Below are 285929 nucleotides of genomic sequence, written 5' to 3'. Positions count from 1 at the left end.
GGCAGATGGGGGGCAGCTCCCTGTACAGGGATCCCTCCCCATGCAGCTAAAGAGCAATGGGTGCAGGAAGTGGGGAATTTGCAGAGCTTCCTGCAGCTGGGGGAGAAAGTGGGGGTGAGTCTGACCTGGCCCTGGATGCTGTGCAGGGGAAGAGGAAGTCCCGTCCTCCCCAGCCCAGCCAGGACTAGCAGCTGAGCCCAGCACAGGGTAGGAGCCACCAGCCGGGTCTTTGCCAGTCTTGCCTCCTGCCCTACAGTGATTTTACCTCTCTGCTGGCTGCCCTGGACACCCAAAACATGACTGCTCTTGTGGCTTCCCTTTCCTTCCCCATCAGAAAGTCATTTTTCTGCAGGGAAGCAAAGAAACCGGGGGAGGGGGGGCATAAATTCTGCACATGTGCGGTGGTGCAGAATTCTCCCAGGAGCACTAATTGTCGGGAGGATGACACATGGTGATTAAGGTTCTATTAGAAGTGGGCAATCCAAATTCTCCCTTCATTTTCTGTCTCACTGCAGCGAGCAGACGTGTAATCCTTTTCAGGCCAACTGCACTAGCACTGAGGCAAGAAGCTAGGAGCATGTCCCTGCCAGGAACCATCTCTACAGTACACTGTCAGCTGTGGCCTCGTTCCCTCCCTCCCACCCACCACTAAATAGAAAAGAGAATAATTCCACTCTGCCCCAAAAGTGACACGTTCAAGGTCTGTGATGGTAAAAGCTCCTAAGTTTTTGTATGTTTCTCAGGCAGCGGTTTGCAGAAGACAAGCTGCACCTCAGATTGTAATAAACAGCAGCAACGAGAGATTAAATAGGCGCTTTAGGATAAAGCAGCGAAAGACTGATCAAAGCAACGCATTTTGCAAATGGCAGTAAAAGGGGAGTGGAAAGAATTCTAAGCTGTTGCAGCAGGCAGCAGGCGAGAGATCATAAACTAGCAGCAGGCAAATGTATCGTGTGAAAGCAGTTGCTTCATACAATTTATTTAAAATAAGTTTTATTACAAAACAGGATCTTTTTATTAAAATACGTAAAAACCACTAATCTTACCAAAGGCTAGGGTTTTTAACTAGACTCCACAGCGCAAGACCAAGCTTAGAAAGAGCCAAGGTGGAATCAAGTCTTTATAATACAGGGAAGCTTGACAAATGCAGCCTGTCCTCGGTAACGCAGGCCAGCACACCCTGTTGGGTGTATTTGGACAGCTGCTCTAAACAACTCCATCCACCCCACCCCACCCCCAAACGTTAGACAACAGCCACACTTCACTATATAAACCAAAGTTTTTTGCTCGTTTCTTTTCAGTCAGATACGGTAAGAGAGGCTATAAATATTTCAGACACTTCCATGAACAAACACACTGATCTGTTTAGAAAGGAGAAGGTTTTAAAATAGCTTTATTTGAAGCTTTTTTAAACATTCGATCGCTGCTCAGCAGCAGCAGCCTTACTCCCCTGGCACGTTAACAGATGCTTTTTGCACAGCCCTGTATGTCAAGTACTGCATGCAACGTGGGGGTGGGGGCAGTGGTGAGAAGCAGAGGGACGGTAAGAAAGGGTTCTGGCTCCAGTGTTCTGCTTCACACACAGTGGGGCCTGTTCTTGGTTTCAGTGGGAGCAGGATTCCAGTGTTTGCTGGACTATGCAAGCATCAAAATAAATAGATGCCCTGGTCACACATGGGAGAATTTGGCGCGCACGTTTCTGCAGGAGTAGGCTCAGGGAGACAGCCTGATCCTAGAAAGGAGGTGAGAAAGGATTGATTCAGTTTTCTAAACCCAGTGTTAAGAACCCCTTGGTCTTTGGCAAGCAAGATAGCGCCATTCTTCAGTTCTTACGTGGTTGCTCCAGCTTTTTACCACTTCCTGCAGAGCAGTACCAAGTTATAGCTGCTAGACAGCTGGAAGCCTGGGTCATCACTACAAGGAAAACACCAGTTAAAAGGCAGTCGTTGCTTTTCTCAGCTCTAACCTTAACCTCCGTATCCCTCTCCTACCAGATGGATAGAGGTATGAAAGTCACTTAAGAGCTTCAGTTGCCTCTCGAGTTGGAAGAGTTGGATCCAAGGGACTCTGGCTGGCTTTGAGGAATCTTTGGTTTAAGGCCACAGTTCTGCTGGTTTTAGTGGTGGCTGGTTGCTGCTTTTATAAGCTGAGGTTGCAGGACTCGTCATGGCAGAGTGCCTGCTCCTTGGGAAAGTTCTGCTAAGGGACAAACAACAGGGAAGGACTAAAACATTTCTGCCTCAACATTTACCCTAATGAGCGCCAAACTTGTTTTTCTGTGCGGCCATCCCCAACCTCCCCAGCTATAATCAGCTAAGAAGATGATTGGTGGAGTGGGAGGACTGCCTGAGAAACAGCAATGTGGGTTCAGAAGAACATACTGCTTGTATTTTTAGAGAAAGTGGGTGAAGAGGACAGTCCCCTCTGCCATTTGCAGATGTGGAAATCATTGGCAGACCGCTTCAAAGTGAACGGATTGTGAGCTTTAGCACAGCAAATTACAGCCCCTCTGGATCCCTAAATGCTTTTTTAAATCCAAGAGTAAGAGGCACACGCCCTCACCTCTGAAATTCACCCTTCCCCTCCCTTTGGGTGGTGTGTCAGGCAGCAGCATCCAATGAACTAGCATGTCAGCAAGTATGGTGGCATGAAGTTTGAACAAAGGCCAGTGAGTACGTCCCTGCAGTAAATTACCTCCTACCTAGGTTGTCCCCGACCAGCTGATGCCTACACAAACTTTACCCGAACTGCGTATGAGGCGATGAAGATGATGGCATAAAAGTCTGTGATCTTCCCTTCCACAGCCCTCACTCTGTCAGCAGCCAGCCAGCCACGAATAGAGCCGAACAGACGCAGGCCTGGTCACTGCACCGAGGAAAGCACAGACACCTTTGGTTGGCTGGTAGGTTTTAAACCAACAGTTGGGTGATACTCTTTATTCATTTAAAAACAAAGCCAGGGGCAGTGAGATGGGAGAGGCCCCTGGCAGCTCTACTCTCCCTTCAAATCCACTAAAAACCTCCATGTGGCAAATAAAATTGTACATGCATAAGTGCCACAGGTAGGTAGGCAGGTAAAATCCCCTGGGCTCAGCTCCACCAGAATCCAGCTCCAGGGACATCCATTGCCAGCAATGGAGTCCATACTGTCCACGGCCAAGCTTGGTGCCCCTATGTGGTGACATGAGTCTCTGGGTGGGGCTTTATTTCAACAGGAGTCTTGGTTCAGAGATGGGGGAAGGAGAACCGGCACCTGACAACCTGGTTTCACAGCTGCAGTGGAGCAACCTGGGTCCATACTTCCAAGAGCTTCTGCCTGTGCCCGGGAGCCTGGAGAGAACTGTCTTCACCTTTTGGCTCTTGGATTCCACAGAGTCGTGCTCTCTCCTGAACATGTGACTGTGCCCTGTCTATCCGATGGGAGAGATGTAGGGGAGAGGAGAGAGTCTTTTTCCGTTTTCACATCGCTTGAAACGCAGGAGTTCTCCTTCACACCATGAGCTCATTGGATCTGGAGCAGATCCTGTTCCCCAGCTGAGTGTGTCCGTCACACAGGGACTGGCCTCAGCTTTCCTACAAGGAAAGAAAAGAGCATCAATACTATGCCAAAGGGAAGAATGTGTAATTCCTGCCCCAAACACCAATGTGCAGACAGTGCTCCTAGGGTCTGAGGGCTTTTCCCTGCTACCACCAAGGAAGGCCCCAGCTGTAATCCTGGCACATGGATTGCCAAAGAAAAAGTTCCCTGCATTAGAGACTGCAAACCACCTCACACCGTTTCTGAGACACAAGCTCCACCTTGCCAGTTACTGAGCAGACCTGACCGTCCCTCTTTAAGCATTTGCCGAAGTAGAGACCTTCACCGCTTACAGAAAGGCTTAAGCCCGACTGCCCTCCATACCTGCACATGCTCACCTGGAAGCCAGGACTTCTCCTAATTTCAGGCTGAAATCAAAGTCAACAACACAGTTTCATTGGAGACGAAGTTACACATGTTCCCGCCTCCTGCAACCAAGCCTCCCCCTTCCCCCATCTTTTCTCTCAGTGCTACAAGGAGGAGGGGAGGTTGGCAGTGGGATTCAGAGCAGTGCGCAAAGGGGATCAATTGAGGCTGGCTATGTAGCACCCTCTTCTCTTTGTGCCCCCTTCAGGAAGGGCTGCCAAGGGTGGTTTTTGCTGAGCTGCCTTGTCAAACTATGTGGCCATTACTGGTCCTTAAATGAGAGGCGGTGACAGCTTGCAATCTGCAATGAAAACCTTTTCCCTTGGTCAGCACCAGCTCCCTACCACATGGATGCTGGAGCAGAGGCAGAGCAGGTGGGATTAAGATCTCAGACCAGGCGGCGTCACCACAGAGTTAGGATTAGGGTCCTCTTCAGAGAAGGGAGATGGCAGAGGTTTAACTGGGACTGTGCCAGATAATTTGTGTTTAGCTAATGAGCTTATTCCAGGCGAATGAGCAGTCAGTTCTCTGCTGCAGTAGCCCCAGCTGTTACCAGCCCTCTTTTCTCTAGTCATATCTATTCTGAAATTTATCTGGAGAACTGTCCTGTGAAGACACTCAAAAGGCAACATGAATAGAGCACAACACATCAGAGCAGGTGGACACCTCAGCTCCTAGGATCGCTCTTCGCACACCAGGACTGGATGTACCAGAAAAGAGCCGTTGGTCACAGTTCAGGGCAACTGCCCTGTATTTTCCCTCAGTGACCCAGCAAGGGCACCAGGATTCCAGCTCCCTTTCTTGGGTGGAAACCCCCATCTCTCTCCCTTCTGGCTGGAGTATTTCCAGGTTGCAAAGTTCCCTGCCTTCACTGTGGTATGCCCAGCAGCAGAGACAGACTGCCCAAGCACAGCTGCTTGCTTTCTCTTCAGAAATGGTGAACAGTGTTTACCACATAGCTCTTTCTAAGCAAGCCTATTTTATTCTTAAGGTAAAAGCACCACACAGAAAAGATAGTAAAAACACATGCTAAAAAGCTTACCAGAGATCACCCCAACCCAAATATGGGCTCTGGCAGGAGTATTCCTTCACCCCCCCCCATCTCCCCCTCTCAACAGTTTACCTTGTGGTTTCAAGTTCATCACAGCTTCAGCTCAGAACAAGCACAGAGTCTTACAGGGCTTCAGTAGGCCCTGCCCTTCCAACCGTTCCCTAAGGGCTGGGGCCCTCTGTGGACCAGAGGTCCTGCCCATTGGCTGGAAGAAGGCCCTGAGCCAGTTTAAAACCAGGCTATTTATGCAAAAATCCCTTCTTTGTGGCTCCCTCGAGAATCTAATTTGAACTAGTATATGGGTTCCTCTCCAAGAGGGATGGCTTCAAAGAATGGATAACCAGAGCAATTACTTTAGTTTGTCTTAATTCCTTAAGGTTTGTCCAGCATATTACAGGATATAATCAGTCTGTCACACCATCATCCACTCATACGAGCCTCCTAACTTCTCCCTGTTAGGGGCTTGTGAATTTATACTACAGCCTGTGGGCCTGAGCAGCTTGCCTCAGTGAGATCTAAGGGCTCTGTCTGCTGCTGCAGAGCCAATGCCCACACATTTATGGTAAGACAAGCCCTCTGGGTCAGCCTTTTGTGCAGACAATGCCTTCAAAAGAAGTTCTCTTCTTGCTGGGAGGGACTCAGAAACCATAGCTGGATGTGGCAGTGGGGGTGGGGATTCACATAGGCGGTGAGTTCTATGGGCCCATAGTGCCCATGCTCCACCAATATTTAGGGACATGGGCCTGGCTCCACCAATGTTTGGGCTTACTGCACTTCAGGGGGCCACGGGGTCCAGGGCAGCCTGGGGGGTTAGTGGGGGTCCTGGCGCTGGCAGCAGTGAGTGACCTGGCCCGAGCCTGCCCCGCTCCACTCCACCTCTCCCCACTGGTTCCTGGTATCGCTCGGGGGAGGGGACGGAAGCTGGAAAGAGGCGGGGCAGGGCTTCAGGGAAGGGCTGGAATGGGGGCAGGGAGGGGCCAGAACAGGGGTGGGCTGGAGCCAAGTTGCTCGCTGCTGCTGGCATCAGGCCCCCCGCTAACCCCTCAGGCTGCCCTGGACCCCACGTTCCCCGGAAGCTCCCCAAAGTGCCCCGGTTATTCCTATGGACGGGACAGCTCTGCTTGGACCCGTTCTGGGCACTACCAAAAATTATACAAATCTGGCACCCATGGAGATTAATACCGGTTGGACAGTGGGTGAAGAGTTTGGAGTTTGTTGTTCACATCCACATGTATCAGGAAGCATTATTGCAAATAGGGGAGCACAGAGGGGCCAAAGGAGACCTCTCCACTACACCTACCTGAAGTCTGGAGCTTCCTCCGGAATGAGCCTGCTCGTCTTGTAGGTCTAGGAGAAGAATGTGTTCGAATGGAGGGCTGTGCTGCCACTGGTGAATCATTCTAGAGAGAGAGAGGAGGAGACTGGGCTCAGACTGCAAAGAAAAGCTACAATGACTGCACCATTAAGGATTTTTTAAGACAAAGCACCCTACTGGGCCAGCCTAGTCAATCTGCCACTTTCCAGGCAGTGTGAAGAACGCAGGATGAGCATAATGGGATCACTATAGCTCGAGGCAGTCAGAAAATGGGCTGTTGTATTCTGAGCAGGCTGGTGTATTCTGGAAGGCCACTCAGAGGGAGTTCAAAAGTCAGGCCCTGGGGCTGCTGAGAGAGGGAGAAAGACTGTTCCAGGGTGGAGGCAGTTGTGTGTGTCACAGAGAAACAGAACGTGAACAGCGCACCACAGAAATGAACAGAACACCCTAATGAAAGGCAATGGAAGCGTGCAACGGGGCTGGTTAGTTACCTCTAAGTGCTCTTGACTAGACCAGGACACTAGTTCTGCTCTCCGGGATACAGGGCCCAGTTCCACGGAGCGAACTCGCTCAGCGAACTTTAGGGAACAGAGAGTCTCACTTGTGTTCTTCTCCACTGGAGAGACCTGGAGCCAGACAGAAATACACAGCATTCATTGCCCTGAACATTCCCGCCTCCCTCTCAACATTCCCATGCTGCTCGCAGCGGGGAGCCGCCAATCCCTGGCAACGGGAGGGGGGCAGAACTGGAAGAGCCACGTTCACTATCACACAGCAGTTACTGTGTGAGGCTGGAGAGAATCTAAGTTCCAGCTCTCAATCACAACAAGAGTATTTCAGTGCTGCTAGGACACTATGATTAACAACAATCATTTCCCATTATAGCACTGTACATGTATGTGGTGCTTTACAATCAGAGTCACATGTGTTCCCTGTAACTAACACGCTCTTTGTTTGTAGGAGAGCTGCAATGAGGCCATGTCTACATCTAAAATTTTGCAGCGCTGGTTGTTACAGCTGTATTAGTACAGCTGTATAGGGCCAGCGCTGCAGAGTGGCCACACTTACAGCAACCAGCGCTGCAAGTGGTGTTAGATGTGGCCACACTGCAGCGCTGTTGGGCGGCTTCAAGGGGGGTTCGGGGAACGCGAGAGCAAACCGGGAAAGGAGACCAGCTTCGCTGCGGTTTGCTCTCGCGTTCCCCGAACCACCCTGCAAACCGCAGGGAAGGAGACCTGCTTGTTCGGGGAACGCGAGAGCAAACCGGGGAAGGAGACCAGCTTCGCCGCGGTTTGCTCTCGCATTCCCCGAACCCCCCCTGCAAACCACAGGGAAGGAGACCTGCTTGCTCGGGGGTTCGGGGAACGAGAGAGCAAACCGGGAAAGGAGACCAGCTTCGCCGCGGTTTGCTCTCGCATTCCCCGAACCCCCCTGCAAACCGCAGGGAAGGAGACCTGCTTGCTCGGGGGTTCGGGGAACGAGAGAGCAAACCGGGAAAGGAGACCAGCTTCGCCGCGGTTTGCTCTCGCGTTCCCGGAACCACCCAGCAAACCTCAGGGAAGGAGACCTGCTTGCTCGGGGTTCGGGGAACGCGAGAGCAAGCCGGGGAAGGAGACCAGCTTGATTACCAGAGGCTTCCTCAGGTATGCTGGGATACCTGCTTATTCCACGGAGGTCAAGAAAAGCGCTGATAAGTGTCTATACTTGATTACCAGTGCTGGATCACCAGCGCTGGATCCTCTACACCCGAGACAAAACGGGAGTACGGCCAGCGCTGCAAACAGGGAGTTGCAGCGCTGGTGGTGCCCTGCAGATGTGTACACCTCCTAAGTTGCAGCGCTGTAACTCCCTCACCAGCGCTGCAACTTTCTGATGTAGACAAGCCCTAAGCTACAGCAGCTGGCAACCGCTCGGGGCTCTTCCATAAGGGACTAGTGGAGACACGGATATTCTAGTGATTTAGTGGTGAAATTCCTGGTGGGGAGGAGGCACACAAGCTGCAGGGAGGTTTAAAAAGAAAACAACCCCAAGCCACCATGAGTAGAGAGAGACTCTTAAGAATCTGATAATGCTAACCACAGAAAACTACACAGAGGAGAGAGGGAAACCCACCCCAAAAGAGCCACGTGTTCCCTGGCCTGGCTATCTTTAGAGCCACGGTTTAGTACGAGATTTCTCAGACTTCCATATACAAGTAGATCTCTGTGACCTTCCCAGTACTAGAATCTGTGAATGGATTTACCAGCTTTCCTCCCTCCTCTCACGCACAACAGAGCTCTCCTTGAGTAGCGCTATTAGAGAGATGATTGAAAAGGGTGAGTTTTGCTGGTTCTATTTCAAGATCAAGTCTTTTCCTCACACTAGTGCTCAGGCAGGGCTGACTGAATCTCATTGGATGCCCCTACTTCTTGGCTCTGATGCTGGCGGAGTGCCGTGATGGACAATGCTGTGCTCCTCCTCTGTCACTGAGGGGGTGTCTACTTTGAGCAGGAGGTGTCATTTCCAGCTCGAATAAACGTGTGCGAACTAGCTTTGATCCCATTTCCATGCTAAAAATAGACGGGTAGCTGCAGCAGTGCAGGTAGCAGGCTGGGCTGACTGCCCAAGTCCACCCCTACAGTTCTCGGTCGGATTGTACTTAGGGTGGCCACTGTCACGGCTACGCTCTATTTTTAGCGCACTAGAGGAGGAGGCTTTCAGCTAGACCGGAGTATCTCCTAGAAGAAGGCCCCTTCCATTGCACTGGAACCTTTCCCTTTCAGTCTGTGGCATGTTGCAAATGGCAAGCTACTCTGCAGTGCCTAGGGGAGTAAGAAACGGAGATGACCAGGGAAAGGGGAGAGGAAAGCCATACATTTACACAAAACGTAACTTCTTCCTCATTCTTCATCACCAGCACTACCCAACCAAGTGCAGCTAGTCCACAGCGGCACTGAGAGAAGAGAGGCTATCTGGCACTGGTGAGGCCACACCTGGAGTATTGTGTCCAGTTTTGGACCCCCCACTACAGAAAGGATGTGGACAAATTGGAGAGTCCAGCAGAGGGCAACAAAAATGATTAGGGGGCTGGAGCACATGAATTCATGAGGGAGAGGATGAGGGAACTGAGGTTGTTTAGTCTGCAGAAGAGAAGAATGAGGGAAGGATTTGATAGCAGCCTTCAACTACCTGAAGGGGGGTTCCAAAGAGGATGGAGCTCGACTGTTCTCAGTGGTGGCAGATGACAGAACAAGGAGCAATGGTCTCAAGTTGCAGTGGGGGAGGTCTAGGTTGGATATTAGGAAACACTATTTCACTAGGAAGGTGGTGAAGCACTGGAATGGGTTCCCTAGGGAGGTGGCGGAATCTCCTTCCTTAGAGGTTAAGATCAGGCTTGACAAAGCCCTGGCTGGAATGATTTAGTTGGGATTGGTCCTGCTTTGAGCAGGGGGTTGGACTAGATGACCTCCTGAGGTCCCTTCCAACCCTAATCTGCTATGATTCTAATGTTGGAGAGAGAGACTGTAGTATGTTCTGGCCTGCAGCTCTTTCATGTTGAGACAGGAGCATAGTTTGAAGTGGGAAGTAAAGGCTTGTAGGGAAGCCCAGGTGTCTGTAGCAGACATTGACAAAGAAGGGCACACGGACAGACAGACACACAGAGTCTGAAGACTACAGTGGATCTATGCCAGCTTACACCAGTGGAAGAGCTAATCCTAGTGGCATCTAGGAGGATTTTCCATGGAGCACCTGCCTCCAGAAGAGGGTGCCACTCCTCAGGGTGGTAACACTGAGGGTGTTCCCGAAAAACTGAAGGGCAGTGATTGATTTCTGAGTCTGGTCAAAGGCAGCTATATAAATACATATTGTGTATTGCCCCAATCAAACCAAACGGAATGAAGCTGCTTAAATAAATGCCCAGTGAACATATAAGCCAGTTAGCGGATCACATTAAAATTGTATAGTATAATTTGTTGCACTGCAAACTTAGAAGTGTGGTTTCTACTCTAAAAAGTGACTGTGTAAAAATGGCACCTCCTTATTCATCTACTCCCCATGGGACATTCAGGGTCAGCCTTGCTCACTTTAGTAACTAAAACAAGTTTTTACTGTTCTTTACTCCCATTATCCCTGCAGAAGCCAACACAGCTATGAGAGAGGAAGCCACATTCTATTCCTACTTATGCATCAGGGACAGACCTGCTAACTAGGTTCCAGGCAGTTACACCTGTGCAAACTCACAGACAGTAACAGGACTGCACAGGTCTCATTGATGGCAAAATATGAAGCCAAGGGGGTTTCTCGGGTGTCACTAAGCCATAATTTGGCCAGCGGGCCCTGTATTACTGGTGATGAGATGGAATAAATCCAGCTTGACTCTCAAGTTCCTGGCAGTAAGGAAAAAAAAAACCCATCTTTTCACTTGTAAACAGCACCATTGAATAAAATTAGAGACACTGCACATAGAATCCCACAGTGCCACTTTCAGAGGAGAACCACACCTCAAGTGAAGCCTTATTGTATCTACCAATCCAAACTAAAGCACCTATATTATGAGACCACAAGCTTTCCTATGTCTGTTCCTCAGACCTGTTAAGAACCTAATGAGGTTCTGGACTATGAGATTCTGGACTTCTCTTGTAATGGGCTTTCGGTCAATTTCAAGTTTCCTGATTCAGTCAACCATCTCTCCTTACCTCATCTGCCCAGTTGACCCCAGAACCCACCTGCACCATCATGAGGGTTTTGCTATCTCCGCTAAGGGAGTCTTGGAGTAGGTAGGTCAGTTTGGAGTTGCGGAATGGCACGTGACCCTGGCGGGCGCGCAGAGCATAAATCACATCTCCTAGTGCTGACAGTGACTTGTTGATGTACTGGGCCTCCCGGAGCCTGCTTCCCTCTGCACCAGACCTGCCTACCCGTTCAGATCCAGCCAAGTCCACCAAGTTCAGCTTCCCTATGACCAGCCAAAACACAAACACACACACAAACTTAATAATCTCGTGCAGCTACCTGCTCGACCCATGTGGACGTGCTAGCCACAGTGGGGTCTGTCTAGCAATTAATGAACATCCCCATCCCCTCCAGTTAGGAACTCAACACACCTGGAGCTTTATATTGGTATGGAGAATTGGGAGTCCCACAGATCAACCTGCAGCTTGGATTTTCATTACATTTCGAGTTGATGAAAGAGGGCCAATTGATGGGACTGTACAAGCTGAGCTATCTGTCAAATTTACATTAGCCTGCCTTTGCGAGTTGCCTACATTTGATACAGAATCACCGCACAACTGTGCAATGCATGGGGGCAAAAATTCCTTCTTGACCCTTGTAGCAATCAGCTGATGCCCTGAAGCATGAAATCTGAGCACCTTATTTTAGCATGTATAACCACAGATGTTCTAGAGTAGCTAGTCTCTTTTTCAATCCAGCTATACAACCCAGTCCTGACCAGCAACACCCTGAGCATTCTGCTCCCAAACACTGACTCCCAGTAATGCTAAATTGTGTGGCTTTGTGTGTCAGAGACAAGCATCCACTAGGGACCAGGCAAGTGGCACCCAGTTCTTTTTTCACTTGTTACCCACTGCAGCAGTTGAACTCAAATCTCCAGGCCTGTGTCATCCAAGGACAGGTGTGATCACCAGCTTCCCCCTCCACCATCTGCCTCCTAGGAGACACTAACCTGTGGTTCTGAGGCCTGTGCTGTAGTCGAGTCCTCTTACTGTGACGATGAGGAGGGCGTGAGATCGTGAGCTGTGCTCATTCAGGCTGGTGTACTCAGTCACTCTGTTTGAGTGCCCAAATTCAAACACCTGGGAGAAAGGCAGAAAGATGTGAGCCTTTGGATTTCACTGTGTTGTCTGGACCGCAGCTTCCCCTATCCCATCTACATTCACCACTTTCTTAAATGGCAACAGGGTGGGCAGGTCTTTGGCAGATCTTCTTTACTGACACTCGGCACCACTACCTACCCCATTTTCTGAGCAGAACGTAGGTGAACGGCAGACCCTTTCTTTCTTGCAGATGCTCATAACCCCTGGCAAATATTAACTCTATTCCTTCCGCAATGAAATCATCAACCACTGACCTTAATTGCTCACGAAAGATATTGGATTGACAGTAGCACTAAATTCATATTAACCCATAGAATAGGTATGGTATTTGCATCCTCTTGTCCCTCTGCTGCCAGCACTGCTCCAGCAGCTGGTCTGTTCATAACAGAAGGACTTGAGTAAGTCTCTCTAATGCATAGGGAAGTTCACTTCGTCCCAGCAGGTGATCCCAGCTGGCTCACCCCATCTACTAGGTACCATCTCTGCCCTTCCCCTCCTGGGTTCTCCATCAATCATGATGTTTTTACCTTGTTAATATCCTCCACACTTTGCACCTGGAACTCAGTCAGTCCTGGTACATACAGCTGCCCGCTGCCATCCGGGCACAGTTTGATGTCCAGCTTCTCCTGAGGTTCCTTTCCAAGCAAGTCCCTGTAAAGACAGGCAAGGTGACCCTCCCCTCAGACTCGTATCATTTTCTATTCCCTACACTAGCGACTTACAAAGGTGAAAGGTATGAGGCCTTTCAGCCTGACCAGCCCTAAACTAACCTCCCCAGCTAGGAAACTGCAGACTGTGTCAGGCCAGGCTCCCTTGCTTTGCTCTGCTCTGCAGTTCTGCCAGTGGTCAGGTTTATGATCTAGAGAGGACAAGCTTCTTCCAGCCGTTGGAAGCCAGGGTCCCTCCTCAAGCACGGTTACCCCAACTGTTGTCCACTAAAAACTCTGAATTGGCTTTGGGTGAACAAGCACAGACTAAATACTAGCTACACTAGCTATACGATTTTCAGAGGAAGCATTGCCCACTGGATGCTTCCTCATCTATTTTTAGTCTCAGCTCTTCTCTTTTCTGTGTTGTTATTTGTCTGTCAGGCATGTAACACAACCCATCCATATAGCGCCCCAAACAGATCCACATTCAGAAGTTCCACTCCCCTGTTTCCACCTGATCGGACTCATGCCTGGTTTGCAGCTTTTATTATCTCAACAACTGACAGTCTTCTTCTCAGGTTCAGCCTACCCAGTTGTTGTATAATTAAGTCATTCTTGCAACGTCTTTGCTGCCACCCTTCTGTGCTCCATTCCACCCCCTACCCCTACTCCTGAAGGAGACAAGAAGAATTCACTGGAGGAAAATGCTTCTCATTCTCTGAGACCGTAGCTCACAATTTCCAAACGTGCCAAAGGCACAAAACACAAGCAGAGAATGTTAATGTAAAAAAGCTTCCAATTAATGCCTGTTGGGGTTTCCACATCTATTAGCAGAAAACGGGGAGGCAGAGAGCACAAGCACGAAGGGGAAAAATACAATCTGATTGCTGGCAGATGTTTTAACAGGTGTTGGCGTGAGCGAGAGACCAGAGACACAGAAGGCATTCTAGGAACCCGAGGCTTGGAAAGAATTCCAGGCAGGAGTTCTGAAAGCCCTGTGTGCTGAGAAAAATCCCCGAGTCAGCTAAAGCTTGGGGACTGAAGCACACATCAAAAACAGTACGTACAGCCCAGAATCAGTTTGGTAGTTTAAGATTTTGGAGACACCATATGCTTCTCAATTACCTGTACACGGGAAAGAAGAGACTGTGCACTAGACAAGTTGGAGGAGGAGAGATATAGGAAGTGAACCTGCTTTTTCAGCCATTAAACATTTCCCTAAGCACCACAAGTAAATTCCCTGGTAAAATAGCCAGCCTGGTTCAGAGTTCAGGTGTGTCATTTATGCACAGCCCTGCCCAGGCGCAGTGCAGAGCTGCCGTGCTCTGGAGGAGCACCAGGAGAGATTGCCCTTGTCTTTGCAGGACTACTCAGCACACACACTCCATGTTACCCATTAAGGGACACAGACATCCCACAGTCAAGCTTTCCTACAGACTCCTACCCCTCCCAGGCTCCCTTCCTGTTACCTGAGTGCTTCGTTGTAAATCTCTGCCACACTGACAGTGATCGTGTAGCCCCAGTCAGACGCCTTCCTCTGCACCTCGGAGAAGAGCAACTGGAGTGCTCGCTGGTTGATTCCTGGGTTTTCAGGAGTTCCCTGTTGATCAAGGAAAAAATCTCACATGTGACATCAATGGAGAGAAAGGTATGACAGAATGACTGACATGAGACTCACCAGTGAGCCCATAAGGTGTGCAGTTGTGAGGACACCAGTAGATATTACACCATGATAAAGCTTGGAACAGGCATCCATGATTCACTGTGGAATCACCAACATCCACCTCCCACGCTCATGGTAGAGAAGGGGAACAGCCAGAAGGTTGCAAAACAACCAGGTTCCAACCTTCTTCTTCAGACTGTTCTGCTGTTGGCATTGTGTGGTTTGTTACAAACTTGGGAGATGCACAGTCAGGGCTGCTGTGCATGGTTATCTGGGAACAACATCATTCTTGGTCACTCTGACAAAGGGGGAATTTAAACACGTTTACCCATGAGCGTATCCATTACATACAGTCATCTAGGGACCAATCTATCCTCACCCTTCCTCGAGAAATGATGATGCTGAACTGTAGAATATAAGACACACTGAAAGGGAAGATGGAGGGAGACAGAGAGAAAAGGTGAGAAGGGAAAATTTACCTCCATAGTATATGTCTTGCCTGCACCTGTCTGTCCATAGGCAAAAATACAGACATTGTAGCCATCAATACAGGATGTGATCAGGGCCTGAACTTCCTGGAACACCTGTCAATGGGAGAGAAATAAAAATGAGCAATAGCTGACCCTCCAGCATAACCACTCCCCCACCGCGCCTCTCACACAGATTACACTGGGCATTGACTGGCTGTGCTGAAATCTCATTTCTACATTAATTTTTTGCATATCATGGGGTGATGGAAGAGTAGATACTTTTATACCAGCAGGAGCAGAGAGACAGCTCTCAAGTCTGCTCGAGTTCTACTCTGCCTGCTTATTGCTCTTTTGGAGGAAAGAGTTGCTTTACCTTCTCTTCTCCATCCTTCCCCTACAAAATCAGGGACCAGTAAGTAAGCTGTGACCTTATGAAATAATTATGTCTCTCCTCATGTCGACACACACCTTTCTCTTGTGGTGGAAGTCCATGCTAACGTACCAGTACAGAAACATGTGGATGTACTTACATCTTGCTGTGTTGCCTGTGGGGAGAAAACCTTGTCCAATTCAAATGAGACCTGCTTCCCCTTGTGCATCAGGTGCAAGATAGCATCATCATCAGGGTCAAAGGTCACTGAGTTGGCTGCTTCAGGCCCTTCCCCATCCTCTGTAGTTATTGGCCGGACTCGGCCAAACACACGGATATTTCCTTTACAAAGACAAAAATACAGAGACGCGCTCTCGATCAGCCTTCCCACCAACTCTCTCTTATCAAAGGGCATCAGACAGCAAAGATGCTTGACACAATCCACTTCACCTCTCTCATTCACTTCTGCAACTGCAGATCCCAAAGGTGGAGATTTAGAGTAACACACTTTAAGACCACAAGCCAGACTGTGCAGACTTCCCATAAGACAGACGTGTTGCTCGTGCCCTGCACGGAATATGTGGAGCGCGTGCGGGAGGTGGAGTCACAAGACATTGTTGTCTGCAGCAGGCCATGAATCATGTCCCTATTAGAGCACAGTGAAACCACAGTGATCTGGAGACAGCCCACAATAGGTTACTGTGCAAAAGAAATGCTTCCGCTCCAGTGCTGAAGCTTTCATTATTGCCCTTCTGGGTAGGTCCCCCAGGACCAACGATCCCAGTCTGATCCATGCCTGAACATGTCTAACTTCAGTCCAATCACAAAGCTTGAAGTGGGATGTCTCTGCCCTCCTGCTGCATTAATGTCACCCACCAAAAAGATCAGCCCTACATCACTGTCTAAACAATCTCTCACACACACACCTTTCAGCCGCACCAGTTCATTGTGGCATTTCTTGCGGAGCTGCAGCTCCCTGCGGTATTTCCTGAGTAGCTCCCGATTTGTGCTGTTCACCTCCTCAATGGCTTGTCCAATCTGAAGAGGAGGAGACACCAATTATGAGAGAGGAAAAAAATCAAAGAAGTATGGAGAACCCCCCACTACACACACACACACACACACACACCCCTCCTTCACAGTGTGGGAACTAGCAAAGGAATCTAAGAAGGGAAACATGGGGGATGGTCCCATGGCAGAGAATCAAAGAGCATCTGTCTCCTCATGCTCACGGTGCAAATCTAACTGTGGCAGAATCAAAGCAATAGTGTTAGGTCCTGCTCTACCGCAGAGCAAGGAATCTCCTGCCATGCTCACCTCTGCCCTGGCATTCTGCAGAGCTTCCTGGAGTAGCAGGGGGAAGTCTCGGACCTGCCGTTTCAGGCTGTTGTAATCATTGGTGAGGGTTCGGAGTGCTGGCTGGAGTGTGAGAAGGTTTGTCCGGACCCCTACAAACAAACATAAGATCCTTGATAATCCTCACGTTAAGGTCCCCCTTGGAAGGTGATAAAGCCCTTCTCCTGTTTGGATGCCTTCACTTGGAAGTGTAGGGCTGATCTCAAACTACCAACAGAGTAGATGGCAGGGATGTGGGGAGGATTCGCTAATGTTGCTGGGCATTTCTAAATCCAAGTGTGGCTTTCCTCCAGTAACTCCTAAGGAAGTCCTGCTGCATATGAGAATGTGTAGCATCACCTGGAAAGCTACATTCCCCAGTACCTGTACCACCCACCCTCCCACCCGTGTCAGGTTGTTGTAGGACTTGCTTCCCTCTGCCTCACCTGCCAGGTTCTCATGCACAGCTTTCATTTCTACTTGAGCACGTGCAAATGCCTCTTCAATGGCCCGGTTCTTGTCATCTTCCATGTTCTGCATCTCCTCCAGCATCTGTCCATGCGCCTGCTCCAGCTCAGACTCATACAGCGTAATCTAGGAAGGGACCCAAACTGCAGTTATTACTCTGTGACAGAGGCCAAGCCCAGCAGGACTGAATCACTCACCCACCCGCCCAACATTTCATGCAAACTCTTACCAGAGTTTGTTCAAACTCTTTTACTTGTACCACGGGGCTCGGTGAGTAAGTCAGAAACAGTCACTCAAAAAGGGCCATTGAACAGGGAGTAATGTGACCAATGGAACTTCTCCAGGTTGTTCCCATATACGTTCCCAGTGTGACCCAGAGACCTGAGCTCTGAGGTTGGATGCAGTTTGCTACGTTCCTCTGTAGCTGTTTTTCTCTCCTTTTCCACCCACGTTATATATTTTCCCCGTTCTCTATGCAGTACTGATACCTGGGCTCTGAGCTGGGCTGCAGTCTTCTGAGACTTCTGCAGCTGCTGTTCCATCTCCTTTAGCACCTGCCTCTGCATCTCCACTTGCTCCTGCAAGTGCTGATTCCGTGACTGGGTCTCACACAGAGCCTGCTTGGTCTTGGATGACTCCACTTCCACCGTTTTGATGAGATACTATAAAAAAATTCCCAACACAAGCATTTGAGAAACTCCCCACCATCAGGCCTGGGACAGATACGGCATTCCCCAAATCCAAGGCATTCCCCGAATCCAAAGCATTCCCCACTGAATTTTCAAGGACGTTAATCCACAAGGACCAGATGAAACTGGCAAGTTCCTTGGAGCTCAGCACCGATCTGCACAACCACCATTACAATCTACCGTAACTTTAAACAGGTAGTGGCATCTTTAGCACATAAAGCTGGGACTCTTACTTAGATGATAGATTTCACCTACCCTAAGCACCTTGTGCACTGCCAGGATTCTGTATAAGCTACAGACAAACAGCAAACAGTATTCAAACCTCCTGCAAGCGCCTAGATTCTCTGAGTCAAGTGCTAGCCCATTTTATACCCCCTTTGATATCAAGGGGTTGATAGGGGAGAAAGCCTGCCAGGATTTGGCCCTCTCGCTCTAAACGGAATTTAAAGATACGCATTCTGCTTGGATGCTGAACAGCAAATGGGCAGAATGATCAATAGGAGTCGCCCTGCAAAAATGATTTGTTGCATCTCACCTTTATCTGCTGGGGTTGGGCTTTCAGGCTAGCTATAGTCTCCTGACTGTCCCGCAGCCGCCTGCTGAGTCGCTCCTCCTCCTCAGCCTTCTCGGCAAGGGAGTCCTTTAAGCGCAGCTCTACCTCTGCCAGGCGATTGGTCTTCTGCTGCACTTCCAGGTCCAGCTCTGACAGCCTCCCCTTAGCCTCCTCCACCTCCAGCTGCAGCTGGGCCAACCTTTCTTGCAGCCTTGCATTCTCCTGCAAGCCAAGTTGGGAGGGGGTGAGAGGAAGCCAATTTTCATGTGATCCATAGGCAGAGGCGCAGGCACATGATCCATCACGAACAGTCTGTATGCATACACCCCAGCCTCGTGACCTCTTTACCTGGATGTGTTCGCAGTCAATGCATTTCACATGCTGCTTCTTCAGCTTCTGAAGCTGTGCCTCACATGACTTCATGTCTTGCTTTAGGTGCTCGTTCTCTGCAGCAAGCAGATTCCGATGCTTTTCCAAGTCAGTGCCACCCTGAAAAGGGCAGAAAAGGGAGACCAAGTGTTTGTTAACTCAATATTTTACTTTTAGTCAGTGGGTCAAATTCTGCTCTCTCCCTACACCCCTACAATGCATTTGACTTGAGTGGAGTTGCACCATAAAAGAAAGAACAGGATTTGGCACAGTATCGTTAATAATTAAGGACTCTACCCTTTTCACAAACTATACACATACGGTGCTACTGAAATGCAGCCAGCTCTGGGATGAAGGGCAGAATGCAGCCAGTGAATACCACAGTAATAGTGGCATGGGAAATGTTGTCAGGGACACAAGCAGCAAACTCCTGCTATGGAGAAGAGTGCCAGGTCCTCTGTTTTAAGGCTGCATTGGACAAACTCCCATTTAACTTAATGGACTTCAGTTTATCTACGTCGGGTTGGTCAAAATCCATCCAAATCAAACCTATGATTCTGGGAGTATTTCATTCATCGTCCTTAGGCTTCTAAACAATCCCCATTTGCACTAAGATTTCCTTCTTTTCTCTCCCTGTTTTACTGTCTCATATGTAAAATACTAAGAAGCCAACAACTTTAACCATGAATGTAACAATCTCCTCAGGGAAAAAAGACATGTAATGCAGATACGTATTGACTTCCAAGGGCTCACCAGCTCAGAACAGAGTCTGTTCACTTCCTGAGCTTGATCCAGAAGTTTCCCTTTCAGATTTTCAACCTGTCAACACAGGCACAAGTTGACTAGGCTGGTCCCTTTTGTATTTTGACCACAAACACCTCCTCCCAACACACACCAGCTCAGATTACACATAGCTTCACCTGAAGCTGCAATGCGCCGGCAAAGGGAAGTGCTTCAAGTCATGAACTTCCTAGAAGCCACACAGAGCCAGACTGATAGACCGGGTAGTTATGAGTTGTGGACTCCCCCACCCCAGAGAAAGCAGTGCCCAAGATTATATTGGAAGGATGTTGGCCCTGAGAAGACAACTTACCATACCAGCAATCCCCAAATTACACGGGGTGCTATTCATCATCAAACAAGCAACACACTCTCTTTATTTCTGCTAATATGACTGTAGAATACCACAGAGGCAGCTTTTTGGAGAGAACTGTATATATAACAGCCCTGGCTAACTGAGCTCCCACTGAAAAGATCAACAGAAAGTGAGAACATTCAAGCTGGAAAGGGAATAGACTTATCTAGTCCCTTACTCCACCACCTGCAATCAGCGCAGATACCTGGCAGTATCTGCTCCAATCCAGTTTTAGTTCCAAGTAGTGGGACCCCCTACCACCTCCTAGGAGCAGATTATTCCTCAGAGTGAGACCACATGGTTAGGACTATTTTCTGATATTCAGCCAAAGTTTTCTTTTCATCCCATTTTCTCTGATAATTGCTTGCACATTTGAGTGCTACTCACACCACATACTCATTTGCTGCCTCAGTGTACGTTTGAGGATTAAAAAAAAAAAAAGATTTTTTTTTTCAGGTAACCTTCTCTACCACATGAGCATTTTGACAGTTTGTCCTCCATTCTTTCACCAAATCTTGGGAGAAACTTTAATGGATAAAAATGCTGTTTCTTATTGGAGGAATCTTCCACCCCAACTGTGCTCAGAGATCAAATCATCCCCTCCTCACTAGGGGTCTTTGCTTTCCTGTATCATAAAAATGACCATACTGGGTTAGACCAAGGTTCCATCTAGCCCAGTATCCTGTCTTCCAACAGTGACCAGTGCCAGGTGCTTCAGAGGGAATGAACAGAACAGGGAATCATCAAGTGGTCCATCCCCTGTTGACAATTCCCAGCTTCTGGCACTTCTTCCTTTTTCTTCTCTATGACTTTCTTTTTCTAGCAGAGGCTTTTAAATTCCTTTTATATGGTGAGGTTCTTGAAGGAGAATCTTCCTAAACAGACATCAAAGAATATTTTTTTCTGTGTACAGCACACCATTTTCATTCCATGTGTGTATGAGATATTTACTCCAGGGATAAAGTAGATAGAAGTCTGCAGGCAGGGCTTAATTTGTTCCAGGGTTTGCTAGGGCTGAGCCTGGCACCTCGCAGCTTGGCAGTTCAGAGTCCTGGCATCTCTGGGCCTGCTGCATCAGTTATAAATGTACAAGAATGGCTTGACCCACATCACCTCTTTCATTACAAATGAAGCACTGTCTGTATGTTACTAGTGTGCCCATCTTCACACTCATGAACAAGAGAAGCAGGGAATTTTGGCAAAACGTATGGGATTTCTGCAGCGCTCTCTTTTAGTTTTCAGCTCTACCTGGTCCTATTCTTCTATCAGTGTCAGACAAGGAAATCCATTGAAAAAAATGATTATGGTGCAGTTTCAGAAATGTCACACCAGCTACACCACAGGAGCCCATTATTTTTACATTATAGCGCCCTATTGCGTGCTGCGGCTTCACTAAAGACAAAATACAGTGTCCTTGCCCCCAAAGCACTTACAAGGTAAGGTCTCTGTCCTGCAGTGAGAACCACACAGGCAGACCCCTGCCCCTGTGCTGAGCCCCACTGACTCTAGTGGGGCTTCACACAGCTGCAGTTGTCCATCGGCCTGAAGCAACCTGCAGGATAACAGGCTAAATTTGAACAGAACCGGTGATATACGGTAAGGAGGACTTTTGCCGACGATTACACCATGCACATCGTGTTTACCCTCAGGACAGCTGCAAGTGTCCACATTTCAGTATTTAAGAGACTGTCTGATTGGCAGCCTTTTTGTTCAACATTTAATGCTGCCTCTTGCCAGCCAAGTTCCGTCTCATGGTCAGAGCTCTCAATCTCACAGGACGGCAGGAGTGTGAAGGGTTATGGCAGCACTGCGCAGAATTGCATCAGAACAGACACACAGATGGAACCTGAGTTACTCTAAAGTAGCGCGGGGGAGCCTGATAGACTCCCAGAGGATTATGATAAAGCCAGGATGAAACTTGTGTTTCAACAGCACCTGCCAGAGTGCTGGAGCAGCCACAAAAAGTGAGCTAAACCCCGTGATGCTGACAAAGCAGGTGCCAGCTCATGCCAGGTGCCCGTGTCTCAACTGAGCACTGACAGATACTCAGCTGGAATGAGGGTGTGTCCACACTACAAGATTATAGCGACCTAAGTTACATTGCCACAGCGCCACCACAGTGATGACATCGTGTTTGCATGTCCCCACTATGCTCCTTGTGGGGGCAACGTGCATCCTTCCCAGGAGCGCTTGCACTGACTGAACTGCCAGTGCGGTGCGGCTTCTGAAAGCCAGCAACACTCGATGTCAGCAACGCAGTGTCTACATTGATAGCGTGTTGACCTAAGTGCTACGCCTCTCGCGGAGGCGGAGTTATTAAATTGGTGTAATGGGTGAGCTGCATCTGTGGGAACAAAATGTTAGTGTAGACACTTACAGAGTTAGGTCGACATAAGTTGCCTTGCTGCGCCCTAACTCTGTAACGGAGACCACGGCTCAGTCTGGCTCACCTGTGGGTTAAAACAAGTATTCGAGTTCTAAAAATGGCCTTAGCATCTAGACTTTATTGAATGCTTTTCAACAGTTGTGTGCATTAATCTCCCTTATATCATCTGCATACCATATTGTAAGGTAATATCTGAGCATCTGCATTGTAGGCCTCTGTAGACTGGTGAGTCATTAATTAGTGTGCAATGCTGGCCTACAACACAAGGTGTCATGTTCTGTCCCACAGTGAGGACCCATCAACACTAGAACTACTATTGTGGAACATCAAAGAAGATAAAAGACTTGGTTGATTGCTTCCCCCACCTGCCCCATGAAGAGAAGACATGCAAGTGAATTCCTCCCATCAGGTGAGTCGGCAGCTCAAACATCCCTACAAAGGAGAAACTGTATCTCTATGCTGCTTAGACTCCAGAGGGCAAGATTTCTAGGCATAAGCATGGGGTCCCCCTGCTGCTTAGCGTGGGTTAGCCCTAAGGGACATATAGAGCTGGCTTATTATACAAACCTCTATTACCTTTAGAGTGTGTGTATGTTTACCTGCTCTAACCTCGTAAATAACTCGTTTCCTTTTCCTACTTAATAAATCTTTAGATAGTTTGACAGGATTGGCTACAAGCTTTGTCTTTAGTGCAAAATCTAGGGTGCAACTGACCTGGTATACGAGACTGGTCCTTTGGGTCTGGGAGTAACCTGACTACTGTTGTGACTTTTGGTGCAGGGCACCCTCTCTCACAAGAGCTAGCTTGCCTAGGTTGAAAGATAGCTCAGAGTAGCCAAGGGAACCATCTATGACTCCACGGTTAGGCTGTTATGTTGCCTGAGAAGTTTACACTTGATAGGTGAAATCTAAGTATAAAACCTCACAGCCAGTTTGGGATTTGTGACTTGCTTCTCAACAGTCTTCCCTGGGATTGGTACCCACACTCTTGAGCCACTCCAGGACAGCTTGACAACCTTCCCCTCTCAACCCTACACACACACACACACACTTAAGATTTCTCCCAAGTGTACATTCTGGCGCTCAGTCTCCCCTCTTTGATTAGTGTAGAAGCAGTGTCTTCAGACACAAAGATCTGGTGGTGTGCACTTCTCCATATAAAGACCCCAACTCTCTTTTTCCCCATCTTAGTGCTCAATGCAGAATGAAGGCCGGGGGGGTGGGGGGGGGAGTGATCCCCTAGTAGCTTAAGAGCGCTCTGCCCCCGGCTTTAGTCAGAGCAACCTCAAGGGGTCTCTAACAAATCTTTTGCTTCCCATGCCTCCCTATGAGAGCAGACAGAGCACAGCACACTCAAACCACATCCCTTCCCTCTCCCAAGGATAACCGGTACTGACCCTGGACACACCCCCTAAAACAAGAGCTAAGAGGAGGGTCAATGGAGTTTTTATATCAGCTTGGAAGGTCCCCTGTGCTGGGAGTGGATCCCACCACAGAACTGAACCCAAACAGTCTTTCCAAGATGGAGTTACTGTTGACAATTGGCTCTCCTTGACAACAAATACCCATTTTTATTTTTTATCTTATAACAAAGGATCTTAATGTTTTCCTACAGAGTGAACCATTTCTTAACAGAGAGAGAGACTCATTAGTGCTTCCCCCCCACCTGTGATCATGGAACATCCCTGTGGCAGCCACAGCAGGGAAGTACAAGGGAATGAAATGTTAGCAGACTATTCGCATACTTCAGCTTCTTTTAATAGCATTTAACAGCTGGAAACAAAGAGAAGGAGCTGTTACCCTGTGACCACCCAGCTCTCTGCAGCCCCTCACTGATCTGTGGACCACAGTTTGGAACTGCTGACTTAAAACAAATACACGTTTACAGTATGCTACAAATTAATTAAGCTCAGTTAAGTTACACCCATCTAATGAGGTGAGGTTAGAACTAGTACTTAAATAAGTATTACCATATTCTGAGATGCCACTCCACACTAGCTGTTCCATTTAAAAAAGTACACTGAGAAGTCATATATTGCCTAAAAATTAGGCTTTTATAAAGACAAAGTTCTACAAAACCGAAGACCAGTAAAATTAGTAGTTTGTTTTTAAACAAGATAATCCCCAAATATTGCAGCACTGTGCAAGTCCATGAGAACCAGAAAGTGAAAAAAAAAATAAAAGTTGCAACTGATTAATCTATTTTCATTGTCCAATCAGAGAGAAATGCAAAGAACATAGATAAGGGATTAAAAATCACTTTTAATAATTATTTTAATATCCATAACTTAGATTTTAATATATTTTACTTCCCTTTAATACTGAAAGTTTATACTATTTCAGTGCAACAGCATCCCTCTAAAAAGAATAAAAACCTATAGACACTTACAATAGTTGATCCTTATAGTGGGGACACAAAAACAAGAAAAAATCTATTACAAGCAAGTCTGCATTACACATAGTCATCTATCTGTGACTGGATTTATATACTTCATACCATTCCAACTTCAGTCAGTCACCTAGAGTGGGCTTGAAATGTCTTTAGAATCAATAGTATTCACAGACAAGCATTCACCTGTGACACAAAAGCCACTTAGAATAAGTGATTATCAGTACATTTAACATCAGAGTTTGTTTAACCCTAAATTCATTAGCAGAAAACTCACAGGCCATGTCTACATCTAAAATTTTGCAGCGCTGGTTGTTACAGCTGTATTAGTACAGCTGTATAGGGCCAGCGCTGCAGAGTGGCCACACTTACAGCAACCAGCGCTGCAAGTGGTGTTAGATGTGGCCACACTGCAGCGCTGTTGGGCGGCTTCAAGGGGGGTTCCGGGACGAGAGAGCAAACCGGGAAAGGAAACCAGCTTCGCCGCGGTTTGCTCTCTCGGTCCCGGAGCCACCCAGCAAACCGCAGGGAAGGAGACCTGCTTGCTCGGGGTTCCGGGACCGAGAGAGCAAACCGGGAACGCCGCGGTTTGCTCTCTCGGTCCCGGAGCCACCCAGCAAACCGCAGGGAAGGAGACCTGCTTGCTCGGGGTTCCGGGACCGAGAGAGCAAACCGGGAAAGGAAACCAGCTTCGCCGCGGTTTGCTCTCTCGGTCCCGGAACCCCGAGCAAGCAGGTCTCCTTCCCTGCGGTTTGCTGGGTGGCTCCGGGACCGAGAGAGCAAACCGCGGCGTTCCCGGTTTGCTCTCTCGGTCCCGGAACCCCGAGCAAGCAGGTCTCCTTCCCTGCGGTTTGCTGGGTGGCTCCGGGAATGCGAGAGCAAACCGCGGCGAAGCTGGTCTCCTTTCCCGGTTTGCTCTCTCGGTCCCGGAACCCCGAGCAAGCAGGTCTCCTTCCCTGCGGTTTGCTGGGTGGCTCCGGGACCGAGAGAGCAAACCGGGAAAGGAAACCAGCTTTATTACCAGAGGCTTCCTCCTTCCACGGAGGTCAAGAAAAGCGCTGGTAACTGTCTACATTGGATTACCAGCGCTGGATCACCAGCGCTAGATCCTCTACACCCGAGACAAAACGGGAGTACGGCCAGCGCTGCAAACAGGGAGTTGCAGCGCTGGTGGTGCCCTGCAGATGTGTACACCTTCAAAGTTGCAGCGCTGTAACTCCCTCACCAGCGCTGCAACTTTCTGATGTAGACAAGCCCAAAGTGTTAAATTAGAAAATACCAGCTTATCTCTCTTCCAGGTGAAGATGAAGACAACAACAGGAGACACTGATTCACTTCACCTGTAGTGGAGACCCATCCCTTCCTGGAAAAATAGGTGGAGCCTGGTTGCATGCCTGGCTAGACCTCACGGGTTGTATCTCCAGCCTGGCCACAATTTCTAGAGAAGACACCCACTGGTTTTCTTAGCAATGTCTGGCACTTAGGTGCAGCCTTTGTATCTATTAGCTTTTAGAATCTCTTTAAAGAAATGGGACCTTCTCCTTTGTCCACATGCTAGAAAGTTGTTTTTCCCTAGCAGAGAGTTGCCTCCTGTATACAATGTCACTCTTTCTCTGTTAGTTGGTATAGGGCCAGATTCTGCTTTGACTTATGCACACCAGTGTCATTCAGAGTAACCCAACTGAACTCAATGCAATTATTCGGTCATGTTTAGATCAGTGTAATTAAGAGCAGAATCAAACCACAGTCACATCTAGAGTTATAAACTAATCCCCCTTCCCACACAGTCTTTTTATTATGAGCCTGTAGACCCACTGTCTCACCAAAAAAAAAAAGTTTTTTTTTGTGGGGGGCGGTTACCAGTGTTGCACAATCTTGCTACACTTTGACAAACAGCCGGGTAATGACTTTCAAAAACGTGGTGTTTCTTAGAAACCAAAGAATGTCTTTGTAGCTCATGTACCACCCTTTCCCACATCCATCCACCCACCCACATACCTATTCTCTTATCAGTTTTCTCCTTCTCAGCTAGGAAACTGATTTTTAAATGTGTTTTTTACTTCCTGCCTTTTGAAAGACACTAGAATTAACTTGCTTATTTCATACCACAAACCTTTCATGCTGTGCCCTTTGTGCACTAGTATAATGGTCAATCACAGCATAGCTCTGAGAGTAGGTTTTTCTAGACAGCAAGACATGGTGCCTAACAAGCTCTTTTCATCAAAGGATTTATAAGCACTTCATGAGATTACTGAAATGCCACAAAACTGATTCAGTAGAAGATTAGACAGGGAACCTGAAGCATGCAGCTGTTTAGCAACTTGTTCAACATCAGAAAAAGTCAAAGGCAGACTTGTGACTAGAACTCAAAGTCCTTAGTCCTAGAGTCCTGCCCTAACCACTAGACCAGCAGTTTTCAAACTGTCTGAGCTGAGGCCCTCTTTGAATTACAGTTTTTGATTGTGCCTCCCCCACCTCACCCAGACCAAAAAAAGAGGTGAGTTGGGGGAGGTGGCACCTGCCACACCAGGCTGAAGCCCAAGCTGCCTGGCATCACTGTTCCCCCCCCCCCCCCAACATTCCTCCATGCCTCTAGTACTAGACCTGTGAGCTGACTGCTGCTGCAGAGTCCACAGAGGGAGCACAACACATTGTGTATCCAAGTCCTGCAAAATAGCTGCTTTAAAAAATGTGTTTCTTAGCAACAGAATAACTACAAGAGGAATTAGATCAGATATTTAGTGTGAGAGCACTTGGAACATAGCAATTTGCACGTAAGTTATAATGTTGGCTTAAACACCTTGGCTGAGATCCTCAGAGGTATTTAGGCACTTAACTCCCTCCAAAATCAATGGAAGCTAGGAACCTAATACCTTTTGAGATCTAGACCCTGAAAAATGTCACGGTTCACTCACAGAGTTCCTCCCCCATCTTGTGGAGTACCTGATCCTGCAGCTGGACAGACACAGCAAGTTCTTCATTCTTCCGTGCAGAAAGTTTCTCCTGCAGTGCCAGCAGCTCTTCCTGCAGCTGCAGCTTCTCCTCCTGCAGCTGGGCCATAGACTCCACCATCTTCTGGATCATAGGAAACTGATGTGCTCCTGACAAGCTGGAGCATTTCCCACCAAAGAATCTTCCGCCTGCAACAAGAAGAGTGTTAGCATTGCATTTACAAAGCAGCAGGCAGGTGTGACTGTATGGGGGTGGGCAGCGCGTGACGAAGTGACAGATGCACGGCCAGGAAAGGCCAGTAAGTGTGGACTAAAAGTAGGGCCGACTAAATGACTAAAGTGGAGCAGGAGATGTAAAGACAAAAAGAAAAGGACCATAATGGCAGTGAAAACCCCAGATTCCTTCCTGAGCTGCATGGGGTTAACCTGTGTAGAGGACCATTTCATGGCTCCAATCACCACCCACTGCTCCAATCAATGCTCTGAGGGAAGGAACCAGCAGTGAAGCCCATTGCAGTTCTGCCAGCCCCCAGAAGGAGCTGCAGCGATGCTCCAGATACAGAAGATGAATCATTTGATTGGAAGTTTTTCCTGACATAAGTGTGCACACCTTTCAACAGTAATTTGTTTGACAGTTCTGTGCACGCTGACAGAATCAAAACGAGGCTGTGATTCTGTAAGCACGTATGCATGTGCCTAACTACTCATGTAAGCGGTCTTACTGACTGTAGCAGGACTACAGAGCTCCGCCATAGTAAAGTCACACGCATGCTTAAGTTCATGTAGGACCAGGGCTGAAGAAAATGTCACAGAGGGCATTTGAGAGAAATCCTGACAATTCAATATCTTAAAATATTTTTTAAATTTTCTTTCAAAGCTGTTCAGTTCGACATAGATGGAAAATGGTGGCCACTCAACCAATGGAAGCATGTGGGGAACAATGTTCCAAGCACAGAGATGCAAGCAAGAAACAGAGTGCGACAGCGACGGCACAAACGTCACATCTCCACAGTCACAACCCCCCAGGAAACTCCCTGTTGGCCATTTGACTGGTGAAAAGTACACAGCGAACACACAAGCATGTGACATTCATAAATACCCCACTGCTTCTGAGCCCTGGGCTGAGGAGTTCATCGCCCGCTGACTTCCACATTCCTGGCTCCACGAGCAAAAAAGAAAACACAGACAGAGCCCGTGATTTCATTTAAGACATTAAAAAAAAGTGCTTTGGGGCAAACTGAGGAAAATAACCCAAAACACCCTTTGCAATGGGCAATAGTTCTACCAAGAAGGGGGGCTGAGCCAAGGGGACTACGAGGCATTTCACTCTTGGCTGTGGCCAGCAAGTGAAGGAGCACACCAGCCACCATCCAAAGCATGGCAACAAAGGCTATCTAGTGAAGAGGATAATGCAGCAATCTCCTTCCTCCATGCCACATGCTGTAATTTCCTAACAGTGCTCCATGGTCACATCTCACTCATTTTTCCCACTCGGCTCCTATCGGTAATAATCTGGCCCTACAAAACAGTAAGGGCTGGTTTGGTCTGCAGCTCCTATCTACATGTCTAAGCACTTACATGGGCCTCATAATGGTAGTGTCTGAGCACCTCATGGTCGTCAGTGGATCTTGTCCTCACAACACCCCTATGAGGTAGAGAAGTACTAGCCCCCTTTTTAATTTTACAGCCAGACTAAATAACATAGGAAGTCTGTGGCTGAGCCAGGGCTCAAACGCATCTCTCATAAAGGCCTAGTCCAGTGACGTACCCACTAGTCCATCCCGTCTTTGCAAGGCCCTTATTTCTACTCTCATCTGAAGTCCCTCGGGTAATGTCAGGCTTTACTATTCATATTTTTTAATTCAGACGAACAAAAAAAAAATCACACAAACTCCTAAATTCCGATGGCTTGATCTGACACCAGTGGCAGGTGAGGGAGGGGCTGACAGTGGCTGCAATGCACAGTGGACAAACAAGCTGGAAAAGTGAGGCGCTGTAGAAGGAAATTGCGCAGCTATTTTCTCATTGCTCTGCCCTCAGCAGTGAGGAAACAAAAGGCAACTCACAGCTCCTTTTATTGTCTGAAATGAAATGAATTACGAAGGGAGCATTATTTTTTGGAAGCAGGTTGTGGATGGCTTTATATGGTTTAGATTATATTTGGGCTTACGTTATTGATTGGAGAAAGGGGATAACAGCAGTCTATCCTATAGACATACATGTTCATAGAGGCCTAACATTGTAGCTCATGTAACTAATCCTTGAAGTACTTGTTATTTCCCAGGTGGAAGTAAAGGGACGGGCTAGTTCCCAGGATTTGGGGTGACACTACAAGGAGGCATTATGGTGGTGAGGAGGGAGAATCTGTGGCCATAAGAAAGAGAGATTAGGTCAGGATTCCAGCCTGCCAAGAGCCTAATACCACCCTGCCCTGCCTCTCACCCGTTTAAACAACTACTAGAAATGACACAGTTCTGTGGCTTCAAGGCCAAATAATAGGGCTGGTAATTGTCTGGCTAAGTGCAAGCAGTCAAAGTTGCTTGCTTTATGCAAAGTGTATTTATCAGAAGAAGCTGCTTTTGCTGCAAGACTGATTTTTTTTCTGTGTAAACCTTTGGTAGCTCTGTCTCTTTTTAAGACACGTGTTTGGACCATATGGAAGTGTTTAATATACCAACTGCGGGCCTTTGACGTGTTCCTCTCTGTATAGAGAAGTTATGGGATAATGGTGTGAGCAAAGGGCTGAAAAGCAGCTATTGAGTTCTAATCCTAGTTCTGTCACTGATTCGGTGTGTGACCATGGCCCAGTTCAAAGGTATAACAAGATCCAAGGGCTGAATTCAAACTAGAAATAAGATGCGTGCCAAGGGTTGTGGTGGAAATTGTTTAATCTAGATTGGATGTTTTTCTAAAAGGTATATTCTAGTTCAAACGGGAACTAATTTGGGGAAGTGCTATGGATACAGGTGGTCAGAGCAGATGATCGCCTGGTCCCTTTTGGCCTTGTAGTCTATGAATAGGGCCAATATTTTCACAAATGACCACTGATTCTGGGTGGCATTTTGCCTCAATTTTTGAGTACTTGAGACACCTTTAAAGCGACTTGAGTTGGCCGTCCAGAAGCAGTGTGCACCTTTGTTGGCTTTTAATCTCTCTTAGTAACTGAGTTTCTCCATATGTAAAAGAGGGATACTATACATCAGAGGGGATAACACCTACCAAATGTTAAGAAAAGAACCTGTAAAGTCATATATAAATGCAAAGTGTTATTCCTTTGGGAATGTTCTCTCACCTCAAAAGTGCTATCCTAAGATAAAAGGAGATGTCAGGGCATGTCTGAAACCACTGTGTATCTGTGTGTATTATCTAATTTAATCCTGTGCTGGGACACTGAATCCTTCTGCTATGGAATTTAAACCAGTCAATTTAAAACCACAGCAATTGTACGCAACTTAATTCAAACAAAGCATGAAGATTATTCTATGCTTTGAACATGTTCCCCTTTGGTCCAGGTGTATCATCTGTTCCAATATGTTATTCTCCAGAAATTATTTTTGGGAGACCGGAGGCTCGGAAAGGCAGGTCTCCCAATGGCACAGGCAGCTTACATTATATAACTTACCACACAGACTTACTGGTTGGGAAGCTAATTACGCAGCAGTAGTCTATGTATGCTAGAGTTCAAAGGAAGGCAGACACTTTATACTGTGAGTTAAACACACACAGCTTTTCAGACACAGCCACACAGACTCTCATGCTTGTTCTGAAAAACTTTTCAAGTGGACATCAGTGACTTCCACAAAGGCTGCAGCCAGATGTGTACAAACAACAAAACATGTTGATTATATACGGGGCAGATCAGACCACAGGATTTATATGGGGCATTTAACACTGAAATTGTATAGTACATGCTGAGGTAGCCAGCAGTTGATGTGCAAAGTGTACAAATGAAATGTTCTGTTATTTCAACACTTTCTGGTTTTTCAGTTATTTATAGGTAGGGCCCTACCAAATTCACAGCCATGAAAAACACCTCACAGACCGTGAAATCTGGTCTCCCCCAGCAAAATCTGGTCTTTTGTGTGCTTTTACCCTATAGCACACAGATTTCCTGGGGGAGACCAGTGTTTCTCAAATTGGGGGTCCTGACCCCAAAGGGAGTTGTGAGGGGAGTAACAAGGTTATTTTAGGGGGTCGCAATATTGCCACCCTTACTTTGGCACTGGTGCCTTCAGAGCTGGGCTGCTGGAGAGTGGCACTGTTGGCTGGGCACCCAGCTCTGAAGGCAGCATCCCACCAGCAGCAGCACAGAAGTAAGGGTGGCAATACCATGCCATGCCATCCTTACTTCTGCATTGGTGCCTTCCGAGTAGGTGGAAGGAGAGTGCGGCTGCTGACCGAGGGCCCAGCTCTGCAGGCAGCAGGGCAGAAGTAAGGGTTGCAATGACATGACCTGCCATCCTTACTTCTGCGCTGCTGCTGACGGCGGCTCTGCCTTCAGAGCTGGGCTCCCGGCCTGCAGCTGCTGCTCTCCAGCTGCCCATCTCTGAAGGCAGCGCCACCACCAGCAGCAGCACAGAAGTAAGGTTAGCAGTACCGCAACTCCCCTATTCCCCTACAACTCCTTTTTGGATCAGGACCCCTACAATTATAACACCGTGACAGTTCAGATTTAAATAGCTGAAGTCATGACATTTACAATTTTTAAAATTCTATGACCGTGAAATTGACCAAACTGGACTGTGAATTTGGTAGGGCTCTATTTATAGCTGACCGTGCAGTGTCTTGAGCCTCTCTAGTCTGCAGCTTGCCAACCATTTGCCAGAGAATGGGGAGCCTATAAAGCAGGGAAGCCTGCTACACCTACGAACAAAGCCAGTAAAAAGCTCAAGGAGTATTAGCAGATGGAGGGATCAGCAAAGTTCAGATGAGCCATTTGCCTCAGGTGGGCACAGCTAGAAAAGCAGCGAAATGCTTAGCGAAGTGGCAGTGGGAGCAGGGCAGCAGAGGAGGAAACAGCAGCTGTAGCAGGGGGGTTCAGAGAAGGGGGCACCGCAGACTTGTGAAGATAAATTCTAGATCTAACTCACTGTACAGTTACTCTGGTTATGTCCTTTTCACACACTAGTTCCCCCGCCTGAGAAGAGAGCTGCAATTCATGTGTCTGCCTACTCCTTGCATTACTTTTTGTCTCTTGGCACCTTACATTTCCAGCTGGCACGCCTTCCTCCTTTCTTACACTCCTTCCTGTTTCTGTCACTGAGCCGCCTCTTCCTCTCTCTGCGTAACATGCTTGGCACTCTCCCGCACACACTGTCCTGAGGCACGCTCAGGGCGGAGAGAGACGTCTCCCACAGATAACCCAGTAAGTTCTAAACCAGAGCACGGCAGGGAGTGGCTCACTCTGATGTGTCTGGACAAGCCCAGGTAATTAGTTTCTGATGGAGAAAACGAATAATAGGAATCAAAATCCAACTTCCAGCACAGTTTCTGAGTAGCTTTTTCCTCACCAAAGACACGAGGCCTGAATCTGTAAACTAGGACTAACCCCCAGAGAAGTCAATGGAGTTAAACTGGCGTTAGTGGATAAGAATCAGACCTGCATTTCTCTCATAAAGGTGAATATGCTTCCATGCACCTTTAGTGAAAAGCTCTTGCTTCACCTCCTTTTCCCCACCAAGAGACTACAACCCTGAAGAGACACTTACATTCACTGGTCTCTTGTACTAGAGATGCTGCCTATAGAAGGATGGGAAGCAGGACAAAAGGAGCAATGAGGACTCCATTTCTGCCAAATCCACATTGTCACTTTGGAAGCTAACAAGGGAGAGGGATAAATGAGCTCCGAATGACTACCAACAGCAGACCAGCCTCTTGAACACATTGCAGGAGATAGTGTCCTCAGAAGTTGTATGACAGCAAAGATGAGGCCCCACATTTGAGCTGTCAATTTAAGTGCTTAAGATTCAGAAGAGTTTCTGGGCAAGACGCAGCTTTCAAAGCAAGTCATATAATCTTCTGAAATGCCATTTATCTCCTCTCATGGGAGGGGGACTGAAGACAAAACCAAATTATTTAAACAAGACCCAACAGCACAGAGACAGGCGGCAAAACAGACACAGAACAGGACAAAAACTCAGGTTGAGGAGATGCAAGAGAGCAGGGATGAAGAGGAAAGGAGGCGGTAATGCACTAGGAGGAATAGGTGGTTATAACTGCACTGTGATAAAGTTTCCTTAAAAGAGAAGAAATAAACAAGATCATTTTGCTTCAGATCGAAGGTTAGATTAATCTGTCAGTGACCTGACATGACCCAGCACAGTTAATTTTTTTTACCTGCGTGCAAACACCTGGCTTGCATTTGATCCCTCCTGAGCCCAAGTCATTCCCTAATGAGTAATCAGTTTCTATTTATATAAAAGAATCATTGCATTAGCTGTGAGCTGAGGAAATTCACTTACCCCCAATCTCATTTCACTGTGAAGCAGTTTCTTTCTGATTTTGTTGCCTTAAGACAGAGATAGGCATGAGAATTAATGGCCATCAATTCTCATGCCTCCCCCTTTACCTGTTTTCTCAATGTTCATGCTGCAGGCTTTCTGGCCCTGCGCTCCAGCGTCCCAGTTGTGAGCAGACCCCGACCTCTTCTCTATGCCCAGCTTCTGGGTCCTACACTGAGTCTGTGGCTGGTGATGATTCTCCTTGTTCTTCACCTGACTCTTGTCCTTGCACAACTTGTCCTGCAAGGCCTGGGTTCAAAACACAACCATTTTCCCTTTAAAGGGCATTGTAACTCAAGAGGACACAAACTTCCCTAGACTTCTTGTCATAGACGGAGTGAGATTTGGAAAGGTGACCCTGAGCCCGAGGGTATTGAAATAATTACAGGTATCTCAGTATTTCAAGCTGTATTTCTGCTGTCTTCACATCTTCATCGCTTCCCCGCACCACTCTGATCTGGTCAACTCCCCACCTGCTAAAACCTAACTCCTTCCCATTGCTGTTCCAACCTAATCAAACTCCAGCCTGTGCCATCCCACTAAAGCCATCGGTGCCCTCTTCCCCAATGACCTCCTACGTTCTCCCACACTTTCCCTCCAGCTTCCAGCTCTCATCAACCTCAGGTTTCCAAAAGGTCAGTCACAAGGCAAAAGACAAGAAGCAGCATACACATGGTCTCAGATACAAACTACAGACTGGAAATCGGCATCTCAAATAGCAGTCATTTTTCAAAGTTCTGAAACCTCTGTTTTGGAAAGAAAGGAACAAGGAGAAGACAGGCGGAGGACAGAAAATTAGATGGCAATGTAGGAAAAAAAGATACTCAATTACAGTGACTGAGGCTGATCCATTCATCACATAGCAGGTGATTTCCTGATTGCAATCAGGTGAGCCAAGCCAAGATTGATGGGGAAAAGGAGGAGAGAAAAAAAAATCAGTTTCAGCAGGAATGAAACCAGACAGAGTGAATCAGAAACCGGAGACAGAAAAAATGCATTAAGTCATTTAGTCCACATAGCCCCAAACATGGTTCAGTGCAGGGATTGTTCCTCTCTCTACATTTGCTGGTGTTCTGCCCAGTCTAGTTTCAGATCACCCAAGCAATGATTCTTCCACCATGTTCCCCAGCAGACGTCACCAGAGCTTTCCAGATTTCAGTGTCAGGAAGTTTTCATTTACATTCAGCCTTGATTTTCCTTTCCTTAATTTCATCCCATTCCTCCCAGTTACACCCCCATCCTTGAACCACCTTGAACAAGTCCTCACTCTCTTTAATATTTGACATCCTTTTGGTAGATAGTCGTGTCCCTCCTTACCTTTGTTGCAGTTCAGCCAAGATGCACGTTTAGCTTAGTCTATCCTTTAATATATAGGAATGTATCCTTTCAGCTTCTAAATCACGGTTATTGTTCTCTGTATTCTTTCCAATATGTCAGCACCCCCCTGGTCGAGAGGGACCCAGTTCAGTACACAGTATTCTAGTTGGTGTAGTCATTCTACAGATTGTCAGTTCTGCGTTCCGTGACATGTTGTTTCTGAATTCACACTGGCTTTTTCTGCTGCTATATCACATTGTAAGCTCATTTCCATGGACCATTTAACAATGAGCCACTGTTCAGAGGCACGGATTTGGAGCAAGCCTAACTTCTAACAGTTTTATGACAGATCTGGAAGGATGGAGAGGAATAAGGGGATTATCATAATTTATGTAACAATTATTTAGTAGCTTGAAAAAAAATCTATATTCTTCTCCATTCCAGGAGCAAGCCTTCTCCTTTCTGCCACCCCAGGAAAGATTACGCTGCTTCCGCTGCTGTGCCAGGACTGCCTTAAAGCTCTGCAGACAGGACTTTGAAGCTGTCTCTATAGTGACAATTGTAGGGATTTCTCCGCTGCAGATCTAATGCCAGGGCACTAGCAGTGATCGGTACACTAGTGTAGACCAGACACTAGCATTTTCATCCTCACGTCATCTGAAAGCAAGTGTAGATGACATAGTGGTACAAGCAGTCTCACCTTTGCTCTCCCCAGTGGAATTGTACTGGTGCTGGAGCAATGATGGAACGTTTTCGGAAAATCTGTCAGTGTGAGCATGGGTTTTGTTGTAATCTGTTCACTGACTGAGACTTGAGAATTTCCCCCCACCCCATTCAGAAGCTACTTTTATTAGTTACACTGTATCTATAATGTTCTGAAATAAGGCAAGTTTTACTGGTAAAACTTTGTAGTGTAGACCAGGCTTAAGATCATAAAAGCACTGTACGATAGGTGAGCAGTGCCACACGAGTAAGTCCCTGCCCTGAAGAGCAGAAACCTGAAAGGCATGAGTGAGTACAACACACAGCACAAAATGGTGAATGGTTATTACAGCTGGAATGTTTCTGAACTGAACTTCAAAACGAGGGAGACCAGTTCTCAGACTGCAGCCAGAACACAACATGTGGCACTTCGATAGTGCCTGTCATCCCACATTCTAGAAGCACTTTACAAGAGGTAATTCCTGAAGCTATACCAGGCGCTGGGCCTGGACGGAAAGTGGAGCAGAGCTGCCTCTACACTTCTGTGAAACACACAGGTATTGTCTCCATTGTATAGAGACATGGATTAAGTGACTTGCTCAAAGTCCAACAATGAATGAGTGACAGAAATGGAAATAGAACCCAGGAGTCCTGACTCTCAATCCTTTGTTCTAAACCCTCCATATGAAATTCCTACCATCTTCTCCCCCACCCATGATCCACCTAATCAGTAGTTAGTAAACATTATTGCACAACCCTAGATATGAGATAAGGTGTATGCAATGCATGAGGTGGGTTTTTTGTTTGCTTGTTTGTTTGTTTTGTCTTCTTCCTCCCTTGGATGCTTATTATATAACTCAAAAATGACACCAAAAATGTAAAAGCAGCAAAGAATCCTGTGGCACCTTATAGACTAACAGACGTTTTGGAGCATGAGCTTTCGTGGGTGAATACCCACTTCCTCAGATGTCATGTCATGCATCTGAGGAAGTGGGTATTCACCCACGAAAGCTCATGCTCCAAAACGTCTGTTAGTCTATAAGGTGCCACAGGATTCTTTGCTGCTTTTACAGATCCAGACTAACACGGCTACCCTCTGATACTTGACACCAAAAATGTGATTCTTAACAATTCCACTAAACCTTTACCACTTCCTCACTGGATTTGGTTTCCTAACACTTTCCAGACAACCAAGACATATTTTTCCAACACCCTTTCCATCTCCACTCAAGGAATATAGTATTACAACAAAGTGCCTTTATGCAGCAGAATAAATTGTATTCTGAAAAGAGACAAGCTAGTTTTAAAAATCTGGCACCTAAATCTAAGAGTGTTTTGGTTTTTTTTAATTAGCTAGTAGTTGCTCTATAATCTGAGTTCCTACCTTACTCCTTAGAGGATTTTCTGCTGTGAGAGTGGTGGTACTACTAAATTCAATCAGCTGTGAGTTTCACAATGAGGACACTTATCACATTCCCCCCAAATGCATCCTGCTGGGAAACACTGAGATCTCTACTACTGATTTTTGGTTTGGGATCCTCTACCGATAATGGCCCTGATCCTGGGCTGTGGCTGAGAAGAGTTCAATGCAGCCCTATATCTAGAGAGTGCAAAGGTGACTGCAAGCAACCTTTATTCCTTCCAGATTTTGGAACTGCTGGGGATTGATTCAGCCCTTGACACAAATTAGGGCTGCTTTGATTTACACCCTGCCAGCAACAGTCCCCAAGGGACCATCCAACAGATCATAATAGCCCGAATGCAGAGCATTCCTGCCTTCCCCAACACATCCCTTCTCTTCCTGAGACATGTCCCTGATATGTCCAGGCACCAGAAGTTGTGATGGGGCCTGGTGTAGTGTCATTACATGAGCCTAATGTCACCAGGAAATCCTTCATACACCTCAGGTATTCCCCAGTGGAGAAGTCCAGCTATTTTTTGGCTCCTTTACACTGCAGGCAGATGACTTCTCGATGCCAATATTACACTTAGTTGATAACCCACTCCCTTTTCCATAAAGACACAGCTGAAAAGATACACAGTTCAGCAGGAAACCACCGAGTGCCAGAAGATAAAGAACGCGTTCCTCAGTAGGTGCCCTGGCTTTCATTCCTCTCTCCAAAGGGGATCAGGGGTTCCTCACCTGCACGGTCACGTAGGGGCCTTGTGGACTCGCAGCGCCGCACCAGTTCGAGTCCTCTTCTCTGTCACTGAGGAGTGAATCCTGTCCACTCCCTTAAACAAAACAAAAACGAATGTTAAATAAATCAGCCCAGGAGAAACTGACTACAACCAGCTTGTGTAGCAGAGAGTGAGGAGGGATCCCTTTAGATTGATTCAGTCTTGGGTATGCCTCCTGTTCTCACTCAGCAAGCCTGTCTCCTCCTTCTCTCCCCCCCAAGTTCTGTTCCAGGCCATCCATCATCATGCTAGTAACTAAAGCTGGTATCCAAGCCCCCTCCCTTCTCTGGCTCACAGCCACGGTCATTAACAACTACCGTCAAGCTTTCGATTCCTGCTGCCCAAAATACTTCAGGTCAGAGCTTTGTATGAAATCTCAGCCACAGGGCCATATACTAAAGAGAGGAGGAGAGATGGGGGGTCGGGGGCGGGGGAGAAGGAAAAGATGTAAGCAAAGCTACAGTATGCCCACCTGAGTGATCTGAGACCTGTCAAACTCATTTCACATATGACTACAACTTCCTCTTCGTACGTCATTTGGAAAATGTAAAGCACCATACAAGAACAAAGTATTATTACAACTTTGGCAATGTTGATTAGCAAAATAAGCCCTTTAGGGCAAATATGATCTGTTGGCAAATGAACATAAGTTATAGGAATCCAAACTGTAGGAATCTATTCATGTATCTTTATGAAGAACCCTGTAAACAATCCAAACAGACTCTGAAGAATTATGCAAACTTCACCTCTCAATCTACAAGGTTGTCAGACGCGTGAACTTTTTCTGTACAGTCAAAACTCCCACACAAGGGGATTGGGAATCAGGATTCCTGGGTTCTCCTCCCACCTTTGCTACTCGCTTATTTTGTGACTTCAGTATCTATGACCTTATCCCCTATCTAGTTGCCCGACCAGGTCTGCATCTCAAAACCTGTCTAACTGACACTGCAGAACTAGTGAGCTAACACCTCTTCCCCAGAATGTGTTTCACTACAGAAACAGAACCAAGACGGACAAATCTAGAGGCAGCGTAGCCACTCTGTTCTTTTTTGGGTCCAAATGCAGAAAAAGCTCACTTGAGAAAATGGATCTTTCCCAGCTCTCTCACTGCTCAGCCAAAAATCAACCCGTGGATGGAGAGCAGCTGGCTAAAGCTGAACCCTGGCAGGACCACTGAAGTGATACTGGTAGGAAGTGGCAAGCACTTTAAAGAACTTGCCTCCTTTCTCACATCCCCCACTCTCAAGAGTGTCTGTTACCACAAGGCTATGGGTTGATATGGTTGTGGAGTCCTCAATGCTACTGGATGCTCAAATAGCCATGATGGCAAAAAACACTCACTTTTTTGTGATGAGCAGGAGTTGTGTTCCTTCCTTCCAGACACAGTGACTCACACTCTGGTGACCTCCAGGCTTGATCATTGCAACTCATTACATGTAGGAATGACCCTCCAGCGGTTGCAAAATACAGCAACCCCTTGGCTTAGCAGTGTACGGCATCATGACCATAGAAACTCACTCAGCTCTCTGAAGTGGCTATTCAAAGTCTTTTTCCTGATATTCAAAGCCCTGTATAAAAGTGGCCCAATCTATCTGAGACATCACTTCTCCTTCAGTGACCATAACTTCCTATGATGTCTATGTCCCATTAGTACAATGAATATACAGACCACAGAGGGAGGCTTGCAAGGGTGGTAAAGAGAACTTTCACGGGAGCTGGGGCTAAACTAGGGAACCCAGCCCTGAATGAAATAAGAATGACTACAGGTCTCTCCATGTCCAGAATGAAATGCAAAAATGAACTCTTCAGTTTAGCTTTCCCATGATCAGTTCATCTCACACACGAACACACCAAAAACTACTATAAATAAATCAGGCTCTTTTTCCTACAGGCTGGAAAGGGACAGAGAGAGGTTGTTATTGCTATTTCTGTTCTGAAATAGTTGGTAAGTACTCAGATACTATAGTGAAGAGGGCTGTATATGTACAAGATAGATATGTAATCTTGCTGTGCATGTCACTTTGCCTCCCTATGCCCCTGTTTCCCCATCTTTAAAATAGGAATAACAACCTTTCAAAATCATGTGTAGTTCCTTAATAAAAAGGTATTACATACATGCAATTAATATACATTATTATTCCCCACCAGGTAGGACACAGTCTGATGCTAATCATACAGTACACTGGTTTTTAGTGTCTCACTCCCCACCAGTCTCTCCGCCCTGTAACAAAGCAATGCTCCTAGCTCACTGGGGAAAGGGCATGGGGGGGAATGAAAACATAATTTCAGACCCCTGCTCCTGCATACCAGGCCACATACACATGTCTATGGTCAGTAGTTAGAAATCAGAGAAGAGGAAACAATACATAGACAAATTGCTGCCAAGGTTTAAGAACTTAAAGGTGTCAGAGAGTGAACAATAAAAGAGTGCAGACAATCCATTTGTTTTTGATTTTCCACCCAAAATTTCTAGTACTTTTGCTAAAACCTGGCTTTAACACTCAGAGTGACCCTGAAGCCTGCAAACAGACAGTTTGTCTTGTGTATAACCGCACAGAAGCTGCAGCATGTTTCAACAAGTAGGTTTTGGTTCTTTTAGCTACTTTTTGAAAAGGCGTCAGCCCCTGAAGAAGAAAAAACGTTGAACTAAACTCACCTATTTGGTTTCAGTGCTTTAGAGAGATAACAAACTCTCCCAAGGACCTGAGATGAAGGACGAACAGAATCCACGTGGTTTTCTTCCATGCAGCTCACAGATATTTTTTTTTTCTTTTACACGTTAAAATTTAACTTTTGTCCCAAGGCTTCTGACTAGGAGGAGGGAGAGGAGCCTTTTACCTTCCACCACAGCAGCAGCACTGAAACACTTGTCTGATGAACCCTGGAGTTACCTAACAGCTTTTGTCTGTTTCAGAATTGCTTCCCCCGAAACCATTTTAGTCTCATCTCTGGCATCTAAAAAGAAATGTCAAAAATGCGGGCTCGCTGGTTTTCTAGCCTATCCTGGCTGTAGTGTGAGAAAGGGTGTGACCATGAGTGGGCTGGGCATGGAATGGGATGAGCCATCACTTAATACTCACGGTTAAGAGGGAGGTCCTTTTTCCACAGGTCTTTCAACGAGGGAGTAGGTCCCAGATCCCAGGTCTTGCGAGATGTAATCATGGCATAGGGCCCCAAAGCAGACTGACACCTCAGGGCCTGGGAATAAACACAAGCAAAGATATTCCAGTAAAGGGTTGGATTCCAGCTGCAGGAAGTTAATGGTCCAAGATGAGACACTTTAGCAAGCTATGCAAGTAGCAATATCCCCATCTTGATTCCTACTCCCACACACATCTGGAACGATTCAGATTTGAATACTGGGAATTTATCCACATGAGAAATGCTGACTGATACAAAGCAGGCGTTTACGCACACTGTATCTGTAATTAACTTAATAATTCCTGTTTACAATGTTATTGTAGCTGTGTTGCTTCCTTCTTCATGTTGTGATGTTTCCAGTTTAATTGCCAGCATTCCATAGCTTCCATAGTTGTTTGGCGTGGTCTTTACCCAGGTTGTTTTGGTTAATAATTCCTGTGTCATTTCTAGCTTCTTCCACTACTACATTTGATTTTATAACTTTTACATTTACAGGGCCGGAATAATGTCATCCTATGAGTCTGCACACCACCTTGTACAATAGCCAGGAAATAAGCATCCGTCTCTTACCTGTTCTCTTATGCATCACGCTCTTATTGCATCACACTCTTATTGCAGTGCTGTGATCTTGACTGGGGCCTTAAAAAGTGTTTCCACAGTACAAAGAATAGCAAAGATATTTGGGGTCTTTGTTCAGTTGTTGAGCTGGATTCTCATCTTGCACCAGTTTTTCCACCAGAGGACTTCAGTGGAATTATTTGATTTAAACCTTCATAACTTAAATCATAATCTAGTTTATCACACAATCAGGCCTCCACAGGATGAGAACCATAGCCCAGAGAGGCTGGAAGCAGACTGGGGAAGAGAGAGACTCCTATCCACGTGGCATGTGCCATCTGAATGCCCACGCCTTCCAACTTCACTACGTCTCACTCATCTGGAAGGAGACTCCTTCATTTGAGATTAAACTGTAAGCAAGTCTTCAAATCCTCTGTCTCACAAGGAAGGATTTGGCAGTGTTTGTTTCAATTAGACATCTAAAATATCATTCATAACTTTACAAAACTGCTCTCATTCATACTGCGGTAGCTCAATGACCCTGTGTCTCAGTGATCCCATTGGGTCATCTGGAGAGGAAGTATGAGCCTAGCACGGGTTCAAGCACATGCAGTTGAATCAGTAAAGTAGTCAGAAAGCGTGATATTCCCTGCCTCGGGGACTACTCTAAACTCAAAGCCATAATGAAGGGGAGAAAAGGAATCAGCCCTAAAGATGAACCAAAACTGAAAACAACCAAAAAAGACCTGTGGCTTGGCAGCCAGGCAGTGGCATGAAGAAAGGTGGCATTAGGAGAGAGCTCTGTGATCTAGGATTGTCTCGATCTGTTTAGTCAAACTCAGGAGAACTGGATACAATAGAGTGACCAGATGTCCCAATTTTACAGGGACAGTCCCGATATTTGTCGCTGTCTTATATAGGTGCTTATTACCCTCAACCCCCGTCCCGATTTTTTCACACTTCCTGTCTGGTCACCCTAGGATACATGATCCTTACCATCTCACATACGCACACAGAGCTTCTGGTCAGAAATCTCTGAACCAGGGTAGACCGCATTACAAGAAGTGTAGTTATGCAGGGAAAGCCAGTGCCGTGGAGGAACAAAGAAACAGAGAATAGCACATGATCAGAAACTAGAGATGAAGAGGAGAAATAAACATTTATTTTTAAACTGCATTTTTATTTAAAATCCCTGTCATCAGTTTATGCTTAAACTGGAAGCAATTCAGAGCAGGGACTGTCTTTTCTATGCCTGGTGAAGCACCTAATGCACATTAAGTGCTGATTAAATAATACACCTCTGTCCCGATATAACGCGACTCGACATAACACGAATTCAGATATAACACGGTAAAGCAGCGCTCTGGGAGGGCAGGGCTGTGTGCTCCGGCAGATCAAAGCAAGTTCGATATAACGCAGTTTCACCCATAACTCGGTAAGATTTTTTGGCTCCCAAGGACAGCGTTATATCGGAGTAGAGGTGTAATTAAAACAATCTTTTCTATTTTGCTCGTCACGCTCCTTTCATCCAAAGATTTCAAAATGTTGCATGAACATTAATGGAACCTTAAAACACCCTTTTTTAGCTCTCCACTCTGCCTCATTAACTATTACATCACTTATTAGAGTGACCCAACCCACACTGACAGGGGCCCCAGTGCTTAACTGCCACTAAATGGGCACAGGGGTCCATTGAGACGGTGGCAGCTGCAGAATCAGAACCCTGGCATTATCCCACTGTTTATTACAGCACATTTATTCCGACCCCTGGAAATGCTGAATCTTGAAACGAAGATTACCGCAAACGTTATGCTGTGCATATTAATGGAACGAATCCCATGTATTTCCAAGCCTCCTGCTCTGCTATTTCTGATGCATCTCACACGCATGCATGGTTCTTGTCACACATTTAGGCCTTGGCAGGTGAAGCGTAACGGCAATGCAATAGCACGCTCACACTCCGGGGGGAAACCAGAATTCCAGCAGCCGGCGCACACCATGTCAGGTGCCACTGATAGCCAAACAAGTCACTGGAAATACAGACTGACCGATGGAAATTGAGGTGATTTGGGGGAGCGGGAGGGGGTGACCGAAGCAAAGCCCTGGTTAAAAGGCACAAACCACCTACTGCTGCGTTTGCTCCCACTCCACCCCCACCGCCAATGACAATGAGTCCTTTGAGAGAGACAAGGCAGGTGAGGGAATGTCTTGTATGGGACCAACTTCTGCGGATGGAGGGGACCAGCTTGACAGCTACACGGAGCTCTTCTTCGGGCTCCTTTCGGTAGGGCCAGGAGAGAGACACACACAGAGAGACAAAAAAAGAGAAGACACACAGGCACCAACACACACACCCAGGATCAAAGCAGAGGCATCCAGACACACACAGACACACACAAACACACCGCTCCGACAGAAGACACAGGTACTAACACACACACACCCAGGATCAAAGCAGAGGCATCCAGACACACACACACACACACACACACCGCTCCGACAGAAGACACAGGTACTAACACACACACACCCAGGATCAAAGCAGAGGCATCCAGACACACACACACACACACACCGCTCCGACAGAAGACACAGGTACTAACACACACACACCCAGGATCAAAGCAGAGGCATCCAGACACACACACACACACACACACACACACACACACACAGGATCAAAGCAAAAGCACACACACACACACACACACACACAGGATCAAAGGAGAGGAATCCACACACACACACACACACACACAGGATCAAAGGAGAGGAATCCACACACACACACACACACACACACACACACACACACACACACAGAATCAAAGGAGAGGAATACACACACACACACACACACACAGGATCAAAGGAGAGGAATACACACACACACACACACACACACACACACAGGATCAAAGGAGAGGAATACACACACACACACACACACACACACAGAATCAAAGGAGAGGAATACACACACACACACACACACACACACACACAGGATCAAAGGAGAGGAATACACACACACACACACACACACCCCTACCTCCCGGCCCGCGGACGCAGCAACACGAGGGGCCGAGGCCAGACTCACCCGGTCGGAGCTGCCCGGCTCCGGGGTGGGCGCCCGGCGCTGCCCGGCCTGGCCGCCCCCGGGGGCAGGAGGGCCATGGCAGGGGGCTGCGCTGTCACCCCCTCACGCCGCCAGCCCGGATTCCGCAGGCAAGTGGCGGAGCGTCCCCACTCCCCGCCCCGCACACACCCCCTCGCGCCCCCCCCCCCGCTTTTCCACAGGAAATGACTGGCTCCGACTCGCTGCCGGTTGCCATGGTAACCGGCTGGCCGCACTCCGGGGCTCCTTCTCCGCAGCGGGCCGCGCCGGGGGGTGGGCGGGACCCCGCGGGAGGGGAGCTGCGGGCGGGTCCCACGCCGCAGCCTGGCCGGCTCCAGCCCTCTGCTCCGGGGGGGGCTCGCCAGGGGGGCTAGACGTGCAGCCGAGGCGGGGGAAGGCAGCAAAACCCACCCGAGGCGTGTCCCCGACGGGCTGGGCCGGCAGCCGCTGCCCGGCGCCAGGAGCGAGCCCAGGGGCTGTTGTCCTTTCCAGCACAGTGGCTGCATTGCCCCCACCCCAGGAGACAGCAGTGCCCCCAGCTCGGGGCGCACGGACCGAGGCTGCAAAGCAGCAGCCAGCCTCTCACTAGCCTGGCTGGGAAGAGCCAGAGCACCCCCGTGGGGTCACAACGAGCCCCTTCTTCGGGAGAAAAAAACCCCGCTGCCTGCCCTAAACTGTTCTCCAGAGCTGTAAATAAGCCGCCCTGCTCCACCTCAGAGGTGGATGCTTTTCTGTGGTGGTTAAAATGATTAACCTGCATGCTTTGTAAAGCATGCAGCGATCTTTCTGGATGAAAGGGTTACAGGCGAACACATTGTGGCCATCAAGTAATTCCCAAATGCAGGGTTTATTTTTCAATAATAAACCTTAATATAAATACTGGGGCTGTCCAGAGATTTAAAAAAATTGATCGCAATTAATCATGCCATTAAAAATTAATCATGATTAATCGCACTGTTAAAAATTAATAGAACACCGTTTATTTAAATATTTTTGGATGTTTTCTACATTTTCAAATGTATTGACTTCAATTTCAACACAGAATACAAAGTGTACAGTGCTCACTTTATATTTAGTTTTGATTGCAAGTATTTGCACTGTAAAAAAAAATGTATTTTTCAGTTCACCTAATATAAGTCCTATAGTGCAATTGCTTTATCATGAAAGTTGAACTTGCAAATGTAGAATTATGTATCAAAAAACTGCATTAAAAATAAGCAATGTAAAATTTTAGAGGCTGCAAGTCCACTCAGTCCTACTTCTTGTTCAGCCAATCTCTCAGAAAAACAAGTTTGTTTACCTTTGCAGGAGATAATGCTGCCTGCTTCTTGTTTACAGGGGCACCTGAAAGTGAGAACAGGTGTTCACATGGCACTATTGTAGCTGGCATCACAAGAATATTTACGTGCCAGATGCACTAAAGATTCATATGCCCCTTCATGCTTCAACCACCATTGCAGGGGACATGGGTCCATGCTGATGATGGGTTCTGCTCAATAACAATCCAAAGCAGTACAACCAATGCATGTTTATTTTCATCATCTGAGTCAGATGCCACCAGCAGAAGGTTGTTTTTCTTTTTTGGTGGTTCGGGTTCTGTAGTTTCTGCATCAGAGTGTTGCTCTTTTAAAACTCTGTTTAGCATATCTGGCACATATATACCTTGCAATGGCAGCTACAAAAGTGCCGAGCAAATGCCTGTTTCTCACTATCTTCTGTAAAAGAAGACAAACTTGTTTGTCTCTTAGTGATTGGCTGAACAAGACGTAGGACTGAGTGGACTTGTAGGCTCTGAAGTTTTACACTGTTTTGTTTTTAAGTGCAGTTATGTAACAAAAACAATCTACATTTGTAAGTCACATTTTCATGACAGAGATTGCACTACAGTACTTGTATAAGGTGAATTGAAAAATACTATTTCTTTTGTTTATCATTTTTACAGTGCAAATATTTATAATAAAAAATAAACACTGAATTCAGTTACAACATAGAATACAATATATATGAAAATGTAGAAAAACATCCAAAATATTTTATAAATTTCAATTGATATTCTATTGTTTAACCGTGTGATTAATTGCAATTAATTTTTTTAATGGCGATTAATTTTTTTGAGTTAATCATGTGAGTTAACTGTGATTAATTAACAGCCCTAATCAATACATATCAGACTATCCAGATAGTTGTGTGGCCTGCATCTGAGCACCTGCATGGAAAGATCTTCATGCTTATTATTTTTTAAAATTAAAAAAAAGAGTGTATCTGTGTTTTTTAATTCAAACATTTCCCTGTGTTGTTGGAAACCCAAATACAAGAACCTTGTACTTGTGTAGCAGCTAGAAAGCTGGATTATTCTTCAATTTATAATTGTGCTTTATAAAATAATAGGCATCTACCTACCACTCCAAGTGCCTTTGACATAAATTCCAAAATCAAATCAGTTGGAACTAAAAGCTAAACCCACCATCAGCTCCCCCCAAAACTAGACCCATGACAGAGCTCCCACAAAATTCAGTGCCTCCGTACAAACCTCAGTCCCTTTCACACCCCTTCCTCCCCGAAAGTCCAAAAAACAGTTATGCTTTACAGCCCTGTCTACTCCGTTTTAATTGTCTAAGATGGGCTCTCAAACTGGGGGTTGCAAGGTCATTACAGGGGGTGTCGCAAGCTGTCAACCTCCACCCCAAACCTGCTTGCCTCCAGCATTTATAATGGTGTTATATATATTAAAAAGTGTGGTTAATTTATTGGTGGGTGGGATCGCACTCAGGGGCTTGTGATGCAAAATGGATCACCAGTAAAAAAGTTTGAGACCCACTGGTCTTAAGATGAGTGAAATGCTAAATGTAAACAGTACAAATTAGATATTTCCTCTCCCCCACACACGTTTCATGATCTTAAATTAGTTAGGCCATGTCTATGGTAGCATTTATGTCAACAAAACTTTCGGCACTCAGAGGTGTGAAAAAAACCTCTGGGCAACATAAATTTTGCCAGCATAAGCACTCGTGTGTGCATCGTTTTGTCGGCAAGAGACGTTCTCACTGCTCCTTGCACTGGTTTTGTTATATCAACAGGAGAGCTCTTGCCCGTCACCATAACGCAGCTGCACGAGCCATCTTACAGGAGCACACCTGTATGAGTACAGCTGTGCTGCTGCAAGCTTGTAACTGTAGACGTGGCCTACACAGGAAAGGAAAACAGGAAGGAATTTATTTAATAACGTTTGTTTTACTTGACAAATGACCCGATAAGCAACATAACTTTGCGCACTTCTAGCACCTTCAATCTGAGATTCTCAAGGCACTTTGCAAACTTGAACGAAGCAAGAGGAATGCCTAATTTGTAGCTATAGAGAGGGAAACTAAGGCATAGAAAGGGGAAGTGATTCACTCAAGGTCACACAAAGTTTACAGGAGGGCCGAGAATAGAACCCAAATAGCCTGACTCCCAAGACTATGCTTTAGTCACATGCTCGTCCTTCCCATTTCCACAAATTACAGGAATGACAAATTACTAGTTCTACATTTAGTTGTGAGAGATGCATAAAAAACGTGACTTACACTTTAAAAATAGTTTCTTTCTTATAGCGCTAGAAGGAGACTAGACTTGTCCCTTCCAGTCCTATGTCCTACATCCCAGTTAGAAGTCAGGTACTGATCACTGGTGGCTCAGTAAGAAAACTGAACTATTTACGTGAGGTCCATACTCAGAAGGCTTTGCTATACCAGTATATTATACTGGAAATGCTCCTAGTGTGCATGCAGCTTACACCTTCAAAACTGCACTTTTGCCATTGTACCTTATTCCAGCCCCACCCCCAAGTTTTGCTGGTATAACTGTGTCTACACTAGGCACTTTTGCCAGCACCGTTATGATGTCAGCTGCTCAACACAGCTATACCAACAAAAATTTGTAGTATACACTTGGCCTTAGAGGAGTGTTTTTACTTCAGCAATTGGGAGATGCTGTAGACATAAGTGGGAAAAGACACCAAGGAGGAGAGAGGAGAAGACAAACAGTCCTTCCACTGAACACCAGCAGACAGATTTCTCTCCAGTGCAGGAACAGAGGCAAAGCAGCTTGTACAATGGCTTCTGGGGGCAGCGCAGCTCCTGGAGGAGGGTTGTCTCTGCCGCAATGGCCCCAGTGGGGCTATACAAAGGCACAGAATAGCTGGATGGGCAGTTCATTCTAACCCCCCACATGCCGTTTATGTCCTCCATCTCTCCTCCACTGCTCTGGAATGCAGCCCTTGCTGTGGGATAGACTGTGCAGAGCTGGCTCTATGCCTGGAGTAGGGGCTGCTATGCTGGGGATGCTCACCATGAGCCCATACACTAGCCCTGCAGTTGCTTTAAGACAGTTTAGTTACACAAAGGCAATGATGAACTAGGCCCCAGAACCTTATCCATCAGCACAAATTAGATATTTCCTCTCCCCCACACACGTTTCATGATCTTAAATTAGTTAGGCCATGTCTATGGTAGCATTTATGTCAACAAAACTTTCGGCACTCAGAGGTGTGAAAAAAACACACCTCTGAGCAACATAAATTTTGCCAGCATAAGCACTTGTGTGTGCATCGTTTTGTCGGCAAGAGACGTTCTCACTGCTCCTTGCACTGGTGACCTGGCTCTCATCAGAATTGACCTTAGGCAGAGGCAGCACCAAGTGACTGATGGTGGTCATATGCTTCTGGCGGCTCAGTGTTGCCTCAGCATTGCTAGCCTCAATCCCAGTTCCTACTCAAACCAATCCCCTTGGCAGCAGAAACAAAGAGTTGCTCGCCAAGCTCTTGCTTGAGGCCAGAAAATGGTTAAGCTGTACCTATGTTTCATTTTCCACCAAGAAGTGGTCCTGGCAATACTGAAATTCTTCCATCAGCACCACACAAACTGTGTTGCCTGCTGTGGGCTGTTTGCTGGAGATCAGGTATCCACCCTGCCCAATTCACTTTCCCAGCCTTAAATGTTAAGGTTCAAGTGAATGTGAAAGGGTTTGGCTATCAAAAGTGCTGACAAAGTCCTGGCACTTCCTGTTACTCATTGGGAAAGAAGGTGTGTGGGGGAAGGGATGGGGAAAGGCAGGACACAGAAGCTCCCACGTTCATTGGACAAAAATATGTTTGTCTTCTGTGAAGCTAAAAATGAATGGAATGCAGACACAGCGCCCACATGGCTGCGTGCAACCAAGTACTTGGTAATTAAAAGATTTGGTAGGGGATTAGCTTGTGAGAAGCATGCAGGGTATAAAAATAAACTTCATCTTCCTCTATGTCCTTCTCCAGTCTCTTCCCTCCTCCATGACCTGAGCAGATACCTGTGTTGCCGATTCTTATGGTATTGGATGTTTTACTTAGAGCCTCGGCTTTGGAGACTCATAGACTTTAAGGTCAGAAGGGACAATTATGATAATCTATTCTTACCTCCTGCACAATGCAGGCCACAGAATCTCACCCACTCACTCCTGTAACAAACCCCTAACCTATGCCTGAGTTAATGAAGTCCTCAAATCGTGATTTAAAGATCTCAAAGTGAAGAGAATCCTCCAGCAAGTGACCCATGCCCCATGCTGCAGAGGAAGGTGAAAAACTTCCAGGGCCTCTGCCAATCTGCCCTGGAGGAAAATTCCTTCTTGACCCCAAATATGGCCATCAGTTAAACCCTGAGCATGTGGGCAAGACTCACCAGCCAGCACCCACAAAAGAATTCTCTGTAGTAACTCAGATCGCACCCCATTTAACATCCCATCACAGAGCATTGGGCATATTTACCTGCTAATAATCAAAGATCAATTAATTGCCAAAATTAGGCTATTGCATCATCCCATCCCCTCCATAATCTTATCAAGTGATTACATGAAGAGCTCAGCTTTCATCCAAAAAAATATACTTCTGGTCCTCAGGGTTGTGAAGAAAAGCATGAAGATGTGTTGTGACAAAACTGCACTCAGAAGACTCAAATATCAGAAAGGAAATAAAAGAACTTCATTTAAAAAGAAAAAAGAAAAACAAAAAAACCCTCAATTTTTAAGACACTTGTTATTTTGGGAGGGGCTGACTCATGATATTTGAATGTTTGAGACTGGTTAGCAACACTGGATACTGCCCACAGCAAAGCATAAATACACAGCCGTCACTGCACTACTCACCCAAATGTGGCCATAATTTTGATTGTTCACTGCTGCAAGCCTCAAACTTGCAATATGTAGACTCACTGGCAAGAACAGAAGGGCAAAACCACACTCATCCTCACCAAAGTCCTAGGTGTCCAGGCTGCAGCATGCATACAAAAAACTGATGCTGAAACATGATCACATCACATCCATCTTTTCACAATTCCACTGGGTTCCCTTATCTGGAACAAGAGCCTTCCTTCACACCAAGGAGCGTCTTGCCATTAGAGCAAAGAGTTAGGAGCCAGGATATTTCAGTTCTGCCACTGACTTTCTGTGCAACTGTGTACAAGTCACTTGACTGCTTTGTCGGTCAATTTCCCCTTCTGTAAAATGGGAATATAATACTGGCCAACCGCACAAGAGTATTGACTGGTTTAATTCATTAACGAGGTGACATTCATGCTTGTGCAAAGGGACAGCAGAAGACGCTATTGCACCACTTTAGCCCTATTTTGAGGACATAGGGTTTTGTGCTGGCCCTCTCACTGCAATGAATTTCATCCCAATATTTGTAGAGTATAGTGATCTGCAGCTAGAAGACCCTATGAGTGCGAAGCATTATTATTAGTCTTCTCGTATTGTTTGAGAGAGGAAGCACTGTCAGTCCAGTAGAAATTGATACCCTTGCTTCATGTATCAGAGAATTTTCTGAGTTTCTTCCTTTCCCTTCCATCTTGCAATAATAAATCACAATATATCTCAGATTTTGCTTGCGGATAGTATGGGGAATTCAATCTCTGTGTCCATTCAGCTCTGCTTCCATGATCATACTCTCCCTAATAGATACTCCCACCCTCATCTCGAAGGTGTGCGTATTAGTGGTACTAAGTACAGAAACCAAGACTCCAGAATGAGGTGTTTGTTCCATCTCATTTTGTACCACTCGCATGCTTCATGGAGAGTGGGGAAAGAGAAATAAAGAATCTGTAAGACAAGTGAAGAGAAAATAACTGTGAGCTTCTGCGTTGTTTAATGGGTCTTGTGAACCTCATCACCTATTCACACCTGCTGCTTCAGCCCTGTTCACACCAGCTGTCCACTCTAAAAGTACAAGTGGGAGATTGTGCTGCTAATTATTCTGTCTCCTTGCTGTGAAGAAAAGACACCTCTGAACGCAGCTTGTTCTTCTGATATCGCCCTCTTGAAATATTTCTAGCTTGCAAATAGCAAATGACGTTTTGGCAGAGAACATTAAACCATATCAACCACAAACTCTCACAGCTGCTGCTGCTGCCTCTAAACTGCAGATATCACCTGCTTTAGTGGACCAGAAAATGCAACAGAAGACACCCGAGACGACATATCTTGAACTTCTAGGAACAGGTACCTCCCATTTTTCTTCTTCTGAATTTCACTTCCATTTCAAAATCAAAGCCCTCACCCCATGTGAGTGTGTGGGCCTTGATTCAGCACAGCACTTAAGCATATGTATAGTGTTAAGCACGCAACTAATCCCATTGACTTTAAAGGGACTACTCGTGCTTAAAATTACATACATGCTTAAGTGCTTTGTTGGACTGGGGTCATACTTGGGGGACAGCAGGGTTTATTTAGAGTTTAACTTCAATGGGCTTTGGCTCAGGCCCTTAATAGAGAAAGACTTTAAAATAACAATTCCTCGGGCTACAGCAAAGAATAATAAACCCACATAAAAATTTTGCTCAGCAAATTAAAGTTGCTGAAGTAATTAATATATAACTCTTCTGCAGCATACATAGATACAGCATTAACATTAGATTTTAAAAGACAGGAAATAATCAGTAATGGGTAATTTACATAAATATTCTATTACCTGTGCAGTTCATTCATTGGTTTAATGCTAATAATAATGACGTGAAAATTTACCTTACGCATTCCAACAACAACTGTAATGCTACAGTGTCATTAGCTTAATTTATAAACTGTAAAGGTAGTAGAATATTTATGTAAATTACCTTAACTACTCATTTCCTGTCTTTTGAACACTTTGGTTTTTTAATGGTATGCTGTAGGTATGCATTGTAATATAAGGGTTATATCAGTGACTTCAGTCATAACTCTAAAGTAACAAAGGTTTGGGTGGGAATTTCCCAATTTTAAAAAAATAAATGTGAGAAACCCTGAAGTTAACATTAGTTTGGCATAAATATCTTTATGCATGGGGGTGTATTCAGTATTGTCACCCACAAGTATTCAATCCTGAGTCGGGTCCCCCAAAATCATGACATCGGCTTAGCAAATGAAGGTTACTCATCAGTAACGGAGATGAACCCTGCACATTCAGACTCCTGGGAAGTGGCAGAAGTGCAGCTCTGACAGTAGAACATTTTGTGACAGTGCCCACCAGAGTCCTCTCGCACACACCCCCCAGTCCCTCCCTTCACAGGTCCTCAACATTCTGAGGGTGAGGCTATAAAAGAGGTTTCCATCTGCCTCACTTCCTTCCACCACTTCCTCAGGTATAAGGTTGTAATTAGCATTCCAAGGATTCCAAGGGAAGGTGGGTGGGAAGTGTGAATGTTCAGAGACCATAGTTAAAGGTGAATAACCTTTACTTCATCCAGAAGCCTCTACCCATTCCTGCTCATGAGATAGTTGACATATGGCACATTACTGCTTATCAAACTAAGGCCTCATCTACACTAGCAAATTTCTGTGCATTAAAGCAGCTTTGAGCACTGTAACTCCCAAGGTGCACACTCTGCCAAGCCACTCAGTGTGCAGAAACTGCTCAGTTGCAGCACTGTAAAAAAACCACCCTGAAGAAAGGCGTAGAGCTTTCTGTGCCAGGGCTACAGCACCGTGGTGCCAGTATAGACACCCTGGTCGATTATAGCGCTGTGATTGGCCTCCAGGAGGTGTCCCACAATGCCTGTTCTCGCCTCTCTGGTCATCAGTTTGATCTCTACTTTGCCTTGCCCTCTGGTGACCAATCGTTAGCCCAACCCCTTAAATTCCTTGAGAAAGTCCCCTTCCTGTTTGCTCCGTGACGCATGCAGTGGTCTCAGTGCATCTTTCCAGGTGGCCATTCCTGCTCCACGCACCAGGTGATCCTCTGCTTGGAGCAATGCTGAGCTGCTGGACCTCATCAGCATTTGGGGAGAGGAGGATGTCCAATCCCAGCTGTGCTCCAGCCATAGGGATTATGATACCTATGGACAAATTTCACAATGCATGACAGAAAGAGGCCATGACCGGGACACCCTGCAGTGCAGAGTCAAAGTGAAGGAGCTGCAGAACGCCTACCAGAAGCTGCAGAAGGCAAACCACCGCTCTGGTGCTGCACAGGTGCCAGGGCAGAAGCCACAGGCTTGGAGAAGACCATCCTTTGATTCTCTGCTCACCCTCAGCAGCCAGAGATCTACCATAATGAACACAGCCTGTGGAAAGTGTGGGGACAGGAATGATCGTCAGGCTCCCCAGCACAGTGCTGGCTCTCCCCAAGAGCCACATGCCCAGTGTACAACAGGGTCTGGGAAGAGAGATTTCCCCTGCCCCTGCAGCTACTCATGATGTTGGGGGGTCTTGTGGCTCATGTGTGCTTGCCTGGGGTCAGCCAGTCAGTAACAGGCGTGTGAGTACTGGCTGTGTTTTAAATCAGTGGTCTGTATATTGCAAACAATCCTGCTTCCGTAAAATGTTGCATTTTGGCTTCACAGATATGACCTTCTCGCCGACTGAATCGCTGCGCTGAATTAGAAAGTGGCACGAAGAACTAAAGAGGACTTTCTGCGTGAGGTTATGATGCACTCTGCAGCCAAGAAACAAGAATTGAAGGAGTGATGGGACAGCAAGATGAGGGATTGAAAGGAGAACGTGGCGTGCCAGAATGAAGCCACAGAGCGGCTCTTAAACATTATGGAGTGCCAAGTGGACACGGTTCAGGTGCTACGAGCACTGCAAACTGAGCAGCTCCACACCCGCCCTCCCCTGCAGCCGCTGTTGCAAAACACTTTCCCATGCGCCCCCCAGACACTGCCAACCCATTCTTATCAACCTCCTGGCTCCAGTCTGTACCTGCTGCATTCCACTCCTGCCCCATCACAGTCCAGTCCCGTGGAGTCCCAGTACTCACTGCACTCAACACCCGTCCATCTGAAGTTTACCCCTGCTGAAGTACAGTACCCGCTGCACTGTAGTCCAAAGGAGGACGTTGGATATGCTACCTGGATGGACACAAATCTTTAACCGTCCTGGGACCCGACCTCCTCTTGGGACCCTCCCTTCCCCCATCCCCTCAGTGCTGATGTGTTTTTTTGTTTCTCTCTCTCCTCGGGTTGTTGTTTTTTAATCAAATAATTGTTTTGGTTTGAAAGCAATCTTTATTCCATTAACTGAAAGCAAACAGAGCCCTGCAAAGCAACAGGCAATTTTCTTAAACCTTCTTGTGCAGCGCTTGCACCAATCACAATCACCTCCTAGCATCACAAGCACTGCACTCCTGAGCATAGCAACACATATTAGTGGCTTTCAGCTTCAAATTGCTGCCTCAAGGCATCCCTGATCCCGTGCTGCGCCCCTCTAATAGCCCTGGTCTCTGGCTGTTCAAATTCAGCCGACAAGCACTGAGCCTCAGTGGTCTGATCCTGAGTGAAGCTTTCACCCTTCCCTTCACAAATATTATGGACTGTACAGCATGCGGCTATAAGCATAGGAATATTGTCATTGGCTAGGTCCAGTCTCCCATATAGGCAGTGACAGTGGGCCTTTAAATGGCCAAAAGCACATTCAACAGTCATTCTGAACTTGCTAAGCCTGTTGTTGAACCACTCCTTGGTCCTGTCAAGGTGCCCCGTGTATGCCACGGCATTAAAGCATAGGCAGGGTCTCCCAGGATCACAATGGGCATTTTGACTTCCCCTACGGTGATCTTCTGGTGTGGGAAGAAAGTCCTGGCTTGCAGCTTCCTGAACAGGCCAGTGTTCTGAAAGATGCGTGCGTCATTCACCTTTCCAGACCAACCTGCGTTAATGTCCGTGAAACGCCCATGGAGATCTGCAAACACCTGGAGAACCGTTGAGAAATACCCCTTCCAATTAATGTACTTGATGGCTAGGTGGTCTGGTGCCAGAATTGGAATATGTGTGCCATCTATCGCCCCTCCACAGTTAGGAAAGCCCATTTGGGGCAAACCATCCACAATGTCACACACGTTGTCAAGAGCCACGGTCTTTTGGAGCAGGATACCATTAATGGCCCTGCACGCTTCCATCAACAGGAGTCCAATAGTCGACTTTGCCATTCTGAACTGGTCAGCGACCGATTGGTAGCAGTCTGGAGTAGCCAGCTTCCACAGTGCAATCACCACGTGCTTCTCCAGTGACAGGGCATCTCTCATTCTCATGTCCTTGTGCCACAGAGCTGGGGTGAGCTCATCGCACAGTCCCATGAATGTGGCTTTCCTCGTCCAAAAGTTCTGCAGCTACTGCTCGTCATCCCAGATGTCCATGATGATGTGATCCCACCACTCAGTGCTTGTTTCCTGAGCCCAAAAGAGGCGTTCCACTGTGGTCAGCACCTCCGTGAGTGCCACAAGCAATCTCATGTCATAGCTGCTACACATGGTGAGATCGATGTCGAACTGCTCTTGCCTTTGTAGTTTAAGGAATAACTCCACTGCCACTCATGACGTGTTAGTGAGACCGAGCAGCATATTGGTCAGCTGTGTGGGATCTGTTCCTGCAGACCGAAGAGGCAGGAAGTGCAATACACAAATCATTGAAAGATGGCACCAGATGCAGATGGAAGCACAGTGTGTGTGGACTCACCCCTGCGGTCTCAGGGAATTAGCTCAATTTCCAGCCTGGAGCGCCCTCTGTAGGCCAGTGATCCGCCACCACTGGGCCCCATGTCCCCACCGGACCTCGGTGCCCGTGTTCTCTGAGGTGCTGCCCCCTGGCAATACCCCAACAATCTCTGTGGGTCTCCCTTCCCCAGGGAACCCCCACCCACTACCCGCACCTTGCCTTAGTCTAGGCTACTGCCAGTTCTCACCTAGCCCACTCACTGGGGCAGACTGCAGTATAAAAGCCACTCATCATGGGCAAGGGGTGTTGACCTGCTGCCTTCTTCTACCACCCAGTACCTCCATGGGCCTGGCCTGGGACTAGGCCCTGCAGCCTGGGGAGTTGCCAGCCTGGAGCTCCCCTGCTCCTCTAACTCTTCCCCAGCCCTGCTTTACTCCCAGGTACCCTCTTATTCCCCTGCAGCCAGGCCAGTCTCCCTTCACAGCTAGAGGAGAGACTCTGCTCAGCTTCTGGCTGCCCTGGCCTTCTTATAAGGCCCAGCTGCTCTGATTGGGGCATGGCTCAGGTGTAGCTCCTTCCCCAACCAGCTTAGGCTTTTTCTCTTAGCCCCAAGCCCTCTCCTAGGGCTGGCTTCTACCCTTTCAGGGCTGGAGCGGGTAATCACCACCCCGCTGCACACAGGGATTGCTGGGATGTGAAGCAATGCATCACGGGGCATGGAGACAGGACCCAGGATGCCCCGTAGCCCCCTTCACCTTCCCATAACTCTTAGCGGCAGAAGAGGAAGAGATGCTCTGTGGCATAGCTGTCCAGAGTGCACTGCTCCAAATACCATTGCAAGTATCGCAAGTGCGAACACGCTATTGCGCAGGCAGCTAACAGTGTGAACGCACAACTGCGGTTTCCCTTCAGCACTCTCTGAGCGGCGCTGTAACTCTGCCAGTGTAGACATAGCCTTAGGAAGGTGAGATGTGGAGTCCTAATTAAACAAGGAGTGAAGGACGGCTCTGCCAAACTGAGCATCCACCTGGGATGCTAGACTTGGTGTATAGTGTTCTGTAAATGTATGAACAGAGCGCCACATTGCAGCTCTGCAAATTTCTACAGTGGGAATATGGCAAATGCATGCCCCAGAGTCTAGCTCAGCCCTCATGGAATGTGATCTTATCCCTGTCTGGAGAGGGGCAGAGGCTCATTTGTGACTTTCTTCAAGGCCTAGCCATACTTCACAAAGGCTATCTCTGGGAGTAATCGCCTGCCTTTTACTATTTTGTGTGTAAGAAATACAAAGATTTGGTGACTTTCTAAACTCTTGAATCCCAGAAACTTGTTTTAGCATCTAGCATGTGGAGTTACTTTGTCCAAATGAGTGTGAAGTCTGGGGAAGAATTCCAGCAGATTGCTTGTTTGCTTGAGATGGAAATCAATTATCACCTTGGGTAAGAATTTTGGGTGGTTACAGAGAACCCGTTTGTGAAGGGTGGATTAGCCATGGGAGTTTGAAGTTCACTTGCTTTTCGACAGATGTTACGTCTATAATGAAGGCTGTTTTGATTGATAGGTGAAACAGCAAACACTTATTCAACAGCTCAGAGGGTGGTGTAGTGAGGCGGCCTGGATCCCAGCCGCCTCAGAGAGGGACAAGCCTCTCTGGGTACCAAAGTGGGCGGAGCCACTGGAGCCTGTACCCGCCCCCCAGAGGTCAAAGCGCAGGACAGGAAGTATAAAAGCCCAACTCCAGGGCTCAGAAGGTGGCTGGCCACCAGAGAGGCCAGACACTGGTGCTCTACCTCCCACTGGGGAGACTCCTGCCGCCTGTGACCGCCCCGAGGACTGGCCATACCTGTTGAGGCTGGAGGCCGACCAGATGCCAGAGAAGCCAGTAAGCCTACCTGTGAGAAGTGACCCAGAGGAGCTGCCCAGCTTACCACTCGTTGAGTACCCCGAGGAGCCTATGGTGCTAGATCCCATGGAGGACACTGACCAGACGCAAGTACTGCTAGAGGAGGAGGTTGGAAGTAGCCTGGGGGCAGCTGACTCTAGTCTGGCTATGGCACCCCGAGTCGATGTCAGTGTGTTGCAGCCAGGATCCCCACTGACACAGCAGCAGGTCGCCTGCCGCTGTCAGGACCCCAGGCTGGGATGCAGTGGAGTGGGCGGGCCTACATCCCCCCTGCCACCCCACTCACGGGTGGCATCTCCTGCTCGCCCCGACCCCAGACCAGGAGCCTGGGTTTTGCTATTGGACTATTTGGTCAGCCCCTTCCTGAGGGCCTGAGCCCTGAACCATTTGTTTGCTGCCCTGCCGTGACCCAGGGCCTGGGCTTGGTATTGGACTCATTGTGCAGCCTCTGACAGAGGGCCTGAGCACTTAACTGTTTACTGTCTCACCAGGCTAATGCCCCAGCTCCCCAGAGTGAGGCGGCCTGGCTCCCAGCCGCCCTAGAGAGGGACAACCCCCAGCCGAACCCCTCTACAGGTGGCTTCATAAGTGTTGACTAGGTTAAGGTCCCATGATGGAGTTGGACTTTGACTCATAGATAGTAGTTCACTAAACCTTCCATAAATCTCCTTATTCTGTCACGAGTAAGTACAGTAGCATGTTGTCAGTAGATATGGCTGCTAAATGAACTTTCAAAGGTGATTAGAAGTGACTGGAAAGTTTCAAGTGAAGCAAGTATTCAAGTATAGACTGGATTGAAGTTGAAATTGGGATGATGTTGTTAACGGATGCCCAAACTCAAAATCTTTTCCACTTGAGGTCATAGCACTTGCAAGTCGATTGTGTCCTAGAATTTATAAGGACATATTGTACTTCCAGAGAACAGGACCTGAGAGCTCAGCAAACTGCCCTCAGTTCTAGTCTGTTGATTGTAGCTTCTTCTCCAAATAGTTCCAATTATGGCAAATAGTTAAGTTGTTGAAATGGGCTCCCCATTCCAAGTTGGAAGAATCAGAGGTGATAGTTGCTGGAGGTGGGGCCGAGAAATTGAAAGCTAACCCTTTTAGAGTGTTATATGCTGTGTTTGCCCTAAGAGGCATAGGAGCACATCTCTTGGAAGAGTCAATTTTGAGATGTTGTCTGAACTTGGGAGATAATGTTTTGGTAACTAGTGCTGCAGAGCTTAAACTAAACATACCATACCATTTTGAACACCTTTCCCAGGAAACTGGAGAAGGATAAAAGTGGCCTCTGACACATTAGATTTTTCACAGGCTAGGAGAAGTCCCTTTGCTGCTACTGTTTTCAGAGAAGGAAGGGGAGAGGCAGGGGAACAGAGTGACCACTCAGCTGAGCTTTCTGAGTACAAGCTGGCAAGCAAGGAGCAGGGGTCTCAGAAGCAAGAGGAGTTGGGAGCACACAGGTCTCTGGTGCTCCTTAGAGAGTGATAGAGACACAGCAGAAAAGCCCTAGAAAAAAGCCAGGGGAGGAGGGGCAGAATTAATTAATTGATTAGGAGCAGTGTTAATTGATTTGGGGGGAACAGAAGGATTCATTGACTGGGTCGGGGAAAGTACTGATTAGTAGGAAAACTAGGTGAAGAGTAGAAAAAATTATTCATGAGCACATTGGCTGAATTAGATTCAGAGCTTGATCAGATCCAGCCATGTTTATTTCCTTTTTTGTTTTTGTTTTTTGTTCTCTTTACTATGAACTTTTAGGTGACTGGGTTTTGTTCACAGAAGTGTTTGGGGAGAAGCTTTTATGAGTGCGATGATGGCAAACAGAGCAAGGTGTCTGCGGTGCGGCCAAATGCTGAGGCAAGGAGTATCAGCAATTGCCCTATGGGATAAAAGTTCTAAATATAGTACCTGGCCACTTACATGATCGGTGGTCAAATGCACACGACAACACATCCAGCAAGACAAAGTAGTCAAAAAAGGACCTCCAAAGAGATTAGTTTAGGCTTTAGTGCTAAGATAATTTTCCTTACAAACAAGAGAAAAGGCAGAGCTTGTAATGCATATATGATTCTAAATGAGAAAGGAAAACAGACCTACTCGTGTTACTAACCACAACTCTTCCAAAAACAAGATGGCACCTGCCTGGTACCTGGCCTCTCTCTCCAGCTGGCTACATGGTTAAAAAGTGCTTGTCGAGATATCAGTTTGCATGATATCACAGAGAAACACAAGCAAAATAACACCTTATCACAGGACTGACTGGAATCAGTGCTTTCCAAACATGGCCATGAGGTACCAAGTGCACTATCATCAGCTGGAAGTTAATAATTAAAAACACCTGGATGACTATCAAGCAATTTCTATGCTAAATTACATTAGTCTATTCACAGAATGCACTGTACACTAAGTCATATACACTCCACCGATAACACGACGAAGAGTCCACCAGTATCATAATGATAATCACATGGAGCCATATTCTGAAGTCTTTACTCCGTTTTTACTCAGACAAACTTTCACTGTACTGCATGAGAGCTTGCCTGAGTAAGGCCTGAGTAAAACGTGGGAAATGATTTCAAGATCTGTCCCCCAGTGAGCAGGGCTAAGGTAAGTCTGGTGGTGTTTAAGGGGCAAACCGAACTCCCTAGTACCAGTTCCATCAGATATGATTTCCGGACGGCAATATACACTGCAGTGAGTTGAAGGTTGCACAGTGACCCCAGCTAATTCCATGTCAAGAAATCCTCAAATTCACATTTTCCCACACGGAAGCAAAGCAGTGACACACGAATGTTTGGAGTGGAAGAGGAAAAAGGAATACTTGACAGGTATGCTGTGGTTAATAAATGTTCGTTTACCTCTGGATTCAAATGTAATTTAATGAATACAGTAGTCTGGTAAGTTTCAATGTTCTCTTTAGTAGATCGTTTTTCATATCACAAAATCATCACAGTTGTGGCTGTCTGCTCAGGAAAATCCCTTAACTTCATTAGCTGGAATGTTGGGGCTCAGAACTGATATGCATTGGCAAAACTGCATGACAGAAGCTTGCTCAATGTTGTGAGACTCGCTTTCATTAAGCAGAAATGCTCAGCGACCTCTCAAATATGGAGAAATAAATTAGCTGTTAAGTCAGGCAAGTGCATTCATATTTTACTTGCCCAGTGGAGTGCAATGGACTAAGTGAAGCTACAACAATCAAAACATATCTATGATTGGTGCCTTTTGGATTAGCCGTGCATCCTGCCCCAAGCAAATATTTAACCTACATCTGTAAAACCTCTGGGCAGAGAACTACAAAATCCTGGCTAAAATTTAACTCCCTCCCTTCCCCTCCACACAAGCAACCTGATGCAAAAATAAAATAAAATAAAATAAAAAAATCACTAATCCAGAAATGCAGACGGGAGCAGAACTTAAGTCTCTTATGTAGCTAGACTCTCCTTGTTTAAAACCCCCCACTAGAAAGATCACTTATATGAGAATGTGTCTCTAGAGACCATTTCATTATAGCCTAGCTCATTATTACAATGTTACTGCAGCACAGGAACCTTGAACTGTGAGGAGGTTTCTGGGAGCAGCTGAGATATGATTTGCCAAATCCTATATAAATTGATTAATAAAATAATAATAAATTCTCTGCATTTCCACAATATCTTTTATCCAAGGATATCAAAGCTCGTTACAAAGATTAAGCTTCTTGTGAGGCATTTGTACTCATTTTAAAATGCACAAACCCAGAGGCCCAGATCCTGAGATATGGCCAACTTGCATTCAACACAGCTCAGAACATGGAGGGGAGTGTTATAAAAGTAACCTAACCACTTTTGCATACCCGTATCCAGATGGCCAATGGATCAAAGTCCAGTCCAGTCCACCGCATTAATCAGCATAGCTTTGGGACTCCGGTAGTTTATGATGGCTGCTCATAGCCCCAAGGAAGCATTCCAGCAGATGGGGATCACTGGAACGTAGAGATGCTTGGATCATACCCCTTTCCCATGACCACGTCCCCGCACCAAAAACCAGTATCAAGGAGAGCATGGAGCTGTTATTACTGCAGCTCTATGCCACTCCAGGATTCTCCTAGACGTGAGGAATCTTCAATGGGCCAGTTAAGTGAGTTGGCTTTCAGGCCGCTTTATACCACCAGAGTGACAATGCAGCCATAACATAACAGAGGATCTGGCCCAGAGACTGTCCATTTGTAATGTACCATGTAGAAGACTAAACCATCACAACCCCAATGCAATCAGTGGGGACGCCTCAGTTTCCAACCATGAATCTGTCACTGTCATGCACAAAAAACACTAAACTCCCAAAACAGTCTTAGAAAAAGCAAGTCTCTGTACTTTAATTTCTGTAAGCGAGGCATTAGCCCATACTGGGCCAATGGAGTTGCCTAGGTCTCCCATATTCAATTCCCCCTCTATCCAATCGAGGCAAATGACACACAAAAAAGCCCAAAATAACCACACACCATGGATAGTATTTAATAAACTTTTTCAATTTTGCAAACTGGACACCATCAAATTAGCCTAAATAGAGACTGGGAGTGGATGGGTCACTACACAAACTAAATCAATTTGTTAGTCTCTAAGGTGCCACAAGCACTCCTTGTTGTTTTTACAAAACTAATTTCCCAGTGCTAAATACTCACACCTTCTTGTCAATTGTTTGAAGTGGGCCACCTTGTTTACATTGGCCTCATTAACACTGCAAAAGCGATTTCCACTCCTTCTTGTCACCTGTTGAGAATAGCCCACTTCTAACTTAAATTGAATTGGCTCATTAGCACTGACCCCCAATTTGGTAAGGCAACTCCCATCTTTTCAAGTGCTGTGTAGTTTATACCTCCCTACTGTATGTTCCACTCCATGCATCCGATGAAGCCAGTTTTAGCCCACGAAAGCTTATGCCCAAATAAATTTGTTAGTCTCTAACATGCCACAAGGACTTGTTGTTTTTGCTAATATAGACTAACACAGCTACCACTCTGAAACCTTTTTCATGTTTGTTTAGTATGAAACAGACTTAAGGCCAAGGAGAGAGGAAAGAATCATAGCCATACTCCATCTATACTTTGTGTCATATTTACAACATTTGTCATACAGAATATAACCCCACAGATAGACAAGAACTGTAGCACAAAGCTGTTTTCGTGCCAAAGCTGTTACCACTCAACTCATTGTCTCTGCTTCTGTTAAGTGACCTACCTTTTACTCTTGTCAAATTTTTCAAACTCCCCTTTCAAACAGGATCTCTTGAATATTTCCAGTGATTAGCCTTAATGCTGCATATTTGTGCACTACACAATGTCCATTTCCTCTCACCCCTGCTAAACAAAGTCTCAGACACGCATGTACAGCATAGTCCCAGCTTTCTGCTGTTTCTGATGGCTGCCTAGGAACCACGAAACCAGATATCGCCCCGAGGAAGAACACACAGTTCATCCAATAGGTCATTAATGTTTCATGGAATGAACCAGAGGGATTCTGCTTATAAAGCACTCCTAGAAAAAAGGTTAACAATGAGAGCAAGATATCTCTGGCAAATGTAAGCCTGTCTCGTAATACCATGGTGACATAGTCTAATTCTGACTTGAAAGAACCCTGTCCTCTGAGGGGGCAGATTGATCACTAGGTTAATTCAATTCAAGACATTTTCATCAATAGACACCAGCCTGAAAAGACCACTCTTTCTTGAACAGCAATTCATGCAGTCTCCTCTCTACTAATCATGGAAAATTATCCTTAAGTCTTTCAGTGATGTGCTAGAAAGCACCTTCAGGGATGGAGCACTGCAGTTTTCTGTGTCTGACAATGCTTCCCCAGCACCAACAGTGAATCAGGTCTCTCAGGTGCCTTAGCTACAGATGTGTGCTGTACTGTATATCTAGAAGTACTAAAAGAGTTAATGGATGGATTTTTTGTTTCGTTTTGGAAGTGATATAAAAGGTTATACACAGGAAGTAATCAGCGACTCCTCAAAGCACACTTCATAAGTACAGTAAAAAGGTATTGCTAATCTATAAGAAAGTTCAAAAGCTTATGTTTTGTCACACATCTGTTTAAATACAATACTGTTTTTTTCCTGTACCTTGCCACTCTTCATCTGCTGTAACACACTTGCATGAAGACAGTCAAGTTCAGTTTGTTTTCAAGGACTCCTCTTCTCCTGCTGCTTATTCCCCACCTGAAGTCAGAATCTCATTTGTGACACTGCAATTAGCTGATCCCCTCGTCACCTAAGATAAACAATGGTCATGATGTTCCAAGAGAGGATTATGACTTCAATAGAGGAATATGCAGAAGCAACAAATTACCCTTAAAAATAAATCCTGCTTTCAGGAATATTATTATTGATTATTTTTACAACACTCAAAAGTGTGCTAGTCTTTATTGAACAAATACGAAGAGATGGTCCTTGCCCTGCAATGTTTATTATCAGATTTTAGATGTGATACAATGAGTTGGAGTGACAAATGGGGAGGGGGGAGGACACAGGTTACAGCATTCAGATCATGTGGTTACTCAGTTTTAGACACTTGCACATCTTGATAGCGTCCTGAAATGTACTGGGCCAGATCTTCAGCTGGCAGAAGCTGGTGCAGTTCATTAGCTTCAGGGAAGCCATGCTGACTTTGCACTAGCTCTGGATCATCCATAAAGTTGTAGGGGGTTGGGGTTTTTGGTTTTTCTTTGGTGAATTAACTCCTAAATCTCAATAGCACTAAAAATGCAAGGAAAGAAAAACTGATCCTATAGGGCAGGGGTCGGCTACCTTTCAGAAGTGGTGTGCCAAGTCTTCATTTATTCACCCTAATTTAAGGTTTCGTGTGCCAGTAATTACATTTTAACATTTTTAGAAGGTCTCTTTCTAGAAGCCTATAATATATAACTAAACTATTGTTGTACATAAAGTAAATAAGGTTTTTAAAATGTTTAAGAAGTTTCATTTAAAATTAAATTAAAATGCAGAACCCCCCCAGATTGGTGCAGTCTGAGTGCCACTGACAATCAGCTCACGTGCCGCCTTTGGCACGTGTGCCATAGGTAGCCTACCCCTACTATAGGGAGTATAAATACAATTTTCTCTCAATAAAATATCGTTTAACATTTTTACTAAGGTGTCAGTTGATTGTAAGTACATTTCAAAAGTTATTTCACTCCATGAAGTGATCAGTCCTTTTAGTATCCAGAATATTAGATCCAGAAGACAAAAAGCTACTATCCCAGTCATCTTAGTTACCTATGTCAGAATACATCCCGTTAACATAGTTTTGTTGAGTATGTCTAATGAGAGGGCAGCCCAACACCCAATGCTGAGCATTAGGAGTGTGAATCACTAGACTACATGCAGTGGACGATGGAGTCAGTAAATTACATTGCAGATGTTGAGTTATTGTTGGCAAAATACGAGAGAGGTGAGAGATAACTAAAATGGGGAGAAAATTGACTCAATCTCATAAAACACCCACGGCTCAATTTGGGAAATGTTACATCCAGCCATTAAGTGATAATCTTGAGAAAGATACAGACACATCAGTGGAAAGTACTGTAGCTAGGTGGCACATGGCTCTTTCTGCTATGAGGGTATAGATTCTGATTTATGTTGGTATACACAAAATGAGAGTCTCTTGGGGTAAAAAAAAAACCCCACCCTGTATAATGAAACACATTCAGCTCTTTCTTGTAGGGACCAGATCCTCTTCAGGGCTGGGAAATGGAATTCAGTTACTATTATGAATTGTACGCAAGAAAACATCTGAGGTTTATTTTCTATGTACCCAAGAACAGAACTAACGCAGCATCATTTTAGGGTTTCCACGTAATTCCTCCAGTGCATTTAAGGGACAGACCAATATTTCCCATGTTAATGAAACAGGAACATAGCCATACAAAGAAAAATGTGACAGAAGGTAATGGATAAAACTGGTTCACTTACGTCACACTTTATAAGTACAAATTCCAAGTCACACAGTCAAGACCCAATAGGTGAATAATTGTAGTATGCACGTGGGTAATAAGAACTAGGATATTTCCCAACAAAATTAAATAGCATTCCTGTTGAACTGCTGTGGTTGCTAGCTATTGGTCTGCTTGCAGAACCCTGAGGTCAGTACCATTGCTACTTGCTCCTGTGGCATTACTACCTGCTGCCACCATTAGGGGTCATGCTAGTCAACCACAAGGAAGTTTTGCTCAGAACATTTTCTACCAGCTATAATAATTTAGTGTCTCCTGATGACAGTTTACACGCATCAAGTAATTACTACCTGTTGCCTGTTACTGCTAATCAGCAGTGTAAACAAGCTATTATAGTACAGCATCATTCTTCAGCTTTTGTGTCTAAAGTTCTCAAGTCTAACCAGTTAAAGAGACAGGAACACCATATTAACACATATTGTACTACTGCCGCATAAAGTTTATGTCACTACATCTGGCCATGCATTTTAATGCTAGGCAATTGAAATGCCTCAAAATAATAGGTATAAAAGTAGAAACCTATAGGATTATTTTTCAAAGGGCTGTTCTCTAGAAACTGCAAACACTCTTGTTTTGACTTACACATTTTTGGTGCAGTTTGTTAAAAAATAACTGCAGTTATACCAAGGATATTACTCCCTATGGTAAGGCTCATATTATGACCCAACCTGCATGGCTGCGCAGGGGCATAAAAGAGAGTAAACCCCACCTTGGTGCAGCCTCTCCAGGATATAGACACTTAGGGATAAGCACTTTATAACAGCTATTTCCACCGTGAGCAAGGGGGTGGGGAGTGGGCCAAGCACGGACTTCACTTCTCCAGCTGAGCCATTGCAGGGATGGTTTTGTGTCTGTTACTGGAACATGAGTCTTTTCCTGTGCCTCCTCTTGGAATGGTGCAAGGTACGTGCAACCTCCTTTCACAGGGCTTATACATGGACAATCCATCCTTAAGTAATTACACTAGGTTCACCTGTATGCTAGCTCTGATTCCCACATGAATGGAGTGCTGCTATTTACAGGTGAAAGAATAGCCACAACTCCATTGCGAACTCCCCCAAGGTTAAATGAATAAAATGTACTTCATTTTGAGTTTATTGTTCGTGGAGTCAATTGGTACCACCATCTCACCTTAATTTTTCTTGTTGTAGTACAATGAAATATACAAGCAATTGTACCCAACTAATATTCATAAAATGTATTTTGCTCTATCTTAGCCCTCGTCCAGACTAACCCGCGGCATCGGCGGGTTAAAATCGATTGCTCGGGGATCGATATATCGCGTCTAGTCTGGACGCGGTGTATCGATCCCCGAGCGCGCTTACATCGATTCCAGAACTCCATCAACCCGAACGGAGTTCCGGAATCGACACGGAGAGCCGCGGACATCGATGCCGCGCTGTCCAGACGGGTGAGTACCTCGATTTTAGAAATTCGACTTCAGCTACGTTATTCTCGTAGCTGAAGTTGCGTATCTAAAATCGATTTTAATACCTAGTCTGGACGTGGCCTTAGCTACAGTTCAGTAAATGGATTTCAAGAAGGCAGACTTTAGCAAACTCAGGGAATTGGTAGGTTAGAGCCATGGGAAGCAAGTCTAAGCGGAAAAACAGTCTGAGAGAGTTGGCAGTTTTTCAGAGACATTATTCAGGGCACAAAAGCAAATTATCCTACTGCATAGGAAAGATAGGAAGTATGGCCAGAGACCACCCTGGCTTAACCAGGAGATCTTCAGTGAGAGACAAAATTAGAAAGGTCAAGGCACATAACAAGATTAAACTAGCTAGAGACATAAAGGGTAACAAGCAGAGGTGAAAGTAAGCTGGTACGGTACGTCGTACCGGCAAGAGCCAGTATGCCATGCTGGACTGGACTGGCTTCCCCTGTGGTGACTTAAAGCCGCTGCAGGGAGCCCCGGGCCCTTTAAATCATCACTGGAGATCCAGCAGCTGGGCTCAGGCAGGGATTTAAAGGGCCCAGTGCTCCTGCCACTGCAGGGAGCCCCGGGCCCTTTAAATCACTGCTGGAGCCCTGCCGCCACTACCCCAGGGCAGCGGCAGCAGAGCTCCAGCAGTGATTTAAAGTATCGGGCTCCACAGGGCCGGCCTTAGGAAGTGCGGGGCCCAATTTGAACAGTTTTGATGGGGCCCAGCTAGGATAACTTAAAAAAAAAATAAGTAAAAAAATGCGTGGGGCTTGTATTCACCGGGCGGTGCTCCGAGTCTTCGGCGGTGGGTCCTTCACTCGCTCCAGGTCTTCAGCGGCACTGAAGGACCTGCCACTGAAGTGCCGCCGAAGACCTGAAGTGCCGCCAGGTGAGTAAAAATTAAAAAGGTGCCTCCAGCCGGGTAAGGGATTCTCACTGGGTGCGGGGCCCTCTTAGGCGCGGGGCCCGATTCGGGGGAATTGGTGGAATAGGCCTAAAGCCGGCCCTGGGGCTCCAGCCACTGGGAGGAGCTCTGGGCCCTTTAAAGTGCCGCCAGAGCCCCGAGCTCCGGCAGCGCTTTAAAGGACCCGGGGATCCCCGCAGTGGCTGGAGCTCCGGGCCCTTTAAATCCCAGTCTGAGCCTGACTGCCCCGGGGTGGCAGCGGCAGGGCTTCTGTGCTGATTTAAAGGGCCCGGAGTGCCATAGCAGCTGGAGCCCCAGGCCCTTTAATTCACCCCTGAGCCCTGGGGCTCCCAGCTGCAGAGACAGCTGGTAGCTCCAGGGTGATTCTTTCCCATCTCCGGCTACCAACTCTTGCTGCTGGCTGCTCTCACACTTTTTCTCAAAATACGTAATTAGCTCTAAGAAAAACAAATAAAATGCATGTACACACGTCCAAATCATTGTCATTTATTTATTGCTAGCTACTAAGTCCTTTGTGAAAAGTGATATTAACATACAAATATCACTTTTCACAGCAGACGTACTCAGCCCTGCCAAGGCTGGGGACAAATTAAGCCCTGGATGAGGGGCTAGGGGAGGCACGGGGGGCTAGAGCCTGAAGCCTCGCCACCAGAGCCTGGGGCCTGCCACCGTGCAGCCGGATCCTGGGCTTCAAGCCCAAAGACCTGCTGCCTGAGCCTGCCAGCCCGCCACCCCAGGACTGAAGCCCAAAGCCTGAGCTCCACCGCCCCTGGGCAGGTGGGGAACTCACCGGCTCTGCTCCTCCAGCATTGTGCCCCAGCTGTTTCCAGAAGGAGCAGCCCTAGCAACCAACAGCAAAGTGGAGCATCCAGGAGCACCAGGGACCGGGAGGGTTGTTACTCCACACACACACACAGCCTAGGGGGCCATGGCCACAAGGAAAGCTGCTGGTGGCCGCATGCAGCCACGGTGGCCGTGTTTGAGAAACGCTGATTTAGATAATGGCATAGAGCAAAGGTTCTCAAACTGTGGTCCGCAGACCACCAGTGGCCCGCGAGTTGCATTCAGGTGGTCGGCGGATAGTTCCCTCTAAGGCAGTGTTTTTCAATCCATGCATCGGGGTCACAGCATGTCAGGCACTGGGTCGCCTTGCTCTGGTCAGCACCGCTGACCGGGATGTTACAAGTCCCATCGGCGGTGCTGCCCAGCTAAGGCAGTCCAGTCCCTGCCTGTTCTGACACCGCACTGTGTCCCAAAAGCGGCCAACAGTGGTCCAGTTCCTAGGCGGGGGGGCCACAGGGCTCCGCACACTGCCCCCACCCCAAGCACCGGCTCCGCACTCCCATTGGCGGGCCGGAGGGTGGTGCCTGTGGGCAAGGTGCCTTCGCCACTTACCAGGAGCCATCAAAGGTAAGTCTGTGTGCCTGCACACCAATCCCCTGCCTCAGCCCTGAGCCCCCCCAAAACCCAGAGTCCCTCCTGCACCCCAACCTCCCAGCCCCACCCCAGAGCCTGCACCCCAGCCCAGATCCCTGAACCCCTCCTACACCCCAACCCCCTGCCACAGCCCTGAGCTCCTCCAACCCAGAGCCCCTCCTGCACCCCAAGCCCCTCATCTCCAGCCCCAGCCCAGAGCCCTGACCATCCTCCTGCACCCCATCCCCCTTCCCCATCCCTGAGCCCCCCTAAACCTGGATCCCCCCTCCTACACTCCAAACCCCTCATTCCCAGCCTAGCCCAGAACCCTGACTCCCTTCCTGCACCCCAGTCCCCTGCCCCAGCCCACAGCCCCCTCATACAGCCTGAAACCCTCATTCCCAGCCCCACCCCACAGCCCTAACCCCCGCACTCCACCCGTCTGCCTCAGACCTGAACCCCTCCCACACCTCAAACCCCTCATCCTCAGCTCTGCTGGGTCATGGTCATCAACAATTTTCTTCAAGTGGGTCCCCAGAAAAAAAGGTTGAAAACCACTGCTCTAAGGTGCACTCCTAGGCGGCAGCACACAAAAGAATGAAGGGCCACCCACCTAATTAGTGGAGCCACTCAGGCATGGCTCCACTAATTACGTGCCTGTACCCTGGAGAAGACGCACATGCAAGGTGAGGTGGTGGCCTTGGGGGGAGTAGGGGGTAGGTGGGAGGGGGCAGTGGGGTGAGAAGAGGGGGTGGGGGGCATTTGGGATGTGCACGGCTGTGGTAGCCAGAGAAAGAGGTGACTTTCTCCAACTCCAGGGCTGTGGCTGCCAGAGCGAGATGGCCCTTTTTCCCAGCCCCAGCTCTGTGGCTGCTGTGGTGGGGGAGAGACCCCCCTCCTTCCCATCCCCAGCTCAGGGACTGCCACAGTGGGAGAGAGAGGACATATTCATTGTATTAGAAAGGTAAGACCATGATATTAAAATATGAGTTCTGTGCTTTTATCTGTAGAACAAAAAAAAGTTAATTACCATTACATTTTTTTATATAGCAGTTTTCTCCAAAGCACTTTACAATAGTTAGCTAACAGTACAAATAATATTTGGAAAGATCATTAAGTGGTCTGCCGAGACTCTCAGCAATTTTCAAGTGGTCAGCGAAAAAAAAACTTTGAGAACCACTGGCATAGAGTTTGAGAACCACTGGCATAGAGAACCACTGGCATTGATACACTTATAAAGTTTGCAGAGGATACCAAGATGGGAGTTTGCAAGTGCTTTGGAGGATAGGATTAAAATTCAAACTGATCTGGATAAACTGGAGAAAGGGTCTGAAGTAAATAGGATGAAATTCAATAAGGACAAATGCAAAGTCCTCCACTTAGGAATGAACAATCAGTTGCACACATACAAAATGGGAAATGACTGCCTAGGAAGGAGCACTGCGTAAAGGGATCTGTGGGTCATCGTGGATCACAAGCTAAATATGAACCAACAGTGTAGCACTTGCAAAAAACGCAAGCATCATTCTGGGATGCATTATCAGGAGTGTCATAAGCAAGACATGAGAAGTAATTCTTCCTCTCTGCTCCACGCTGATAAGGTCTCACTTAGAGCATTGTGTCCAGTTCTGGGTGCCACATTTCAGGAAAAATGTGGACAAATTGGAGAAGGTCCAGAGAAGAGCAACAAAAATGATTAAAGGTCTAAAAAACATGACCTATGAGGAAAGATTGAAAAAACTTGGGTTTTTTAGTCTAGAGAAGAGAAGACTGAGGGGGGACATAACAGTTTTCAAGCACATAAATGGTTGATACAAGGAGGATGGAGAAAAAATGTTCTCCTTAACCTCTGAGGATAGGACAAGAAGCAATGGGCTTAAATTACAGCAAGGGAGGTTTAGGTTGGACATTAGGAAAAACTTCCTAATTGTTCCAGTGCTTAATTACCCTGACAAATTGCCTAGGGAGGTTGTGGAATCTCTGTCACTGGAGATTTTTAAGAACAGGTTAGACAAACACCTGGCAGGGCTGGTCTGGTTATTTCAGTCCTGCCTTGAATGCAGAGCACTGGAGTAGGTGACCTATTCTACTGAAGTCCCTTCCAGTCCTACGCTTCGATGATTCTATACCATTCAATACATACGTCATTTTTATTGTTTTTTCAAATACCATCTATGAAAAAGTAATTTACTGTAAACGTCAGTTTTCATATAGGAATTTCACAGTCAACAGGTCACTTTGTCTCCTCAAAGTATAATCATATTGCCAATCCAAAACTAGCTAGCCTCAGTGACTCCATATTTGGGGAGCTAGGTTGTGCCCTCCCTCATTAAAAGCCACAGATGGAGACTTCAGGGGGAATATCTCTGCAAGGATTCCCTCACAGAGATTCCCCCCAAACTGTCCCATCACAGGTTACGGTTTGACCCTGCAAGGAAAAAGGGTGCAGGCCTGCCAATAAGGATCCTTGGGAGATCAGCACCATTTTCACAAGGGCCTCGTGTCTCACACTTTGTTCTGGGCTCCAGCAGTTCTGGCACTAATTGCCTTTTCCCATAATGTCCACAAGGCTGGATGGGGGTGGCAGATGATCTGCATCCTCTCTAAACCCTGGCCTTTTGTGTGGGAGAATTAAAAAAAGAGATAAATGGAAGCTCCACTAGAGAAAGTCACACAACCTGAAAATAAAAAGATATGGCTTTTGACTTGCAGGCTGGCCTAGCACTGCAAAGGTATCATATCTTGTAGTGGTCTATCAATTTTTTAAGATGTAGAAAGAGACCCTGGTTCTCTTCTCAGACCAGTTTTATACCTGTGCAACCTCTTTGGCTTCAGTAGTGTTATTCCTGATTTATATCGGTGTAAGGAAGAGGAGAATCAGGCCCCATATTTAACCATTGGATTTATCATTTTCAGCCTTCATGCCAGGCTTTAAAGAGAATGTAATGATGTGACAGTGGGCAGTGAGATTTTACAGAAGGGCACTTTTACAGAGTATGCACAATGAATATTAAACAAACCCCTTAATTCATGGTCTGCTGCTGCCTGATACCAGCACTGCATTCCCCATTACACATAAGATCTTAATTTTTGTTTTAAAACTGGCACTGCCCCACTCATACATCCTTCACTTGTTGTTTCCGAGATTTTGTAGAAAAGAGAAGCATAAGAAAGGTGCATTATGTATGTGTCCTTTAAGCAATCAGTCAAAATTTAACTGGCGGAGCAGGGTGCTATTAATGAAAAATGTCTCATTTGGCTAATGCAATACTGCAGTCCCCTCCCTACAATCAGTTACTTTAGCAGAAGAATATAGTGAACAGGCTTTGCTACAAATTCCTCTATAATGTAAGTTAGGGCTGGTCTACACTAGGGGAGGGGATCGATCAAAGATACGTAACTTCAGCTACGTGAATAGTGTAGCTGAAGTCGAAGTATCTTAGATCGAGTTACCTACCATCCTCACGGCGCGGGATCGACATCCGCGGCTCCCCCTGTTGACTCTGTTACCGCCGTTCACGTTGGTGGAGTTCCGGAGTCGACAGGAGGGCGTTCGCGGATGAATATATCGCCTCTAGATGAGATGCGATATATCGATCCCCGAGAAATCGATTGCTACCCGCCAATACAGCCGGTAGTGAAGACATACCCTTGCATTCTTACCATATGTAAACCATTTGCAAGAGAGAAATCTAAACAGATAATGAAGCAGAGTAATACAGTTAAGGTTTTAGTTTGCTTTTTAAATATCAGTCTTCCATTTGTGATGGTTAAAACTTTTATAATTGGACTGTATATAAAAACTTGGTTTTTGTCTATGAAAAATGAAAACAATGGCATTACAAAATAAGTTTTTAAAATATGAATTGCTTGGCAAACTCTAGCTCAGTGGTCCCCAAACTTTTCAGTGTTGTGCCCCACCTTACCCCTGTCTGCGCCCCCCTGGAGTCAGGACTGGGAGCAGGGTCAAGGCTCCCAGTGGGGAGGAAGGATGCAGACAGGGGTAGGAGGCTGAGGCTGGCCCCGAGAGTGGGGCCATGGCCAGGAACAGGGCTGTGGCTGGGCCACAGTTAGGGACTGTGGCTGGGGGTGGGGCCGGAGCAGAGCTGGGGGTGGAGTGGGGCTGGGTGGTGCCCCATCCCCACCTCTTGAGGGGACTGCCTCAGGCCCTGCTGTGCCCCCTGAATATTCCCCCTAGGAAGTCATGCCCCACAGTTTGGGGACCTCTGCTCTAGCTCCTGAAGAAGGCACTGACCAGTGTGGATGGTACAGGTAGCAGAACCAGGAATAAGAGGCTAGGGGATTCAAATCTCCTAGTCTAATGATTTCTGTCTGGATGCCCCCTTAAAATGCCTTGCTTTTGAGGCAATCCTCCCAAATGAAAAATGTTCTGCTGCCAATTGATTAATTATCTACCTTAGACGGAGTTCTTTTAGAATGATTTGAGGACAACCCTGGAAATTATATAGTCCTGCTCATTTCCTTCAGCACTAATAATAGAAACACCATTGCTGGTATTCTGGAAACCAGAGTAGACCCAACAGATAGTTTTGGGTTTCTATCATAGGTAACTGATATGTTCTCAAACCTTGATGCTGATTCTGTGCTGCACAATGCCATTGTGCCCCATGTCCATGCATACATTTTGGCCAAGTGTCATTGCTTCTCACCTGTAAGCAAGCCAAGGCCGGCTCTGATGCTGAGTGGTTCCTCCTAACAGAATTTCCATGCCTGGTGCTAGCAGGACTGCAGAATGATCTTCTTGTGGAGCTGGAATCCGTCCCATGCTTGCCATGGCCAGGAGCAATCTCTCTAGCCTGAGTCTTTTTACCTTCCTCACTCCCTTTTATTCTTCCTTTGAGCAGACTATGCACAGAAAGCCCTACCACAGAGCATAGTGCGTACATGGCAGGATAGGGCTTGCCCAGTCACTCAGAAGAGCTATGTAGAGCAGAACTTTTCAGCTGATTGCAACAGAGCAAGACTGGGAATTAGTAATGGTCCAAGCAGTGGCATTGACCATCACATGATCCCTGTTTGGTTGCATGTAATGCCCGTTGGAGTGATGTAAGAAAGGCAGGACTCAAAGAGCAAGCTGGAGTCATGGGGCTGCTGCTGCTGCTGCTTAGTAACAACAGGGATACTTTAATTGAACTCACATCGGAAAATTTCTCCGAGGGGCTCTTGAGATTCCAGAGATGGATCCTGAGAGCTTTAGCAGAAGATGTTGAGCATACTCACCAGGGCACCGTGCTGCGGAGCATGGGCAGCATTTGGGCCCCAGTGTGGTTGATCTTCAGAGCAAACTGGAAATCTTTCGCCCTGGAATCATATGTTTCTTTTGTCCGCACAACAATCCCACCAGAGCTGATGAATTAAATCTCCCAGTGAATGCTCATTTTCTTGCTTTCCCTGATGACTAAAGCATGCAGCAGACTTGCTCTCTGACAATTGCCCCTAGTAGGGCTCGGGCATTGGCTGCAGTGTTTGCAGGGTCTCTTCATCCAGCAGTACATGTCTGGGTCCCTCAGTTGCAGCAGCTTTCTCCTTTCCCTGGATTTAGAGACACCATTCAGAGCCGAGCCAGTCTTGGAGCATTAGTTCCACATAGTGGGAAGTGCACTCTGCAGACAGAAATAACTTCTTCACTCCTCCCCAGAGGATGAGTATAGTCCTCGGGAATAACCTCTGCTCAGTAGTGAATTAATAGCGGAGAAAATGGCCAGGAGCTGAAGATTGCCTTGTGCCAGATTTCTCAGCTAATCTGAACAAGTAATGGCTCTGATCCATCCGTGAAAAGGAGTTAACGAAGCAACCCACCGCCTCTCATCCCCATCTGTCCCTGTATTAAGAAAATGAAAGCAGATTAAAAGTCCATCCCCACAAATGCCATTGGTGCAAGTTAAATTGCTGACCTAGTCTATTTATTAACATCTACAAACAGATTCAGCTTCCTCCCACCTCAGACAATCAAATTTATATTGGATTATTTTTACTGGAGAGGTTGCTCTTTATCTTGGTAATTACTAGACAATTACTGTTATTTGCAAATCTCCATAAATAATGAAACAGAGAGTCCTGTGGCACCTTTAAGATGAACAGATGTGTTGGAGCATAAGCTTTTGTGGGTGAATACCCACTTCGTCAGACGCATGGTCTGCCATTAGTCTTAAAGGTGCCACAGGACTCTCTGTTGCTTTTTACAGATCCAGACTAACATGGCTACCCCTCTGATACTTGACTCTATAAATGATGATTATTTCAGTGATATGTTTTCTCACCAGCTCAAAGTTTAGTGCCAGGCAGTTCCTTTCCTTCGGTAATGCACATCCATACATCACAGAAACAGAGAGTCACCTGGAGACAAGTTCACGTTTGCACAAGTGACTGTCCTAGGAGATGCAATTGAGTGGAAAAATACAGTAGGAAAAATTTTCAGTTCTAGTTACATCATTGTAAATCTCAAGTAATTCAATGGACTTCAAAGAACTCGATTGTTTAAGCAGCAACACAAAGCTATCCCATCTCCTTCAAGGAAGGGAAATCACAATGCATGTTATTGTTCCCAATATGATTGATTTCCTTTCAAATTCAAGCTGAAAGACACTTCATAGAAGCCAGTCTGTAAATGTGAAAGTGCTTAGCTTTGCAAAATAAACACAGATCAAATGAAAAGACTTAGGTTATTATTCTGTTTGCCAAGATATGCAGATCATATTGCATTAATTTACAAACAAACAAAAAAAAAACGCCCCTCCCCCCAAAAAACAAAAACAAAAACAACAACAAAAACCCAGAAAACCACACAAAGATTATTAGTGTCCAGGAAAACACTTTAGAAATAAGTGTATGAATGCTAAACAAAAATGACATCATTACCATGTCAAAGTTACAACTTTAAATGCCAAAAAAAATCAGGAAGTGCATACGTTTACTAGGTGAACCTTAACACATTCATATTACATATTAACCTATGCATGTATCACCTAATAAGTAAAATTTCATGACTAGGTGAGGTTTTAAAATCCAGGCCTTAGTGTGTAGTGGTAATGTAGTGGCAATGTGGATGATTTAATGTTACTTGAGAACCTCTTTCCTTCTGGATTGCCTAATTTTAGTGTTTAAGGCCCTGAACCTTTAAAGACTTGTGCAAATGAATAACTTTATATGTGTGAATAGTCCTATTGGATTTGTAGGATCAGGGCATAAATTTGAAACCTTAGTATTGCATAACGTGCACTTTTGCATTCTATTTTCTATTTTTGTCTTTTTTAAGGGGAGACTAACACGCTGTCTGCATTACATCTGGGAATCTAGTTTGTAACCAGCTAGTGGCATGGGTAACTCTAAACATCATTCCATCCAATGGCACTATGCGAGCTTACACCAGCTGAGGATTTGGCTCATAGTTTGTGACCCACACCACCTGATTAAAACTAACTTAGTAAGCATGACAGGTATCAGTTTTTCACTCTTGCATTATCCTGGTCTGTAACATTTGTCTTCCTGTAATCACTTAGCAGTTCGGTACAGACAGGACCCCTATCTTTGCCTGTGTAACTAGTTTAGATCGTCTTCATTCCTCCTAGATATTTGTAAGGTAGGCATCCCAGAGTGCATTGCCCCATAAGCTATTGAAGCGGCTCTGTGTGTACATCCTCCAGGACTTCATCTCCCCGATAGCTGTACATATAGAAACGCAGTTGGTCAACGTTGTAGATTCAGATGTGCAAACATGGTTGTGATGGTAAAAAATTCCATGGTGTGGAAATAAAATGAACAATTTTCCTTTGTAAATGGTTAAAGTGACCATGCCACAAACCAGTTTAAAATCATGGTTGTCACTGTAGTGTGGATGGGCTGCTAAAACGAAATTCTACAACGATTTTTCTGTGTGCTTCTGTAGTTGCACAAGGTCTAGAGTGTATGAAGGTATGGCACTCCTCTGAGATAGCAGCACAAAACCACATATGCAACTAACAATGATGTTTTGTGTTTTTGCTACTCCAATAGTTCCCAAAACAAGTGTAATCTTACTTTATTTTTCAGTTGTTTATAATTGCATATTATAAACCCACACACATCAATTTCACCTGGAAACTATTCCTCAGTGAGGACTAGCCAGATGGATGCAGCTTTTAGAGTTCAGTTGTTTGAGTTCTCCACATGCAAAGAAGTTCCTTTTTAAAGCAGAACATTTTTTTTCCTGCTACATAATTCAAAAAAAGCTTAATGGCTTTTTCTCAAACTTTCCAAGAAATTCACCTTTGGACATAGACCAAGCTTTGAAAGTTTCAGCCCAAAATGAGAATGAGTAAATTAAGAGCATGTGAGAACAAAGGGTTAGGAAGTCTTTAAGCATTCTTAACTATAATGGTTGCTATTGACAAATGCTGATGTGGACACATAAACAAACATTCTTTAATAAAAGACCCCAACCTGCATGGTGCTCTGACCTGGATTCAGCCAAGCACTTAAATAAGTGCTTCAATTTAATACCAATGAGGCTATTCATGTACTTAAAATTAAGGCAGAGCTTAAGTATTTTGCTAGATCAGGGACAAAGTCCAGAATAAGACTATAGAACATAATTTTTCAGGATCAAAAATAGGCCAGGGTTGAGGAGGAGACAATTGTAATCACAGCGTTAGTCCTGCTTTCTTAAAATTACACGGCTAGATAATTGGTGCTTGGCAATTGCAGATCCTAGCTAGAACCCCAGGACCCATCCCTGTTGCACTGCAAGCCCATGCACTACAGTGTTGCTGGTCTTGCACTTTTATTGCAAGTCTTGCAATATTTGGGTTTTTCTTACAGCCCCACTTCCTGTAGTCACGTGAATATTGAAGAGTTGTAGCTTTTACTGTCAGAAAGGTAAGTTTCTAGTCCTCATGGCTCCAGAGAAAACCTGGAAAGAGTGAACCACAAAGGCTCAGAAACCAAAAGAAAAATGAAAAGACTCAAAATTTATTGTTTTTAAAAAAAATCTTGTGATGGTTAAACTAATCTGATTTTAGGGGGCCAGACATGATTTTTGAACACTTGGGGCTGGCAGTGCTGACCACACTACTCCAGTCCCTATAGCTCAGTTCTATGGAGGCCCAGCCCCACCATTTCATTATAAATAGATACAAATGAGAATTCAGGGCAAATTCTTCAGCTGAGGTTACAGGAGCACAACACCAACTGTTTGCTGCTTAATTTCTCCTTCCCTTCTACTGACAAAGTTTGTATAATATTCTTAGACACTGGAGAGATTTATTCCATAACAGGACAGTTTTGTCTACATCCTTACCTAGAAGCAAAATATTTAGACCTCCGGGGACTGGATAAAGAACTGTTAATATAATAGATTCCCACTTTTAGGCTACCTGTTGAAATCCTAGCCAGGCTGGTGGTGATCAAAATTTACCATTTGAAAATTGTTCACTATAGTAAATCTACATAAAAAGTAGAGATGTAGCCAAAGCTCAGATATAGGTGGAGGTGGAGTTCCAATATAGATTTAGCTCTGAATCTAAATTTCCCCAAAGTCCAGAGCTCGGGATGTTTGGATTCAGTGTCCTATTTCAGTACATCACAGGAATAAGTGTGAGCTGCCAAGTCTGTATCTAGATCCAAACTTTTTAAAGAAAGCAGGAGCAGCATTCAGATTCTGTATTCTGTACAAATGCATCCCCAATACAAAATATTTTTAGCTCACTTATCAGAGGATACATTGAAAGACTAGCAAAAATAACTAGATATTTAGCATATGGGAGAATTTCCCCCGTCAAATTATTGTGAATTGAGAAAAAAGGCAGAGTGGATTTACAGAATGCTGTAATTTTCACAACCATGAAGTTCACACTTTTTTAAATTCTCAAATTAAATACATACAATACAAAGACTACATGGGGAAGGTGGTCTGTAGACTGTTCACAAAATTAGTCCTGAGTATTAAGTACTCCAATCTCCTGGATTAAGGTATTTAATTTCATCCCAAGGTTTATAATTAAATGCCATTTAGAGAGGCTTTCTGCATATCATGCAATTTCTTTCTAGGCCTGAGACTCTAATCCATGAGCCTGCTTTTTTGCCTTTACTTTCATTATTGTCTTACATGCAATTAAACAGAAATAGTTTTAAATTTCAAAAAAATCGTACTCTAAATGTAAACAGCAAGACCATACCTCCCCACTTTTCTAACCACAGGCAGCACCTTACTGTACACCTAACATATGGTTTAACTGTTCTTTTTGTAACTTGCCTTTTTTAGAATCATAGAATATCAGGGTTGGAAGGGACCTCAGGAGATATCTAGTCCAACCCCCTGCTCAAAGCAGGACCAATCCCCAACTAAATCATCCCAGCCAGGACTTTGTCAAGCCTGACCTTAAAAACCTCTAAGGAAGGAGATTCCACCTCCTCCCTAGGTAACCCATTCCAGTGCTTCAATACCCTCCTAGTAAAAAGTGTTTCCTAATATCCAACTTAAACCTTCCCCACTGCAACTTGAGACCATTGCTCCTTGTTCTGTCATCTGCCACCACTGAGAACAGCTGAGCTCCTTCCTCTTTGGAATCCCCCTTCAGGTAGTTGAAAGCAGCTATCAAATCCCCCCTCGCTCTTCTCTTCTGCAGACTAAACAATCCCAGTTCCCTCAGCCTCTCCTCGTAAGTCTTTTGCTCCAGCTCCCTAATCATTTGTGTTTCCCTCCGCTGGATTCTTTCCAATTTTTCCACATCCTTCTTGTAGTGTGGGGCTGTCATAACTTTAGTCCCAGATTTGGACCTTAGCGTCCAAAATATGGGGGTTAGCATGAAAACCTCCAAGCTTAGTTACCAGCTTGGACCTGGTACTTGCTGCCACCACCCAAAAAATTAGAGTGTTTTGGGGCACTCTGGTCCCCCTGAAAAACCTTCCCTGGGGACCCCAAGACCCAAATCCCTTGAGTCTCACAACAAAGGGAAATAATCCTTTTTCCCTTCCCCCCTCCAGGTGCTCCTGGAGAGATACACAGACACAAGCTCTGTGAATCCAAACAGAGTGACTCCCCCTCTCCGTTCCCAGTCCTGGAAACAAAAGCACTTTCCTCTTCACCCAGAGGGAATGCAAAATCAGGCTAGCAAATCCAACACACACAGATCTCCCCCTGATTTCTTCCTCCCACCAATTCCCTGGTGAGTACAGACTCAATTTCCCTGAAATTTCCCAGAAAAGAAAACTCCAACAGGTCTCAAAAAGAAAGCTTTATATAAAAAAGAAAGAAAAATACATACAAATGGTCTCTCTGTATTAAGGTGACAAAATACAGGGTCAATTGCTTAAAAGAAATATGAATAAACAGCCTTATTCAAAAAGAATACAAATCAAAGCACTCGGGCACTTATATTCATGCAAATACCAAAGAAAAGAAACCATATAACTTACTATCTGATCTCTTTGTCTTTACACTTAGAAACAGAAGATTAGAAAGCAGAAACTACTTCTCCAAAGCTCAGAGAAAGCAGGCAGACCGACAAAAGACCTCAGACACAAAATTCCCTCCACCCAAAGTTGAAAAAATCCGGTTTCTTGATTGGTCCTCTGGTCAGGTGCTTCAGGTGAAAGAGACATTAACCCTTAGCTATCTGTTTATGCCACGGGCCCAAAACTGGACACAGTACTCCAGATGAGGCCTCACCAATGTCAAACAGAGGGGAATGATCACGTCTCTCTATCTGTTGGCAATGTCCCTACCTTTATAGCCCAAAATGCTGTTAGCCTTCTTGGCAACAAGGACACACTGTTGATTCATATCCAGCTTCTCTTCCACTGTAACCGCTAGGTCCTTTTCTGCAGAACTGCTGCCTAGCCACTTGGTCCCTAGTCTGTAGCAGCGCATAACATTCTTCCATCCTAAGTGCAGGACGTTTTTCATCAGATTTTAAATAACAAATTTAACTAAAAACAATTGTAAATGGAAAAATGTTATTGAACAGAAAAATCTCTAACTGTTAACATTTTTAAAGATGTGAGTTAAAAACTATGGATCTAATGTTGTTTGCTTGTTTGAATTTTACATTTTAAATTCTAAGAAGACTGTTGAGCATTCTGACTAAACATGGTTATTTATATTTGTGTGAGAGTCTGATTTACAAGGTTTTCATGGCATCACACTGTATATTCTGATTAACTAATAAAACAGTAAATGAATGAGTTATCTTAGGTGTCCTGTGCTAATTGTACAGCTACACAAATCAGGTACTTCAGCTTCCTTTTCTCAGCTCCATAAGCCTGCACTATATTATTCCTCTTATAAAATGTTTGTTTGACTTGAAAGAGGATAAATTGGCTAATGAAACCTAATTTGTGCATTTACATTATATTGTATCTGTACATAGCTCAGAGCCATTGTTCTCCATTCAAAATCAGATTCTCTTTTTAGTTATCCCATTAAAAATCTTGGTTTAATTCACAATTGTTATTGTTGTTATCCTTTTTTCTTGGTTATTTTATTACTTCGCTAGAGCTTGTCCACATAGGGAAATTACATTGTGTTAGAACATAACCCTGAGGAGTAGTGGTAGCTAACACAGTGTTAAACACGTTTAGCATTGTACAAGCTGGTAATGGGTAAGCAAGCTGATGTGCTCAACGTGACAGACCTTGTACACACTGAATGATCAAACATGTTTAACCTGTTCATTAGTTGCTGTTCATTAGTTGTTAGCTGTTCATCAGTTGGCCAGCTGACCACGAACAGCTAATATGTTTTTAACACAATTCTGGGATGCATTAACAGGTGTGTTGTAAACAAGACGGGAGAAGTCATTCTTCTGCTTTACTCTGCGCTGGTTAGGCCTCAGCTGGAGTATTGTGTCCAGTTCTGGGCACCGCATTTCAAGAAAGATGTGGAGAAATTGGAGAGGGTCCAGAGAAGAGCAACAAGAATGATTAAAGGTCTTGAGAACATGACCTATGAAGGAAGGTTGAAGGAATTGGGTTTGTTTAGTTTGGAAAAGAGAAGACTGAGAGGGGACATGATAGCAATTTTCAGGTATCTAAAAGGGTATCATCAGGAGGAGGGAGAAAACTTGTTCACCTTAGCCTCCAATGATAGAACAAGAAGCAATGGGCTTAAACTGCAGCAAGGGAGATTTAAGTTGGACATTAGGAAAAAGTTCCTAACTGTCAGGGTAGTTAAACACTGGAATAGATTGCCTAGGGAAGTTGTGGAATCTCCACCTCTGGAGATATTTAAGAGTAGGTTAGATAAATGTCTATTAGGGATGGTCTAGACAGTATTTGGTCCTGCCATGAGGGCAGGGGATTGGACTCGATGACCTCTCGAGGTCCCTTCCAGTCCTACAGTCTATGAGTCTATGAGTCTTTTTGTCTACACTAGGTGCTAAGTTTGTTTAACAATGGCTTAATTAACATGTCTTCGTTAAGAAGTTTTCCAAAACAACTAATTTTCCCACTGTAGCCAAGGCCTTAGCATGACTCCTAAGAGATATATTTTAACATGATGTAATTTCTCAGAATATACAAACTCCTAGTGTCCGCTGTAGAATCAAAGATTAAAGCTTTTTTCCCATCACCAAACCCCAGGCCACTTCAGCATTGCTTTTCTCTTTCTACACGTATGTACCTTATCAATATCACTTCATGATAGATTGTGGTACACACACTGAGAAGTATTTTACTCTACAAGCAGCCCTGTGGACTTCTTCGAGACCACTCATGGTGCAAAGTGCTAGTCAGGGGGAGTAGGTATATCACAATCTGCCCTTTCATTAATAGGCCACTATTAGCTGTTCACAGAATAGGTCACCACCTACACATCAATAACCTTATAGAAGGTCACCTCTACAATACATATTAGTTATTCTATATTTAAACTCAGTTTAATATGAGTAACATTGGATTCTAACAAAAAAGAGAAAAATCTGAATACTACTTCATTATGCCATGTAAAAAAAGCATAGATTTTTTTTTAATGCCCAATTCTTCTAAAAAGCTGTTGGCCCCTCCCATCAAAAATTATGGCTCAATTAGAGCAATATAAACTGTATCCCCGTCTCTCCCAAGATCAACACCAGGAAGCAGAGAGCTGTTTAGGAGATATAATCATTTGTAAGGAAATCTGTCTAACATTATTAGGGATTGTGTACTGTGGACTTTGCCTGTGTTCATAATAAAACTAGTAGATTCAATCTCCATCGAAGTATCAGAACAATCAGACCGTAAATTAGCTAAAATACATTTGACTGGATGTTTTTGTACAGATAAAGTTCTTGAAAAGCTACACAACATTTTGGGGAGGACAAACTTCAAAGGGATATAGGAACAAGTATTACAAAAGACAAGTCAGCATGGACTCTAAATAAAACCTTGCATCCACAATATGAATACACAAAACTACCAATACAGGCACCAAATGTCATACCTGGACCAAAATAAAAGAAGAAGAGTGAAAACACAACACTTCTTGCAGTCCCTAGGGGAGATATATATTCAGCATAAGCCTCAAAAGAAACCAAGACTAAAGGGTGGGTACAAGAACACATAATTTCCATGAATATGAACACTGAAAAGACTGTTATAAAATAATATGGCAGAGAATGTATGCCCATAGCTGACTGCCATGCAGATCATCCAGTGATAAGGTGGTACTGCACACTCCCATTGCTGCATTATAAGATCACTCAAGCGCTGCATGAATAATAAAAATGATACTTGTAGTTAGAGGCATCGGTGTCATGTAAATACCAAACCTGCATTGCATCACACTAAATGATAAAAAGCCAATGAGAAACCTAATAAAGATATATGGAGCATTCTGAATATCATTCTGGAACATTCTGATGGTTGTAGATACAGCTGTTTTGTGGTAAGTGTAGGTTGTAAAATATTCAGTGGGATATGATATAAGGAAACCCATTGCAAACACAGCAAAAATGCAGCACAATAAGGCATGGAAAATAAATGGATTTATAAAACGTGTCCAGCAGAAAGCACATTTTATGATAAAACAATAGAGATAATAAATGCTGCTACACCTGTCCACCTTCTAAGTTTGTCATGTTGATCTAGAAGGTTTCTCATTTCTAAATAATCCCACAGCACATTTTCGGCTATACAGAACAGAAGTTATCAACACATCACTAAGTAGAACAATTCCAAATGTCCAAGAATATATAGAATTATCAGTTATATTAGCATTACCATTTAATGTTACATCCTGAAAACTGAGAGCATCAGGCACATATTAATCAACAGAAATGTCATGCTTATTTTTCTTTCTGTTGGCAATGTTATGCAAAGGTTCTGTTAGAACTTGATTTCTAGCATCATGTACCTTTTCATCTCCACCGAAAGATCCCTGGAAAATTTATGAATCAATAATAAACATTAGCTTTTGTCTCTGTTTACTGTCTTCTTTATACCATTCAGAGAAAGAAGTTGGAAGATAATTTTATTGTTCAGTTTTCAGAGGTTTATAGGGATAATCTAACTGAGAATAATAAAAAGTTCCTAGTCCACTACTCTGATTTTTTAAAAATCTGTTAATATATTGGTCTTGAAGTGTTCCAGATGATTAGAAGATAGCTAATGTGACAATCCTGGCAATTCCAGGCTGGTAAGTCTAACTTCACTGCCAGGCAAATTGGGTGAAACTGTAGTAATGAACAGAATTATCAGACACATAGAAGAATACAATTTGTTGGGGAAGAATCAGCTTGGCTTTTGTAGAAGGAGATCGTGCCTCACCAATCAATTAGAATTCTTTGAGGAGGTCACCAAACACGTGGACAAGGGGGATACAATGGATATAGTATACGTGGACTTTCAGAAAGCCTTTGACAAGGTCCCTCACTAAAGGCTCTTAAGCAAAGTAAGTAATCATGGGATAAGAGGGAAGGCCCTCTCATGGATCAGTAATTGGTTAAAAGACAGGAAACAAAGGGTAGGAATAAATGGTCAGTTTTCAGACTGGAGAAAGGTAAATAGTGGTGCCCCCTAGGGAGTTGTCCTGGGACCAGTGCTTTTCAATATATTCATAAACGATCTGGAAAAAGCATAAATAGCGAGGTGACAAAATTTGCAGATGATACAAAACTACTCAAGATAGTTAAGTCCAAAGCAGACCGTGAAGAGTTACAAAGGGATCTAACAAAACTGGGCGACTCGGCCACAAAATGGCAGATGAAGTTCAATGTTGATAAATGCAAAGCAATGCACATTGGAAAACATAATCCCAACTATACAGACAACGTGATGGGAGTTAAATTAGCTGTTACCACTCAAGAAAGAGATCTTGGAGTTATTGTATATAGTTCTAGTTTCTCTCCTTTCATTACTAACTATATTGTTCCACAGCTGAAGGGCTTCTTTTCCTCCTGGTATACTAACATTGCTGCCTGGAAACATTTCACATTCTGTTAACTTCTTAGCAGACTTAAAACTTTTAGTATTGGGGATTTAAAATTGTAACAAGAGGGACTGTCCACAGTAGGTGGTAATCTTAATATGATTAAGATTAACGATCCACACAAAGGCACTGGGCATCATAAACACACAGAATACCATAAGCAGAGACAATCATCTTTACGTGTTCATTTTAATCACCCGTTTTAGCCAAAATGGAAGCAGAAACATGGAAACTGGTTTCTCAGTCTCACAGAGACATCCAGCCTGTACGCTGGAGCTCTGCCAGGAGTGGAAATACAATGGCAGGAAAGAGATGAGAGAAATTTTGGCAGCTGCCAGGCGAAATTAAAAAGCTCTCATAGCTTTTAATCTTCTTGCAATTGATATGGCTGTCCCAAATCATTCTGCCCATGCAGGGCCGCCCAGAGGATTCAGGAGGCCTGGGGCAAGGCGGGGGAGCTGTGGCACTTGTACTCACCCGGCAGAGGTCCGGGTCTTTATCGGCATTTTGGTGGCTGGGGGCCCTTCAGCCGCTCTGGGTCTTCGGCAGCAATAAAGGGCCTCCCCACTGCTCAAATGCCACTGAAGACCCAGATTGCTGCCGGGCCAGGGCTCATGGGGCCCCTGCAGGGCCCGGGGCAAATTACCCTACTTACCCCCCCCCCCCCGTCTGGGCTGCCCTGTGCCCTGGTCATTTTTGTTTATATCCTCCTCGTATGCGTTGATAATATTATTAACCTCCTCCCCTTAATGGTAGATTGAGCAGAGACTTCTTGCTCCGTATTTTGACCCTTCCCCTCTGTGGTAGACAGCTAATTTTTCTTCTCAGCTCTTGTGGGTGTGATAACGTCATTTGAAAGGTCCCGTTTAAAATGCATAGAAATCAGATCCCATGAGCAGTGAGGAGCAGCCTCTCCTCCTCTCCCTTGGAAACTCTAGGGCTGTGAGGAAACATAGGGTCAAGCTGGGGTCAGGAAAGGGAACTGAACTGTGTTTGACAGGATTTCCCCTCTCCTCCCCACCCACGCTTTGCCTTTCCTTCTGTGGTGGTAGAGCTTGGACATCTAATAGCCTGAGGGAGGGTTGACGTAAAAACTCCTCAGAGGCCATTAGTTCTGCTAGCCACTCTTGGCAGTGCCCCGTGCAGGGGATTGCAGAACAAAACAGGAGGGGGAGTGGAAGCGTGCTTTCCCTGAGAAGGCGGGAAGGCGAGAGGAAGTTGTTTTGGTGCCTTATCAGCTGCCCACCTAATAACGGTCGAGGTGCAAGCTACTAGGGCACAAGCCCACCAAAAACAGTCTGAGCACGAGCACCCCTCAGCGGTGGAAGATCGAATGGCTGCCCTGTTTGAGCGTAGTCTAGCATCTGTACAATGCAGAGCTGGCCAGGCTGAAGGCACTTTAAAAAGGGGAGCAACCGCACAGCTAATAAAATGTGACAATGACATTGAAACTTGCCTTTTGTATTCCATATTATTTTATTAATCAAGTCAGTCGTCACCAAGGAAGATGCTCGTAAAATATTGCCTCAGATTTAATCCTCAGTTTGGCAGCAGGTGGCTCACTACCTCCCTCAACATCAGTGCTGGCTGTTTGACTCCTTCAAGTAATTTAGGACCCTTTACCCCCAGATGAGACAGTTTGGCACCATTACAGATTACCTATAATGTTGATTTCCCCCCGGTCCCTAAACAGTGTTATGATGGGTTAGTTGCATTCTGGACTTTCACCAATGGCTTGGCTTTGCATTCCCTGCCTTTCACCAATTGAGCTGAGGCAATGCAGCTTTCATCTCTTCCTTAAAGATTAAAATAATTTAGGTTTTTAAGGCATATCAGCTTCATTGGTCTTTTAGTGAATAGTTGCTTTTTATGTGGTTAGTGAAAATACCTCCTAATGTTATTATAGCAAAGCATTACATGTTAGCAGGTCTGTCTCAAGCATCTTGCTAGTTGTAGGCAAACTAGGCAGCTGTCTAGGGTGTCAGATTCAGCCTAGGGCAGCGGGAATATCCAGCCCAAACCTGAGCAGTTCTGCAACCCAGCACGTCAGGTCACAATACCACTCACTCTAATTCGGCCAAATCAGAGTGTAACCTGGTACTTGCCTTCCCTCCCCCATTTCTACCATAACCACCAAACCATCAGAAGGCTTGACACGTTTCCTACAGAAGGTCCGGTATGCCCCCTCTGGTTGAGAAGCTCTGTTCCAGGAAGTAAGATGGGGTGGCCCACTTAAGTTTTGCTTAGCACCTCAGATTGTCTTGAACAGCCTCTGGTTCAATTTATTTAGACAGTAATGTCTACATGGGAAGGATTGCCTTTTACAGTGTGTGTGAACAGCACCCAGCACGGCAGGGTCATTTGCTTGGAAACGTTATTAGCAAAATAAATGTGGTAAAACACTGTATGCGTGATAGCTCTGCAGCCACTGGATGTGACATTTACTAAGAAAGCAACGCATGTGAAAACAGCAGTGCTGTGCTTTCTAGATGGAAGATTGAAAAATACCCCATAGGATCCTGATTTATAGGCGAGGACAGTAAGACAGCAGGGAGAATGAATCCATAATAACTGGCATAGGTACCGAAATGGTAGAACGCATCTGCTAGAAAGCAGAGGATCGGTTAGGGGTCCTCCCATCAACAAAGGCTAGATTTCAATGCTTCTAAAGTGACATTAAAGAATAAAGAAATATAAAAAACAGGAATGAAGATAGAATTAGAGGTCTGAGCCAACACGTTTACCTTGAACTCAGCGGGGCTATTGAGCATATTGACTTTCTTTTTAAAAACTCTTGCTATGCAGGAAATTTGAAGAGCTAAGAGGAACAAAAGCATGCACAACCAGATGCAGTTAAAAACTAGAGGCAGTGAGAATCTATGGGGCAATTGAGCCAGGATTTCAATGAGAGACTTTTTCAAGCTGTTAGCCTCTGATAACAGTGAGTTCAAAATTTTCTGGCAGCCGCTATTAAAATGTGGTGACATTTGAAAGGCACTCTGAACGTTTACAAAAATCAATCAAGTAGTAAATATAAGAATTCTGGGTGTATCGTCTAGCTACACCTCTACCTCAATGTAACGCTGTCCTTGGGAGCCAAAAAATCTTACTGCATTATAGGTGAAACCATGTTATATTGAACTTGCTTTGATCCACCAGAGTGCGCAGCCTCCCTCCCCCCCGGAGCACTGCTTTACTGCGTTATATCCAAATTCATTATATCGAGGTAGCGGTGTAATTGGCTTTGTGGTAAATGTTACCACTGAACTTCTCGATTTGCACAGAGAAGGTGAGTCTGTCCAGGTGCTCACGTGGAATATGGCATAAAGACTCACAGCTCTATGACAAATTTGTAATGTTAGTTTGGGGTTGTTTTAAGTCTGAGAAAATTGTCATAAAAGCTTGCACATAAATTTGTTTTGTTGATGTATAACAAATTAATAGACAAAGCTAAAATAAGCAAGAATTTTTGACACATTCCCTGTTCCAGAAATGAACCCACACAGGGTGAACAGTAATCTAAAAGTTTAATGAAAATGCTTTGGAATATGAAAGCCACTGCAGCAGAAGGCATATTATTCATTTAAACTATCCTTACAACCCATATCAAAATATACCCAGCAATCAAAACCCATTTTCACCTATAATTTTTGCACAGATTTCCTGTTTTTACTTTTAAAATGTTTATATAGTGAAAAAATACTATACACTTTCCACCAAAATGTAGGAAACTAAATAATGTACAAATCTTCACGGGATAAGAAATATTCAGGGAAGTTTCAACACTCTTATCAAAACTCAAGCTTTTACCCTGTAGTGTTAAGGGCTGTGGTGACTTCAGCTGTACTTGTAACTTTTCTGAGTTCCTTAAATGTGCTGCGGTCTGTAAGAATTCTTAACAGAAATCAAGATGCCGCTAATCAGCCTTGACATGTATTTCTTCCCCTAGAGAAGCCCACATAGTTTCTCCGAGGACCATTCCTGGGAAGAAGAAAATCTGTAGGCATGATAATAAATGGTGAAGAAGGAGTAAGGTAAAGGTCAGTCATTTCATATCAAAACTTTCCCTGTAAAATAAGATCTGAAAAGTGACAAATGTATAATGTACATATGAATGTAATTGTTACAGTGGCATCCTACTCATTTAGCAGCATGGCCACTCCATGTGTAAACTTGTGAGGTCTGCACTACTAATTAGAGCATGAGTATTTGTTGAATGAGTGGAATTCTATTTTAATACATTTTGGGACTGCCCCATGTAGCAAACACCTCATTTCTTCTTTACACAAAGAAGAAGGGAAATGTTCGTTCAACCCAAATGAAATTTCTTGGTTCAGACACTGAACCAAAAGATCAATTTTTGTTCAACCTGAGTCCCAACCACAGTACTGTCTATTGGATGAGCACTGAACCAAAGAGATGACAAGCAAAGTATTGCAATAATAAGCATGGTGCGAAGCAGTAGCCTGCTTCCTTATAGGCAGAGGGCCTCAGATCCGACAAGTAACAAAGGAATTGCTAAGATGATATTAAAAATGTTGATAAGCCTATGAAACCAAGCTGTGTTCATATGGTGACACACGCACCCCATTAAAACAAATTACGTGCTTGTTTGCACATCTCAGAATTCCGAACTCGGGAGTAGTCCTGTCTTTCAGGCTATCAGTTATGCTAATTTTCTTTGCTGTTCTTTAGAACCATGTCAGTTTTTCCATCATTTCTGCGTCTTACACAGCATCGTCTATGACAGCCTTGCAGCAAATGGACAGGAATCTTGGCTTTTCTTCTGTTTGTTTTGAGTAAAATTATGAGTCACATTAAGGGGGGAAAATAACTACAACCTTCAAAAGGGGTTGCACTGATATCTGATGCAAACAGACACTAAATATTCAGAACTGGAAAAAGCCAGTATTCATTACTGCAAGGCGCCCTCACTGTAAGGCTGGATTTGGAGGCAGGAGGGTTGGCCGGGTATTTAGTGGGAATGTTTATTAAGGAGTTCAATAAATGTTGACTTCCAAAGTGCAGAAGCTTTGTACAGTTCTGGGCCTTATGGCAAAGAGCCTTATCAACAGCAGCCTTGTGGTCTAAGTAACCAAGAAAGATGGCTTCATAAGCGACGCTTAAAGCCATTGAACAGAAATCGGAAGCCAGTAAAAGCTTCTATAGGATGCAGTTGTCTGGCTGAAACTCATGGCAGTGGCTTTCTAAGAGGGACAGCGGGTTGTTTGCTTTTCATTTCTTTTCTTCCTTGTCTGAAACTTCAACAGAAAGAATCTGTTCGCTGCTTTGTGGGGCAGGACTCATGCGAATCAAGACTGAATTATCTGAAGACTTTGAGACGATATCCTCCTTGTCAGTGTGGTCACCTGATTTGCAGGAGGCTCTAGATGAATCATGGCGGACTGGTAACTTCAGCAGAACTGGAGTCGAACTGGATTCCTGGAACACAAATAAAACAAAGTGAAAGTGATGAGGCCCTAATCTATGATTGGGACCCTTAAGCACTACCACAGTATTAGTAACATGAATTAATGTGTCTGGCAGAGAGAGAAAGGAGAATTTCAAGCCATTTTGCTGAGTCCGAATTCGTTATCAAGATTTCACCTCACTATGATGTTTTTCCTTTTGGTAGGGGAAGGTGACTAATATGCTCAAGAAACAGCTAGAGATCAAAGACTCACAGACTTTAAAGCCAGTAGGGACCATCGTGATCATCTCATCTGACCTCCTGCACATTGCAAGCCACAGAACCTCACCCACCCACTCCTGTAATGGACCCATAACCTCTGGCTGAGTTACTGACATCCTCAAATCAAGATTTAAAGACTTCAAGTTACAGAGAATTCACCATCTGCTCTAGTTCAGACCAATAAGTGGCCCCTGCTCCATGCTGCAGAGGAAGACAAAAAACATCAGGGGTGTCTGCCAATTTGACCTGTGGGAAAATTCCTTCCCGACCCCAAATATGGCAACCAGTTAGACTCTGAGCATGTTGGCGAGACCAAGCAGCCAGACACCCAGGAAAGAATTCACTGTAGTGACTCAGAACCCTCCCCATCTAGCGTCCCACCTCCAACCGTTGCAGATATTTGCTACCAGGAGTCACAGATGGGCCACATGGCATTGCATGCAGTCTCCTCATACCATCCCTACCATAAACTTATCAAGATCAGTCTTGAAACCATTAAGGTTTTCTGTCCCCTCTGATCCTTTTGGGGGGCTTCTTCTAGAATGTCACTCCTCAGCCGGTTGGAAACCTTTGTCTAATTTCAAGCCTAAACTTGTTGATGGCCAGTTTATATCCATTTGTTCATGTGCCAACATTGGCACTTAACTTAAATAACTCCTCTCCCTCCCAAGTTTTATTCTCTCTGATGTATTTACAGTGAGCAATCATATCTCCCCTTGGCCTTTGTTTAGTTAGGCTAAATGAGCCAAGCGCCTTAAATGACCTCTTGTAAGGTAGGTTTTCCATTCCTTGAATCATCCTAGTAGCCCTTTTCTGCACCTGTTCCAGTTTGAATTCATCCTTCTTAAACATGGGAAGCCAGAATTGCATACAATACTCCAGAGAGGTCTCATCTGTGCCTTGTATGATGGTAATAACACTTCCCTATCTCCACTGGAAATGCCTTGCCTGATGCATCCTTGGATTGCATTAGCTTTTTTCATGGTCACATCATATTGGTTGCTCATAGTCATCCTCTGTATTGACCAATACACCCAGGTCTTTCTTCTCTGTTGCTTACAACTGATATGTCCCCAATTTATAGCAAAAAATCTTGTTGTTAATCCCTAAATGTATGACCTTTCACATTGCACTATTAAATTTCATCACATTTCTGTTACTCCAATTTTCAAGGTCATCCCGATTATTTTGTAAGATATTCTGGTCCTCCTCCATATTGGCAATACCTTCCACCTTTATGTCATCTGCAAATTTTGTTAGACCACTCCTGTTTTTTGTGCAAGGTCATAATGAAAATGTGAAATAAGATTGGTCCCAAGACTGATCCCTGAGGAACTCCACTAGTAACCTCCCTCCAGCCTGATAGTTCACCTTTCAGTTTGACCCACTGTAGATTTCCCTTTAACCAGTTCCTTACCCACCTTTCAATTTTCACATTATTAATTAAATTGGAGAAGATGAGGGTTAATTTCCCATGTGGAACTGTATCAGATGCCTTACTGAAATCCAGAAAGATCTACTTAATTTCATTTGTCTAAAAAAATCAGTTATCTTCTCAAAGAAAGAGATCAGGTTGATATGGCACCTTTTGATAAATCACGTTGTATTTTATCCAAATTATCATTTACCTTTATGTCCTTCACTACTTTTTTTTTTCTTCAAAATCTGTTCAAGAGCTTGCATACAATTGAGGTCAAACTAACGGGCCTGTAGTTTCCTGGATCACCTTTTTTCCTTTCTTAACAATAAGTACTATATTAGAGTATGAACCAAAGGGTATGAACCCTGAGTTTACAGATTAATTAAAAATCCTTGATATTGGGCTTGCAATTTTGTGTCCAGTTCCTAATGAAGAAGGACAAAGACCTACCTGTGTTAATGTGGGTTATGAATGGAATGCCTTAAATACAATTCATTCTCCATTACTATCCAGAATGTGTTGTGTATGTCAGCATCTATATTCTCTGCCACTTTTAACTATTCTTTAATTCTTGTTACAGCATTTAAGTGTATGAAGCCTTCTTATTCTTTTACGAAGGACGCTAGAAATATATATCATTGTTCTATGTGTCTTTCTAAATACGTATACAGCCCTCTTTACCATGGTACCTTAACACTACTACTAAGCAAAGACTTTCAGTTATGATACTGTCTGTATAACATAGTGATTATAATACATAGGTATATCTAATTAATAAAAGCACAGTCCTTTAGTATATTCATATTAAGGCTTTTACTTTCTTAAATTCAGCAAATCATATGCAGATAGAATCACTACTGAATACTGGAGCATGACTTCTGCTACAGTCACACGGCTACAAAGCTGGACAAATATACTTCCCTGTGGATGCTGGATGTCTGGCTGTGTACTTGTCTGTCACTTTAACATAATATGGATTGGCTCTATGAATGTTACACAGTAGAGTGGTGTGTGATGTGGATATATGTCCACTGCAGACTAGAATGAGACCTAAATTTTTCACATTATTAGGATCTCCTCAATTGAAAAGCTAATGTGTTCTTCTACTAGGCCACAGATCAAGTTCATACATTAGCCCACTGGATTACAACGCCTTTCTGCAAGGGTTTCCTCAATCCATCTAGGACCACTTTGCCATTTATTCCATATTGCTCTCAAACTTAGTCTGACATCATATGAAATGAGTTGGTTATCTCAGCTGATTTTTTTATGGACAAATTTCTGTCCAAGATTGTCACCAGTTGGCACCCTCGTAGATAGTCCAAGCAGAAAAGTGAAAGAAAGAGTGAGTGTGTAGATTGTGATCAACAAATTGTTCACTATTGTTCAGCTGAAATATAGACTCCCCGCTGTTTCTTGTTAAGTCTCCATGAACAGTGTTGCAAGATGATAGTTTCATTGTGAAAGAACAAAAACTCCAGTCCTTTGTCCTTACCTCCATAACTTGCATTGCTTTCAGCTCTCTCAGTTTCCATCTGATATGGGCAAATTTTCCTCTGCCTCCCATCTTTCCTGCAGCTGCCAGGGCAGCTTGAAAGAGTTTAGGTGTCCCAGGTCTTGGAGGAATGATAAGCACATCTTTTGGCATGCCCTTTTCTTCTTTGGGTTTACTGTTGTTTTTCAGCATTTTCCTAGAATAAGAAAGAGACTAATTTTGTCCAGAGACGTGCAGTGTTGGATTAATTTTCTAACACAGACAGTTCAAGTTTTGCAGCCGTTAAAGGCACTCTCAACACATTAGACTTGGTTGCAGAGTGGAGCTGGGAAAATTGTGGGGAAAAAATTCCCGTGATTGTTTAAAAAAAAAATTTACGAGTATGAAAATGAAATTCAACAAAGACAAATGTAAGGTGCAACATTTAGGGAAGAAAAACCAAATGCACAAATACAGAATGGGGAGTAACTGGCGTGGCAGCGGCACTGCTGAGGAAGATCTGGGAGCTGTGGTGGATCACACCCTCAGCATGAGTCAGCAGTGTGATGCTGTTGAAAAAAAGCAAATGCACTTTTGGGTTGCATTAACAGAGACACAGCATGCAAGTCACAGGAGGTGATAATACTGCTCTACTCAGCGCTGGTTAGGCCTCAGCTAGAATACGGTGTCCAATTTTGGTCACCAATGTATAGAAAGGAACTAGAAAGGATCCTCAGGTGAGCGACAAAAAGTTAATCAAAGGAGTGGAATGCAGCCTCGTGAGCAAAGGCTGAAGGAACTGGGTGTGTTTAGTTTGGAGAAGAGGAGATTAAGGGGGGATATGACAAAGTTCTTCAAATCCTTGAAAGGCTGCCATAAAAAAGATGGAAAAAATTGTTCTCTCGTGTCACGGAGGGCAGGACAAAAGGCTTCAAACTGCAGCCTTGCAGATTTGGTTTACATCTCAGGGAAAACTTCCTAACTGTAAAACCAGCAGGACAGTGGAACAAACTGCCTAGGGAAGTCATGGAATCTCTTTCACTGGAGGTTTTCAAAAAGAGGCTGGAGGGCCACCTGCCTTGGATGGTTCAGACACAACAAATCCTGCATCTTTGCAGTGGGTGAGACTGGATGATCCTGGCAGTCCCTTCTAACCCTGTGGTTCTATGATTCGATGAGTCTGCTTTGGTTATGTTTGTTCCCATGTTGCATTCACAGTTCCTGTGTACATTGGAGTGATGAAGTTTGACAGGTACAAATGTGTGCAGAGAACAAATTTAGTCACATGCATTATTCTCTGCAGAAGCCAATTGTAAATGTGCATGCACAAATACATACATTTCAGAGCCGTGTTATAGCTACATTCACATGTAACTATGTCCACGTCACCTGCACTTTGCCCATCTACCCATGTCCCTCGGTCTACTTCTAACATTCTAGCCTGGCAGCTAGGTAATAGTAGAATTCCAAACCTCTGTGCTGCTGTGTTGAATAGAATGAAAATTAATTATTGAGATTAAATTACTAGAGGGGAAAATTTAGGCTGAATATCTAGGAATAATTTTTCACAGGGTGTGGTAGCAGCCACATTGCTTGACACATTTAAACGTAGACACAAGTAAACAGGGAATAATTCTGCAATGCCAGAGGGATAAACTAGAGGCCCCTAATTAGTCTTTTCCATTCCTGAAGTGCAGATGATGTCCTGACAAGCCTAGGATGAAAAACGGCAATAAATGAGGAAAGGAAATTACTAGCACTGTCCTCAGCAAAACTGACGAAGAAATACATCTTAAACTACAGCTGGGATTTGTAGTAGTCAGAATGTAATTACTGAAGACTCAGCTGTGACACCATCCCCAAGGAAAGATAGTTACACTGCTCATGAGCGGGACAGGAACCAGTCTGTGATTCTGTGTCACAGACTAGCTCCCCGCTCTTGCTCCAAGAGGTGGTGAGGATAATCTGCTTCACCTCTATACCTAGTTCAGATTACTTGCCTTGACACGTTGGCTCAGCTGTACTGGCTAGTGCATGAGTGGGGGGGTGGGGAGCCAAGGCACTGCTCACTCCCCAGTATCCAGGGCCGGCTTCAAGTTTTTTGCTGCCCCAAGCAAAAAATTTTTCTTGCGCCCCCCGCCAGCCCTGCCCCAACTCTACCCCTTCCCCACCCCATTCCACCCCTTCCCCAAATCCCCAGCCCTGCCTCCTCCCCCGGGCATGCCACATTTCCCTTCCTATCCCTTCCTCCCAGGCAAACCTGGGAGGGAGGGGGAGAAGAGGAGTGGTGGCGTGCTCAAGGGAGGAGGAGGAGGTGAGGTGGGGGGGTTCCTTTGCCCCACCCGGTTACTTCCTGTGGCCCTCTCCACGCCCCCCATGGCCGCACCTCACCCCTACTCCACCTGCTCCCCTGAGTGTGCCACCGCCGCTCCACTTCTCCCCCCTCCCTCTCAGGCTTGCTGCAAAACAGCTGATTCGCACGGCAAGCCGGCGAGAGAGGGGAGAGAAGCAGAGTGGTGGTGCACTCAGGGGAGCAGATGGCAGTGGAGCAGAGCTGAGCTGGGGGAGAACAGTTCCTCTGCCCCCCCCCGGGTTACTTCCTGAGGCCCTCCCCACGCCCCCCACCACCGCAGCTCACCTCTGCTCAGGGCCAGCTCTCGGCTTTTTGCACCCCAAGCAAAAAAAAAAACAAAATAGAAGGAGCCGGAATGCTGCCCCTTGGAAAGTGCCACCCCAAGCACATGCTTGGAGCGCCGGTGCTAAAGCTGGCCCTGCCAGTATCGTAAGTGTGAAACAGGAAATAGAGGCTGCTCACTCTCTGTGTTGCTACTTGTGATTTGGGTTGTATATGTAGGAGAGCAACATGATTCCTAAAGTTTCTGCTTCAGCTAGTGTCACAGTGTGGCCCTTACACTGCAATTTGATCAAGGCAGATAAATTAAATTTTCTTGTGAAAAGTGCCATGGAAGTTTGAAAATGACAACAAATTTTAGGACTTCAGTTTAACATCCCATCTGCAGAACACCAATTACAACAGCACCAATGCTGACTCAAAGGGAAGAGCACCATCTGCTGAAACATCAACGATTCCTGTGGCACCTACGTTTTTCATCTCTCTCCAAGTCCTGATCAGGCTCAAGTCTGCTTCATTTATGAGAACTGATATAACTGAGGCCCAAAAAGAAAATGCATGTACAGTCTGGTGTGCTCAGCACTGAACATTTTCCCTTAATGCTTTGGGTGTAATTCCTCCATTGTGCAACCCCAAAGATCACCTGTTCTTTCAGACTTTGAAAACTATATCAGCATGTTTATGATAAATGACATTTTAGGAACATCCTGTCACTCACCTAGCCTTCTTACGCAGCAGCTTCTGAGATTCTGGATAATGCACCAAAATTTCATTCAAGTCCTTCTTCTCCAAGATGAAAAGGTTAGTAAATCCATGAGCCACAACATTTGCTGTGCGACGATTTCCACCTCCCACCGCCAACAAGCTAATTAAAATACCAAGAAATGTTAAAACTATTGTAGGTAGGGCCAGTTCAGTTTTTATCATTTAAAATCTGAGCTTTCACATGGTTTGATCGCAGAGTTTGCTTCAGGAGACGTGTCACCGGTGTACTTGGAGCTCAACTTTTGCCAGCTGTGACATTTTATGCATCTAACATTTTAAGTGTTTTGGTGATACACTGGTATGAAAGTCACTATATAAAAATGATTTCATTGTAGTTATTTTATAATATTGCTCTTTAAAACTAGCTTAATATAGACAGAAAAGTACCCACCACCAGCATGTTACAAATCACTTCTGTACTCTGGGCAGCTATGCACAAGTGTTGGATATTAACAATAGTAGTGACAGTCGTTTACATACTACCTTAGTAACCAACTTTATGTAGGATAACCAGGTCAGCATTTTAGTTCCACCCTTCTTCATTACCACTGCAGAGTATGTAGATCATGGCCAGTAGAGATGCATAGATCTTTTTTAACGATAATATTTTGTTTTCATGTTTGTATCTCAAGCTCTTGTTTCTGCTTTGGGGTCGGAGGACCTGAACAGCCAGCCTAGCTCACTATAAATATGTTCTCTCCCTGACAACGATGAGTTATTTTCACTGTGCTTTGATTTCACTCATTCTCACTCACATGGATTCCCTACCTGAAACCATATCCGCCCAGGACAAATGGCCTAGAACAGGAAGCTTGCAATGATTTCCTTCTGAGTGATTTGTGATTGTGATTTCTTATTGAGTGATTTGTTTTTATCCAGGGGGACTCTGCATATCCTTGTTGCTGGCCTGTGGTAACCCCATTTTTATCTATTTCCGACCATATTGTGGTCAGCCATCTTTTCAGCTGAGAAGCACTGCAGAGGACTCTTGTCAATGCTGTTTAATCAGCCAGGATGGTTGTTGATGACCAACATGTGTCATTCCCTTTTTCCCTTTTTATCTTCTCCAAGAGAGTTGCCTTTGCAACTATCACTAGACAACCATGTCAGTTCATATTGTGCAGACTTACATAGAATGGAGTCAGGGAGACCATGACAGTTAGAAAGTTTAAAATTAAAAAGTGGAATTTATTTGTGTTAACAGATCTCAGTGTTAAATTGTGACCCCTTTAATGATAACAAGCAAACAGGTCTTAACAATGGATGCTCCTTTCCAGATCTGATTTCCAAATTTTTGTTTTTCTCCATCTCTGCCTTATTTTCCCAACTTCCTTCTAATCTTAGTCTTAATCTTACACTTCATTCTCCGAATTCCCCACCAATCGTCTCTCTGACCTTATTTCTCCAAACACAGATCCAGCTTTCAGTGTCACAAGCACAGTTTTGCCATCAGGTCCTCCAAGCACCTGCACCTGTCCAGCTTGTATAATGTACATCTCTCGGCCAATTTCCCCCTGAAACAAAGATTAGAACAACTTGTAGGGTGTGCACCGGTCATCCTGCTGGAACCCAGAAAGAGGAGAAGAAAAAATATGGAAAATGTACAGAGACCCTGATGCTCCAAGTTAAACTATTCAATTACTTCACTGATGTTGTTTTATTCTGTCTCATAAAGATATTTTCATAGCTTTCCACTTGCCGCTCATGAATGCTGGAGGTTCCAAAACGGGAATAGGTTTTATCATCTTTTTTTTTTAAACAAATGCTTCTCAACATGTTTTCTAAATATTCTTCCCTTTTGTTGTTGTTTTACCCTGCATATTCTCAGTGGTTATTGTTTAATGAGCACTCACAGCTGCTTTCCCCCCTGTATTTTTTCCAATTGGTGTTAGTGCCGTGCACATTGAAATCAGCAGAGGTCACTCTTTGCACAATATGATAAGTGACACAGAGCACATTTTTGCTTTGAATCTCTCCTGTACAACTTAATCAGTTCCTAGTGTGTCAGTGGCTCTTCTCCTTGCTTCAAGTAGCTCTCAGGAAGTGCAGCACTGGAGGTGAAACACGTGGTGGCCAAAAGGGGCTATAGTGTTCTGGGAACTGTTGTGGCTCCCGGCATAACCGAGATGCTGCCTTACTTTACAGCAGCCCTGGATGACTGCCTGTGGGCTGCTCTACAGCTCGGAATAGCTGGAACACTTTGCGCTCCATCTACTCTCACTCTTGTCCCCAACATCCACGGTCTCAGTATACACCTGCTCAAGAGGCTGCACAGGAGGGTAGTGTGAAGCTGCATAAGCCAGCCTTAAGCTACTTCTGCACCAGGGGAATTCCCCAGGAGACCTTTATGATCTCTTTATGCCTCTGGGTGACTGTAGTGTCAACCACAGTATGGTCCTATCTCTCAGTTAACCTGGTGTATCTCCTTGCCAAACGCACTGGTCAACGAAATCCATATAATTCCGGCAACGAGCTTCCACTTCTGGCCCTGCCTCTTCCCCACCACATATAAAGCATCACTTTATTCCAAGTCTCTACAGAGAATTTATGTAAAGAAAATGCTTGTTACCTTCTTACACACATAATCATTAGGTAAGTAAACAACAGATCGGAGCCTCTTCAACATGTCGAAAATCATCTGCCGGTCACAGCCCTGAACCCAAAAGAGGAAGTGGAATTACTTAATTTGTAGGAGCCTCTCAGGAGTCAAGTAACGTACGATCTAAGAAGGTAGACAGTACCTGAAAGAGTGCCACCTTGCTGACTATGTTGTAGTTCACATCAATAGCAATATCCAGCCTCATCTTGTCTGGCAGCTGCACCATCAGCTCTGATTCATCTGTTAAAAGGGGAAACAAAACAAAGAACTGGCTACTTACAGAAATGTACCCAGCTTTCCAATATGGAGCTCAGTAGCAAGTCAGCGAAGATCGTGGTTTTCCATAACGGGATGAGTTAGCAGGAAAGACAGGTTTTTCCTACACAGGAAATTGTGATTTGAGCAACAATCTCAATTCAACTAACTTCATCTATAGACTGGGAGTTGCAATCTTGGAATGTGCTGTGGTATGATCATGCTAGTTCACTAACAGGCTAGGAATTAGAATCCTGGTACTAGTATAGTGAACAGTATAGAAATAGGGTAAAACAAGGAAGAAATATAGGGGAATAAGTAAAATGAGAAAGGAAAAAAAATCCCACAAAATCCTTATGGTTAGTGCCCTAACGCTGTGCTGCCGAGGGCCTTGCAAAATGACTGCAGTGACTTTCCAAAACTCAGCAGTGCCCCTTTGGGTTTAATTGAAAAATCTCAGTGTAATTAACTGTGGAGGAGGGAGACTAGACAGAATGACACATATCTCTTGCTCTAGACTAGGGGTTCTCACAACAAATTGTTGGTGGCCTCAGAGTGAGGCAACCAACTCTTGCTGGTGGCCGCTATGACACTTTTTCCTAAAATATTTAACTGTAGGAAAAACAAATAAATATGCACATATACTTGTCCAAATCATAGTAATTTATTTATGTAGGGTTTTTTGCAGATTCAGTAATAAAAATAATGGACAGTTGTGTCTTGTCTTTACTGGAAACACAAATAAGGTGCTTTGCATGTTCTTGTCTTTTGTTATTGTTTCTTTTGCTTTTTTGGTTTTTTGGGTTTTTTTTAGATTTGCTAGCAAGTAAGTTTGCTTCTGTGACATTTGTATGTTTGCTAATATCACTTTTCACAGCAGCAGACTTGCTAGCTAGCTTGGAGGCAGTGAAATATGATATTAACAAACATACAAATATCACTTTTCACAGCAGATTTATTCAAGCGTGGCAAGCCAGGGGACAAATTAAGCCTTGGTCAGATGGGAGGGTGGGGGCCAAGGTGATAATGTGGATAGGTGAGGGACCGGAGGATAGAGCCTGCCAGGCCCTGCGGCTGGGGGGCAGAGCCCGTGGCCGGAACCTGCCACCACACAGCCAGAGCCCATGTCCAGAGCCTGCTGCTATATGGCCAGATCCTGCCTCCTGCCGCCTCAGCGCTAAAGCCAGAAGCCTGAGCTTCACCACCCGTGGGAAGGTGAAGAACTCACACCATCTGTCTGCTCCTCCAGCATTTGTGCTTCCAGAGGGCGTTATGGCCCAACCCCTCTGGGCGGCCCAGTCACTGCCCAGGAGGCTGTGGCCGCAAGAAAACCCTTGGTGGCCGCATGCGGCCACAGTGGCCACATTTGAGAAACACCGCTCTAGACCATCTGCAATTGACACTGATAACCAGTTCACAAAATGTTGTAAGCTGCAAGCTTCCACTGATGTTCATAGGCCAAGGTAAAAATATCAGAAAGACATGAACTTAAAGTATTAATAAAGACAGTAACCTAAATATAGCTAATTCTTACCTAACATGCCTTGTGAATGCCAAGTGTATTCATACCATGTTTTGACCCGATTCTGAACGGATCTGGGGATTTTGTAGAAATTCATGTATTTAATGGTACTGTCCATGCAATTCCGATAATAAGTTTGTCCTGCTGTAGCAGCGCCAACTACATCTCTCATCTGAGTTGGAGGAGGGAAAAGAACAAAATTAAAGGAAATAGTTTATTCATCATTCCTTATAGTTGTTAAGTATCCAAAAGACTATTAACAACTAGCTTCTTGGACTGAACATACATTGTGTATCACAACAGAGGATCTGCATCCTCAGACTCACAAAACCATTGGCATGCAGCAGGTCAGGAGCCCCTCCATATTAGTAAAACAAACCTTAAAATAATGTCAGAATGAACAGTGATGCTATTGGGATTTTTCAATGTATGAAGTACCCAGCGGGTACTTTTTGGGAAACTGAAAAATGATTTCAGAGAGGTGACCTTAAAAATAACAAGCACTGTGAATCTGCATCATACAGAAGGGAAGACAGATTGATTATTCACTTACCTGGCCAATCATGACAGAGAAAGCAAAGACCCCTGTGAAATAGTTCAGAAGCTGGAAGAGTATCTCAAACAGAGTTTGAGGGTCAGGCAGTCCCCCAATAGTAATTAGAGTCTTGACAGCCCAGTAATAGCAGCGGATATAACTATAAAGGGGAAAACGAACAACTTTTCAAACAGTTTCCTTCACCTGAAAAGTCAGTATCTGCTTTATACCATTAGAACTGCTCTGATACAGTCAAGCAAGAGACCACTTGGAAACTACAGAGAGAACGGTTATGTGGTGAAAAAGGGAAAACTAAGGGGGTGAAAGCCTGTCCTCTCCCTTAAATGCAAACATTCCTGGAAAATCTACAGAGACAAAGAAGTTTAGGGGACAGGTGGAAAACATGGAGGCACTAAAGCTTCTTAGAGAAAAAGTCTCCAGAATTTTTTTAAATGACAAAACTTTTTTTTCCCCTCTAGTCTAGTTCTTAGTAATGGCTGGACCATTTTGGCAGAAACATAACAGAATAATAATAATGATAATCATTCATACTCAGGCAGACACACGGCATGTCAAATTTCAACCTAAATGGTTAAAGTTACCAAAGTTATAAGCAATGGAGGGTGTTATAATGGGAAGTGTCAGGCAACCTTAATAATAGGCAGCGCTACCAGCCCTGGCTATATAAATAAAATAGCGCTGATACTGTATAGGCTTTTGACTAAAAGGTGGACTTATATGTCAAAAGTGCTGTGTTAATTCAGACTTGGCTGCATCCTGTCTGTCTCTTTATCACTCCTATTCTGCTGCATTGGCCTACTGGAAAACAGAAGGCACGCGTACTTAGTACCTGTTTCCCTTCCCGTCATAGACCCATATGGTAGAACCCAGTCCCTGGTACGATGATGCCCAGTAATACAGGCATGAGTTCACATGTAAGCTGAAGAGTAAATAAGCTGTGGTCCTTATCACTCTGCAAAGAAAGGCAACAATGAAAGAGGAAAGATTACAAGGTGTCCGATAATGAAAAACACCTTCAAATCCCCAAAAGTATCATTTTTAAAAGTGAAAAATAATTCATGGAAACACAGGGCAAGCTCTGATATTTATTGTCCTGTGAGAAAGAGAAGAGAAGTGCTTCTGAACATTTGACTCTAATTATTCCAAAGGATTCCCGGCCAGTCACACAGCTAAAGCTCTGCACAACTCGGAAAATGTAGGGGAAAGTATATTTTGATCTGCTGCTTTACACTGTTTATCCCCACCACTTCTGCCCCCAGTTGCTTTGGGAACAAAGAGATCATTTCAAATAATTTTAGCATGAGCTTTCCTGAGGTACAGCTCACTTCTTCGGATGCATAGAATGGAACACACAGACAGGAGATATTTATACATACAGAGAACATGAAAAGGTGGAAGTATGCATACCAACGGGAAGAGTCTAATCACCTTTTCATGTTCTGTGTATGTATAAATATCTCCTGTCTGTGTGTTCCATTCTATGCATCCGAAGAAGTGAGCTGTACCTCAGGAAAGCTCATGCTGAGATAAATTTGTTAGTCTCTAAGGTGCCACAAGTACTCCTGTTCTTTTTGTGGATACAGACTAACACGGCTGCTACTCTGAAACATTTCAAATAATGCTGATAGCATTTATCCCATGGAGCTGCAACTGGGAAAAGGTTAATGACTAAAGGCTATTATTAATATAGATAATTTTTCTACAGTCGTCTTTCATATTGTGGATCTGCGACATATCCTGGAAGCAGTGTCATGTGCTGCAATGCAGAAGACAGAGTTGAGAATGACTGAAAATGAGTCGCTTGCTTCTTGGCTAGGGAGAGCTGGAAAAGTAATACGCTTTGGACTGCAGAGGCCCTAAGGTGATGTTTGATTCCGGTGTGTGTCTGCCAGTCACCTCATGATGCGCTATTAGTGTTGTCAGCCTCCCAGGAGACAATTCCAGCCTCAGCAGAAGTCACTGCGATTGTGGCAGTCAATAAGGAGGAGGAAGAATTTTCTCTGTCTAGAATGACTATGATTTAATCACATATGGGGAACAAAGAGGAACTATGTTTAGCTGGAGATTGCTCTATCTCCACCAAATTGCACCTCTTCTGCCTTCAATAAAAGTACAGTCCCAAAAATATCTTCCTACAAAAATATAAAGATGTATTAGTGGTTTGTCTCACCTGTAAACATATGCCTTGCTCAGGATAGCTTCAAGCCGGTTATTAAACTCAAAGAAGGCCATGTACTGTTAAAGAGAATGATACAGTGTGCCTTAGCTTCCCATCCATCACAGCTGGTAACTAGTTTTCAACAGACATTGATGAGAATCCTTTAGTTCAGGGGCTCTCAGCCTTTCCAGATTACTGTACCCCTTTCAGCAGTCTGAACTGTCTTGCCCATCCCCAAGTTTCACCTCACTTAAAAACTACTTGCTTACAAAATCAGATATAATAATACAAAAGTGTCACAGCCACACTAGTGCTGAAAAATTGCTACATTTCTCATTTTTACCGTATAATTATAAAATAAATCAATTGGAATATAACTATTGTACTTACATTTCAGTGTATAGACTATAGAGCAGTATAAACAATGCACTGTCTCTATGAAATTTTAGTTTGTACTGACTTCGCTAGTGCTTTTTATGTAGCCTGTTGTAAAACTAGGCACGTGTCTAGATGAGTTAATGTACCTCCTGGAAGATCACGGTGTACCCTCAGGGGTACATTTACCCCAGGTTGAGAATTACTTCTTTAACTAGCAAAACTATGTTTCACCTCCAGGCATCCTCCAAAAACTCTCATTTTCCTTTCAATTGTACTCCTACAGTAGTTCTGTATTAAAAACTACAAAAGGCGCGAAATGAGAGATTCCAATGCTTCTTTTAATTATCACTGATCTTTTTTATTTTATTCAGTATTTTAAGTGTGTTTTAGAGTTGGGGTAAGGTGCTGGATTGACAGCCCTGGAGACTCAAATCTTCCCTGAACCTTTCAAATCTTGGCCTTTCTCCTAATCCTGCAGATTACTGCCAGTACATTAGGGACCATCCTGAGACTAGTGATTCATTTCACATATGCCACAAAATAGGTGGTAACGACTTTCACTTCCTACTAATGTGGGTTAGATTTGATCTAGTACAGGGGTCGGCAACCTCTGGCACGTGGCTCACCAGGGTAAGCACGCTGGCGGGCTCAGCCAGTTTGTTTACCTGCTGCGTTGGCAGGTTCGGCTGATTGCGACTCCCAATGGCCGTGGTTCACAGTCCCAGGCCAATGGGGGCTGCAGGAAGTGGTGCGGGCTGAGGGATGTGCTGGCCACGGCTTCCCACCGCCCCCATTGGCCTGGGACAGCGAACCGCAGCCAATGGGAGCCACGGTCAGCCGAACCTGCCAATGCAGCAGGTAAGCAAACTGGCCCGGCCCACCAGGGTGCTTACCCCGCCAAGCTGCATGCCAGAGGTTGCCGACCCCTGATCTAGTGAATCCATAGCCCACTGAGCTGTCTAATCTTCTAGCTGAAAGTAGCTTTCATATGCACTCTTTCAGCTGTCCTCAAATTTTTAAAACATTATTGTACTTTCGTTTAAAACCTTAATTGCTTCAAAATCTCTCACAGGAGAGTTGTTCCCTGCTTACATCAGATCCCATTACAGCAATGTGGAAACTTTATAATCATATGATGTGGAACTCACTCCTGTTATCATTGGAATCAGAGGCAAAACTTTCATTATCTTCAATGGACACAGGATCAGACCCTAAGTATGTGCTCTTACAGTCTTCCCTCCCCTCCCATCCACCCCCCCACACACAAATAAGAGAAATTATGACGCTTCTAATGACAACTAAAATGTATGGCAACTTTTAGTAATACCTTCAAAGGAACAAATCTCTTCCCCTCCCTGCCCCCATGCAATTGTACTGTCATCTACAATGAATCTACTTCTGCAGACAGGAATAGCGCATCAAAAACAGTACGCAATTCTGTTACATTAACTAAATATGCAGTCTGCCCCCTTGTTTTTGTAACCTCCTGACTTACCTTTAAACAGCGAGGCAACCGCAAGAGAGAATTTACGCCAACTTTGAAGTAAAAGAAATCCAGGGGAAGAAGGCACAACACGTCCATCTAAAACTCACATGTGAGACCACAACAGAAAACATGGTGGTAAATTGAAATCATCATGGGGCTCTTTTGCTTCTAGTAGCACTCAGGAAAGGGTATTGGGGACCCAACTCTGACCTCATTCACTAGGAAGCAACTTCCATTGAAGATCAATAGTGGGGATCGGGGGGGGGGGGGACAGTAGGGTAAGTCAATGGAAATAAAACTCATGTTCTGCAGACTTGATTATGCACAAACTTCCATACATTTGTACACATAACAACTGGGGCACTGGGGAAGCCAACATCGAAACAGGACCTCCACCACCCTTAACTGTGTGCAGCATGTTCTCTTGCTCCAACAAGCTCTCCTCTTCCTAGACCTCCCTGAGGAGGCTACTGCTGCCTTTGGCACTTACCTATCAAAGTGTGATCCCCAGTTATATATGGCTAGCCCTTGTCCAGACATACACCCAACCCCCTTTCCATTCCTTTCATACCCAGACAGGGCCATCCTAAACCTGAGATACATCTGTCAAGATAATTATCACACATATTTTAAACATTATTCCAGTCCCAATATTCAGAGGTGTGACTAACAACAAGAGGATATGTATTTCAAAATATGATTGCAATGTGTCCTTTAAATAATAATAAATTTGTGTAAAAATCAAACACGGTGTGTCAGACCTTGAAGCGTCGGGATTTCAGATAGTTCTGTCGCATGGCCTTTTTATCAGTCTAGACGAGAACAGAAAACAGAGGGAAACAGAGGGAAACATCATCACTGGTTGGCCTGCACCTGACTGAAAGGCAGAGAAGAGGCACCTACACATCATCATATACTTCCTTCCTATTATATAGCAGAGGGGAGCAGAAGAGTCCTAATTATGTGGGGAAGGGATTGGGATGGGAAAGAGAGGCGGAGGGAAATGACATCTTCTCCCCATCATAGGATAGAGACTGCCATGACTTCGCCACAGTTAACATAGTAGATCTCCTGTATAAGGAAAACAAGGAGATGTGGCTTGATAAAAGGGGGTAGGGGGTGTTGAGGAACAACCTCACTTAGTGTCCTAAGGAGAATGTGAAGCTGAGTAAACTGTCGTTCCAAAAGCCTCTTATATAGCTTCTCCTCTGCACAGTGAACATATCACGTTGTGCTCTGTGGGTAAAAAAATTCACTCAGGGCCCATGAAGTAAATAAGGGATGCAGTGAGAGAGCTGCCTTTTTGCTATACGTTCTTATCTTCCAACATTTGCCCAAAAAACTTTTCTATGGACTTCAAGGATTATAGCAGGAGGTACCCAAAGCAAGCCAAAGTCCCGTTTGAAATTTTACCTTGTGAGGGAACTGCTACTAGTCGCCACTTACAATTATGTCTCCTCCTTGGACAAACTGCAGGCGGACCTGAAAGACAGTGATGTCCAGCAAGTAGATGAGGTCACAGAGATAGTCTACAAGTAGCCACCAATGGAGGTTTTCAGGCATTTGGTATGGAAAGGCCCAGCGTACTGGAATCAGCCAGCAGTTCCAATTCCAGGCCAGAACAACAAAGAACAGCCACAGCACATACATCAAATCTAGGCAGAGGGAAGCACAGGTCAACATTAGTGAGCAGTTGACAGAGAATAGCCGCATATTATCCATAGGGTTGACTGTAAGGATGAATGAATGAAGTATTAAAAATTAAAGGGAACAAAAATTCCTACATTCCAAGCACTTATATCAGACTGCCTTTGCTCTGCTTCCAGGATATATCCACTTTTGTTTTTCTTTTGCAACTACACTGCAATAGCTGCTGGCTTTGGAGAGAGGTGACTCTTAGAAATGAGCCAGGTGGTTAAGAACAGTGAGTAGCTGGTGGGGAAGGAACTGGGTTTTCAGGAGATTTTCAGAGCTGTCTGACAAAGTCTGTCAGATAAAATGGCCAAAAACCACTGGTGCATTGCCACTCTCACCAGCTTTGGGGCAACAACTGAGGCTAGCTCTGATCCCTAATGGAATTCATCACTTCCTTCTGCTCTTTCAAATGAAAAAAATTCAATCAGACAGGCTCTAAATCATTCCTTTCTTCCTTCCCTGGTGTCCTTACCACACTCTCAACTCTCCCATTTCTTTCTCCTCCTCTCCTGCTTTCTTTCCATGACATCTCTATTTTTATCTTCCCTTTCTCATAAATGGAGCAGCAGCATTATCTCAACCAATAGTATTTTTCAATTACTTACTGGTGAGTGGGTCGATGCTGCTTGGGAACCGGTACTTTTTCACATGGCTTAGCCAGGGGCGGCATCTGAATTTGCAGCAGAGCATCTCACAGTAATGTTCCTCCACTTCATCTTCTGTCTCTTTTTCTTCTGGTGGCAACGGTGGTTCTGGACAAGTTTTCTTGGAAGGCGCTATGAACATTTATAGAATTATTGAAAGCCTCATGAACTTCTCTGACAGGCTGAAGTTCTCATGTTTGTCCTTGGTCTTTAAAACTTTTCTCTTATTAAATGGCCTCTTCCTGAAAGGCCAGTCTGTATTCCTAGCTAAGAGTTTTGTTAATGTTCATGACTTTCACGTTCTCTTTGAAGACCAGCCTCTCTCAAAGACTAAGGGTACGTCTACACTACCTGTTGGATCAGCAGGCAGCGATCGATCCAGAAGGGATCGATTTATCGCGTCCAGTCTAGATGCGATAAATTGAGCCCCGAGCCCTCTCCCGTCGACTCCTGTACTCCAGCGCCGCGAGAGCCGCAGGTGGAGTCAACAGGGGAGCGGCAGCAGTCGACTCACCGCAGTGAAGACACCACGGTAAGTCGATCTAAGTACGTTGATGTCAGCTACATCGTACACATAGCTGAAGTTGTGTAACTTAGATCGATTCTCCCTGGTATAGTCCAGACCAAAGAAGCAGCTCAGCCTTCATGCCAGCTTACTTACTCCTGTGTCTTTCATAATCATAATATTATATTCCGCAGTTATACAACTGGAAATTTCAAAGCACTGGCGAACTATTGGTATATTTATCCTCACAACACTCTGTTGCAGTATGGAAGTATTATTACTCCATTTTACAGATGAAACAACTGAGGAACAAAGAGATTAACCTGAATTGCCCAAGGTCACACAAGCAGAGTAAGGAATAGAACCCAGCTCTTTTTAATTCTAGCCCTTTGCCTTAAACAGAAGACCATCCTCCCCCCCTTGTTATTGGGTAACAATTGCTAATTATGCCACATCATCTGGAGCAGTGTTTTTTGTTTGTTTGCAATGTGCTTTTTTTTGCATAGGGAACTAGACCGAAACCACCAGTCATTTCAGTGAGGCTCTTACAATAGACTTGAACACTGCTCTAAGGGGGCTACTTATATCCACACACTTCTACTCAACAATTCTGCCTCCTTTTATGTACCCTGCATCTATTCATGGAAGACAGGTAAGTTGCCAAGTTTCCAGGTTACAAAACCATATCGTCATTTTTATTGCTTGGGCTTTACGAAACCAGTTTCTATGTCTCAGGAATTTCTGCCTCTTTCTCAGCATTCTCGGTCTACTGAGAGGTCCCAAACCCAGCTGTAACTCACATGCCACAGGCGTCTCATCATCAGAGGTGGTATCTGGGTCAATCAGTTTCTCTTTCACTTTCTCAGTCCTGTCTTTAAAGAGCCTCACCAGCTCCTGCAGCCGGTCATGGATTGCCAAACTGTTCTGGCTTGTTCCTGAACCTACTCGCTCTGGCAAGCTGCAGAAAAACCATCAGAGAATTTAGTAATGTAAAATAAAAGCCAGGTGTAAGGTGACAGCCCTTTTTTTACCTGTAGGATCCTTAGTTAGGATTCAACCCTGTCCGTGTTGCTATTGCATAACTGTACACAGTCAAGTGTGACAACTAAAGTAAATTCAGTCTCATGGGATTACAGTCAGTCAGAGAATCATAGAAACGTAGATTCAGAAGGGACCTCGAGAGGTCATTGTCTCCCTATGCTGAGGCAGGATCAAGTATACCTTTAGACTATCCATGACAGGTATTTGTCTAACCCAGGGGTAGGCAACCTATGCTACGCATGCAGAAGGCGGCACGCGAGCTGATTTTCAGTGGCACTCACAGTGCGTGGGTCCTGGGCACCAGTCCGGGGGGCTCTGCATTTTAAATGATGCTTCTTAAACATTTTTAAAACTTTATTTACTTTACATACAACAATAGTTTAGTTATATATTATAAACTTAGAGAAAGAGACCTTCTAAGAACATTAAAATGTATTACTGGCATGAAAACCTTAAATGAGAGTGATTAAATGAAGACTCGGCACAGCACTTCTGAAAGGTTGCCGACCCTTGGTCTAACTTCTTCTTAAAATCCTCCAGTGATGGGGATTCTACAGCCTAAGTAGTGGTAACCTGTTCTACTGTTTAACTAGAGCAACAGTTAGAAAGTTTTTCCTAATACCTAACCTAAATCTCCCTTTCTGCAAATTAAGCTGGTTACTTCTTGTAACTACCTTCCATGGACATGGAGAACAATTGATCACCATCCTCTTTGTAACAGTCCTTAAGGTATTTGAAGACTTATCGCGTCCTTGCTCAGTCTTCTTTTCTCAAGACTAAACATGGCCAGATTTTACTCTTTCCTCACAGATCACATTTTATAAACCTTTTAACATTTTTGTTGCTCTTCTCTGAACTCTCTCCAGTTTGCTTACATCTTTCTTAAAATGTGGCACAGACGCAAAATTGACCACAGTACTCCAGCTGAGGCCTTACACAGCGCAGCGGAACAATTATCTCTTGTGTCTTACATACAACATGCCTGCTACTAGCCTTTCTTGCAACTGAATCATATTGTTGGCTCATATTCAATTTGTGATCCATTATAACTCCTGGATCTCTTTCTGCAGTACTACTGCCGAGCCAGTTATTCTCAAGATGGATAAAAGTTGATGATTCTTTTTAAAAAAATCTGATTTTTTATTTAAATCAGATTTTATTTTAATAAAATAGAGGGGGGGGTTAAACTTAAATTTGAAATTATGACAACCTATGTTAGCCCTAAACTTAATCTAATCTATTGAAATCATTTAATTTATTTTTTTTTAATTATGCAGTATATGTTTACTGCCAAAGTTTTAAAGAAAGTCAAACCATTGAACTGATGGAAGCCACTGGCTAAGCACTTCAAGCCAGGGTTTGTTAAGGTGCTAAACCAGCTTTTGACAGCAGTAGCCTCTTTTGCAGGGGAGAGAGAATATTTTCTTCATTTCAGTTTATTTAATTAGTCCAATTCAATGACCATTCATTCAAAGTTTAAAACCAATAGGAAGTTGAGAAAAACAGAAAAGCTTGTTTTCCTCTTCTAATATATGAATAAAAAATAGGTGTGAGAGGATGAGACTGACTATTTCTAAAATCTTAAAGGACAACAGGGACAAGACACAATCAGTTCAATTCACTAACTACTGATAATACTTCCTTTGTTAAATAAATCAGTTTTAAATGCAAAACATATTTTCATAAACTTTTTGCTTATGTATTCAGCACTGTTAAGGCAGTTTTCTTTAACTAATTAAAACAACTTTAAAATGCAAGGGTTTTTTTGCATTTGTAATTGCATTTAAATTTCCATCCAAATAGAGCTTCCCACACATCACAAGTAAAAAATTATTCATTTAGTAAATAAGAAATGCATTATTCACCATTTTCTAACATAATAAAAAATGTGAAAAATAAGACCCCGAATAAATGTAAGATCAGCTATATAACTGCTTAAATAAATGTATATGGAAATAGTGTATTCTCCTGGTTTGCAAAAAGAAGCATCAAATTTAGTGAAAGGATTGTATTTAGGTGCCAATCAACTTTTTTTATTGTTACCAACCAACGAGAATCCACTTTTCTTGAGGAAAATAACTAAAAAGTACAAATGCAAAACATATTAAAATCGAGATTTAAATCAAAGTTTCCTGCTTGCTGATTTAAATCATGATTAAAATCAGTTATTTAAATTGCTTTGATTTAAAACAATCCACCCTGGTTAATCCTCATTTTGTATATATGCCTTTGATTTTTCCTTCCTAAATGTAATACTGTGCATTTATCTTTATTGAATTTCACCTTGTTGATTTCAGACAAATTCTCCAATTTATCAAGATCATTTTGAATTCTTGTACTGTCCTCCAAAGTGCTTGCAATCCCTCCCAGCTTGATGTCATCTGCAACTTTTATAAGAACACTCTCCACTCCCTTATCCAAATCACTGATGAAAAAACTGAATAGTATTGGACCCAGGACAGAAGCTGGTGTGACCTCACTAGATACACTCTCCCAGTTTGACAGTGAACCTTTGATAACTACTCTTCGGGTACAGTCTTTGAACCAGTTGTACCCACCTTATAATAATTTCATCTAGGCCACATTTCCCTAGTTTGTTTGTGAGAATGTCATATGGGACTGCGTCAAAAGCCTTACTAAAATCAAGGTACATCACACATACTGCTTTCCCCCATCTGCTAAGCCAGTAACCCTGTCAAAGAAGGAAATTAGGTTGTTTTGGCATGATTTGTTCTTGACAAATCATGTTGGCTATTATTTATCACTGTATTATCCTCTAGGTGCTTACAGTGTCACGAGGTCATACAGTACGTTTGCTTCAAAGGGCAGACAGTGCTAGAAATGACTTGGTAATTATTAAGAACGCATGCTACTTTCTGCCATAACTCGCCATGCTCTGTCATACCAGGAGAGGGCTTTGGTTGAGAACCACTGGATGAAGCTGTGGGGGAAGCCTACGGACATGTGGGGGAAACCTATGAACATGTAGGCTCTGAATTCCCCTTTCAGTCTCTCACGACTTGTCTTAACTAAAAAATTAGGTCAGGTTGAAGTTAGGTTGTGCTAACTAATATGATTGCAAAGTCATGTTTAACCTCAGTGTAGACAGAGACAAGTCATGTTTAGCTGAATATCAACTGGGTTTTGTTAACGCTAAGGTTCTAATAGGCTTTATTCAAGATCAGCTGACACAACAATTTCTGTCTACATGGATTGCTAAATCATGTAGAACATTGTGTTAGTTCAAGCGACTTCTCAAGGCCATGGTCTCACATGATCCAATTTTTTAACAAAGACAAGCACTCAATGGGAGAGGTTCCTCTCAGGACTGTTAAATTTGTGGAACATGGTAAAGAAGTCCAGGACTGAGTACACATGATGTAAAATGCCCTCTCATTCCAGAAAGGAGAAACAAGATGTTTCTGAACAACCAATACAAGTTGGCAGCACCGCATTTCTGTAATACTGTTCAAATTAAAATGTAGCCACCTTCTCTGCAAGCTAAGCCCAATCTTTCAGTGATGTCTACAAATCTGGCAGCACTTGACAATGGTATATTTTTTTTAAATCTTCCTTAAATATGAATCTGTATTAGAAAATAGACTAGATATTAAATGCAGCTTTTAAATGAGTTCTCAAATCTTTGATTCAAAATTAGATTGTCCTTTCACTACTTATACAGTCTATGGTGTTTGATTCAAAAAGTTTTAGGCCAGCAAAATCCAGGAGAACATTTTTCATCGTAGTGCATGAAGAATAACAGGAACAGTTTCAATTTTGGTAACAGCATATTTCCTTACTCACTGCGCTGAAACATCTTACTCATCAGTGCTAGATATCCATCTGTAGCGAGGCGGTGTGGCTCCCTTCCTCCCCAGGGAGGGATGAGCCCCATTAATCACCCCCCAGGGTGGAACTGCTGGGAGGAAGTCCCGCCCCTCAAAGGGTCAGGCAGCGACCCGGAAGGATAAAAGCCGGGCCTCAGCCCTCAGTCAGGGCCCGACCGCCAGCAGGAGCAGACGTGCCCACTGACCTTCCTCACCAGGAAGCCGCTGAGGCCCGAGGCCACTGGGAGCTGCCCCGCAGTCGCTACCACGAGGAGCTGCCGGAGCTGCACCGTCCCCACTACGGCCCTGAGGAGCCGCCAGACCAGACCTGGTCTGCCGTCTCGGAGGTATTCCCGGACCTACTGCCCTGCCCGGACTGGGAGGAGCCCATGGTACTGGACACCCCAACGGACCAGGTAGGAACCAGGGGGGAGGCTGGAAGTAGCCCGGGGGCAGCTGACCTTAGTCAGGCTGCAGAAGGCCTTGCGCCTATGTCAGTGTGTTTCGGTCAGGACCCCCTTCCCCACTGACCGCCACTAGCGGCTTCAGCCACTATTAGGGCCCCGGGCTGGAACGCAGAGGAGTGGGTGGGCCTGCGTTCCCCCTGCCACCCGTAACCGGGTGGCAGACTCTCCCCCCCTGTTGCCACTGCTCTGCCCTGCTCCAAAGGGCTGGAGCTGATAAGTGTCTGTTGGTGCCCCGCCTGACCCAAGGGCTGGGCCCCTATTGACTTTGCCACTGCTCTGCCCTGCCCCAAAGGGCCAGAGCTGATAACTGTGTTTGATGCCCTGCCCGAACCAAGGGCTGGGCCCCTTTTGACTTTACCACTGCTCTGCCCTGCTCCAAAGGGCTGGAGCTGATAACAGTGTCTGTTGGTGCCCCGCCCGACCCAACGGCTGGGCCCCTTTTGACTTTGCCACTGCTCTGCCCTGCCTTAAAGGGCCAGAACTGATAACTGTTACTGTGTTTGTTGGTGCCCTCCCAAACCAAGGGCTGGGCCCCTAGTATTTAACTGTGTAGCTGTTCGGTCCTGCACACAGGGTCCGAACCGCCGGAGCGGACTGCGATCCCGAGGGCAGAGGCCCTTGGACAACGAGACGAGGCCGGTGTGGCTCCCCTCCTCCCCAGGGAGGGTTGAGCCCCAGCACCCCCTCATCCACACCATCCATCCAGCTATCCATTTCTCTGTTGTATGTTAGGTATTTCTAAGGTGCCAGTCACCTTTGTATCTATGCACCAAAATATGAAATCCTAATAACTATACTGATTCATGAATCTGGGCCTCTCATTCTAGCAGTATACCCAACTCACTTTTTTCTCTGTAGGTTGGACTGGCCAGGTGAGGCTCTCACTGGAGAATCAGCTGGGGATGGCACAATTAAATCCTCTATACTGTCCTCCTGGGAGCGTAGCTTCCTCCTAAAGAAAAATGAGTAAATGGCATCAGAAACAAAAACAGACAGAAAGAAAATGTTCTTTGCCCTTCATCCTCTCTCACACACACACACACACACACACACACACACACACACACACAAGCCTCCATGTAAGGTTTAAGAAAAGTTAAACTGAATCAGAGTAATTTACTATGTAAAATAACAGAACTTCAGAGAGAGCTTTAATATTGTCTGCTGCATCTCGGCAACTCATGGTGTAGGACGCCATCAGGTGGTCAAGGGACATCTATTTAGAACACATCACTGGACATCGGCAATACCAGGAGACATGAGCTGGAGTGTCATTGAGAAGTAAAGTCGGGAAAGTAACTGAAATACTTCTCTGAGGGATTGTATTTACTGAGGGACAACCTATCCTAAATTCTCAATTACTGGGGGACAATCTACACTCATTGCTATATTTACTTTCCACAAGCTACTCTGAGTATAACCTTTTATGAGTGATGTATCCGAATATTTGGATGCTAATATCTAAACCATATCATTACATTTATTAACCTAAATTGGGGATATTGCAGATTATGTACTGTATTTATTGTATGACTTTTAAACCAAACTTTGTACTTTGGGATAATTTAAGCATTATACCTAGATGTATAGACACTCTTTCCTTAACCTGTGTATTAGATCATTTTAACATTAGCTTTAATAAACATTTTTAAATCTGTTCTTATCTCTTGTATCTCAGCTACAGAATGCACTTAGCACTCTAGGGCCCAGATTGCTACTGGGGCGCTATTTAATGTAAATAATAGATAATAATTATCATAATAAAATAAAATAAGCATGTCTCAGTGTATCAGTCAGTAGTGCACTGCACTACCATGTAGGAAACTCAGATTCAGGAGCAGTCTTGGGGATTCTTGCTTCTTATGCAAGAGGAAGACGTAGTCATCATACAGGTGTTTAACATACTTCGTGTCTCTGAGAATAAGGGCTGCTGTATGTAACAGTCATTTGCACCAACAGCCGCAGCCTGAACATTAACATTGCAACCTTGGAGGAGGCTGTTGGACATCCTAAATGTGCACACGGTTCATTTGCACATACACCTGATATGTGAGAAATGTGATTATGTGGGGAAATAGATAACCCATAAATTAGTTATGGCTCATAATGAATGGCTAAGCAGTATCTCCACAGACCCCCTAAGGCAGGTCAGCCCACAATATATCACAAACTCCCTCCTTGGTTAGCCTTGGTCAAAGGTCAGTCTGGGTGAGCCTCAGTGAATCCCACACATTTGTTTGAGGCCACTCTGCTTGCAAGACCAAAAAGAAACACACACACAAAACTGATTATAGGAAATCAAGAACCAAATTCTGCCCTCAGCTGATTTCAACAGACTCTGAGGTAAAACAAACAATACTCTGTGTTTTGCACGGGTTTTATGATATCATGTCTCTTGCAGCTGATAGTTCTAAAGGAAGCTAATTCACCGAACAGAGATCTGAAACCTCACTGCACCTTACTGGATGTAAATTTTAGATACAAGACGTTCCAGTGACTTGGTACCGAAACAACTCATGTGAGTCGTCGCTGGCCTCCTCATTGTATAAGGATGCCCTGCAGTCAAAAAATGAATTAATATCAGGCTTAGCAAAAGATAAATTTGCACCATAGAGACTCCAACATATTTTCAGTAACTGCATATGTCCTTTATTATTCAAGCCCACATGTTTACAAGGATGCAAATATTATAAAACAGTAGTTCTCATACACTGGTTTGCAGAGTTGGTCAAATGTATTTTTGAAAGTAACGGTCCTTCTTTAAGGAAAAGCAAACATCCTGCTGTGTTGAAAAAGTACAACCCCCTCTTCTCATTTCCTTAAAGACTCTTACCTGACGCACTTTAAATTCATCCTTCACACCCACCAGAATATGCAATCTGTCTTTTTGTGTCACATGTGTTTGGGGAGAATGCCTCTAAATTTATTTTCAAATTAACACAAATGCCCTTGGGGAGATAAGAAATAGAGATCTGTCCTCTAGCAATTCTGAATGTCTGGGCACTCAGAGAAAAGGCTTTGGTAGTCTGCTGTGGCTGCAACTCACCTACTTTCCTGGCAGATGCTACAACCTACCAAGAAAGGAATTTAAAGTTCAGCTGATTTTAAACACTTTTGAGGGAGGGTTTCTGTGGAAACTTGGGGTATCACTACTAAATACCTTCAAGATATCCATGTGTGTGTAAGTGGGTTGAGAAAGTTAATATTTTCCTAACAGGCCTCAGTTTCTTAATTGCCTGAGAAAGTACTGAATCTCTGTGTGATACTCCCATCAGAACATACAAATGGCCATACTGGGTCAGACCAATGGTCCACCTGGCCCGGTTTCCTGTCTCTGACAGTGGCCAGTGCCAGATACTTCAGAGAGAATGAACAGAACAGGGCAATTTCAAGTGATCCATTCTGTGTTATCCAGTCCCAACTTCTGGCAGTTGCAGATTTAGGGAGACCCAGAGCATGGAGTTCCATCCTTGACCATCCTGGCTAATAGCCATCGACGGACCTATCCTCCATGAACTTATCTAATTCTTCTTTGAACCCAGTTATACTTTTAGCCTTCACAACATAGAATCATAGGACTGGAAGGGACCTCGAGAGCTCATCTAGTCCAGTCCTCTGCACTCCTGGCAGGACTAAGTATTATCTAGACCATCCCTGACAGGTGTGTGTCTAACCTGCGCTTAAAAACCTCCAATGATGCAGATTCCACAACCTCTCTAGGCAATTTATTCCAGAGCTTAACCATAGCATCCCATAGCAAAGAGTCCCACGTGTTGACTGTGCGTTGTGTAAAGAACTTTTTCCTTTTGTTTGTTTTAAATCTGCTGCCTGTTAATTTTATAAGGTGACCCCTAGTTCTTGTGTTATGCGACAGGGTAAATAACACTTCCCTATTCACTACCTTCACACCATTCATGATTTTACAGACCTCTTCATATCCGACCCAGTTGTCCCTTTTCTAAACTGACCAGTCTCAGGTTTTAAATTTCTGCTCATCAGTGGTTCATATCACTAATCATTTTTGTTGCCCTTCTCTGCAAGACTCTATGAGCTAATTTTGCCCTTAAATACACTATGGCTGCACCTTCAAAAGAAGTCAATATGTATTATACCTCTACAGCGGAGGTCAAACCTGGGCTGGAAAGACTAGATTCAAAACCCATTAAAATCTACTGATTTAAATGGGCCTTAGAACAGGTCCTCTATGGCTAAAATGGCATAGCAATTTAATAGGAGTGTGTTTACATGAAGTTAAAGTTACGCATGGAAGAGATTAAATAAATAATCAACAATACACACTCAGGCACAAATTCCAAAGTCTGTTTTATATATACAGAATTCTGCGCACTTTCCCACTTTAACAATAAATATGCTTATTAGTATCTATTTGAGCTATCTAAATAATTGTAGACTATTGTCACTTATTGACTTATAAAGTAGCTTTCACAGTGCTGTACAAGATGAAAACCAAACCCAACAGAGCCTTGCAGCCATGAATCTAAAAATAACTAAAGGAAAAGAAGATTTTTAAAACAGAGTGTGATGCACAGGCAAGAAGATATGCACAAATTTGAAGGAGCTGAAGTATGGAGGATTTTGAATAGAAGTAATACAAATGTAAATTGTGTCTTCAAGTTCACAGGTAGCTAAAGTAATTGCCTAAATAAAGACACCACATGAGAAAGGTGAGGTCTTGAGCAGGGGAAAGGGAGAGGTCATGTATTTTGCAGTATTCTGAAAAGACTGTCTTGGAAAACCTGACAAGGCAGGGAAACCAAGAAAGAAATGAATGCAATGCTGCAGTGGCAGGAGAGCAAAAGCATGAACCAGAATTTCAGCAAAGTCAGAGATAATGCCCTGAATTTTGAAAAGAAAAAAATGACTAGCGGAAAATGATCTAGTTAAAGTGTCAGGGTGAGAGGCCAAAGATTACCTAGTTCTAGTGCGATATGCCTAAAAGCTATCAGGTTTGTCCTTGTGGCAGATCCTGTGGCTCATTTTGACTGTATACTTGAAAGTGATTTTTTTTAATTTAGCTTTACTATTGTGTGTTTTGTTGCACTGTGCTTGGATGCTTATGATAGGAACCTTACAAACATAGCATTTGTATTACTGTAGCAATGAAAACTCTAACCAAGATCAAACAGCTCTGTTGCGTTAGGCACAGAATGCTACAAATGGAATGGGAGAGAGCCCTGCCCTAAAGAACTTACAAGCAAAATAGACAAGAAAGACAAAGGAAGTACTATTAGCCCTATTTTATAGATGGGAAACTGAGGCACGGAATGATTACATGATTTGCTCATATCTATGGCAGCTGGAAACTTAACCCACATCTACTTAGTCCCTGTCCAGTGCCTTAATCACAAGACCAGCTTCCTCTATTAAGTATATAAATTAGGGCTGTCAATTAATCACAGTTAACTCATGTGATTAACTCAAAAATTAATCATGATTAAAAAATTAATCGCAATTAATCGCACTTATAACAATAGAATACCAATTGAAATTTATTAAATATTTTGATGGTTTTTTACATTTTCAATATTGATTTCAATTACAACCCAGAATACAAAGTGTACAGTGCTCATTTTATATTATTTTTTATTACAAATATGTGCACTGTAAAAATGATAAGCAAAAGAGATAGTATTTTTCAATTCACCTCATACAAGTACTGAAGTGCAATCTCTTTATTGTGAAAGTGTAATTTACAAATGCAGATTTTTTTTTTGGTTACATAACTGCAGTCAAAAACAAAACAGCATAAAATTTAGAGCCTACAAGTCCATTCAGTCCTACTACTTATTCTGCCAATCGCTAAGACAAGTTTGTTTACATTGACGGGACACTATGTCTTATTTACAATGTCAACTGAAAGTGAGAAAAGGTGTTCGTAAGGCACTCTAGTAGCCGGCATTGCAAGGTATTTATGTGTCAGGTATGCTAAACATTTGTATGCCCCTTCATGCTTTGGCCACCAATCCAGAGGACATGCTTCCAAGCTGATGATGCTCGTTAAAAAAATGTGTCATTTAAATTTGTGACTGTACTTCTTGGGGGGAGAATTGTTATGGCTCCTGCTCTGTTTTATCTGCATTCTGCATATATTTCATATTATAACAGTTTCGGATGATGACCCAGCACATGTTCGTTTTAAGAACACTTTCACAGCAGATTTGACAAAACACAAAGAAGGTACTGATGTGAGATTTCTAAAACTAGCTACAGCACTCGACTCAAGGTTTAAGAATCTGAAGTGCCTTCCAAAATCTGAGAGGGTCGAGGTATGGAGCATGATTTTAGACGTTTTAAAAAAGCAACACTCCAGCAACTACAGAACCCAAAGCACCAAAATAAGAAAACCAACCTTCTTCTGGTGGCATCTGACTCAGATGATGAAAATGAACATGTGTTGGTCTGCACTGCTTTGGATCACTCTCAAGCAGAATTCATCATCAGCATGGACGCATGTCCTCTGGAATGGTGGTTGAAACATGAAGGGACATATGAATCTTTAGAGCATCTTGCAACACCAGCTACAATGGTGCCATCTGAATGCCTGTTCTCATTTTCAGATGACATTGTAAACAAGAAGGCAGCATTATCTCCTGCAAATTGTAACCAACCTAGTTTGTCTGAGTGAGTTGCTGACCAAGAAGTATGACTGAGTGGACTTGTAGGCTCTAAAGTTTTACATTGTTTTATTTTTGAATGCAGATTTTTTTGTACATAATTTTACATTTGTAAGTTCAACTTTCATGATCAAGAGATTTCACTATAGTACTTGTATGAGGTGAATTGGAAAATATTTTTTTTTGTTTTTTACAGTGCAAATATTTGTAATAACAAATAAATATAAAGTGAGCCCTTTACACTTTGTATTCTGTGTTGTAATTGAAATCAATATATTTGAAAATGTAGTAAACATCCAAAAATATTTAAAATAAATGATATTCTATTGTTGTTTAACAACGCAATTAATCACAATTAATTTTTTTAATTGCTTGACAGCCCTAATATAAATATAAAATGTGCTACTGGGACATATGCAGGATCCTGTGACAGAGAAAGAATAAATACAGTTCTATCTGTGTCCTATTTTACACCTTCATGAGAAGCATTTTGGTTTTTTAGAGAGAACTAGAAGATTTTTCACACTTAGCCTCAAAAGTATTTTTATTAAACTGTGTCAAAGATCAGTGAGATGATTGCCTTTAAGAAGCTGCGGGAAGTGGTTATGAGACAGGCTCAAGCAGAGAAAAGGAGCATCAAAGAATAAGACTTATGATTGCTCAAACAGCTCAAATACTCCGTGAAGGATGAATTTCACTGATTTTTTTAATCATTCTCAGATAAAACAAAATTTGCGTTGTGCTCACTCAGTTCATTAATGGACTGTGTTTTAGTGCATCAGCCAACTGGGAACACTGAGAATGGCAAGGAAGCAAGGAAAAGAAAAATGTATCAAGAGCAGAGTTCGGGGACCTAGTTGTTGTCTATCTATCTGTACATCTAGATATTTATACTGGTCTCTCCACCAAAGTATAGGAACTCTTTAGAATCCAAGTTCTGTTCCCAGTTATGACACATCCTTTCTTCGTGATCTTGAACAAGGCATGTGCCTCAGTTGCCCCTCACATGTAATATGGAGAACAACACTACCATATCTCATAGGGTTGTCATGAGTGTGATTCATTAATATCTGCAAAGTGCTTTGAAATCCTCTGTTGGAAGGTACTAAACACCTTGAAGGATCTCACTGTTGGTGAAAACAAGTGGGGAGATTTGGGAACATTTTCAGTATTGTTTGGTTTTCAACCAGTTCTACATTTATAACCAGGTATCCAGCAGCCATCATGTATTCATCTTCATCAAAAAATGCTCAATATGTGACAGATCTGAGTATTTAATAGCAGCAGCAGTCAGCTGCTGGGTCCATGCTAGAAAAGTATTCGTGCACTTTGACATTCATGACAAAATGAAGCACTGGAATGGGTTACCTAGGGAGGTGGTGGAATCTCCTTCCTTAGAGGTTTTTAAGGTCAGGCTTGACAAAGCCCTGGCTGGGATGATTTAGTTGGGGACTGGTCCTGCTTTGAGCAGGGGGTTGGACTAGATGACCTCCTGAGGTCCCTTCCAACTCTAATATTCTATGATTCTATGAAAATCACACCAAACAACTGACACTCATTTCAAGTTCAAAACTTCCATTGATTTACAGATAATTTTAGTTTTATATGACATTTCACAACTCATTGTGGTCACAAAGGAAAGGAATGGGGTGTGACTCATGGAGAATCTGTATCCAAGACACTTATTAAACAAATTTTCAATCATTCAGTATATTATAGATCTAAACCATGTATGACAAGTGTCACTTTATCAAAATGATGTCACCCCAAGTCCATCTTAGTCATCAGATGACAAAGAAATGAGACAAATGGACGAAGAACATGGAAAAACAGGTTTTTGATCAGTGGGGAAGTTACACCACTTGATTTCAACCAAAGCAACCAAATAGTTATAAAGTAACCAGGGACTAGTAAGCAATCTATACTGTTTGATCCAAGACCACTTATCGAGAAAAAGACATTCTTGTCACTTCAGTAAATAATTATCCTGACACATATAATTTTTCAAGAGATATCAAGCAACCCAGTGCTAAGATGAACTTCCTCATGCCTGTAGGCAAATAACTGTTGACTCATACAAGACTCCTTACAATAGAACATCCATTACCCCTCAGAGAAACTAGCACAGGATTCCTGAGAGACTAAATAAAGAGACCTGGAAATCTGGAAAGAGGCCTCAGAAATGTTGCAGCACAACTGAAATATGCTTTTCATCTTTTATGAAGCATTCTTCCCAGTGCATGACCCGCAAATTGTTGAATGCAAAGCACTTCTAGTAGATTTTTCCCTCTATTAGAATGAATTAGATGTATATTTTTCCCCTCCAAAAATAGGTGATATTGTGCATATGACAGGTTCAATAGAAGATGATTTACTGCATCTTAGAATCCTAGTATAGGCACAGGACCTCTAGTGGTCATCTTAAGCAGGTTGAACTAAAAACATCACACATACAAGATATATCACACACTGTGAGTATACTGTCTGCTCCTTTAATAAATACTCAAATAGCAAGCAGCTTGAAATGCTCCAAACTATACGCACACTGTGGATTTAAAAGTTATTTTTCTCACATCACTGACAGATACCACTGATAAGGAATGATCATTAGCTAGGCAGTAGTTATATGGGATCTACAAGTCCAGGACAACAATCTGTACTTTCTGTTCCTCCTGTGTCTACTGGGTATCAGCATCACAATGAGGTATCTTGCTATGGTTGAAAGGCTATACAGAGAAAAAAATAAAAGAAGGTTCTAAACAAGACTACTGGAGGATATAGATGCATATGTAAAAATATATATAATCCAAATACCTAAAGGCCACCTCTACAAGAATAAATGGGTCTGAGCCAAAACCCAGTGTCTGATTATGTCTGAGCTTTGTGTATGTTTAGAATCTGAACGCAACTCTGAAATTTCTCTCTGGTTCCTATCTCTACAATAATCCAAAACTAAACCACAGATCCTAAAGTCTCTAATTTGGGGGTGATTGAACACTGGGTCAAAATTTTGCATCTAGGTCCACCTTTAGTAACAAGATGCCATATTAAGCCAGCTCAAGAATTCTTACATCTCTACCTGGTGGGAGGAGGAAGATTACTTGAATCTGAAATACAAGCACCAGGAATACAGTTCAGGTTTTGCAACAGATTTAAATATATGGAAGTTGCTGGATCTCTCACCTGCAGCATTAGGCCATGTCTATACTAGTCCCTGTTGCTGATGACAACTGTTAGCAAGGAACAATAATATGCCATGCTGACAATGGATATCAGCAACAGGTGCAGTTAAAAGGGAGCTGAATTTGGTTTAAACTGCAATTGTAGCCAACGAGGAAGTGCTTTGTCTGTGGCTACATGCAGTCAAATCATTTTCAGCATTAGTTCAACACCACTGATTGGTGATGTCCTTGCAACAGATCGTTTTCCTAGCTTAGACCAGTTTAGAAACGTTTGAACGGAGTGTCTGCCTCCGTGGTTAATCTCAGTGTTTCCTCTGCTGTGGCACGGCAGCAAGAGGAAAAAGGAAGTAGAACTGTCTGTGCTACTGCAGAGGGTGGGCAGGGAAGAGCCTTCTCTGCCGATTGTTGTTAATGACATAGGCGCTGCACACTTACAAACCAGACATACTGTACAGGCCAGTGAGCAACTAAGCAAACCAAAGGCTGATACTCGCCAGTGGGGCTGTAAAACACATGGCTCTTCTGTCTCAAAAAATTATCCCTCATTTTCTTTTTTCCAAAAGGTGAAACACTCAACTGGGCCAGTTCATTTACCTTGGCACTGACTGCGGCTAAACTACCTTTAAAGTCCTTTTTATTAGAGCTCCCTGGAATTAAGACCAAAGGTAGAAACGATTGTCTGCCAGCTCTAGAAGCAGCACTGCATAATTTTGACCCCGGTAAAGATGAAATCCTTTCACTCACCAGTCACGCACTCAGCACAGGGGGTTCTATTAATCTGTTTTACTGGGTTTTTTAACCACATGCTTAGCTTAAGGCTGTTCAGTGTCAGATTAATGTCACCAGCTCACTAGCTGTGATCACATTGTTACTGGAAAACCTTTGTTCCTAGGTCTAAAAGAAAAATAAAATCCCCCTGTGGTGAAATCCAGTGACTTTCTAACAATAGATCTTCTTAATGCTGTCAACTATTTGCAGTTTGGCATTTCACTTGATACTTCTCAGTCTATTTTTTCCAATTCTAATAAACCTATTCGGTAAACTGGACTACAGTGGTTTCTGCTCTTTCATTGTGGGTGGTCTTAGGGACCTGGAAAACAAAAGATCCATTAAGCTAGGACAGGAATATGTTTAAAAGTGATCTGCAAAGGGAAAACATGTTTTGTTTTTGGTTTATATTGGTCCTAAATGATGCAGAAAGCCAAAAATTTTCACCTCTTTCAAGATAAAAGAAGTTGTTATTTTCTGCTGCTTTTTTAGATTAGAAATATGAGGCCTGGTTTTGGTGGAGCATCCTTTGGGAGACTAGAAATCTGGGGTTGGGGTAGTTAACTTCCAGCAGACTGAAACCTGGGCTGTGGTTCTCCCCACCCTCAGGAGAGGAGGCAGGGAGTGTTGAGTCATAGACTGTCTTGACTAAGGGCTGAGAAAGTTGCATCTTAACTCACAGGCTCTTGTGATGTTCTGTCCCACTCCGATCCTCCAGCAAAAAAGGAAGTGAAGACTGCTGGACTAAATCAATGGAGCTATGCCAGTTTTCACCCACAGAGGATCTGGCCCTGATGTATCTGGAGCTTTCTGATCTATCCATTGTGAACAGTTTATTAGGGCTTGTCTTCATGTACAGTGCTACAGCAATGCAGCTGAGCCGTGCCTGTAGCACTTTAGTGAAGACACTACTCTGCCAATGAGAGAGCTTCTCCTGCTTCTGTAGGTACTCCACCTCCCAGAGAGGTGGCAGGTTGGTCGCCGGGAGAAGCTCTCCTGTTGACATAGTGCTGTCTACAGGGGGTGTTAGGTCAGTATAACTATTCTGCTCAGGGCTGTGGATCTTTCACAGCCCAAGTTACGTACTTATACCAAAATAGGTCTGAAGTGTAGACCTGGCCTCAGATTTGATACTCTTTTTTGTTCATGGATCAGCCAACAACAGATCTGGTATTTTATAAATGCAGACCTCGGTAGTAATTTTGGAGCAAATAGTCTTTATGGACATTTGGGGTTCAACCTGTGTGACTGGTCAACTCAATTTCTGTTCCCTGATGAGAGGCCAGCAAGCAACACACCATCCTATTTCTCCCTCACAACCCTCCTCCCTGTCAGCAATCTTCTGACATCACGCCAGCAGGAGTCTTCATGACTCTGTGTCATGTGTAGAGGAGGTTCCACAAGGAAATTGCACCTGTCGCTATTCTGCCCTCCTCAAGATCCGTCCATTGCGTCAGCATGTGGCTGTATGTTCTGAGGCTGGAACATGTTCAAAATAAATCCAGGCAAAGGACTTCCTTCTGTTCTGCTTCTCGCTATTACTCACGTTGATGTTGTAGTTATTTAGGGCTTGTCTACAAGGGGAAATTTTACTGGCATAACTATACTGGTATAATTATACCGGTATAACTCTCCAGGTGGACACTCTTACTCTGGAATGAGAGTGCCTTTTTCTGGGTTAGCCTAAACCACTTCCAAAGTGAGATAAATTTCCCCATGTAGAGAAGCAGGGATTCAAAACACTCCCATTGTCTCTCCCTACCTCTGAACACTCTCACTTCCAAACACATGGATCCAGGGACAGGCTGGGTGAGTCCTCGCAGTCCAAACATGCTCAATCACTCAGGAGTACATTTGTTCCCCTGTGCGCAGGCACAGATCCCTATTTGTATGCCCCATGCGCATTTGTGCAGAGGGAACCCAGACACAATGTTCACGGAAAAGCAGACAAAAAAGATTTGCACAGGGTCAGACTGAATCATGTCAGACACTGACACTTTCACAAATCGTTTTTTCTATTCTTTGCCCAGCTCCAGTCTAAAATACAAAAAAAAAAAAGCTTATACAGCAGGAGAACAGGGAAGGGTTCCTCGTGCCCCAGGATCACCAGCAGTACTGTTGATCTCCAATCCTTCTTCCACCCACATACCCCCGCTTCCCTGTGGCCCTTTGGAGGATAGCCTCAGTCCTTCCCACACTAACAAGTTGACAGGAGGGACGCCCTCCTGCATATCTCCTAATCACTACAGAAGAGAAGCCCTGATCCTGAGGACCTACAGAGATTCTCAGGACTAGAGCGCCCATTTTGCAGACCATATGAGACCAGCAGCATCAGGACTCCCCCACACAAGTTAGTAGGTGATGACTGTGGTTAGCAGGAGGCTCGGTGACCAGCAGACTAAGGGGGCATTTCCCCAGACCTCCTAAGGTCTACTGGTTTGATTGTTCCAACTTGTAGACCTGTTGGGTTTGCAGGAACAGAAAACATTGCAACCATTCTTAAAAAATAATCTAAGGAAATTCATCTCCAAAAATTCTTGTTCTGGTGAAGTTAAAGCTTCAGGCACACAGCAAAGATTGGAGTACTCAATATGCAGAATTAAGTTGGCACCTTTCAAACTCAGTACCAAAACTACCTTAACTTTCCCAGCCTACCATCATCCCCTTTTTGGCACGTAGTTTCACAGTGGTGCACCGCTGAACACTGGTTTTCTAATCTATTTCCTACCACTTTCCTCTCTGATGCTGTGAACTACTTTGTCACTTACTGACCTTTGCTTTTCTCAGGTAAGTGCTCTAATTTCAGTCTAGCTCATATGAAGTTTGTATACGGAGACATTCCAGTTTAGCGTCAAATGGTACCTGGAAAAGTGGCTGCTACGCTGAAACTTTCTTAACTTCTTCTTAACAAAGATTTTTGTCTTGGTATCTATAGACACCTGCAATCTCTCAAGTGTGGAACAACAGGTGACACACTTGTGAGCAGACTTGAAGAAAATGGTTTAAAGACAACCCTAGGTAACAGTTAATGGGCTGCTTGTCAGGGTGTGATGTTCCCTAGAGTTAAAGTCAGGCAGAACACAAAGCATGTAAGACATTTTCCAGACCCATACCTCTTCGGTGCCACAGCCGTGCCTGGTACCATGAGAGTGTGGGAATTATTCCGGGAAAGCGGGGGCAGATGAGGGTCATGTTTCTGTACACCTGCAGAGCTGCTTTGGGTGTCGACATCCTTGACGTTTACAGTGGGATATCTACTGGATGATGGCTCTTGGAGAGAAAAAACACAAAAGGAATCAGAAAAGGAAAAGGGCTACATTAAGGGGCAAAAATCTCTCTAGAATCACTTGGGACCAGTGTTTTTGCTGAATGTCAAAATTAGTCAACCTGTTGCCACTGACATCAATTTAAGCTATCTCCATATTGAAAGCACATGTAGTACCATTCAGCTTGGAAAAGAAACTAACAAAGTCACAAAATTCAAAGTTAAGGTCCATCCTGAAAGGGGGGAACCAGGCCAGATGCTCAGTTGATATGAATCAACGTATCTTCATTGACTTCAGTCACCTACATCAGCTGAAGATCTGGCCCATTAAGCATCACAACATGAGTTGATCGAGATGCTGCTCTTGTGCTCTCATAGCTTCAGAATGATGTTGTCTTTTAAATATCCTGAACAGATTGTAGTCACTCATTCCACATTATGGGAAAAAATACAGTGAAGTGACTCAGATTATCGACATCAAAAGCTGCCAGCTAGGTATTGTGACAGGGTCAGGCCAGACGGCTACAAGAGAGTGGTCGAAGGTAGTGGTCCAGATTAAGCAGGTCCCTTTTCCCTGGGTAAGATAACAGGGACTATTCCAGAACACTCAGGAACTTTCTAGAACTAATTAAGGCAGGTAGGTTAATTAGGACACCTGTAGCCAATTGGGAAGTTACTAGAATTAATTAAGGCTAATCAGGACACCTGTATAAAAAGGCTCTCACTCCAGTTAGCGAGGTGTGCATAAGGAGCTGGGAGTGAGAGGATGTGCTGCTGGAGGACTGAGGAGTACAAGTATTATCAGACATCAGGAGGAAAGTCCTGTGGTGAGGATAAAGAAGGTGCTGGGAGGAGGCCATGGGGAAGTAGCCCAGGGAGTTGTAACTGTCGCTCAGCTGTACCAGGAGGCACTATAGACAGCTGCAGTCCACAGGGCCCTGGGCTGGAACCCGGGGTAGAGGGCGGGACCGGGTTCCCCACAAACCTCCCAACTCCTGATCCAACACAGGAAGATCTCTGATGCTAGCAAAATCCACCAGTAAGCGCAGGACCCACCAAGGTACAGGAGGAACTTTATCACAGTATCCATAAGTAAAGTCCCTCAACTTCTACACACACACACACAAAAGAAGTTTTCTAAGGGGTGTTACATCAGCATTACATTGTTAGAGTTCCGATTCATATTGTAGATTTCAAATTGCATGACTGCCTGTTTTTACCCCAAATAAGACATTATTTAAATAATAATTTGAAGGTTCTCAAATCAATCTGGCAGGAGTCTTAGAACAACCATCCATGCACATTACAGTTCAGAGCACAACCAGCACCTGGGTCCCACTCTGCATGCCTGGCCTTCACCTGCTGAAACCACGGTGGCTCTTCTCAGCACTGGGGTCTGAGTCTCATCCGTGCGATGGGGGAGCTTGGGGTTCGCTCGAGCACTCCTGGAAGTAGGACTGACCCAAGGCTCATCAGTCATGCTAAGACCCTTTCTGTTGTTTGGGGAATGGCCAGTGGCCATTTGTGTGTGTGTGTGTTTTAGAGGGGGCAACCCTACCCTCATGATGTTATCTGAAATCCCAGCCAGCAAGTCCTTGCAACTTTTATTTACAGAAGGTGAAAATTCAGCCTCGTGTGTAGAGGGCCTTGCACCACTTATGTTCAGTGTGGGTCTTTCTGCCCAGAGATGACTGTCACCCCAACAGCACAGGAGAGAGAGTCGTATGCACAAACAAACTCATTCAAACCTCCACATTGTTTACCAGAGAAGATATTCTGCTAGAAGTGACAAGGCAAGCAAACATCACACAACACACACAACTGAGCCTTAGAAGGCCATTAAGAGGCAGGTTCTGCCACCCGTACTCATGCAGAGTGGTGAATTTTAATGTTGTTCTATCACATGTGCCAAAAGGAGTTTCATTCGTTTCTGTGGGGCTATTTGTGAAGGATGCTAATGTTTGACATAAGAATGGCAGAATCTGGCACTTTCCTTGTGAAACAGACCCACAAAAGCAAGATTAACGCTTATGGACTAAATGCTTATAACAAGGCTCCCCTTCCCACTCCTTTGTTCTCGCTGAGCTTGTATGTGGGTGTGTTAATGGCAGAAAGTGTCTGTGTATTGGAGATTTCATCCTTTAACTGTGGGTTGGCTTTTGAGAATTTTGAGCAGTGACAAGGGGAGTGGTGGTTTTTTTGTTGTGAGGAGTTTTTGTTGTTGTTGTTGTGGGGTGGGCTTTTGCAACCCAGACATTTTTTGATGTTCTTTATTGGGTGAACTTGACAATACTGTAATTATAATTCAGTGATATTAACACAAAATGATTCCATTATAGAAATAATGTGTCACTACATTTCAATAGGGAACATTTTTTTAAAAATACAAGAGCACCCGAAAGGAGACACACAAAAGCCCATGCCCAAAGCCATGCAAGCACATCAGAAAAGCCATCCTCTATACTACCTAAAGGATGAGAAGGGGACCATTCCTCATTCAAAAAACTGGGGTTCACCACACCAGACTTATGCTTTTTGGAGATGAGGACTGGGATGCGGGAGGCAGTGGAGAATCGGTAGCTGGGAACATTGGGTAGCTGCTCTACTGTGCCTTGGGAGGAAGGGAAGGAGCTCCTGCAGTCAAGCGGCTGGTCATGCACCAGGCGATTTAACTCAACATCTCTGGTTTGCTTGGACATGGTGCTAGGAGCCTAGGCACTTCAAGCAAAGGACAGGGCATCTGACGCTGCAACAAGAAACACAGAATCAGGTGAGATGGCCTTGTTTTAGTTCCAGAAGAGCTGTTTCTTTAAAAGAGAAATACAACCTTGGTGGTGATTTTTATTTTAGAGGTCACAAGGACAAAAGCTAATAGCTTAGAGTCAGGAACAGAGCTGGAAAGCGCCATACAGACTTCCTTTACACATGTAACACTGGTAGGTGGGATTGAACCTGGGACCTCAGGAGCTAAATGCATGAGTGGTTACTGCATGAACTGAAAGCCATAGGGGTCTTAGCTAAGGCTGTACAGCAAACTCATTAATTTCCCTCTCTCTAAGTGGTCCCAGTGCCACTAGCTGGGACAGAACACCACACCCAGGAGGTGTGTGGGTTACACACAATTTTACTAAGGGGCCTCCGTCGTGATTTTCAGCACCTAGCATTATTTCATTACTGAGTCTCACCTAAACAGACTGAGAGTCATGACAAAATTGCAACGGCAAATATCCGCTGAGGAACTAGACTGTCAGCACCAAATATACCTCAGGTCTGAGCCAGGCAAAGTTCTCCAGAAGGGAAAGGCCAAGTACCCCTTTCTGCTGCTTCACTTCCCCTGCCTGCCCAAAGCCCCCTGTTTTCACTCAAAGGCCTTTCCAGAGCTAATGTCTCTCATTCATCAGTTGCCCAGAATGCGAAATAAGCAGTCTCCAAAGCACAAGTCCTAGTGGAATATGAATTGTGTCAGTCTGGAGGGCAGGCATTCCTGATCCCCATTCCCATCCAGCTGAAGTGAATCTGTATCACAGATAAGTAGGGACCCAAAGATTAAAAGAAGCATTAAGGGTCAAATGTTCAGAAATGTCTATACATTCTAGGTGTCTCTATTTTTGAAAGCCCACCTCGAGACTTCCAGGGGCCTGCTGCTACCATGGGCTACAGCAGCAGAAGAGGGTACTCAGCACTTTGAAAATCACACCCTAGGTGCTTCAAAGCAGACACCCCAAAATGGAGGCACCTGGAATTAATGGACACTTTTGAAAACTTTGTTTGGAATAGAAACTCTTTTCTCTCTCCATGTTCTTGTTGCACCAGCAGTAAAATGCTGGAGAGAGAGGGCTCCATCCCTAGTCTCGGACACAACATGTTTCCTGTGAGGTTGCACTGAGATTAGCATCATTCTATTTGTCTTCTGCTGGAATCCAGTGTTGTGTACCTGAGTACCATCGCAGCCCAAACCGTAACACTGATATCACTTTTCCGTTCTGTAGTCTTTTCATGCAATATGCAGTGATCATCCACAACCATCTGCCAACATGAAATAATGGGCAATGATGAAACTAGGCACCAGGCTCTAAGAATGATCCAAATGGTATTTTATTTTGAAAGAAAATTTAAATAACTACAAATATAGAGCCATATTCTCTGCTGCGCTGTGTTCCCACAGGACTGGCGGCATCATAGAACTGGTTACAGATGACTGATTCTCTGCCCAGCCCCAGGGCAAGATAGAGCAGCATGGGGGCTGCTCTAACCTGCATCCTCTGGCAACAGCGCTCAAAGGACTGTCTGCCAGGAGAGTAAGAGCACAGTACATTTTAGTCATGCCTGTTTCCTGTCTCAGCCTGTCCCTGACACAACCCCTGTGCCAGGGTCTCTACAGGCACTATTCCAGCTCCGCTCCCAGTGGAGATCATAGAATCATAGACTCTCAGGGTTGGAAGGGACCTCAGGAGGTCATCTAGTCCAACCCCCTGCTCAAAGCAGGACCAATCCCCAACTAAATCCTCCCAGCCAGGGCTTTGTGAAGCCTGACCTTAAAAACCTCTAAAGAAGGAGATTCCACCACCTCCCTAAGTAGATGCTCCCATGCTGTTGAATCCCTCGCAGGGGAGACAAGTCCAAATTCCCTCCCATATGTTCTGCCAGAGCAATGCAAAGGGGTCTAAGTGGAGCAGAGAATCTAGCCCATCATTCATTTCCTGGCTAACTGCTACTGGTTTGGCTTCAGCTTGCTGTTGCTTTTGTGTTGAAGGAGCGTTTAGGAGAATTATTTTGAGACTGTCCTTGCAGGAAATTGCACTTAAATGCAGATGCCTATGAACCTTTTTAAGCTCTTAACACAAGGCTTATGTGAACGTAAGCAGTACCTAGGGGGCCTGTGAATTTCAGTCACAGAAAAGACATGCTCTGCAGAGTTGCTGCTGAAATTGTTCTAGCCAATGTAGCTGAAAGAACACACACTTGGCAGTTAAAAAAACCCAAAAACTCTCAAAAAGTAATAGAGCAATGGGTCAAATCATCCCTCGGGTAACTCCACTGAACTCAGCGGAGTGATGCCAGGAATTACGTTGGCCCAGTGAGTCTCTGATAGTCTTACAAATCAAGTCCTACTCTAATTTTTGTTACCAAAACATCACCTCCTAAGATGTTAAATTAAAATGCATTTTACGCAGACAGTTATTTTTCAGATAAAACAAGGTAGCTGAGAAAAAGATTTTTTTCCCCTCCATGTCTGCTTCAGCTGAAGGAGAAATTCTTATTTCACAGCAAGGTTTGCTTAATTAGCAAGATTAAGTGCTGTGAAACTACTAGTCTCTTCTATCTGGGCATAACTGACAACATCATCACTGCCATATTGCTCCTATAGGATACCTGCAACTAGTAAAAGGCCGCAGAAAGCAGGCCCCTCGCACAGAAGAATGATGTGTTTGTTTCTTTGAATAAGAATTCAAAAGGGTGAGTCTATACGTTGTTTTTTTCTCACCAGACATCTCATTGCCACTTTGTGGTTATAATAATTCCACGCCATTCTGCATTATATACTGTACCTTCAGCATCAGTTTGGGCAGCTCCAGCTTTCTCCTCTTTCACCTTCACAAAACAAACAAACAGTTCTAAAGAAAAACATCTCATTCCATTACAGAAAGCAAAACAGGAAAACAATCCTTTATACGCAAGGATTGGATTTCAATGCAGTTTTAGTAGCAAACAGAGTTAATATTTCTAAAATGTGTTAACAAGTTCCCCTATATCTGCGGGAGAAAAGACAGAGGTGGTCAGTACGATCAACATATCAGCTGTAAGCTCCTTTTATACGGTTCATTCATTTTAGAGCAAAGACGCTTCTTGGAGGTTGTGACAATTATTTTTTCCTTCTCAGTTTTTTTTTATTTAAATATGGTATAACACTATAGGGCCACACTGGAAATACTAATACAATGTGATGAGCATACAGTGTACATTGGCCGTTCTACAGCATCCAGAACACAGCACTGTGCATAAAACTCTACCCTTTACTGACGCAATAGGTGCTGGGAGGGGCTGCCGCACCCCTGGCTTGAAGTGGTTTCCATCACTTCCAGGGTTTACAGTTTGGTTCAGTGGCTCTCAGCTCCCGCACTGTACAAATTGTTCCAGCCCACCTGAATAATGCACATTTTTTTTTAGTGGGGCAGTGTGTAGAGCCTCTAGTGTTTTATAAGGGGAAACACTCTGACTATTTATTTAAATTCAGCACCCAGGCAGTCTCTCTCTCTCTCTCTCTCTCTCTCTCTCTCTCTCTCTCTCTCTCTCTCTCTCTCTCTCTCCCCCATATTTGTAGTTTTCAAGCTTTTTATTTTCCTAGTGTCCAGCTGCCATCTGTTAGCATCCATTACTAAAGCATCTAAATATATCACAATCCTGAATCCCCAGCTTTACGATGGCATTTTGTCTACTCACTTTCCTCTGGGTCTTCTGAGTCTAGCTTTCTAACTTTGCTGCTGAGCTGCTCTATCTAAAGCAACTGAAACTCACTCAACTTCTAGGGCTTTCTAGATTTTCTTTTCCAAAGCAAGTTCAAGACTGCAGGGGAGTGGGTCAACACTATCACTGTTTCTTGCCCCGTGTTCTTCTATTGTTCCAAAAGCAAACCCTAAATATGTACCCAGAGGCAAAGCCAGTTGACAAAGGTCCTGAACACCATGGAATTGGTATGGGCTCCACTCCACAGAAAAGGGGCAGGAAGACCTTGCAAGAGGTTTTCACCCTTTGCACATCTCAGGGCACAGCTACATAGGGAAAGCTACCTTTCCCTGGACAAAGAGGGAGTGGCTGGGGGAGCAGGGGGATTGGAACAAAGATGGAGGAGGAGCAGAGCCAGTAGCTCTAACAGACAATTTCTGCAATAATGGCTCAGCTGCTTCAGCTACTTCTCTCGAGGCCTGCAGAAAAGAACTCCCAGAGTCTGCCCCACTCAGAAGCTCCCTGAGCAGAAACCAGAGCATTATGTCTCCACAGGGATCATCCTTAAACCTGCAAGTACTTGTTTCTGGAGAGGGTGGTTAGCAACCTGAACACCTGAACTGCAAGACTTAGAAGCATTCTTGTACCTTTAGCAAAGGGTCTTTGGGAGCAGCCCCCTGGTCTTCTTCTAGCTGCTCCAAACCCGGGCCAGCGGCTGCAAAGGCGCACTCATCCAGCTCACCACCGTAAGCAATGCAAGGAGAGTGAGGCAGGGATCTACAGAACGCAGATGAAAGGCAGCGAAATAAGAACAGGATTTCTTCCAGCCATTTCCGAGCCTGGGCATGTCATGGACAAGAGACATCAGGGGAATGGAAATGTCTCTAATGAAAAGGTCTCTTGAGTGTCAGGTTGCAAGACCATTGCTTCATAGGCTATCTACTCAAGCCCATTTGCAGATTAATGAGAACACACAACTCTACCAGAGGGAGCTGAAGGGAGAGAGTCTTAATAACTGTTGTTATTATAAGAGGCCATAGTCCATTTAACCATTTGCAAAGACCCACTCTAAAGGAAACAGATGTTGATTATTCCAAATTTTTGACAAAAGCACCTTTTTAATGGCACTAACCTGCAGCCTTTAACTAAAAATAGACAAATATCAGCGAAATGTAATGTATGAGGTGAAAGTTTTAACTAGTGTGTAAGAAGAGAGGTTCTTATAATATTGGAAACAATATTAAGTGGGAGACCAAGTGAAAATCATATAAAACATACAGCTCATTTATAGGAAAACAAACTCATATTGCTGTGCTCAATACATTTCTAACTTAAGTGAGAGCCATCAGATAACAGCAGAGAGCCTGATTTTCCAACAGGAGCACCTGTATACACCATCTAACCCATTCATTTCCACATCTAAATTGTCACTGTAACGCATAATGTTCATTTTCAGTTCCTAACCGCCAACTTTAGTGTCCAAAAACGAAATCTGCACATCCTACCCTGCCATCCGTATTTGACAAATTGGGTCCTCAAGATTAATGTTATCAGTTTAATGTAACTAATAAGCTTAACTGGAAAAAAAATCTTCAGGTTGCTGTCGTTGGTGATCATCTTCTCTTAATGCTCCAATAGCTTTAATCAAAAACCACCCCAAAATCAATTTGTTGGTTGTGGTAGTGGTGTTTTGTTTCATTTGTTTTTTGTTTCGTGGGGGGGTTGGGATAGAAAATGGGGATCATTAAGAAAATAAATAAGAAAATAGCTAAATACGTGAAAATTGCAATGCCCACATTATCACATATTAGGTAGGTCCTTAACAATGAGAATGTATAATAAAAAGGATGACTCTTTCATCTGCATCTAGTTGTTACTTCACAGGATTTTTGTTTTCATTTTGATTAATAAAAGCTGTTCAAAATCCCATCTCAAATCTTTTGATCTTATCCCAGAAACACACACAGCCTCTCTCTTTTCCAGTTAAAATCCAAACACACTGAAAGAACAGTTGCAATCAAAACTGAAACATATAGTTTGCTAATAACCAGCAATAAAGGATTTCACTTGCATCAAAGCTCAATAAATTACGGTGCAGCAGTTTCTGAAAAACAGTTTTTGATAAAATAAGAAGCAAAAAATGTAGAATTTAAACATTGAATAATAGTGCATTTTCAGTTTCCAGGTGAAAATCTAGGTGTTTCAGTTTTTAACTAAAAGGCAGAGTATAGTATTACAGTAGCAGTAGTTTACTAGATAATAAAACTCCAATGTTTGCACCATGTGAAACCAAAACAAAACCACTCCACTAAGCAAATAAGCTTTCTAATGTATCTGTAGCCCAACGTAACCATCTATAAAGGTTGTGGACACTTCAACCATTTCCTACAAGAGAAAAGCGATTTAAAAATTCACCTACTTGTATTAAACTGCATTTGTGGATCTAATACATACTCCCATTTTTAAATCCAGCTCCATAATATTCATAATAATCCTGAATGCATTTTATTAACAAATATGTTTTAAAATGATCTGGAACTACTTCAAGACCATGATTTTTGATTCTGCCTCTCACTTTTGATGTCTGCAGATTAGTTGCAAATCCTATTTCCTGTTAATCGGATCGAGTTGCTGTGCAGGCAGTGCCGCAGAACCTCCTGTGGGAGGGGGCAACAGTTTAGGGACCAAAGGGCTGCAGTTGCTAGGAGCAGCTGAGCAGTTGCTAAGGAGGAGAATATGTCGCTAGGAGACACTTGCTGGTTACTAGGTACCTCACATCATCAGCAAGCCCTTGAATAAGCCAAGCTAGCTAAAGCTTCCTTTCTAGGCTGCACTTTAGCAACGATATCTGACAACAGTTCTGTCGCCTACACAGAGACATAGAAATATAAGAGTGGAAGAGACCTCAAGAGATCAGCTAGTCCAGTCCCCTGCATTCATCACAGAACTGACCATTATCTAGTCCATCCCTGACAGGTGTTTGTCTAACCTGTTCTTAAAAACCTCCAGTGATGGGGATTCCACAGCCTCCCTGGATAATTTGTTCCAGTGCTTAACCTCCATGACAGTTAAGAAGATATGTGCATGTCTTGCAAAGAGCATATCAGTTGCCATCAGAAAGGACACTAGAAGATGTGGAACGTTTGACCAGAACTCCCACCACATTCAAATTCAGCCCAAGGTTGAGTGTGGTCTGCTTTTGCAAACCTGCAGTGGTTCGTGTGAATTCTATTTGTGGCGCTAAACTTTGTGACACACTCAGATATACAAAACGTTTCTCTCTCTCTGCAATTCGGCGGCAATTCGGCGGTTGGTCCTTCACTCGGAGAGGGAGTGAGGGACCTGCTGCCAAATTGCCACCAAAGATCCGGACGTGCCACCCCCCTCCGTTGGCCGCCCCAAGCACCTGCTTGCTGGGATGGTGCCTGGAGCCAGCCGTGCTACATGACCTCTCGTCTCCTCTGGCTCTGGCAAAACAGTTAACCCATGCAAAGAGTATGAACCCATCCAAACTGAATCTTTCCTGTGAGTTTGCAGTGAGATTCAGCTTAGGACAAAACCAAGTTTGTTTGAACCCAAACCTGTTAAACTCCATGGCCTGCAAATGCACATGAACGGATTTGGACATAAAATCATAAATCCATGTTGCGTCAAACTGGAAAGAATTCACACAACTCTGAATAGCACTTACCCTGCAGTCTTCCTTTCCTCCTCCTCATTACCTTTCTGGGAACATGATGAGTGCAGCCTTGGAAAAGGAAAGGTTCCTTATATTAAATATTCATTGTCTTATACATATTTTGAGCCTTAGGAGGGAATTTGAAATCTTTAGACTATAACAATATAGCCACTTCTACCTACAAAACTCTACAATAATCTTCAGGTGCCCTTTGGGCAGGGGCGAGGGAAGGTACCTGCTCAATACCACAAAAGAAATACACCTCTACCTCGATATAACGCTGTCCTTGGGAGCCAAAAAGCCTTATCGCGTTATAGGTTAAACCGCATTCTATTGAACTTGCTTTGATCTGATGGAGTGAACAGCCCTGCCCCCCACCCTCACCCCGGAGCACTGCTTTACCACATTATATCTGAATTCGTGTTATATCGGGTCGCGTTATATGGGGGTAGAGGAGTATTGGGAGGTGAGGGATTTGGAGATATTGCCCATGCCTTGTTTCACAGGTCTTCATCATCTGTGGGTTCATCATTTGTGGGGGAGTGAATACAGAATATCTACAGAGTAATGGAGTAAAAACGTTATAAAATAGAGAAATACAGTCTTGGACACTAAAAATTCGACTTGCTCTGCAGGAAGAGTGTCTTTTTAATTAAGACCTCGTTGTTAAGGGAATTCACCCTTCAGAGCAGGAAATTCGCTGCTGGCCATGTGGAATGTTAGGTTTCCAGGACTGTACATTAGAAAAAAATTGTGTCACATATTTCCATAACAAATCCATAAATACATTTTCAGCATGGTGGAAGGAAGCACCACTAAGCAGCATGTGACTGAATGGAACTCTGGGACTCACTTTAAGTTAGCACAATCATTAATTGTCAGGAAAGCTAATCAGTGAGAAGGAATCGATTCCCAGCTCCAGAACTGCAGAGCAGCAAAATCTATCAAGGTCTGTGCCCTGCAGGTTAAATTCACGCATAGAATTCAGTGTCTCATTTCTGAGCTAGCAGCAAAGACAATGTTTAAACATGGTTCTAGGAACATAGGAATTGTTATACCAGATCAGTTTCTCCACCATTCTCTCTCTCCCCTCTATGGTCTTATTTACATTACAGTGCAGACTGTTAGCCAGGACCCATTATGGGGGTTTTACACCTTCCTCTCGAGCACCTGTTACTGGCTACTGTCAGCAAGATAGTGGACTCGGTGGCTCATTGGTCAGAGTTCGTTCAGGGTGGGGGTGCATTCAGCGCTCTGTTAAAGAGGATCACAGCTCCCATTCTGGCATGCACGCTCCCAGAGGAGTGTGGACCGAGTTAGCCAGCAGAACGCTGAAGAGGTACAGAGACTCCCATCCCCCTCAAAGCAAGCTACTGAACAACCTCGCTTTTAGCCGCTTGTTTGGAAGCAATGTAGAAACGTTAACCCCTCTTCGGTATGTGCACGGCTATGCTGACATCCGTTGGCCAGCCAGGCTCATCCCAATTTCTCTTCCCTTCCCTGTGGATAGCCTAGAGTGGTAACTTGTTGATATCCCAAGAAATATATTCCAGGCCCAGTTTCGTATTCAAAGTGACCAATTTTCTGTGGCTATGCAGGGCCGTGTATCACAGACGCTGTTCCCTCTTCCTAGCTTCATCCCAATATCCTTCTCCAGGCCCTGCCCCCATTACGATGTTAGCTTGACGTACAGAATGAGATTAAACCAGCAGGATTCCAACAACAGACTCTGATTTTGCTTTTCCTTCGTGAAACCTCCTTTGTCTCATAGGATAAGGAAAAAAAATTACCCATTCTCCCTCTTCCACCACTAGAGAATGGAGATCCTGCCTGATTCCATGGAGCTGCAGCATTAAATCACACTATGCAGGAGAATGGATTTCCTGCAACAGTAAATCACACTACGTAGGATAATGGATTTCCTTTGATTCTTGTGCAACACGGGCTATAATTTGAAATCATATTACAGATGTATTTATTCTTGGAAATTTCTTTTCTATGTACTGAATCTCTAGCCACATGGAGCCACTTCCCAGTAGAATTTTCTATTCTGCAATGATGTTTTACTGAAAACCTGAAATTCAGCACTTGCAAATACTTACAATTTTCTCACCACCTGCAAATGCGGTTATTGAACTCAAAGGTGCTTTCACAATACACTGCAGCCTCTCTGGAAGCATTTCAGGCTGGACTATTCCATTGACTATCTTTCAGATGCCCACCGCGCTGAAGACGGTAGGTGATTGAATTCTAACAATCCAGTCTTTCCAGCAGAGATTTCAAATCTGTAGGCTGGCGTCTCCCACAAGACTGAGGAAATGGTCAGTTAAGTAAGTCTTTAGTTACACTATAGCATAAGGGTCTGATGCTGCTCCTACTGAAATCAATGACAAAACGGCCAATGACTTCAATGGAAGAGATTAGATGAATTATAAGGAGAAGGGGCCAAGAATTTCCAGTTTTAATAGTAACTATTTTTTTTTAAACAAGCCTTTTGGAAGGGATCTAAACCCTCAAGCTTTAGGGCATAAGCCAACCTCTAACTATTAGAAGTTAGGAAGAAACTTTCCCTGGGGTGAGTTATCCCATAACTGCCTACTACAGGGCTTGTAGTTATCCCATAACTGCCTACTACAGGGCTTGCAACTTCCTCTGAAGCAGCTAGTATTGGACTCTGTCAGAGGCAGGATGCCAGACTAGCAGAACCACTGGTCTGATCCCATCTGGCATTTCCTATTATCTAAATCCCAGTGAAATCAAAAGGAAAGTCAATTGCTCGTTTTAGTAACTTTTGGAGGTCTGTAGTGCATATCACTTTTGTAGACTTGTGTAAATTACCATCTGCCAACTAACTCACACAACATATTGCATGGCTGCAATGAAAGAACAGACACATATGGATGATATTCAACCTTCATAACACTCCACAGCGGAGTACTTCGTTCTTTATAATATAACAGCCCCTTCCAATATCATCCTTCTCTTCTTACCTCTTTTCTTCTTCCTGAATTTCCTCTCTCCGTGAGTGGCTGGGAGGAGCATACACTGTAAGTTCGGCCTCGTTATCCCAGTGCATGACTTCTTCTCTGGCTTCATTATCCCAGTTAGTACCTAGCTCTTCCATCACAAGATCCACCTGCCCCTCGGGTAGGATACAGACTGAAATGGGAATGGTGGAGGAAGTGGTGAAATGAAGGTCGCAGGTTTTATAAGAATTTATCCACACCATATGATTTTTTACATGTGGACTGTGGTACTGTATAAATATTATTAAACAGAGAAGTATTCAAATATGCCAGAACTCAGAAAATGTAGCTCAGGATTTGAATCATTTTCAGTCCTACCGGAGCTGTGACAGACATTAGTTTTATGCCGTTTTCTCCAAGGAAGAAGTTCAGGGGTTCCATAATGGATGTGGATAGGCCAAAACAAGAATCAGTCCTACCTATGAAAAACAGCTTTCTCTGTACTCATACACCAGCTATTGGGTCAGATCTTCAGCTGATGTGAATTGGTACAGATCTGTTGATTTTGTTGGAGCAAGACTGATCTACACCAGTCAAGGATCTGGCCCATTTATTCCTGGGCCATAATCTGATTGTTCTTGCAAAAATATGCAATGGTGGGGAAAGACCCAGAAAGCTCTTGTTCGCTTGTACTCTACTACAAACAGCAGCCAGAATCTCCTCCCTGAAATTCACCCCAGTGCACAGACATGGCCCCCTTTCCTTCCATTCTGATGTATAGGCTAGGGCCTGTAGGACCGCACCCTGCACTCCTAGAACACTTGCCTGGTTCATGTCCTCATCCAGTACCTCCAGACTCATTCTGCCTGGCTGTGTTCTCAGCAAGCAGAACGCCTCCAGGAAGCGTTTCTGGGCCAGTGCACCTCCACACATAACCCTACTGCTGCAGTGCCTGCGGAAGTCAGAGTTATCCCCAAGTTTGAATTAACCCTGCCCTATGGCATTATACACTGCACACAGGAACTGTTCTCCACATCCTAGTCATTTGCCAACACTGCAGGGATGTAACACTAGACAATCCAATGGTCCCTTCTCTCCACCAGCTCTATCAATCTATACCAGTGGTTCTCAATCTTCTGTACTGATGACCCCTTTCACATAGCAAGCCTCTGGGAGTGCGACCCCCTAATAAAGTAAAAACACTTTTTTATATATTTAACACAGTTATAAATGCTGGAGGCAAAGCGGGGTTTGGGATGGAGGCTGACAGCTCACGACCCTCACCCATGTAATAACCGTGCAACCCTCTGAGGGGTCCCAACACCCAGTTTGAGCACCCTGATGTTGCCAGGTGTCTCGAAAGGCCAGCAGGCCTAATTCCTGAGAAAAGCTCAGAGTACAGATCTGATCCAAAGCCCACGGCAGTCAATGAGATTCTTTCCATTATCTTCAGTCAGCACTGGGTCAGGCCCCGCTGGGTCCGTTCATATCTTAGATACTCGCTCGATGCATGTGAGAAAATGAAGAAGGGGAGATAACGCTACACAAACCATGTAGTACACAGGCAGGTAATTCCGAGCTCTCACTAACAGCTTGATTCAACAGAACCTGGCCACGAAACACATGGCACCTACAATGAGTTTAATAAGAAAGTATGCACCAAATTAAAAAATACAGAAAGATAGAAAAAGGACAGTTATGATCCATTTTTATTCCATCACATGTGCACTAAATAATACACTACATGGCATCATGCTGACACTACACATTTCACTTTGCCTTTATCTTATTTTTTTACAGAAATACAGTTATGAAAACACAAAGAAGAAGAAAGACACTTTTCTACCAACGTCGGCTCTTGTTTTTAAAGAGTGTATGAAAACAGGGCAACACAGAGCACTCAGCTACCAGACGGGCACATTATAAAAACACAGCTAGGATATGTTATTTTGGTTGTATGGACAGTAACTCCTCGTTAAGGCTGCCTATTTTGTAAAGGAAACTATCGAGGAACAACAGGTTGGCATGAAAAGGAGGCATCCGATGGTTTCTGACAGGCCAGCCCAGAATGTGTTGTGTGTGCATACTGGAGATTTTCATACAATGGCCCGTCTTGCAATAATTTCACTGTAGGGCATCACCCTGAAATTTTTCAACACACTAGATCTGTCTAGGGAAAAGTCAGCAATTACTAAGGCTGGATGAAGCTCACCCTTGCGAAGAGAGCCAGTACCAGGCCTAGGATGAAAGAATCCCATGTACCATTGCAGGCTGGGGACCAACTGGCTAAGCAGCAGTTCTGCAGAAAAGGACCTGGGGATCACAGTGGATGAGAAGCTGGATATGAGTCAGCAGTGTGCCCTTGTTGCAAAGGAGGGTAACGGGATACTGGGCTGCATTAGTAAGAGCAGTGCCAGCAGATCGAGGGAGGTGATTATTCCCCTCTATTCAGCACTGGTGTGGCCACATCTGGAGTATTGCATCCAGTTTTGGTCCCCCAGCTACAGAAAGGATGTGGACAAATTGGAGAGAGTCCAGCTAAGGGCAATGAAAATGATCAGAGGGCTGTGGCACATGATTTATGAGGAGATGCTGAGGGGACTGGGCTTGTTTAGTCTGTGGAAGAGAAGAATGAGGGGGGATTTCATAGCAGCTTTCAACTACCTGAAGGGGGGTTCCAAACAGGATGAAGCTCAACTCTTCTCAGTGGTGGCAGATGACAGAACAAGGAGCAATGGTCTCAAGTTGAAGTGGGGGAGGTCTGGGTTGGATATTAGGAAACACTGTTTCACTAGGAGGGTGGTGAAGCTCTGGAATGGGTTACCTAGGCAGGTGGTAGAATTTCCATCCTTAATGGTTTTTAAGGCCCTGCTTGACAAAGTCCTGATTGGGATGATTTAGTTGGGGTTGGTCCTGCTTTGAGCAGGGGATTGGATTAGATAACCTCCTGAGGTCTCTTCCAACCCTAATCGTCTATGATTCTATGTGCCACGAATTTCTCCTGATAACATTTGCTATTCTGAGTCAGATCCCACCACCCCTACTAGCTAAGAGCAGAACAGCCCTGTAGTGGAAGAGAGAGAATACAAGTCTCCAGTGAGAAGTTAAAAGCAATTATTGAATCAAGCTAAGTCTTTGTGAAAGAGAACTCAATGTAAAGAAGTGAGCAGGTTGCAGCAGGCGTTCTCAATGTGAAACAGTTGGTATTTCGTGGCTTTTCATGAAACCATTTTATGGTTTCAGAAGTGACGAGAAATATAGGAAGCTCTCTTTTTGGAAAGGTGCATGTGGGATCTATTTCCAGGCTTACATGCAGTATTTGTACAGCCTCATGGTCATTACTCCCAGCCACGTTCTGAAGCGCCCACAGCTCCACCTCTGAGTTTTACAGACCAGTCAATGCCCAGTGAAAGCAGGAAAAGAATGATTATCAGTGGTGATCAGAGTCAGATTGTCTGTAGGAGCAGAAAAGGAAAGGAAGACCCTCCTCTCCCCTGCACCAAAGAGGCAGTCAGACACGTATTTAACCCTGCAACGGGGCATTAGGTCTCACTCTGCAGGGGGACGCAGCTCTATTTCCTCACTGACAATGATCCCATTGAATTAGTTCAGCCTCTGGTTTTGTTCATGGCCTAGTCTGAAGACGTGGGGGGGGAGGGAATTAGTAAACAACTTGCAGATATTTCTTCTCTTCTCTTTTTTTCTACCCCCAGTAGTATTTTCTCTTCAGGCTGGTTTCGCTTTATTTTGGGCAAGGGCGGTTCTCCAAGGTCTTCATTTTCCATTTGTTTCAGAGGCCCTAAGCCCCTTCCCCCCCTGAAACAAAAGGAGAAGAAGGACGACATTAATAAAGGTGCTGGCTGTTTGGATTGGGAGCAGATAGGTCATTCTATCCAGTCACTGCCTGCATTTGTCACATAAAAAGATTTAAAATGCCACAACACACCAAATCAGAGATTTCACTTAAACCAGTTGTAGTAAGAAGAGGGCCTGAAATGTAAGGCCTTATATTAGAGGCCTGAGGCCTGGGTTAAGGTAGTTAAAACTTTGCTGATACGAAGCAAAGTCAAGTTGTGAGCAAGAGGCAGCCCTGCTCACAGAATTTGGCAAGGACAGGGTTGATATTGCAAAAACATATATTCCTAAGAGGCGCTATGCACAAAACACTCATGCAAGCACATTCCAGAAGGGTGGTACCAGAACACCCCAATAAACACATTCCCCAAAGATAACAGGAATATGCTGACCCATCTTAAGGATAAGGTCAGGATGACAGCATGATGAATAGAGGTGTTTTGATCGCACCTACAGCTACAAGGCAATGGGTGGCGCCCTAACACGTTTGAGGTTGGCACCCTGATACATCAAGGATGATACATAACTTGTTTGTATTGCTACATAAAGATGTATCTCCGAGGGAGTGTCTTTGTCTGGCCTAGGGGATAGTGGAAAGTCCTGCCGCTAACTCAGCCGGTCCATTGTCATGGGCATACATGTGTTAGTGTACCTCTAACCACTGAGCTAGGGCATTAGCACCGTGCTTCATTGGCAACAAACCTGACCAAGTGCCTTCGCCATGAACTGAGTCTGTGGATGTACTGGGTGGTTCACTCGAGGTCTGCTGTGCCAGCTGTCTGCGCAGAACTGGGACAGCACACGGGAGAACACGCACGCAACCAAACATCTGACAACACCAGACATGCCTGGAGGGTGAAATTCTACCCTGTACGCAGCTAGCACAGGACTGCTACTCCACTTATATCACATTTAAAATAGGGCTTCAGAGGGACTTAAGTGGAGTATCAGCCTTGTGAATTTCACCCTGAAAGTAGGTGTGACGGGTTCGGTCACAGAGCCCCTTGGGACTGTCACCTGATGTGCTGAGATTACCTCTGAGCCTGTTTTCTCTGCCAGTTTGGGACTCCAGAACCCTGTCTTCTACAGCCAGACACACCAGCCTGCTGCAACACTGTCCCAGGGTCTGAACCATGTCCCCAAAGCTGCAGGCTTTAAGTGAAAACACTTCAGCAAGTGGTTCTGTCTCCAGCACTCAGACACCCAGCTCCCAATGGGGTCCAAACCCCAAATAAATCTGTTTTACTCTGTATAAATCTTATACAGAGTAAACTCAAATTGTCTGCCCTCTATAACACTGCTAGATAGATAGGCACAGCCATTTGCTCCCCCGGGTATTAATCACTTACTCTGGGTCAATTAATAAAAAAGTGATTTTATTAAGTATAAAAAGTTGGGTTTAAGTGGTTCCAAGTAGTAACAGACAGAACAAAGTAAGTTACCAAGCAAAATAAAACAAAACACACAATCTAAGCCTAATACTTTAAGAAACTGATTACAGGTAAATCTCATCCTTAGAGATGGTCCAATAAACTTCTTTCACAGACTACACTCCTTCCTAGTCTGGGCCCAATTCTTTCCCCCAGTACAATCCTTGCTAGTTCCAACTCAGGTGGTAACTAGGGGATTTCTCATGACTGGGAGCCCCCTTTCTTCTGTCTCACCCCTTTTATAGCTTTGGCACAAGGCAGGAATCCTTTGTCTCTCTCTGAGTTCCCAACCCTCCTTCTAAAGGGAAAAGCATCAGGTTTAAGATGGATTCCAGTATCAAGTGAAATGTTCACATGTCCTGTGCATCTTCATTACCCACTCTCTGGCACACACGTTTACCGGAAGACTTACAAGTAAACAAAGCCATCTACATCAATTGTTCTAGTTAATGGGAGCCATCAAGATTCTAAACCACCATTAATGGCCTACACGTTGCACAATTTGAATAGGACCTCAGAGTTATGCTACATATTCCTAGTTTCAGATACAAGAATGATACATTCATACAAATAGGATAACCACACTCAGTAGATTAGAAGCTTTGTAATGGTACCTTACAAGAGACCTTTTGCATAAAGCATATTCCAGTTACATCATATTCATGCTTGCAAACATATTTTTATAAAGCATATGGAGTGCAACATCATAGTAGGAACATAGGATTTGCCATAACTGGGACCATCGAGTATCGGGTCCTGCTTACAAATGCTTGAGGCTTCAAGTGGAAGGCAAATAAAACTCTCAGAATCTGGTCAATTGTGCAATGCAACCTGCTCATCCAATTCCCCAAAGAGCCGGAGAAGAATTCTCAAGTAATTCAAGCAGATGGCATCATTCAACCTAGAATGATTTTTATTTTAATGATTTTACGTCCTGTTTCAGGAAAGCCTAGAATAGAGATTTCTATAAAAGCCAACAAAGAAACACACTCTCAGGAGTCCCGAGGTTTAAGTGGAGTTGAGATGGTGGTAGCTAAATATTCCACCCTAACAAATACATCCTGCTACTACTTGCATACCCTCTTTCACTTGCTGAATATAAGGGCCACAAAAGTATAACAGTCATATGTTCCAACACTAAACTGGGCAGAGGAATCCACATTTCATGGCGGGGGGATCCAACTCCTGCCTTATTATCCCAAATTCTCAATTTGGGGAAACACCCCTACACACTGCATGGAAGCTCATTTAAAAAAAAAATCAACCCAACTGTCAATGATGACAACTAATCAACCATGACAACACTGTCGCATTTTCCTATATGCCATTCTTCAGTTTTGCCACGTACCACAGCTGACATTATCACACAACGTCATAGCATAGTTTCATAATGCAGGATGATCTATACTTAGCCAAGGCAGACATCATCTCATTTTTTAACTACAAAGTTATGCTGCGCAATTCAATGATGGGAGAGGGTAATAGCTGGGGCAAAGTGTCCTGCCTGTCTGTCTCACTAGGGGCCCAAATGTGTCAACTATGGCAAGAGTTACTTTCGACGTACCTGTGCAGAGGGATTTTCCTTCTAGGCCCCTGAAGCCCCAAAGATATGCAGTAGAAGAGCATCAGGTCTAGGCTAACATGTTAACATAAAGAGGCGGCTTTGGAGGGGTTTACAATGTATATTTGATCCAAATTCCAACCACCTCCAAAGGCTGGTAAAATGTCCTCTGGCATTGCCCAAGGATGCACCTCAAAGTGTCTCACACAAATTCTGCTTAAAGAGCATCTGACAGTGACAGACAGACTCACTTCTCAGTTTGGGATGTTCTCCATATTTGGAGAATATACCCCCAGAATAGGACTGTCTTTCACACCATGACCCAGAGCAAAGAAAAGGCTCTGAGAATCAAATAAGCACCCCAAATCTACTCTGCAGAGACTGAAATTGACCAAGAATGTACTGCAGGTCAAAACCATCTAAAAAATGAAACCCTGACATTTTAACAATATTGTTCCCAGAGCTTCTCTAAATACTTTCAGAATTGGGATGTCTCTATACCGAAGCTGCAGCCCCTCTTTCTGAATCAGTTTTTAATCAGCAAAGGCCATTAATATTTGTCAAATGAAACTATGTAATGAGAGGCATTGGCTACTTACTCTCTTCCACTGGGCACAAGGTTGCAACTTCTGCAGCCTATGAAGAAAAAAGGAAACAGTAAAATATTAATTATTGTTGACTATTTTTGACGATAGCCTCTCTCTCGCTTTCCCTCTGTGCGTTAACACTCTTCCCCTCTGGCAATTCAGTAGATGGCACCCTTTCCTTTTGAGTCAAACCCGAACCAGTTCCCCAGCAAGTGATGTTGTGCTGCTAAAAGCCTTTTGAATGAAATATAAAACCAAGGTCCTATCTGTGGCTGTTAAAAATATCATTGCACTTTTTGTAAGATTGTCAGGGTCAATGCCAGCATTCTGGCCAAATGTGTCCATTCTACTATCTAAATTCCCCAGGCAATTTCCGTTAGATACAGTATTTTTCTCCCTCCTAGTTGAATTTCTCTATATTACTGTTGTGTGCTGTTAAACAGCTGTTGACTCACCCCAGAGGTGATTGCTTTTCAATGTCCGGCAAAGTGAGTTATTCCGATACTTGACAAGAGAGGGCCAAATTCTTCTCTCAGTGAGGTTGCTGTGGAGCAACTGAAATACCTTGGCCCACAGTTTGTACATTTTATTATTATGACTTGGTCTGGGAAAGATTGCTAAGTATTGGCACAGAAAACTTAACCACGCAGGTTTTGCTGAAGTCTCCAGGGCTAGCCCCTTAACAGGTCTTCCTCCTCTAAGGCACAGAACAGCCAGCATTGCCAGATTTAGATCAAACAATACAGTACCATTCTTAAAAATCAGCCCAGTTTATCAAGGCAAACAATGCTGTGTGGGGATCTCTTTTAAGGCTCTAAGGCCTAAGCAAAGAGTGGGACGGCTCTTCCCTGGCTGACTGAGAGGTCTGGCTGGGGAGGGTAAGGAGGTCAGAGCAATGACAGAAGCATGGAATCTTTCATCTGCTCTGCTCAGATTAGGGTGACCAGACAGCAAGTGTGAAAAATCAGGACAGGGGATGGAGGTAATAGGAGCCAATGCAAGAAAAAGACCCAAAAAACTGGACTGTCCCTATAAAACCGGGACATCTAGTCACCCTAGCTCGGATACAGGCATAGAACATCAGGTCACAGCTTCTAGCTTTCTCGGACCAAAATGGAAAACAAATATTGGGCCAGATCCTGCTCACAGTTATACCAGCGTGAACTAGGGTTAGACATGCCCTCTGCACTGGCATCAGAGCTGCTGGGATTACCAGGAGAGTACAGGCTGCACCTAGCAGGAGCTGTGTTCCCTGGAGATATTATCCCTCTAAACTCACTCAACGACGAGCTTAACGCAACCCTAAGGGTATCCTGGAGGATATGGGTTTTGTGTGACTTTGCTATACAATGCATTTAAATATTAACAAAAATAGTGGTGGAGCCCTGCATGACACATCTGAGCTGGAGAGCAGGGGGTGCTACAGAAACCCTGGAAAGTACCCTGTGGGGAACCTCCCAGAACAGACTGAACATGTGGCCTTTTCATAGCAAGTCAGTAGAATAGAGGGAAGAGCCGTGCTGAACATGTTGGAGCTTGGAAAGAGGACGTGGGGTGGGGATTACTAGATATAGCAAAGTTTGGATGAGCGGTACCGGGCTTATATTTAATGGAATCCAGTTCAGTAGTAAAAATGGGTTGGGTTTGTTTTTTTAACCCGGTCACTGACTCTGGAACATGCATGGGCCACTTGGCTTGCTTGGAGGAACAACTTCCAGGGCTGGCTTGGTTGGTTATTTGGCTCTGAAGTAATGAAAGGAGGAATTTCATTTTAAGTCCCTGTAAGTTCTTCCTTACTTTATACTTGATGGTGTCCCTAGCCTCTGTTTGTCAGGCGGTGGAGATGGATGGCAGGAGAGACATCACTTGATCATTACCTGTTAAGTTCACTCCCTCTGGGGCACTTGGCATTGGCCACTGTCGGTAGACAGGATACTGGGCTGGATGGACCTTTGGTCTGACCCAGTAGGGCCGTTCTTATGTTCTTGGGTTCGTGATCTTCAATGATTTCAGTGGGAGCAGGATCAGACCTTTCAAGTGCTGGTGATATGGGAACATGAGAGGAGCTGCCAGACCAGATCAGACCATTGGTCTAGCTAGTTCAGCAACCTTCCTTCAGCAGTGTCCAACACCTGAGGTTTTAGAGGAATGGAGGAAAGCCGAGCTATCATGCACAGTTTGGAAACACTGTGCATGGGGGTATGGGAATATTTCCTCCTCATCGCTGCAGGTGACCATGTTGTGAAATGCCACATTGTACATCAGAATGTTGCTAGTGGTCATAGAATTGTCCTAACTTCTACGACATCCTGCCACAGTATTTTACCCCTGCGGGTATTGATGCAATTTTGTGTAGAAGGGACCCCACCTTGCCAGCCCAATGTTAACGCAACATCATGGGAGAGCCCAACTAACCCCTGATCATTAGTTTAGTCTCTTTATCATCCCTCCGTAACCACGTACCTGAGCATCTTGCTTCACTCTGGCCAGAGGCTGTGGAATCACCTTCTCCATTCCCTGAACAAACCACTTGACCACCCTGTTAATCAGAAACTCCTGTTAAACTCCTCTGACAGCCATTGCTTTCTTCATCAGAGGGGTTTGCATGCAGCTTGAGCCAGTGCAGACTTAGCAGCCCAAAGGGCCCGCGATGCAAGAAGCGAATTTACCCTATATCTGTGTCCACCCTCTGCGTATTGCTCTGCACCAATTCAATCAATCAATCGAGATAAGGTGCCAGAGGTGGCTAGACAACTAGGCATGTTCTTGGGTTCCCTCCATTAGAATAAATGTTCCCACCAGGCAAACACGGGGGGATGCACATGGGGCAGCAATGGAAAGGGCCAACAGATCGAAGTATTAAGGAACCCAAATTTCTAAGAAACCAAGAACCGTCCCAACACGACAGTGGAACATTTCAGAAGGATTCATGCTGCACTACCTGCCACCGTCACCACCTAGCATCTGAGGAGAGAGAGAGGCGCCAAGTCCCAACAGGCCGTCTGTAGATGCCTGCTGTGAGGTTCCTGATACGCTGCGACTTGCTTGAGAGCTTCCCTTTGGTGCTGTCCTTGTCTTACTCACTTTACTTTCTGCTTGAGATTGTTCACAGAGAGAGAGAGAAGCAACACTGTGAGTTTCATTTTAAACAGTGAAGGCCTTTAAGGCTGAAGCCATGTAGGAGAAATCCACCCTTGTGCAGAGGGCCAGATCCAACGAACATCACTGGAGCTATGTCAGTCTACCGCAGCGGAGCACCCAGCCCAAGGTCAGAGCTAGGTCTATTTTGAGGGCATACGTGGGATTTAGATATTGCATTCACAGCCTGTGCCAGCCCTCTGCACAAGGGAGAGCTTCGTGCTGTAGAACTGTCAGTGAAGTAAGAGCTGCCACCTGCTCACCGTGCTGCTTGTTGATTTGTATTGGGGCCTAAATCACGGATCAGGGCCCTGTTGTGCTAGCCACTGGACAAACCCAGAACTAAAAGACAGTCCCTGCGCTGAGGCATTGTGACGAAGTGGGACTGTTCTTAATGTTGCCTCTGAATACTGTGTGGGTGCCTTAGTTTCCCGTATGCATTTTTTAAAGTCTCCAATGTGCATAAATGGCCGGCACTCTGTCTCCTAGCAACAAATGGCCAGGGCCCTTCCCCCCTTGCAAGGGGATAGCTAAAGGTGAACAAAGAGATCAGGTGACCTCCTGGCCCGGGAAAGAGACAAAGGCCAGAGAGAAGGGTCTGGAGCGGGTTTCAGTTTGAAGCTGGCTGCAGACGGGAAGTGAGGGCAGACAGGGTTGTCTGGCTCGCTGGGCCCCAGAATGGACCTGGCTGAGGGGTCCCATTCTCTGTACCTACAAGCTCTGTTTTAGACCATGTTCCTGTAATCTAATAAACCTCTGTTTTACTGGCTGGCTGAGAGTCACGTCTGACTGAAAGTGGGGGTGCAGAACCCTGTGGCTTCCCCAGGACCCACTGTGGCAAGTGCACGGAGGGGCATATGCTGAATGCTCCAAGGTCAGGCCCAGGAGGTGAAGCCATGTGAGCTTCTTGCCCTGAAGACAGTCTGCTCCAAGGGAGAGGAGGCTCCCCAAAGTCCTAACTGGCTTTGTGGGGAGCAGTTCCAGAGCATCGCCTGGGGACTCCGTGACAGGCATTTACAATCTGACAACCAAAATACCACTATCGGCACTGCTCTCAGTCACATATCTGCATCATCCCAAATGATCACCCGCATTTTGAGCTCTAAACTCTTTTAAAACCCTCATCAGAAGGAGAAGAGCGGATGGAGGGGAAGCGTCATTCTGTATTTTCAGTCACTGGTTTCTGAAACTAACCACCACCACGTTGTTTGGTTTGTGCTCAGAAATGAATACAGCGCAGAGACTAAATGGCATCTTAGAGTCAACACTTTCGAGCGCACAAGGTGATGTTTCAGAGGGTGAAATGAAAACTGAGGTGCTGTGGAGCACTAAGGGATAAGACTTTCCCTTTTAACCTAGTTTTATAACATTTACAGCAAAGAATGCCCCAGATACCTTTGCTCTGCTGTGCATGTATCAGTACAGGATCTCTACGAGAACAGGGACCAGTACCAACCAATACAAATTTCCCATGAGTGCTAGGATGGGTACTAGCCCATTAATCAGCATAGGATGGCCACATGCACCTGTTTTTGACAGCACTAGTCCCTAGACAGCACAAGTACAAGTAATCGACTTCCTTTCACTGCCTGCAACTCCAAGGCTATGAAACCGGGATACTGAGGGAAACCAGTGAAATAAGATCTTAGAAAGACACTTGGCTATAGCAGACCATGAAGTTTGCATTCCTGAAAGTTCTACAGCCAGGCACCCCATTCACCCCAGCAAAAATCACTCACCTTCTCTTACGGCTGCCTCTTCAGCCTTCCCCTCCGCTACATCCTGCCATACAAACACATATGGAATAGACTGACATGCCGACATCTGAATTAAAGTGACGATGCAGCTAATAGCGACACCTCTGCCTCCAACCCCATCAGCATTCATCTTCACATGCCTTGGCCTGGCAGCAGAGATGCCCGACAGACAAACAGTAACCAGCATTTATAAAATGGACAGACATGAAGGAGTGATGTGATTGGCTCCTGCTACTTCCCAGGCAAATGTACAGCTCTGGCTAATCTGACAGCTTGGTTCTACTTTGCCATGTTACGCCTCCCAGGATCAATCCTCTGGGGGAAATAAATTTTAGCAAAACGTATCTCCACTAACTTTTTTTGTTACTTGAGTTTACATTTTAAAAAGCAATCGCTGAAGACTATAACACCCTGCAGATCCTAAGGCACAATTAAAACTAAACTTTCTGTGTAGTTGAGAGCTAAGCTTAGATAGACTTAGGTGCTGTGAACACTAGGGCCACCCGGGGGTGGGGCAAGTGGGGCAATTTGCCCCAGGGCCCAGGCCCCACAGGGGCCCCACAAGCTGTTCCGGGTTTTCAGCGGCACTTCCATGGCGGGCCCTTCCCTCGCTCTGGGTCTTCGGCGGCGGGTCCTCTGGGCGGCCCTGGTCAACACTAGGGGAAAAAGTGGTAGCACCAGTAGGAATATTTCAGCCAAGATTCACAGGGCTGATTCTGATCTCACACAGGTTTTACACCCATGTAATTCATTTCATGTAATGATATCAGAGGGGTGATTCAGGTTTTACACCCATGTAATGATTTCAGTGGAGTGATTCCTACATACACTGATGTAGCTGAGAGCAGAGTCCGGCTGTCATCTACTGGGTATAAAATAAAAAAGTTGTTTGTTTTCTTTTCTAGATGCTCTCAACAGAAAATCATCTGTTTTTCCTCCCAAGGGGTTTGTGCGTAAATAGAGGGAGGGCAGGAAAATAAGAAGTATGCTTTTCCCTTTGGTCTTTCACTGACCTGACCTAAAGGGCAGTGTTTCTTGCTCACTTTGAAGTTAACATACCCTGCTTGGGCTAAAGAGGCTTTCACAAGAGAATTCTGCCTTTCAATAGAAATCTGTTTATTTTTGATCCTCAAGCTTGTTTGTAATATAATTACTGAAAATAATTCCCTCTCCCTCCCCCCTTCAGGTCAATGTTTAGTCCTGAATAGGCTGGGCAGGCATAAAAACAAGCAGGAAAATACCCTCAGGAGGACCAGATAAAGTATCAAAGAAAATGGGCTCATTTTCTTCACAAGAGCTCTCTTCTTGAGGTACAACTCCATTCATAATTCGCCCAGATGATTTCCACTGCTTGGATATTTAAGAACATCATTACAGCCATTATTACTGGAAGGTCAGAACTACAACTGTCACCATCCTTAACTGACCGCAGATTAGCCAAGAACAAAGTGGTTTGCAGGACAGTGTGTCCCTGTATAAACCGCATTGTATCACCACACTTGGGTCTTCTGTTACTTTTAGCTGTTTAACTCCGAATGTCCCAACCTTCATCTGTATGGGTCAGATTCTAGGTGCTCTTTTAATGCAGAGTTTTACTGTTTAATTTGTAAAACTGGAAAACAAGCAGAGGGGGAGGAAAATTTCCATATGGGATGGTCTTCACTAGAAAATTAAGTCACGTCAAACCATGACCTCGAGGAGCTGTGCTACCAAACAGAATGTTGAAAACCCTGAAGTAGTCCAGGTTACAGGAACCACGATACTTACCATTGTGAGTAACACCTGCTAGAACCTAGGACTAACCACAACCAGCTAACACAACGTTAAACACAACTTGTCTCTGTCTGCACTGACTCCAAATTGTTTTAATAGCGTGTTAGTTAACATGATTCCACAAGCTCATGTTCTTATATGACCTAATTCTCTAGTGAGGCCCAGCCCAGAGGCAGCCGTAACAGCATTCACAATGGCTGAGCTGTTTGAAAGTCAACGCATGTGTATTAAGCCCGATAAGATTCCTCATGGAAAACAGTATGTATGAGACCTTCCTGCTGTTGCACCTTATGATTACTGTATTTATCTTCCCATTTTTCATTTCTAGAGACTGGTGGAATGGAATGGTTATTTTAAGTGCATATTTGGCACTCCAGTTAAGGTGAATAATATGCTTGCTTCAGCAAGTCTGAAAATTAGCATAATGGAGGCTGGAGTGACACCAGGAGTTGCTAATGGAGATTTTCTCCCCTAGTTCATGAGTTCACATATGGACCAAATCACTAGTAACTGGAAGCCAGTAGCAGCTGACAGCTGTCTGGTGGCTCATACGAAATGGGCTGGTGGGCTCAGTCCAGTGCTACTGGGAAAAGTGTCCATATCACAAGTGGTGCTAACTGGCCCCTTTCTTGTCTGCAGCATTGTAATAGCCTTGATGGTGACTATGACTGGAGGGGTGTTAACGGGCCACTTCACCGTGAGTGGTCCCTTGAAATGTGTTACTTCCTTGTGCTACACAATCTGTTCCACCTTGTATTTAGCTGTGAAGCTCTGAATACGTTTCCCAGATCTGAAGAAGAGCTCTGTGTAAACTCGAAAGCAGAAGCTGGTCCAGTAAAAGATATTCCCTCACCCACCTTGTCTCGCTAATGGCCCCTTTGATGACAGTCTCAACAGAAAGATCACAGACTGAATGAGCTCCAAAGACTGAATGCCCCTCTCTCTCCCAGAAGCAGGCTCTTGGCTTCAGGATTGGAGACTGACATATCTGCTCCTTACATTGCACTGTTCTGGAGACAAGCAGAGGACTCCACTCTCCAGTGCTGTTAAAGGGAGTCTTTGCATAGAAGGCCAGAAGGGACCACTAAGTTCCTCTTGTCTGAGCTCCTGGCAGAACACAGACCAGAAAATTCCATCCAGGCATTCCTGCAGTGCAGGGAACGGCACTGCCCTTTCATAGAGCCCAATAACTAGTAGCCGAGATGCAGCATCTTTCAGAATGAGATCCCAGGCGACAGTGCATTTTGAAGGACTCCAGGCGACGGTGCATTTTGCCACATTCCATGTCTAGCTGTCCCAATGGTTAACAACCCCCTATTAAAAAGTTGTATCTTATTTCCAGTTGGAATTTTTCTAACTTCATTTCCAGCCATTGGGTCTGGCTATTCTTTTACCTGCTCATTTAAAGGTCTCCCTAATATCAGATGCCTTTTCCCCATGTAGCTACTTACAAACCGAAATCGAGATGCTTCTTAACCTTCTCTTGGAAAACTAATGAGATTGAACTCCATAACTGTCCGCATGCAAGGCAAGTTTCCCAGACCTCACTTTTCATTAGCATGAAACTAAGGTACTGATTTAGGAAAAGATGGTTTAATAAGTAACAACCCCTGTAGAAAGCAGCTTTCCCCAAATTGCAAAATCATGTTATTAAGAATGAGTCACCGTGGGAAAGCTGAGGGTGGAGTGTACTGAAGATTGAGAGGCTACCATCACTCTTGGGGGTCAGAGGACTTGTGCGTGTCCGGAGTACCATGCACGGAATACACCATCTCTTGATGACACAGTTGTCTGGCAGAGCAATACAGGGAACTGTCCCATGCTACAATTTGAGCAGTCTCTGTTATCCCAATATCTTAAAACAACATCTTTGGGCAAAGGAGGGGAGGGGTCTCAAGAAAATTATTTTAAGTAACTTTACAAATTCTGGAGACAAAACAAAGAAGTTACTAAACTGATCAAAAGATCAACATTAATGGCCTAGCAGATAGAGCATTGGACTGGGAGTCAGGAGCCCTGCACTTTATTTCCGGCTCTACTACTGGCCTGTTGGGTGATTTTGGTCAACTCACTTCATCTATCCATGCCTCATTTTCCCTAGCTGCAAAATGGGGGTAATGATGCTGGCCTTCCGAACGTGCTTTGAGATCTTCTGATGAGACGTATTAGGTATTATTGTCACCATCATCAGGGGGTCTTCCTATGATATGAAGTGTTTGAGCCTATACAGCAGAGGACCCCAAACTGTGCGGCACATCCCCCCCACTAAAGCCGCTGCCCTGCTTCTGGCCCAGCTCCGAGGGAGGCAGGGGGGCACAACCAGTGGTAAGGGGAGGCGCAACCCTCAAAAGTTGGGGACCACAGCTATACGGTCTGGAGATCATATCGTCTTATTACAATGCATAAGTGCCCAAAAAGGATCACACAGACTGGAATAAAGATCTGTTTGAACTAAGTAGTTACAGGAGAAATCAACAATTCCAGCGTTCTTTTCTTCTGAGGTTGATCGGCGTTTGGGATTCTCCATAGGTGCTGTCAGATTCCACCTTGTGGGGATTCCAGAAAAAATAACAACATTATTGGGAGCAGCCGGATGAGTGCATGGAGCAGATGCTTAACAACACGGATTTCTGCTCCCATGGGGAGTTTTGCCTGCATCCAGTCTGGCCCTGGGCAGCAATTTTCCCCATAGCCATACTGCCAGGGCCTTCCTTGCTTGTCACTGAGCATAGAACATTCATTAAGATCAGGTGGGCAAATGCCTGTAATTACAAGGGGCCTCAGACAACTGTAATCCCTAGTCCTTCCATCTTTCTCCTCTGTGCTTCAGTAACCTCAGAAAAGGAGGGGGCTGGTGACCATCCTGCAGGGACCTGTCGGGGAGAAGGGTTGAGGGGAGCCGTTGCGTGTGTGTGTGTGTGTACCTGTAAGCTATGGAAAATGTGTGCTTATGACATGTGTATCGGTGCTTCTCTTGTGCTACCTTGACTACGTCTCGTCTTTGTCTTTGCTGCACTCACCTCAAGCTTGTTCAGGTTTTCCGGCTGCGGGATCATTTTCCCAAATCCCTGCATCAGCCAGCTAATCACCCTGCTGCCAGTCCTGCAGAGAGAGAGCACCCACCATTAGGACAGTTCTCCTTCTACCCTCACTAGAACTGGAGCAGATCCATTCCCCTCTCCTCTCCTGTTCTCTCCTCCGGGCCTTGGAAAATTGCTCTTGACAGTTAAGGGCCAAGTCCTCAGCTGCTGTGCAAAACCCAAATAATCAGGATTTTTGCAGAGACTGGAGAAAGGACAGAATCTCTCTCCCCACCCTGCTCAAACCCAGAATTGGGGCATAGAAGAGACACCTGAAGCATCTCCACAAGGTACTCTCCTCCACGTGCTACTGGCATCTGCCAACCTCAATATCCCTTCTCTGTGGGTGTTCTGGCCAGCAGATCTCCATAGTTTGCAGGACCAATGGTCATATCAATGGTCAGCCATGGTTCACCCCCAAATCACCCCCTTTTTCTGCATGGCAACATGGATTCACAGAGTTTAAGGTGAGAAGGGACCATTAGATCATTCTAGTTGGACCTCCTGCACATCAAAGACCAGAGAATTTCACCCCATTAACACAGGCAGTCACTGTGCAGCAATGCTTTGCAGGAGGCAGAGAGAACCACAGACCCCCCTGAGGCTAGATTTACTCATCTGGTCAGACCTTTCCACACCAGAGTTCAGCTGTTCCATTGCTGTCCAGACCACGTACCCCCAAGCAAGGGGCCCTAAATCCCTCTCAGTGTTATACACATACAGAGAATAGCTCAGGATCAGTATAACAGAGCCTTATGTGCAGCTTTATACAGAGAGTAAGTGAAATTGGCATGACAGACAGAAGGGTCAGTCAGGCTCAGATGAATTACCTGAAACAGGATAGAGCTGAGAGTGGGCAGAAGGCAGAATTCTTGCCCCGGTCTAGCAATAAATCCCAACCAAAGCCATCAGAAATACCAGCAACAGGCAAGCTGACTTTGTAAAATAAGCCCCATCACAAAAACCCTCATGCAAAACCAAAATGTTCGAGCCTTTTCTGGCAGTTCAGCCAAGTGCAGTTAGCGCCATCATCACTGTCTGCACCTCTGTGCTTCCCAAATTTGAGTTAGATCGGAAGAGGAAGTACCAAAATACTATGCAAAGACCTGTTCTCATAACATTTCCAATCCAGTTTTGCAGAGCCAAGTGTGCGGGTGTTTGGCTGGGATTCAGAAAAACCTGGAGAGAGCGTTGTCCAGTGTAGCCAGGCTGATTATTGCAATTATAGAATTGCTTATTGGGGTGCAACGTGCACTTGTTGCAAACAATAGGTTCTTTATTCTGGGGGTACTTAGAGTTAATTAAAAAGCTGAAACTGGTGAAGCACACAGCAACTCCTTGAAATTTAGTTAATACAGACAAATATTACTGAAGTCACAGAAAAATTAATATACATAAATGTATGAATCAGATAACTACAGTAAAGTGTTTCCTACGTTGTTCATACATAAAGTCTTGCATTGTGCACACTTACAACCTTTGGAGACATTAGAAACAAAGATGGGAGGACCGTCAGTGGAGCACAGCAGAGTGTTGGTCCTGATTCAGTTTACACCATCTCAAGAATCCAATGCACCCAAAATTTAGGGAATTAAGTCACGTCTTTTATACCCATTCTTTGTGTAACCACTGAGATACAGAACCCTTTTTGATGCTCTTCTGCGACTATAATAAAGTTAACACCTGCCCATTAGCCATCTGTGGTAATCTGGGTGTCCATAATTATACTTCCAATCGCTGACCAAACCAATATGAGTCAATCCAGCTCTTCATAGATCACATGCATCACTGTGGTTTAACTACCTCGTTACTACAGTACAAGACATTGGAGAAAATCCCCCAAACTCCCTCTTACTTGCGGTGTACCTGTGCTTCTGTGGTCACTTGTTTGTTACAGCTAATAAGAAGGTATCGTCAGTGACCTAAGCAGAGGTGAAAGTAAGCCGGTACAGTACGGTGTACCAGCAAGAGCCAGTACGCCATGCTGGACAGCACCGGCATCCGTGGCGCGGATTTAAAGGGCTCTGGGCTCCCTGCAGCCGCAGGCACTCCGGCAGCTGGGCTGGGGCCAGAATTTAAAGGGCTCGGAGCTCCCGTGGCCGCAGTGAGCCCAGAGCCCTTTAAATTCCTCCCCTCCACCCTCCCCTCCCCCTGCAGCTCTGGCGGCTGGTCTGGAGCTGGGATTTAAAGGGCTCGAGGCTCCCCGCAGCAATGGGAGCTCTGGGCCCTTTAAATCCAGGCCCCAGCCCGGCTGCCGGAGCTCCCATGGCTGTGGGGAGCCCAGAGCCCTTTAAATCCCCCCCCTAGCTCCGGCTGCCTAATCTGCAATGGCGATTTAAAGGGCCCGGAGCGCCGTGGTGGCCGGAGCACCGAGCCCTTTAATTTGCCCCTGAGCCCCGGGTGACTCCCAGCCACCTCTGCAGCTGGGAGCCCCAGACTGATTTAAAGGCTCTGGGTCTCCCAGCCACAGCCGGTGCCCCAGGGCCTTTAAATCTTGAGAGGCCACGCCTCTTCTGGATGAGCCCACGCCCACTCAGGACTCCAGCAGCACTGGTAGGTCCTGTAAATTACTTTTACCCCTGGACATAGGGTTCCTCAGGCCTGCATTGACTTCACTTAAAATTCAGCCTATGGCTGACAAAAAAATCAAGCTTTTTTCACCGGGCCTTTTCACTCTAGCAAAGCCTAGTAACCCAGTTATTTGTGCTCCCTGCTTGCCATTACCGCTTCAGTACTGCTTGTTCCATTATTATTTCTATGAGCAGACATAGCCAGCAAATTACATTTTACCCTACTCTATAGACCCTCCAAAATTAGATCGGGGTCCACACCCCCAGCCCTGCCACTGACAGGTCTTGAATAAAGGTTGTGTGATCTTGAGCAAATCACTAAACTTCTCTGTGCTGCCAAATTAAACTCACCATGAGCTGGAAGGATCAGATGGGCGATAGGCTGGCATCTGCAAAGTAGCCTGGAACTTGGGTGCCCTCCTGCTGAATGGGGCTTAAGTGCCTTGCTGCCTTAGGTGTCTCTGGGGAAATCCTAGCCACACTTTTTAATGAAAATATATGGGCAGTGTGGAGCATCCATCTCTCCCTCTCTCGCACTGCTAATCAAACTGAAGAGAAATACTGGGCATTGCTTTTGCCTCCTCCAGGATGAGACTGTTATTGGTTCTCCAGTGGCACCATGCCTGTCCTGGGGCTCTGCTCTCCACTTGGACCTCATTGCATTCACTGAGCAAAATGCAGAGGTACATCAACCCTACAGTCGGGGACCAGCAGCGTTGGAACAGAATGACACTGTCTGCAATAAAGTCTAGCAGACCAAAAGGCCATGGCGAGTCACAGTCGCTGGAGGCAAGACACCATGACAAGATTTCAAGGAGAAGCGGATTTTTAAACAAATCTCCATCACCACTCTGGAGACAGACTCCTTGTGGCAACCCTGATCCCAGCATTGCCCTACGGAGATTCCCCTTTTATGGGATGTGAAGAGAAATCCAGTCTCTGTATTCGTTCAATACTGGGCACTCAAGCCAATATGGAAGGCCCACATTCCCTTAGAGCAAGAGGTAAAAACAGCTGCAGTTTTCAGTTCAATGAATACAAAGGGTTGATTTTTTCCCCCCACAATCTCCATTATCCTTCAGAGCAACACGCTACCCCAATCTCCTCAGCTGCACAGCAGTCGTGAGCATATTAAACAAGACGGAAGGTGGCAAACCCGCTTGGGGTGGCTCTCAGGTGAGAGCTCCAGTGGAGAACCTCGTGTGCTTGAAATAAAGGAGAAAGGGACTAAATCCATGCTACACAGCTTTCGGGGGGCGTAAGGGAACTTACCCTTTTTCAGAGGCATTATTATCTGAGCTGCAATGCAACTCGCTATGATCCTGAAGCTCGTATTCATCTGGAGCGAGGGAAGTTATCTCTTGAGGGGAAAAATAATGAAAAGACAGCATCAGGACAGCTAACCTCAAACAACGGGAACTATGCAAAACACAAGATTGCAAAGGACTCTTTTAGGTTTCGGCCACAGCTGATTAACCCACAACCACCCAATCAGGCACTGGGTTTGCTCTGCAGATGGTGTTGGTGACCTATTATATACAGGAGATCAGACTAGGTGACCTGGTGTCTCTTCTGGCCCGAAACTCTATCACGCCAGCGTTGCTCAGAGCTCAGACCTGGCATCAGTTCCAATGGGTTGGTTTAATGAACAATACGAGTTGATGGGGAGAATGGAGACTTGAAAGGACTGTACAGCCTGGTCTCCAGCAGCTGGTATTTATTATTTGTAGCGTCTAGGCTGCAAGGTGCTAAGCACTGTACAAAAAGAACAGAAAGACAGTCCCTGCCCCCAGATCACAACCTAAGTATCTTCAGGCCTGCCCCCTATTGCCCCAAGACTGGTTTTACAATCTGCGCGAACCAAGACAGGGGCATCAAGCAGGGAAACTGCTGTGACGCCCCCAAAAGAGTGGGGAATCCTCTCCCAGTCCCATCGCTTGTCGGGAGAGACTGGGGAGAGCTTTCACCTTCTCTGCCAGTCTTGCTGCTGAAAGAGATCAGCTGTGAGTTACTTGTGCTTATGCAGTTCTCATTACTATAGAGCTCAGTATCGGGTATGTTTAAAGGGAGCTGAGGACATGCATAGCCCATATCAGTCAGAGTCTCTCTCTCTCACACACACAGGCAGCCTGACAGCTTGGGATCATCACTCGGAGCTGCTTGGAGTTCTCAGTTCCGGAGGAGTTACACATGGGGTGGACAAAGTACACTGGAGCATGCTGAGGATATAGTATAATCCCTCCAAGCCCCCAAAGAGGAGCAGGTGACATGCTCCCACCTGCAGGATGGGTGAGTTGCTGCAGTTCGTTGTGAGCCTATGATGACAGGAGAGGATATTTCACCATTTTGCATCTGCATCCACCTTTAAGCAGGGTGGCCGAGTGGATAAAGTAATGGACTAAGACTCTGGAGATGTTAGTTCTATCCTGGCTCTACCACTATCTCGATGGGTGACCTTGGGCAAGTCATGTCCCTGCTCTGTGCATCGGTTTCCCCATCTGTCAAACATGGATAATGTGCTTGAACTCCTTTGTAAAGTTCTTTGAGCTCAGTTGATGAAAAGTGCTATATATAAAAGCTAAGTATTAATATTCTATCATTACTAAAAAATTTACCTAGTAGGTCGTCATCCTCCTTTATGCTCTGGACTTCAGTCTGAAGAGAACACACAAAAGAATGATTAATGCTGCTCACAATAGGGGAACTATGGCAAGAAAATCAAACACCGTTACTGAGTGATCCCATTGATCTGTTTCTAGTACATACCTGGTCAGGGAAGTCCAAACTATTCTCGAAGCTCTTTCTGATGGCCTGCCGCATCCCTGGATTCTGGGCTGGCTGAGGGACTACCTTTCCCAGCTCCTGAGATAGCCATGAAAGTACACCCCTTCCAGCACTGCAAGAGAACGGACAGGCTAGGATCTGCCAAGCTATCCAAACCGCAGGAGACAGTTTCTCTCATACGCTTTCCCTTGTGGAGATTCCCCCACAAAGAAGTGGGGTTTTCCCTCCTCCATGGGGCAGATCACAGGATCCTCGAGAAACCTTGTGGACCCTGTGGAATCTGTAGACGATCAGGGCCAGTCACTGAGAGCTCTGCTCCAGCAATGTGTGCCCATCAGTCCCTCTCCAACTCCCAGCCAGCCCAATGGAACCATGCCAACAGACTCCCTCAAGGCCCAGAGACCCCAGCCTTAAAAGGGAGATTCCCAGTGCAGAGGGGACTCTGGGGAAAAGATAATGCCGCCTCAGGCTGTGTCACCTTTCCTTAAGAAGTTCCACAGAGCTGGAAAGATGATAATGCTCCATTGGCCCTGCCCCTGGCCTGTCCATTCCTCCTCAGCATGCCCTTTCTCCACTCACTGCCCACAAGAGGACCTCAGTGGAGAGGACTCCGTAAGACGAGGGAGATGCCATGGAGGCAACCAAGCTCCTTTTGGTATGGAATTGGGGAAATCAGGGTGCAGAAGTTTCCCTCTCCACACAGATCCACCCCAGAGCCGGATGTCTATCAGCTATCTAAAGCCCTGCCTTCTATCTGAAGTCAGAATTCATATTTGTTAAAAGTCCTCTCTCAGCTGGTATTTCCAACCCTCACTCCTCCCTGCCACGAGTGCGAGAAAGTGAGAGAAAAAGAGGAAGACACCTTTCAGCTGAAGACACTGAGGATGGGCCTGGCTCCTGGGTTGTGATGAATGTCACTTTCTTCCCTGCCCCTAAATTAAAGCAAAAAATAAATTAAAAAAAAAACACTTTTTAGAAGGACCACTGTTGGCCTAAATAGCCATATCTTCTTAGCGCAAACCAGACTGTTTGCTTTCAAGACATTTTTAAATACACTTTCAAATCACCGTCTCTTTGGTTTTTCTTGCTGGGCAGAGATGGCAGATTCTATCAGGTAACATCAGCAGCAATGTGAAACCTGGTCTCATGCAGCCTGACAAAACTTTGCACATGCAGATCTTTGTTAACATCAGCACAGGCTCCTCCACTGCCTGGCGATGTGGTGACAGCACTGTGAGCGCTGTGCGGGAGCCGCACCGCGAACATGCTGTAGTACACCTCTACGACTGGGCAAAACGGATGAGGAGAATCTCTGCAACCTTTATGGAATTCACATACATTAGTGAGAGTTGCGGGTCAAGGTGGTGATTGGCTACCAGAGACACCACCCAGAGAGTGTGGTGTGGGATAGAGGCCTGGGCTGAAAGGCTGAGTGTATCTGGGCAGTGGTGAACAATGTACATGTAAGAGTGACTTCTGGCTGAGAAATCCTGACACAACTGGACTGGCATAACATGGAGGAAACTCTGATTTAGAGCTGGTGTCTCCTGGGCAAGTCTCAGCTGAGCTGGCGTAAAGGGCGCAAACACTGAGTCCTGCCATGGGACCATGCTGGCTGCCTAGTAGACTGCTACTTGGTGAAACCCACTCTGAATGTCTGGCTTCCAGTAGGGGAGAGAGATGAGTAGCCAGTAGCTGACCCCGGAGCCTTTCCCAAGCTGGCTGAGTGACCATGCTCTGGAGACCTACTATAAGCTCTTGCTATTTTCATTTATGAAGTTTAGATTTTGCAGGAATGTTGTTTTCAAGAACTCACCCTCTGTCTGACCGCAGCTGGAAGATTTTCCTGGACATGTGGAGTTTCCTTTTGGCAGCTTTTAGGGATTAAAACATTTAAAGGAAAGATTTCAGGTGAAAAGTTATGTTACAACATCCATCCCTGTACTCCTAAATCGACCGGAGCTTCTCAAACCTGAAATAAAATCTAAATGACTTCCCCCTCTATGGTCCTTTTCTACAGTTCCCACAGTCTGGACAATGACTATAGACTGGTCCCATTTCATCTTTGTTTATAGATGGATCCATATACTGCATTCGGAACCACTTAGATGTGTAAGTTAATGGGCGTGAGTGTCTGCTCACACGCTTCCAGCTGGAGAATTGGGACCTTTGTTTCTAGTCAGTTTCACTTCCTGGTTCTCATGAACTAACGCAAAGGTGAAGCAATTTCAAACAGTGCCTGGAAAACTGCTCATGAAAACAAGAGAATGAAAGCTCCAGCTAGAGTCATGTATTGTGCTGCTGGCATGTGCTTAGGGTGACCAGATGTCCCGATTTTATAGGGACAGTCCCGATATTTGGGGCTTTTTCTTATATAGGCTCCTATAAACCCCCACCCCGTCCCAATTTTTCAGGCTTGCTGTCTGATCAGCCTACATGCGCTGTGCTAGCCTCTCTCACACTGTTGGCCCAAGACACTTCTTTTCTAACCCATTCCCCAGTTTCGGCCCATCTCCAGGAAGAGTCTCATCGATCACATCTGTTTGGCTGCGGATTGGGGTTGTTGTGGTTTGACAAGTAACCCCGCCTTCTATCTAACAAGTGAGCAGATGTGTAGCTGGATGTGCATGCACCGCACTCTTAGTGCCCCTTGTATACCCAGCCCAGCAGTGGCCAGCCCCTGAGCTCCCCCTTCTCCCCTGGTTGTTCCCCGCTCACCTGCTCTGCCTCTCCAGGCCTGGATGCGACAGCTGTTACCCTGGGGTCTGCTTTTCTGTCTCCATTCTCCACTAGGGGTGGCTGGTGTGGGGTCCCAGGAGGGTGAGGCAGCACTCTCTTAATCCAGCCAAGCATCCTGTTGCCTGCAGAGGGGAGGTTTGTATCTTTACTTCTTTCTAGAAAGGCCCATTGGTGAAGACTTGAAACCGCCAGGCGAGCTAGTAGGAGACACAGCAGGGGGTTGAAATGTCATCAGGAGGCAGATAGCAGCCAGCTCTGCATCTCCTTGATGTCAGTGCCACCCCCAAGTTGCCTGACAGCCTCTCTGAAACCAGCACCTGCGCAGGGCCGCCTAGAGGATTCAGGGGACCTGGAGCAAAGCAATTTTGGGTGCCCTTTCCATAAAAAAAAGTTGCAATACTATAAAATACTATATTCTCATGGGGGGCCCTATGGAGCCCGGGGCCTGGGGCAAATTGCCCCACTTTCCCCCTGCTCTGGGTGGCCCTGGCACCTGGAGAAGAGCAGCTGGGTGAAGCTGAAGACTGAAGCGATGCTAGTGGGAAGGGAGAAGTGACTTGATGAGCTCTCATCCTCCATAATAATCCCTTCCAAAAAGGCATTTGCCCACAGATTGTGAAATCACCTCGCAGCCTTGGGGTCCAACTAGGCTCTGCATTGTCCTTGCACACCCAAGTAGCTACAGCAGCAAGAAATGCTCAAGGCCAGCTGCAGTGTCCAAGTGAATGCGCCTCATCCTACCGAATGCAGCCCTGGCCTCATCTAAGGAGGGCTACTGCAATTCCTTCTCTCAAGGAAGGAAGCCCATGCCCCGAGGAAGCCCCAGGTTGGTTCAGAACACAGCAACCCACCCGCGGAACAACACAGGTCACTGGGAACACAACACCCTGTTATGCCACCCTCCGCACCGGCTCCCCATTGAACACAGGAGCCAGTTCAAGGCAGCAGTCCTGATTTCCAGAGCCCTGCATGGCATTGGTCCTGGTCACCTTGTTGTACCAATTATATTAGACCAGTAAAAACCAGCAGGATCTTATTAAAGGGGACAAGACAAAGATGCCACATTTATTATGATAACAATTTATGACTAATAACTAATATCTTAATTCTTATACACACACATTATACCTAATACCTATACACACACTCACACACATTCACACACACACACACATCCATCAGATGTTCTGCAGCTGCTGCATAGTTACCAGTCCTGATACACACACATTATACCTAATACCTACACACACACACACACACACACACACACACACACACATCCATCAGATGTTCTGCAGCTGCTGCATAGTTACCAGTCCTGAAGATAGCTTAAGTTCATGGCTTGATTTTGCAGCTTGGGTTCATAGCTTGTGGCAGCTAACTGGCCAGGAAAGCTGGGCACAAGGCTGAGCTGGATCTCTGTTGGGCAGGCACCGATGTTCTTCCACGTTGGCAGCAGAATGTTACCCAGAGTCTCTCATCTCACCCTTCTTTTTTATAGGCTTTTCGTTTGGATTCAAAGTCTATAGGTCTTGCTGTGTCACGCTGCCTCTGGGTTTAGATTGATCACCCATCAATTGCAGGCGTGACTTTCAGCCTTGGACCTGGCTTTGATCTTCCTTCTGTTGTTCTGTTGTCCTTTTCTTTTTAGGGTGGATGCTTCTTACTTTGTTTAGGGCTGTGGCCTAGGTCTTCAGCTGTTGGTATTTGAACTTTATGTCATCAGGACAGGCTGGGGCTGGAGGTTGATTCCATCATTCATACATACCTCATTCACACATCTAAACTAAACTAATAAGATTACAGCAGGGTTTGCAAAAATGAAGGTTTGAGGAAGCTTTTACAAAATGAAGTGAGTGTTTTAAAATGGGGTTTGAATTACAATATGGAACAGAAGTTACAGTATAGGCAAGTGTAGTGAATGGTGAACAGAAGTTACATTAATAAAGTGAACAATTGAAAACAATTTCATTTATCAGTTCTACAACCTGTGAGAGGTGGAATCCATTAAGGTAAGAGATAGCGAGTACTTCTTGGGCTATTTGGGCTCCTTAATCCACACATACCGAGCAGGAAGCAGGAGAGTTTATCCCATGCACAGCCACAGACCTCTGTCTGCAACATGTTGTAAACTCATCCTGCTCACTGGAAACAACTCGGGGTTTGGAAGCTCACCCGAGCCCTCCGCTGAGCACAACAGCTTTGGCGTGCTCAGGAATCTTTGGCTCCATAGTCAACATAAACCCATAGGGAGGCACCTGATGAACACTGCCCTGATCGCCACAAGTATAAATGTGTGGGGGGTGCAAAAAAGCACATTCAATTGCACACCTAATTTGTGCGTGCAACTCTTGCCTCCCCCCACAAGTCCATGCACAGATTGGTCTTTTTTTAAATTATAAGTGATACATGCATCCAACGAAGTGGGTATTCACCCACGAAAGCTCATGCTCCAATACGTCTGTTAGTCTATAAGGTACCACAGGACTCTTTGCTGCTTTTACAGGATAGTAGAAAGAACACACAACAGGGTTGTGTGACCTAGTGGTTTTAGCACCAGGAGTTTAGGGTAGTCATATCCCTCACAAGCGGCAAGGTCAAGAGAAAGTTATGCAACTCCTTCCAAAATGAGAATGGATAAAATCTTCCAGGGCTTGAAGTGAACGTTGGTTCCCACGGGAAAGCCTGAAATCTCTCTTCCCATCAAGGTCAAGAGATAGCAGAACATAACCACCTCATCCTTGATGCAGGAATGACTATTGCGCCGAGCAGTTGATTTTTCAGGGGATGGAAGATCTGTGCGTAGCGGGACTTGCACAACAGGAAGAACAATGGAAACATTTCCCTGTCAAATTGCTTTAACAAATTATAGCAGCTCTTTGAAGCTGGTTGGAATGTCAGAATTAGACCCAGCAGAGACAGATTGGTGGGCAGAGTGCTGGTGAGAGAGTCAACTGTGCAGGATAAATTGCAAATAAATTATCATCAAGTTTTGCAATTTATCATATTTATTATTATTATTTATTATTGTTGTTGATGCCAAGCCCCAGAGCATGCTAGGTGCTGTCTGGATATACAGAAGCACTCCCTGCTATCTAGACCATAGGGGTGCAGTGCTGAGAAGACAATGGTACAGTGTAGATGTTGGTTAAACATTCATGGATCTTATAAGAAGCTGGTTTTCAGGAGAAACAGGAATCACAAGAGGCCGATGATTTGCCCGTGCAAGTAACCACTGGCATGGCAATTGTACTAATTGCATGAGCAAATGAGGTACACAATCATGCACTCATTTTTGCACACACATGCATGGTTAAAAATAAGACACATGATGTCTGCTAGCCTCTCTCTCCACACACACACACACACACACACACAGTAGCAGAGTATCTCCATTCCATAGCGCTCCTTACCACTGACCAATATTTGTACACAATTCACGCCAGGCTAGCTTATCCTGGGACACTGCACCTGGCCCTATTGGCTGAGCTGAGAATGCCAGTGGTGGGACATTGGTAGAGTTCCAATAGAATGGCAGCAACAAATGATCGCCTCTCTTTCACTGTACCCGCTCAGACTCCAGCCACCTGCAAGCCTTCGGTGTGGTTTCTAACCTATTGCTTTCCTTCCTTTGAATACCACATGGCCCTGGAACCGGCAGGAGACACAGAAATTATTAGCAACTTTAAATAATCCAAGAGTGATTTTAAAGTTCCCTAGGGTGGAATTGAACTTGTGTCACTCAGTTAGTTACTGGTTAAGTACAAGTGACCAAGCTTCACTCTCTGCTACAGGCATCACCCACCTGCTGTTATTCCAGATTCTCCTAGTCACCTACTTACATGTCTGCCCCACTATCCCACACCCGCTTCCTGTATCATTCTGCTTCAATTGTCCCTCGCACCTCTGGCTCATTACAGATCAAACACCTCCAGGACCTGTACAAAGCTGCCATGATCCACAGTCTATCATCTTCCTCACATCTTTCACTGCAGATCAGAGCTCTCCTTCATCCTATACAGCCCTGCAGTTATTCTGCCTTCAGTCACTGCTCGCTCCTCCCTCTCATTAGCGATCTGAACTGTCCACTCTTACTCACCATTTTATGATACTCCTCACTGTTTCTAGTGAAAGAACCCAATTCCTTTCTTATCAGAGATGGGGCCATGGCTGCAAAATTCAAATTAGGATCCACACTTTCCCAAAATTTGGGGGTGTTTGGATTCAAGATGTTGGTTTGGGTCCATCTACCTCCTCCCCTCCATTAGCTAAATTGAACAGGGAGGGGGCTGGCATGCAATCTCTGAGAACTTGGGAGGCCACAGAAGCTTCAGCTACCCCATCCTTCTGACACCCCATCTCCATATCCCTCACACGCTTGTGGATTCTCCTAGTGGCCCACTAGGTGGCTTCTGCCTTTCATCCCTCTGGTTCTTCCAGATCCCCAAGGGCGAAGTGCCAACCAGGATCCCAGCAGCTGCAGATTTAGGGACAAAGGATCTCTAAATCATTCCCAGTATGGAGTCGCTCCCATGGGCTACTGTCCAAAACACTCAGCTGGTCACATTTCAAAATGTAAACAGACAGGCCGTCACCCCTACTGCATGGTCCCTCTCCACGCAGATAAATCCCCAGCACCTCCTCCTGCTTTTCCTTCACCCACAACCTCACAGACAGAATTTCAACATTAAAACCAAAGCCAGAGAGTTGGATTCAGCCTATGGCTTCGGCCCTACAACAAGCTCCACAGGCTATGAACCCCCAGAGCTGTTGCCCTGTCACTTCTACTACATATCAGCCTCTCCACTCATCTTTTTCCACGCTTGCTCCAGCCGCCCGGTAACAGGACTTACCGCAGGGTGTAGTCTGGAGTAATGCAGAGGGCCTGATTTTCCCTGTGTCATAGGAATTCTCCTGCCAAAATGCTTGAGAGGAAATGAATCTAAGGAAAGGAGTTTGTGTCCTTCTCTGTTTAGCTTGTAATCTATTGTAGCAGCTAGCACCAGAGCCTGGATTTGTTCTTGTTACACGGAGTCACTCTAATCCTGGCAGGGGATTAGCAGAGCACATGGTATGAAAATGGGATTGATGGGGTAGAGCTCTCCTATAATCCAGAAGCACAAGACCGTCCCATAACTCAGACACACCGAACTGTGTGACTATTCCAGACCACAGAGGTGTGTCATGATGCCCCACATAGCTGACCATTGACCAACAGTCCAGTGTGGTTTCTATTTGCATCGCTTTCCGCGCTGTATATCAGACACGGAACTCTACTTCTTAGCATGGCAGACTCTGGGCAGTGGGGTGTCTGTAGATTCCTCTTAGTACTTGCCACCTCTGGACTCATGAACATTATAAAGCACCGAAAAGACCCCCAAATTCAGAGATCTAGGGCTGCCCCAAAACACAGGTACAAGAAACTACAGAGCTGTCCCAAATGATAGTGACTGCGGGTTTATCATAATGCTTTAATAGGGGGTAAGCCCTGGAACTGATGCAAGACTGCATCCCAGCACAGAGGGGCTGGACTCAGAGACTGTCTCCTAAACCAGGAGTCTGAAGGTGGGGGATTGTAAATATTAGGGGCACAGGTAAGAAGATCTGTCTAAAGCCAAAGGATAGGATGATGCCAGGCTCTGCCTCAGCTCAAAATTTAAGAACACAGAGGGCTGCCCCTCCTCCCAAGGCTCCATCCCCACTATCAAACGGGGAGAGAGAGCAAGTCTGACGGTAGGCAGAGGATGTCATTGAGCTAATCCTGCCTTTGCTGAGGATGCCAACTGCAGGCTGATCCATTTACTGCTGACCCTGTGAGGCTAACAGGATTTCCAGGTGTCCCTAATTTCTCCTGCACTGTTTTTACATGCTTCTTCTGGAGAGCAGGGGGCGCTGAGTGAAGGCGCAGAATCCTCACGTCCATGGCTGGATTGCCCAGGTAGACAATCCATGCCAAGCACAGCCCACTTTTTGCACTCCTCTTGCTGCCAGCGGGCAGGTGAGTGGATGCATTCCGAGTAAGCCTGTATTGGCACTGACTTCAGAGCCTGGCAGAGTGAAAGGCAGGTGGATTGTGGGAGCTGTAAATGCAACAGGCAGTGGAAGTGGGATGCTCAGCCTACCTTGGATTTAATTTTCCCATGATGCAATAGAATCCAGGCCACTTTCCAAGAGTGCAGCTGTAACCCCTGTGCCTTGTGCTGCGATATTTGATGTTAAAGTCTAAAGAAAGGCAGAGAAACAGGTGGGGAGGAGACATGGACTTTTGTTTGAATCCTCTGCTCAGCAGCAGAGCTAGAAAGGCCTAGAATCACCCACAGGAAGGGTCTGGGAGTTACTAGATATCCTTGGTAGCTGTTTCTGAAGCTGTATAGAAAGTTTCCATTAAGGGCAAGCAGGCTTGCAGGCCATACACATATTAACAATCTGACAGTTAAGCCACTCAAGGGGGTAGAGTTATAAGTACAGGCAATAAAGACAGTCCTGTGGATTCAGTGGCTGATCAATACAGGATCAAGAGATATTTCTGCTATGAGGGCTCTATCCCAATCCTGAACCACTTTGGATAGAGGCTACAGGTTTCCTATCTCATCAGGAGCTGAGGAGACCAGTGACCTATTCACCCAATGCCTGGAATGCTGCTAGCTGGAAGGTGCCTCAGATTTTAGCTTGCTGACAAGATTTGGAAATGTTTGAACAGGAACAGATATGCTGCATCTTCTCAAACTCAGAAGAACCTCAATGGCACACATTACACATTATGGCCACAGTATAAAGACTGAGAAGTCATCACTGAAAGATGAGAGAGGAATGTATTCATACATGGGTGCTAAAGTATTGAAAGTAAACGTCATGTTAAAATCTGACACTGAATATACCTGGCAGCAGAGTGGTAAGATTCCATGTAAGGAGCACCAGCAGATTTACAATCTAATAGCTTTTGTTTAGGAGCTTTTCATAAGCATTCCAAATACTCTCTGCAATATTTTTGCATGTGTTAAATATTTGTGTACTAAGAATTGTGGGGTACTCGGTTTGAAATGGGGGCTGTGATTAACTCCCACATGTGGGGCCTTGCATACAAGAGCTCTGAGGCTTAAATCTGTTAAATGTTTTCCAAAAAGACAAAACCCTGGCCTGTGCTTCCAGAGGTGAGGTGCAGGAAAAGCGAGTGGAATAGAGCGGTACATAATATAATCCCCAGCATGCATTGCACAAATGGTACCTGAACGCAGACTGCCACTTGTTACACAAGTTTCACGGTCTCTTTAAATACTGAAGCCAACCCCCTCTCCTGCACGGTGTAGCTGCAAGCACTATGTTGTATCAGATCACTCTTGTATGGGCTGAGCACCACCAGCTCAGAGCACAGGCGCCAACTTTCCCCGGTGCTGGTGGGTGCTCGTGCTCCCCCACCCCTGGCCCTGCCCCAACTCCATCCTTTCCCCACCCCTGCCCCACCCCCATTCCAACCTCTTCCCCAAAGTTCCCACCCCAACTCCGGCCCCTCCCTGCCCTTATTGGACCCTTTCCCCAAGTCCCCACCCTGGCCCCGCCTCTTCCCTGAGCGCCGCATTCCCCCTCCTCCCTTGGCAGAGAGGGGAGAGGCTAATGGGAACAGAGTGGGAAGAGGTTGGAATGCAATACCACAAGGGTCGGGACAGATGGGGCATTGTTGGGATGGAGGATCCTAGAGCAGAGGGGTGGCTGGGGTAGGTGGGAGCTCCCCATTGTATCCTGTATACAGCTGCTCCCTAGGCTCCAGGGTGTCCCTTCCCAAAATTTGCCCCTGTCATGGTATAATTCCCCACTCTGACCTTAGCGTCCAGTAGATGGGGTACCAGCATGAGTTCCTCTAAGCTCAATTACCAGCTTAGTACTTGTAGCGCTGCCACCAACCAGGAATTCCAGTGCCTGGTACACTCAGGTCCCCCCAAAACTTGGCCCGGGGACCCCCAAGGCCCAGTCCCTCTGGATCTTAACACAAGGAAAGTAAACCCTTGCCCTCACCGTTGCCTCTCCCAGGTTTCCCCTCCCTGGGTTACCCTGGAAGATCACTGTGATTCAAACTCCTTGAATCTTAAAACAGAGAGGAAAATTCACCTTCCCCCCTCCTTCTCTCTCCCCCTGCCAGACTCTCCGTGAGAGAGAAAGTAATCCTAACACAGAGAGAAATTAACCTTTCTCTCCCCCTTCCCTCCTTTCTCCCCACCAATTCCCTGGTGGATCCAGACCCAGTCCCCTGGGGTCTCACCAGAATAAAAAAAACAATCAGGTTCTTAACCAAGAAAAGCTTTTAATTAAAGAAAGAAAAAAACAGTAAAAATTATCTTTGTAAATTTAAGATGAAATATGTTACAGGGTCTTTCAGCTATAGACACTGGGAATACCCTCCCAGCCTAAGTATACAAGTACAAATTAAAATCCTTCCAGCCAAATACACATTTGCAAATAAAGAAAACAAACATAAGCCTAACTCACTTTATCTACTTAGTACTCACTATTCTGAGTACATAAGAGCCTGTATCAGAGAGTTTGGAGAGAAACCTGGTTGCACATTTGGTCCCTCTGAGTCCCCAGAGTGAACAACAACCAAAAACTAACAGCACACACAAAACTTCCCTCCCTCAAGATTTGAAAGTATCCTGTCCTCTGATTGGTCCTCTGGTCAGGTGACAGCCTGGCTCACTGAACTTGTTAACCCTTTACAGGCAAAAGAGACATGAAGTACTTCTGTTCTATTAACCCTTAACTATCTGTTTATAACAGCCCCCTCTGCCAGACTCCCTGTTTATCTCTGGCTCTTCCCACACACACTTCCCTCCCACATGCACCCACTCCTTGGGGGATGGAGTCAGTGACCTAGTCTCATCAGGGGAAATGTCTCACACGGAGCTGCACAAAGCTGAGCAGCTTTGGGTGCCTGAGTCTGGATGTGAGGGGCTAACTTTAGGCTGCTGTGTTTGAAAGTGCTGGCCACGGCCAGCCTTCTGCTGCGCGGCCGAGTGCTGTTCGCACTGTGGGCCTGGCTGTTCTGAGCACAACGGATGCCCTTTGGACACCTACCCAGCTAAGCGCACAAACTGAGAGGCCCCTTTCAAAATCAGCAACTCCTAAAAGTGAGCATTTACCTTACCAAGGTAAGGGTGCCAGATCCTTCAATTCAGTGGGGCTGCACCGATATACATCATCTCAGGATCTGACACATTGATGTATTTTCTAGGGCTGTCAAGTGATTTAAAAAAATTAATTGTGATTAATCGCATGATTAAAAATTTTAATCGTGACTAATCGTGTTGTTAATCAGAATACCATTTATTTAAATATTTTTGGATGTTTTCTACATTTTCAAATATATCAATTTCAATTACAACACAATATGAAGTGAATAGTGCTCACTTTATATTATGATTTTGGATTACTGTAAAAAAACAAAAGAAATGGTATTTTTCAATTCACCTCATACAAGTACTGTAGTGCAAACTATCATGAAAGTTGAACTTACAAATGCAGAATTATGTACAAAAAATTACTGCACTGAAAAATAAAACAAACAATGTAAAACTTTAGAGTCTACAAGTCCACTCAGTTCTACTTCAGCCAATCGCTCAGACAACCAAATTTGGTTACAATTTGCAGGCGATAATGCTGCATGCTTCTTGTTTACAATGTCATCTGAAAGTGAAAACAGATGTTTGCATGGCACTGCTGTAGCTGGCATTGCAAGATATTTACATACCAGATGTGCTAAAGATTCATAGAATATCAGGGTTGGAAGTGACCTCAGGAGGTCATCTAGTCCAGTCTGCTGCTCAAAGCAGGACTAATCCCTAGACAGATTTTTGCCCCAGATCCCTAAATGGCCCCCTAAAGGTTGAACTCACAACCCTGGGTTTAGCAGGTCAATGCTCAAACCACTGAGCTATCCCTCTCCCCCCTGGTTCACTTTCTTCATCTTCAACCACCATTCCAGAGGACATAGTTCTGCTCAATAACAATCCAAAGCAGAGCTGACCAATGCATGTTCATTTTTATCATCTGAATCAGATGCCACCTGCAGAAGATTAATTTTCTTTTCTGGTGGTTCAGGCTCTGTAGTTTCCACATCAGAGTGTTGCTCTTTTAAGACTTCTGAAAGCATGCTCCCCACCTCATCTCTCTCAGATTTTGGACGGCACTTCAGATCTTAAACCTTGGGTCGAGTGCTGTAGCTATTTTTAGAAATCTCAAATTGGTATCTTCCTTGCGTTTTGTCAAATCTGCTGTGAAAGTGTTCTTAAATCAAACAACATGTGCTGGGTTATCTTCCGAGACCGCTATAATATGAAATATATGGCAGAATGAGGGTAAAACAGAATAGAAGACATACAATTCTCCCCCAAGGATTTTAGTCACAAATTTAGTTAATGAATTATTTTTTAATGAGCATCATCATCATGGAAGCATGTCCTCCGGAACGGTGGCTGAAGTGTGAAGGGGCATATGAATATTTAGCACATCTGGCACATAAATACCTTGCAACATCGGCTACAAAAGTGCTGTGTGAACACCTGTTCTCACTTTCAGGTTACAATAGGGTGACCAGACAGCAAGTGTGAAAAATCAGGGTGCGGGTGTGGGGTAATAGAGGCCTATATAAGAAAAAGTCCCAAAAAATGGGACTGTCCCTATAAAATTGGCACATCTGGTCACCCTAGGTGACATTGTAAATAAGAAGCAGGCAGCAGCATCTCCTGTAAATGTAAACAAACTTTTTTGCCTCAGTGATTGGCTGAACAAGCAGCAGGACTGAGTGGACTTGTAGGTTCTAAAGTTTTGCCTTGTTTTGTTTTTGAGAGCAGTTATGTAACAAAAAAAATCTGCATTTGTAAGTTACACTTCCAGGATAAAGAGATTGCACTACAGTATTTGTATGAGGTGAATTGAAAAATTCTATTTCTTTTGTTTTTCATTATTACAGCACAAATCTTTGTAATAAAAAAATAATATAAAGTGAGCACTGTACATTTTGTATTCTGTGTTGTAATAGAAATCAATATTTTTGAAAATGTAGAAAAAATCCAAAAATATTTAATACATTTCAATTGGGATTCTATTGTTTAACAGTGCAATTAATTGCAATTAATTTTTTTGAGTTAATCGCATGAGTTAACTGCAATTAATTGACACCCCTAGTGTTTTCCTATCCCAGGAGTGAAACATCAGGCGCAGTGTCCTCAGTTCTCTAAGCTGCATAATTCCATATTAGTTTCCCCCACTGAACATGGGTTATTGCACCTGGCACCACTATGGGTGGATCTGTGGGGTCCTATGTGACCTCTGTGCTTGGGGATAGCTTTGGTTGTGGGGCAATGCAGTTTCCCACGTCCGCGCTCTCCACTAGGGATGCTTTCCAGTAGGTTGCAGCCACCCAGCCCTGTGACTTTTCTCTCTCTGCAAACAAACCAGCTCTTTATCAGGAAGCTGCAGCAGCTGGCTGGAGGCCTGTGGGGCTTGGAACTTTCCTTTCAGCCAGGCTGAATGGGGGTCACCAGTTACCAGGTAACTACAGGGACACGGCTCTGGTTACTTAGCAACCCTGCCTTCATCACCTAACAACTACTTTTGATATTGGCTGCCTGTTGCCATGGAGAATAAGGGATCAGTAAACAGAATGACTGGAGTCCACCTCAGGCCTGATACAATGCAAAGAAAGCTGAGAAAATAGGTATCGCTTCGGTTTAGGTATTTATAATTATTTACTATTTATACTGTGGCAATCCCTGAAAATGTGCTAGGCTCTGTACAGACATTTATAATCGATCCTAAAGCCCGGGTGTTGCTTTTCCTTTGCACTGTCATTGTTGTGTCTTTCGGCCAACCCTGCTCACAGGTGAAGAATCTAAGGAGTCCAGCAAAACTTTGCACGTCCTGGGGCTAACGTCTCTCTCTTTAGATCTTCAGGGAGCTTTTCTCCTAGGAGTCAAATGTTCATCACACAGCTGCTGTGGCAGTGCAGTGAACTTCCTACCAAGTGTTCCCTGGATGCAGCAAGATGCAAATTTCAGAGCTTCCCTCCTCCAAGTTCAGAGGGGTTAGAAGCCAGGATTTGAGTTCAGCCCTTTTTGGAGCTAGGGGTCCGCTGGGAGGTGGTTCAGAAGTGGATATGAACTTTCCCAAAGTTTGGGGGTGATCCAAACCAGAGTGTTGATTCCTGTGGACCTCTGGTATGTGGGTGATTGAGTCGTTTGATAGTGAGATCAGCTCACAAGAGAGACTATGAATCCTGAACCAAAATAGTACATTTAATGATTTAATTGTGTCCATTTTTTCTAGGCCATTTTCACTATTGATTTTACTGATTTCAGAGTAAGAGGTTTTCCATTGACTTTAACCAAGTTCTTCCCCAGCTTTACTGATTAAAACAGGCTCCCAAGCTGCCATTGTTCTGTCTCTTCTCCCGCTCCTGCTTCAGAAACTCAGGGACGTGATCTACATTCCCCTCTTGCTTCATTTGCAGTCACCTACCCTCAGCAGATCCCGAGCACACTGTTATTTCTAAAGTGCTGTAAGGGCCATGACTCTTTACTGTTGACCGGGTCAGGTGCCATACGAGACTGAAATCTCTGCCCTACAGCGTTTACCCGATTCCACCGCCTTTGCAGTGAGCATCTTTCAGTTGACTTCAATGAGAGTTGGATCAGGCCGTGAAAAGCCCCAGGTGGATCCAGTACAGACCAATGCAAACAGAACAAAGCCAGGCTGGCTCCTGGACAGTGCAGCTGGGGCTATGGGCTCACATGAGCTAGGAAGCTGATCCCAGCATCCAGGGCAGCATAAGCAGGCATGAAGTGAGGAGTGGGCATAGGGCACAGAGGAGGTAGTCAGGAGGGAAGCATGGGTGCAAGGCAGGTGTTAAGGTGTCTGTGGCTGAAGATTGGCATTGAAAAAGCATCTTAAAGTAGGAGACACTTCTGAGAATTTGATCCTGAGTGATAAGGCCACTGTTGTCCTGAGACTGCACGGACACCTATCTCTGTGCCTTCGCCAGGACTGCGCAGGGGTAGCTGAGCTCAGAGAGTGGAATGTTAATCACCTGCCTGGTATGCCTGCAGCAAGCCCAAGACCATGTGCATTTTGAAGGGATTTATTTAGAGGCTCATGGAACACCCAGCAAACATTCATCGGGCTGTCTCCATTTGACAGGAGTGTGTGTTGTTCCCTTTGCTGTGATATCGGCAACAAAACAGGGAAACAAACCATGCCTGATCTCTAGGGTATAAAGTGGACATCCTGTACACATGACGTTAGCAGGACACACGGTCTGTCGGTCAGGATGGATATAGAGCTGTTAGCAAATCAGTGCCATGTTTTTGCACTTGTCTCTTTCATTTTGTTCTCTCTTTGGCTTTGCTAGTTTACAGGAATGGCCCAAGTAATTGATTTGGTACCATGGCCTGAAGATGGACATCCTGTCTACACGGCCCCAGGTGTGCTACTGCCCCTGGACCCTAAGAAGGTCATGCTGGCTGGAGTAAAGGACAGGCTTTTCCACCCAGACCTGCCAACCTTACGGCAAATGGACATGGACTCAGCAGGGAACAAACTCCCAGATGAACACTCCAGGACAACCACTGTGTGCACCAAAGGTAATGATACCACTGGGCTTTGATATACTCTGTTGGGAGGCAATATGGGCCTGGAGAGAATGCACTGGATGGGGACTCCGGAGAATGGGTTTTATTGGTAGTTCTACCAATGAGTCGCTTCAGTTGGCCCATCTGTAAAATGGAGAAAATGATCCTCACTCCCTTTGTAAAGCACTTTGAGATTTGGGGCAGAGAAGCGCTATATAAAGTGCTAGGTATCGCTGTTGCCTGTGGCAGATAACACCACTATTTCTCAAGCTCTGACATTATCCTATAAAACAGCAGCCTGGTTTTCACAGGTGCTGAGTCCCTGCAACTCCTAGGGAAGTTAACGTGAGCTGCAGTTGCTCAGCACTCTAGAAAGTCAGGCCGCAAGGTCTCCGTCTACCTGCAGCCACTGGTAACCCAGAGCACTCTCGTAACCTAGGTCACATGGAAACTGTGGTGTGGAACTAAGGTGACCTTCTGTAATGTCGTGCAGTGTCTGTGCACCAGGCGAGTCCGGCATAACCAGAGGGACTCAGCAAAATACACAGCCTGCCCTTGACTGCTTTACTGATACTTGTATGAAGTGTGCTACTGGTGCACAGACAGACAATTCTACCACTCTGTATTCCAATTAAGATTAGACTGGTTTCAGTAATAAAGCCCTCCCATCCCAGGGTAACTCCTCACTTATATGCATGCACTTGCAACTTGGCATAGCCCAGGGGTTCTTCTGTAATCTTTGCCCTGGCTCTAGAGAAAGATGGTTTAGATAATCCTTAGTCCTGCCAGGAGGGCAGGGGACTGGACTAGATGACCTTTCGAGGTCCCTTCCACTTCTAAGATTCTATGGGCTCACCTGAGGTTTGCAGAGCTGGGCACCTTGTGGTCTCTAGGCTTATCCCTGAACCCACAGCCAGCAGCTTTTCAGTTCTTTTTGGAAGATGAGACCCTATGGCCGCTCCTCGGAGGCCAGGCCTGGATTCCTTCTTACAGGAACAGCTCCCCATTCACTATCTGCGGTTCAGATTAGCGACAAGAAAACCAGGTGTGTTTGTCCTAGAAAAATGGAGGGCGAAAAAAATCAAAGCAAGTAAAAGTTAAGCAGAATAAGACATGACTGTCTAGACGTCACAAAGTCTACCCAGCCAGGCCAAATCCCACAGTAAGTGTCTATTGATAAGTTCCTTTCAGCTCGGCAATGGCCTAGATTGCTCTTGCCAGCAGCAGGCTGGGTTCGGTTAGTTCCAATGCACGTCTCCCCTTAGCTAAGGTTTGTATCCTCTCTATTTAATAGATTCCAGCTCCTTTGTCAAAGGCCTGGTCTATACTGGGTGGACGGGGGGGTTGATGTAAGATACGCAACTTCAGCTACAGGAATAGCGTAGCTGAAGTCGACCTATCTTATTTCAACTTACCTCCCGTCCTCACGGCGCGGGATTGATGGCTGCGGCTCCCCCTGTCTACTCTCCTACCGCCGCTCGCTCTGCTGTAGTTCCAGAGTCGACGGGAGCGTGTTTGGGGATCGACATATCATGTCTAGACGAGACACAATAGTTTGATCCCCCATAGATCAATCGCTACCCATCGATCCGGCGGGTAGTCTGGACATACCTTTAGGGTGTCAAAATCCCTCCTTGCAATGTCAACCCTCCAACCCAGCCTCCCAATTAGCACTGAGACATCGTTCATTAAGTGAGAGCAATTCCTCCCCAGTTAGCAGCTTCGGGGTAGTTAGCATATCAGAGTTATTTTCATGCTCTCTAGGGGCTTGGGGAATACACAGTTAACAATAGTTTCAGAGTAGAACATAAGAACATAAGAACAGCTATACTGGGTCAGCCCAAAGGTCCATCCAGCCCAGTATCCTGTCTACCGACAGTGGCCAATGCCAGGTGCCCCAGAGGGAGTGAACCTAACAGGCAATGATCAAGTGATCTCTCTCCTGCCATCCATCTCCATCCTCTGATGGACAGAGGCTAGGGACACCATTCCTTACCCATCCTGGCTAATAGCCATTTATGGACTTAACCACCATGAATTACACCATGAAGTAGCAGCCATGTTAGTCTGTATCTGCAAAAAGAACAGGAGTACTTGTGGCACCTTAGAGACTAACAAATTTATTTGAGCATAAACTTTTGTGGGCTAAAACCCACTTCATCAGATGCATAGAATGGAACACACAGAAATGTCCTTCTAAAGGTGTGTTTTGGCTTCCTGGCAAGATAACTGTTCCCACTATGACTGTGAGCAAATGTTCCCCTTTGAAAAAGAACGGTTAGCATTTAAAATGTCACCGCCTGGTCGACAGTGCCTTTGTTTTCCTGCCTGAAGGACTGGGGTAGCGTATTTCCTTTACCTTGTCTATACACAGAAGTTGATTTGAATCAGCTGAACCGAAATCATTTTAAAAACTGATTTAGGGCTTGTCTATATGGGGAAATTTATCAGCATAATTATACAAAGCATTATAAAGGGGTTAAGCTAAACTGGAAAAAGACACCTTCTGGAATAAGGGTGTGGCTTGCTTCACTCAGATAATCAGCACCTGAGTTAGCCTAGTCTGGGTATGAACAGTCACACTACAAAGCCTTACTGCATCCTCACTGGGTCTGAACTCACCTGTGTGCGTCAAAGACTCCTCAGGGCACATCCTGGGGGTCTTTGTGGGGCAGAGCACTGAACTGCTCTGTGAGACTTTCCCAGTGAATTTGTGGAAGAACTTAGAACCATAGACTATCAGGGTTGGAAGGGACCTCAGGAGGTCATTTCATCCCATCCCCTGCTCATAGCAGGACCAATTCCCAACTAAATCATCCCAGCCAGACAACTTGTCTGTTTAACTGGGCACAGGAGGGGATTGTGGGAAGGCACTGGACAATGCTCAGCACTCGAGGGGTTTAGCCTGCATCCTCGCTGCACCCATCTACACTAACATACCCATTCTTGTTAGCATCGCTGGAGGAGCACCTGGGGTGGCAGGCTTCCGAGGCAGTCTAGCATACTGAGGGCCTCCACGGCCCCGTCTGTGCTGAAGTCTCAACACAGTTCCTGCTAAGCTGTTTTTTAACACTATTATTTATTTGTAGTATTTCAGAAGAGTCTAGAGGCCTCAACAAACATCAGGGCCCAGTTGTGCTAGGTTCTGTGCAAACACATAGTGAGATACACTCCCTGGTTCAAACAAAGACAGATGCAGTGTGGGAGGGGAAACTGAGGCAAGGATCGGTGATGTGACTTGCCCAAGATCACCCAACAGGTCAATGGCCAAGCCAGGCAGGAACCAAGGTCTCTTGACTTCTAGCCTGGTGTCATACTCACTAGACAACACTGCCCCAGAGTGGTTTTAATCAGCAGAGGTGGAGCCAAACTGTTTTAAAGCCATTTTCTAAAGCCCCATTCAGACTGTTCCATTGCAGGACCCCAGGGGTAGCCTTTGGGATCTAGGATCACTTCTAGTTTCCAAAAAATGTTGTAAAATAGTTTGGCCCTGTGCCTGCACTGGCTGGCCAGCTGTCTGGGGCAGTTCAAACACAGTTTTCAAACAGGCTCCAAAGCCCAGTGCTTTGTCTTGGATACACTCCTGGGCCATACTGGTGGGCTAGACCAAGCCTGCTCTCCACTCTTTGGAAGTGACCAAGAAGGCCATGCTTCTCATTTCTCTCCCTTCTGTTTCCTGCAGAGGATTTTGCCAATGCATCCTTCACTCTGGTGGGAGTCCCCAACAAGCGCCTCCCGTCCCTGGTGAGTCACTTCAGCCAAATGAAGCAGCATTATGAGGAACACTCACACATCTGTTGACTTTTGGTCTAAGTCCTGGCATTCGTATAACCCACTTGTGCCTTCCCCGCCCTGTAAACGCAAGCCTGAATATCATCCAGATCCACCTCTGTGTAAGCATTGAAGGACCTTCAAACATGAGCCAGCATCAGCTGTTTGCTCGGCCCTGTGCAAACAAATAAAGAGCTACAGTCCCTGTTCCAAGGCACGTACAATCCAGAACAGGTACAGGTACAGACAAACCAGCTCATGTCATACACTAGGATAATGTTCTGGAATTTGACAATCGGTTTCCACCACTGGTTCCCAGTTTGTCCTCCAACTGGGGATGAAAAGAACATGGCTGCTAGTAGACAGAGCCAAATCAGTTTCAATACCAGCTACAAAAACAAGGCAAACACCTCCTTTCAACCAGGGCAGAGCATCCCATCTGGCACGGGTGTCAAACCGATTGGTCCATTTGTTTTCAGCCTTGGTTGAAGGAAGATGCGGGGAGGGGACCTATGGCTGACATCTGTTGCCCTTGTCTATACTGGACTATTCAATTTTCCCACCATTGCTACCATCAACACAGTTCTAGCAGCAGGAGCCTGAGTGTAGACAGGGCACCTGCATCCTTTGGTATCTTAACCACCATGTTGGACAGAACCTGGGCAGGATTAGATGACAGGTAGTTAAAACACCGGCAGAGGCTACTGAAAAAGAAAAATAGTCCAACTCTAGGAGAATGGTTCAAAAAATATGGGAGGTGGTTATTATGGAAAAAAATAATGCATCAATTACATACTGTGCTGGGGTGTGCTCCTGTGACAGGATGTATAAACTCCTCACTGGACAGAAAGGGTTAAAGAGCAGTTCTGGGCTCGGGCGATCCCGCCCCTGTGCCCTTGCAGAGCATGCGCCAATTGGGGAGCCGGTTCAGTTGGGGTAGGGAGGAGTTGCTCTGAGAGTGCTGCAGGAGGCTGTAGCAGGATCGGGAGAAGGAATGGCAGTGAGCGGCAGTCCTTGCGGGCCGAAGCCGGGTAGGCAGCTCGTGAGATAGCACTTATGGGGACTAACAGCAGCATGCTGTAGGAAAGAGGGTGCTAGGAAGTGACCCAGGGAGGCTGACTTGACATGCCCCAGGGTGGAAGATGCTGGATGGGCTTTACAGGGCCCTGAGTTAGAACCCAGTAGAGGAGGAAGGCCTCGGTTCCCCTACCCCTCCTACTGCAGCCACTGGGCGCTGGACCATGGACCCGGACCTGTTCTCAGCTCCCCACACTGGCCCTGAAAGAGTTGTATTAGGCCAGGTGGGTCCAATCAGCCAATTACGCTGCAAAACAAGGAGATTTAGGCTGTATGGAGAGTGCTAATTAGAGGGAAGCTCACCTATGAGGGGACAGGCAAGGCTTCTATAAAGCCAGGAGTCTGGTAACAGTGAAGGCTGCAGAGAGGCCTGAAGTTTGTCTCCATGAGGTAGGAAGGAGGAACAGGAACACCTGAGAAAGAGGCTACCTAGCAGCCTTAAGACAGGGGGTCTGACTAGGAAGACTTCACTGGAGAATGAAAAGCTCGGGGAAGCATGGTAGGACATAGTCCAGGGAAAAAAGCGCTAAAGAAGACGTAGCCATAACCCTTAACTGCTTGCTGTAGGGCTCTGGGCTGGAACCCAGAGTAGAGGGTGGGCCTAGGTCCCCCTACCTCCACTGCAGAGTGCTAGGGGCAGTGAATAGGAAGACTGCTGGAGTGACACAGGACAGCGAGTGTGAGGCCTTCCTGATGCTGCTTATGGAGAGAGACTTTGAAAGACCCGCCCTGGAAGGGGGATCACAGTGGGACCTGGCAGGAGAGGTGAGCCATGAAGCCACATTGCAACTCTGTGAGCAAAAGAAGAGCTGCCAAAGTGGAGGAAGAGAAAGGAGGTGCTGAACCAGATGCAACTAATCCTTAGAATTGCCAGAAGGAGGCACCACCCAGCAGTGAGCAAAGTGCCCTGTGAGACATACCCAGCAAAACAGAAGATAAATAGATACTGATATTTTGTTACCATTTATTCAATACTCAGAGTACACTCACTTGCCCAAAAAACAGCACATCTGTCCAATTTTTTTGAATATTAACATTTGACAGACATGCCTAGTCTGTTAAATGTGTGTAATCAGAGATTTCAGTCAATAAAAATCACACACAAAACCCCCACAAACAGCAGATGTTCCCCACTAGGATGCCCAAGTGGCTTGCACCACAGAAGGCTGAACTGCTGGTGGGAGAAGTGGGAATTTTTAAGGGGAAAAAATATCTAAGCCCTAATTCTCATTTGTACTAAGGCCACTTTCAGCTCTCTAATGTCTTAAAGGGTTTTTCTGCTTGTTTAAGAACCCTTTGCACCATCTTAGCATAAATGAGACTCAGGGCTGTAATGTAGACACATTCTTGGACAACTGGTGGTGAATATCCCCTTGTGATAAGGACATCAGCTGCCATGTGGGGCAGGACTCATTGCTGAAAGGCTTTGGGGAAGAACTGTGTTGATAAGAAGGGATTTAAGGGAGGAGAGGGGAAGAAGGAACAGTGGGATTGGGAGTGGCAGGAGAAGAAAAGGTGTAATTGAAATTGTAAATACAATTGTTTCTTTATGATAGATTTGGCCCAGATTTCTCGGGGCTGTGGGTCTTGTTCTCTCTTCGGGCACTGGGGGGCAGCTTCAGCTCAGTTTTGCTTCATGGCTCTCTCTGCCAAGGCTTAGCTTTCTCAGAAGCTAGTTACGTGTGAAGAGCAAACAGAGAGAAAGAGGGACTCATTTCTAATCTCACCCTATGCCATACTTCCCATCAGAGCTGGATTCATCCGGCTTTTACTCCAAGTTCTGTTAAGCTTCAGTCTTTCCTGTTTCAGAACAGGAGCGAGTCGTTTGCAGTTACTTTTCAGCTCACACTCTGACTAGTGAAATTGGTGGCCTCTGCGTTTTTTATTACCATGTGCCATATCTGTGGGGCCTAGAGATTAAGGCAGCAGGGCGGTTTCTACGGGTAGTGTTATCTGAGGATTTTAGAAGCCAAAGTAAGCTCAGAGAGCAGCCAGTCATAAAAAACATTAGAGAGGTAAGCAGTGGTGGTTTTGCAGTGGAAGGAGGTAAGGATCCTGGATGCCACCATAAAAAGCTGGTTGCCACTCATTTCAGCTGCTCAAACCCCAGATGAACCCCAGAAATGGGATCATTTTCAGGGCTGGTAATATGATGCCAATGCCGCAGCTGACAGTCCTTGGCAGAAAGGGGCTTCTCATTGCGTATTTATTGGCCTATTCAAAGACACTATGTTGTGTACTTTTAGTAACCAATGCAAATACGAACATTTTCTCTGTGTAAAGGCCGTGTGTGATGGAGTGGACTGAGCACAGGAGCCAGGAACCTCCGATGTCTAATCCTGGCTTTGACGCTGACTGGCTTTGATCATTCACGTTACTGCTCCTCAGTTGTTCCTATTTGTAAAATGGGGATTGTCAAGGTATCTTTCCCACTTTGAACTTTAGAGTCCAGAAAGTGGGGACCTGCGTGTACCCTTTAAGCTTAATTCCTAGCTTAGATCTGATAGCGCTGCCACCAACCAGAAATTCCAGTGCCTGGTACACTCTCTGTCCCCCAAAACCTTCCCTGGGGGACCCAAGACCCAAACCCCTTGAGTCTTAAAACAAGGGAAAATAAACCATTCCCCCTCCCTTCCCCTTCCCAGACTTTCCCCTCCCTGAGAGATACACTGATCCAAACTCCTTGGATCTTAAAACAGAGAGAAATTAACTTTCCCCCCACCTCCTTTCCCCCCACCAATCCCCTGGTGAGTTCAGACCCAATCCCCTTGGGTCTTAAACAAGAAAAAAAAATCAATCAGGTTCTTAAAAAAGAAAGCTTTTAATTAAAGAAAGAAAAAGTAAAAATTATCTCTGTAAAACCAGGATGGAAAATGTTTACAGGGTCTTCAGCTTATATAGACTAGAGGGACTCCCTCCCCCCTAGCCTAAGATACAAGATACAGCAAACAGAGGTAAAAATTCTTCCAGCAAAATACACATTCACAAGTGAAGAAAACAAACATAAGCCTAATCCACCTTTTCTAGCTAGTACTTACTATTTTGAACATGAGACTATTTCAGAAAGATTGGAGAAACCAGGTTGCACATCTGACCCCTCTTAGTCCCAAGAGCAAATGAAGAACAAAACAAACAGCACAAACAAAGACTTCCCTCTACCAAGATTTGAAAGTATCTTGTCCCCCGATTGGTCCTTTGGTCAGGTGTCAGCCAGGTTCACTGAGCTTCTTAACCCTTTGCAGGTAAAAGAGACGTTAGCCCTTACCTGGCTGTTTATGACAGGGATAATACTTGCCCTGTCTCAGAGTTACTATGGAGGTCGATGTTACTTGACAGTTCTGTAGCACTTTCTATTGCAGGCTCTCAAAGTGCACTGCAGGCACCGATGAGCTGATCTGCGTAAACCCTACAAGGCAGGTATCTATTAGCAGCTCCATAGCAGTCCCCCAGATGGTGGGACTGAAGCCCAGCGAGGTTAATGAGACATGGCTGTAGGTTCAGCAGGGAGCACTAGCAGATCTGCTGGCTCCCTGTACTCTCCCTTGGCCCAGATCCTCAGAGATGTTTAGCTGCCCAACTCCCACTGAAATCCTTTAAGGATCTGGGCCCTTAAGTGCAAGATTGTTCTTCCCCCATTAATCAGTTAAGGTTGACGAGGCTTTGCCAAGTCTATAGCATTACACATATTTGCTGCATAAAAATAAGCCAGCTAGCCGAGACTTTGGAGTCAGGCCCGTGCCAGATGGATGTGGATCAGTCTGACTATAGGCGCTGACTTCTGCTCCTGCTGGTGGGTGCTTGACCCCCCTCTGCCCCTGACCCCACCTCCACTCCACCCCTTCCCCCAAGTCCCCACCTCTGCCCTGCCTCTTCCCACCCATGCTCCGCCTCCACCCCACACCCACTCCACCCCTTCCCCCAAGTCCCCACCCTGCCCTGCCTCTTCCCACCCCTGCTCCGCCTCCAACCCACCCCCATTCCACCCCCTTCCCCCAAATCCCCACCCCGCCTCTTCCCCCCTGAGCATTCTGTGACCCCGCTCCTCCCCCTCCCTTCCTCCCTCCGAGAGCACTGCCAAACAGCTGTTTGGCAGCGGGCAGAAGTGCTGGGAGGGAGGAGGAGGAGCAGGAACGTGGTGCACTCAAGGGAGGAGGCGGGAAAGGCAGGGGAGAGTTTGGTTGCCAGGGGGTGTGGAGCACCCGCTAATTTTTCCCCATGGGTGCTCCAGCCCCTGAGCACCTACACAATCAGCGCCTATGAGTCTGACTGTAAAAGGATACCAGACAGCGCTGGATTTTCTACTTGCTGGCTGCAGATTAGGGGGAGGGGACTAACCTCTACTGTTGTATTGGCCTGCAGGTCAACAGCGTGGATGGGATGCAAAGGGTTCAAAATGGTTGCTGAGCACCCAGCTGGGAGTCTGGAGTAACCTCTCTCTTGTGCTTTGCTACTCAGGGGATGACCGAGCTGGGCCAGTCGCTCACTGCAAGGTACCGAGCAGGGAAGATGGCTCCTCTCACTCCCAGCACTAACCACGAGGAATGGCCAAGCTACACACGGGCTATGGATGACTGGTCACGATTCATTTCCTCTGCTGGAGAATTCAAGCTACCCAGCGTGAATAAGAAAGGTACAGCCAGGCACATGGTAGGGGCAACGCCTCCCTTTGAAGGAAGGGAAAAGCCAGCGTCATTTCATCTCTTAGATAGGCAGCTCTGCGGCCTCCCTGCCTGCCTGCCTGGGAGACCAATTCAGCTGCTGCCTAGTCCTCTTGAGGTCCCTGTTGGGGTTTAAATGACTGGCGGCTCTTTCAATGAGCAAGGTGAAGCCAGACCAACACTTCACTGATAAAATTACAGCCGTGATATTGACCATCACGACACCATGGGAGCTCTGAGGTATTGTATGTGCCACTGCCGTCTGGCTCTGCCAGGGGGTTGTAAGGGTGGCATTTCCACATGTGCACATGTTGCATCAGAGCCAACCCATATGCACAGTAAACTGTCCTCTCTTTTTGGAATAGCCATGCTGTCAGATCAGGGCTACAGAGCCAGCTGGAAATATAGATGAGCTGGATGCAAAAATCCATTCCCCCACCTGTATTTTCCTGAATGACTTGCTAATACCCAGAGCCCTGTAGAGAATGTGATTGTGCAGAGTTTTATTTTTAATTGCCACATCTGTGGTATTCAAGATTCTTACCTTTCATAGTAAAAATATTAAATCTCTAATCCTGGTGGCGGCAAAGAAAGCTTTCTGGGCGTGGAATGAATGTAACCAGTGCAGTGACTCAGCTTCTTCAGAAAGGTGCAAAAGCTCCCATTTGTCTCCATGGCCTGTTAGCTCAGGAACTGAGTGATGACAAGTCAACACCAGTTTGCTGATCACTTTCGCAGAACGTGCTTCCTCCAAACCACCCCCAGATGTAGTACAGAAATTGGCAGCAAACTGGACAGGGCAGATTTGAAGGCAGTATAAAATAAAATGAAATTAATATGTGAATATATTAGACAAGGGTACCCAGATGCTCTGGAGATGGGCACCACAGCAGTACCGGGCTGGCTGGGGCAGTGAAGGGGAAAGGACAGGAGGGGCCATTGCTTTACTATTTCATTTTACACAGACACTAGCAAGTAGCTCTCTTGGCAGCACAAAGACCCTCAGTTCGGACATACTGACTGGAGCTCCCTCCCTCCTCCCTCAGCACACACAGGGGGGCAGAAATATGTTAGGCTCTTGCTGCCAACCTTGGAGGACAGGCGTCTAGAGCGCAGGTGGGATATTCACAATGAGGAAGTCACTCTTTTCGCATTCCCATTGGTTGCCATGCTGTGTTCTCCCAGGATGCTGTGCTGCCTGGGTATTGTGTAGGGCTATCGATTAAAGCCATAATTAAAATATTAGCATGTGAGAGGGCTGGGGTCACTAGTGATAATACCATGTGCACCGTTCTCTCTCCCCCCCAGTGCTCGGGTTCAGCTGTTATGCTGTTAGGCACTTAAAGCCAGATGTGTCTCAGATGTGGAGGGTAAGTTCTCCTTGCTACTGAATCGTGATGCAGCTGCTGCCTGCTGAGAGCCCTGAGGGATCACACGGTGCCTGGGGGAAAGTGGGATTTATGTTTAACCTCCTCAAGACAGGCATTTTGCATCAGCCCATGGGATATCAGCCACAACTGCCCCGTCCTTTCCGTACCGCTCACTCAGCTGGAGGTCCCAGCTAGAGGGGAGGGGGATTCTAGGAGTTGCCGGTACGGAGAAATTGAGACCCACTGGGTTAGTGGAACACTGCCATGGGCAGGAGGTCAGACCAGATGATCACACTGGTCCCTGCTGGCCTTAAAGTCTGAGTCTAATTCACTTCCAGAGCTGGTGGGCTGATGCTGGGGAAGGCTCTTAGTGTAGCTTCATAAACAGGGGAGGAGGAAAGGGCCTTTCCTTCATAGCCTTCCAGACTCCTAGCCCCCTCACATAGGGCTCTCAGATTTCTCTTTTACCAGCTAGGACTCGAGTTCATAGCCCACGCTGGATTTTACCACTGCAGGGAATTCCACTTCACCATCCCCCAACCCACAGGCTGCCCTGGGATCCACTACTCCAGCCCCCCCAGCCTGACTCTCCCCACGGGCACAGTTACAGATACGCTCATGCCCCAGTGTGTGTGCACCGGGGGGCTGCATGGATACAAGTCAGGCCCCTTGGGCGATTTGGGTCCAGAGCTGTAGGGAAAAGCTGTCTGGCAGTTAGCATGGGGAAGGGGAGGTCAGGAGAAGGAAAGGAGCAGGCAGCTGCCAACTGGCAGGAGTATCTTTATAGTACCAACACCGGCTCATCACTAGCAGAAGCAGTAACAGCCCTGGGCTGCCTAACTCACAGGAATTGAACAGGAAGCAGCTCAGAAGTTCTACGTTTCCTTCACAGTAATAAACCCCCACCACTCCCAGACTGGACCTTCTAGCCTGAAAGCTTCTAGCCTGCTCTACTGCACATTCCCTCGCCACTAAAATGCAGCCACCGCTGGGGTGGAACACGGCAACCCTTCTGCACCTGCCAAAAGGTTTTTTGCTCTTGTTTCAAGATGGGAAGGTCTAACAAGACGTTAGATTTTACATCTCGTTTGAGCAACTGTGACCCTGGGCACCAGAGGCAGACAGACCTTGCAGTCCCTTCTAACCCTATGATTCTGTGATTGGCTCAGGCCTGCCTGGGACAAGAGCGCCACCTATTGAAACATATGCACCACTGTCGACATCAGCAGGATTTGCCATGATTATATCCCATCCAAGGTGTGACCTGTTCTAGCACTTCTTAGTTCCAGGTCTCACCGTGTTTTGGAAGGAGATCTTCCCCAGTCACAGAAAAGGTTTCTAGGTATCTTTATTCTTGGGAAATACAGTTTCAATTCCTTCTCTTGAGACTAATGCAACCTGCCAATATAAATCAGATGTGACTCGACTGAAATCAACAGAATGACATGGGGGTAAAACAGGTGGGAGAGGAGAATCAGGCTAGGGGACTAGATTCTACATTGGGCACCCAGCAAGTCATCCAGGGGCTGCTATGGAAACCAACAGGAAACTGGACATCCACATGTAGTGGGCAGGAGAGGCTGGACTCTAGTGCAGTGGTGCCCAAACCTTTCCTCTTACCCCCCACCCCCTTACCAGTAATGGAACACGTCTGTGCCACCCCGGGCCAGGAGTGGAGTCACGGTCAGAGGCCAAGCCCAGAGCAGAGTGATGCACCCGCCCCCTCTCCCGTGGGGGCTGGCCTAGGCCCCACCCTGCTCCTCAGATGTTCCTCTATGCCCCCGTAGGGGGGCACGCCCCACAGTTTGGGGACCACTGCTGTGGTGGCTGGACAGGTGGCAGCAAAGGGGTGCAGATGGGGGGGTGCTACTTGGCTAGAGTGGCCATCTCTGACTACCCTCCCTGCTCTGCACTGTCCCTCCAGTACTGCCTCAATCAGAACCCCAGCCTGGACAGATATGGACAGAAGCCCCTCCCTTACAACAGCACGTGAGTAGCCCCAGGCTCCCCAACCTAGACCACCCTTGTAACCCCTCTGTGCCCTTCTGTGACTCACCCCATTTTCTGATCCTTTGCAGCAATATCTTCAGGAGCTTTGGGTCAGCTTACAGGTAAACTGCAGAGACGCTTCTGAATTAAGCAAGTGGGCCAAGGCCAGTAGTAAAGGGGGGAAGATTCGGGGGGACACAAGGGTGGGGAGTGCATGGAGGGAGGTAATGTGCTATCTCACCCTAGGGAAGTTGGCTGTAGGGAAGGAGGAGAGTAATTTGCCTACAGCTCCTTATCAGCCTCCCTCTGCCAGATTTCCCTGAGGGCCAAGATGGTAAACTCCATACTCGCCCTGGGGGACTACGCAGCTGAAGAACTGCTTGCCCATGGAAGGAAGAGGTTCAGAGTCTGGCTCAGAAGCCAGCACCATCACCGGCCTCAGCTGGGGAGGAGACAAATGCCCCATGCACCCCAGTTCTGATTTGCAAGTGCTAATAGGATTCTGCATGCGCACACACAATCAGGGGACCAGCTCTCCTACTTTGGCTTGCTGAGGGATGGGATAGTCCTAACCCAACCGGCCTTTGGCCTAGCCTAAATTTGGACAACACAATGCTACTGTGCAACTCTGCCATCACACTGGACTGCTGGCAAAAAACCTGTCCCCATCATGAGTCTGTGCAGAAAGCTAGCACACACAGGGAAAGCAGTTAGTGAATCATGCATCCCCCATTGCCTTGCAGGTTAACATCTTTGAGCCTGTAAGAAGCACACATGCATACCATGGCTGTAAAGACTTTACAAACAGCATTGTGGCTACTGAAGCAGAGTATATTAATACCACACTGTGGCCGAGAAGTTTAAAGCACAACACTCACGGACTTTAAAAGTTGTGGTCCTTACACCAAGTGCAATTCCTCCTCCTTGGCAATCACTAGTATTCTGCTTTAATGTCCAGGATTGCTGTAACTCAGGGGGTTCTCAAACTTTTCTACTGGTGACCCCTTTCACACATAAGCCTCTGAGCGTGACCCCCCTTATCAATTAAACACACTTTTTAATGTATTTAACACCATTATAAATGCTGGAGGCAAATGGGGGTTTGGGATGGAGGCTGACAGCTTGCGACCCCCCCTCATGTAATAGCCTTGCCACCCCCCAAGGGGTCCCGAACCCCAGTTTGAGAACCCCCGCTGTAACTAGACCAGCATGTAGGTGTATGGAAGTGTAGCTTGTTGTGACTGCAGTCACAGGTTATATATGTTTGTTTGTTTTTCCATTTGCAGTCTCTTGCATTTCACTTCTCCTCCCCTGCATGCTATTAACCTAGCACGGGCTTTCCCGAGGGATTTTTTTGTAATTGAAATAAATCCATTTCAGGGCACATGCTTTGCAATAAATCAGATGCCCATTCCAGATAACGCCAGTTAGATGTATGTGCTCAACACTGATCCCCTGCCAACATGAAGTAATTTGCATGTGTATAGACGGAGCATCTACTTCTGTGTGCATGCAAGCCATTCGCATCAACATAGAGATTTCTACAAGCTCCTGCTAGATGAGAGAGAGGGGGCCTGGTAGCCTAGGACAAGACAACAGTTGCCTGACTAGTTGGATCCAATATTAAAGGCAGGGGCATGTTTACTCTGCACTTTCGAGGAAGCGAATAGCTGTGCCATAAGCTGGATCCCTAAGAAGAATAGGGAGGAGAGGTGAGGTAGAAGGGACAGAGAAGAGACATGGGCAGAGCCACCCAGAGGGTGCGGCAAGTGGGGCAATTTGCTCCAGGCCCTGCAGGGGTCCCGCAAACCCTGGCCCAGCAGCGGTCCGGGTCTTCGGCAGCATTTCGGCCGCAGGGGAGCCATCAGTCAGAGGTGAAAGTAAGCCAGTACAGGCCGGTACGGTGTATCGGCAAGAGCCAGTACGCCGTGCCAGACCGCACCAGCTTCCACGGCGGGGATTTAAAGGGCTCTGGGAGCCCAGAGCCCTTTAAATCCCGCCTGCAGCTCCAGCAGCTCGGCTGGGCTGGGGCCAGGATTTAAAGGGCTCAGAGCTCCCACGGCTGTGGAGAGCCAAGAGCCTTTTAAATCCCGCCCACGGCTCTGGCAGCCGGAGCTGCAGTGGGGACTTAAAGGGCCCGGAGCTCTGCACCGGCCCAAGCCCTGGGCCCTTTAATTTGCCCCTGAGCCCCAGGGGCTCCCAGCCACCTCTGCAGCTGGGAGCCCTGGATTGATTTAAAGGCTCTGGGGCTCCCAGCCACAGCCAGTGCCCCAGGGCCTTTAAATCTTGAGATGCACCGCCTCTTCCGGTTGAGGTCATGCCTCTTCCAGATGAGGCCATGCACCCCTCAGGACTCCGGCAGTACGGGTAAGTCCTGTAAGTTACTTTCACCCCTGCCTTCAGTCGCTCCAGGTCTTCGGTGGCATTTTGGTGGCGGGAGGCCCCTCAGTGCCGCCGAAGACACAGAGCAACTGAAGGGTCCCCCCGCCGCCAAAATGCCACTAAAGACCTGGACCACTGGATAAGTACAAGTGCCGCAGCTCCCCCGCTTTGCTCCAGGCCCCCTGAATCCTCTGAGTGGCCCTGGACAGGGAGGGGCCCTGGAGTGGCTAGAGAATGGGTGGGACGCGGGGAAGGAGAGAGGGAGAGGAGGATTCTCTTAGGAACAGACAAGGGGAAAAGGAAGTGCTCCATGGGAGGAAGAAGGGCTAAGGCCTAGTAACAGGGCTTAGAGTGAAGGGGGGGGGAAATCACCCAGTGAAGTCAGTTGAAGCCATTTGTTGTGCTTCATCAAATGCTGTGTCTGTTTTCCTTCCCAGCCGCTCTCACTACCTCCAGCCCTGGCGCTAGCCGGCAGGAAACAGGAACGGGTGTGGAGCCAGAGGTGAACCTACTTGGCCTCTGACAGTCAGCTCCAGTGGCCGAGGTTCACAGGATCCCAAGGCAGCCCTGGGGAAGGGCAGGAGATACACATTGGTTGCACTTGCTAGCAAATAAAAACCACTCTTAAAATGTCTAAATATAACGAAGAGAGGATGAGGGAGGGGCTTCCCAAGGGTTTTCAGACCTTTCTCCCCCCACCCTGCCATTCAGCCTGAGCGGTGAGGAAGCCAGGAAGGGAAAGTTGGTGTGAGCTGGAAAGAAAGATGTTTGCTGGATGTTTTGAGGGATGCACCAGTCAGTTATATGCAGAAGCACTAAAAGGCCCCAGTCAAGGATCAAGGCAGCACTGCACTAGGTGTTGCACATATATCAAAGAAACAGACTTCTCCTTCCCTGTCGTGCACATGTAGCTCAAAGAGAGAATGCTGGACACTGAGGCAACCCTTACCTTGTGTCCTGGCTGTTGGAGATGTTCATAGTGTCCCTGTTCCTTCTTTCTCCCCACCCATCTAACCTGCTGGCATTTACTTCCTCTCATTCACTGGGATAAGGCTCATCTTTCCCGCACCCAGCCCCACCTCCAGAGCACTCCGTGACTCCCAGGGCCAGGGCTCTCTCCCTCCCAGCAAATGCCCTGTCTGCCCGGAGTGCCAGAGCTTCCCAGCCCAGCTCTCTGTGCCTGTGTGCTAGCTTCACTCCTAGCGCAGGATAGGCAGAGCAGACTGAGTAACGGTTGGAAGGTGCCTTTAAAATGGGCACAGGCCTAGACAGGACCCATGGAGCTCTTTAAATTTGGGTGAGTCAGTCTCTCTGTGCCTCCCTTCCCACCTGTGAACTAGGGATGGATAGTCACACTGCCCTGCCCCTCGGGACTGTCCTGGGGATAAAGACATGAATTGTGCAGTGCTCAGATGCTCGTGATGGGAGCGACACACATACCCTAGGCAGGCAGACAAACTGGGTGTAACAAAGCAAGTTACTGGAGAGCCAGGAGAAGCAGCACTGGAATGGGACCCCACTGAGTGGACACAGTCTTCTGGTGCCCAGGCCAGAAATGCATGGACCTGTTATCAGATGGAGAGAAAAGGGCCATTGCATTAAGCTTTACACTGACCCCTTGCTTAAGTGACATTCCTGGCCTGTAATGCTACCAGGAGACAGGTGCTAAGGGAAGGCATGGAGCTGCATTATGCCCGCAAGAAATAGCTACAGTATGTTTGATACTGAACCATGGGGCAAAAATAGATTCCTTCGACACTGCAGCATCTGATTGCTGTTGGCTAACGTATTCTGGCAGCAGGGTCGGCCCCAGGCACCAGCTAAAAAAGCAGGTGCTTGGGGCGGCCAATACCAAGGGGCGACCTTCCAGCCACTATAGGCACGTCCGGGTCTTCGGCGGCAATTCGGCAGCCGGTCCCTCAGTCCCTCTCAGAGCGAAGGACCCACCGTTGCATTGCCACCAAAGAGTGGAGCAGCGCGATTGCGCTGCCACTGCTTTTTTGGGGGGGGGGGGTCGCTTGGGGCAGCAGAAAACCTGGAGCCGGTCATCGGGCAGCTCTGCTTTGTCTGAAATTGTAACAAAGGACAGTCACCACCGTACAGCAACCAAGGGCATCAGCAGCGACTGAACACCAGAACTTCAGCCCCTGCCACCGGAGCTACTTTGATCAGAGTTGCAGCTGTTTGAGTGGCTAGGGCGAGACATCCTAACTAAGCCAGCACATTTCAGAATCACCTCTTAGTAGAAGGGGCCTAAATGAAAAGAATTCCAAAGGCTTTGAGGCAAAGTATCTTAATCTATAGTTTGGCTTGGAGAAGAGTGGACGCAGCCACAGGGAGGTAACGCCAGGAGTAGATTTATTCTTAAAAACCTACACCAGAAAAAGCCTGTATTAAGAAGGTGAATAAGGAATCACAAGCCAAATGGCTCACTAAGGAAGACCAGCAGTGGCAGATGGGAGCCTAGTGGTGTGCAGTGTCCCATACTCCCAGGAACTAAACTGGCACCTCTATGAAATGGGTTTAGATTGAATGTGGTTTATTCCTTCTGGTGCAGTATTCAGGGCCTGCACATTGATTAAAAACCAGGGCCAGGTAGCTCACTGGGCATGGTACAGGTTTTCAGGATGGTGGCACAGTCCAGGGGTTGGAAGCACTGGCCTGGGAATCGAAAGACCAGGCTTATTCTCCCAGCTCTGCCAATGACCTGGTCAAGTCACTTCACCCCTCCGTGCTCCTGCTTCCCCTCCCTCCCTTTGTATTGTCCATTAGACTGAAAACTCCTCAGGACAGGGAGTGTTTCCTACCCTGCATGCACAGCCCCTAGCCCCAGGCTCAGTTGGAACCTCGAGTTCCTGTAATGTGTGTGAAATAGTGTGAAGCATCTACAGCCAAGGACAGGCATGAGAAAAGTATCACTAAAGAAACCACACCAGCAGGACGCTGTATTAGCTTTTAATAGGGTAATTGTACTATAGTGATGCAGTCCTAACCCAGCAACCACAGCCCTCCAGCCAGGGCCTACAGTAGCAATGCTCGCAGGGCTGTAGGAAACTATAAAAACGATGCAGCTAGTTGCTCAGTCACAAGACAAGTAACAGCTATGGGGCAAGTTGGTACCTGCAGTGTACTTATGCTCTGGACCGTTCATGTTCTGTCGACCGTCAAACACAAGGACCAAAATCTTACCTGTGTAACCCTTCTGCCACTCTGAGTTGGCAGCAACAAGGGCTGGGTTCAGTATTTGGGGTTCCATTTCAATAACACAATGCATAACCAGCTCGAGCCCCCACCCAGTGACCTGGGACACTTACATACCACACCCCCCTGAGCGCCTCTAGGAGGCAATACTTCCCCTCTCGCAAGCACGGAGCCTGAGTGTAGCAAAATCCTTTTAATAAAGGAAGGAAACAATGCGGCATCCCATTGGAGAAACACCACAAACAGGATTATAACACAAATCATAAGCAAAAACCCACCTCCAAGTATGTTTGGCAATGTCCTTTCCCCATTAGGGTCTTAAACCCAATCACCCCAAAGTCCAACAACCCAAAAGTCTCTGGTCAGTGCCACCCCAGAATTCAAAAGTTTATCTGCAGTTTTACCCCCCACTCTGGGTGGAAATGGGGGGGGAGAGTCCACACAAGGTGTTAAGGGGCACCTTACATGGGCCAGGGCCTTCTGCTCTGCCTCTCCATGGAGTTCTGCTGCAGCCTTCCCCATGACCAGCTCCACTACATCAGCTGTGCCGCTCCTCCAGCCATCCCTGCAAACTGCTTCACTCCGCTCACTGTTCCACGGGCTGCTCCAACAAACTGCAAACTGCTCCACTCTGCCAGCCACTTAACAATAGGTCTTCAGGCTCCCCCACTAGTTAACACAGCACTCAGTGATCTCAGCTCAGCTCTTTCAGTGATTTCAGCTCTTAGAAGTCAGCTCTTAGAAGGGGAGCCCTGGTGCCAATGCACCATTGGCCCAACATGAACTCAGCTCAGCAGTCTCTAGATGGACTCCTAATGAAATCAAATTAGCTCTACTCTTTTACAGTGGAGAGAGGACGCTATGCAATTGGTGTTCCAGGCCCTCAAAAGGGGCCCATACCATCAGGTACACACACCAGTCCCCAACCTCTCTCCATTCACTGGGTATTGGAACCCATGTCCTTTGTTTAGCAAGTGTCACTTAAGATATATTGAGACATCTCTGTCATAAAGCAGTCTTGTAGTTCCTCATTCACATAATCAGGTGGCAACACTTTATTTATCTTGCCCCCAATAACAAAGAAATTGGGGATCCCAGAGCTGTCAAAATAACCATCCCAGGCTGCATTGGGCTATGCTGGGTGTGCCCATGCAAATATCTGAGAATTCACAATTCCTGAAATTCTTTCCACACTTCCCATAATTCACCACCAGATGTCAGGGTAGAGCTCATCCTGACTCTGCTTACACCTGAAAGCTACAAATGTTTTTCTGGGACAACTAAAAAGCCATTCAATGTACATTACACTTGTTCAATTATTAGTTTTGAGGAAGGATGAAAAGAGTCTGTCAAATGAAGGTTATCCCTGCTCCGCTTCAGGGTCTTTCAAATGGAAAACGCATCACACGTTTACACAGAGCACAATTCTGTCACCAGTGCGTGGAGCAGTAGGATTTACCTGCAGAGGTAGGGGCGTCTCACAGAGAGACTGGATGGCAGAGTCAGGCCCAGAAAGAGCAGGCAGACACCCCAGCTGTCTAGTTGCTTGGAAGATCTTGTAGAACTTTCTTGTTAATTGATGAGACCCAAGAGTGGCAGGGAGGCTTCTGTTACCTGCCATCTCGCATCCCGGGACAACTTTGCTGAACAAGGCATTGCCAGGGGCGTTTAACAAAATGGAAAAATGGTGTTAAGAGGCGAATATGTATTTCTGTGTGGCAGGCCCCTCCAAGCAGGGTTAGAAGGGGCTTTTGGTACAGAAATCAGCGTTCACCAGTTCTGTTGTGCAGTTAAAACTTACATCAGAACTTTGTGTTGTTCAGTCCATTCACATTGCTGTATAGGCCATGTTCATTGCCTGCAAGGACCCTATATCCTGGAGATCTTTATGGGGCATTAATATACTGACTACCACCAGCTTTGACTCCAAAAGAAGTTTCAGCTCACGCTGCCCACGCCGCAGTGTGTTTTGGCGAGCACAGTAGTCTTGTGCTAGGGTCAGTTCAGAGTAGACAGGTTACGTTACTGGAGAGCAAGGCTTTAGAGGGACGATAAGAGGGAGGAGCAGTGTTCTTCCCAGTCTATCCATGGAAGGTGGATGAAGCAGGTTAGGGAGGATGATCAAAAGGCAATTTACAAATAGCAGGACACATCCGTTTCTAAGACAACTAGGAGGCTGAATCAAATACCATATTTCACTTTGCAACGGGCTAGGAGTAACAGCACAGAACATTACCAGCTCCTGTCAGTAAATACCAACTCCAGTCCCTGAAACAGAGAGAAGCCTCCATGATTTTTGACGCAGGACCAATTAAAGGGATCGCACAGAAAGGTGGAAACGAAAGACATAAGCCGAGAAATAGAACAGCCCTTCAGTACTTTCAAAGCAGCATGAAGCCTTTCAATTGAGTGGATTTCAACCACTTGTATGGGTAGCTTTCTCCCCCGGTACTTAGCTGATTGCATCTAGCAAAGCCCTGGATCACAGTAGGATGGTGATAATGCCTATAGATTAAATAGCCTCTGTGGCTACTCACATTCCCACCTGTGTGGCATGCTGGTTTCAAGTTAGACTGAGAATGACTACAGGAGAGGTTTTCCATGCCAGCAGAGCCAGTGAAAAGATCAGGAGTGCTTACCTTACAGAGGAGACAACACGGAGCAAACGTGTGAACAATATAGAAAACATCCAGTGGTCTGGACACTGCTACCCACTCTCTCAAACATTTTAGATGAGGAAAGTGAGGCCACGAGGTGAAGTGCCCAAGGTCACTCAGCTAATCAGTGTCAGAACCAAGAACAGAACTCTGGTCTCTGGATTTGTGGAATGGGAAAAGCAGTAGCCCTTAAACCACTCAAAGCAGCACTGAACAATGCAAATACCATCACAGGCAACACAAGCTGGCAGGAGAATTCCAGAGTTGCACCATTGAGTTACTAAGGGTGGTCTGTTTTTTTTGGTGTGGGAGACACAGAATAGGTTTTTCCAATCACAGAACAGCCTTTTTCAAAAAAACGAAGTTTGGTGAGAAATTGTCATCGTTGGGGATATTCTCTCTTTTCTAAACACCTTTCCATGACATCCTTATTCATTTCTCAAAGATGTTTTCTAAATTCCTGAAACTCCTCATTGACCAAACCCCAGTTTGCAGTAACAAAACACAGTTTTTAGTAAACAACAAATGGCTATTGCAGTTTCAAAAGCTATTGCAAAATTTAAAGGGGGGGGGGCTCCAACTTTGAACCCTGTGAAACAGGAACCACTTCAACATTTTGGGCAGTTGTCATTTTCCCACTGTTTGGCCAGCTCTACTTATTACTCCAGTTGGGATTTAACTAGCTCTTAACCCTCTGATTTATGCACATTTCTTGGTTTTATCGCTATTTAATAAATTCCAAGCCAAAAGACATTGTGCAAAGCTGCTAGTGTTTTGGGGGGGGGGGGGTGAACCTGCCCCAAAGACACAGACTATTATCTGATGCTCTAGAACAAAGTTCAAACCATTCCATAGTTTAAAACCCTAAAAACACAATTTAACTCCCCCGTCCCACGTCTGCCTTGGAAATAACCTTACACAGAATAAGGAAGCCAGGCAATGGTGAAGGGCAACTCCCACTTACCTCAATAATTGAGCACAAAGCTTGAAAAACGTGATGCAGACATTTTAATGGTATGTGGTCAGAATCCTGTTTCTCTCTCTCCTCCAAGAGCCAGGAACCCCAGCAGCTCAGAACCACTTATTCAATACTGACCCAGAAGGGAAGACAGCCACCTAGCTGAATTGCCAGCACCACCTTCCTGAACAATCTAGGCCAGGGGTTCTCACAACAAAATTTTTGGTGGCCCCAGAGCCCCAACTCTTGCTGGTGGCCACTAACAATTTTTCCTAAAATAATTAACTTTAGGGAAAAATAAATAAGTATGCACATATACACATCCATATCACTGTAATTCATTTAAGTATGGTTTTTTGCTGACTCAGTAAAAACAACATGCAGTTGTCCCTAGTCTTTACGGGACCTAAACAAAATAGAAACACAAATAAGGTGCTTTGCGTGTTTTGCTTCTTTTGGTTCATTTTTTGAAGACTTGCTAGCTAGTAAGTCTGCTATTGTGAAAAGTGATGTTTGTTAATATCACTTTTCACAGCAAACTTACTCATTCCCCGCAAGCTGGAGGCCAAATTTAAACCCTGGCTGGGGAGATGGGTACGGATGCAGGAGGGCATGGGGTGAGGGAGGACTGGATGGGGAGGTGGAGGCGGCAGCAAGGGACGGGGTGTGTCCAGGGCTGGAGATTGGAATCCTGCTGCATGGATGGGGGCTGGAGGAGGCAGTGGGAGCCAGGGGCGATGGGGCAGGGGGGTTAGCCCAGGGCCGGAGCCCGAAGCCCTGCAACTGGAGGACAAAGCCTGCCGCCCACCACCCCAGGGCTGAAGCCCAAAGCCCAAGCCCCACCGCCCCCAGGAAAGTGGAGAACTCTCACTGGTTGCCTGCTCCTACAGTGTTTGTGGTTCCCGAAGGGGGCAGGGACCAACCCCTGCTGGCGACCCTGGGGGAGGCACTGCTGCTTTGCCCTCCTACCGCCCCACAATCACCACCCAGGAGGCTGTGGCCACAAGAAAAGCCCATGGTGGCCACATTTGAGAAACGCTAATCTAGGCCTCAATTCAAAGCATTCCCAGCCATGTAGATGATGCTGCCCTGCCCAGGTTAGGGGTCACAGTCTCAGGCAACTGTCACGTTCACAATTAGAAATCTCCCTTGACAATAAAGGATCTAAGTATGCAACAGCTCCAACTTCTAGGATACAGAATTGGAAGATTTTCCCTGCCCCTCAAAACCAGGAAAATGTAACGTGCTGTCCACATAATACAGTGTTATGGGCTGTTTCTAGCAAGCAAAGAATTTCATTCACTGATGCAAGTGCTTCTTAAAGCAGACCTGGGTTCTGTTCCCAGCTTTGCCCACGGATGATCTTAGGCAAGCCATTTTCCCCTCTGTGCACCTCCTTCCCCGCCGCCTGTAAAATATAGATACTACTTACCCCTCTTTTGTCATAGCACTTTGAGATCTATGGGGGACAATGGCTGTATATTTATAAGCAGGACTATTTAGAAGGGAGAAATGTTTTGAAGGTGCTACTGCTGCAGGACAGGATCATAAGGGAGACACCTAAAAATGAGGAGGAAAACAGACTACATTTGATGTCAAGAGATCCCTCATTCCTGATCAGGGTCTCACATTTTCAGAGTTACATAGCTCTGCCAATTCAACCCCCCCAGACATTAATCGTGTGCTGGTGGACTGGATGGTCTCTCCCAGTTTTAGATCGCAAGGTGAGTAGGGAGGAAGTGGGGCCACAAACAGGCCAAACTATTTTCTTCTTTGCATTTCTCCATTATCTGGCCAAAATAACAAAACCCACATGATGGAGTGGGTGGAGGGGAGAATAACTTCTTGAGAATTTCTGTGCCTGGTTTCTGCCCAATTCACTTCCAAACCACAGAGTTATTACAATGCCATGAATAAATGAGCGTTGAGCAAGAAGCAGAGCTCCTTTTGATGCTGTGGAAGCCTTCCGTGGAATCAGGATCCTTGGAGCAGGAATCGATCCATTTCACCAGGTAAACCATTGCTAACTGTACTGGATAGACCAGGTGTAGGCAACCTATGGCACAGGTGCTGAAGGCAGCATGTGAGCTGATTTTCAGTGGCATCGCACTGCCTGGGTCCTGGCCACCAGTCTAGAGGGCTCTGCATTTTAATTTAATTTTAAATGACGCTTCTTAAACATTTTACAAACCTTATTTACTTTACATACAAGAACAGTTTAGTTCTATATTATAGACTTCATTTTTAGGTCTCTTTCTGTATCACTGGCATGCAAAACCTTAAATTAGAGTGAATAAATGAAAATTTAGCACACCACTTCTGAAAGGTTGCTGATCCCTGGGATAGACAGAGCACCTGTAGCTGTCGCTGCTAAGCTCGTGGCAGTGGAAGCCTTTGGCCATAACCTTCCATCCAGGGAAAGCCAGCAGATAAGAGAAACGTGCTCTCATTTCTAGCAGGAGTGGAGCACATCACAACTTTTTCCTCTTTTGTTTTAGTTTTAGCAGCTTGAATCCTGAACGTTTTCCCATTTTGTGACCTTCAGTATCAGCAGCACAAGCTATTGTTTTTCCCTCCACAGCTGCTCAAAAACAGGAGCAGCCCCAGGAATAGATTTACCAAAAAAAGGGTAAACGCTTAGGGTAAGAGGGGTCATGCGTGATGTCCCCCTCTAGAAACCTTACACACCCACAAGAAGGTATAAATAACTATAAATTTATTAGTAAAGCAAAACCATTTGACAAATCACACAGGAGAGCCAGACAGGTTAATACAATATATTTATACACACACACGTATGGGATGCAGTCTTATAAACACACGGAGAGCAGTGTGAAAGGCACTGCAAGCCACACAGAAGCCTCATCGCTCATGAGTACAATCTCACACAGCCCTGTTAATTCACAGGCATGGAGTCACAAGCATAGGTTACATGGATCCACCTATAACCTCACCCCATCAGAGACTGTGGGTGGGCCAACAAGCCCTCTGCTACTGACTCGGCTCCACTGCAACGAAGAACTGCCCCTGAAAAGAAATCAGATCCATGGATCATATAAAACTTTAGAGACAAGCACCTGGAGTTAGGGGTTAGAATTCCACCTTGGGGTTCTGGCAAAGGGATTCGCTCTCAGAGGTCTAGGGATGTCGGGAGGCTCAGCTCCTGGATGTCTTTAAGATGGCCAGCAGGCAACATGCCACAGAGGAACAAAGTGGATCCCAAATCATAAGAGACACTCAAGTTGCCAGAACCCAAGACGGAGTGGTAGCCCAAAGTTCATACTTGCCTGTCCATTTCTATGGGATGTCTGCAAACACAGGAACAGAAATCTTCCTGAGAGTTAACTCAGCGTGTCACAGCTTGATCAAGAATAGTTAACATTCAAGGTTAAGGTTTTTGCTTCATTAGTTAACAACCAATTACCAGTTGTAGTCCTGGGTTGACTGTAATGCCAGAAGGAAATAAAAAAAAGTGCTCTTCTCCTCCTAAAACACATCACCCAGGCAAGTTATTTCAGCAGGGAGCCAGGAGACTGTGCCAACCCATTGTCACAGGCCACTTTGGGCTCATCCAGCCTCCAGGTTTTCCCATTAGTGTTCACTTTCATCAGCACCAACTTCTCCAGGAGCCGCATGGCAAACCAACGCTGAGCACACACATCAGCACCCAGCTCTGAGAGGGACACCCTCGCTCTGCATCACACCCCTGAACAATCACTGAATATGGGACCAAGACCAGACAGCTGTACCCAGGGCACAGGTACAAAATAGGTTGTACACCTCATGGTGAAGCCAGGATATCCTTCCACCTTGAGAGCTACAGTGCGACAGCCCCATAGGCAGTAGCAGGAACAACCATTTAAGGAGAGATTGAAGTTTTTTAAATTCCATATGCACAGCGTCTGCATGTATCACGATACTCTGCTAACTCACCATTCCTACCCCGTGAACCCTTTAGGGCCCTCCACTAAGTTACTATCAAGATTTGCCTTGACAGTGTCAATGGACATAATTTACTGGAGAAACTGCAACTCTTCAGGCTATGTCTACACTACCGCGGTAAACTGACCTAAGTTGCACAATTCCAGTGATTTGAATAATGCAGCTGCAGTCGACGTAGCTTAGGTCTACTGACTGCAGTGTCTATGCCACGCTGGGTCGATGGGAGACACCATTGACTCACCTTACTACCCTCATCCCTGGTGGAGTACCGGGGTCAACCAGAGACTGCTCTGCCATCGATTTAGCAGGTCTTCACTAGACCCACTAAATCAACCCCCGGTGCATCCATCACCAGAGCATCGATCCCGTCGTGTAGACATAGCCTCAGGTGGGTGTCTGTTTTACACCTATGCTGACCAGTCTCCTCTTGGTGCCACAACCTCAGTTTCCTACACAGGCGCATTGGGACACGCTTTCCCCACACTTTGTTGCAAACACCCCCGCATGTAAGGCTGAATTGATGTGCCCAGGATGGAACTGACCCTAAAAAAGGACAAGAAATGTGGCTGCGCAAATCCTTTCCTAGCTTTGGCTGTGCCACTCAGGCTCTACAATGGCTCTGTAGACTGCAATTGAGTCAGTTGCTCAAATCCCACTGGAATTCAATGGAACGGGACACCTTATCCATCAGGGTCCTTTAAAATCCCCACCATTAGAGGTCTTGAAGTAAATGAGAACTACCACTGGTCTCCGAAAGGTATTTATTTCAAAGAAATCCACAGTAGAAAAATAATCAAAATGGCAAAAGGGAAAAAATGTACCATCCTTTACAAAGAGCAAAGCCAACATAAGAGGTGCAAAGAAACCCAGAGGTGGTTATAAAAGGATAATCCCCAAAGGCTGCTGAAGAGCGCACAAGAGACACGGGGAGGGAGAAAATAAAAAGATGTCAAGGCATCCTGTGGCTACATTGAAGGAAGGGAAACAGGAAAAGGGAGAAGGACAGAAAGAGATGGATAAGAAGGAATCTCTCCTTGCTGGAGGCAAACATACAGCTATGAAGAACTGAATGTATTAACTGCAAGCCAGTTGCTTGGCTGCAAAGGTACAATGTAGGTATCCCCCCACCCCCCGCACCATCCCATCTTTGTAGAGTTTCCAAAAGTTCTGTCTTTTCATTCCTGTTCTTCTGATCTTCTAGGGCTTCACGCTAGAGAAACCGCCACACACAAGCCGGACCCCCATCTAGCCAATAACATCTTGCAGCTATTGAGCTATTGTGCCTGGCTTCCCGCACTCAGGGCAGCTAAACTCATCGTTGAATAATATTTCATCAAGACTGAGATAAAGCTGGCCGGGACTGCTAGGTACCATGAGCAGACGGAGGAGTATCTTTTGAAACCAGAGGGTGGGGCTACGGATACTCCAGCCGTCTCTCTCTAAACGTCAGAACAGAGGAGAAAGGAAGTGCAACACAGGTACAGAGTTTAACACATTTTACCCCATAGAGGCTTTGGCCACATTTGCTCTTTGGTTTGAAAGTAAAATGTCAACTAAAACAGTCAATAGTGGATGAGCCCTTCCGCCCCGTAGGATGGTGTCGCCATAACCCGCTTTGGAAAGGCAGCCATTGTATCAGCTGCACGAGCCCCCCCAGAAGCAGAACCAGGGAGGTTCTCTTGCAAGAGGATGTTCTACTATTTCTACCACTTACTCCAGTTTAAAAAAACACCCGACTCTAAAAGGCACAGCTATGTAAACCAACTCTCTTCTGCCCAAGCTAAACATCTTTAAGGGAACAGCTTGTAGTTAAACAATTTTCTTTTCCTAATAAAAATCGAGGGCTATAGCACCAGTTCTACCACATAACTTGTCCACACCCTGCCCTCGTCCCAGGAACAGCATTTTAACACTTCCAATCACAGGTATGGCCATATACAAGAGGTCATCTAATCCCTGGGCAGAGGCAGGAACAAGTAAACCAAGGCCATACCAGACAGTTATTTGTCCAACCTCTTCTTAAGAACTCCCACACTCTCCCTTGGAAGCCTATTCCAGAGCTTAATTTCCCTTATAGTTAGAAAGTTTTTCCTAACAGCTAACCTAAAATCTCCCCTGCTGCAGATCAAGCCCATTACTTCTTGCCCTACCTTCAGTGGATATGGAGAACAACTGGCCACCATCCTCTTTATAGCAGCCCTTAACAATTCCCCCCTCAGTCCTTCAAGACTAAACATACCCAGTTTTTTTAACCTTTCTTCATAGGTCAGGTTTTCTGAACAGTTCATCATTTGTATTGCCCCCCAAGACTCTCTCCAATTTGTCCACATCTTCCCTAAAGTCAGGCACACAGTACTCCAGCTGGGACCTCACCAGTGCCGAGTAGAATGGGGACAGTTACCTCCCGTGTCTGACATGTGCACCCTGGAATGAGATCAGCCTTTTTGGCAGCTGCATCACATTGCTGACTCAGTTAATTTGTGATCTGCTATAACCCCCAGATCCTTTCCCGCAGTTCTGTCACCTCAACATTTACCATCTATTAGGGCTCCTGGGATGCGGCTACACGACTCGAGAGCTGGGTAACAGCCCTGGGTGCGTACAGACCTGAGAAATAAATGTCTTGAGCTTGCAGGGTTACAGATATGAACTGCATTTCCACAGACTGGACATGGATTCAACGGATCTTGGCCTGATTCCGTTACACTAAGACCCTTTTATGGTGCTCTGGCAGCATGAAGGTGCCTTACAGTGGGCGGAAATGAGAAGCCCCCATGCAAAGGGCCTGCCCAGCCACTGCTGCACAAACCTAACCCTCCTGTAACACTGGCATCAGGGGCAGGCCTCGGTTGTGAATTACCAGCTATTTACTTTACAAATGAAGACCCTCCAGTGACTCCAGTTGTACATCAGCATCCTCCATCCCTTAACTGTGTAATTAAGCATTCCCGTCTCAGAAAAGGACCAGATCTCTCAACTATGCAATACAAACATCCTCTCCGCCCCCTTCCAGTTCATCACCAACCATCCCCGTTTTGGGGACTACCCTAGAAATAACTCACACAGCAGGAAAGACAGAACTGCTGTCCTTCTGCCACTACTGAGGTCAGCTGCCCACTCCAGCACAGAGCAGCCAGGGTACCAGCTCCATGCTGTGCTGCCTAGCTACCTGCTCCCGCCCTGAACAGTTCAGCAGCTCATTGATTTCCCGGCTGGAGCAGACAGCATGAGAACGCACCAGAGCCAGGGGGGAACGCAATGAGGTTTAGCCTGGATTCACAGGCTCCTAAATCGGTTACAAAAACCAGAGAGAGGTACTAAGCTGAGAACAGATCCTTTGCATCCAGAGCTAGCTGGTGCTCTGAAGCGGACAGGACAGAAACAAGAGTCAGAGGAGAGGAAGAGGGGAATAAAAGTAATATTGCAGAGCTGCAACAGGAGCCTGTATATCTGGCCAATAATTTCTCTCTCTGCTTGAAAGGGGTTAGGAGACTGTAGGTGCCACATCACTGCTGCCTACTATACATTCAGATCCGCCTTTACAGCATTCCTCTTATCTCTTGACAAGGGTGTGGTATTTGCCACCAACAATAAATGTATTGTTTGCTGTTGAACTACAGCAGAACCTCATTAATCCACTTTCTGGTCTCTCCACAGCCAAGTTGAATACAATACCTGGCAGAGCACCACCAGCAAGGTCTGTTACCCAATCTTGGTGGCGCAGTTTACTACAGAACATTTACCTGTCGGTTCTGAACTATCAATGCTTCTGGCCATCAAAACAAAACGAGGGAGGACACTGGGAGCCATTCTTGATCTTTAATTTTAAATGTGTTTATCACCTTATGAGCAAATTCACCAATGTTGGTGGTTCCCAGTGGATGTCCCAAAGGCATTTGTGCAAAATGTAAAATGATCTGCAGCTGGAACAAAAATAGTCTCTATAGCCAAATGTATTGCATGTTGAATAACCTGGTTCCTCAGTTCTCCCCCCCATATCCTGAATTTCAACTTCCATTAGTGATGGCCCCTCCACCGCCACCTCTGACTCCCCCAATCTTACCCATTTATAAAGACAACCTGAACAAGATTAGCTTTTCTTGGTTTTGTTTCAGTTTTACTCCTATAGTTAAGGATACACTGAACTCTATATATTAACATCAAAAACCAGCTACCTAGAACTGAATCTCTCTTTTTAAAGATCCAAAATGACATCAAATTAAACTATACAGGATTTCTTTTAATGAATATTAACAAACTGCTTTTTTAAAAAAGCAAAATGCAAAATAAACGCAGACAAAAAACTTGGTAGAAGTTGGTTCTACGTCTCTGAGGCAGCGCGAAATACAAAGAGCACTGACTGAGTCTTCACTCCTCAGGTGCCAGAGGTTCATTTAAACGCCTTAAAGCTGCTCGTGAGGAAAACTCAGCCCTGCTGGGACCTGTTGATTCAACTTTTCCAGCCCCCTGTGGAAATAAGCTCTGGTCCTCTTTATGGTGCTGGAAGTGGACATGGAGTAGGGGATCCTTTGAGAGAAAACAGGCATGACTTAACCTTTTACAGGGTTAACGTGGGTGTCCGTTGCCCACAATGGAACTGCTTTTGTGACCTTATCCATTTGGGCAGCATGCAGGTAGTCTGACCAACATCCTGTTCTCACTAGTTGCAACCTGTGTACCCCCAATTCAAACACTAGCCAGCCAGGCTGGTGGCAAGGAAAGGATTTTGGGTAATGCAGCAGGCACTCCTCTGGCCTAGGAAGTGCCAAACTTTAGCTGAAAAACTCTTGGTCATGAGAAGCCAACAATATTCTGTAGACGACAGCTTTTGGGGCTGGATCTGCCCTGTCAAATGGGAAAACAGCTTATGGTGATTTTTTTTAAATGGTTCCTAGTTGCAATATAAAGATGCAATTCCCATGAAGGATACAGGTGGGATAAGGGACCAAAGAGAGGGGTCCACAGGGACTCCCAGAAAGGAAAACATTCATCCCTGACCCTCTGCTAACCAGCCCTTCCCAAGAAGCCAATTACACAGGAGAGAATTAATTCTCCCCTACTCACTGACTAAGCAGAATAAAGAGGTCATGCCCCGTAAGATCACAATTTAATGCCACAGAATTTGAACCTGAGTTACAGGCTCCTAACTCCCAATTACAATCCCAAATCCTCAAATTCATTTCTAAACAAACTTCTCTTTTGCTGTTTTTTTTTCCAAGTTGTATTTTAACAGCAGTGTTTCCCCCACCCCTTAGTGTTTTACTGCTGATCCCACCCAGAGACCTCTCTTTATTTCAGCACAGAGGTCCCTGAGGCTGGGATTGTATGCCTTGTCCAAGGGCATCACGGAGTAGCCCTACGAGAGAAGGGCTTGTGTTGGCAGCAGTTTTAAGACTTTATAGCAGAGCTATGCCTCAAGCTAGCTGAACTCTTGGAAAATTCAGAGACTCTCCCCAGGTGAGCAGCTTGCAAACTTAAGATTCTCAGCCAATTATAGAGAGGACTACTGGCGATCTAGAGGCTTGACCTAGCCAACTTCTCCAAATACCGTGCAGCACTCATGTAACCCTTAGACTGCACCAGAGTTCCTGGCGGTCATGTGAGAGGGAAAGGATCCTTTGCAGACTTCTACAGCCAGCAAAGAAAAGCAGCAATGGACTTAGTACATTTGGAGCACAGCAGTCCTGATGCTGTTCCCTTCTGCTCACTGTTGAGAAGTACGTCTGGGGAGCTCCAAGGACCATTTGGTCAACCAGTGCTACTGACTCAAAACTGCCTTTAAGCAACTTAATTGTATTTGGACTAACAAGCAGGAAGGCTCCCAAAATGGAAGCCTGCTGGTTCACTGCAGAGCAGCGATGCCTGGGGAGAAAGTCATGCCTGGGTCTGGATTGTTCCTGAGCCTCTCTGAAGGACAGGGACAGTCAGCCGGCTCTCTCAGAGAACCTCGTTACTAGAGGGAGCGTTGAAAGGGCTACAGTCCCTGGGGGCAGCTGGGCAGAGACCTGCAAACTCACGTCCCTCTGAACTGCAGGTGCAGTGTGAACTACAATCCAGAAGAGGACAAGCAGGTATTTGATTTGCTTTCACTATTTGCTTCCCTTCTCCTCCACCCCCCTGGACTCTTCACACATTGTCCGTCAGATCATAAGACACTAATACAGGTGGACTAGAACAAAGTGACCAGAGCATTATCAACCAGGCCGGCAGCCCATCTCCCGCTGCCCCACCTAAGTACGGGTATCAATCCTGTATGATCAGGGAAGGGAAGAGGGCTGTTGAGGAGGTTTGCATGCACGCTGAAGCCTGCCAAGGTGCCTCACGGCAAACAGGCCGCCACCTGGTACGCCCCCTCGGCAGTGTGCTGGACGCTGTGTTCCTGCAGCAAGCCCAAGTCCAGGAACCTCTCCCCACACCACATGCACTTGTACTGCTGCTCCCGGGCATGCACGCTGTGGTGCTTGTTGAGGTGCTCACGCTGCTTGAAGGCCTTCTCGCACGACGGGCACTTGTAAGGCTTCTCGCCCGTGTGCACGCGCCGGTGCCGCTGGAGGTCGGAGGCGTATTTGAACCGCTTCTCGCAGTCGGGGCACTTGAGGGGTTTCTCGCGCACCGGGTCACAGCGGTGCTGCACGAACTCCGAGGAGGAGAAGAAGCGTCTCTCGCACAGGGTGCACTTGAGCGGCTTCTCAGCGCAGTGCGACAGCTGGTGCTTCTGCAGGGCCGAGGACCTCTTGTAGGACTTGTTGCACACGGTGCACTTGAAGGGCCGCTCGGCATTCTGCACGCACTTGTGCCGCAGCAGCTCTGAGGACTGATTGAAGCCCTTCTGGCACACGTTGCACTTGAAGAGGTTCTCTATGCCGTGCACGTGTTGGTGATAGACCAGGTGCGAGGGCTGCACGAAGCCCTTCTCGCACAGGTTGCACTTGAAGGGTTCCTCCACCTTGTGGGTGCGGCGGTGGCGCATGAGCGCGTACTGCTGCTTGAAGCTCATCTGGCACAGGTCGCACTTGAAGGGGCGCTCCTCGCTGTGCGTGCGCTCGTGCTGCCGCAGGTCCGAGGGGCGCTTGAAGGACTTGTGGCACTCGCCGCAGCGGAAGGGGCGCTCCCCGCTGGGCGTGCACTGGTGGTGCAGCAGCTCCGACGACTCCTTGAAGTGCAGCTCGCAGACGCTGCACTTGAAGAGGTGCTCGCCCGAGTGGGCGTACATGTGGCGCACCAGGTGCGAGCGGTGCTTGAAGGTCTTCTCACACACCGTGCACTTGTACGGCCGCTCTGAGCTGTGCGTCCGCTTGTGGTGCACCAGGTGCGACGACTGACTGAAGCTCTTGTCGCACAGGGTGCACTTGTAAGGTTTCTCGCCGGTGTGGATGCGCTCGTGCCGCGAGAGCTCCGAGAGGTGCTTGAAGGTCTTCTGGCAAATGGAGCAGGTGTAGGGCTTCTCCAACGAGTCGAGGGCCTGGGAGTGCTCTGCCTCAGACGGCTTGTAGGTCTTCTCACAGATGGAGCACTTCATGGCGCTGCCATTATGGACGTTGTGGTGCTGGGCTAGGGAGGTCAGCAGGGAGAAGCCCATTTTGCAGACCCCACACACGAAGGGCTTCTGTTCCACCTGGATGCACTGGTGCTCAAGAAGGTCAGTGGCCTGGTGGAAGATCTTCAGGCACTGAGTGCACTGGAAGGAGCGGTCGTGCCCTGGCAGACACTGGTGCTCATGTGGGTTGGACAGGTGAGTGAGGTCGTGGCCGCACACGCCGCATTTGTGGGACGGCTCTCCAGCCTGGATCGGGGGGGGCTGGTGATGCTGCGGATTGGGGTCTGGTTGGAGCAGGATGCCGTAGACAGCGCAACCCAAAGGGTTCTCAGCTGTGCTCGAAGGGATCGAGTGCTCTGGGAGAGCTGCTGTCCCGGCGTGATGTTGTTGCTGTTGTGGTTGCTGCTGCTGCTGCTGTTGTTGCTGCTGCTGCCAGCTTTCTGACATGCTTGGGAAAAAGAAATGGGGTTTTAGCAGACACAGCTTCAGCTTCTCGGTTGAGGGGATCAATTCAGAAGATACTGATTCCCAGCAGCTGGTCCTGAACTGGGGGTGGGGAATCCAGCCCACTCTCTAGGTAGCAGCAGCAGGGAGCGCTTTGCATTAGATCCTGTCTCAAGTTTTTTGGATAAACTAAATGGAAACCAGAAGCAAGAGTGTCTTGAAGACAAGAGGAGGCCCTTGTCCGTGTTGACCCAATGCGCTCACATTGGGGAAGGTGAGGAACACACTCCAAGGAACAACTCTGCAAGGAAAGAAGACAGCTCACATCAGTTCCCACAGGTAAGCAAGACAACTGTGTGTTCAAGCCTTAAGTTTAACCCATGGATCAGACTAAAAATAATCTCTTCTATCTAGTCTATGCAAGCCACACTTACGCAAAAAGGGGGGGAAACGAACTGAACACACAGTTTGGGGCAAGTTTTACCTAGGACCAGAAGGGACCAAGTCCTGCCCTGACAGTCCCATTAGACTGACCTTGTCCTAAGGACTGGCAGCCATGTTTTTTGGCTCCCCACATTTTCAATCAAGTGTGGTGGCCCAGAAAGGGAAGCTTGTGTACTTGTGGCTGTGGCTGTTTCAGTTTACAGAGTGTCTGGGGAGTCTTCGTCCCCGTTTGGGGCACAGATTGAGACTACAGATGACCTGTCACCATCTCGTTCCTAAATTCTCAGCAGAGAAGACTATATCGTCAACTGGATTAATGTAACCAACATTTCAATTTCAAATCCCCACACATTCACTTGTTATGAAACCACTGGCTAGTGATGGTAAAAGTGGCTTGCTCGCCAAAAGCCAAGTCCAACCTTTCTAGTTATTTCACATAAACCTCACTCAAGCAGACATACAGCCCCAAATCGGGCTAAAAACACTGCCCTCCACAAACCTTTATAAAAAAACATACATCACTGCACAGGAGCGAGACAGGCTCTGCTGAGGTTCAACACATCTACTAAAACCAAAACGTCGTCTCACTGTTGTGCAGCCCACGGGGGTAGATGCCCACGGCTGTATGCGAGAAGCCAATCAAGTTTTACACTGAAATCTCGCCTCACAAGCGGAGTCCACTCTGATCCAGTTAGGACTAGCTGAGTACCACAGGCTCACTTGGGGAAATAGTCTCTGATATCTCAGGATTTACTTCCAATCCCCAACTCTGGTAGCGTACCTGACACCACAGCTGTAGAAATGAAACAGCCTCACTGAATAAGATATCTGCTTATTTTGAGACTAGGAAGAACAAGAGGGCTCCAGGGAAACAACTACTCAGCTTATGATGGGCCACACAACATTAACCCATTAGACTAGAGCAAAGGCCCACTTACAGACAGATCACAGTACCCAAAAGTGTTTGTAGCCATATAGGTCTCTTAGCAAATCTGGCCCAAGTACATAATGCGATTGTTTGGTTACAGAGACTGCCAACCTGCTGAAGGGAGGATCACTGGAGCCTACAAACTTGTGCATAATTTACTCATTGTCCCAATGAAAGGTATCACGTTTTCTGCCTTACAAAGAAGGCTTCGCAGGAGTTGGAATCCTCTAGATGCATAACAGAGAACTAAGAAAACATACCTCCTAGTAAGAAGACTAAACCTATTAGCCAGAAGCAGATACAAGACAAAGAGAGTGAGGTAACAGCGAGGCCCAGGAGCAGGCCAATCCTCTGGCAAGAATTCCACCACCACCTCTTAGGAAGAAGGAGGGTACCAATATTCCTACTGGACCACTATCCCAGGCCCTGCTCAAAAGCTCCAGCTTTCATATTAGGGTATGGCTACACTTGCAGCTGTACAGCGCTGACGCGGGAGCGCTCCCACGGCAGCGCTTTGAAGAGCGAGTGTGGTCGCAGCGCCAGCGCTGGGAGAGAGCTCTCCCAGCGCTGCAGGTACTCCACCTCCCCGTGGGGATTAGCTTACAGCGCTGCGAGCCGCACTCCCAGCGCTGCGAGCCGCACTCCCAGTGCTGCGGCACTGTTTACACTGAGGCTTTACAGCGCTGTAACTTGCTGCACTCAGGGGGGTGTTTTTTCACACCCCTGAGTGAGAAAGTTGCAGCACTGTAAAGCGCCAGTGTAGCCCAGGCCTTAGTTTCCCGTTAACAGGTGACTTTGGATTCAGCAGAAATTGATGGGTTAGTCTCCCACTCATTGCTGCAACGGTCTCACACATCTGCGATAAGTGGCAAAAAAAAAAAAACAAAAAAAAACACCACAACCCAAAACTTCATATAGGCCAGCACAGCATTCAGCTCACATTGAGTTGCACTATTCTAGTACTCAATAGGATGCTCCACTATCTACACAATGCTGCACTAACCAATTTGCCTTTCAATGTTCTATTTAATGGTGCACTACTCAGAGAAGCCACCAAACTCCTTCGGGCTGGCAGCTTCACGGGGAGCTCCCTTTCCAATCCTGCATATTCCAGCCTATCCCCAGCTTTAATTTAGAACGATTGATAAAGAATATCTGCAGTTTCACTAGCTGGACTAAGACTTTAAGAATAGATAATCTCATGCTTCAGGGCATAAGCCAACCACTAACTGCCCAGGAAGAAGAAAAAAAACTTCCCCCGTGGGCAAGTTTAATCTCTAGTTGGCTGTTATGCAGTCGGATAGATAAACCGAGACAGCACTCTGGGATATGGCCTGATGCAGTATGGAAACGGCAAGGTACTACTCATAGAAAGCTGTCAGGCAATACCCACCTGGGTACATTGCTATATATAAACAAGTTAATGCAGATGTTCAGTCTAGCTCATGCCTTGGTGGGACACAGAAGATGACGACACTATAATCTCTCTCAAACTGGAGAAGAGGATGGCAAGGTAGCCATCTGAAACATAATCTGATCCACCTTCTGCTTTTCATTTCTCATGCCTTTCTGTTATGAACCTATTTGTGTTCTGATCAGCACCTCTCCATTTCAGGCCCAGGTTCACTTCTCGCTCAGCCTCCAAGCCACAATCACAGCACCAAATTCAACCAAATAAAACATCACAAAGAGAAGAATAACTCCAGAGTGCAGGCCAGCAGCAGAGGCTACATGCAAGAGAGAAGGGCTCAGATTCTAACCCAAGTAGATTCACAGCAGCAAGGGGCAAAGAGCACACCGGAGCACAGGCCTGCGCCTTAATTAAATGGGCTGTTCCCGCAGGTTTACTCCAGCGTAAGTGTTCCTCTGAATTTCCTGGCGTTTATCGCCTGCAGCATACCCTTAAGGTTAATGTGCTTACTAAACACGTTTAATAATTCCCCATTAGAAGATACAGCTAGATCTTTAGACAAAACCAAGCACCCTCAGCTGCTACCTGTTCCTCAAAGACATCTTTACCTGTTTACTGTATGACTTAAGCTACCCCACACACAGTCCCACTCGAGCCCTCTACTCGCTTTCACCCTGGTGGGATCAAAGGAAAGCCAGTGCTGACTAGAACACACTACACCCTTATGTTATGGAGAACTCACAAGGTAGTTAAAATATGTGAAGAGAAGCAGGAAACGCTACAAATACCCCACTGAAAGTCCTCTTTGTAGTGAGCCTATAAACATGACAGGAAATAAAGCCTCCCCCTCAGTCCCATTCATATTACACCCCCTGTTCAACCAGACCTTAAGGTGAGACAGCCAAACCACGAAGTTTAACTTGCAGATCAAAAAAAAAAAAAAAAAAAAAGGTGTTTAGTTAACTTAGAAGTAACCCCCACCCCCCCTCCAGACCGTGCCCTACGTGTGCAGCTGGAGATATTTCCAGCTGGGAGGAACAAAACTGCAGGGGAAGGTGAAGGGGGAGACACGAGACAAAACTGGGAGCAGAGCTGGAAAGGAGGGAAGAAATGAACAAAACAGCCAGAATTAGATAACTAGACTCGGTCTCGGGGGGGCACAGCTCCCGTCCCGGGGTGGGAGGGGGAGGCGAGGCAGGGATCCCGGGACAGGGTCCGTGGGGGGCAGGATGGACCCGAGGAAGCGGGTGACGGAACGAGGCAGCCCCTAGCGCTGGCTGGGGAGGGCCGGGGGCACCCCCAGGATTTGGGACACGCCCCCCAGGAGAGGGGAGGGGGGATCCCCCAGCCCTGGCGGAGGGATCTGGGCAGGGGAAACCCCCCCGGAGAAGCGGCGGACACACCGGGCTACGGGAAGCCCCACAGTGCCCGGGACCCTCCAGCACTCGGGGCCAGGAGCCGGGGGCGGGGAGGGACACGACGCTGCCCGGCCCCGGCGCTCCCGGCTCCCCTCTCACCTGCAGGCCGGGCCCGGCGGGGTGGGGCGGCCTCTCTCAGCCCGGCTCGGTCCCGGGGGCCGCGGCCTGCGGGCTCCTCCCGATCCCCGGGCTGGCGTAGCGGCCGCGGCCGGCGGCGCAACCCGGAGCGCGGGGGCCGAGGCTGCGCGGCGGAGGAGGCGGCGGAGACGGGGACCAGGCGGGCGGCCGGCGGCTCGGCGCTGGGGGGTCCCGCGGCCGGGTGGGGCCCGCTCGGCTCTGGGCGGCGGCTGCGAGCCCCGGGATGGAGGGAGTCGGAGGCGGGGCCGAGGGAGGGACCGGGACTGGGGCTGCCCCCTGCCGGACCGCGGGGGCAACTGCGCCCCCCCCACACACACTGCCCTCTGCCGGACCGCGGGGGGAACTTGGGGGGGCTGCGCTACCCTGGGCACCAAGGGGCGGAGAGTGGGGGCTGCCCCGGGCAGGCTGGGGCAGGGCTGCCCCTGACTGGGGGCGGTTGCCCCACATGGACTGGGCAGGAGACAATCTGTGGAAGTCTTGCCCGTGACAAAGCCCCCCCGACTCTGATTTCATGGACCTAGAGGTACCTGCAGTAATCTCAGCCCCCTTTCATCGGTCTGAGGCGGCCCCTCCCCGCACCCCGTGTGAACTGGCTGCCAGCTCACAGGTTACTCAGGATCCACCCCACGCCGATCCCCGCTCGCTGCTTGCCCAGGTCTGGCTTTGGGCCCAATGATCCTCAGCCTGGATTGCTTGGTCCCCCCACCAGTTCGGGGTTCCGGGGGGATGGTGTCACCTGGGTTGCCACTGGTGCGGTGCCTCCAGCTGTGCTGAGCTGCTAAGGTGCCCTCTGGGTACAAGGAAAAAAGCCTCCCTCCTGGGAGCTTCTTGTGACCAGGAAAGTGCACCCAGCCCAAGACACAGCAGCCCGGGATGAAGGGGTGGATTAGACCGGGGCTGGGGTGGTTTGGAATGAAAGTTAATTCCTTCACTCGCTAAAACACAAGGCAGAGAGGACCTGGACTTCCCTTGGGCACGGGCACTGCTCCCCCCTGGGAGGATACTTCCCCCCCCCACATACCTGAACCCAGGCCCAAACCTCTTCCCCACCTCGGGCCCCTGCGTGCTCAGCTCGGTCCGGTGAAAGCTCGTGTCTACACACCAGGGACCCAGATTCCTTCTCTACCCACCCAGCATGTGAACATCACCTCTGCTGCCCGCCTCCTGCCACCTACGGAGGGCAGCCCTCCCTGTCCATGTCCGCATCTCGCCAGTCCGGCGCCTTCCCGGCCTCTCACACCCCCTGGGGCCTTGCTCCGGTTTCCTGACCTCCAACCCTCCTCCCCTGCTGCGCCTCTCCGCCCCCGGCCCCGCACCGAGCGCCCCGGGCCGAGGCCGAGCTGCAGCCTCCCGGCGCTGGAACCGCGCGGCCTGGGCCCAGCGAGCCGGGGGACGCTCCACGCTGCGGCGCCGCGGAAGAGGGGAGGCGGCCGCGGGCGGAGGCGATCCGCTGCCGGCCCCCATGAGCGGGGCGCCGCTGGTGGGCTACAGCAGCAGCTCCGAGGATGAAGCCGGCGGCTCCCCGGCAGCTGCGGGGAGAAGAGAGGAGGGGGAGGGGGAGCCGGGGACCCACGGAGCCGGCCCCGCCCAGACCAGGTGGGTTTGGTGCCGGGGGGGCTGCCTGGTGGAGGGGGGGGCCCGGTGCGTGCGGCCGGGGACTGGCACAGCTCCGCGCGTTTCCCCGCTTGGTTTCTCTCCTAGGTTTTGCTTCGAAGTGAAGTTTGGAGGTGAGAGGAAAATTGGGATCGAGTGGGGCTCGCCCCAGGCCTGCCCTGCAGCGTCCTCTGGGCCCCACGCAGCTCTGCCCATAGCCCTCAGCCCAGACCTCCCGGGGTTACTTCTGAGCCCCCACCAAGGCTTGTCTGCACGGGATCAGAGCCCGAAATATCTGGTGCTTAATAGCCCAGTCCAGGCCTCCTGAAATCAGGAAGTGCTGCAGGTCTGGAGAGAGCACTGGCAGATCTAGGGACTTGTCTATATGGGAACTATTGTGAAATAAACGAGTGTAAAAGCAGCAAAGAATCCTGTGGCACCTAACAGACGTTTTGGAGCATGAGCTTTCGTGGGTGCATCTGAGGAAGTGGGTATTCACCCATGAAAGCTCATGCTCCAAAACGTCTGTTAGTCTGTAAGGTGCCACAGGATTCTTTGCTGCTTTTACAGATCCAGACTAACACGGCTACCCCTCTGAAACTAGAGTGTGAATCTCCCCCCCTGTGGACACAATTATGTCCCCCCTGTGGACACAGTTATTCTGCACTAAGGGCACCTCTGTCCCTTTTAGTTTAACCCACTTTTGAAGATCTGCTAGCTCCCCTCAGTCCTGACCTGCAGGACCTCCTACCCTAGGCCTGGACTCCCCCTTAACCAAATACACTCTAACCCTGACCTGCACTGAATGTCCCTTCCTGTTTTATTTCTGGAGCTCTGCTAGGTGGCCTTAGGGTGACCAGACAGCAAGTGTGAAAAATCGGGACGGGAGTGAGGGGTAATAGGAGCCTGTATAAGAAAAAGACCCAAAATCAGGACTTCCCCATAAAATCAGGATATCTGGTCACCCTGGGTGGCCTGCTGGTTGTGCTGAATTGTGTAGTGGTTTGTCAGTGTCGGTGAGTAGGTTTGACAGGCCGTTTGGAGCTGCAGAATGTTCCGTGACTGTAAGATGCAGGACTGACCCAGGGCCAGGTGTGTGTTACTTTCCAGTTTGTCAGTGGCAGCCAGAGTTTGGTCATCCGTGTGTGATGTTGCATTTGGTAACTGAAGTGTTCTCTCTCATTTAAGTTTTGAAATATAGCATCATGGAAGTGTCTTCAGGACAAGAGTGAGGGCAAAGCCTCTGTTAGGGGAAGAAATAAGAATTGGTCATGGGGGTGCAATCGGACTGTGTGGGATTATCTGTCCTCTGCAAAACCACAAATATTATTAGCAATGGGTAGAGCAAAAGGAGACCTATTGGGCTTCTGAATGGAGTCAGGGCTTTAGGTTTCATAAAGGGAGGAAGGGAAGAGGGTTAAAACTGATTGCACAGGACAGGGCCAGCCACAGGAAGCTAGGGCTAACAGATGGAAGCCCTTGCATCTGAACCCTCCCTGGCTCTAGAACTCACTATAGAAGCTCTCCTTGCTGGCTGACTTTGGAGGAGTCTAGAACACATCTGTGCAAATGATGAAGGATGAGCCGTTGTCTGTGGTGCACCTAGCCGAGGACACTTGCCTCTCTGTGGGGTTGGGCCATACCTGTTAATTTCCTCTTCTTCTCCCCCCATCTCCCCAGCAGCATGCCAATTCCTCGCCTCCCTGTGCCGGACAGTGTCTTAAACATGTTCAGAGACCAGGAAGAGGAGGTCACAGATGACAGCATCAAGCATGGTGGACGAGTGCGCAACTTCCCACATGAGCGGGGCAACTGGGCGACGTACGTCTACCTTCCCTGTAGGTACCTTCAGGCCTGTCCCCTCTGTTTCCCCGGTACGGGGACAGTGAGTGCTGGAAAAGGGGAAGAAGTGAGAGCACTGGGGAGAGGAGCTCTCTGTACCAGTGTGGGGCTGGTGTTGGCAGGAACAGACGCGGGACAGAGACCCCGGGGAGTGGAGCCCTCCATGTCCCCAGCGTGGGAGCAGTGTAGGCAGGAGTAGGATGTACAGACCCGCATGTGTTGCCCATGGAGCAAATCTTGTGAACACCTGTCTCTGCACACTGACAGCGAGCCCAGTCCCTAGTGAGAGCCTTCGCTCCCATTCCTCATGATGGGCTTGGACATCTCTCTCCAGTGCCAGCTGTTTTCCAGTGGTGTGGTCAGTAAATGCACTGGCCTGTTAGATGGGTCTGGCACACCCTGACATTCTGTCCATTCAAACAGAGCGGGTAAGAGAGAGGCCTCCATTAGACCAAAGGAGTCAAAAGGGAAATGTGTGTGTGTGTATATTCAAGTTCCCATGTGATGTATCTTCTCCCGGATCTGCGGCTTGGCAGTAACTGCTAATTGATTCCTAGGTTGGTGCTGGTTACCTTTGTAAAATAAGGCGGCAGGGCCATGTAGAGGTTAGAACAGGAGACTGGGAATTGGGACTCACAGGTTTTATTCCCAGTTCTGTGCTTTATTTCCTCATGGGGAATAAGGATAATAATGATCCCCATTTTCACAGGGCCAGTGTGAGGCTTCCTTAGCGTGTGTAACATGTATGAGAATCCAGGGGTGTGATGCAGTAGGGACTGTCTGTGTGGGGAGTGGGAGAGCAGGGGAGGACTTTAGGGGATGGACGATGCCAGGGCCTGTAACCTGAGATAGGTAAGGGAGGGGAAAGGTCAACACCTTTGCCCGGGAAGGAAAAAAGGAAGGGAGTGGCAAGAGGGAAGCAGTTTGAGTTTGGGCTTGGGGCTGGATGGGCGGAATTCAGGGTATCCTAGCTAGGATCCAAGCACCTTGAACCCCCAGAAGGACTCGGTGGAGGGGTCCTGACTGTGCCTGCAAGCTCTACTGTAACCTGTGTTCCTGTCGTCCAATAAACCTTCTGTTTTACTGGCTGGCCGAGAGTCACTGTGGGTCCCAGGAAGAGGGGTGCAGGACCGGACTCCCCCACACTCCATGACAACTGGTGGCAGCGGTGGGAGATACTGCACCCCGTGGACGGCGCTTCATGCAGTAAGTGACTGGGGAGCAGTAAAACGAAGGGGTGATTAACCCCTGGGAGTGTGTGCCCAGTGAGAAGGACTTTGCAGTAACAGGGTCCCCCGGGGGATTGCAGCGAGCAGTCCCAGGGGCGGAGGAGTCTACAGCTCGACCCTGGCAGAGAGGTGGTGACCTCAAGAAGGGCTGGTGCACTAGGGGTCCCCCTGGAAACCGTGGGGAGCGGCAAGCACCCCGGCCTGTGAGTGGCCAGCAGGAAGATGTATGCCAAGCGGCGCAAGTGTGACCTGCTGGAGCTGTGCAAGCAGAGGGGGCTGTGCTCGGGGAGGCTCAGCAAGGACCAGCTGATTGCCCAGCTGGAGCAGGGAGATCGCATGAATGAACGGAGCCCTGTCTCTGAGGGAAGCAGCCGGGCAGATGCAGCGCAGGCACCAGGGTCTGTCCCCACTGGGAGTGGTCAGCCAGCGGACAAGGGCTTCCCGAGACCCCCCCCTTCCTAGGCCTAGGGGAAGGGCGGGGAGGAGCCCAGTGAATACCGAGGGCACCGTGACACCCCCGGCCAGCAGGGGATCCTCCCGGCGAAGCTCACCCCCCAGCAGGGGATCCTCCCGGCAACGTTCGGCATCCATGGAGCGGATGCGGCTGGAATATGAAAGGGAGCTGAAATGGGAGAAGCTCGAGTTAAAGAGGCAAGAGCTGGAGGAGAAGGCGAAACAGCGTAAACATGAGGAGAACCAGCGCCAGTGTGAGTGGGAGGAGAAGGAGAACCAGCGTAAACATGAGCGGGAGGAGAAGGAGAAACAGCGTAAACATGAGCTGGACCTGGCCCGGCTGAGGAGCAGTAAGGCTCCGGCTGCGGTGAGTGAGGGGGGACCCAAGCCTACAAAAAGCTTTGATAAGCACTTGCTGCCCCGGCGTAAGGAGGGGGAGGACATAGATACCTTCCTGACGGCCTTTGAGAATGCCTGCGAGCTGCACAGGGTTGACCCTGCAGACAGGATCACAGTTCTCACCCCCTTACTGGACTCCACAGCCGTGGAGGTGTACAGCCGACTGAAAGGGGCGGAGGAAGGGGACTACGAACTGTTCAAACAGGCCCTGCTCTGCGAGTTTGGGCTCACTCCTGAGATGTACCGGAAAAAGTTCCGGAGCCAGCGTAAAACCCGTGAGGTCACATACCTACAACTGGTCAACCGGGCGCAGGGGTATGCCCGCAAGTGGACAGCTGGGGCCCAAACTAAAGAGGACCTGCTTGACCTATTCATACTGGAGCACCTGTACGAGCAGTGCCCGTCCGACTTGAGGCTGTGGTTGATGGACCAGAAGCCGGAGAACCCACAGCATGCAGGCCAGCTGGCCGACCAATTTGTGGACAGTCGGGCAGGGGATGGAAGGGAGGAGTCTCGAAGGAGCAAGCCTGCCTCAACGCAGAGAGAGAGTCATCATGGGACCTCCCAAAGGGGGCCTATGGAGAACCCCCCCAAAAGGGGAACATCCAGCGGCAGGTCCCTCCGACCCACTCAAGGGGACCCACGAGACATGGGCTGCTATCGCTGTGGCCAACAAGATCACATACGGGCCCAGTGCCCCAAGCTCAGGGACAGACCAAACTGACCCAACCCGCAGAGGGTGGACTGGGTAAAAACCCAATCGGAGGAGGGGCTACATTCCCAGGAAATGGGGGCTGGCAACATACCACTTGTGGATGCTCCAGGCTCCAGGTTTTTGGTTTACCGGGTGGGCGCGGGGCTGCCCCTCCGGAAAGAGTGCATTGTTTCCCTGGAGATAGATGGGAGGAAGGTCACTGGGTACTGGGACACGGGCGCAGAGGTGACGCTGGCCCGGCCCGAGGTGGTGGCCTCAGATCGGATGGTGCCCGACACCTACCTGACCCTGATGGGCATGGGCGGGACCCCATTCAAGGTGCCCGTGGCAAGGGTACACCTGAAATGGGGGGCCAAGGAGGGCCCCAAGGATGTGGGGGTACACCGATATTTGCCCACTGACGTGTTAATGGGAGGGGACCTCGAGGACTGGCCTAGTAACACCCAGAGTGCCCTGGTCGTGACTCATAGTCAGAGTCGGCAAAGGGCACTGCACCCCGACAACGGGGAAGGTACTCGACCCGAGGTGCAGGACCCTAACCCAGGGAGCGGGGAACGCCCAGGGGCACGGTTCAGAGAGGCTGCGGCCTCAGACCCGGCCAGCAAGAGAGAGCCAGTCCCCATCCCTGTCCCAGCTGCTGAGTTCCAGGCCGAGTTGCAGAAAGATCCCTCCTTGCGGAAGCCCAGGGACCGGGCTGACCTTAGTGTGGTACAGACCATGAGGAGAGGTTGCAAGGAGAGGTTCCTGTGGGAGAAGGGGTTCCTGTACCGAGAATGGGCTCCCCCAGGGGAAGTAGAGTCATGGGGGATCAGGAAGCAGCTGGTGGTTCCCCAGAAGTTTCATCACAAGCTGCTGTACCTGGCCCATGACTTCCCTCTCGCAGGGCACCAGGGAATCCGACGCACCAGGCAGAGGCTGCTACAGAACTTTTACTGGCCTGGGGTGTTTACCCATGTATGACAGTACTGCCAATCCTATGACCCCTGCCAGAGGGTGGGGAAGGCCCGGGACAAGTGGAAAGCGGCTTTGAGGCCTTTACCCGTCATAGAAGAACCTTTCCAGAAGGTGGCCATGGACATAGTGGGACCCCTCAGCAAGACGACCCGGTCAGGGAAGAAATACATCCTGGTGGTGGTGGATTTTGCCACTCGCTACCCCGAGGCGTTGGCCTTGTCCTCTATCGAAGCAGACACAGTGGCAGATGCGCTGCTGACAATTTTCAGCCAGGTGGGGTTCCCCAAGGAGGTCTTAATGGATCAGGGGTCCAACTTCATGTCGGCCCTGCTCCGGTCCTTATGGCAGAAATGTGGGGTCCAGCACAACTGGGCCTCAGCGTATCACCCCCAGTCCAACGGGCTGGTAGAAAGGTTCAACGGGACGCTGAAGATGATGCTAAAAACATTTATGAACCAGCACCCACAGGATTGGGACAAGTACTTACCTCACCTGCTGTTCGCGTACAGGGAGGTACCCCAGGAATCTACCGGGTTTTCACCTTTCGAACTGTTGTATGGAAGGCGGGTAAGGGGGCCCCTAGACCTGATGAGGGACGAATGGGAGGGGAAGGCCGCTCCCGAGGGAGAATCAGTGGTGGAGTATGTCCTGACCTTCCGGGAAAGACTGGCCGAGCTCATGGGCCTGGCCAGGGAGAATCTGGCCCGAGCCCAGAGGAGGCAGAAGGTCTGGTATGACCGCACGGCACGGGCCCGTGCCTTCGCCACCGGGGATCAGGTGATGGTTCTCATCCCCGTGAGGAGAAACAAACTCCAGGCTGCCTGGGAAGGGCCCTTCAAGGTTATCAAGCAACTGAATGAGGTAAACTATGTGGTGGAGCTGTCAAACCGGGCAAATCACCGTCGGGTGTACCATGTGAACATGATGAAACCATACTATGACAGGGGGAATGTGGTGTTGGCCGTGTGTGGACATTGGGAGGGGCAGGGAGATGACCCCTTAGTAGATCTATTCCCTGGGACAAAAGCTGGTTCCCCCCTGGAGGCGATTCCCCTCTCTGATCAGCTGACCCCGGGCCAGCACGCTGAGATCAGAGGGGTGCTGCATCTATACCGACAGCTGTTTTCAAACCAGCCTAGACGCACTAATTTGACTGTCCACCGGGTGGAGACCGGGTCACATCCCCCTATAAGATGCTCTCCTTTTCGGGTCACTGGTAAAACTGCCCAGGATCTTGAAAGAGAGGTCAGGGACATGCTGGCTTTGGGGGTGATCCAGCCGTCTTCCAGCCCTTGGGCCTTGCCAGTGGTTCTGTTCCCCAAGAAGGATGGGTCAATCCGGTTCTGTGTGGACTATCGAAAGCTCAATGCCATCACCGTATCTGATGCCTACCCTATGCCCAGGACTGACGAGCTCCTAGACAAGCTGGGAGGTGCTCGGTACCTCACCACTATGGATCTTACCAAAGGCTACTGGCAAGTGCCGCTGGACGCAGATGCCAGGCTGAAATCGGCCTTTATCACCCCTCTGGGGCTCTATGAGTTTCTGACCCTGCCCTTTGGCCTCAAGGGAGCACCATCCACCTTCCAGCGCTGGATCAGCTACTGCGGGGGATGGAGAGTTTTGCCGTGGCGTATATTGACGACATCTGCGTCTTCAGCCAGACCTGGGAGGACCACATGTCCCAGGTTAAACAAGTCCTGGACCGACTCCGAAAGGCTGGGTTAACAGTAAAGGCTGAGAAGTGCAAGGTGGGGATGGCTGAAGTATCTTACCTGGGCCATCGGGTAGGGAGCGGCTGCCTGAAGCCGGAACCAGCCAAGGTGGAGGTGATCAGAGACTGGCCTGCTCCCCAAACCAAAAAGCAGGTCCAGGCCTTTATTGGGATGGCGGGGTACTATCGAAGGTTCGTGCCCCCCTTTAGTGCCATAGCCGGACCCATCACTGAACTGTGCCAAAAGGGGAAGCCAGACAAGGTGATTTGGACTGAGCAGTGCCAGGAGGCTTTCCGGGCGCTGAAGGAGGCTCTGGTTAGCGGCCCAGTTCTGGCAAACCCAGATTTTGACAAACCCTTTATGGTGTTCACCGATGCCTCAGACACGGGACTGGGGGCGGTGTTAATGCAGGAGGATGAAAAGGGGGAGAGACACCCCATCGTGTACCTGAGTAAGAAGCTGCTACTCCGGGAACAAAGCTACGTGGCCATCGAGAAGGAATGCCTGGCCATGGTGTGGGCCCTTAAGAAGCTAGAGCCATATCTCTTTGGGCGACACTTCACCGTGTACACCTACCACTCTCCCCTGACCTGGCTGCACCATATGAAAGGAGCCAATGCCAAGCTCCTGAGGTGGAGCCTGCTCCTGCAGGAGTATGACATGGACTTGGTCCATGTGAAGGGAAGTGCCAACCTGACAGTGGATACGTTGTCCCGGAGAGGGGGCCCTGAACTTCCCCAGGTCACTGGGCAGAGTGACCCTGCTCAGTTCAGTCTCGAAGGGGGGAGAGATGTGATGCAGTAGGGACTGTCTGTGTGGGGAGTGGGAGAGCAGGGGAGGACTTTAGGGGATGGACGATGCCAGGGCCTGTAACCTGAGCTAGGTAAGGGAGGGGAAAGGTCAACACCTTTGCCCGGGAAGGGGACAAAGGAAGAGAGTGGCAGGAGGGAAGCAGTTTGAGTTTGGGCTTGGGGCTGTGTGGGCAGAATTCAGGGTATCCTAGCTAGGATCCAAGCACTCTGAAAGCCCAGAAGGACTCGGTGGAGGGGTCCTGACTGTGCCTGCAAGCTCTGCTGTAACCTGTGTTCCTGTTGTCCAATAAACCTTCTGTTTTACTGGCTGGCCGAGAGTCACTGTGGGTCCCAGGAAGAGGGGTGCAGGGCTGGACTCCCCCACACTCCGTGACAAGGGGTTGCCACTGCTTTCTAGCTCATCATCGGGCTTACCGATCAGGCCCTCTGCGCAGGGGCAGGTGCTGTGCGGGAGGGTCAGGCTCTAATCCTGCTGCTCTTTTCCCTGGCAGGTGTAATCCAGGAGGAATTGCTGGAGCTGCAGGAGCTCCTGGTTTCCCATGCCCGCAGGTACGCGGTGTTGCTCACTGCCATGGAGGAATTCCACATCAGCCTCTCCCAGAGCGTGGTGCTGCGCTACCACTGGATAAACCCCTTGGTCCAGTCCCTCAAGGAACGTGTAGCCTCCTTCTACAGGTAGGAGCAGCAGAACCCTGGAGGCGCACACCCCTCGTGTCCCTCTCTCCTCGAGTCACTCCAGCCATTCCTAACCTCCCAGCCTGCTCTGACTCTGGGACTCCTAGCAATTCCCCGTGACGGGCTGTGGAGCCCGATTAATCCAGTGTCTGCTCTCGAGACCCCTACGCAGGGACTAGATCCTGCCCCATTGAAATCAATGGGAGTTTTTCCTTGGATTTGAATGGGTGCAGAATCTGGCACCAGATTAGTCTGGCGAGCGGGGCAGTGGCCTAGGAGGCTCTGGGTTCAGGAGCAGTGACAGTGTTGTATCGTCTGGCCTGGAGGTTGACTAGGCACAGCCTTATGCTATTTTGATGGCTAGGCTCGGGAAGTGCACAGCAGAGTGGAACCTCAGGTGGGTAATGACTGGTCCAAGCCCCAGGGAAGTTCGGTTTGGACTGATTCACCCTTGATAGAAATAGGCCTTTGCCCAGGCGCTTGGCCAGTGAGAGAAGCTCTGCTGCAGCAGCTTAATGGCAGGGCACTTCGCATCTCCTCCTTTGTTTCTTGCCCTAGTTGAATTTGCTTCTTTCCCCTATTTCAGGTTCTTCTGTACGGCCAGCCAGGTTAAGGTGTATACCAACCAGCACAGAACCAGGTGAGCGAGAAGCACAGCTGTCAACCCTTTAAAGAGCACTGGGGAGTAGGGGAAAGCTGGAGGTAGGAGGAGTGGATGGGGATGTTTCATGCTGTGCACAGACCCCTGGATCAATGTCAAGCAGCTTGGTGGCTGTGTGATGTGATGTGATATCTTCATTTGTCCCCAAAACCTGCTGCTGTCGGTTTTCATAGCCGTCCTCCCAGTCCCCGCCATCACTTCCAGGCTGGCAGCCCAAAATATATTGATAAATCCAGTTATCTGACTGGGCCAGTTCCTGACAGCTCAATGAGCAGGTACCTTTCCCTGGTGGTTTCACCTTGCACAGCAGAACCTCAGCTTTCATTCAAAAAATAATTTAAGCCTCTAGCCCTTTTAGCTGCAAAGGTGACTTCAGTGTAACCAATGCAGTGACGTCTGCCCGAGTCTGCAGGCAGCCTGTAACAATAGCCCTGACAAGTAAGAGCTATCCCAGTCATCTCTGTTGTATGTTAACTCTGAAGCCGAATAACGCTGATTTAAAATGTTGAGATTGTTAACCATTTCATTGCTGAACAAAGCACATGAAAAAGGAGGACAGTCAAACTAGGAAAAGTTGCCGACTCCATTGTGGGTGCTGGCTTGTGTTGGTGTCATGAGCGGATGGAACTTGGATAGCAGGTGGAGTTTAGGAGCGTTCCGCTACTTTTTTCCCCTCAGTCTGACATGACCCTGGGAAAGGATGGGGACTTGGTTGCCCTTAGCATCCTGCCCAAATTCATAGGGACTCTGAGGTAGAGTATTAACACTGCTCTTCCTGTGCAACAAAAGTTTGCTCGGAGGCTCTTCCTGCGCTCCATCTTTCTCCCTGTCTGTGCCCAGGACCTTTGTGGGCTTGGAGGTCTCGTGTGGGCATTCTCAGTTGCTGGAGCTGGTCTCGGAGGTGGATAAAGTAATGGAGGAGTTTGATCTCCCAACGTTCTACAAGGTAATGGTTTGTATCGTGTCCTCTCCCGCTTCGCTGCCTGTCCAAAACCTCAAAGGGAGGCCAGAGCTCTTAGCTGCTCCCCTGGCTTTAATATGGAGGCGGTGGCAACAAGTTCATAAGGGGCTTGAATTTCAGATGCAGCAAATAAAAGGAAGTGGGAAAACCTATCACAGTGTGAACTCGCCACTTGTGCCCCTCTCAAGGAGGAGCCTGGTTTGTCTGCTCTCATGTCATTCATTTATGCTGCTTTCCCGTTGGTGGCCATGTTGGTCGTTAATTACTGCCTGCAGTAGCGCCAAGCTTTCAAGGCCCTGTGCAGGGCATTTCCCGGCGGTCAGTGGCTGACTGGATCCAGGGCCTGAGGTCACTCGCTGCCAGTAATGCCTGGAGGTCGGTATTGCCAAATGAGAATGGGGCTAACACAAGCCTTTCACATCAAGAGCACATCCCGCCAAGCACTGTAGTGATTTTTAATCATTACCGTCCAATGGTCCGTCTGTGAAATGCGTTTCCTGGGTCTGAGCCCCATTCCCAGGGGACAGGGGGACGTGTCACAGAAACCACCACCAAAACTGGCCCCTTGTTGGCAGGAGAACGGCCTAGGGTTGTATGGGCCATGGAGAGTCCCATCCTGGTCATCTCTGAGGCACATTGGCGGGGCACTGTACAGGAAGCTGGCACTGATGCTGCCCATTCTGTGGACAGTCTCCTGAGCTGCCAGTCCAGTGTCTTTCACTGTGCCTAAATTCACTTACAGGGTTTGGGGGGTTTATTAAATAAATTCTGATCTCTGAGTCTATGGGCTGAGTTGTGTGCTTGCTTCTGGCTCAGAGGTGTCAAACAACGTCTCAGATCTGTATCTGTGTAGGAGGTGTTTCTCCACATGTTATGAATACATCTTGCAAAGCTGAGAGACGCTAGGCGGGGAAAGGCAGCCTTTGCTACTGATACCAGAGACAGGCAGCCTGGGAGCCAGGATTCATGGTATCTAATCCCCTCCCTGACACTGACTCGCATTGGGTCCCTATCTGTAAAGTAGAGATGATGATGCTTACCTATTTCGTGGTGGGTTGTGGGGCTTCACACATGTAAAGCGCTTGGAGATTCTGGGTGTTGGGACCCTGCAGGGCTGAGTTACACCAGCTCCCTGACTTTGCAGCCACTTTGCACTGAGCTGCCATTCCATTGCTCTGTCTGAGCTTCTGTATCTCTCTGTACAGAACCCGTCATTCCATATCAGCCTGGCCTGGTGTGTCGGGGACCTGACTGACAAGCTGGAAGGGCAGTGCCTCCAGGAGCTTCAGGTAACTCCCCATGCAGCTGTCTCCCAAGATGAGGGTGGTGGTGAGGGAAATGCAAGTAACACACCAGCCAGGTGTCTCTGGGGACAAGGAGGGATTCGGGTAACTTCCCAGCCACGTATCATCAGCTGGGAGCCTTCAGGTGGCTGAATTGTAAACCTTAGAGAGATGAGGGAAGAGAACCTTTTAGGTGGGAGTTTGAGTTTAATTCTGTTTCTCTAAGGGCTGGTCTACACTACGGGGGAAAATCGATCTTAGATACGCAACTTCAGCTATGTGAATAACGTAGCTGAAGTTGAAGTATCTAAGTCGAAGTATCTAAGATCGAATTACTCACCATCCTCATGGCGCGGGATCGATGTCCGCAGCTCCCCCTGTCGATTCCGCAACTCCGTTCGGGTTGGTAGATTTACGGAATCCATATAAGTGCGTTCGGGGATCGATATATCGCATCTAGATGAGAAGCGATATATCGATCCCTGAGCAATCGATTGCTACCCGCCGATACGGTGGGTAGTGAAGACGTACCTAAGGTGGTTTCTTTATGAGCTGCCTGGGAAGCCTGAGGACCTCCAGCTGCATCCTCTTCAGAAGGAGAGCCGTGGTCTGTGTGATGTGAGTGGCTGACTTGATCCGCGGGCAGCCTCCTGAGCTCACACACAGTGACGCTGCTCTTACGGACCCTGGGTGTGTTTTCCAGGAGATTGTGGATGGGTTTGAGGACTCTGCATTCCTGCTGCGATTCCAGTGGGATCAGATCCGCTGCAGATCTGGGAACAAGTTCTTCTCTTTCCCCTTGAGGTAGGAGACGGGAAGCCGCGCACTCCAGCTGCCCTGATGCCTCTGCTAACTGTTGGACAGTTTGGAGTTTCATATGCATGCCGAGCTGCTGTTCTCAGCTCATCAGCCTAGGGAGGTTTGTAGCCTCAAGCCAGGCTGCTTTTGTTTGAAGCCGCGGGCCCTAGATGTGTGTATATGTGAGGCTTTTAGGTTATTGTGCTGTGTATACTGCTGTCAACACAGGCCGTTCTAGGCTACCTGTGGTTGCCAGATGTGCTGATGTTTTAAGCCCTAGTCACCTTCTAGTGCAGAGGCAAGGGAGGTTGCTAAGGGAAGAGTGTCACACAGCTGAAAATTGCACTGCATTGCTAAGGGGCTCTAGAGCATAGTTCCTGTCCTGAGCTCTGAGTCGGTAGCTATTAACAGCAGGATCCAGGAGTGCAGAGTTAGGTCCTTCTCTGTTAGGACAGAGCATCTCTCTGCCTACAGCTGACTGGGGACAAGTGCCCTTATAAAACTCCTCCCCTCCAATGCCTTTATTGCCACACTGGAGAAATTGAGCATCAAATCCTCAGTCCAAGTCCAGGTGGGATTAAATCTGGCAGAGAGGGGGAAGGCCCTTGACTTTCAGTGCTAAGCAGCCTAACTCCAGTTTGGGACTAGTGGAAAGTGTTCAGTTTAAACTGATCCACGGAGAGACCTTGGGGAGGAGAAGAGCAGCAAGGCACTGATTTTAAGAGAATTTTAAAAGACACAGGGCAGGTTTTTATCTTAAATAGGAGGCTTGTCGTACTGCCAAATGCCCAGAAGAGGGCAGTGTTGGTTTTCCCAAGTGAACTGGCTAGCAATTTGGGGATTTGGCCAAGTCCAGAATTACCTGCTGTTGTTTAGCTTAATTTGGGCAAGCCAAGAACATCAGTCTCCAGGGCAGGGCGCACCTTGCACCAGGACTAACTCCACTTTCAAATGAATCAAGTTAACTGGATCCTGTAATGACCTCCCTGGACTTCAGCTCCTGAGGAGATCCTGTGCAGACTGTACTTTCCTGCCCGTGGCAGGTGCTTTGGCCTCTCAGACATTCTGGACAGGGCAGGCAAGTTATGTCCATCATTCCATATTTATCTGCCAGAAGAACCCAAGGCTTTTGTTTAGTATCAAACCCTGGTTTCTAGTTGCCATAAAGTTATTTTCCTGGTGTATTCTGGACATGTTCTGGATTCTTGGAAGTGTTGAGCATCTCTGCAGCTCCCATTGACTTCAAAGGAAATTGTGGATATTGAGCGCTTCTGAGACTCAGCCCCTCAATGGCCCTTCTCTCCATTGAGATAGCAGAGTGGGGTATCACTGGCCAACGCGGCTTTGAGAGACCAGTGTCGCAGGGGATTCATTGCCATTTAAAATCTTGCTAAGAAGTCCTTTATGTTTATCAACTTCTTACCTGCAATATTTGATTTCCAAAATTCTTAATGGACTCCCTGAGTGGGTTTGTAGGGGCCAGAAGATGAAATTCCCTGTTTAAAATTTTGTATTAAATATATAGCTAAATAAAACCTCCGATTTCTGCCTCTGGTCCCCGTGGCTGTTTTTTCATACAGACAGAAGTCTAACTGTTCTAGCGTGCGTTCGTTTTCTTCCAAGCCAGTAACCTGCCTGAGCTCAGTTCTGTCCAAGATCACTTCAGTCTATGCAGCCTTGCACTGAGTTACTTCTCTGTGGTCCATGGAGTTTAAGGGTAAGATCCTGGATCAGTGGACATTTTGATTCTAATGGGGCCAGGATTTCACCTCAAGCGTGCAGTTACCTTTAGCGGGAAACACTTCAACTCTCTTTCCTCCCTAAAATAATCTAGATATTAAGATCTTCCAGCTGTTCCCAAACAGTGATGTCTTGAGAGATCACGCTCCGTCACTATTCGTGATTATGAGGAACACTGCCCCAGCACTCCCCTCATACACAATGTAGTAATAATTTTTAAAAGCCTTGGTGAAATGAGCTCTTTATTCCACCCTGGTAATGGTGTGTTAGCGTGGCTGTGCTGGATGGGATGTGGTGGCGTCGACCTCTGCTCACACGGGCTCTCTGCCCATGTGAATGTGGCTTGCCCAGTGATGCACAACTTCATTGCTGGTGCTGCATGCTTGGTGTTATGAACAGGTTTCCCTGAGGGGGGCAGCACCTAGCTGTTGGGGCCGGGGGGGGCGGGGAAATACATTACACATCTCTATGGCCTGCCATTGGAGGATCTCAATGTGCTTTACAAACAACAACAACATAAAACGAACCCCCCTCTCTACTCTCATGGGTGAGTATCCTTAGCCACAATCCTACACATAGGGAAACTGAGGCTGGATGAAGTCACATGCCCAATGTCTCCCAGTAAGTCAGTTGCAGAGCTGGGAATTCTGTCCAGATCATGTCCCCCTCTCCTGGGTTTTAACTTCATGGCCTTTTCCCCCCTCATCCATTTGGCCCTCTTTATAACCCGTTAGCCACAGAGGGCAAAATTCTCTTTGTCCCATTTGCAAAGTGTCTTAAACACTTAGCAGCCCAAGACCCACTGACTTTCAGGGAGATGGCAGCTCGGCAGCCCCTTCTGAACAATGTACCCGTATCAGCTTTACTCATGGCTTGTCCCCACTAGCAATGTTCAGTTGGTAACCATGACAGCCCCCAGTCAGAGGCCAAAGCCAGCACATAGGGCCTTCATGTACTGTTTTTGCAGTGTAGGCAGGATTCCCTAACTGCTTCTGTAAATGGATTGGCCACTCCTCTGTTCTCCTAGCTCTCAGTGTGGAAGGACATCCCAGAGGTCATTGCTCCATGTGTTGCTGGTGCCTGTCTGTGCATGTCTCCCCCAATGAAGCACTATGGGACAGCTGGCCAGGTTTCCCAGGATGCACCAATACAAACCTGGTTAGGCGGCAGGGTGCTTGGCGCAGAGCGTGCACACAGTTATCGCAAGGTCATTGGGTGAACAAAGCTGCTGTTGTCTCTGCTAAACTCCTGGGTGTTTGTTGTCGCCAGACCTGCAGAGGGCTGCAAAGGCCCAGTTGCACTTGCAGTGTAGACGGGGCATGAGACGTGACATCCCATCGCTGGTCCCCTCAGTTGCTGGAGGCCATGATGGGAGTTGTATTGCAAGGTGAATGGGGAGAGGTTTCAGGGGGCGACAGCTAAGAGACCCCTGTAGGATGGTGAGAGGCTGGCTTGGTAGTGATCAGGATCTCAGCAAGGCCGTGTCTTGCTCAGTGTGTAGGTTGGTGGCCTGTGAAATGCAAGAGGTCAGACTAGATGATCTGGTGGTCCCGTCTGGCCTTCAACTCCATGACCTTGTTCATAGGAAGCCCTTGATACCTCACAGGAGCAGATCGCGAAATCGGGTTTGGCTCAGTGTGCAATAAGCATTTCCTTCGCCACTGTCAGTGCAAATACTCCTGTGCTAGTGCCTCCCTACCTAGCCCTGCAGGGCTGGGGCGTGTCCCCTCCCCAGCCTCCGAGCTTCTCCTTGGCAAACGGTGCTGTCTTTCCCTTCTAGCCTCTCCTGGATTTTAAGGGAGGGAGAATGAATCTGATTCCCTTATTTGCTTCCTTGTCAGTTCACCAGCCTCATTACTGCTGTCTGCTCCAGCTGGAGAAGCAGAGCTGTTTAATTACAAGTGCCACGCTGGAGCCAGCAAGGGGAAAACACCACTCCCTGGCTGATTGCTCTGCTCTCTGTGGGTGCATGCTTGGCAGGGCAGAGCAGTGCTGCCTCCCAGACCAGGGTTCTTCCCGGTGAGACAGAAGCAGGTCTGGATCTCAGCCACACACAGTAAATAGAGTGATGTCCATGAAGGCAATGGAGATGTTCTGGATTTACACTAGGGTGACTAAGCAGAGTCCAGCCCTGCCACTGGAGTGGTTTGCTCCAGTTGCTTGGAGCTGGGTCCTCCAAAGACACCAAGTGGTTACAACATCACTCGAGCACTGAGTGCATTCAGGTCAAGGACTGGAGCATCATCACCGCTTGAACTGATCCCTAGGATGTTCCAGGTCAGTTATGCTAGGGGTGTAATTGGCCCAACAAAGGCAATTACTGGAAGTAAATAGCCTTGTGCATCCAGAGGGTCACACGCTGAAATAAACCCGCTGGGAGATGGCTCAGCAGAACGTCAGTGGTATGTGCGAGAAACAGAACGGTTGTGTGGCAAGGCATGGTCTGTGCCTCATACAGCCTTGGCTAGGGAACTTCCTGCAGAACTGGACTCCGGCGTCTCAGCTTTCATTTTATTAAAAGCTCCATTTCCAGCCCTAATGGTTGAGAAGAAACCTTCCAACTGTTACTCAAGTGTGAGTGAGGCAATGATGCCTGGGAATTTGAAGAGAGCCTCAGCCAATAGCCTAGGGAAGTTTGAGCTACTCCCATTTGTCTCACTGAGGTGTTGACTCTGGAACGTATTAATGACACTTTACCTGTTAACTATTTCACTGCCAAAGTGTTTAGCAGAAATGGCCAACCAAACAGTACCAAATGTCCACACACACACATTGCATCAGGCTGTCCTTACCCTGTGACAGATCCTACCCTTCAGGTCTGTGTTTTCAATACAGAGATCTACAGCCTGTTCAAATTGAAATTGTGGGGGCAAGATATATTAGATGGACTCCAATTTCAAACTCCACACCAGACTGATGCTAGAGGAACTGTGTTATTCAGGCTTGTATTTAATTCAATAAATCCCATTTTAAATATATAAAAAAATCATTTTTATTTTGTCTGAATCTGACCCGGAATGCAAGGGGTCTGTACACCAAATTTAGGTCAAGCTTGCTGCAGGGGTTCTGCCTTGGATTTAATTCATTATTGGTTGTAAAACGCTTTGAGATCCTCTGACATGTACATTGAAGTGAAATAAACCTTAACTTTACCATTATAACCAGAGAGGCATTCACTGCCTCAATTGCTGCCTTGTTCCCTGCCAACAGAAGACCCTATCCCAAGCAGAGCTTCTGAGAACCAGAAAAGGGAAAACAAGCCAGAGACTCCATGCAGTCTCCTGCGGTACTTTGCTGTTGGTAATCTATTTACATGGAAGGTGCCTAGATACAACACTGATGGACAACAAGGCAAAAATCCTTAGAGAGAGAGAGAAAAGTGCAAGGTTTAATTCAGCGCACATGGCATACCCCTTGTGCGTGACACACCAGAGGTTTTTGCCCGTATGGAGGACAAAGTCCAGGCATTTAAAAAACAGAGTGGAGGTTATACAAACAAAGAAACAGTCTCTACAGACAGAATGCCCCTTTCCGACCTCTCCACCCTCGCATGCACACATGGGGATAACTTAGCACCCACCTTAATGGAATTTTAACATTTTCAAGGGCATTCACCTTAGAGAGGGCAACCAAGTTGGCACGTCAGCCCACACTGTTCAATGCACATGACAAGAGTTTGTAATGGAAAAGCCTCCTCCTTAACTGCTGGGTCACAACCACTGCACCCTAATACCTAGGCAATAGCACCTGTACGGTTCTGCAGACACCAGACAGCCATTTTCAAAAGTGACCACTGATTTCGGAAGGCCTCAATTTTTCACTGCCCAACCGAAGAGACTTTCAGAGTTGCTGAGCACTGGCAGCTCCCACTGACTTCAACTGGATTTTTTCGGTGCTCAGCACCTCTGAAAATCTGGCCCAAGTTAGACCCAAATATTTGAGACACCCAGAATGAGTGACAGGTTTCGGAGTGGTGGCCATGTTAGTCTGTATCAGCAAAAAGGAGGAGAGTACTTGTGGCTCCTTAGAGACTAGACTGCAAGCACTCCTCGTTCTTTTTCCAGAATCAGTGGCCACTTTCAGTCATTTTGGCCAGTGTTCATGGTCTCACTGGTTCCTTCTCATGTGTTAGCCAGGATCTGAGCCATCTACTCAATCCCTCATACTCACAGTTATAGTTCTGCCACCATAACCTCATAGTGTAGCTGTGGACTGCAGTGAAGGAAGGGGGTTTTCTAGCACTCTAGGAACTCCACCTCCCTGAGCGATGGTAACTGGGTCAAAGGAAGCAGTTTTCTGGGGAGGGGAGGTGGATTAAGTCAGCATAGCTCATGAGTGCTGGAACAATTTGTATAGTGGGGGTGCTGAGAACCACTGAACCAAACTGTAAACCCTGCATATAATGGAAAGGAAACCCCTTCAAGCCAGGAGGTGCAGCAGCAACCCTACTTCCAGCATCTATTGGCATAGCTATGTCATTATAGGTTTTGAGCATAGACTGGCTCCTGTCCAGTATCTCTGAAGCCTAACTGTATCTGTGTGTTTGCACGTAACTTTGGCTGTGTGCATATGTGTGAAGGGCTTCAAAATTTATAGGTGTGTGTGAGAGTGACTAGTGGTCTGAGGCACTGTGAGTGTGTGTGGACTGGAGAGGCTACTGATAAGAACAATCAGGAATCTCTCTGCAGTCAGAATGAATGAAATTCCAAGCTCATTCTTCCAACATAGCTCTTAGTGGTGGGGGTATATCTATTTCATTTTCATACCGCGGTGAGAGGGATCCACATAAGAATATGGATCGTATAAGTGCTGGCCCATAAATCCTCATTGAATTGAACTGACTGTGTGTCTGGAAGGGAAGCTAGTGTGTATACACGTCTGCATATGAGTTGGGGATCTGGTGTAGGGGCATGATGGGGAGAGTGTGTATGATTATGACTGTCTGTGAGTCTGGCTGTGTTACTAGGGTCTGTGGGTGCCTGTGTGTGTGTTGCTGGGGCTGTCTCTCTCTCTCTCTGTGTAGGGGTTTCATGGTGTGTGTGAGGGGTATGTGTGTAGGGATATGGGGGAGTCTGAGGCTGCCTCTCTCTGTGTGTAGGGGTGTGTCAGTGTGTAGTGGTCTGAGGGTGTGTGTGTAGGGGTCTGAGTGTACATATGTGTGTGTGTGTATGGGGTGTGTGTGTGTGTGGAGGGAGTGGGGGGAATCTGAGGGTGTGTGTGTCTAGGGGTGTGTCTGTGGGGGGAATCTGAGGGTGTGTGTAGGGGTCCGAGGGTGGGGGTGGACAGTGTCTCCCCGGGGTGGGGCTGGCCAGGAGGGGGGCAGCCCGCCAGCTCCCGGCGGCCCCTTTAAGAGCCCGCCCAGGGAGGGCAGAGGCGGGGCTCGGCCGCGCCGCACACCGAGCCAAGGACGCCGGGAGGAGCGAGCTGCACCCGGGGGCACCTCGGCGAGCCCGGCCGCGCTGCGAGCCCTGGGAGCAGGGCTGAGCCCGGCCCCATGGAGCGGGCGCGGGGCGCCTGAGCGCAGCAGACAAAGGCGGCGGCTGAGCGGGCGGCGGCCCCCGTGCAACTTTCCTGCGGGCCCCTGCGCGAGCCATGGGGGCCCGGCGAGCCCCGGCGGCAGGCTCGGAAGGCAGCGGCGCCCCGGGAGCCTAGCGCGGGGTGGAGCGAGCCGGGGGCGCTGCAGGATCCCTGCTGCGTCTCGGGCTCCCCCGCCGGCTCAGTGACGGGCGGGGGCTCTCTGCAGTGGCCGGGGCCGGGAGAGCCGGGGCCGGGAGAGCCTGACCTTGCCCCCCCGGGGGGCGCAGGACCACCGGCAGCAGCATGGGCGGGAGGGCTGGTCTGCGAGCCGCCAGCCCCACCTGCCTGCCGGGCTGGACCCTGCACCCGACGGGCTCTGGCAAGATGCTGGGCTGGAGCCTGCTGCTGCTGCTGGCGGCTTCCGTGGGGCGCAGCGAGGCGGCGGAGGATGGCGAAGTCAATGCAGAGGTAGGGGCCCGTGGATGTCGCTTACCTGGGGGAAAGTGTGGGTATGCCAGGGGGCAGCCCGGTGGTGCCCAGCCAAGGGCCTCCTTGGCATCTGGCCGGGCTGGGGGAGCCCCCCCTGGATTTGCCAGCTGGGGTTTGAGGGGAGCTCGCCTGCCCATGGCATTGTGGCTTGGGTTTGTCTCTTCCCTGATCCATGACTAGAAATTGTTCGCTAGCAAAACGACAGCAGCTGCCCAGCCTAGCTTCTCCCTGCCAGTGATGGGGCGGCTGGGGCCTCGTGAGACCTGCCCTTGGAGCACCCTGCGTGAGTAGGTTCTTGAGTTGCTTAGCCTGGAACTATGCTTTAATAAAGGCACACTTGTCTCCCCAGGCTCGCTTGATTTGCCTGCACTTCGGCTTCGAACCTGCCTGTTGCTTTCACTCTGCCCACTGACTGAAACGTCCCTTTTTGTGAGAGCACCGCTCCGCTTTCCGGCACCCCTGGCGATCCCGGGGGGCAAACTGGCCCTGCTCCCTCAAGGAGCTGCCAGGGAGCCCTGTCACTGAGTTCTGGGCCATCACCAGGCCTGAAGTAGTCAATCGAGGGGGCTACAGTGCCAGATAATTGGGGGGGGGGGTAGATTTGTGAAAAGTGACTGTGGCTTTGAATTACAAAGTGTGCAGGTCCCTGAGCTCGACTGGGTCTTGGGTGTAAATTCCCTGTGGAACTAAGCTGGTTAATGCCCTGCACTGCTCTGCCCCACCCCAACATTGTAGCTGTAACATTTCCCTTCTCCAGCTCTGGTTTTGCTCAGTTAGAGGATCCCCTCTATATCCATGTGTGTTTAGGTGCAACAACACACTTAGCTCATATAATGGGGATGATAGGAGCCATCCGCGGACTGGTATTACTTCTGCATGGGTTTGATTGGTGGCCCCTTCTGTCTCTGGTCTCACCCGCTCCCCTCACCACCACCTTTCCACCAGCCATAAGTTGCTGTGTCTTGTACAGTCACTTCCCAGCCCATCTGTCCTCTTCCTCCCTCATGGGAAAGCCAGAGGCTGCAGCACTGTGCTAGCTGAAGGGCAGGTGTAGCTTCCTCTGTGGGGAGGGAGGGGAATGTGAGCTGGGGGTGATCTGATTGGCATAAGAAAATGCAACCTGCTTCAAGTACAGGTGCAGAGAGACATGGGCACTTGCTGCTGCCCTGCCCAGGGGGCTAGAGGTCACATCCTGGTCTGTGTCTCTAGCTCCACTGGCAGCTGATCTTGCAAGATGGTGGATGAGCCCAGCTTCAGTAGGAGTGGAAGGCACTCAGCACCTTTCAGGACCTGGCCCTTGACTAGTACAGGCTGGGAATGCTACAGAAGCAGTGGGCCAACCTCCTAGCCTGAAGAGGAAGCTCTTTGTTGCTCATTGGGAGCCCCTTCTGGCTGTTGGGAAAGAAGGTATTGACGGGGCTCTGGGAGAGGATCTGTGCCGCATGGTGGAGACAGAAGCCATTTGGCCCTGAACCAGACCCACCTTCTCAGATTTAGCCTCCAGATGGTGTTTGGGTGAAATGGGACATGGCTGCTGATGACAAGGAAACAAGATGTGAGTCTGATAGTCCCACACCACCCTTATACTAGCTGGCTTTGATCATGGTGGTCTCTTGGCATAGGCCCAGCACTGGGATAGCAGTGGGTGCTGTGGATGACGACTCAAGTGCATTGCTGGGTCTGTGAAGAGACCACAACTGAACTAGGAAGGGGCTGGCCAGCTGGGATGGAAGTTAAATGGTTGCAATTCAGGAGGAGGAGGTGGCTGCCTCTGTTAACGACTGCAGCCCAGTGGTTGTTAGCAGGGCAGTGTTCTGTTTTCCCCATTATCCCCATGTGCATAATACGATTTGAAGGAGGGCTGACATGGACAGGATGTGTCGCTCCCTATTTATATGTGTGCAGTCCCTGCCCTCCCTCCCCCACAAGTCCCAGGAGAGGTTCTCTCTACCCGCCAGCACCAGAACATCACAGCCTGACAGAGCCAGCGACAGCGAACGGCTGGAAAGGAGGCAGGTGCCTCCTCCTGCTGGATGCAGAGAACATTTTCACTAAGTCATTCTGGTGCTGCGCATTTCCATTGTGGACCCTGCGACTCAAACAAAGAGACTAGGGCAACTGTGGGAGCCAGTGGGTGTCTTGCCATTGAGTTCATGGGAGCCTGATGAAGGCTGTAGGCTTACACAGGAGGGAAGTCAGTTTGAGTCTTGTAACAAGGATGTATGGAGTAAAACAGGAGAGTTGAGCGAGATGTTGCTGCAGTTCAGGCCCTGGCTGACATGTGGGGTGAGCTGTCTGATTCTCCTTGAGCCCCAGCAGTCACAAGGCTAGCGGCCGAGTAAGGAAACAAGAGATTTATCTTTAAATGACAACTGACTGGTCCTGTACGGAGAGGGAGTGGGGAATGGAAGGCAGAGCCTTTCACTGCTAGGTCATCGCTTCCAATCCATGCAGGCCAAGGAGTGGGAGAGCCAGTCCAGGTGGCTAGTTGCTTACAGCTGACCGGTGGTTCGGTGGCCTGTGTGACCGTGGTAGTACCGTCATTCCAGTCCAGTACCTAATGCCTAGGTGTCCCCCAGCACACTGGCCCCTTGGTGGTGGTTACAGCTGAGAGGCTAAGGATTGACTGGGCCTGCAAACGGAACTATTCTGCCCCAAAAGGGAACCTGTCCCCCTGTGGTTCAGGCTGGGGTGAATTGCTGGGCTGCGGTGTGGCAGGAGACATTTGCACTGGTTCTTTGGATGCACAGAGAGGGCTTCAGCCTGGCATGATGTTCCCATCCCTCAAAGTCTGAGTGGGGGAGGAAAAACCTCTGACGTCTGCATAGCACCAGGCCATCCCGTCCACCTTACCGGGTGACTCTGCAGGGTTGGATAAGGCAGCAGATGAGGAACCCAAGGAAAGTGAGGCCAGGTCTGCGTGGGGGTGGGGGGGATTCGCATGGGTGTATATAGCCGTTTCCCTTGTGAAGAGCGTCTGTCTCGCTGCTGCCCTTGAGCCGTGTCTGGGGAGTGTAATCAAGGCTTGTGCAGGAAGATCACTGCCTCACCAGCTGTCTGTGGAGTTTCATCTGGATGCTGCTTTTCCGCTGCTCCTGCCTGCTGGTCCGGCTGGGGCTCTGCCCTGACTGAGACTACTGGACCAGTGCTGCATTCCCTCCCCCAGCACCTCAGCTCTTGCCTCACAGCTGCCATGCCCTGACCTTAATGTAATGAGCTGGGCTGGGTAGGGCAGGGAATTCCTACAGGGCTCTGGTTACTGAGCTGGATTTCTCCCTCCGCCCAGCAAGTTCCTCCCACTTAGCCCTGCCTGGGAGTGCAACGGGCATGAACCTGGCCTTACAGTGGGGACACTAAATGCTTAGGAGTCTGGAGAGGCTCCCCCTTTCACCGGCCTGTGTATGTGTATGCACGTTCAGATGGCTTGGCCAGGAATCAGCCACGCCTCTGCCCATCCTTTGGGCTGAACTCAGTGTGAACCGTGAAGGTTCCAGATGGACTCGCTTCACTCCTGTTGCTGGCAGGATCCAGGTGTCAATATGTCACAAGGAAGGTGTTCCGCTGCCTTGTGGCACTTGGCAATGTGGCAAGGTTCAAGGGCATAGTGAGCCCATCTCATGCCCCATCCCCACTGCGGAGACAGTGACTGTGCAGTGCCACAGCAACACCCAGATCCCATATGCCGCCCACAATGGCTCTGGCACAAAACTCCTGCCATCTGGGAACTTCAGGAGACCCACTGTCAGGCAAGATAGCAACCCACGTTTGAGAACATGATTGAAAGGTCACCTTGGCTGAACAGAGAGCCTGACCCATTCAGTATTCCCAGTAGCTGGGTTGCAGCGAGGGTTGATGAGTAAGAGAGATGTGGTGGGGTTAGAGGGCATTGCAGGATGTGGCTGTCTTTGGAGTTTGTAACCAATGATCTTTACTTTGAGGGCCTAGTTTTTCTGACAACTTGTCTATATAAAAATGCATCTAATTAATTAGCATGCACAACTACAGTGATTGCACATGCAAATTAGGTAGCTGCCCAAGTACATGGTCATTTGCATGCACCAGCATCATGATGCTCTGCAATTGTGACTCATGCCCCTGTGCTCCAGTGAGTAAATTCATGTAATACAAATGAAAGAAGCGTCTCAATTTCCACCCTTTACAACATCTTAAACTATTACAGAGAGAAGAAAAAGCAAGCAACCTGCTAACCTTACATCCACTTGCAGCCAATGAAAGACAGCTCACAGCATGCAGTGAGCAACATGTCCAGCAGGGGGCAGCAGACTAAAACTTTCATTCCTGGGCCTGGCTTGAAAACCAGCTGGAATTTCAGTGGGAGTTGACTAGAAACTAAGTTTCAGTAGCGATCACAGGACCCTGTGAGCATCAAACAGATGTTGGTTTTATCAGCTGGATTCAGGGGAATTGAAGGTTTCACTTATCTCGCAAGAGGCAGTGGATGCCCGAAAGCTCAGTGAAGACCAGGGCATTGCCGCCTCTTGTTTTGTTTGTATCGCACCTAGCGCAGTGCGGTCTTGAGCCGTGCCTGTGGCCCCTTGGTTCTGCTACAGTGTAATTTAATAATAATAAAGAGCTGCCTGATCATCAGGCCAGGACCCCTGCTTGGAAACATTGACTGGTCCTGTAAGTATTTGCACTAGCTGTAGAGGGCTTCTAGCCCTTGCACATTGTAAAATGTTGCCTGTTAACATATGGGTGTCACTTAACCGATGACAATGGGGGGGTTGTAATAGCTTTGTTGCTATGAAATGTTCATGGCTCAATTGTTTCAGAGAACTAAAAGGCAAGGATGGCACTCTAGGGGCAAAGGTGCTAGAGTGGGAGTCAAGCAATGTGAGCTGTAGTCCTGGTTTTTTTTTTTTGTTTTTTTTTGCTAGTAACTTGCTGTGTGACCTTGGGCAGGTCCCTTCGCTTCTCTGGGTCTCAATTCCCCATCTGTCCTATCTACAACCGAGTGTAAGCTCGTCAGACCAGAGGCTGCCTTTTATAATGAGTACGTACAGCACCTCGTGCAATCAGGCAGCTAAAGACTGGTGTAATTATAATACATATCCTTCCACTGGGTTGTCGTCACCTGGCGGTGTTCCTGGGATGCTGTTCCCATGCTTGGGAAGTTCCTGTTTCTGCACTGATGCAGTGGTGAAAATATCCTACGTAGGGCAAAAAAAAAGTCTCTGATCTCTTCTCTGCTTGGTATTTCAGTATGTCCCAGGGAAGGCTTTACCATCCACGCCTCCTCTGGAACAAAATCCTCCTCCTGGTTGGGTTTAAATGTTCATATGTATGCAAAAGCTGCTTTTCCCCATCCCCATGCGTAGGGGAGGCAGGGTTAGCTCGTGGTTACAGCAGCAGATGAGGCAGCAAGAGGCCTGCCGCTGATTTACTGTGGGATCTTGCTCCAGCCCCTTCTGTGCCTCGCTTTTCCCCCCATCTGTGAAATGGGGATAAACACGTTTGTGAAGTGTTTGGAGATCATAAGAGGATGGGTACAAGCTGAGTGCAAAGTCATGGGGTGCCATTCAATGTAGCGAATCCATTGCCTGGATTTTGCCCCAACCGCCAGGTATTAGTAGTGAGTCTTTTGATAAAAGGCAGGCAGCCAGAATACAGGAGAATCAGATCCTATCCTGCTGGGCTGATCCTGAGAGGCAGTACCCAACCCTAACTCCCATTGGAGTCAGTGGAGCTTTGTAGGGCACTGCTCCTCTCAGACTGGACCCCACACTAACTGGCCTTACAGCAGAGTCCATCTGTACCGCTCCCTAGTGTGAGCATTGCTTCATCCAGTAACATGGGCCCAGACCTACCAGCTGATGCATTGGACACCCTCTTCCAATGCAGATCAGTGGGAAATGGGCATCCAGATACCCAGTGCCAGTTGAGAATCACGCTCACCTTGTGCAGTGGCATATCTCTGCCCTGGGGCCTCCTGAATTCAGCAATAATTTGTTGTGGAATACACCACCTGCTGCAGGATTGTGCTCCAGAACAGAAGTGTTTATAGTCTTTCTAGTCCTCACAATTACAGGGAACGCTTTAAAAATGCAAATAGAAAATAAACTACCGAAATGCTGTCTGCCTGGGCCTGCAGACAGCCTGAAACAGGAGCTCTGAGAGGTTGGAACACTTCAATCTGATTAACTCTGAAGCCTAGTGATGACAATGTCTCCATTGGATCTGTTTCACTAGTGATCATTTTAGCAGAAACATCCAGCTGAAGTGCTTACCCCCACAAAGCCAAACTGCCTCATACACCTCGGGCACTCAAAACCCCAGCTGCCCCACCGCCAGGCCAGCCCGCTCAGTGGCCCCCTCACGTCAATCCAAAAATTTGTAGCATATTAGAATGTCTCTTCATATTTCAGTTTTTATCTATTGTAGTCTAATCTCCAAATAAGCAAGGAGCTACTGACATTGATCATATAATTCAATTTCATATGTTAGTTCATTCTTAATCTCCAATATAGAATGTAAATAAAGCTTCCGCAGAACTTCTGCCTCCCTGGAGTGCCCCTGAATTCAGGGCCCCTGGGTAGAATTTAGCGGTGGCGCACACAGGGTGCAGGTCTATTAACAGCTGCCTAATGGACACTTGCTCCTTGGCTCTTTCAGCAGACTCCTCAAACAGCCGTTCGAACCAGCTCTGAGGCAGTGGGTTGAAGCTCACCTGAAATGATTCAGCGTGAATGGGTACTCCTGAGACTATCCAGTTAGCATCCCATGGGTGTAGTGGGTCATTCAGTGATGTGTTAGCGCTTACTCTGTGGGAGCCCGGGCAGGGTTGCAGTCCTGTTTGAGAAGCTTTGCTTTTGACCTCCAGGTTTCATCCTTTTAGAAGGGTGGCATGAGCCTTCTTGGCAGGGAGAATGGGGGAACCCGCAGATGTTTAAAGAAATACCCAACCCCCAGGTACAAGCACGTGCTCCATATCGCAAAGAGGTCTTTGTTAAATGAGGCACCCTAGAACCTGCTGTAACAATAGGTGGCTTCCATATACAGCACAAGTCCTAGGGAGGAGTGTTCGCCTGAGGGACTGACGTTCCTTAGCACAGTGATGGTTAGCAGGTGGCACACAGCACCGATCTCATGGTGCCGTGCTATCAGGGGAGCAGATTACTAGGTGACCTCCTGGCCTCTGAGCTCGCTCTCTGGCTCAGCTGCAGTCCTCTTGGGGCCGTGCCTTAGTACTGCCTAGGCACCTGTCCCAGGAAGCTGAGTCCGGGGCTGCTCCAGGCTTTCGGTTGGCTGCCTGGCCATGCATCTGACTGGTGATGATCTGGGTCCTGCCAATAGTGTAGTCCCTCTGTGTGCTGGCAGCTTAGCCAAAGGTTTAGCTCTTCTGGCCTGAAGGCCTATGATGGGGGTGTCGCACACCTGTGCTACGGGTCTCTGCCTCCCCCACCACTGGGCTCTGAGCCAAGCCCATTCCTACGCATCCTGGCAGTGGTGTTCAAGTGAGAGGGTGCTTCCATTAGCCGGGCAGGGCGTAGCCTGAGCAGCTAGCTGCTGTGCTGGGGAGATTGGCAAGGCCTGCAGGGGAGGGACCTCGCAACTCCCAGGCCTTCCCTTTGCAGGCTAGCAGCCCCTGTCCTGTGTCCATATGTCCGCAGGGAGCCCAGCACACAGAGGTGTTTCCTGAACGGGAGCTGGATTCTGCAGCACTGCCTGCCCCAGCTCATGGGGTAACCACCTCCCTCCCCATGGCTGGCTGTGTTGCTACCCAGACATTCAGACTCCATGGTGACTGGCTGACACAGTTTCCCTTGAGGTGGTCTTGTGACTTGAGCACTGCCCTGCATTGAATTCTGGGCTTGTCCCTGAGTGACCTTGAGCAAGTCATTTCACCTGTCTGTGCCTAAGCCCCCAGCAGTAAAATAGGAATATGGACCCTTCCTTTCTCCTGTGTCTGTTGCGACTGGAAGCAGAGACTCTCTCTCTCACTGTGTATGTACAGTGTCCATCACAAAGGGACCCTGATCTTGGCAGGGACCTCTGGATACAAATCGTGATAGACCCCCCATGCCTGTAGATCAGATTGCTATGAATCAATTAGCAAATCCATTGATTTATTAAAAAAAAAAAAATTCTGTTGCTCCACTCTCTGAGTTAATCAGGGCTGGTATCAGTATAAGGAAACAAACCAGGCAGGCTGCTGTATCTTCCTAGTGCAAGAAGAAACATGATCCCAGCTCTTAATAGGTTCCAAGAACCTCTCCCCAGCACATGCTCAGGGCTGGGATTTCCAAGAGACCTGACCCTGCCCTTGTTTGAGCGAGGCTACAAAGCACTCTGGGATCCTTTGCGTGACAGGGCCCGTAAGTCATTATTGATTTGGAGCCATTGCCAGGGAACTGTGACTGCAGCTAATGGAGCAGAGAGGAGATGCTGTCAGGGCCTGATCCTGCGAAGTGGTGAGGACCCACACTGCCTTCAGTGGGGGAGATAGTGTGGTCAAGGTTCAGCCCCCAGTCCAGCTCTGCTAGGGAGATGTTAAGGAAACCAAGCTGTTTGTTGCGGGGGTGTCTCCAGCCAGGCCTGAGATGGGGGATAGGACACCTGCCTGGCTGGGGGAAATGGAGTGAAAGGAAGTAGGTTAGATCTATGGCTGTCTCCCACTGGCATGCTCACGGTGATTGTGATCCCAGCTGCAGCTTCGCCTATCTCCTCCCCAACCCCCGAAAACCAGCTGCAAGAGCCCAGTGGTCTGGTCCAATAACGCAGTCCACTCACCTGGCCCTTGCCCTGCCTGGCAGGCATTGGCCATTGTGGAGCGGGCAGCCAGCAGCTCCATTCCTCTCCCATGCTTGTGCTCAGTCACTGTGCCTGGCTCACGGGCATCCTGCTCTACAAGGGTTTGCCTACGACACACAGTGGATGGGGTAATTCTGTGTGCAGCACATTCATTCGAGCAGGAGGCCAAGAGTCAAGTGAGCTGGATTCTTTGCCAGAGTCTGCCACGAGTTTGTTGTGTATCCATAGGCAAGTCATTCCCCATCTCTGTTTCCCCAAATGTAAAACAAGGCTCCTGAGCCCTCTCTGTCTGTCACGCTCTGTCCCTCACTGGGGAGTGAGGATTCATTGGTGACCTGCTAATTATTCACAGTGAAGCCAGCTCACAAAGCCATTCCACACAAGAGCATGTTTAGCAGCCAACAAAATGCAAGTTCAAAGTGGTGTTAGCAACGACCTCTCTGCCACGGCTCCCCATGCCTCAGCTCACCCTGCCCCACTGAATCCCACCAGCCCCTGCTCTGCTGGGTGGGATAACATGGGAATGTCTTCCCCCAGCTCCACTGATGTGTGTTACTAATCTGTCATTACAATATGACAGAGATGCCTGAGGCACCTAGGATCGCCCCTCCAGGGAGAGATTTCTGACTTCACACAGCCCAAAATCTAGCCCGCCACTGACACACCGAAGTAACACCGTGCCCTTCCCTAGTGCTCTCCAGCTGTGGCTTTCAGAGCACTTCCGGGTACTTGATCCTCACAAACCTCCCCAAGGCAGATGTAGCAGGTTAGCTCCATGGTACAGGTGGGGAAACTGAGGCACAATGAGGTTAAGTGACTTGCTCATGGTCACGTAGTGAATCTGTGGCAGCAGTGGACTAAAGCTTAGGAGCCTTAGCTTTCTGTTGTCTGAGAGCCCAGCTGAGTCCCCTGTCAGAGCACTGTAAACCTTAGCACAGCCAAGTCGCAGGAAAGGCTGTAAGCGTAGCTATGACCATGCGGGTGTGGAGATGCTTCGCCGCTAGAGGCAGAAGACCTGCTCAGGGGCTGGTGAGGATCTTGTGCCCTCGTGGATCAATGCTCCCAAAGGGAGGAGGGGGCCTCATCAGATCTTCACTTCAGGCTGCACAGGCAGAGCTTAGCTGGTGACTGCAGTGTCTGCATTTGGGTTTGCATCTGTGTCTATGGCTGCTTTCCCAGCTCCTTTCACTGGCATTTTTTTTGGGGGGAGGGCCAGGGAGGGCATCACTGTGGTAGCTGGATCAATATGCAAGGAACTCTGCACTGCATCAGCTGGGCCCCCTGTCTTAGAGGATTCACTGCAAGGCAACGTTCTCTGGGGCGGCTCGTGCTGTAAATGACAGCCAAGTCCCCCGACAGCCATAGAACGAAAGGGAGGGGGCCTCAGCCCTTTGCTAGCCTGGCTGCGTGTGCCCCACCTCAAGCTCTGGATTTGCACCAATAGAGCCGCTCCCAGCATCAGGCTTTGAACTGCTGGATGAGACCGAATTGTACAATGGGAGGTTAGAGGAAAGGCAGCGCAGCTCCCAGCACTTCTGGCTTTGCGTTGTGCCTGTTCTGTGTCCCACTGGGCAGCGTGAGGCCGGTCTCGGACCCCGAGGCTCTCCCCTGGTGGCACTGGGCACTGGCTGTACATTGCTGGCAGGAAGCAATGAGTTCTTCTCAGCCCGTCCCAGTGGGCCAGGGAAGAGCTGACTCTGCAAATTGGCTTATTCTGCCCCCTCTCCTCCCAACCCCTTTTAAGGAACCATCGGATCAATGACAGAACCCTGGCTGAAGTAGCTCAAATGATTTTGCTTCAGGCACACAGCCAAGTATTTCACACAGAGAAACCATCTCCTTCCCTGTTGCCTTCTTTGTACCCATCCGTTCATCTCCGTGGCTCTGACTCAGTTTCCACACATGCACCACATATATTACAAGAAACTGAGCTAACAGGAAGCATCTGGTGGGAAAACAATCCCCTCCCAAACTTTCACTAGGCAGGTCTCCCTCTTGTCCTCCATACCCTCTCCCCCCCACTGTCATCTTCCCCTGGGTCTAACCTGGACTGTGAACTGCTCAGGGCAGGGATAGGGCTTTGATTTGCTTCCCACCCGTAGACCCCATAACACTTCACAAAAAACAGCTATTACTGTCCTCATTGTACTGCTGGGGAAACTGAGGCAGCAAGGTGGGTGGGCTAATCTGCATGGGTGGTGAGTGTCCAATGCTGAGGGTGGATTTTTGGCACCTCTGAAAAGCAGGCTCTAAGGGGACGGCTTTTCAATTCAGCTCATCGAACAGTGGTCAGATTTCCAAAGCTCCTGGGCAAATCCTGCCCCAAGGTCACATAGAGTATGTCTACACAGCAAAGAAAAATCCGCAGCTGCTCCATGCTAGCTGACTTGGGCGTGCGGGGCTCTGGGACCTTCCCACTGCGCAGGGTCTAGAGCCAGGGCCCAAGCCCGCAAGTTTACACAGCCATGAAAGAGCCCCCCAGCCAGTCCCTGAGCCTGAGTCAGCTGGCATGGGCCAGCAGCAGATTTTTCTTTGCTGTGTACACATACCCCCAAGGAATCCACAGCAGGGCTCAACCTGCCACGCTCACTATAAAATAAAACACTGGCTTTCCCCAGCCTCCCCTTCGCTCTGCATTTTATCTCCTGCCTCACCCACGGGTTGACATGTTAATCTGCCTCTTCAGGATGCAGCCACCTCTGAAGTTCCCTGCGCTGACGAGGGTTGCTCGCTAGGGCTTTGCAGCGCTCCCTTGTCTGCAGATGGCTCCTTGTGAGGGGCTTGGAGCCAAGTGAGAAAAAAGGAAACAATAATGTGAAAGGATATGGAAAGGGTCAGGAGTACCCAGCGCTAGCAACACAGCAGCATGTTCCGCTTTCCCCAGCCTCCCCCTCCCACTGACCCTTCTCCAGTTAGATTTGCCAACCCCCTGGGCTATATTCCCGGCCAGCATGCCGCCTCCCAGCCGATGCCCATGTGCTGATGCTTCCTGGAATCTCCCTGGCCACATGATTGGCACAGTGCCTGGTTTTCCACCCCTCTCTGCCCCCTCTCTGTGACAAGCATGTGGGTTGCCAGTTGTTGTTACCATCCAGCGAGGTTGCCCAACCTAGGATACATGATCTCGGCTTTGGGGAGGGATCAGTTCTGGCCAGCAGCCTGGCAGATCCACATGTGCAAAAGGAGGTTAAAAACAGTAGGTAAATAAAAGCAAAGGGTCAAAAGAACAGGAGGGAGATCAAAGCCTTATTATCTGCCATGTAAACAGCCCCCCAGAGCCTCCTGGGCCTGGAATGTAAACAGCCCCATTCCCTTCTTATTTGTCCTTTGTTCACAGCGCAGCATCAGGATCCTAGGCCTCTGGAGGGGTCCGTGAAGGAGCAACCCCTTATGGCTAGAATCATTTATTTGCATTACCTGGATACCTCACAGCCCCAGTGAGCTGAGTGCTCCCTTGTGCTAAGGGCTGCAGCCAGTCTCTGTCCCTTGCTACTCCCCTGGGGCTGGGGTGGGTGTGTGTGGGGGGATTTCCCCAGGTGGCTAGAAGGCAGCACACAGCAAACGTGGGAGCAGTTCCCAGCAGCGGGGTGCCCAGGCTTGTCCCAGCAGCATGGGAGTAACCAGCTAAACTGGACCCTTTGGAGCCTGATGCCTTGACCCCAGCAGTAAGCTCACAGGCAGACCTTGCAGCGGTTGTGTAGAGGGGCATGCCGGAGACTGAGCGGGGGAGACGGGGCTGTTTTCCCAAGGGGCTGCGGAGACTTTTCCCTTCAGGGTAATGGTCTGACTCCAGACCAGGTTGGTAGCCACACAAAGGCCTGAGCTGGAGGTGGAAGGTTTGCCATTTTCTCACTAGCCCACTGCGCCAGCCAGGCACCCGGGACCACGGGCATGGGGAAGGCTCAGCGTGTGACCCTCATGACTCTTTTGCAGGCCTGGCTCCGGCTGTATGGCTACCTCCCGCAGTCCAGCCGGCAGATGTCCACCATGCGGTCGGCGCAGATCTTGGCCTCTGCACTCTCCGAGATGCAGAGGTTCTATGGGATCACGGTGACAGGCGTCCTGGACGAGGAGACCAAGCTGTAAGCGTGTGAAAGCGTGTGAGCTCCCCTCCCACCTGGGCCCTGGACGCTCCCAGGAGACACTGGCTGGACAATCCAGCACGTCGGGGTGGGAGGGCCCCCCTCCCAGGGCAATGGAGAAGACGGAGCTGTCCTCCCCTTTCAACCCCGAAGAACCCCAGCTCCCCACACCCTACATGTGCCAGACCTCCCTTTCATCTCCCCAACCATAACAACCACCTGACTCTCCCCAGTGCCAAATGCTCCCAGATGGGTGGGACTTGGGAACCTGTCTGGTGCCCCCCGCATCTAGCTTCCCAGAGCCTAGGGTCTGGTCTGCTGCTGGGCGTTGAGCCGCCCCTGCACAGCCAGTGGTGCTGCCCCACCCCCTCCACCATGTTCTGCTGTCTGAGTCCTAGCATGAGCCCCACGTTCTCAGTCCTCACTTCCCCCAGATGGATGAAGCGGCCCCGCTGTGGTGTCCCAGATCAGTTTGGAGTCCAGATCAAAGCCAACATGCGGCGGAAGCGGTACGCACTCACCGGGCGGCGCTGGAGCCAAACCCACTTGACCTTCAGGTATTGGTGCTCGGTGCACTTGGCCTTGGCTTCGAGTGCTCTGCGTCCTCACTCGTGCATCACCGGGTGCTGCTTGGCCTCCCAGGCTGCTAGGCCAAATGCAGGGTGCAGCAGGGGCAAACGGCTCGCCACCCAGGGCCTGATTCTCACTTACTCTAGTTTTACAAGGCTGTCATTCCATTGACGTTAGTGGAGCTCCTCTTGGTTTACAGCAGGGTGAGCGGAGGAGGGTCGTGCCCAGGGCACAACCTCCAAGTGGGGCAGCAGGGCTAGGGACTGGAATCTGCTCTGTAGCCGTGCATCAATCTACCTGGGGCATTATTTCAGCTGAGCAGCACGTACAGCAGATGGCCCATTGTCCGGGCCTCACCACAAAACAAGCCCTCCCTACCCCAGGCTCAGTGCTAAGTAGCTGCCATGTCGATCTGCCCAGGTGCCGTTCCGCTGTTACTTAACAAGCAGCCTATTGGGTCGATGCAGTGTTCTGTCTCTAACTCACCTCGGGGCGAGCTTCTCGGCTGCTGTAAGTCGATGCAGCTCTGCTGGCTGTACTGGACGTTGGCTCTCCAGCAATGACATTGGCTTCCCTTCTTGGGATGGGGTTCTGCTGTTTGCTTCGCTCCCACCCCCCTTTTCCCCCCGCAGCCAGGAGAGGATGGTTATAAAACATGGGGCAGTGCTGTTAGAAATCCCAGGGCATGAAATGGGGCGGTAAATGATGTCTCAGGCCCTTTGCCAAGGGACCAACAAGACTCAAAGATGAGAGCCCCTAGGGAAGGGCAGGGCTCAGCTTTCAGGGTATCATAAACCTTGATGTAACCCGTTGGCCCAGTGTCTGTCTCTCGCCCCGCCCTACCCCATATGGCTGATCCAGAGAGAACTCCCCACTCCTCTGCTGTGCACGGGGGATTTGGGGGCTTGCTCCTTCCCCACTGAAGCCAGTGGGACATTTGCCATTGACGTCAGTGGAAGTAGGCTCCGTCCCCCAGTGCTTAGCTAGGTCTGCGCATTGGAGCTGGAGATCCTGGCATCAGTCCCTGCTGGAGAAAGGTTTGGATTATGTTCTAATACATGAGTAATGCCCTGTGAAACCGTTTTTGGGTAGGATGTGAGCTTTCCCCCTGCAGGGTTCGCGGCCCAGATGTTGCTGCACAGAGAGAATGCCAGAGAGCAAAACTGACCTGACACCAAAGTGAAACTGACCCGTCTGGTCCCTCTCCTGTCCCACTTCCTCATGCCTCACAAGCGATCGCACGCTCACTCACGCACAACCCCACCCCACCCTGGTTTTGTGCCTCCAGCATCCAGAACTACACAGATAAGCTGGGATGGTACCACTCGTACGAGGCCATTCGCCGAGCCTTCCGGGTGTGGGAGCAGGCCACGCCCCTCGTCTTCCAGGAGGTCCCCTACGATGACATCAGGCACAAGAGGAGGAAGGAGGCCGACATCATGGTGCTCTTCGCCTCCGGTTTCCATGGAGACAGCTCCCCCTTCGATGGCGTGGGGGGCTTCCTCGCCCACGCATATTTCCCCGGCCCTGGGATGGGAGGTGACACCCACTTTGACTTGGACGAGCCCTGGACACTGGAAAACACCGACGTGTCTGGTGAGGCTGGCTGGCACCTTGGTGACTTGGTGACTGGGGCGGAGAGAGGGAAGGGACTTAGTGTGGGGAGGGTGAGTGCCAGCTGGAATTCAGAAGGTTGAGAGAGTACCTGCAGGTACCCACATGGGGAACAGATTTCTGGTTGTAACCGTCTCTTTAATCTAGCAGGAAAAGGCACAACGAGAAGCTGAAGCTAGACACGGTCAGGCTGGAATAAGGGGCAAGTTTTGAAGAGTGGGGGTAATTAGCCATTGGAACAGTGTACCTAGGGAGGTCGTGGATTCTCAATCAGTTGAAGTCTTTAATTCAAGGCGGGATATGTGCCTAAAAGACCTGCTCTAGCTCAACCATAAGTTACGGGCTTGAGGCTGGACTTACTGGGTAGAGTTCTCTGGCCTGCGTTCTGCAGGAGGCATGCTGGGTGATCACAGCGGTCCCTTCTGGCTGTAGCAGCTATAGTTAAGGCCGAGTTGAGTTTTACACTGGTGGGACTGTGGCTGGCAAGGAAGGAGGAGGCAGCTGTCTCTTGCCCCGCATGATGTGGGCGCGACGCAGCACGAGTTGAAGGCTGAAGGGGTTGCCGATGGGTCAGGGACACTGTCCAGCGGGAGTTGTGTCCTGATCCTAAGCACAGCCCCCTCTGGCGCATGGTCAGAGAGCCCCTGGCTTGGCACAGGGAGGTCTAGGGGAAGGGAAAGGATTGTTAACCCCTTGGATATCGAGCTGCAGGAGATCCAGGCTTGGCGAGCATCCTGGGGTCTGTCCACCCTGCTGGGGGCAGTCTTTGAGCTCGCATCCACGTCTGACAGCATATTTCTCCCTCCCAGGTAACAATCTTTTCCTGGTGGCCATCCACGAGCTGGGGCACTCGCTGGGGCTGGAGCACTCCAGCAATCCCAGTGCCATCATGGCCCCCTTCTATCAGTGGATGGACACGGAGAACTTCCAGCTGCCCGAGGATGACTTCAAGGGCATCCAGCAGCTGTACGGTGAGTGGGGTCCCAGCCTCCTGCATGGGGGCTGAGTGAGGAGCGGGGCTTGGCCAGCCCAGCCCAGGTGTGTGAGTTGGGAAGTAGAGACAGGCAGGATCAACGTCCCTTCCCTTCAACAAAGCGAAAACTCTAAGTTGCTGCTGTTAACCCTTTGGAGCCACTGGTTTTCTGTGCAGCATCGATCCAGGTACACCAGGCAATGAGGCAGGTTCCCCTCTGCCCCTTCCTCAGACTTGGCCCCCGTATCACCAGAACCTGTTCTGCAGTTCCAGTCGTCCAGAGCAGCCTCCCTGGATCTGCCTGGAAGTGGCTGTCCACCGTGGCCCGGGCCCCTTCCCCTCTCCAGACTCCTGTTACAGCTACCCTCTCAGTATGGTGCATGGAGGACATCGCAGTGGCCGTGGAGCACGGGGTTTGGGCGTCTTGCCCAGCGTTGCCTGTCCTTGCCCTTTGGGCTGCGGTTTGGGAACCTGGACTGTAGTCCGGGAGCCGTCAGAGAGGCTAGGGAGACAGAGAAGTGCTTCTCTGTCCCTTTTGCAGCAGGCAGTAAGGAAGTAATGATTTGTCATTCTGCCCCCAAGCCGGGGGTGTTTCCAGGCACACAGCTGTAATATGTGGGGAACATCTGTCTCCAGTCACAATAAAATCTAGGCACTACCCTGTCTAGTGAGTACCCTACCCTGCTCGGGTTGTGTCATAGGCCCTGTACTGCTGAGAGCGATTCCCCTGTAGCTGTAGTGGCAGGGGACTGTGCTTTTGGAGCCTTGAGTGCCAGGATCTCACACAACTGACTCCATGCAGCCCATGAAGATGGGGGCATGGTATGGTGAGGCCCAGTTGCCTGCAGATTTGTGCCAGCACTGCATATTCGCTCCTGCCCAGCTGGGTTAGACATTTGGAAGTGATTTCTCACTGCCCCTTCCTCTTTCTCAGGTGCCCCTGATGGACAGCCCCAGCCCACCCGGCCCCTCCCTACGGTGACTCCCCGTGGCCCTGGAAAGCCAGACCACAAACCTCCCAAGCCACCTCCGCCCGGTAAACCAGATCGGCCCCCAAAACCAGGCAACCCGGACCGGCCCGACCAGTACGGGCCCAACATCTGTGATGGAGAGTTCGACACCGTGGCTGTGCTACGCGGGGAAATGTTTGTATTTAAGGTACCAAGCACCATTTCTCCATCCTGCCCTGTGCCTCCTTCCATTCCCTCTGGATATGGGACACTTACTTCCCCCACCCGCTGCCCCCTTCCCCAGCTGCCTGAGGAAGCTATGTGCCTGGCCGTCTGCCCTGAGCCTGTGGAGGGTTGAGGTGAGGAGATCTGCCCCGGGCCGTCCCAACCAGCCCTACGAGTGAATCCTGCCCCTCAGCCGAGCCCAGGGCCTGGATCCCCACGCGCAGTGGGCTGGGCAGGTTTTCCTGGACCTTGCTGAGCATCACGCCTGGTGGCCTGTTGTCTTAAAGGGCCGATGGTTCTGGAGGGTTCGCCATAACCGGGTGCTGGACAACTATCCCATGCCTATCGGGCACTTCTGGAGGGGCCTCCCTGGGGACATCGACGCTGCCTACGAGAGGCACGACGGCAAATTTGTGTTCTTCAAAGGTGAGAGACCCAGGGGAGGGGCAGGGGCTTTCTGTGAATGCAGAGCTGGAGAGAGTGAGCGATTTTGCTGCTCCCAGAGCTGGGCAGACTTACCCCACCCCTGGCCAGTGCCCCACAACCCCTGCCCCATGCTGTCCCAGCCCAGGGCTCCCCTCCCCCTCGGCCAATGCCCTTCAGTCCTGTCCATAGCGCCTGCCCCCTGCTGTTCCACCCCTGCCCCCCTTGGCCAGTGCCCCTCAATCCTACCCCACAGCACCTGCCCCTGCTTGCCCAGCTGCAGGCTTCTCCCCCACCCCCTCCCTTCAGCCAGTGCCCCCAGTCCTGCCCCACAGCCACTGCGGTCCCAGCCCTGGCCTCCCCCACAGCCCAGCCAATGCCAGGGGCAAAGGCTCAGCACGCGGAGGCTGAAGCTCGGGCTGGGTGAGGAGGAGCCCTGGGGGTTGACAGTGCAGCGGATGGATGGTGCCCAGCAGGGGTGCTGCTGCTGAGAGAGGCCACGTCTCAGCGGGAGAACGGGGCTGGGGGCTGAGACGCGGGTGCTGAGCTTAGCCCAAGCAGTTTCTCAGCACCACAGCAGTGCATGGTCCTGCGTGCCTGGCCGGGGGGCCTGTGGGCTCCAGGGCTGGGTGGGATGATTTGTCTCCTATATGCCATGTGGCCCATGGCCCTCCTGCCATCTCTGCTTTCCCTTCCCTTTCCAGGGGATCGGTACTGGCTCTTCCGAGAGGCAAACCTGGAACCCGGGTACCCGCAGCCCCTCACCAGCTATGGGCAGGGCATTCCCTACGACAAGATCGACACTGCCATCTGGTGGGAGCCCACGGGACACACCTTCTTCTTCCGCGGGGACAGGTGGGTTGGCCCCGATGGGCCATGCGGACGGGAGGGCTTCCCGTGGTCCTGGGGTCAGGGCAGGGGCCTGGCTGTGGGGACCCGGGCTTCTATATCCAGTTCTGCCGATTCTCCATCTGTATCATGGGGACTATGCGGGGCACCCCCAATGGGATACACTGAGTGTTGTTTATGATCCTGCCCCTCCCAGCCCCTCATGTAATCTCCCGAGCACTGGCCCTTCTGCCTCTTCTCCTGAGAGACTTTTCTGCAGCCCAGTGGATTTCTCCTGACGTGAGCCCCGGGCCCCCGCTCCCTCCTCCCCTTCATCTGGGGTGGCAGCCCTTCACCACGGCTCTCTGCTTCTGACCCCCTGCCAGCCTCCCAGAATCCCTCTACCCCACAGCACTGTGGGACTCAAAGCTATGGTTGGGGGTGGGGGGCAGGTATATGTGCCGCTCCAATCTGCACGCTGTGGGTAGGATCCAGCAATCTTAGGGCATTGCAGCTGATGCATGGGACTGGGAGCCCCAGTTCTGCCACTGACCTTGGCAAGGCACCACCTGGTTCTGTGCCTCAGTTTCCCCTCTCGTGAAATGAGGAGGCTGCTGCTGCTCCTTCCACCTCCGCACTGTGCTCCGAGGTTCCAAAGGTATCGTCGTGTGTGTCGCTGAGCATCTGGTTTGACTAGGGTGGGTGGGTGGGAGGAGTATCTCTCCCCCACGCTTCCCGCAATCTAAGCAAGCAGGATGTCCCCTGCTGGTTCTAAGCCAGGGCCAGAGCTGCCCTAGCCATGGCGGGGTGCTGCCTTGCGGGAGGCGGACACTTTGAGCTGCCTGGGTGCCCTCTTCTCACAGGGGCATCTGTTCTCATGTAGGTACTGGCGCTTTAACGAGGAGACCCACTCCGTGGATCCTGGCTACCCGAAGCTGATCACCGTGTGGGTGGGAATCCCTCCCACGCCCAAGGGGGCCTTCTTGAGCTCGGATGCCTGTGAGTGAGACGCGAGAGCCCTCCTGCAGGAGCCAGCTACCCCCTCTGTAGGAACCCCCACCCCTGCAGGGAAATCACCCAGCACTGCCCATCAGCATCTGCATCAGACTCGGGGTCGGGAGGTGACCCACAGCTGATGTACATGGGCGCAGCTCCAGGGAAGTCTGAGATGCTGCAGCCATTGACACCAGCTGATGATTTGGCCTGGGCGCTCCAGGATAACAATGATCACTGCCCTTTATGGCTCTCTCACAACTGGGGGGGGCGGGGTGTTGCAATTCTGGCTGCAAAGATTACAGTGAGCAAAGCAGGGAGAATCCCTTTCATCCCTGTCTCTCTAACCTCCTAGCCCTTTGGCAGGGGTGTGGGAACCAGATGGGCACACACCACTTGGTAGGAACTTGGTCATTTCCCTGTCTCTGTACCCTGCCCCCTCTTCCCTCTCTCTCTGTCCTGCTTTGTAGTAGTATTGGTAACCCCCACCCCTCCAATGCTTTGAGAAGCCATTGATCAGCTTGTTCAACTGCCCCCCCCCCCAATTCTCCTGTGGAACCCCCAGCAGATTGCAGTCTTCTGCTTGCCCTGGCCTTCGTGACTCCTTTCTCTGTGTTCATGCTGGGGCTGCTGCTTTTCGCCTAGCTCCCCCAGGGTTACCTGGCTCCTGGTACCAAAGGGCACTAGAGCAGCAGCATTACACTGAGCCGGATGCGGGAATGGAGACTGGTGTCATCCCCTGAGCTTGCAGAGGGCATAGCAGAGCACCTCATTTGGAGTTACAGGAAGTTCAATTTCCTCAGCACCGTTTCCTGGTCGCTGGAGCATAACCTGTCTCAGCCTAATGCCCGTCTTCTGTTCTGTTCAGCAGGGCACTGAGCCGCTAAGCTCCCCCGGGGCACTGCTAAAGCAAAGGGAATTGTTTGTCCCTGGCTGGGAACTGACTCCCAGCAGGATGTCGCAAACAAAGTGCTCATTCATACTGCATGTAGTAGGATTTTGGATCCACGGAGTGATAGGGTCAGCTCCTGGGACTAGGCTTTAAAAAGGAAGGTGATGAGTAATTTAAAGGATCAATTATATTTGCACTAGGAGAAATTAACTTTCATGCTTCAGGGCATCCACCCTTCACTGCAGGGGTCAGGAAGGAACCCCCCCAATGCACATCCTTCAGCCTTGCACAATTGGCCAAATGCATTGTCACCAGCTTTATTCTCCTTTCTCTGAAGCATCAGTTATTGGCTACCACCAGAGGCGAGGATAGCAGACAAGATAGTCCAGTGGGCTGATCAGGTGTGGCAGCAGGCGGAACACCAGAGGAGATGGCTCCCTGGCGGGGAAGGTAGCAGAGAGGGTGACTCGGGGGTGTGGCCGAGCGGTTAGCAGATCAGATGGCACTAACCTATTCTCGTTGGCTCCCTTCCAGCGTACACCTATTTCTACAAAGGCACCAAGTACTGGAAGTTTGACAATGAGCGGTTGAAGACGGAGCCGGGGTACCCCAAGTCCATCCTGCGGGACTTTATGGGCTGCCATGAGGCACCTGTGCCAGACCCTGACCCTGGGCACCGATGGCCTGACCTGGACAGACCTCCCTTCAACCCGGACGGCAGGGGCACGGGTGCCGAGCGGGAGGGGGACGAAGGGGAGGCCGAAGAACGCCCCAGCGACCGAGAGGAGCAGGAGGAGGAGGAGGAGGAGGACTACAGTGGCCCCACCCGGGGCAACGGCAATGACGTGGACATCGTGGTGCAGATAGACAAGTACACGCGGACCATGAGCATCGTCATGGTGATGGTGCCCCTGGTGCTGCTGCTTTGCGTTCTGGGCCTCATCTACGCCATCATCCAGATGCACAGGAAGGGGGCCCCTCGGATGCTGCTCTACTGCAAACGCTCCTTGCAGGAGTGGGTCTGATCCTAGACCCCTGCCCTACCATGACCCCCCTCAGCCCGATTTCCCCCTCTCCCACCACCATGGTGCTAACAAAGAAGCTTGAGAAGATGAAGCCCCTGGAGCCTTTCCCGGACTACTTACACCGAGATTTTGCACATTGAGTTGAATGCGCTTGGCCAGGACTACTCCCCACTCAAGCATGTAGGAGATGCCCCACTGCAGACTCCTCCGTGCCTACAGCCGCCCCATGCCCTTCCCGTGCCTGGATCAAGGCCGCCTATGGCCCCTTCCCTGCTGGGGGAGAGGGGGGTTGCCTCACAATCTGGGTTGCTCCTAGTGTTCCCGCTGGGCGAGGGAGACCATGTCTGTGCTCTGCAGCCCCTGATCTCTCATCACTGCAGGGTTGGCAGTGGGGAGCAGCCAGTTGCTGAGGGCCCCTATCTCTGCTTCACGGAAGCACATGGGGCGTACGTGCCGAATCCCCCACGGGAGGGGACAGCTGGGTGGGTTTTCCTTACGGCACTCCTGGGCCATGGGGGTGTCTCCCCCGTCCTCAGACACCACCTTCCTCGGCTGCATTCTCGCACGGCGCCTACCCCCAGGCTCGGAGGGTCAGAACTCGAAATGCTTCCTCAGCTCGGCTCTTCCCCCAGGAATCAGCCCTCGGTGCTGTTTCCCTTTGGCGCCCATCCACATGTTGTGCGTGTGTTGTCTGTGCCGTGTCCGGGCTGGGCCACTGGAGCAAGGGGAGGGGATCCTGGTCTGGGTGGTTCACCCCAGCAGGTCACCAGTCTGGTCAGTCCTGGGGGACGTATCCCCTTAGCCTGAGGGAAGGGAGGCCTTTTCCCGGGTGAGGTCCTGGAGGAGAGGTCCAGCTCCTTGATCCATTCAAGGTGCTCTGGCTCTAATGCCTGTTTCAAGGAGAGTCCCTGCCCCTCTGTTTCTTTCCCCTCCCCTCCCTGTCTCCTCACATCAGTGGTCTTGCAGACCTGCTCCTCCCTGGGGCGAGTGGGCCAGTTGCTCAGTGCACTGCCCTGGGGAAGTGGGAAGCCATCTCCCTGGCCCCTCTTCTCGCCCGGCCAGTGCTAACATCTAGCAGCAGCTTTCCCCCCCCATGCAGTGCGCAAGTGCTGGGACCCGGGGGAGACAGCTGCTTCCAGGAGCTGCTCCCTTGGGCTCTGGACACTGGCTTTCCTGGGCCAAGGTACAGAAAGGGGAGGGCATGTGCCAGCTGGAGAACTGGATTCCAATCCTGCCTCAGGTCACGGGTGACATGAGTTTGATGGCCTCAGCCTTGTGTCTAGCAGGGATTGGAATGGGGACTGAGCAGGATTATACATCTGAGCCCCTGTTTAGGAGGGAGCTGCAGGGCAGGACAGAGGAGCATTGAGTTGGGTGGGAGCCTAGAACTGGAATAGCAGAGGGCTGCAGGGTATTGGTGGAGCTGAAGGTGCAAGAGGAGCCCAGCTCTGGCTGCTGCTCATTATCCAGGCACTGGTTGGGTTCCAAGACGTGCTGAGCTGGGCTTTCTGGCCCAGGCCGGCAGGGTGTAGGTGACATCACTGTGTTTATTTCCTGTTTAACTGTTTGCAGCTGGGAAACAAGGGAGGTAAGGAGCCTAAAGATAGTAGAGGTCTCTGGAACCTGCCCTGGGAAGGCTGGCCAGGAGCCGAGGGCCTGTGCTTTCTCCCAGCCCCAGGGACATGGGTCGGTTCCCATCAGCGCCTCTATCCATTGGGAAGATACTTATGATGGAAATCGCCCCATAGCTGCTTTTCATCTGCTTCCTTCTCCCCCGCACCTCCGCTTCCGAAACAAACAGCAGCCTCTGGGGCCTGTGGGAAATGGGGCTGGGAAAGCAACAGCTCCGGCACCGAGCCCCCACTGCCCTAGAGTGGAGCCTGAGAGCGCTGTGCTTGGGGAGGGGGGGGCAAAGGGGGGAGATGCAGCTTAGAAACTCTGCTACATAACAGCTTTTGTGGGAGGCAAGGGACAGCCCGATACAGGCTCGCAGCTTGGGTGAAACAAAGCTCTGGCCCTTGTAGAGTGGTTCAGCCTCTGGAAAGGGGGCAGCAAGGCCGGATCGACACCTCCCCAGTTTGGTCAGCAGCCTGGCAAACCGCAGCTTAGCAGACCCTGTACAGGTTCCTTGTAACTACATCACTGAATTGGACTGTAAAGAGGTGGTGGCCTTGTCGGGCCCACACCCCTCTTCCCGGAGAGCTGCGGTTCACCAGGAAGGTTGTGTATTGGGAGCAAGGAGGCTTTGAACACCCAACTCCAGTGGGTGCAGCTGTGGTCTTCTTGCCTTTCTCCTGATCCAGAGGGCAGCACCCACTCTGCAGAGCCTGCCCGCTCCTCCATTCTTGCACCAGATGTGCTGGCTTTCCTCTGAATGGGGAAATTGTCCCGGCACCACCGATGGGTGGAGAAACAGGTGGGATTTACTGTGGGTCCCTGATGCCTGTACTCTGGGAAAGACGCAGCCTAGCCAAATCTGCGTTTTTTCATGGTTGAGTAAAATACTGGTAGTTTTGTTATCGTGGTCAAGGGCCAGCAAGCACCATTTGTGTCTGGGCTAGTCCGTTTCCCTGGCAGTTTTGCCGAGGCGCATGGGATGTGCCTAGCCAGAGGTGATGGGGGTTTACTGCACACCACAGGGATGAATAGGCTGCTTGGGCTAAAGATTGAGCCAGCTCCTCGCCAGCTGGGAATCAGCATCTCTCCATAGACTTGGACGAGAGCCCCTGCTGGCATAAATGGATGTGGTGTCACTGAAGCCAATGGACCAGATCCCCACTTGATGTAAACTGGTAAAACTCGATTGACTTCAGTGGTGTGATACCAGTTTAGACCTACTAAGGATCTGGCCCTGTAGGTGTCCTTCCCTGCCTCTGACACTGAGCTGGAGGTGAGACGGCACCGCAGGGTCCCTGGGAGCCTGACCCCTACCACGCTGCATGTAGAGCAGTGGCCTGGGGGAGGTGTGGCTGGGGGCTCAGGGGTTGGTTCCAAACTGGTGCCTCTGGCAGGGCAGTTCACTCAGTGCCCCAGAGGCAAATTGGGATCCTGGAGGACTCCCCGAGCCCTCCTAGGGTGGCCTAGCTTGATCTGCAGGTGAGGACCATGGATAATACAGCATTCTAGGGTCCCAGGCAGCAGAGCCACTTGTTCTCCCTCACCCCAGGGTGCTGCTTCCCTGTGGGCATCTCAGGTATTACTGCAAAGGCGGGCATTTCTCCCAGGACCTGGAGCTGCCAGGCGAGATCGTTCTCAACCCTCAGGGGTGGGGGGAGTATTGCTGGAGTCCCCAGGAGCGTGGATCCCTCACTCAGTACCCCTCCACCTACCCCCCCGCCATGGGAAAGCACAGGCTCCCAGCTTCCCCGTCAGCGACCATGTGGCCACCTTTGTTTGGAAAAAGCCTTTTGTTGGCTCCAGCCACTTCTCTTTCCCATTTGGAGCCTTCCCAGCGCTGATCAGCCAAAGCCATTCCCCTCTTGAGCCCATCTGGAGCTGGGCTGGGGCCAGGCACTCGCAGAATCCTTGGCTGTAATGAATGGAAAATTGTTCCATTTTTAAGCGCACAGGTGTGCGCTGGAGAAAGTGCATTTCAGGCCAGGGCTGGCCCAGAGCCCAGCTCCCCCTTCACTCTGCCTTGGGGCAGGAATTCCACGCCCTGCCTTCCTGAAGGCGGTTCGGCTCTGCTGGGGCAGTGTCCCCCCCGGGGATCCTCTCACTTCCCTCCCTCAGCTCGTGGGACCCTGCAGGGGTGAGCTCACCATGGTGAGAGACTGATGGTCTCCACGCTGACTCCTGCTCGGAATGGGCCCCAATCGCGCAGCATTAGCAAGGCAGGCTGTGGTTAGGTTCCCAAGGCTGTCAGGCCCTCAGCCTCAGAGGAATTTAGGTCCCTAACTTCCAGGATCTGGGCCTCAGCACCAACAGGCCCCATTGAAATGTGAGCCTGAGGCTCCCTAGTAGGGCACGAATGCTTGAAGTGGTGACTCCACAATTCCCCAAAGTCAGCTGCCTCTGAGGATGGGCTGTTTCTGTAGCCTGACAGCTCTCCCCACCCTGTGTGTCTGTCCCTGCATCCCGTCCATGCCCCCAATCAGCACAGGGGAAAGGGATTGGCTGGGAGCGTAACTAGCCCTAAGCACCTCAGCTCTGTACCGGCAGGTGTGGCAGAAAAGAGGGGCCCCTGGCAGTAACTTGAGAGGTCGTGTCCCACAAGCATGGAGACTCACAGTGACATCCCACCAGGCCATGCCCTATCCCTTGTGGTGTCTGTCTGTCTCTCTTGTGCGTGCACGTGTGTTTGGGTTTTTTTTAACGTCCATGCTGGTCATGTTTAACTGCTACACAATAAATCCTACCGAACCAGCCGTGGGGTGCTGTCTCGTGTGTCCCCTCCCCTGGCTCCCCTTAGCATGAGTCCGTTAAGCCCAGGGGCAATTAGCTGCAGTTCCACTCACTTGCGTCTTACTCCATCTCTGTGGCCTGGGGACTCTCCGGTGGCCCAACCTTGCCCTGGTGCTGAGCACCTGCTGCTCCATTTTAGCAGGTTCATGGGTGCTCTACAGCTCACAGGATCAGGCCCCTGGGGTGGGGCACTGGAGCAGCTGCCCAGTCTGAGTTGGGCAGGACCAGGCAGTGCCATGGAGATAGTAACAGTCCACCCTGCTTTGGAGCTGCAGAGCCTTGTGGGACTGGGCCTCGGGGAGAGGGGCGCCGTGTGCATGGACAGCAAGGGCCCCTCTCTCTAGGGCTGCCTTCTCCTGCCCTCTGATGAACCAGGAGCCAGCTCCAGTGCTGGTCTGGCCGTGGGGATGGAGGCTAGCAAGGGTGGGGCTCTAGCTTGAACTTTCCTGTCAAGAAAAACCTAGGAGGAGCTTGGCCCTGGAGCCCATTCTCCAGGAAGTCACGTCAGGCGCAGCACAGACCTGGCTGGCTACATTTCGGTGTCTGGGGAGCAGGCACGCAGAGGAACAATGAGGCTGTGAGGAAAGGCAGCTTGCCTTGTGTTTGGTGGCTTTCAGACAAGGAGGTAGTGAGGGCCCAGTGAGCTGGGTGGGGGACAGGGGTGCGGAGGTGGGCTGAAAGCTCCAGGATTTACCTTTCTGAGGGCCTGGTTGCACTGCTTGATACCCCTGGGAGCTGCATATGTACCAACCTTCAGGAGTGTAAAAGGATGATGGCACCTCCCTCTCCCCATTCCATGCTAGCCCAGTTTGCCTTCCAGTCTGCGCCCTCAGCTCTGCCAGTGCCCTTGGTCCCGGCCTGCAGAACCCCTGTCTTCTAGGGCTGGGACCTCACACCCAGCTGCGCCAGTCCCCTCGGTCCCGGCCTGCAGAATCCCTGTCTTCTAGGGCTGGGACCTCGCACCCAGCTCTGCCAATCTCCTCGGTCCCGGCCTGCAGAATCCCTGTCTTCTGGGGCTGGGTCCTCGCACTCAGCTCTGCCAATCCCCTCGGTCCCGGCCTGCAGAATCCCTGTCTTCTAGGGCTGGGACCTCGCACCCAGCTCTGCCAATCCCCTCGGTCCCAGCCTGCAGAACCCTTGTCTTCTGGGGCTGGGACCTCGCACTCAGCTCTGCCAGTCCCCTCGGTCCCGGTCTGCAGAACCCCTGTCTTCTGGGGCTAGGACTTCGCACCCTCAGCTCTGCCGCTGCCCTCGGTCCCGGCCTGCAGAACCCCTGTCTTCTGGGGCTGGGACCTCGTGCCCTCAGCTCTGCCGGTGCCCTCGGTCCCAGCCTGCAGAACCTCTGCCTTCTGGGCAGGCTGGCTCTAGCAATTTCACTGCCCCAAGCACGGCGGCACGCCGCAGGGGGCGCTCTGCCACTCGCCGGTCCCGCGGCTCCGGTGGACCTCCCGCAGGCATTTCTGCAGACGGTCAGCTGGTCCCATGGCTCTGGTGGAGCTGCCGCAGGCGTTTCTACGGAGGGTCCGATGGTCCCGCGGCTCTGGTGGAGCTGCCGCAGGCGTTTCTGCGGAGGGTCCGATGGTCCCGCGGCTCTGGTGGAGCTGCCGCAGGCGTTTCTGCGGAGGGTCCGATGGTCCCGTGGCTCTGGTGGAGCTGCCGCAGGCGTGTCTGCAGGAGGTCTACCGGAGCCGCGGGACCAGCGGACCATCCACAGCCAGGCCTGCAGCAGGTCCACCAGAGCCGCCTGCCACCCTCCTAGCAACCAGCAGAGCGTCCCTTGCAGAGTGCCGCCCCAAGCACGCGCTTGGCATGCTGTGGCCTGGAGCCGGCCCTGCTTCTGGGGCTGGGACCCCGCACCCTCAGCTCTGCTAGTGCCCTCGGTCCCAGCCAGCTCTGGGCTTTCCCCTAGAGCTCTATCACTGCCCTTCCATCTTTCACCAGCTGTCCTGCTACTCCATCTCTGCCAGTGCCCCTGAAGCATCCCTGACCTGCCCTCATTCCAGTCCTGGGAGCCCACACCCAGTGCCCTCCATCCCAACCTGCAGCACCATCCCCCTTCCAGCCCAAGACACCTCCTCCCCTACCCACCAGTGCTCTGCAGCTGTCCTGCCTCCAGTCCACCAGTCCCTGACATGCCTGTGCAGAGCTCTCAGCCTCTTCCAACCCCTAGCAGCTCAGCTGCCACAGTCCCATTTCCTTGTGCCACACTCCTAGCCTGATAGAGCCAGGGAGCAGCAGGAGGCGGCCTGACCACAGCTCCTTATCAGCAATTGCTTCATTGACTTGGCTGGGGCAGGCCTTTGTTTTCCAGCCCATGAGAGTGCAGAGCAGGTTTAAAGCCAACATAAGCTGTTAGCAAAGGGGCTTGCTGAGCAGCCTGGCCTGCCATGGAAAGCAGCATAAACACAAGGCCAGGGTTCATTGCCGGTTCCTGGTGTTAGCATAAGCCCAGGCCTGCTGCAGCGATGGTGGCAAACACCCAGGGGGAGATGGGCTTCTGTAGGGCAAGCTTTGGATGCCATCCTGGCTTGGAGCATGCCAGCCCCTCTCCATCGGCTGCAGGGGCTTTGGGACAGGGCCTCTTGGCAGGCATCTGCTGCCTGGATTTCCTACCAATGGGTGAGCCATTGCAGCTGGGAAGTGGGGCAAAAAAAAGGGGAACATGTTACAAGACAATAAAAGACTGGCTTTGCCTGGCATTCAGCCTCCTGTAATCGCTGACCCACTGTGATCATTGATGGGGCAGGGGCATCGGTATGAGAACCGGGCCAAAGAGAAGCTGGAATCAGGTTCGCTGGCCCAGCAAGGCCCCACCACCACTACAGCCAATACCCAGGGAATGAAAGACCCTTCTAATTCACCTGACCGTGTGTGTGATGCTGACAGGGACTCCAATCCTGCTGCTGGGCACCACAAGATGCCCCTTGCAGTCAAAGGCAGGTCTTCATGTGGAGCAGCTGCAGAAGTCGCCTCAGCAAGGCAGGCACAGGACAAGTCCTTCCAGGCCTCCCCCTGCAGCAGTCATCCCAAACCTGGGCTCATGAGATGGGCTCATGACCAGAGTGGCTCAGCACAATGGTCCCTTTAGTCCAGTAGCCTATTTCCAGCAGTGCCCAGCGCTAGCTTCAGAGACAGCTGTAAGAGCTCCCATCATGCAGTATAGAGAGGTGTCTTCCTGACCCCTGTCAGCTGGAGGTTAACATGCCCTGAAGCATGACAGTTTCTATCCCTGCTAAATATCTGGTCCTAGCTAATGTACCTCTGGATGTTCCTATTCATATAAATGTCTAAGCTTATTATGAATCCTGCTAACGTCTTAGCTTTGGAAATATCCTGCAGCACTGAGTTCCACAGTTTAACTATGTCTTGCATTTAAAAACATCTTCCCACACACATGTAAATAAACCTTGTTTTATCACTGGGACAGGGGTTGGCTTTTAATGCCATTGGTCGGCCCCTCCTCTTGGTTTTATGAGAAAGGGTAAATAGGTGCTCAGGCTGGATCTGCACTGATAACCCTTAGCATCCTCTTAGCTTTGCACAGCTGTGGTGCTTACTGAGTGGGGGGATATAGTCTCCACACGAGATGTGTGTTTGCATTAGGCCCCCGCCCTATAATTAGTGCCCTGCTGCTTGGCTGCTCTGTCCTTGTGCAGGGTGGCAGTAATCCCACTATTGGCCTGGTGTGGGTAAGCACAGCGGCTGAACTATGACAAACTTAGGTAATGGCACCAGTGCAGGGCCAAAAAGGTGAGAATCTTGCAGGGAACAGCGCCCTGGTTCTCAACCCTAGCACAGTCGGCCTGAAGACTGGTGCTAAAGTAAAAGATTTCAGCATGCTCCATGTGCCAGATGGCCCTGGTCTCTGCACCCCCTGGGCCTTTGCCCCCTGAAAGCCCAGGGCGCTGGAGTTCAGGGCCGAGAGTTTGCTGGCTGGGAAACAGCTGGCCCTGGATTCACAGAGCAAATGGTTTTTCTGGCGGGTGTTGATTTCACCGCAAACCTCAGTCCCAGCCCACAGACACAGTAATCCATTGCCGGCCCGCCCGCCTCTGCTGCCCTCCTTGCTCTTTCCACAGCCGGGCGATGGAAGCAGAGCAGGGCCGTCCTCACATTCTGCAACAGGAGAGGGTCAGCTACATAGCGGTGGCCTCAGATGCAACTGACAACAACAGACGTTCTTTTCATGGGGCTGCAGCAGCCGGCCTGATGTTCCTCTTCCCTGCTGCTTGGACAGAAAGGCCTTTTTGTTATCCGCAGCAGTCACTGTGCTCAGTCCGCCGGAGGGCTCTGGCTAATGCCTGGGCATTTGTTTAAGTTTGAGGGCAAGGTTCAACGTGAAAGGCCAACTGAGCCCCCTTGCACTGTGCCCAGCCTGATGCCCTGATGCTAACTCCAGTGCATGGTGCTGCTCGTGACCCTTCTGGCAGCCACAGGCCAGCAGTGGCTGCACCGTTCTCTCTGCAAGGACAGCTCCTTCCCAGGGGACACTTGGTGCAGCAGACTGTGTTCGTCCACTGCAGGGGTTGGCTTGGTGGCACCTGGCTCAGGCCCCTGCAGAGTGAAGGGTCCTGATCCTTTGCTCATGCTATGGGGTATAATGAAGCCACTCCTGCTCTACACCAGCATGGGGGAGCACAGTCAGGTCCTAGGCCTCCTGACAGCCAGCATCCTCAGGCTGGACTCGGGGGTACGGGCTCCTCTCCCTGGCAAGGGCGGAACGCCGCTCCATGGCCCCTCAGGGAACAGTCAGGGAGATGGCGGTTCGGGGAACACGACCTTCACGTCGTTAGGATTCAGGCCAGGCATGAGGGGCTGGCCAGCTGCTCAATACTGACTGTCTGGGGGGATTGGGAGCCTGCCTCTGATGGAGCCAGTGCAGGAAAACACACCGGGAGGCTTTATCCCATTAGGGACCCGTAATCGGAACAGCACTTCCAGCGCACAGTTCAGCTGTTCCCCTGTGCCTGAGGCAGCAGCCATCTGTAAGTGACTTGCCACAGAAGTCCATGCAGAGTTGGGCGTGGAGCTCGGGGCGGGGGCAGGGAAGGCGTGTTCCTGGCTCCCAGCCCTGTGCTCCGCCCACTACCCCGCACAGTCTCTGTAAGACAGGCAGGCTGGCTGGCCTGCTGCTGCTTCCCGGGAGATGCTAGGCCCCAGGTGTGAGCAGGGCGGGAGAGCTTCTGGCTCACATGATGTTCTGGTCCTTGGTCCAGGCATGCCTCAGCCTGTGTGCAGTTGAGTGGGTTCCTCTGCCCCAACCAGCACACACACATACCCCCCCCCCCGATAGCGAGGCTGGGGAGACACCCCCACCCCACCTTCTTCTCCTTGCAGCTAGCTCCCTGGAAATCCCAGAGCAGCCGGGAAGCATTTGGCTGCCTGCCAACCTGCTGGGAGTTAATCACATTCCATTCACAGCACTGCTCCATCCAACAACCCCCCCCACTCCCCTTCCCCCCCAGCCACACTGACCTCATTCACTTCCTCTCCCATCAACTCCCACCCCCCACCCCCGAATCTCCCACAATGCACAGGCTGCCTTGTCTGACTTCCAGCCAATTACACCATTTGATGGAAGCACTTAATGGCCTCACAGGCCTCTCTGGTCAGGGAGTGGGGGAGTTGATTCTTGCGAGGGGTCATGCATGGGATACATGGAGTGAGTCCTCGCTGCGCCCTTGGCCGGAGACCTAGTGCTGACTCCAATGCGGTATAAGGAATGTGCTATTCCAGGCCAGGATCCCAACACACAGCTGTCCCAATGCACCTGACTCGCGGCACCCCTGCAACTCCAGCCCCAGCACCTTACAGTTCTGCCAGTGCCTCTCCAGCTGCTAGCTGCACCCGCTGCTAGCCCAGTCCTGGACCCAACAGCTGAGCCAATGCTCCTCAATTCCTGCCACTCCAGCTCACCTGCTCCTGAGCAGAGACAGCCACTGAGTCAGGAGCTGGCTCACGCAGCCAAATAGCCACTGGAGTGTACATAGTGGCCACGGTATGCATGCCACGTGTGATGCAGAGCAGAGGTCCAGATAGGTGCATGCAGTGAAGGAGGGAGGCCTAGTGGGATCACAGCAGAGGCTCAGGAGCCAGTCTGGGTCTATGCCCTACACTGCCACTGGCTTCCCGGGCATGTCATTGCTCAACACCTAGCCGATGGCTCCTCACCAGAGCAGTTGTGAAAGTGCTTTGGGAGCACAGGGTGAAAGATGGTGGCCCATGCACCTGCCAAGGCGAGGGGAGGAAGGCTATGGGCAGAAGGGCTGTGGAATCACAGCTGGGAGGGGAGAAAGTCCATGCATCAAGCTTGCCACAGTGAAAAGGTCTAGTTGCCACAGAAGCCCTGAGGATGAAGCTGATAGTTAATGAAGGCTCCTGAGCAAACGTTGCCCCACTGGCCTGGCCCCCATCACCACAGCTGCCCAACTGGGCAGCATTCAAAGGGTAGGATGCTGGGGGGGATCACGGGGCTTTATGGGTGCGGGCAGGGTGAAAGCTGGGTCTCCAGTCTATGTGTCCCTTGCTTGTGACTGGAGGCTGGTGCTGTGGGGACGTGTGGCAGCCTCAGGACCCCTGTGCGCAGCCGAGGCACACACATCACCTGCACCAATCCCTGCTGAGAAGCGGTTTTGCCAGATGGATGTGCTTATGGGATCTGGCCTCCGTGAAAGCAGCAGCCCCTGCACTGGGGCAGGTGCCAGGCTCTAGTCTGCTGCAAACTCTCACCCTGCTTCTGCTGCACGCAGCAAGGACCTGCTCCTTTCAGCACATGGCCAGGCAAAGCCCTGCGGGACAGCAAGCCAAGGTGAGCGAACCCCAGCCAAGGAGCACTCACAAAGCAACAGGGCTGGCTGGGGTCGAAAATGTTTACGGATTTATCTAAAAGCTCCATCAGTTTGGAGGCTGGGGCGCAACATATCTCAAACCTGGCATAGAACACCCTGCAAGCACCCCCAAGGTCTGTCAGCACCCCTCAGTCCCCACCTGCAGCCCCCCTCCCGGCTATCCCAGCCCCAGGCCCTCACCCAGCTCTGACGAAGCCCCCCAGTCCCCGCCTGCAGCCCCCCTCCCAGCTATCCCGGCCCCAGATCCTCACCCAGCTCTGATGAAGCCCCCCCAGTCCCCACCTGCAGCCCCCTGCTCTACCATTAGCCCCCCTCTTCTGACCAGAGATGGTGCCAAACCTCAGGGTGATTTACCAAGGGACAGACAGGGAGTGGGATCAAAGCCATTAACTCCCCCAGGCCCAGTTTGATTAGAAAAAGTTGGGGAAATTAGAGGAAAGGCACAGGAAAGGCAATGGAAAAAATGACACCCAAACTAGAGACCAGAGATTCAGGTCAGTCGCTAAACACCTGTAGGGAATGATCATTTACCCTGGATATCCAGGTAGTGCGCAGTGTCCCCAGCCCACCGGGCCAGGCTCTGTACATCGCAGGAAGACACAGTCCCTGCCCCCTAGAGCTTGCAGTCTAAGACCCACGACACATTTCATGACTGAATTAACCAGAGTCCCTGATGATGGCTGTGGGGGGGCCCGGATCTCAGCTCGACTGCATGGAAGAGCTCTCCCCACTATGAGTAACGGGGCAGTGGGATCGCTGCCATGGGGGAAGCATCCCTGCAGAGCATCAAGCCAGGTTAGCACAGACAGAGGGGAGTTTGCTGGGCAGCCTCCCCAGAGGAGGGGAGCAGTCAGCACGGGTAACTCCCCAGATCTGCTTTCCGCTGCTATCCCCAGTTGTGTGATTACCAGCAGATGGTTTTGCAAGAGGCAGCTGTTTCTCCCAGGGAGACTGCCAAAATGCAGCCTTCCCACTCACGGACAAAGGCCCTCCTCTGTCTCCTCTTCTCTCCCTGCAATCCTAGGAACACGGTGCTGGACACTGCCACCAGGCTTGCAAACACGCCCTCGGCTGCTCAGCTTCCTGCTAGGCAATGGATGGAGGGCACCTGTGATGGAGTAGGGGCTGTCTGCATGGGGGATGGGAGAGCCGGAGATGTCTTTAGGTGAGGGACAGGATCTTTAAGCCTGTAACCTGAGCCAGGTAGGGGGGATGGGGTTAGCACCTTGACCCGGGAAGCTGGACAAAGGAATCGGCTGGCTGGAGGAGGGGCAGTTCAGTTTCTGTTTTGGGCTGGATGAGGGGAATTCAGGGGATCCTGTGCTGGACCCAGGCACCCTGAAAGCCCAGAAGGACTCGATTGAGGGGTCCTGACTGTGCCTGCAAGCTCTGCTGTAACCTGCATTCCTGTTGTCCAATAAACCTTCTGTTTTACTGGCTGGCTGAGAGTCACTGTGGGTCCCAGGAAGAGGGGTGCAGGACCGGACCCCCCACACACACTTCGTGACAGCACCCAAAGGAAAGGCGAGTCTCAAGGGCGTTTGCTCCGAGTTCGTGGTGCAGGTTGATTGCTAAGCCCAAAGCTGCCCCACTACAGCCCAGAAAGGGAGGAAATCAAGCTGGAGCCAGGCCAGAGAAGCCTTGCTCATTAAACGTGCCCCCAGCCAGTGTGATGCACTGTCCCTCGCTACCTGTGGCTGGGTCATGGATAGAGGACGATGTGCCTTTGTCAGCAGAGTGGTTCTTTGAGCTCAGACAGCAGAGGCCTTCAGATTCTCAGGGTTAATCATTTCCACCGTGGAGCCAGTGGCTTCATGTTACATTGCCAAAGGGATGGGATGGGCCCGGGGCTGGTTTGCGGGATGTCTATCAATGAGGATCAAGGAGGGTGGTTTGGAAGGAGAAGAGCTGGGCTGCATCTCCTCAATGAGACCAGGCCACTAACTACCTGGGACGCTCAGCCGAACATCTGGCCATGCAAAGGAAGCTGTGCTAGCTCTGGAGAAACACCAGCTCCAGCTCAGAGCCGGATTTCAAATGCTGCCGTCTCACATCAGTGCCGTCTCCCCTCCTCTAGTTAGGGACGCCCTGGCATGGAGGGTACAAGTAAGGCGTATCCACCCCATTGGCTGTCACCCCTAAATAATAGTCAGTGCATTTCCTCCAGATCGGGGCCCCATTGGGCTGGAAGCTGGGCAAATACAGACCCAGCGCCTCAAAGCTACGATATTTATTCGCCTACCTCCCATTGAAATCAATGGGCAATAAGCATCTACATACCTTGGAGGAACTGGGTCTTACAGTCATGGAGAGAAGTACGAGAGGGCTCCCCAACTATTTAAAGGGACGCCACCCAAATCCCCTCCACTACAAGAACTGTCATGGACTCTAGACCAGACCACCAAGGTGGAGTCAGCACTTCCGTAGGCAGCAGCTGCTCTCAGCCAGAGGAAGGCTTCCTTCTCTGCTCCTCCCACACATGCATATCCTACCCCATTGTCGGCTAGTGGCTGGAAGCCACACCTCACTGAGAATATGCCCAGGGGTCTGGAAGGAGACAGCCAGTTAAAGGAGCCCAAAGAATCCAGGCTCACATTCCCCATCCAAACCACAGCAGGAAAACACTCCAGGGCCGAAATTGATCTTGAGAAACATGGAGCAGGAATCCAGGGAATGAGCAGCCCCAAGCCGGGGGAGAATCATGTAATTCCCACTGTGTTCCCCACGGAGAGCTGACAGCTGCTGCACATTGCAGGGTTCCCGGGTGATTCGGCCAATACCATTCCCCCAGCCTCACTATAATGCCATTGCACATTTCATGTGGACCGGGCCATCTTCCATCCGGTCTTACTGCTGCTTGTGACACTGCATCTTTGCAAGATGGCACTGACTTGGGAGACTTTGCAAACACGATGGAGGGCAGAGAATAAATTGCAGGGAAGCTGGAAAGATGAGACCAACGGGCAGGAAATGAGAAAAATGCAAAATAATGTGTCTGGGGGGAGGCTCCAATTCCCCAACGTTCAATGGAAAGGAAACACATGGAAAGAGGCTTAGGGGTGACAGTGGGCAGCAAATTAGATATGGGGTTTTCCTGTGATATAACAGCAAAAAAATGCCAATAGGCTGTTTGTGTGCATATGCAGAGCTATCAGGCCACAGAGCAGGGGCAGGGAGGCAATAGTCCCGCTCTAAAGAATAAATGAGGTACAAAGCACGGGGTAGGAGTAAGAAAATGAAAGCCAGCGACTGTGGTGTAGGTAACTCTGTACACACATGGGGGGAGTTCTGAGTCTGTCTTTGGTGTTCAGCACTTTTAAATGTAAAGGAATTTCCTGAACTGTCTGCTGTGACACACAAACACTCCTGGGAGTTGATTCAAGAAGGCTGTTACAGAATGAGTTATACACGCTGTGCTCTCTCTCTCTTTCTCTCACTGTCATGTGGACTTTGTATTAGGGCTTTCTTTGATTGTGGCTGCCCTTAATCGCCGAAGAAAGGTCTCCCAGACTGATCATGCATGTTTTGTTCTCTATGCCTGGAAAATAAACATCTACAGCAAGGACAGGAAGGGTGAAAAACATCAAGGAAGGAGGGAATGGTTTAGAGAGGCTCAGGGTTATAACTGGGAGTAAAGCTGGAGTCTTAAGCAGTGGTGGTCGTTAAAGATTCCATGGTACTTTGCATGTAAGAATGGCGGTCTCAACGTTGGTATCTTGCCACATTTCTGGACAATTCTACTATTGCCCCTCTGCCTAGGGGTAGCAGATCTGGTGCTCTGTAGCTCTTGCTCTGGCTGAAGGAGAAATCAATGCCAACCAGTCTTGGTATTTTCTTAGTGCAGTGTGTTTATTGACATTATGTACACATGTCCTTGAACAGAGGAGGTCACAAATGACACAGGCCATCCCCTCGTTCAGAAATCTCAGCCCCAAATATCAGTGCTTGGATCCCCGGGAGCAACCCTGCCCCAAGAATTGAGGCTAGCTAGAGAGATTGTCAGAGAGCGAACTCTCCTGCTGTTTGCAACAGCTTTCCCAAAACAAACTGCATCACAGAACTAACAATTCAGCACTTATTCAAAGATTGTACATATGCATGCGAAGAAAAAGAACTTATAAGCCCATGAGTAGGGCCCTACCAAATTCACAGCCGTGAAAAACACATCACAGACCTGAAATCTGATCTCCCCCATGAAATCTTGTCTCACTCGTGAAATCTGGCTAATGTAGGGGAGGAGCAGGGCTGGGGGCTCTTATTGTTTGTCAGTCTCTAGATGCTAGTCCCAGCCGGGCTGGGGAGGGATTCCTGGGCCCAGTCAGATCCATCTCCGGGAACTTCAGGTAGTGCCGCAGCTGCTGGTTGGGAGCCCATCTCTGAAGGCAGCACCACTGCCAGCAGCAGTGCAGAAGCAAGGATGGCAATACTGTAGCCTTGCAACACCCCCGCTTACATTCCCATTTTGGGCGGGACCCCACACTTACAACACAGTGAAATTTCAGCTTTAAATATCTGAAACCGCAAAATTTCTGATTTTTAAAATCCTATAACCGTGAAATTGATCAAAATGGACCATGAACTTGGTAGGGCCCTGCCCACAAGTAACGGTGCCACCTGGTGACTCCTGCTACAGTGATATTCTCCCTCCCTAAATTAGCCCCTCAGCTGGCTACAACGTTCTTCGCCTCCTGGCCTAAGCAGTTGTGAAGTGTCGCTCTGTTCTAGTAAACTCCCCTTATGCCACCTGAGAAGTAGCTGCCTTTCGCTGATGAGCCGCGTGTGCCGCATCGGTTTGCTCGGGGAGCCTTTGGGAGGACAAGGAGCTCCACAAATATAAGATCATTACTGTGAAGTAATGGGATGAAATCGAACTCAGGAAAATGCAGGCTGGCTGTCAGGAAAAAAACAAGTGGAATAGTCTCCTTGGGGAAGTGATGGATGCTCCGTTGGCTGAGTCATTCAGAGCTAATCAGGACAGTAGAGCACAATCCTGCACTGTCTGGGGGAGGTGCTGGGTAAGGGCCTAGAGGAGCTAATACTGTGGGCCTTTTCCATCTCTGTGATTCTGCACTAATTTGGGTTGCGAGAGATTAGCCTGGGGGGAGAGACATGGGTGCTAATGCCTGGGTCCCATATGAGCTCATATGGACCTCCGCTGCCTAGAGCTTTACATTACAGCCCCCCCACACCAGTTCTGCTGTTGTGGCAAGAGAATAAACTGATTTTCCACTGTAAACTCAGCTTTATAGGCAATGGGTGGGGGGGTTGTAAGTTCCTCCGCTTGCGCTATCACATGACAGGCTCGGGCTGGAGCAGAGACGCGGGGATTACACACACCAAGCACGTGTCGTTACTGCCATTCAGCTGCTGCTGCCTATGCGGAGCAACTTTCCGGGCGCCGGCACTCAGAGAGCAGCCGCAGTGGGGGAACGGCAGCGGAGAAGAGACCCCGTCTGCTCCCAGGGCCCTGACTCCGGCAGGACAGCAGGGTCATTTCAATCTTATCTCACCCTGGTCAAGTTCGCTCAGGCCCTGGCTGCTTCTAAGGCAGATCTTTGGGTTCTGTTTCCTATTTCCTTAGTAGCCTCTCTTGCAGGAGACCCTATCAAAAGCCATTTAAAAGGCTAAAGACATTTCATCCATTACCTCCCTCTTACTCACCGTTTTGTTAACTCTTTCACAGCCACCTTAGGGAGGCAGCGTTTCCCATTGCAACAGCCATGTCGATTTCCCCTCGGCCAGTCCATGCTCACAAGTGGCTTTCTCACGCGCCTCAGGCAGCTATGAACCTGGAAGGGGGCGTCGCTTGGTTTGCTGCGCATGGCACCTTTAACCGCACTAGCGGAGGCGTCTGCCTGCCTGCTGTAGGGGCATCGGTGCTGGGAAGCTGCTACTGCCATTTTGGGTTCCAGTCACGGTGTTTGTGGGATGGCCGCCACGCTGGGGCCCAGGGACCTCCAGAGCTAAAAGCACAAGGTGCTAATGCTCCCAAGCCAGGGCTATATCATTTGTAATTACTGGGGTTACTCTGTAGCTCTGCCAGTAGCATGCAAGGTGTACCACAGATTGGAAGCAAGCGCTGGTGCTTCAGCGTAAGAACGGCCACACTGGGTCAGGCCAAAGGTCCAACCAGCCCAGTAGCCTGTCTGCCAACAGTGGCCAATGCCACATGCCCCAGAGGGAATGAACAGAACAGGGAATCATCAGTTGGTCCATCCTCATCACTCATTCCCAGCTTCTGGCAAACAGAGGCAAGGGACTCCATCCCTGTTCATCCTGGCTAATAGCCATTGATGGATCTGTCCTCCATGAACTTATCTAGTTCTTTTTTTAGCCCTGTTATAGTCTTGGCCTTCACAACATCCTCTGGCAAGGAGTTCCACAGGTTAACTGTGCATTGTGTGAAGAAATACTTCCTTTTGTTTGTTTTAAACCTCCTGGCTGTCAATTTCATTTGATGACCTCTAGTTCTTGTGTTATGAGAAGGAGTAAATAACACTTCCTGATTTACTTTCTCCACATCAGTCATGATTTTATAGACCTCTATCATATCCCCGCTTAGTTATCTCTTTTCCAAGCCGAAAAGTCCCAGTCTTATTAATCTCACCTCGTATGACAGCTGTTCCAGAACCCTAATTCTTTTTGTTGCCCTTTTCTGAACCTTTTCCAGTTCCAATATATCTTTTTTGAGATGGGACGACTAGATCTGCACACAGTATTCAAGGTGCGGGCAAACCATGGATTTATATAGAGACAATGGGATATTTTCTGTCTTATTCTCTATCCCTTCCTTAATAATTCCCAACATTCTGGTCACTTTTTTGAGTGCCACTGCACAGCAGTGAGGCCTTGTAGGCGCTGGCCCTGGTGGGTCCCCTTAACTGCCTAGCCACATGACGAAGGGATTCCTTGTGTACAGAGACTTAAACAGTCACAGCTGTAAGTAAGCTACAGGGCTTCCTGCCCAGGTGGCAGGGGCAGTCCCGCTAAGCAGCCGGGCTCGTCGGGCCTGGTGCCTGGGCTGCCCTCTCCAGTCCAGTCTCTAGTCATCCAAATAAGCAGCTGTTGGTTTCCAAGCCAGGCTCAGTTAGTGCCTCTCTCTGCACACTGGCTCCCTGCCCAGCCACTGCTGTCGCTCTGTAGATCCCACCTGGACCTGCATCCAGCTGTGATGTCCGGCACTCACACCCTGTTCCACTCTGTCCAAGTTCCTAGGGCTTCTCTGCAGCTCCCTGCTGCCACGTGGCTCCCACACCCAACCGACCCTGGCCACTTCCCTGGTCAGGACATGCCCCCTTTCCCGGGAAGGTGGGTGCAACAGGAGGGGGCTGAAGGGAAACGTATTCCCTGCTTAGCCTGGAGGAAGGGGATGTGCAGTGGGGAGTCGGCTGATGGGAGCTGCAGTCCTCTGCTTTGCTGAGCCATCACAACTTCTCTGTCCTCCAAGGATTAGGCCCAGACGAGGCACTGCCGCATGATTACGCCACCAGAATAGCGTAGCAGCAACCTTAGGGGACTGGAGAATTGGCCTGAGCCCCAGGGATCAGAGATCAGGCCGGGGCCTAGTGCCCAAGCAATCAGGGCACTGGCCTGTGGGGAAACACACGGCTGAGCCAAACTGGAGAGAGGAGATGGCAATGGTTATGAGACATCATCTGCGTGTGTGTGTGTCTCTCTCGCTGTCTCCTCTGGTGGCTGGACATTGTCCCGACCATTGGTTCAGACAGGTTACAGGCTAACAAGTGCCTGCTTTGCTGAAAGAAGCTCTGTCATGGCTTCCAGCCTTGGAGATCTCTCTGGACAGACCTTCACCCTGTGAGCCCAGCTCCCCAGCCTCCCTAGCCAAGAGCGAAGGCCGTGGGGCCAGCGGCCCTGCCTGGAGATCCTGGCGTTCTCACTTTGCAGGTGTTTGCATTTCTCCCTTGCATTGAGAGCTGATCTGATCCAGCCCTCCCAGTGGGGAGAGCTCATTCTCTAGCTCGCCCTCTGCCCTGCTTCCTGCAACCACCAAATTAGATTCCTCTCCGTCCGGGAAGGGACTGCGTCACTGCGAATGACCCCATTAGGAGGCTGATAGGAAACGTTCACTATCGATCCCCCTCGCCCACCCCAGGATAGACACTGCAACACTCCTTGCTTTGTTTCTCGAAGGCTGCTCTCATCCAGCGGATGTGAAGTAATGGGCCACCTCCCCTCTCCGGTGCCCCCTCTCTGAGCTACACACACAGCCTGCGTTTGTGGCCAGGCAGTCTTTACAATGGACACTTCTCTTCTTCAGCTCAGAGCCCTGTCTTTACACACAAACTTTTAAAATGGGCCCCTGACACTAAGGGGCCAGGCCTCTCCACAGGATGGACAGTTCAAACCCGCCTGAGGGAAAGATTTGGCAAAGCCCCCAGCTGCAGACCTGTCCTCTCAGGGGCACATGCTCTGGGCTCTGTCCTTGAGGCCTGGTGGGAGGGGATGGCAGACAGTCTGGTGGCAGGAGAAAGGAAGAGAAAGAAAGACAAGAGGAAGATGAAACAAAGAATTGACACTGTCTCTGGTGGGGCGAGGAGGAAGAGCCGGGGGGGGATGGAGAGACCTTCCTACCAGCACTCATATTTCCTCTGTAACTGAGCACTGCTCCTCGCTGCTTTAATGGATTCGAGGGCAGGACCTCCAACCACCTCCATTTGTTTAACCCATTAGAGATCAATGAGGGGGGAGCCGGGTTACAGGCACAGAGTGGCGGGGGTTAGGGAGTGGTAAGATCTTAGAGAGACACGCTGAGGAGCTCTGAACCTGCACCATGCCTGGAGCAGATAAGAAATGACGGGTTTGGAGTGAGCTGTTACCATTCCAGAAGGAGATCTTGGAGTCACTGGGGCTGGTGCTCTGAAAACAGTCAGCAGCAGTCAAAAAAGCTAGCAGAATGCTAGGAAAGGGCTAAGGCAGAAAACATCTTAATGACGCTGTATAAATCCATGGTGCTCCCACACTGAGTGCAGGTCTGGGCGCCCAGCTCGAAAAAGCTAGATTAGAATTGGAAAGAGTACAGAGAAGGGCAACCAAATGCTTAGGGGGTGGAACAGCTTCCGTGTGAAGAGATACTAAAAAGACTGGGACCGTTCAGCTTGGAAAAGAGACAAGTAAGAGGGGATATGATCGAGGTCTATAAAATGACGACAGGTGTGGAGAAATTGAACAAGGAAATGTTATTTACCCCGTTACATAACCTAAGGGTCACCAAATGAAATTAACAGGCAGCGGGTTTACAACAAACATAAGGAAGGACTTGGTCACACAATGCACAGTCAACCTGTGGAATTTGTTGCCAGGGGATGTTGTGAAGGCCACAAGTATAAATGGGTTAAAAAAAGAATTAGATACGTTCACAGAGGATAGGTCCATCTATGGCTCTTTTAGCCAAGATAATCAGGGACACAACTCCATGCTCTGTGTTTCCCTAAACCTTTGCTTGCCGGAAGCTGGGACAGGAAGGCAGAGGATGGATCACTATAATTGCCCTGTTCTGTTCGTTCCCTCTGAAGCATCTGGAATGGGCCACTGTCCGAAGACAAGATATATGAAGCTAGATGGACCATTGGTCTGACACAGTACAGCCATTCTCATGGTCTTAAGATTATTATTAATGTTGTTCTGCCTGGATCCCATCCTGACTAGAGTTAAGCAATTCATGGATATCTTGGTTCTCTGGCAAGTCTGAAAAATCAGAAAAATCCAAGCTAATTCTTTTTTAAAAATTGGAAAAACCAAGAGGTAGAAAAATATTACTTTTGGGTCCGATGAAACATTTTGTTTCAATTTTGACCATTTGTAGACATTTTAAAAATACAATTAAAGGACAGTCAGGAACAAAAAAATTGTGTCAAACTGAAAAATTTAACCGTTTTTTTTTCCAGTACTTAGTTTAGTTTAGTTTAGTTTAGTTTAGTTTAGGGTTGTTTTTTTCTCCCAACCTAAACAATTTGGCAAAATGGACACAAAGTCACAAAAGGTTTCAATGTCACCGAATCTGCATTTTCCTTGGTAAAAAAGGTTTTGGTTTCAAAAAAAGCCACTCCAGGCCTGATCCCCCTGGGTCAATGGGAGTTTGGCCACTGACTTCAAAGAAAGCAGCAGTTGAATGTCTCAGATCCTGCTAGAATAGGGTGACCAGACAGCAAGTGTGAAAAATCAGGGGCTGGGGGGTAATAGGAGCCTATATAAAAAAAGCCCCAAATATCAGGACTGTCCCTATAAAATTGGGATATCTGGTCACCCTATGCTAGAACCCCCAGGTGTGCTATGAAGTAGTTAACTTGTCACGTCCCAGTGGTTCTCCCAACTCCTAGTCGTGTGTGCTAACCACAACCCAATGCCCTCCCTTGCACTGCCCATGGCTCTAATGCGGTAGGGGCTTGCTCAGAGAACTCAGCTATTATGGCACAATGATGCTGCATGGCTGAGGGTGGGTAAGTGGGGGTCTAGAAAGGAGGGAGTGGGACCAGGATTGCTAAAACCCATCCTCCTGCCCTACTTTACCACCCGCCCTGGACCCTGTGTGACAAGCAGTCCTGAAATAGGAATCAAAACAGGTCTCTGTTCCAGTGTGGGATTCCAGAGCTGCCCTGTCAGTACCCTATGGGAATCCAGCCAGGCCTCCATGCACATCGGCGGGGCTGCAGATCTGCCATCCTTGTGTGTCCGCAGCTCAGGACACAAAGAGTTCATTACATTTGCAGCTGGCGTGTGTGCAAGGCCAAGAGTGACTGGAGACTCACTCATTAACTGAGCTGATGGAATTTCAGCCTCCGTTTGTTCCACGCACTAAACGCTACCCACAGTCCTCGAGGGAAACAGCCCGGAGCTTCGCAATCCCGGGCTGAGCTTGGCATTCAGGGAAGTGAAAAAGTTGATTCAACTGGCTAGAGTTTGACTGAGTGTGGACAGGTGCAATGTGAACTTCTTCGACCAGCTCTGCCAAGACTCCTCACACCCTCCCAGCTCTGCCAATGCCTCTCTGTCATCATACCCAGCTCTGCCAACAACCCTTCATCCCCCTCGCCTCACCCAGCTCTGCCAACGCCCCTCTGTCCTCACCCAGCTCTGCCAACAACCCTCCATCCCACCCCATCTCACCCAGCTCTGCCAACACCCCTTTGTCCTCACCCAGCTCTGCCAATAACCCTCCATCCCACCCCATCT

General features: G+C 47.9%; 7 protein-coding genes across 18 annotated transcripts; 3 read left to right on the top strand and 4 right to left on the bottom strand.

Moving 5' to 3' along the window:
- Nucleotides 1-996: 996 nt before the first annotated feature.
- On the bottom strand, nt 997-64164 carry KIFC3 (kinesin family member C3). Of its 9 annotated transcripts, none has more exons than XM_030581814.1 (21): nt 64097-64164; nt 41333-41450; nt 38215-38306; nt 34121-34301; nt 27545-27741; nt 19445-19510; nt 18671-18811; nt 18305-18544; nt 17569-17742; nt 17059-17206; nt 16595-16725; nt 16204-16315; nt 15438-15619; nt 14917-15021; nt 14244-14374; nt 12652-12775; nt 11974-12103; nt 11015-11244; nt 6800-6934; nt 6294-6393; nt 998-3572 (listed from the first exon to the last, which is right to left on the bottom strand). In XM_030581814.1, exons 2-21 carry the CDS (start codon nt 41412-41414, stop codon nt 3547-3549), a joined length of 2727 nt encoding a protein of 908 aa, XP_030437674.1. In that variant the 5' UTR covers nt 41415-41450; nt 64097-64164; the 3' UTR covers nt 998-3546. The 9 variants fall into 9 exon arrangements, with proteins under 9 accessions (XP_030437678.1, XP_030437674.1, XP_030437675.1 ...); XM_030581815.1 differs by lacking the exon at nt 64097-64164 and adding an exon at nt 45481-45497; XM_030581813.1 differs by lacking the exon at nt 64097-64164 and adding an exon at nt 45052-45117.
- A 26378-nt stretch (nt 64165-90542) lies between these two features.
- On the bottom strand, nt 90543-135591 carry LOC115660442 (cyclic nucleotide-gated cation channel beta-1-like). Its single transcript, XM_030581888.1, has 19 exons — nt 135550-135591; nt 132468-132746; nt 129849-130005; nt 116995-117102; nt 111616-111773; nt 110272-110442; nt 109418-109626; nt 108733-108783; nt 107981-108067; nt 106120-106184; nt 104779-104901; nt 103947-104088; nt 103406-103565; nt 101759-101856; nt 101587-101670; nt 100413-100531; nt 98971-99117; nt 95642-95837; nt 90543-92476 (listed from the first exon to the last, which is right to left on the bottom strand). The coding sequence occupies exons 2-19, from the start codon at nt 132697-132699 to the stop codon at nt 92270-92272; spliced, it is 2514 nt and encodes an 837-aa protein (XP_030437748.1). The 5' UTR covers nt 132700-132746; nt 135550-135591; the 3' UTR covers nt 90543-92269.
- Nucleotides 135592-146017: 10426 nt separating this feature from the next.
- LOC115660443 (cyclic nucleotide-gated cation channel beta-1-like) lies at nt 146018-173281 on the bottom strand. Its single transcript, XM_030581889.1, has 13 exons — nt 173217-173281; nt 168343-168485; nt 167441-167498; nt 166487-166556; nt 165607-165736; nt 165456-165495; nt 164113-164200; nt 160211-160292; nt 155400-155442; nt 153464-153614; nt 152986-153064; nt 150535-150571; nt 146018-146905 (listed from the first exon to the last, which is right to left on the bottom strand). The coding sequence occupies exons 2-13, from the start codon at nt 168475-168477 to the stop codon at nt 146889-146891; spliced, it is 930 nt and encodes a 309-aa protein (XP_030437749.1). The 5' UTR covers nt 168478-168485; nt 173217-173281; the 3' UTR covers nt 146018-146888.
- Nucleotides 173282-179862: 6581 nt separating this feature from the next.
- Nucleotides 179863-197840, top strand: TEPP (testis, prostate and placenta expressed). Of its 2 annotated transcripts, XR_004002858.1 has the most exons (9): nt 179863-180087; nt 181760-181991; nt 185662-185723; nt 191283-191457; nt 192794-192855; nt 194780-194844; nt 194934-194966; nt 195588-195733; nt 197664-197840. XR_004002858.1 is itself a non-coding variant. In XM_030582200.1 (8 exons), exons 2-8 carry the CDS (start codon nt 181769-181771, stop codon nt 197692-197694), a joined length of 651 nt encoding a protein of 216 aa, XP_030438060.1. In that variant the 5' UTR covers nt 179865-180087; nt 181760-181768; the 3' UTR covers nt 197695-197840. The 2 variants fall into 2 exon arrangements, 1 of the variants encoding a protein (XP_030438060.1); XM_030582200.1 differs by lacking the exon at nt 195588-195733 and having other exon boundaries at nt 179865-180087.
- A 14239-nt stretch (nt 197841-212079) lies between these two features.
- On the bottom strand, nt 212080-221603 carry ZNF319 (zinc finger protein 319). Of its 2 annotated transcripts, none has more exons than XM_030581714.1 (2): nt 221041-221603; nt 212080-216266 (listed from the first exon to the last, which is right to left on the bottom strand). In XM_030581714.1, the coding sequence occupies exon 2, from the start codon at nt 215966-215968 to the stop codon at nt 214304-214306; it is 1665 nt and encodes a 554-aa protein (XP_030437574.1). In that variant the 5' UTR covers nt 215969-216266; nt 221041-221603; the 3' UTR covers nt 212080-214303. The 2 variants fall into 2 exon arrangements, with proteins under 2 accessions (XP_030437574.1, XP_030437573.1); XM_030581713.1 differs by lacking the exon at nt 221041-221603 and adding an exon at nt 220266-220345.
- Nucleotides 221604-221722: 119 nt separating this feature from the next.
- On the top strand, nt 221723-235949 carry USB1 (U6 snRNA biogenesis phosphodiesterase 1). Of its 2 annotated transcripts, none has more exons than XM_030581776.1 (7): nt 221723-221900; nt 223581-223735; nt 230508-230691; nt 231278-231331; nt 232193-232298; nt 233519-233602; nt 234300-235949. In XM_030581776.1, the coding sequence occupies exons 1-7, from the start codon at nt 221767-221769 to the stop codon at nt 234402-234404; spliced, it is 822 nt and encodes a 273-aa protein (XP_030437636.1). In that variant the 5' UTR covers nt 221723-221766; the 3' UTR covers nt 234405-235949. The 2 variants fall into 2 exon arrangements, with proteins under 2 accessions (XP_030437636.1, XP_030437635.1); XM_030581775.1 differs by having other exon boundaries at nt 232142-232298.
- Nucleotides 235950-241826: 5877 nt separating this feature from the next.
- On the top strand, nt 241827-268134 carry MMP15 (matrix metallopeptidase 15). Its single transcript, XM_030581853.1, has 10 exons — nt 241827-242119; nt 254846-254994; nt 255429-255551; nt 256853-257160; nt 257988-258149; nt 259086-259309; nt 259614-259752; nt 260454-260604; nt 261461-261576; nt 262997-268134. Exons 1-10 carry the CDS (start codon nt 241955-241957, stop codon nt 263485-263487), a joined length of 2028 nt encoding a protein of 675 aa, XP_030437713.1. The 5' UTR covers nt 241827-241954; the 3' UTR covers nt 263488-268134.
- Nucleotides 268135-285929: the final 17795 nt, after the last annotated feature.

The sequence above is a fragment of the Gopherus evgoodei genome, chromosome 12 (genome assembly GCF_007399415.2).
Source record: "Gopherus evgoodei ecotype Sinaloan lineage chromosome 12, rGopEvg1_v1.p, whole genome shotgun sequence".
Classification (NCBI taxonomy): Eukaryota; Metazoa; Chordata; order Testudines; family Testudinidae; genus Gopherus; species Gopherus evgoodei.
This window is presented reverse-complemented; position numbering and strand designations above follow the sequence as displayed.

What these genes read in the sequence shown, in the direction of transcription:
- KIFC3 (XM_030581814.1), bottom strand. Translation starts at nt 41,414, where the DNA reads ATGATTACATCTCGCAAGACCTGGGATCTGGGACCTACTCCCTCGTTG. An exon ending in TTGACTGCGAACACATCCAG is followed by an intron (nt 18,545 to 18,670) that starts GTAAAGAGGTCA and finishes CTTGGCTTGCAG; the next exon opens with GAGAATGCAAGGCTGCAAGA. An exon ending in AAACCCTCATGATGGTGCAG is followed by an intron (nt 6,935 to 11,014) that starts GTGGGTTCTGGG and finishes GTCTGGCTCCAG; the next exon opens with GTCTCTCCAGTGGAGAAGAA.
- LOC115660442 (XM_030581888.1), bottom strand. Translation starts at nt 132,699, where the DNA reads ATGTCCAAGCAAACCAGAGATGTTGAGTTAAATCGCCTGGTGCATGAC. An exon ending in TCCAACCTACAGAGAAAAAA is followed by an intron (nt 111,774 to 116,994) that starts GTGAGTTGGGTA and finishes GTTTTTCTGCAG; the next exon opens with CTTGCCAGAGCGAGTAGGTT. An exon ending in TGATGAGACGCCTGTGGCAT is followed by an intron (nt 110,443 to 111,615) that starts GTGAGTTACAGC and finishes AAATGTTCATAG; the next exon opens with CGCCTTCCAAGAAAACTTGT.
- LOC115660443 (XM_030581889.1), bottom strand. Translation starts at nt 168,477, where the DNA reads ATGCTTGGCTGGATTAAGAGAGTGCTGCCTCACCCTCCTGGGACCCCA. An exon ending in CAGCTGCGGTCAGACAGAGG is followed by an intron (nt 166,557 to 167,440) that starts GTGAGTTCTTGA and finishes GCTTTAATTTAG; the next exon opens with GGGCAGGGAAGAAAGTGACA. An exon ending in TCAGTGTCTTCAGCTGAAAG is followed by an intron (nt 165,737 to 166,486) that starts GTGTCTTCCTCT and finishes GTTCTCTTGCAG; the next exon opens with TGCTGGAAGGGGTGTACTTT.
- TEPP (XM_030582200.1), top strand. Translation starts at nt 181,769, where the DNA reads ATGGCCCAAGTAATTGATTTGGTACCATGGCCTGAAGATGGACATCCT. An exon ending in ACAAGCGCCTCCCGTCCCTG is followed by an intron (nt 185,724 to 191,282) that starts GTGAGTCACTTC and finishes TTTGCTACTCAG; the next exon opens with GGGATGACCGAGCTGGGCCA. An exon ending in ATGTGTCTCAGATGTGGAGG is followed by an intron (nt 192,856 to 194,779) that starts GTAAGTTCTCCT and finishes CTGTCCCTCCAG; the next exon opens with TACTGCCTCAATCAGAACCC.
- ZNF319 (XM_030581714.1), bottom strand. Translation starts at nt 215,968, where the DNA reads ATGTCAGAAAGCTGGCAGCAGCAGCAACAACAGCAGCAGCAGCAGCAA.
- USB1 (XM_030581775.1), top strand. Translation starts at nt 221,767, where the DNA reads ATGAGCGGGGCGCCGCTGGTGGGCTACAGCAGCAGCTCCGAGGATGAA. An exon ending in GACGTACGTCTACCTTCCCT is followed by an intron (nt 223,736 to 230,507) that starts GTAGGTACCTTC and finishes TTTCCCTGGCAG; the next exon opens with GTGTAATCCAGGAGGAATTG. An exon ending in ATCTCCCAACGTTCTACAAG is followed by an intron (nt 232,299 to 233,518) that starts GTAATGGTTTGT and finishes CTCTCTGTACAG; the next exon opens with AACCCGTCATTCCATATCAG.
- MMP15 (XM_030581853.1), top strand. Translation starts at nt 241,955, where the DNA reads ATGGGCGGGAGGGCTGGTCTGCGAGCCGCCAGCCCCACCTGCCTGCCG. An exon ending in GGGAAATGTTTGTATTTAAG is followed by an intron (nt 259,310 to 259,613) that starts GTACCAAGCACC and finishes GTTGTCTTAAAG; the next exon opens with GGCCGATGGTTCTGGAGGGT. An exon ending in TTCTTCTTCCGCGGGGACAG is followed by an intron (nt 260,605 to 261,460) that starts GTGGGTTGGCCC and finishes GTTCTCATGTAG; the next exon opens with GTACTGGCGCTTTAACGAGG.